We start from the raw sequence: 240,854 nt of genomic DNA, 5'->3' as shown, positions 1-240,854 counted from the left end.
AGACAAGGGTTTTTTATTGCTAAAGACCAATCCAACCTATTAGAAATGTTTGTGATTTTTCAGGGCCTCCTGCCAGCCTGGGTGAATGAGAACATGAATTGAACCAAGTTGAGAACTGCACTAGCTGTATTTTCTTCTCCTTGTCTAATAGTAGAACATGTCATTCACACTGTAACTGGCTGAGCACAAATCACCAAGTAGTAGTCATTTTTATATTTACACCATATTAGCAGCCCAACCAGTTTGTTTTTCTTATTTCAAGCTAGACATGTTTCACCGTAGTGAAACGGTAAACAACCACGTTTTTGAAATAATTTTAGTAAAATGTTTGTTGTAACACGTTTTACCTTTATGCACTCTTCTTTTCAAACTGTGTCAACAGCTGGACGAGTCATCACCCTCAAATTCAGTATTTTTCCAGAACAAGGAGGCCATAAACTATTTTTGCCTGATCGTTCCCCTTGGAAAAAAGGGTTTGACAAACACATATAAGAAGTATCATGACACTCTGTCTTGAAAGACATAAAAATGTTAACATATACACTTTATATCCAATAATAAGTTGCAATGATGCACCTTCAGGATGTTATCCAAGATAAGCAAACATGATCAAGTGTGTAAAATGCTGTTTATTTTTCTGTGTTTACTCGTCTCCTTCCCTCAGTTCCCCTGATCGGTACTCTCCCTCAGCTGTTTAACATTTTGTTGATTAGACTCACCTGGTGCCCTTGTCACTCATCACACCTCTGTATTTAAGCTCCCTGGTTTTCATTGTTCCCTGGTGGTTTCTACCTGGTTCTGTTTCTGGTTCCCTTTATGCCTTGCTGTAAGTTTGCACGCTTGCAGTTAAATCACCATGCGGTTCCCAAACTCCTGTTTCAACCTCACAATACGTGACAGTGTCGTCTCATTCCCTGATACAAAGTGTTCCTGTGTGAGGTCCTTTAACTAGTATTGCAAAGCTCTGAAAAAAAAATCTAACTTTAACTTATATTTAAGAATTTGTTCTACAGTCATATTAGAAAATGATTAAAAAGTTTATTTCAAGATCTCTGTCATGAAGTGAACACGTCACATTAAATGAACTACACAGGCTGATGTTTTCAAGCCCTTATTTCTGGTAATTATGAAGATTTTCTGAACAAGAATGTTATATCAGACCTGCAAAAAAAACAAGGTAATGTAGTTTCTAAAAGTGTAATGGGAAGAGAAGCAGTCCATGAAGTCAAGAAAGCAGACACTCTGCTTACTGTTGATGTCAAAAGCTTATATATGGCGCTGGGCTATCCTCTGTACTGAGTAAAAGTTTGCCACAGACATGAAAACTGAACTGTGCTTAACTGAATTTGAGTCTAAGCTTGACCTAGCTGAACTGAAATGAGATTTCCAGAGGTTGTTGTACTGTCGATTCTCTTTAACTTTAGCTTAAACACTTAAGTTGTTTAAAGTCAATTTTCAAATAAAAGCTATTAGCTCATATGGTAACTTTTAGCTATGTGCACTTTAGAAAAGAAAAAAGATCACGCATTTAAAGTCAGACCAATTAAATCCCCAACATTCCAAATGGACTGAGTTTTCATTGTCTGTGTTTGCTACAGTTGTGCTTGACCCGTCCTCTGGGGGATGAGGAGATGCTTTCCCAGAGGTTCAGGGCAGAAGCTGCCGTCTCTGTACACCAGCCGGCCCCTCAGGACAGTCGCACGCACCACTCCCTGCAGCGTGGAGCCGAGGTACGGGGTCATCTGCACAAATACACAAACACACGCCCATGCACGCATACGCACGCAGTCAGTCACTTGTGTAAAAAGACCAATCCTGGCCATTTGTTTTTCAGACTTTAGTTACCTTGTTTTTGTGGTGAATGCTTGCTTCTTCGATCTGTGAAGTGAAAACAAACATGAAGCACAAATCCAGCCTTGACAATAGCTTTAAGGGGCTGTGTATGACACATAGTGCCATATTACAGCACAATCAAGAAACTATGTTGACTTCAGTTGTTCAAAAAATGCTATATAGGTTAAATATGACTTAGAAGAAATTTGACTTTGTAATTTAACGGCTTAAATTGGGCCTCTGTCTCTTTAAAATCTCCTGCTCTCTCTGAAACTCCGGCTTCAGGAAGTCTTCACAACATGGCTCCTCTGTTAACCCTTTAACAACGTTTTTACCAGCGTTGCACTGACAAGTAGCTCCTATAATGAGCTCAACAGATTCGTAGTTCTACCAGCTGTTTGCTAATTGCTACTGGCTAGTCTGAAGGAGCTGAGTAGGAGAGGGACGCTCTGTGAGCAGAACCTGCAGCTCTGAAGAGGAGCTGCGCCTTGAAGACGGAGCTAGGTCCACTCAGGCATTTTGTACAGTTGAATGGTTGCCACGGAGATTAAAGGATTTCTCAAACATGCATGAAAGATTCAAAGCAACACTCGCATATGCTTTTGATGATGGAATAACATGAAAACATGATGTAAAGTTTTTTTTTAAAGTTGATTTTATATGATACTGCCCCTTTAACAGTGTGAATACCTCACACTGACCTGAAAACCTGTCTCTGGATCCCAAATGACCAAGTCGGCATCAAAGCCAGGGGCCAGGCTGCCCTTCAGGTTGCCCAGGCTGCTCAGATGGGCTGTGTTTCTGCTGAGGAGCCTCACCACATCAGCCAGCTGAAAGTCTCTCTTACTGGCTGGAGTCCAGAACAGAGGCAAACCTGAAAAATAGGGACAAGAAACTCTTTCTCTGCTTCCTGGTGGTAATTTATAAACACTGTAACTGGCCGTCTGCTTGGCTCCCACTGCCAGACTTTGACCATTGCGACAGAAAAATAAATGATTGGTAGAAGCTCGAGACTTATTTGCCAGTTCGGTGTTGGATTTGGCTCATTTAAACCTCAATCAAGAAGTTCTAGTGATGGGATAGAGCAGGTCTAATTTACCAAAATAGGAATGTTGATGATTAATGACAGGAAGTAAGTCCATTTAGAAATTTAGGTTTATAAAACCACAGATCAACAATAAATCATGATCTATTAAAATATCTCTTTATGACTCCAAAAAAAAGAGAAAACTTTACCAAAATGCAAAAGCGGTGTGTGAAAAAACAAATAAGTTACTCATGATTTTAAACTGGAAAGAGCTCTATTAGCTCTGATAGGTATAAGTGCTTGTAATTTTACTCATTCAAATTTGTAATTAAAAACGATCTCAAATCCTGTTAGCAATGTCAAATCAATAAGGTTAAAGTTTGGACTTTGACTAGGCTATTGCAACACATGGAGTCTCTTTTTTCAGATAGAGTGGCTGTTGGATTTGGGGCTTTCTGTTCTATAATATTTCCAGTTTCTGTGGAGCTGTTTGGCAGGTAGCCTGACGTTTTTCTCTGTAATATTTCAGTAGACAGAGAAGTTCTAGGTCAACTTAGTGACCACAAGGAGCATGGACAATATGACTGCACAGCTAGCCTGGATAATCACTCATATGCCACCATTGTTGATTGTGGGTATGAGATATTGGTATTGATACATCGTCTTTAGTTTCTATAGTTAAGTCTACATCATCAGCCCTCCACCACCGTGCTTTACTGCCATGGTGGAGGGTTTGTGGTGAAACACAGGAATACCAGTGAATTAAGGCCTGCGTTGTGTCTGTGAATCAGTATTCTCTGGAGATAAGTCATATTTATGTGATCTTTTTCTAATTTAACATTCAGACTTACCTTTACAATCAGAGTTTATATCCTTATATAGGGATAAGGACCTGGAATTCATTTCAGACATGTTGGCAGACATTTAATCTTTTTAAGGTCCATCAAACAGACACTGAATACACTCAGATTTAACTTTGGATGCAACAGAAACTGGACCAAAAGCCTCTGCAAGTAGATTTGGACTAATTCTCATCGATGTTAATAACATTTATAGACTGAATTTTATGATATTCCCCCTGGATATAAAACGAATGTAAAATTTGGATATGCAAGCTATTTAAGGTGAAATAATTGCATAGGTTTTAGTAGTAGGAGTTTGTCCTGCAGTCGGTGGCTACTACCCAGTAGCTCGCCACCATCAGCCTGTGAATGTGTGGGTGAATGACATAGAGTGCAGCACGTTGGGGTCCTCTGGACTTGATAAAGCGCTTACATAAGTACAAAACATTTTTTGCCATTTGCTAGCTGCCACCAGTTTGAGAAATGTACCAAATTGTAACGATGAAATCCCTCCCCAGGCCTGCGTGAAGTCCCCGCTCTCCAGTTTCTTAAGGTCAGGTGTGCAGGGGGAGTGGTCAGACACCACCATGTCAATCTGTCCACTTTTCAGTGCAGACCACAACTGCTCCTGAAGGGGCCGATGACAGTATTATGCAAATCATGTTTCTTTGTATTGTGTCCATTGAACATAACCTTTGGATCTGCAAAACGACGAGTCCGTCTACCTGGTTAGCAGAGCCTCGGATGGGAGGGCAGCACTTAAACTGTGTGGCTCCCGCAAGAATAGTTTCTGCACACAGGTTGAGGTAATGATGGGTGGTCTCCACCGTTAGGGGGGCCCCGGCTTGCCGAGCTTTCTGGATCAGCTTAAGGGCCTTTGCAGATGACAAGTGAACAATGTGGCATCGCACCCTGAAATACAGAGAGGTCATTGCTGCTGCAGCAGCGACCAAATCTTCAACAGAGGAATCACCCGTGCTGACATAAAGGGAATATACAGAGCCATGCAAAAATAGTTCCACCCCTTACACTTGAATTCATTTCAAATGTAGTTTATCATCCAATTCATTGCACCCAGCAGAACCAGAAACTGGTTGTCCAAATGCTAAACCCTGACCCTCATGTCCCTGTGGAAGGAAAGCTTCACCATGATCAACCTCGGGGTAAAAAAGTCTGATTTCTTCAGTTTGTGATGGCAAATTTTTTTTTTTTATCCTTATTTACAATTTTTCTACCAAATCAGAATCATTTACTACTGCGTTAGTGTTTCGCATAAGTTTTTGGTAAAATGTGGAAAAGTTCAAGGTAAGTTTGGAGAGGACATGCATAAACTTCTCTCACCGGTACTGCAGACAGAGTTCTGCAACGGTCCGAATAGCTTCTACCTCCATGACATCGGGCCGGGACCGCAGAAAGGTGCCGTACTGGCAAGGGTCTGTCTCTGGGAGGGTTGATTATAAAATATAGGTTTAATGAACGATTTCATTAAAATGACAGAAAATTCTACAAAGATTTCTGTACACTTTTTTTTACATTATCTTTATTCAACCTAGACTGTGTATAGTTTAGTTTTTGTAACATCAGCATCTCAAGTTATTCTAAATTAAGGTACTAAAACATTTCAGTCTTTATTCTGAGAACAGCTTATGTTTTTTTTAGCACAAAATCTATAGTGGTAAAAGGCAAAGGGAAAATAGTCAAAAATTTCATGTGATCTAAATGATTACCGTCAGCGTTGTTCCCCGTTGTTGGCTGAACATCCATCTCTGCGTGAAACTGGAAGATACAAAACAAAATGGTTTTAAGTTTGTCACCATTCACCAGAAGGTCTCTGAAAGGGGCAGTATTATGTATTCTCCAGGCACACGGTGTCATTTTGTAGCACAATCAAGTAACTATTTTACCTTTATCCATCCATCCATCCATTTTCTGTTCACCCTTTGTCCCTAATGGGGTCGGGAGGGGTGCCGGTGCCTATCTCCAGCTACGTTCCAGGCGGGAGGCGGGGTTCACCCTGGACAGGTCGCCAGTCTGTCGCAGGGCATATTTTACCTTTAATTGTTTTAAAATATGCTATAAATAGAAATTTGACTGTAATTTAACACCTTGAAATTGGGCTTCTGTCTCTTTAAAAATGCCTGCTCTTTCTGAAACTCAGAAAGTCATCACAACATGACTCCTCTACTAACCCTTTAGCAATGTTTTTACCAGCGTTTCACTGAGAAGCAGCTCACATAAGCTGATGCTCAGTGCCACCAGGTGTTTGCTAATAGCTGCTGGCTAGTCTGAAGGAGCTGAGTGAGGGATTTGCAATGGCGGGTTGCTCTGTGAGACAGAAGCTTGGAAATTGCGGCTCTGAGGAGGAGTTTTGTCCTGGAATGCGGGGCTAGATCCCTCCAATCATTTTGCACAGGAAGGGAATAACATTATTACATGACGTAAAGCTCAAACAAGTTGGTTTTCACATAATACTGCCCCTTTAACAAGAGGCGTGTCATAGAGCCAAATCCAGTAATTCACCAGCAGGACACTTCCTGTTCCCTGGAGCTGCTTCATGGCTGTGTGGAGGTCAAATTCAGCCACATGGGGGAACTCATCAACACCGCTGTGGATGAGGAAACACTTGAAGCCAGCAACTCCTGCCTTGATCATAGGCCGAAGTTCACGCTGTGAGGAGACAAAATACTTTCATGTTTTGGTGCTTAAAAAAAAAACATAGGACATTCCTTTTATTTTATTTCATGTGGTTGGTACCTGATTTCCAGGAACAACTCCTCCCCAGAAGGCTACGTCCACGAAGCACTTCCCCGTCGCCTCCTGCAGCTTCTCCTCAAAGTTTCTGAGCGTTGTGGTTGGAGGGACGCTGTTTCTGGAGGGGTTGTAACCAAACGCTTTCTTAACATGGCACTCCATCAAATCTGTCCCTTTTTTTTTTAAAGAGACCAAACCAGCACAGCCTACAACGTGACCTCGTTGGGTGTGCGTCCCCTCCCTAATGCCGCCCTGGGAACCTGCCCAAGTGGCCTGGATACTTCAACTTACAAGGGCATGTCCACGACGGTGGTCACTCCTCCAGCCGCGGCGGCCCTGGTGGCCGTCCAGAAGCCCTCCCATGAGGTGCGGCCCGGCTCGTTCACGTGAACGTGGCAGTCTACGACGCCTGGCATCACCACGCTGTCCCCCACATCCAGCACCTGCAGAGACACCGACAACGTCAGGCATGCGGGGGTAAATCCAGGGGCGCTAAATCAACCCTCAGAGGCATTTTTAACCTAACAGACAGGGGAGAGCGACCGCCAGCTTACCTCAGAGCCAACATCCTCAGTAAAGTTGCCGCTATAGAGTATTTTGTGGATTTTACCATCTTTAATTATTATGACAGCTGGACTCACTTCATTACCAAGCAGCACTCTGTTGCTCCTGACAGCACTAACCGCTGATCCGAGCTCCATGCCTGTTTTTACTGAGTTAAAGAGTACAGAGAGAGTTTCTGAGCTCTTTTCTGTTGTGATCCCAATATAATCTCAGCATGTCAGTGGCTCAGAGCGGAGGCACCGCCTCCTGCTGTACAGGGCAAAGGATAAAGCATGTGTTGACTTTTTTGTTTTCTTTATCAGTGCAAAGTGCTGAATCACCTGTACAACAGGGCAAAAATACCCCACAGATAGATAATATTTTATAGTGGTAGTTGGTTTTTTTTAAAGGGAACTAAAGTTATTCAGTCTTCAACAAAGTTCAGTTAAAATAATATTTTTTTTAAGTTTGTGCTTTCTGGCCTCTTTGGTCTCATGTTTTAAGCAGTTTCCCCTATGCAGACTTCAGTTATGGTAATTGTTAAAGTGTCTAATGGAACAATTAGAAAAAGAGTGATTGTGTTAAAAGTGTTGCCATTATAAAGTCCCTTCTCTCTTGAAAAACAAAAAAACAATACGACTGCATGATGTAGGTCTGCCAAGATGTTTCAGAATGAACAAGAATTCCGGAGCCACATTCTTTGGACGATATGAGAGCAAAAATCTGGCACCATGTAGAAGAATCTAAAAAGTTAGTTCTGAAAAATCACTTTTTCAAAAACCAAAAATCTTATAGCCAAAAGATAATTTAGGCAACAAAAAAAAAATACTGGTGGCAAAAAAAAAAAATGTTTTAGGCCATTATTTTAGGAATTAGGTTCACACTAACCTTTCCTTCCTATACATTTTGTACGTCATTCTATCGTTATTCAGTGACGCTGAGGCTCATAATAAGTACCGTAAGCATCAGAATGCAATGTGTTCATACATCCTCATCAGCCCCAGCAGCCTCTGTGTCATCAGGATGTAGACCTGGGCGCGGCCGGGCGCCTGCTCCCTCCGTCCTTCCTCCCGGCGAGCCGCCGTGCGTTGTGACGCCAGCCCGTTTGGGGAGCCGTGCGTTCAGCTGCGTGGGTCCTGGCTGTGGCGAAGCCTCGCAGCATCCTCGTTATGTAACGCCTCGGATGCTTGCGGGCGGACAGGATTAGCTGAAAGAAAGCTGCGCGGATGGCTGGCTGGACGGATGCGGTGACGAGCGGCGGAGAGCGTTCCCTCTGAGCGGGCAGCTGCTGCTGGAAAAGCACTGGGCCGACCGGAGCTCGTCTGATTTCAGGCCGGGCATCGGAGGCCTTCCGAGGGGCGCAGTCTCCTGGATCCTGCGGAAGCAGCGCAGCGGCTTTTCTTTCTTTCATTTTTTTTTTTTTTTTTTTTAAAGCATCCGACCAGGTGCGCGTCCCTGTTTAAGGCGGTCCCTATACATTTGCGGACAGAAACCGATGCGAGTTTGTCTCGGAGAGGTCGTATTTTTGTTTTTGTTTATATTTTTTATTTCCATTGCACTCGTCCAGTCCAGCAGCCACTGCGCGGTAGAATAAATGATGGCGGGTCCCGAGCAGTCCCAGCAGCAGCAGCAGCAGAAGGTGGAGGAGAAGGCAGAGCACATAGATGATGCTGAGATGGCTCTGCAAGGCATCAACATGCTGCTCAACAACGGATTCAAAGAGAGCGACGAGCTTTTCAAGAGATACAGGTAAAGCCTTTCTTTCCTGCACCAACAAGTGGGATGGGGTGGGGGAGGTGGACGAGTTTGGGTGGTAAAGCACAAGGTGTCCTGTAGAAAACATGATCACTTGAAATGAAACAAAATGTGGGTGTGTTCCTTTAAGTCTGTCGTTGTTAGACATGAGCTGGCCTAAGGCATAAGCGACCTGAGCAGCTTCAAACCATCAGGGGACTCCCATAACTGCTTGAATTTGGACTTGTAGTCATAAAAGTTTTCTATTTGTTTATTGAGATCTAGAATATTATTAAGCTTGATGTGACGGTTTCAGAATTGATTAATGTTAAATAATAATAATAATTTAAAGGAATCGCCAAGTTTACTTTGTCTTTGTGAAAATGTGAAGAATAATATCCACTGTTTAATTATACTGTTAACATGGTTACAATCTGAGGCTACAAGATAAATCTTTATGGTTCCTGAACACAAACACATCTAAGCAAATGACAACCTGAGCTATTCATCTTCTCAGCCATTTAAACTTGGCTGCTTCTCTCAGACGCCATCAAATCTGTTTTAAAACGTACTCACTGATAGCAATGTCTTCAACAGGAAGAGGGGCCCTCAAATTAAGATTCTGCTTAAAGTCCCATACAACCTTAGGACGGCCCTGGGCTTTAATATTGGGGATATGGCTGATCGCCCAGGGTGCATTGGCCTGGGGGTTTCATTACGTTATTGCACATCCGGTCAATGAAATGATGTTAAATTCTGATTCTAACTCACAGCACCTGAATTAAATGGCCGTTGTGGTATTTTGTTGAGGAAGCTGGGCTTCATTTGATAATTTCTTATGTGGTTCAGTTTTTTAATACTTGGACTGACCAGACCTTATCTAGATAAACTTATACTGAATAAAACAATTCAGAACCCAAATATGAGCTAAATCATAGTGAAGAGAACCCAAATACTGGAACATAGGAGAAAATGGCATCTAGCTAGCTAGCTGACAGCATAGGTATCTAGCTAGCTAGGTGACTTTATTTGGTTATTTCTAATATGGTTCAGTTTTTTTAATACTTGGACTAATCAGACCTTAGCCCTATATCACCATTTGTATCATAAATGATACATAAGTTTCTGTGGTCTCTGTCTTTTATACCATGATCAATACTTACTAAAAACCTATTGTATACATTTTGAGACTTGTATTCTGCCATCTACTAGATTATCATTGCACTGCAGGCAGAGAAAGCATTTTTTTTTCTTCCTCTTTTTAAAATGTCGTCTCGCATGAGATTGGTCATCCGCCTTTCCAGGAAAGTCTTTGCCAATTTTAGACAACTTACAGTAAAAATAATATATATACATTGTTATTCACTTTTTTAAAGTAATGTTTTATGTTTTGAAATAATGCACAATTATTTAGAAATGTTTTTGTTATATTACATTTAAATTGTGTTAAAATGTGTGTATCATATTTGATACTGCAGGTATTTAAGGTGCTTTATCCCTGAACATTAATGTCATATTTTTATAAAGTAATCAATGTCATACCAGCCACAAATCAGCCACAAGCTTTTGTTTACTCAATAATCATCATTAAATGTCATTTCAAAATTACTTATTTATATTTTTTCACAATAGTGCTTATTCTAAAACCATAATGTTTATGGTGGATCGAGTAGTTATTTATATATATTTTAGATTTTAGAAAAGAGTAGAGGAAGAAGAGAGAGAAAGAAAATACTTTGAATAGTCATCAACATGATAATGTGAGACAAGTCAAGCTATATAGAGCAGTAAGAAGAAGATGATGAGGACTGGACTCCCTGGCCATGCATGATGAAAGATATTCAGATACCAACTATGATGAAGACTATGATGATCAAAGTGTAAACCAGACCAATATGGCAATTGAGGTCCAAACAAACACCTTGGATACTGTCAGAAATGAATCAGTGAAGACTAATGTGAAAAACAAATAATACAAATGGAGAAAATACTGTCAAGTTCCATACATTGATGTCATTGCCAGGGTTGAGGAAGGCTCAAAGAACAGGTGTTGCATGACTCCATACATACAGTATATTCAAGCACTTGGTCCCTGATGAAATGCTCCAGAGGATTGCAGAACATGTTCCACTGGTTCAATGCCAACAAATGAAGAAATAGGTTCACTACTTGTCATACTAGATCACAGTTAGGTTGTTGTCCTGGTTCACTCCTATTCCACTCTTCAATTCATTTCCATTCCTCATGAAGCAGACTTCCATCCACTCCAAAACTCATATAATGGTTTCCAAGCCAGCCATTGTTGAATCACATGAGTTCATGGGAGGTGTTGCTCTTCTTGATATATTATCATGCACCATCTTTCCCAAAGATGGTCACTGTTACAGTCTCCATCATCAATGCTTGAAACCTCTACAGAAGAGATTAGCTGAAGCTACAACCTAAAATGCTTTAGTTGGCACTTCTCCTACAAGTGCAAGAAAGGTCAAAATCAAGTATGGTAGACCACTTTCCTCTCCTGAAGCAACTTCAACCGCACCCTGTAGCTGCAGTGTACCTCTAGATGTGAGAAAGAATGACATTAATCATTTTCCAACATGGGAAGCCCAACAGAGATGCAAGTACTGTTCTTGAAATCATTTTGCACACATCTACTGTAAAAAGTGTAAGGTACAGCTTCGCCTGAACAAGGACAGAAACTCTTTTACTTCCTGCCACGATGTGAAATAAATGCTTATAAAAAGTTGTTGGTGGAAAAAAAAAACTAAGAAAAACTTTCTAAAGTGTTTCCAAATGTTATAGGCAACATTTGTTTTTGCATCTAAAACTCACATTGTTGTGAGCCAAAAGTTCTAAGAGAAGCCTGCCGTATAAAATCTGATAGAAAAAATATATCATAAAAGAAATGACGTGGCAAAATCATTTTTTTAGATTTTGCTTCTAGGCGTCATGAAGATTCTAGTTCTAAAAAATCAGAATTTTCAGACTATTTTTTGATGGGTCAAGCTTTAAAGGGTTAAATATATAACTGTATACTGAATAGAAATTTTTCAGATCCCAAATATGAGCTAACTCATGGCTAGGATTTAGCTGATACTGATTATTGATTAGAAATAATCAGTCTTGGAGAATATGCTAGCTTGCTATCATCTAGCTGGCATAAATCGTGACTTCTGCTGGACATTGACTTAAAAGTCTTGCTGAAGTTACTGAAAACAGTTGACCAACAATTTAAGTGTTAGTTTTAAGGTAGAACATAAATAATATGCTGTTTATCCATCTGAAAAAGTATTTTTGTTTTGTTTTATATTTCACTGTTTGGAGATTTTGGTTGGTTTTGCCCAAAGTGTTATTCTATCAGCTTTTATTTGCATATTTGCATGTTGGTAAATAAACATGAACTGGATTTTTACTTCATAATCTTTCATATTGAACCTTGCTTTGGATTCTTGTCTTTGCATGATAGACTGCAGTCAGTCTTGACGGCTTGTTTGGTGTTCGCTCTGTTTGAGCCATCATGAAAAGTCAAAGTCTGCAGCTGTTTTTGTGTATTTTTCTCCTGGTTTTCTGTCTACTAACAGAAAACAAACCTCAAAAAACCTGAAAGATCAAAAAATACTTTCTTGTAATTGAGTTTGCCACATTTTGTAACCCATTGTCTCTATGTCTTTATTTCCCTCATTTCTACGCCTCGTTTAGGACGCACAGCCCTTTGATGAGCTTCGGAGCGAGCTTCGTCAGTTTTCTGGTGAGTTGTACGTCAGGAAGGCACTGCTACGGCAAAGAGATGAAGGCAGTGACGAGTTTTAGAGGAGAAGACCTCAGAATTAATGTTAGATGTGAGACCTGAGATAATGTAGTCTGTCAAAAGGCAGGCCTCATGTTGTCACCACTAGTATCTTCCTTTGTTTCCTGCCTGTCCATTAGAATAATGGATGCATCTTCAGCTGAAGAAATGCACTGCTGCGGCAAGTAAAGTAGATCACTGAAAGCCTGCGTCTGTCAGTGTTGAATGAGGGAGATGATTCATAATGTGGTGTGATGCTCACACTCTCATTCAAACTCACACTCTGTCATATCCTCTCATGTTGGCCCTATCATAAAATGAAGGCAGAGATGATGTCATCTCCTTTTGCTGGTTGATGAATGCACCTGGCTGTGTGTAACCATCAATTTTTAAATTCAATTATTTAAACTTCGCCTCCTGATAATAATTTAATCAAAAGCGAACCCAGTTTGCCGTGAGGTCTTTTGGGCATGTCAAAATATCCTGAGACTTTAAAGGTAAGTGCTACTCTAACGTCACGGCAATGACCCATTAGTAGCAGTTCTTAATCGCATCCGACACCACGCAGACGCTCTGTCTGCGCTGATGATGACTCTCTCGTTTTGGAATTTCAAATTCACCTCCATTCATTCAAATAATTATTTGAACACATGGGCGCATTCGGTGACTGAACGTTCATTATTGAATATGGCTAAAAACGTATTTCAAGAATCAGAACAGAACACAATGGGCATAGTTTATAGTATTATAGCAATGTTTGTATTTAGTCATTACTGTGTTTTGTGGCTGGCTTTAAAGTGATGCCTATTTGTCTGTGCTGCAGCTAAGGACAAGTTTTGTCCTTTGTTCCTGCCCCACACACAGCTGTGCAGATGTCACCATTCTGCCCCACTTAGGGTTATGCTGAAGCAGCCTTTTGTTACTCTATTACATAAGACTCCTTTGCGGTTAGCATGCTAGATCAAGCACAAATCTCATCAGAGGAACAGAACAAAACATTGACATAGTGATGTAATTCAAACGGATGTATGGCTTGTATGTTGGCATAGAGTGCAATTAACTCTTATAGTGAACAATGTGTATTTCGTAGCTGTTTGAAGCTGTAATTTGAAAGTTCCTTGCACATTTGAGGGTAGAAAAGCATCGTTTAAGTTCAGTCCATTTAACATTCTGCTTCACAACACCTTGAGGGCTTGTGAATTTACAACGCCTAACTGGTTGGAGGACGTTTCCTGTGCTTCGCTGCAGAACGCCATGATGACATTCGAGGAGGAGAAGATGCAGATGGCCTGTGATGATCTGAAGACAACTGAGAAACTCTGTGAGAGCGACAGCGCTGGAGTGTTAGAGACGATCCGAAACAAGATCAAGAAGAGTGTAAGTACTGGGAGAAACTAGTAAAGGATAAACTTAAGACTAATCTAGGTTGCTGAGTATCTGTTAAAGGGACAGTCTTATGTGTTTTCCAGGCACATAGTGCCACTTTGTAGCATAATCTAGCATAATCAAGTAACTTTGTTACCTGCAGTTGTTATAAAAATGCCAATTATATCAAGTATGACTTAAAAGAAATTTGACTTTGTAATTTAATTGCTTGAAATTGGGCTTCTGTCTCTTTAAAATCTCCTGCTCTTTCTGAAACTCCGCCTTCTGGAAGTCATCACAACATGGCTCCTCTGTTAACCCTTTAAAAACAGTTTTACCAGCGCTGCACTGAGAAGAACGGTAGCTCCTATAATGAGCTCAGCAGATGCACAGTTCCACCAGGTGTTTGCTAATTGCTCATGTCCCCCGATGTGTTTTGCACAGCAGAATGGTTGCCACGGGAGATTAAAGGATTTCCCAAACCTGCATGAAAAATCAATTCAACACTTCAGGTGTGTTTTTGATGAGGGAATAACATTATAACATGACGTAAAGCTCAAAAACGTTTATTTTGCATTATACAGCCCCTTTAACAAGAGGTGTGTCAGTCCAGTAAATCACCAGCAGGACGCTTCCTTTAATAGAACCTCTGGTAAAGCAGAAATAATGCCAGGAGAAAAGAATAAAACCAATTTGGACGTTCAGTTGGGTTCTAATATTTCTTATATCTTCTAACATTTCACCAGGAACAGATTTTAGATAACGACATTAACATCCTCAGCAGTAGGTGTAATCATCCAGACTGCAAGTGAGATCATGCCGAACCAGCGAACCAATTCAATTAGGACGTCCCTGAAATTCAATCTAAAGCTGGACGAGTAGCCACAGGGCTGCCTGGCCTCCTCAGGGTTATTCAGAAAGCATTCATGGGCAACATCTCAAGTGGACGCCGCTTACTGTACACGTGGGCCTGTCTGTGTGGGTTACAGATGGACTCCCAGATGTCGGGCGTTGCTGTGGTGGACCGCCTACAGAGACAGATCATTGTTGCTGACTGCCAAGTGTATCTAGCAGTTCTGTCATTCGTCAAACAGGAACTCTCAGGTAACCAAACCTAACTCACGGGACGAGCAGACTCTGAAAAGTGTTGACTAATCCATACAGATTCATGTTACTTCAAGCTTTATTTAGTAGTTAAATATTAAAAAGGATTTTGGTATTAAAATCTGGTAAATGTGCAAAGTAAGATAGTGTTTGTCATGAGGACAGGGAAACAAGTTTGTGCAGTTGTTTGCATAACCCAGCCTAACTTGATCTGGGTAAAAACTGTTTTCAGCTACCAAAAAATGGACCCAGAAGCCTCCTGATATACATGCTAATGTTAGCATTCATTCAGACATAGAAACGTACATCAAAAGGTATTTCTGAGGGATTGGTTTGACTTTTACAAATGGCAGAACATACTTTTTCTTTAAATAGATATTTTATTTAGACCAATTTACAACATAATTGTATATCAGTGACCTCAAATAGTCAAAACATTTTATGTTTTCATTATTTCTCTTTGTCTTGTTTCTTCAGTATTTTTAAGTATCTAAAACAAATTCAATGAGTACATCACTTCTAAAATGCCAATGTATAAAAAAAATTGATGTGAAAAAATACATTTTTAAGTAATTCAACTTTAATGTGATTTTTGTCAGATTTAAGTCCAAACTTTGACTAGGCCAATCAAAAATCTGTTATTTTTTTTCACTATTTATGACAGTATGGCGCGAGACAGGTAGGCTGTGAAAGGACAACGATTGTAGAGGTACTTTGTAGAGATGCAGCGATCGCATATTAATATCTTTATTGGTCCTGATATTTTAAAAAAACAAAACATTCTAGATTGTGAATTGGTGACAATGTACCTGATCCGTAAGGACACATCTATTCAATCTAATTCCATGTTTTGTGCTCTGAGTTATGTTATATTAAATTTTTTTTTTACATTATATTTATATATTATATATATTTCTGAACCATCAGAAAGAAGGTTTGCTGCAGTTCATTTTTACATGTTTCACTAAGGTAACCAGTCTGTTGCTTTTGTCAGTTTATTATTTATTCTACATTGGTTGTTCTCCTAATTACACTGACTGGACAAATTAAAGTTATTTTTACATGTTTGACCAAACTCATGAAGCTATTGGTGTATTTAGCTGTGCTGTACTGTTGCAGTTATCAAAAAAAATTCTAATTCAGTACATTTATGTCTATGTTTAAAAAAAAGATTAGTTTCAAGTCAATTCAGCTGTTTTTCTGTATCAATATCTGTCGATACTAAACCTCAGATATCTGTATCGTAAGTAAAAAAAAGTGGATCCCTAGTATTTTGGTCGTAAAAAGCCAAAAGAACAATTTATCAAGACCATTTAAAAAAAATACCAAAACTCACTACGTCCCTTGTTGGATCTATAAAGCAATATGTATTGGTTTATGACTGGGTTGAGGCTACAAACCCAGCATTTCTGAGCATTCTTTTCAGTGCAAATGATCATTACTCGTCCTTGTCATTCACCGACAGCTTATATAAAAGGAGGCTGGATTCTCCGTAAGGCATGGAAAATGTACAACAAATGCCACAGTGACATCAGTCAGCTGCAGGAGAGCTGCCAGCAGGGGGCCTCTGGCAGCCAGGAGTCGCTCTCAGCCGACAACGCCAACCACAACGTGGAGAACGGTGTGACGGCCGAGGCCCTGGACCGGCTCAAGGGCTCCGTCAGCTTCGGCTACGGCCTCTTCCACCTGTGCATCTCCATGGTGCCGCCACACCTGCTCAAGATCATCAACCTGCTGGGTTTCCCTGGAGACCGTCTCCAGGGCTTGTCCTCCCTCATGTATGCGAGCGAGAGTAAGGACATGAAGGCGCCGCTGGCTACGTGAGTCGACCCGAGTCTGTACCCGCAGAAGTGATGTATGTAGTTTAGAACGATTTGTAAACAGTGAGAGAAATGTTGATGTTTTTAAATTAGTTACACCAACTGTGCATGTTTAGGGCATTTGCTGCTCTGAATAGTTGTTATAAAGAAACGGTGGATATAAAATGAGGATTTCTACCATCTTTGTAGAAGTGTGCCGCTCCTTTAGTTAACAACTCCAGTGGCTGTTCTTACATGAATGCTGCCCTGGGCAAACGCCACTCCCCACCCCCACGACCACCTTTGAACCTCCTCAATTTCACACACACACACACACACACACACACACACACACACACACACACACACACACACACACACACACACACACACACACACACACACACACCACAAAGCCACCATACATGTTACATTTAGACATCCATGTATCTAAAACAAATTCAATGAGTACATCACTTCTAAAATGCCAATGTATAAAAAAAATTGATGTGAAAAAATACATTTTTAAGTAATTCAACTTTAATGTGATTTTTGTCAGATTTAAGTCCAAACTTTGACTAGGCCAATCAAAAATCTGTTATTTTTTTTCACTATTTATGACAGTATGGCGCGAGACAGGTAGGCTGTGAAAAAATGAAGCTTCTATACCTTCTCCCAGTTCTCCCAGTGCTAACTAGAAAACAACCAATCAGAGCCAGGAGGCGGGTCTTAGCACTGTCAATCACTCAGTGTTTTGCCAATGACAGCGGATAAACCGTTTTCCTGTAACAGTAAGCCGTTTCTCCATCTTTAGCACATTTTGCAAAGAGTACAGTTGTAAAGTTGATTGACAACGCTAAGACTTTCAGTCAGTGAAAACTAGCACAGAAAATCCTTTTGAATCAGTAGAAGTATGATTAAACAAGGAAAGCTGTTTTATTTTCCATCTAAAATCAGGATGGCTTGGACATATTTGGAAGTAAAATTATTTGAAAACTGCATTTTGATTATTTTAAACATGCAATTGTAACCAAGAAAAAGCAAAACAAGAAGAAATCTACAAGGTATCAATCATTTGGGTGTATTAGAGATTTGATAATCGTTGAAGTGGATCAGCAGAATAATCTGATCTGAATGTCTTGTTCTGTTGCTCAGGTTGGCCCTCTTGTGGTACCACACGGTGGTGCTGCCTTTCTTTGCCCTGGAGGGTTCTGACACACACGCCGGGCTGCTAGAGGCCAAAGCCATCCTGCAGAGAAAGTCTGTGGTTTATCCAAACTCTTCCCTCTTCATGTTCTTCAAGGGACGAGTTCAAAGACTGGAGGTACGTACGACAGGCCTGGAGTCAGTGGTAACCATCTGGAACCACACACACCAGTCAGGTTTGTCCAGAAGGAAACAAAAAGTGGCATTCAGTCAGTGATGCATGCTTCATGGTTTGTGAACTCACCGATCTGACGTCTCTTAATCCAGCTTTCATCCGACACATCTGTAACAGTCCGTGTCCGATACTATTAGTGTTTACCTGTCAGTATGTGTGCTTTCTCTCTCTCCTCTGTCCCCAGTGCCATATCAACAGTGCTTTGGCCTGTTTCCATGATGCATTAGAACTTGCATCAGACCAAAGAGAGATCCAGCATGTGTGTCTCTATGAAATTGGTACGTGTTTTCTCTCCCGGTTAGCCGTGAGCGTTGGTGCGCGGTCCGCCGAGAGGCCAGTCTGACTGCCTCCGCTTGTTCTTTGTGTCAGGTTGGTGCAGCATGATAGAGCTGAATTTCGAAGATGCCTTCAGAGCATTTGAGCGATTGAAGAACGAGTCCCGCTGGTCGCAGTGCTACTACGCCTACCTGACCGGAGGTAAGACTGATAGCCTCCAACGAAACATTGTAGGCCTGATCTACTAAAGGTTATTAGAGATTTAGTAGTGGCCAATTCCAATACAGAAAAGCAGTGCTGAACTGACTTAAAACATTTTATTTTTTTAAACACAGATGTAAGTATACTGAATTACAAATTGATTTAATAACTCTGCACCAGTACAGCACACTTAAATACACCAGGAGCTTCATGAGCTTCGTCAAACATGTAAAAACAACTCAACTCTAATTTGTTCAGTTCTTTTAGGAGTAGAAAACAAAAGGCTGACTACCATGGTCAAACATGTAAAAAAAATAAACTGCAGCAAACCTTCCCAATGGTTCAGAAAGTTCTATTAGGAATTGTAAATATTATGTAAAATAGAATTAGACGAAATTGTCAACCAATCAATCAATTACTCAACTGTATTTATAGCATTAGGTAGATGTGATTACAGTGAGGTGAGTCAGCTTTCTTGTCAGACAGAAAACTACATCAGCACATAATAAATATAAATACAACATGATTCAAAATGGTCCGGTTCTCAAAACATTTAAATATTAAAATCCATAAAAACAGTTAAAAAAAAACCCAACACAAAACAGTGACTCATATACAGTATCCTCATTAGGACAATATAAAAAAATTAAATAAAACGATTAATGAATCAAATTTTGGAAGCTTATGACTACAGGAATAAAACTGGTATTATACAGCTTAAAACTGATTTTATACTTCTTTGATGATCTCCCCTTATGGATCAGCCACATGGTTGCTCATACTCGATCTAGAATTCTTTTCTTCCATATCCGGACCAATACATATATTAATATCTAATCGGTGCATCTCTATTTGTCATCTTGAGCAAACCCGATCTACAAACCACACACAAGCGGGATCGCGCAGCAACATAAGTAAAAATCAGAGGCGCAGTTGTGCGTCTGCTAAACCGCTAGGTTCTGTTTTCGCGGCTATATTTAACACTTTTGAAAAGTTGGTGCAAGCTGGCATGCAAAGATGTGCGCGGTCACAGTGGTGACCAGAAGGCATAGCTGCAGTGACAGAAGTTAAAGTTTGGCAAATATTTGGAACATTTAAAGAAGAGGAAATACAAATAATATTAAATGAATTTGAAATGTCCTCTAGCAATGCAAATTTTGAGCTGCAGGATTAGCAAATAAATCCAGCACAGCATCACTGTACGGCAGCACAGCTCCATGTTTTGATGCCCTGCAGTAGCGCGTCCGTGTAGACGCAGAAAAGGCGATGCGTATTATATTTGTCTATGCAGCCAAACTGTGCAGCCAAAAGATGTCTGTGGGTGACAGATGAATGCTGGCAACATTTATGCAATTAAGCTAAAACAAAAATCCTCACAACCAAGCTTAAATATTGGCTTCTGTTACTTAAACAAAGCTGAACATTAACAGCCACTATAGACCGGAAAACCACCATGGAACCAACGTACCGCGCGCGTTCAACTTTTTATTTTTCTTTACGCAGCTTACCTCTCCTTATTTGGACTCTTTGCAGACCGGGCCTTTTGAACTGTTTCTGTTCGACTGCGTTTCCTTTCAGTGTGTCAAGGTGCTTCAGGGGACCTGGACGGAGCAAACAGAGTTTTCAAAGATGTCCAGAAGCTGTTCAAGAGGAAAAACAACCAGATAGAGCAGTTTGCTGTCAAAAGGGTCAGCAACACATGCTATTCTTATTTTAAAAGAACAATCGGTGGTAAGTAGCAGGAGTTTAACTTCTTGTTTTTACGATTCTCTGCAGGCGGACAGGCTGAGAAAGGTCTCGCCCACCAGGCAGCTGTGCATCCTCGGGGTGATCGAGGTTCTCTATCTGTGGAAAGCGCTGCAGAACTGCTCCTCGACCAAACTGCAGATAATGAATCAAGGTCAGTCCGACCTACAGAGGGAGGAAAGAAGGAAGAGTTACAGAACCCAGAAATTTCAGTGTGGTTTGGGGGGGATTTTATGTTATAAACAAACACAAAACAGTGCATCATTGTGAAATAGAAGGAAAATACGTGTTTTTTTGTGTTTTTAGAAATAATCAACATTACACCTAAATTTGTTTGATTTGACTAATATTTACGTACACAACTGCTATCTTGAAGTCCTTTTTCAAAAATAGTAAGGGCAGGCTGGATTTGGCCCACACGTTCTGAGTTTGACACTTACGCAATGAAGTTTGTGGTTGTAATGTGACAAAATGTGGAAAGAATTCTGCAGACATGAATCCTGCCAGTGGGCCTGTCACAATAACAAACTCTGCTGGATGTTAAATTGTCCCAGAAGTTATTGCGATAAACGATAAAATTGTTCTTTTAAGATCATTTTAAGAGTTCAATAAACTTTACATTCCAATGAGGATTTCAGACATTTTAAAAGTCCAAAATAAATAGACAGAACAACAGAAACAGCAAATCAAATGAATTTTGAAGTCTGTAAATGAGATTGTCCTTACAAAAAAAAACAAGCTGGTTGAGACCAAAACACCAGACTGAAGAGTTTTGTCATCCAGTTTTTGGTGGAAAGAAAGAAAAGAGAAAAATGATGAATCATGCAAAAGGAAATTATTGAGCTTTTAATTTATCATGCAATTGATTGATTTATTGCATTTTTCGACAAGCCTAAATGCACGCAGCAATGTCTTTTTTAAACGTCCCATCATTTCCTGTGTTCTAACTGCAGTGCTGCAGAGTGTAGACGAGCCTTCATGCAGAGGCCTGAAACACCTCCTCCTCGGTTCCATCCTGAAATGCCAAGGAAACATCAGAGATGCTGTTCAGGTAGGACTCTACTCCGATCAGAGAATAATTATGGAGTTAATCTAAACTGGAAATGGTGCTTATACTATCTTTTTTTCCTTTTCACATGTGATCCAGTCATTCCAGCAAGCCATCAGGGACGAGTACGGACGACAGATCAACTCCTACATCCAGCCGTATGCCGTCTATGAGCTTGGATGCATACTCCTCGCAAAACCAGAGGTCTGCGCTTTTTGCATTAAAAAAAACGTTCATCTGTGTACTTATGGACATTGTGTTATAACCGTATTATTTCCATTGTTGGATTCAGACAGTGGCAAAGGGGAGATCATTCCTACTTCAAGCCAAGGTAAAGCCAAAATGAGTACTTATAATAAAATACCAAATTTAAAATAAAAACCTAAAATGAATAACTTCCTGTTTCACCGTCTCTCCCGTAGGAGGATTTCACAGGCTACGACTTCGAAAACCGGCTTCACGTCCGCATCCACTCGGCGCTGGCCTCGATGAAGGAGGTGGTGCCGCAGTGACTCCTCCACCAGGGGAGAAACTTCGCACAAAGTCTCAATAGCACTCCCTGTGCTTCTCATTTCAAACGAACTGAAGGCACAATTGGCAAAAACGGTTATCGCTGATAAAAATTTTTTAAAAAAAGTCTGATGATGAAGTGCCATCTATGTGCATTTTGTAAAGCGGCGGACGGACGGTCGCGCTCGTGATGGCACGCGGGTAGTTCTGGCTCACGTGAAATCTCTAAAGTTTTATTGGTGCGCAGTTGGGTCATGTCCACCGACAGCCAGAGGGAGAGTGTGGGAAAAGGCCTCAGATATATCGTGAAGTGTGATGTAAATAATACAATTGTCTAACCAGCGCAAGCTAGCTGTGTAAAGAAGGAGTGGCTAACAGGCACGTTAGCGACGCTATGCTAGCTACCTCCCCCTTCGCCTTCAGTTTTTCTGCTTAGCCAGTCTATCGCTCCCCAGGCTTGTTTCTGGACTGAATGCACAAAGATTAATCTGATACAAAGTTTTATCCAATACACTCCTCGATGTTCCTTTTCAGTGTTTCTTTCACCGTTACGTATTTGCCGTCCAGTAGCTGTTCTACTCATTAGCTTGTGCATTTAAGGGACTTAAATTCTGCTTCTGCCCTAATTAAACAGATTACTTAGTACAGAATGATTTGTTAAAAACACTTGATCTTTTTCAAGTGTGATTTTTTTGCGGGGAGGATTTTATGAAGTAGACAACTTTTTAGACAAAAAAAAGTCTGAACTGGCAGGTCAGGCTTTTTAAATATCAGTGATCGGCTAACAAGCTGCAATTGGTGCACCCCTATAGATGAGAATGAAGAAAGGGAATGAGGAGCGGACCTAAAGTGGAGTGATCCAGTTTATCAGACTTGGGCTTTGAGGTTTAGCCTTGCCCTGAACAAAGTTACCACATGACCTCCATTTCCTGTAAATGACATCAATACACTGCAATTCTCTGGTGTATCTAACAAAACGTCGAGCACTCTACCTGTGCACTATGCATAGCATGGCTGGGTGACGGTGGCTTTATATACTGAAGTCCAGCATGGTTTTTTCCCCTGCAAATACATAAACTTACTCTTACATAACACACTTAGTACTGTAAAGCTGCCTAATGAAAGGTGCTGTTAAATGTCAGCCTGATCCTGTGTTACTGCAGACGCATCTTATTATCGTTTTAGTGGTAGAAGCCTTCGACTTACTTCACAATACCAACCAGCTTAATAGCAAAAAAAAAAAAAAAAAGAAAAAGGTGTTTTTGTAACGTTGCTCCAGCTTTGTTAGAGTTTGAGTGGCTCATTCAAGCCTCTTGTGTCGGACAAAACAACATCCACGAGTAATTTTCTCAAACTTTCTAAACCGTTTACATGAGAATTTTCCAGTGCAGAGTATTACATGAACAAGCACTCCGGTTTATTGTCAAGCAATATTAACTCATAACAGGCATCATTTAGTTGGAACTTCTCACTTCATGTTTAAAGTTGTGAACTTACAGATTTTTGTTATTTATTTTTATTTTTTTCAAATCACCGTGATCTCTTAAGACAAGGCTCGTCATCCCTCGTGGCTGTGATGGATGTAAAGTGTAATAAAAATGGAGGAGGCTGCTGTGCTAGCAGTCTGTTCTCTGAAAAAAAAAAAAAAAAAGAATTTTCACATTAAGGTGAACTGTCAATAAAGTGTAATCTACCCATTGTACCAGATACCTCTGTCACCAGAATATTTTCTCTCTGTCATTGTTGAAACTGAGGCTAAAAGTTAAATGTCACTAAACTGAACTAAACTGAAAAAATAAACAGTTCTCCATCAATATAGTCAAACAATCGTCTCTGCTTTTTGTTTTGTGTCTGTTCTTGTATCAGAAGCATTGATATGCTATAGAAAGGTTTTCACGTTGCTTTAAAGGCCTTTATGTGACACAGCTGCACCTAATTCTCAACTGAAAATATGCTGCAATGTTAGAAAAGTTATGTTTTTTAAAATCAGTTTACAATCAACTAAAGCTAATGGGAGTGAGCGTGTCACCCTTTTAGGGTTTGAGTATAAAAGTAGTCACAATAACAAATTCTAGTTTTATTGTGAGCTTATCAAAAAGACTCGGTTTGAGTCTGTAATCCACCACTAGAGGGCGCTTTTCTCACAGAAAGCTGTTAGGATGTGGTCGTGTGGTGACCGTCATTCCAGTAAAATCCCGAGTTCACGTTTGAAAAAAATAGGCCTATCACGATAACAGATTTTGCTGGATGACAAATTGTTCCCAGAAATGACTTCCATAAATGATAATATTGTCCTTCTGAAACCATTTTCAACAAATATATTAATAATGGTACAACAATGCCAGTAATGAACTTTAATTTTGTACAGGACACTCCGCACTGGAGATATTTTAAATATCCAAAATAAAAACTGACCATTCAAAAATGAAATCTACCTGTATGTAACTTGAACTCTTAAATCAAGCTTACTCTTAAATCTGTGAAAGTCTCAGAGATTTGTTGGAGAACATGGGTGAGAAAAGAACTTGACAGGCTTGGAAAGGCGCAAATAAAACAGAGGACCATGGGAGCTCTGGGAGAGCTGCAGAGATCCACAGCTCAGGTGGGAGAATCTTTTGACAGGACATGTATGAGTCACAAGCACTCATCAGACCTGGACTTTGATCTGTGGTTTCCATGCTGAAAGACATAGGTGGTCATTTTTATGTCCGCACTCTGATAGAAACACTCCGAGTGCATCTCTTTAAGAAAACATGTCCTTCGAGTCGGGATCAAGGCAACAGCTCAGTCAGGAAGTCAATTATTCAGAGTGCCAGGCCACCAAATTTAGTCATGTAGAGCAGATTTAAAGGGCAGTTAGAAAAGGTAGCATGTCTTGTGTTGGGTTTTAGATTTTGTGTTGGTATTTTGATCAGTCTTGTGATTCTAGTTTCTTATTGCTGGAAAGGTCCTTTTGTTTACTTACATCATGTTTGCTATGTTCATTCTTTTGTGTGTGTGTTTTTTTTTAAACTTATTTATTGTGTTTGTGCATTTTAGCACATTCACTTATTGTTAGTGTCAGGCTTTGTCACCCTGGTAATTTGTCCTTCCCTCAATTTGCCTCTTTGCTTTCTGCCTCAGCTCTTCCACGTTCCTCTGACTAAGCTCACCTGAAACCAATTTTTAAATTGGTTTCAGGTTTTGTTTTAATTTTATTGTTTTAACTTGCTATTCAAACCTCCTGTCATTCCTCTATCCAGCGATTGATGAAGATGTTGACAGACCTTGGTGTCTATGTCAGAACTTATCATGATCTTGTATTGCAAATGATTCAGGGGAGGACCCAGAGAACGTCCAGGAGCGATGCTACGCTACACAGTAAAACACAATGCATTTATGACAGAGAGCTGGAGACTATAGGAGCGGTTGGTCAGTGCAAAGAGCAAAGTCACAAATAAAACTGCATCAGGTTTCACACTGACTGAAACCTGATCATTCAGTTCCCTCCTCCTACCAGTTACAGAGCTTCTGTTCACTAGACTTTATCTCCCTCATGCCTTCATTAGAACAGTTTTCAATCCTTCCCATTTAAGATACAGATTGCATTAAAAGTACTTACTGGTTTTCCAGATTTTGCTATTTTTTCCTTTAAAAGGACAGATTTAGTTTTGTGATGGACAATTGTGAGCAGGATCGTTCTTACAGCACAAGCCAGATACCCGTTAACCGTTACACTCCTGAGCTGTGCAGGTGTCGACACAATTTCTTCTGGTTCTCTAATCAAACTATACTGACTAAAGTCTTCTCCCCAAAATCTCTCTTCTGACATTAGGTCTGATCAAGGTAGTTGGGATACATTTTTATTGGATCATTTTAAGTAAAATGTAAAGTAATTTTGGTTAGTAGATTTCTTTCCAACCAGGAAATGCGATCCCAGCACTGTGGTTAAGGCTGCTGCCTCAAAACAAATAGGTCCTAAGTTCAAATCCTGTCCACTTTTGTTTTTCTATGGAGTATGCGTGTTCTGGATGCTTCTCCTTACGCATATAGTCACTGGATTGGCATCAGCCATTCGGGAAAAACTAAGCAAAAGGTTAGATGGATGTTGCTCCTGAAATTATTATTATTATTATTATTATTATTATTATTATTATTATTATTATTCCAGCAACTGGTAAGCAACAACATCCTTTTATCAATTCTGTCCTTCCAGTAGTCTGCCCCTCTGGAGTCTGGTTCAGCTAAATGGCCCTGCCTGCCTGTTAAAAATGAGTTGTTCTTCTGGACTGTCGCCTTATGCTTGCTTAAAATCATTGTGTGTACTGAATGTGTTCAAAATATTTGTTTTAATTTGTCATTGGAATTACTAAAATAACTATACTCGAATATATTCCATGATATTTTAATTTATTAAGATTCACATGTGCATTTTTGTTTTACATAATGCTTTCCCTTATCGTCCCGCCCCTACTTTGAAATATTAAAAAAACGTATGTACAGTATGTTCCCTTATATAATGCACAGTAACATCTTTCTTAGCGTGAATATTTTCTTTCCTGCCGTAGCCCTTACGGGGTCCTAATGTACGTCCTAATCTTTATCTATTCATCCCACCGCCTCCTCCCCTGCCTGCCTTCTCCGTACTGCATCGATGCCGCTTCCTCCCCCCGGTGGTGATGTCACCGGCTCAGTGGAGCTCGAGCATCCTCACCAAAGACACCGAGACAACAGAGCCATTTTGACCGCTTCGCTTCCCCAAAGCTGCGGCCAAAGGGGCCACCTTCCCTCCTCAGTCCTCAAGAGAGGTCCAGTTAGGGTGGAAAAGGCCAGTCGGGGCAGAGGAGGCGGGTGTTCTGGTCGGCAGATTTCGTCGCTGACATTCTCCTCCCCGTCCCAGTTTCATGAGGAGGAGGAGAGGCTGGTGACAGACCTGGAGGAGAGCGGCGGAAGTGGAGGTATCCACGGGGTCTGGATGTGAAACCTACAGGCACGACAAACACGGTCTGTTCCCAGGAACTGTGTGGAGGTAAGGCGACCCCGTTTTTCCTGTTTTTTGTGTGTGTCGTCCATTTTCAAATATTTTGAATGACACGGTCCTTCTTTACTGGGTGTTAAACCTCTTGGGAGTGAATGAGCACAAGGGCGCGGCCAGTGGAAAGGCTGTCAGTAATGAAAACACGGTAGCCTTCAGCAGCAGAATGACATTATGCTCTACACTTTTACACAGGTCACGCTGTCATCTTATTTTGTTGCGTCTATAAATTATAAAACGGGTTACATTTAAAATGCGAGGGAGGGGTGGCTGACATAAATGCAGAGTCACTGGCTGAAGTCTTAAGTAAATGTTATTTTCCATCTTCAGAAATGATAATTCGGCTATATATTTTTTTGTTCTTTGAATGAACCGTCAAAAAATATTAGCTACTTTTATCCCACCATAGGCCTGAAACCAGCATGTCATTCTGAAAAGGTGCCAAAATATGAAGCAAACGTCACCACTTTATGAGGCTCCGTTCCAAAATAGTAGCTTACTACGTGATCATTTAGGACAGATATTAAGGGTATGGGCATTTTACAGCATTTGCCACCAGAAAGATGGTGGCCGCCCAGTTGAGCTGCAGCATCAGCTGATTGTCCTGAGCTTTATGGAGCAGATTATGGTCATCATACCCCCCTTATGAAGAGTAATAAAAGATGTTCGAAAAAAATGTATTGTAAAAAGTCTAATTTCATTCCATAGACCCCAGTAAGAATTTAAATTTAACTGAAATTTTAAAAAAAAAACTTTAATATTAATTCACTGCTAATCTTTTACATTTTTGTGTCATTATCATCCGCAGCATCATGTTTGCACCACAATAAGATTAAACCTTAAAAGCCTTTTTGCTGGTACAGGTTTCTCAAACACCTCTGATAGATGAATATGCTTGGTGCCACGTTTATGAAGATTTCAGGAGAGCAGGATGACACAGCAGGTACACTTGAATCAGTGATGATGACAGACAGTTAGACCATAAAATGAGGGCGCATATTCGCATCCTAATACATTAATTACCTCGGTCCATGAATATTAACAAACAACAGGAATGAGTATGCTCTTTCTGAAGGATGTGCTGTAAGGTTAGGGAGCAGCAGTGACGGCTGAATGTAGAGTACTGGTCTCTTAATTGACATTAACATTGATAGATTGCACTTTGACGATGAGTCATGCTCCTAAAACACACCCAGACTGATCAGAAGCAAATTGATTTTTATGTTTTTTTAAATTTCATTTCTGTAAGACAATGTGACATGAAGCTGCCCTGCTGAATTGATGCCAGTTCCCAGATTTTTGGTCTGTTTCAGTCCCATTGTCATCCAGATAAACATCCTGACATTTAGCTGCTGCTGCACTTCTTTTGTTACAGCTAGCTTTATTATCCATCTTCCTCAGCTGCAGCTGACCACGCATGACCTTTATTTTTTTATTTATTTATTTATTTTACAGCCATGCGTCCCTGCCTGCCTCCTTTGTCCTGGTCACCTCAACTGCAAAATATTGGGCTGCTCTATTATTTTTATTTTTTATTTGGTCAAATATGAAAATGAGAAAACAGCTGTGTAACATGACTCGCACAACAAATGTTGAGTGTGTTTTGACATAAAAGTCAAAAGTCAGTCCCATCGTTTCGCAAAAGTATGAAAATCCCCTTGAACCTTTTTTGTGTTTTGTCTCATTTCTCTCTTATGTTTCATTACATAACAAGTTTTAGTAAAATTGTTATGTTATATCTTCCATGAAAGGTTGAAGATATTGTGAAGTGGATGGAAATACATAGCTTTCAGATTTTGTTCACAAATAAAAATCCAAAGGATGTGGCATCATGCTGACTGTCTTTACTGTGATATCGCTCAATGAAACCCCTTGTAACCAATCGCCTTCAGATATCATTGATTAATGATTAGTGACCGTCTGTGGGTAATTAAATCAGTGTAAACCAGCTGCTTTGTGGAGATCTCAATGAACTTGGTGAGCAAGCAGCATGAGGAAGAGGGAAACACCTTCAATATACATTGTGAAAGAGACATGATCAATGTCAATAGATAATACATCTGATATTCACTGATCCAGAACCGCACAGCATTCTGGGAGATGTAGGCAGAGGAAATACTTTAGCACCCCAACTTCTCACAGCGAGCTAAGCTAGGTGAGCGATATCAACTAATTCACTCTCTGGTTACCTAGCAACTTCCTCCCTCTTTGGTTACCTAGCGACAACCTGTCGAGTGACTTGCTCAGCACCGGTTTCAGGTTTCAGGCGCATAAAAGTAAACAACCGCGGCATGATATGAAAACTGTGGATAAAACAGGAAAGGTCACGCCATCAGTTTGGCAGGATGTCAGATATTTAAAACTAAAAACTAATCAATAATTATCAACATCGACTGGTATAAAACGCCTACACGGTGACATGTTTTTCAGCCATTTCGTCCAGCTCTGGTCAGGTTCCAGTTCCCCATCTCAATCCAATAGGAAATCTGTGGCTTAACTCGAAAATTGAAGATCACAGAACTCCCCCCCCCCCCGAGTAAACCAAAATGTAGTAGAGCTGAAGACTTGCTCGTCACTCTGCTAAGAATTTTTATTTTTAAAAAGAATTTTGAAAACTATCTCTCCTTTCCACTTTGTACGTATTCCCTACTTTGTTTTTTTCAATTTTTATTTCTGCTTAAAGTCCCAATAAGATGCATTAAGGTTTCTGGTTGTAATGTGAAAAAAAATTATGAAGGTTTAATGGGGTAAATCATGTTGGGGATAGAAAAGAGTCAATTTTAATAAAGACACTTTGTCCTCCCTTTCAGAGACCTGCAGGCCCCACGTCTGGGTTCCAGAGAAGGCCCCCCGAGGTGCTGAGAAGACATCGCCATGGCAGGGGCCTCGGTGAAGGTGGCGGTGCGGGTCCGCCCCTTCAACTCAAGAGAGACGGAGAAAGAAAGCAAATGCATCATCCAAATGTGTGGAAACACCACCAGTAAGTAGCCCAACCCGAACATCGGCGCTAAAATGACAACACAGAGTTTCTATCACAAATAAATGACAGTTTGTATCCATGTTTTTATTGTCTTAACACTTTACACATGGAAGACAGCAGGAGGGTGGAAATCAAAGTTTGAGTTCATGAATCAGAGGACTTGAGTTCGTGCTCCCCCAGCTGCTTTGTTTTTCATGCTGACCTCTGACCTTTCTTAGTGACGGGATTAGTCAAAGAGAAATTAACTCTGCGCACCATCAGGAGCGACTGACATTAATTCATGGTAAACAGGCATGGTCTTTCCCAAGACACGACGTGAGCAGAGCATTTATGTTGCACTTAAAGTCTGACTTTATTCAGTCCCAGAAATAAAACGTCATTTTTCTGTTTCTGGTTTCATACGACGACAGCAGTCGTTTCTGCCGGGTCGACGTTTACCAAACTAATCCCTGAGCGTCACACTTCAGGTGGATTAATCTCCATCAGATTTAATCAGACATGTAATTACAGAAAGACCTTTTCATGGTAAAAGCAGGATTTAATAAATGTTCCTTATTTCAGACAAAGTAATCATTTTGCTCAAATCCGCCACTGATGAGAAATGTACAGTGGATGTTACAAAATCTGTAAGAATGTCACAAAAGTATAACTTGACATTAGTTTTGATTAATTTAAAAAAAAAAAAGTTTTTGGTTTGTGTTGATAGCTTTTGTTTGTAGGTCAGAGCTCCACATTCCTGGGACTTTAGGGAGAGCAGAATGAGGAGACTGGAAAGATACTTGATATGTTGTCTGCTCTGCAAGGTAAAGCCGTTCATCAATAATAGATTGGACATCCTGAAATATTTACTGTTTGGCCTGATTTAGTCATCTCCCTCCTCATGACACGGATGACTTGATAACAGGCTGTACAGCCGTTTTCTGGGCCTCAATGCTTTTCTTTGAGGTTATGTTTGCAGTTTTGGTGTAGCAAACATTAAAAAAGGCCTTTGTAACATGATGGGTTCTACAGTTTCATTTGTCTTCTTCTGTCTTTATAGCAGTGAAGACAGAAGACTGTAAAACCTGACGTTTTTAGCCACGGAACTGTATAAAAACAATATCCTTGGACATAATGCTGATCTAGTCACTCTTTTAGCACTTGATCCAGCTACTTCAGTTAAATTTCTGCATTGAAATTTCTTATATAATTGATTTTAATCATAATTTATCAAATTCAGTCTGAAGTAGTAATTTGTTTTTGTTTTAATTCAAGATTCCCTAAATGCATAATGAAATGTATAGGTTCTAAAAATATTTAGAGATTCACAACATTGTAGCCTCAGTTGGACCTATGGATTTTACAGGAACATCTTTTAGAATCAAAAAGTACAAATAGGTTGTCACACAAATATATTTTGATCAAGCAATTAATTTGGAAATAACATAAATATCCAATGTTTTCTCAATAAAGTCTAATGTCATTAAAGGTTGTGTTACTCCCTGAAATTTCAGCATAAAGATTTCCACGCATAATTTTAAACTCTACATTTGGGCAGTAAGGAGGAATGATCTCCACCTTTTCAGAACATCGCTCGAAAAACCGATAAGAGGACTTCTTACTTTGGTCCAGAATCAGACTGCTGTTTAAAGACTCTGGCAGCAGAAGCAGTTCCCACACTCCCATCTCTGACACTGCTGACGGGGAATATCTCAACACACAGCTGGTGTTTGGCCAGGAAGCTCTCCCTCACGCTGGCCGACAGCTAGCTTGATGGATAAACCTGGTTTTGGTTCATTCTTGAAGGCAAAAGAGATTCTTAATATCAAATATCTTTTTTCCCTGGGCTAAATAAAAATAAGGAAAAAAATGAAGGAAAACGTCTGGGGGAATCAGTTTCACAGAATAAAATATAATCAAATCGTCAGGTTGATCAGAGCTATAGTAGAAGTCAGGTCAGACACGACATCATTTCTGATTAAATTATCTTAAAGCACTATTTGATTCCAATATAATGGTGAAAATCTTCAGAGTGAGGAAAAACATATATATATATATCTGCATATGTGAGCAAAAAGTCTATAAAGTGCAGGATGAATCAGCTTTTGTAGATCAAAAAGTTAGTTTCATATTGTGAACCTCTGTCAGATCCAATTACATTTAATATGTTTACCCCAGAAAGGTGCCAATAATTCCACTTGCTCATAAAACGGCACATAACCATAAAGATTTTACAAGTCATGAGGTATTAAAACCGAAAGCGCTAGCTTCACATTTCATTTTGACATGGCGTACAGAAGGCGAACCTCCTGTTAAACATAAAAAGTTAGACATTCTGTGGCCTGATACTGATGCACTTTGTTGAGTTTGATGTAAAAGAAGGATATGAATAAATGCTTTGATGCATAAAACTGTCATGAAGCGGTGCGGTGTGAGGTGGTGAGGCAGACGCTTGAGACCCAGGTAGAAATGAAAATGATGATTTTAATGACGGGAACACAGTCCAAACAACGAGCAGCAGGCAGATGGACACGACGACTAGACATTGACAACGACATACAACGACAAGGACCCGACGAGGAACAAGGAACACAGGTGGAGTTAAATACATGGGCGGGTAATCACAGAAACGAGACACACCTGGGAACAATCAAGGGGAGGACAGGACAACGAAGAGACTCAAGGACACAGAAAACTCTAAATAAACACAGAAAAACACAGATCCTGACAAAAACATCCTGCAGGAATTGATCACAATCACAAATTCCAAAGAAGTCCATCTCTATTTTTAATTTGTTTAATTGGCATGAGCAGAATTCATAGTGAACTCAGCATTATGCCACCCTTACTAATGGACTCCATGTTGTTCAGCCACACAAAGATGCTTATAGTTCGACTGCCAGTCTTTGGGCAAAGCAGATTGTTTCCTTCCAAACAGAGTCTATAGCTCTGGAAGTGGGCTGGAGGATATGAGCAGGCTGACGTCATGAAGAGAAATCCCATTGGTGGCAGTGTCTGGAGGGGATACAGAGGCTGGGCATAAATGCCCCCTTGTCCCCACGTAGTCTTGGCCAAAACAAGGGAAGGGAAGAAGGAGCCTTGGAATTTGTGTCTGTGTCTCTTTTCTTTTTTCTGAGCTCTCTAGCTGACACTCAGGAGTGGAACAATAGCTTGATTCCCACAAAGAGAGAAAATGGCAGCAGTCTTGTGTGAGATGTTTCCTCCCACGCCGACCTTAATTAAGATGCAGGGGACAGAGACGCAGGGGAATAATGTGTCTGTATTTGGAAGACGAGAGCGCGCTAACTCTTGGTGAACAGATCTCGGCTGAATTTCAAAAATATTGTTCTCAACCACATCCGACACACTGAATCTTAAAAAGTGTTTTTGGTTTAGTTTCTAGTACAGATATCTTTGCACACTTGAAATAAGACGAAACTAACTTACAAGTAACTTTTCAGTAAGTTATAGCAGTTTGTTTTAAGCCAATAATTTCTCATTATTGATTTTAAAAAGTACTAGTTCCATTGGCAGATTATTTTACTTATAACAAGACATTTTGTCCATTTTATTAGTGAACTAATCTGCAAATGGAACTAGTACTTTCTCATCAAAATTAAATTAGTATTAACTTAAGACTCTTATGTCTTACTTGTAAGTTAGTTTTGTCTTATTTCAAGTGTGTGAAGATATTTGAACTAGAAACTAAACCAAAAACACTTGGTAAGATTTTGTGTTTTTGCAGTGCATGTTATCTTTGGACTCTGTACCCTTGAAGCTCTTAGTATGCTATCAAATTATTACAGTTCAATTTTTGTAAAAGTGTTGACACAAAATAGTACAGCAGTCACAACTGTTTCCTTTTGTTTATCTTCCTGCAGCATTTCTTTGACAGTACAGCATACTCTGTATGTGTCTTCTATCCATACATCGTAATTCAGGCAGCAGCCCATCATAAAGCAGCAAACAGCTGCTGCTGCTAAGTGCAGCATGTCTGTGACTCTCAGTCAGTCAGTGGGTTTAGCTCCACTGTCTCAGACCTGCTGACGCAGCCACATTTACTCTTCTATTGACTGGGCCAGGTCATCCGTGACAGCCTGACCGGCATCACTCAGTCACCATGACATGAAAACCCAGCAGCTGTGACAAATACAAACACGGAATATGTCACTGAAGGACGCTGAAAGCATGAATGAAAAGCAACTATGATTTTAGTCGATAATGCACAAAATAATCGGCAGTGAAATTAGGACTTTTTTTTTGATGAGGTATATTCTGATTTGATCAAATTATGATCTTTTACATAAACAAATACAACCATCACACTATAGTCTAGTCTGAAGTCAATTTAAACATTGAAAAATATCCTGTAACATTAAAAATGGTAAATAAAAAAAAAAATATATATATATATTTCTGTCTGACCTTTTCATGTCAGTAAGCTTATATAGTTTAATACCTTTAAATACAGTGACGGGAACCATAGTTAAAAAGTTAGTTCCTCTAACCCTAAAGCACCACATCTACACTATATTTAGTGGAAGCTAATGCTAAAACACTACATGCAATTCAAATTGTATCTGCCCTCAATCACTACAACCCTGGTGTACCAATTTAATTTTGACATTATAATTTACATGTTCTATAATGCCTTGATACATTGTTTTTATGTTTATACTGTATCTTCTTTGTTTTGTGTTTTATTTTGTTGCTGTATGTTTTTTGTTTGAAATAAAGTTATTGGAGAGAAAAAGACAGACAAGGTGAGGAGAGGAAATGGAGCTGCTGCGTAAACAGGATTCACCTGCTTAAGAGCATCAATATAAACGGCTAGCTCCTAACAGCGGAGAACCAAAACGTCAACACAAAGGTCAAATTTTATTCAACTGAAAGTTTCCAAAACGGCAACATTTCAAAATGAGCAGAAATGCTGAACAAAAAATTAGCTCCGCTATTAGCAGATTAGCTGAAGTGTGCCAACTACTGTTTGTATTTACCAAGTGGGTGTAAGCCATGAAGAGAAATTTCAACTTTCTAAAATCACTGTACACCTGCCTAGCATGCCTATTAAACAGACGAACATAATTGATATGTTTATAATCTTTAGTGATATTTAGAAGCAAAAGTTATTTACATTACAGTGTCCTGCAAAAGACAAAATCTCTGTTCATGTGAGAGAAGTGGGGAAATTGGATTCCATTAAAATTCACCTTAGTACAAGCTAATACTGCCATATTTTGTCTTATAGCCGATCTGTTTCATGAAAGGAGCATCTTTTAGGCTTTCTTGAAGCAATTCCATTGCAAAATCAGAAGCTGCATGACCAACACGATTGTTGTCTTTTGTGAGTTCAAATGATGTCGAGATTTTATCAGAGCTGAACTACTGAGTGCATTTTGATTAGGTTAGCTTCTGTGTTTCCCAGTAACCTCTCAGTCACCCTAACGTAATCACCTGATCAGAGTGCTAGGTGTTTCCACGTCCTTCTGTGGATGAGCTAGGGGGCTCGCTTTATCTGAATCAGAGCAAAATTCAGGATGAGTCAGCATCAGGAGAATATTCTGCAGCAGAGACTCATCCTGGACAGATTGTGGTTTATTTTAAGATCCAATCTTTGCTGAAGCGATCTGTGTCTCCTGGTGAACATGATTTGTGTCGTCATTTTAGTTATTTATTTGGAAAACAGTATTTTGTGTTCTTTGCTTCTTCCTTAATATGTATGACACAACAACTTTCATGCAGATTAGAACAATATCATCAATATCAAACATGATAATTGATATTTAGAATTATTAATTGATTAAAACTAAGTTTCCATATGTTTTATATAACAACATGTAGTCGGATCTGTAATGAGGGTGTCACACTTTTTATCAAAAGAAAAATGCAGAAATTGTTTTTTTTTTATGCTGATAAATTTTTGTCATAGTGAAGAATGGGGCTGAAATCTGGCCCATATTTCATAGCCTGGTGTTGCACTGTGTAGTGAATCATAGGGTGAGTACTGGAGAATGTACTTAGCTGCTGGTTTTTCCTCTCTTACTGACCACATCTGCATTAGTAGAGAAAGTGATCTGCTGCTCTGGGAGCACAGAGGAAGTATTTTCATTGCTGGTCTCGCCTTATTAAATATGCTGCCTTTGGTTGGGCTAACCAATAGGCGGACAAAAAATATGTTTGTCAGTAAGCGAGTTATGAGTGAAATAATCTGCCAGTAAAATAATCTGCCAATATTGATGAAAAAAACTAGCATTTTTTTCATCAATATCAAGGAATTATTTCCTTAAATCTTCCTAAATCTTGATGATTTGAATTCAGTTTTGTCTGAATTCAAGTGTGCTTAGATATTTGCACTATAAACTAGACCAACATACTTGGCTAGATTTTGCATTTTTACAGTATTTACTCCACATTTATACATTTCCTGAGACACATTGAGACTGAGACAGTTACACAGTTACTAAACCTTAAACAAGCTGTTTATTAAAGGGTACAGTAGCAGTCGTGTTGGAGCCAAATCAGGTTAGTGGTCAGTTATGACTGGATGAGACATCATAATTTAACTTGGTACACCTGAATCATCATCATTTATCCCAGGAATGATCTGTGTATAATGGTGTTTTGGTAGCCAAAAATAATTGCAATATAAACATGTTTACTATGATATTATCAGCTGTACCAACAGAATGGAAATGCTGCACAAATTGTGTTAAATGTATGAGTGAAAAGATGGAACATGAAATGGATGATTGTGACTTTGAGCACACAGAGAATGAAGACAGGAAGATATTAAATGACAGCAACATTTTAGTCACCTAGCAACAAAGAATGACATTAGCAATGACAAAGAGACTTTTTTTTTTTAGAATGCAAACAAATAAAAACTTAGAGAGAGCGACACGTTATTGAACAGCAGAAAGAGGAGCTGAGCGCAAACCTGCCAAGCAAAATTTTAGGTGCTCTAAAATGGCACGTTGTAACAAAATGGCTTTTTACCCTTTATAGAGGCTGATTTTATTTCTGCTACTCAATTGCGAAATTGTCTACCGGAGTTACCTGCAGAAGTCTTCGGAAGATAGTAAAAATATTTACTCAAAATTGCTGAACAATAAATAGAGTTGCAGTCGGCACCACAATTATAATATAATAATAATATTTCAGGTGACATGGCACTTTGAAGATGTTTTGATGCTGGGGGGATGGTGTAATGAATTATGGGGGTAATACAACCAACAATCAAACATTTTGGTCTTTACACTTTCAGCTTGGTCATCCTTGAACTCGGAAAATTGGTTCACCAGAGATCCATGACCTTGTTTAGCTGTAATAGTTCAAAAAAACGTAAGAGGGAATGGAGAAAACTAATCATACTGACAAATATGCCTCAAACAAAGACATCTATGCAGCACATGGAGAAACTAAATTCAACTTTTCTGCACTCCCAGAATCTCCAAGTACAAAACAAAATGTACTGAAGGGCTAAAAAAGTGGAGTTTGCCTGATATATTCCCTTTAAGGTGTACATCATGCACTGTTGAAAATAATCCATCCTGTCAAGTTACATCAGTAGGAAGAGAAAACATTGCAGTAGTTGTCTGCCACGCACCCGTCTTCTTCAGAACAAGCTTCCCAGAACCTTTCAAAGCCAAACAAAAGCCTTCATCATAGTATCTGGAGCCAAAAATAAACTTGAACCTGCACCCAACCATGGCAAACTGTAGTTGTCATTCATCTTGGAATTATTGTAACACCACACAATAATGTCTCATTTGGTGTATTTCAGTCCATTCTGGCCCTTAAGTCTCAGGAAATGTTTTGATGTATACTTCCAAAGTTGTCAGCAGATTTAGTTTCAAGTTTGGACCTGAGGGATTTGATTGGTCTGAGCACCATGCCTAACCTCTGTCAGGAACAAATTAAGGCCTTCCCTGGTCTGTCCGCACAACTTGACTGATTCAGCTCAGGTACTGTTTCACTCAGACAGCTCCCACCCTCCGACTGACCCATGTTTCTTGTCCTGTCTTTCAGCCATCATCAACCCCAAGCAGGCCAAAGACAACAAGAGCTTCAACTTTGATTACTCCTACTGGTCGCACACATCGGTAACTCATTCTGCAACTATACCTCTCAACAAGGAGACAAATTTCCATTAGAGCGAGCTGTTTTGTCTTGGGTTGTCCAATTTACAAGATATTGATCTCACTCCCCAGCCAGAGGATATCAATTATGCCTCCCAGATGCGCGTGTACAAAGACATCGGAGAGGAAATGTTGCTTCATGCTTTCGAAGGATACAACGTCTGCATCTTTGCATATGGTCAGACCGGCGCGGGCAAATCCTACACGATGATGGGAAAACAGGATGTCAAGGATCAGCAAGGAATCATCCCACTGGTAGTGACACAGTAACCAGTGCATATTAACTGAAGTAACTTTTTTCTGAATTGATTTTTTATTGAATGCCTTTTTTCCCTCTTTCTAGCTTTGTGAAGATCTTTTCACGAAGATCAATGATAATACAGACAACAGCCTGTCCTACTCTGTGGAGGTAAGACTTGAAGGCCACTGATAAGGAGCTTCTGTTCTCAAAGGTGCCTCTTAATCCAAACTAAATATGCACTTGAACAGGTCAGCTACATGGAGATCTACTGTGAACGAGTGCGGGACTTGCTGAACCCTAAGAACAAAGGGAACCTCCGCGTCAGAGAACATCCTCTGATGGGTCCGTACGTTGAGGACCTGTCCAAACTGGCTGTCACTTCTTACAACGACATCCAGGATCTGATGGACTCTGGCAACAAAGCCAGGTGATTGAACCATATGATAAGTTCACTATATTTTTCCAGGATTAACACAACATACATACAACATATATTTTTTATGATTTTTAGAAACAATAATTGAGTGCGTACGTAAATTATATTGTGAATATATTGAGAATTTTCTCTAATTCAGATATGTTTTTACTTATACACGCACCACAAATTTGGTTAAATGTTCTGTAGCAGGTATCACTCAGTTAAATCTGTTGGTTGTTTTAGAAATGATGAAGTTCTATGTTGTACAATTATTGAATCATGGAAAAAGCAATGCATCAGTTGCATCAGTAAATGCCTCAAAATAATATTTTATGTCAATGTAGTGGAGTTACACCTCTTTATATGAGTATTATATTGTCTGTCTTTATCTCTCACACAATAAATGGTTAATCGTTGTTTTATAATGTGGTGGGCACTGCTAGCTAAAAAGTTAGTCCTGCTAACGCTATAGCAATACACCAACATGGTATTTAGCAGAAGCTAATGCTAAAACACTTACTTCTATTCAAATATCTGCCCGTGAAAGACTACCTTGAAGCACCAATTTAATTTTCACATTACAAATGACATGTTGTATAAGGCCCTTAGATATTGTGTTTTTGTTCATCTCTTGTTCTCTACTGTCCATGTTTTATTTTCTTCTTGTATACTTCTTGTTTGAAATAAAGTTACTGCGGGAAAACAAGAGACAGAATGGGAGGAGAGGAAAGAACTGCTGCGTAAATGTTCTTCACTCACTTAAAAATAAGAGTATGAATATAAACGAAGTCTTAACAGCTGATTGACCAAAACCTTCAACATTAGTGCCTTACAGTTTATCCAGAAAAAAATTACTTGGGGAAAGCTAAATGTTCTCAGTTAGCTAAAAGGAAAAACTAACTTCACTTTTAGGGAATTAACAGAAGTGTTCCAACAACGGGTTTCATAATTAAGATTACTTTGAGTAAATACCTAGTAACTGATACAAACATGCTACTGTAGAACCTTCTAGTAAACAGACATGGACTCTGTGAATTGATTAAACTCTACTCTCTCTGCAGGACTGTGGCTGCCACCAACATGAATGAAACCAGCAGTCGCTCTCACGCAGTTTTTAACATCATATTTACTCAGAAACGCTTCGATGCGGAGACCGACAACACCTCTGAAAAGGTAGCAGATTATTATCACATCCTGACTGAAATGATCCATTTAGACAGCGCTTCCGCTTCTCCTAACTGTGACAGAGGACTCTGGGAGAAATCTTGATCTTAAGGAAAAATCAATGATGGCTTGCAGGTCATAAGGTTCATCTAATTCTCTGCAATGGTTATTGATAGCTGTATATTTTTTGATTGTCAGATAATGTGCAACATTAAATATGCTGGAATATTAACTGATGGTGCTCCTCTAGGTCAGCAAAATAAGCCTGGTGGATCTGGCCGGCAGCGAGAGAGCGGACTCTACAGGAGCCAAAGGAACCAGGCTTAAGGTGAAACGGCTTTAAGGAAATCCTAATGTACATTATATCCATGTTACAAAAAGTGAATTAAATCACATCTCTTTGTAAAATGACAGGAAGGAGCTAATATCAACAAGTCTTTAACCACATTGGGGAAAGTTATTTCTGCTTTGGCAGAAGTGGTGAGTTTTACTCTGACTGGTATATTTTCAAAGACGAGGCAGATTTTAAGATTTTAAGATATTTTTTCCTCCTGCCTCTATTCCTTTTAGGATTCTGGACAGAACAAGGTAACTCATTTCATTTAACTTTAAAAAAAAAAAAAAAAAATCTGTCTCCCGCATTCTGAAAGAGAAAAAAATCTGTTTCTTTTCGTTGCACAGAATAAAAAGAAGAAGAAAGTGGAAAGCTTCATTCCATATAGAGATTCAGTCTTAACCTGGCTGCTGAGAGAGAACTTGGGTACATAGAATGTGCTTTTTAATTGCAGTCATTAATAAACTCAAACTGAACCCGGAGAATGCTGATACACATATTTTCTCTCCGTGTTGCTAGGGGGAAATTCTCGAACGGCGATGATTGCCGCTCTGAGTCCAGCTGACATCAACTACGATGAAACCCTCAGCACCCTCAGGTAGACGGCAGAGGCTGGATCACATTAAACACATCAAAAATTGCAGCAGCTTTCAGGCTGCAGTGTCTTAGACATCACGTATGGTAATTTGTTCTCTACCTCCCTCTTGTGTCAGCATCTTCTGTTAATTATTTATTTATTTTTCTCAAATCCACAGGTATGCTGACCGTGCCAAACAGATTCGCTGCAACGCTGTCATCAACGAGGATCCAAACAACCGATTGGTGCGTGAGCTGAAAGAGGAAGTGTCCCGTCTGAAAGACCTCCTGTATGCCCAGGGACTGGGTGACATCATTGAGAGTGAGTTACAAAATCAAATTCTGCCTGCCATCTATTCGTGTACAAGTGTGTTATTTAAATGATGATGAAACTGAAGTTGTAAAAGTTTTATTTAGCATGAATGACAATTTAAACTTTGCGGGATATGTGAGGCCTGGTCAACCAACTTATCCACATTTGATACATTACCACCACAAACTCCAATGTATTTTATTAGAATTTTTAGTTTGCTGTAAATGATTAAGTAGCAGTAAAAATGTGCTACTTTCCATTCATACACCTTTTGATATGCCCAAGTAGAAACTAACTTAATCATCGTCAAATAGCGTTCGCCTGTGCGTAATTTGATCTCGGTATAAACAGCTGCTCTGTGCTCAGTTTGCTGGAAGGCTCGTAAGGCACACAGCAAACAGAGAGGAAGGTGTTTTGGTCAGATAACATCAAAGTGTTCAAAACTTCCTGGCCCACATGCAAAATGCAATGTCTGCCACAAAAATAGCACTGCACATCAATGTAAATACACATCTCTGACCATGAAACATGGTGGTTGCAGCATCATGCTGTGGGGATACTTGTCTTAAACTGGTTTTCTTAGCTGAGTTGGTGGAACGATGAATGAAGTTAAAGTCTCTTAAAGGCTGCAAGCTCCCCTGCAAATTCAGCTAGCGCTATAATGAAAAGGTTTATATCGAATCTGGTATAAGTATTATAAAATACAATAAAATCCATACCACACTTTTCAGATTTTTATTTGTATAACAAAACTGAAAATCGTGTATTATTTTTATTCCACTTCACAGACAATATGTTTAATACACGCGTTGGTCTATTGAACACAATTCTAATAAAATACAACAAAGTTTGTGGTTGTAACAATATAAAATGAAAAAAAAAAGTCAAGGGGTTTAAATATTTAAAATACTTTTAAAAGTAATAAATTAGCATGATATTATTTTTACTGGTATGAAAATTCTATGTAAAGGTTTCCTCTTTTCTGTCTCTCTCTATTAACTTCTGTTTCAACCTCATCCAGCCTATCGAGCAACTGGCGCTGACATAGAGGGTTTGAAACGTGTGTCTCCTATTTATTTTTCTTTTTAAATGTGTTTTTTTTTTGCTGTTGCTTTTGCTATGGCGCTCACTGCAACAGCATGAGTAGTTTGTCGATGTTCTCTGCAGCTTAGGCTGCCGGTTCAAAAAACAGAATCTTCCTAGATGTGCCATTGAATAGGCAGTGTTTTAGCGTTCATTATTCAAAAAAAGGACAGCAATACAGTATAAAAAGCATACGGAAAGCAGTATGATACATTTCATCCCAGTCATTAACTTCCATGCTATAAAAAGTGACGTCTCCCTCTTTCCTGGCAGGGTTTGTGTCTGATTTAATCTATTTCCCCTGGCAGCTGGGACAATTAAATGTGCAGTAACAGTAAAATGATGATTCAGTCACAGAGAGTATTATTTTTTTCATCTCATTTTTATACCCTTTCATAACACTCCCCCTTTATCGGCTGGAGAGACAATTTTATCTGGTGCATCTTGGCAGAATAAACCTCTCCAGATGGATAGATGTCATACACTTTGCCAATTTGTTGTACTCTGTTGCCATAGCAGCAGCTACATAGTTGATACTATGCAAAGAATTGATCCTAGGTGTTAATGAGTCACAACAAAGCTAGGATTAAGAAAAGTCCCAACGTTACATTAGTGTAATATTTGCCTGATGAATCAAATAAGTTCACAATTCAGCAAATGCATTCCTACTTTCAATTATATTAACAAGACAGATCAAGCTTCTTGTTTGCACATAGATAATATTCTCATTACAGAGAATGAGAAAAATACAACTGCATGCAGTATATTTTTGAAATGCATAGCCTGTTATATGTGAAGGTGTTGGTGCCAAAGTGTGGTCACACTAAAAACCAAGAAGAAAAATGCTGTGCTGTGTTCAGCTACACAGGCACATTCAATACATTTGAACATTATGTAAAATCCTGTTTATTTTAGGAAGTTCATCTGTATATGAAACATATTATACACATTAATTACAGATGGAAAGCCTGTTATTTCTGTTGTGATGATTTCCACTTAAAGCTAATGAAAACATGACATTTAAAATTAGAAGGTTACATCAGACCAATAAAAAACTATTTTTAAAACCAGAAATGTGGGCTTAATGGAAATGATCTTTATTACCTGCTTAAAATTATTTTTTATCTGACAAACAAGACTCATCAGAACATGTATTCTAATTTATTGAATTAATTTAAGGGCTAGTGAGTCTTGACTGCTTTTGATCATATATTGTATTAGCAGTTTCATTTTTAGCCACCACACATAAAAGATGCTTAAAGATAAAAAAAAAAAGATACTTAAAAAGATAAAACACTTAATCAGATTAAATCTCAACTGGATAATTCAACTCTGAGCAAAGATTTTTGTGCTTGAGATTTATCGAATGTTTATACTATTTATAAAGACACAAAAGGGCTGTTTTCACTGCTTGTTTTGATATCTTGACCAACTTTGTATTAAAAACAGATGGGCTAGTCAAACCTTACAGACTCTTTAAGTTTGTGATTTGTGAAATGTTTGGCTTATATATGAAAAACAGAATAAAAGTTTAATGAATCCTGTTTGTCTAAATCCTACTAAAAGCATTTAGGGTTCTTATCCAAACCAGGAAGTTGAACACAGTTACTGTAAAGTGGCTACATTTCCTTCATTTGAAATGAGTCACTGCTTATAGCTTCATAAAGTCAATGCATTTTCTGTTAGCTCTTTGGTGGCTGGTTGGCTCTTTGCTGCTTTATTTAAGTTGCCATGCTCTCTGTGCAGCTTCCTCCTCCCGCTGCCGTCGCTTTTAAACAAGCTGTTCAGATTATACTGTAAGTTACTCGTGTTTGAAGCCATGTTGTGTTCTTCCATTTCTACTCTCGCTCTCTTCTCTTATTTTTGTTTTTATTTTATTTTTTTCCCTTCACTACCTGTTACGGACCTCCTAACCACCCCCTGTGCCCCGCGCTGATAGACATGTCTGATTGCACGAGCAATATCGATGTAGGCCAAGCTGAGAATCAAAGGGATGATCTTTTCACAGTGACCAATGCCATGACGGGGATGAGCCCATCGCCATCCCTCTCAGCCTTGTCCAGCCGCGCCGCCTCTATTGCCAGTCTTCATGACCGCATTATGTTCAGCCCAGGCAGCGAGGAAGCCATCGAGCGGCTGAAGGTGAGCGCCCAGTGTTCAGTTCAGTAGCTACGTCACATGTAGATGCAACTTTTTTTTTTTTAATTTGCACATTTTTATTGAAATTTTTTTTTCCATACAAGTGTACATACAGACTTTTGTTTTTTTTCTTCCTTTTTAAAAATGTTCCATACATATCATCCAAGAGAAGCTGCACATACATTCTGTGCCTGCATTGGACACAACAACTTCGCTAATCTCAATATTACCCAATCTACCCATACAGTTGCTAATTAAAATTAAAAAGAGAACAAAGAACAATAAAATAAATTACAAAAATTAAATCAAAATGAGGTTTTCTTGTCTGTTCTTCTTTTCCCAAGTCATCACAATTTTAAAACTCTTCTCATCGGAAATGAACTGTAAGCAAACTACAATCTGTCGCTCTATAAGGGTACCCAAACCCACAATATTAATCAACAAAGTCTGATCTCCATGGTCAAATAAAACCCTGCCAATTTTTCCAATAATTCTTGAATTTTCTAGATTCTAATCTGATAGAAAAAGTCAGCCTTTCCATGATATAAATATTATGCATTACGACAACCCAATCTTCCCTTTTAGGAGCTTCTGCCTTCAACCATTTCCTAATAAGGGCTTTTTTGCTTGCTACCAACATAATCCTATACATATATTTATCAGCTGCTCTTGTTAATCTTTCCATCCGTCTTCCCAAGTACAGATCGTTAAATGTGAGTGAAATATTCACCCCCAGTACCTTGTCCATACAATTCTTTAAATCCTGCCAATAGGGCACCATGTACTGTAGGCACAATCCCAAAACACATGGAAGTGACCCGCTCTGTTTTTTCCGCATTGCCTCCAACGTCTTGTGTCATTAAATCAAACATCTTTCTGTAGAATGACCAGTCAGAGCCTGGGGTTGGCATACATGTTCAGGATAGTAACCAGTTCTCCTAATCTCCCCTTAATCCGCACGTATCTCCCCTCTTTGTCTATTGTTTCTGAAAGCTTTTCAAATATGAATCTTCCTGATATCCATATTTGCATCTCCTCTCTTATGGCCTGATCTATATGATGAGTAAAATACTTGATTAACACCATTTCTCGTAAGTTTCTCATGTTCTTTCTCTGTCAGGTGCGTTTCCTGCAGCAGTGCCACTCTCACCCCCTCCCTTCTCAATTTTCCTAATATTTTAGACCTTTTAACTGGGTAGAGCATCCCCTTCACATGAAAAGAGGCCAACTTTAATACCTTTTTCTGTGCTGTCATTTACACCATGTAACTCCTTATTTTCCACATAAGGACCCTTAGGCTACAGATAAACAAAGTAATAATGAACACACAACTAACAATTTTAGAACGTTCACTGATGAACTTGTGACTAACAAAAGAACTTCCAAGAGTGGGGTCTGCGCTTTGACCCTTTGTAAGCCATGATGGACTACCTGCCCAGAGGGAGTGGGCCCTTTCTGTTGCAGCTTTGTTCATATTTACTCCGCCGCTCCAAAATTCACAAAAAAGGAGGATACCCCGACCCTAATGGGGAAAAAAAATTCACTCGGGAAAAATAATTTTAAAAAACCCAAAAAGTCTGTTAACGTGACCCGAGTCATCATTCACTAAACCCCCGTTTCTCCCTTCAGACTTGAATAGTGCCATCCAAAAAAACTTAAAAGATCTTAAATACCTCATTTTTAAAAGGCAGTGGCCCTTAAATCACATCCCGACTTCTTCTCCTAAAACATTGCAATCCTTGTTTGTATCTTTCGGTCCTTTCTTGGCCCCGATGGTCTTCCAAGTTAGGCGTCTGATCTTCTCCAAGCTGTTCTCCGCTGGTCTGGTCACCGCCACCTGCAGCCCTCGCTCCGCCATGTCTTTGGTCGCCTCCTCAGCCGTGTTGTAGATCCGCGTCTCTCCCTCGTAGAAAACACGCAGTCTCGCCGGGTACTCTTTTCGCTTCCGTGTAGTCCTTTCGTTTCTTTAGCACCTCTGGGGCGTAGTCACGATCCAGAAAATCTTTCTTCCCCTCGTACATGAATTCCTTCTTCTGCCATGCCTTCTTTATAATCTCTTCTTTCACTCTGAAGCTCATTAACTTCACCACTATAGATCTCGGTGGTGATTGCGGGGAGGGACGCGGCGGCAGAGCCCGATGAGCTCTTTCTATCTGGAAGGGAAAAGTCGGCGGCAGCTCCAGTTTCTCTCGCAAAAGGTTCCCTATAAATTCCGTCATCGATCCGGCGCCGTCCTCTGCACAGCCTTGAGTCCATGAATCCGAACATTCTCCCTCCTGATCCACAAGCCGTGATTGTAGCTTCCTACAATGTGTTGCAAGCGCACCTCAGCATCTTCTACCCGCTAGTCTGCGTTATCAATCCGGCTGTTGGCAACTTTAATTTCCTCCTTAATTTCTTAGAGTGTCAGAGTTTTCTTGACGGAAGTCTCGAAAACTGTGACTTGCGTCAATTGGAGAATTGTTTCCATGTTGTTTTCCATGTTTCAATTTGCCATGTTAAAGGCGGAACGGACCTCTGCGGTTTGAGTCTTTACGTTCAACTCTGGGTCCTCTGTTAAAAAAACTCCTCTGTTAAAACTGGGTGGTTTTACTCATTAAACAGCGCTGTTGCAGAAGTGGCCGGAAATTCCCACCCGTGTCGGTCCTATGAACACACCATGCCCCGTTCCCCCACCTTCACTGCAGGGTTGCAGCGTTGCCTGGCTCATTAGTATATATGGGCGCCGGGTGCGCACGCCAAGCTGTTGGTTCTCCAGGCGTGGGCTGCTACACCAGTCGCTGCATGCAGTGGGAGGTGCGAGTTTGACCTTTGGTTGGGTTATATGTTGGTGAATTGTCACTGCAGTGGTCTGAATATACCTTTAGTGCAGTTGTGACCAATTAAGATAGCTGCTGTTGCCTGTTATGCTCTCATGTTCTTGGTATTAATGCTCTCAGGTAGTAGCATGGTTTACGCTTATATTCTGTTAGGTGATCGGAATGGTGTTGCCGCTTGGTTATTCCGCCTTGGAACCAGGGCTTTAGTATAAGCACTTTAGAACCCTTATGGTGCCAGAACTACAGTTTGGTAGCCCATTTTTACAGATGCACTTACTCAGGGCAGTTCTTTATCACTGTCCTACAGATAGGACAGTGATATATGTAATTTGGGATTTATGTTTTCTTTTTTGTCATCCTTTTAACCTTATTTTGTGTTTCTACTAATTTGGGTTGTAGTGGTTTGTTTTGTTTAAAGCTCAGATTCCTCCTAACCTCTCTACTAGATTGCTGTGCTTTATTGGTTTTTCTTAAAATAGAATAAAGTCTATTTTTAATATTGTAAATAAATAAAATATATTTTGTACACAACTTCTGTTTTGTCATTTAAAGCCAGACCTACCTGGGTAATTTTAATAGGCTATCTAACATAATTTGAGAAATCTACCAGTTGGCTACAAGGCCACATCCTCTGTCACAATCCGGGTTCTTCCCCCGTGTTACACTTCAAAGCTAACGTTTCGTTACCGTCGACCCCTCTGTCGTCCAACACGGGTTTTTGAGACTTTCTGCCATATTTTCCTATAGTCACAGTAAATGCCCCTTTTAAAATATTATTTTCTGACTTTTTGTTGATAAATTATCAGATTAATCGGGCTTACAAAAATCTGGGTTGGGGAGCTTGTCTTTTAAGCTGTGGCCATGATGGAGTTTCCGGAAGGCCTCTCACATGTACATGCATCCTAACTGTCCCCCTTTTGTTTCCAAATGTCAGGAAACTGAGAAAATAATTGCCGAACTAAACGAGACCTGGGAAGAAAAGCTCCGCCGGACAGAAGCCATTAGAATGGAAAGGTAAGATGGTGGGAGTTTATTTAGGCAACCAGTAGAAATGGTTGTTGCACCACTTAGACAAGGAGGGTTCAAACTGTGACCGTAAAAGGATTTTGTTTGGCCCCTGACCACAAGTCTAGAATAGTAAGAATGTGGCCAACAAAGCAGAAGACAATTGATGGCCTAAAAAAATATGGAAATTGTCTATAATGATTTACTGACTTCATGAAAAATATATTGATGAAAAGGTATTAGTTCCAATGGAAGATTTTTCTTTTACCTTATAACATGGGGAAAAATGTCTTTTTTCCACAGGTAGATTATTTCACTTTTAACTAGAACTTTTTATAATCAGTATCAAGGAATAAGTAACTTAAAACAAGCTCCTAAATCTTGCTGAAAAGTTACGTCTAAGTTAGACAGACAAAAAAAATCACCAAGCAAGATTTAGTGTTTTTGAGTATTTTCCCTCTGCATATATTTAATGCAACTTGCTTTCTGACTGGTGCAGAAACAAAGCAAAAAGCACATGCAAAAAAAAAACAGTGAATTGCCTCTTATGTTTATCGAGAACATCGCTTCTCCACAGAGAGGCCCTGCTGGCAGAAATGGGTGTGGCGATACGAGAAGATGGCGGCACCGTTGGTGTGTTCTCTCCTAAAAAGGTAAAATAAAAATCAATTGTATTATGTTGCATGTCTCCAAGCAGTCTTTAAAATGAAACATTTATCTTTAAAATTAATCAACGAATTGCTTACTTATTTGCCCCGAAGCCCTCTGACTGCCCCAGAAAGCCCCAGCCTGTGTTTATAGACACAGTTGGTCTGTTTTCCCCTAACGAGGTTTGTCGCTCTGCGGTGTGTCTCTCCACTGAGTGCTGTGAGGTTCTCTTTAAGAGGAGTATGGCGTAGGCATGTCAGATGAGACTTACATTTCCTTAATCTACTTGCACTGACGGCACGGATGGGTGTAAACATGGAGGAATATATAATGGTTGTGTTCCCATTTCAGTGATTTATGAACCGTTCGCCTTCCTATGTACATATGTCAACGGTAAACACCCACATTTAAATGCTGTGGGAAGTAAATTTACTGCATGGCGTTTAACCGCTATCGATATAGCTTGCTGTAAGAAGCACACTTTTCCACACAGATGCTAAATTATTTCACTAGCTAAAGTTGCTCGTCACTAAATGTCATTCTTCTTGGTCAGACGCCTCATTTGGTGAACCTCAATGAGGATCCTTTGATGTCCGAGTGTCTGCTGTACTACATTAAAGAGGGAACCACCAGGTCAGATGATCACAAATGTATATATATTTTTTTATCTGGAAGTGTAACATTGTATTGAAAAGTTGAAGTTGGAATATGTCCTGTTGCGTTCTAGGGTGGGCCGTTTGGACGCCAGCAGCCGTCAAGACATCGTCCTCAGCGGCCATTTTATCCAGGACGAGCACTGCACCTTTACGAGATGCGCTGGCCCGTCAGGGGAAAGTGAGCATATGGTTCTTAGCTCAGTGGGCTCGAACATCATCACTACTGCTGTAATATCAAATCTCTCTCTGTTACTAAGCAGCAGTTGTCCTAGAGCCCTGCGAAGGAGCCGAGACTTACGTCAATGGAAAGAGAGTGACAGAAGCAACAGTTCTGAAGTCAGGTCAGAACACCAAGTCGCCTAATGTCAGCTTTGTGCAAACATGAGTCATTTTACTTGGTTTTTCTGATGCGAGCTTCCGTTCCTTAAAGGAAATCGCATCATCCTGGGGAAAAGCCACGTGTTCCGGTTCAACCACCCTGAGCAGGCTAGAGCTGAAAGGGAGCGGACCCCCTGCGCTGAGACCCCTGCTGAGCCTGTTGACTGGGCTTTTGCCCAGAGAGAGCTGTTGGAGAAACAGGGCATTGACATGAAACAAGAAATGGAACAGAGGTACAACAAAAAAACCTTAGCTTGGATGGAAAATACAATGCCTCACAGACGTATCCAACTTTAACTTTTTCTGATTTTTTCACCTTATATTGGGACTTTATGTGATAGACCTACACATATGATCTAAAAGATAAAAAATGTTTCTTTAAGTCATTCACAATCACAAATTTGAATACTAGTACAACAAAATGATTCTTTGTAAAACCACATTTTGCTTTAATTATCCTGTGGGAAGAGTCTGTAGATCTCTAGAGTACCATGTTCCTTTTTGCTGCTTCTCTGAATAATAATCTCCAAAAAATATGAAAACCATGTATCATTCTCCTTCCACTTCACAGTCATGCAATACTTTTTGTTTGTCACATTAAATCGTGGCAACTGAAGTATTAGAGCTGATGAGCTCATTTTGTTTTTTCAAAGCTTTTCTTAATATAACTAAACATAAAATTACAAGAACATGAAAAGATAAAAAATAAAGTAGAAGGTGTGGTGTACATATATGACTTGTAAATAACTCAAATTACAGTAAAACTTGTTCAGAGAGACACAAATATTCTGGACATTTTACCTCAATGAATTTTTCTCTTTAACCCAGATCTTTTCAAATTTTGCAAACTGTTATCTACCTGAAAAACTAATTATTTCCATCCTACAAAGACCATAATCTGATGCCAGTCATAAAGGGATGAAACTTATTTGCATAGTCATTTCTTTGTGATAAGTTTTTGGGCTGCTAAGCTTAAAATACTAACTAAGCGTTTAGTCTCTTAGTCCACATCCACTTGGCATGTGGCAAGTTGCCAAATAACAGATGACCACACCCTCTATGTTTTTAACGTGCTGGTATAAAAATAGAACGTTTGATCCGTTTGGTTTGGTGTGTCGCCTCCATCCAACCTGTTTTGACTGCATCTATTTCTGTCCTCAGGCTTCAGGAGCTGGAGGATCAGTACCGTAAAGAAAGAGAAGAAGCCAACAATCTTCTAGAGCAGCAAAGACTGGTAGGGAAACTGGCACATTTTGTAGTTTTACAAGAGTTTGGTCAGAGGACTTTCTAGTTTCCTACTGATAGTTTGTACAAAGGCCTACACCAACAACTACACAAAGGTGTTGGGTATCGAAGCTAATACATTGCAATCTGTTTTAGTCCTTTAATTTACTGATTATAATTTTTTTGTGTAGGATTATGAGAGCAAGCTTGAGGCTTTACAGAAGCAGGTAGACCGTTATTACCCAGAAGCCCCTGAAGAAGAGGAGGAACCAGAAGAGGAAGGTCAAGATAATGTCTGGGTTCAAATGTTGTGTCTCTGTCGTTAACGCGTCTTGGCCACATGAGTTTCCTTTTTTTTTATCTTTTCTGAATTAACAGTTCAGTGGACGGAGAAGGAGAGAGAGCTGGCTGTGTGGGGCTTCAGGAAGTGGAGGTGCTACCAGTTCACCTCGCTGCGTGACCTGCTGTGGGGAAATGCCATCTTTCTTAAAGAAGCCAATGCCATCAGTGTAGAACTCAAAAAGAAGGTGCAGCATGTTAATTTGACTCCTAATGCTATATAACCTCTATGCTGGCTGTTGCCTAACGGATGCTTCGCGTTCCCCTGCAGGTCCAGTTCCAGTTTGTGTTACTCACAGACACTCTCTACTCCCCACTTCCTCCTGACCTGTTGCCCCCAGAGGCGACTGAAGACACAGAAAGTAGACATTTTCCTCGTACTATTGTGGCTGTGGAAGTGCAAGATCAGAAGAATGGAGCAACTCACTTCTGGACGTTAGAAAAATTAAGGTAGGCTGTCTTTGTCTAAATGAACCTGCCAGAGTATTGGGTTGTTTTTGAATTTCTCATGGATTCTTAAGTTCTGATTCGATTTTTGTTTTTATTTTTGATTAGATCATGTTCCTGTTTTTCTTTGGTTTAGTCCTTTCTTAGTTACTCTAGTTTTAATTATGTTTCTTATGTTGCTGTTTAGTGTTACAGTAGATTCCTTTCTTAATTTATGATGGACTCTCCCTTCCCCCTTGCTGCCACTCTCTCTCTCACCTCCATTAACTAACCAGCCCAGGTCCTTTGTTTAAGCATTCACTCTCCCAGTACTTATGTCTCTTTTCCTCTCACATCTTGCTCCACTCCCTCCCCCACTTCAACATCAACACAACATGACAGGAAACGGCCACTAACTGAATACTATCTAACCCCACTGATGAAAGGTTGAAAAATTAATTTAATACTTTTTACTCTTCAATATCTATTTCTTAGGGTGCATTCACAGCAGCCCTAATTTGTTCACTTTAGTTGAACTGTAGTTTGTTTGCCTAGAAAGTCTGGTTTATATTCAGAGGTGTGAATGCGCAACCGAACTGACCAAAATAGTGAACTTTGGTCCACCTAAAAACCCCAGGCCTCTTTGTGGTTCGAATGTACATGTGGATACAGTCTAAAGTGCAAGGCATTCTGGGTAAAACCAACCTAAACAAACATTCCGGTCTAGCACTATAAGGAAAAAAATGGCTCATGGTCTTTTACCAAAAACAAAAGACAAGATTTTAGTGGCACTCCACTAAAATTTGACAACACTCAATTTTTGTTTACATTTTGCTGAGAAGGAAGTTGCACTCGGTGTGTTCTTCAGAGGTTTTTGTGTCATTTTCTATAGTGGTTCTTGGTGCAGCGCCACCGCAGGCAAGGAGGGGAACATGTTTGTTTTTTAAAGGGTTTGGTTCGTTTGACACAATACAGAGAAATTGTAGCAAATGTTGCAGGTTTCGTCCACAATGGAACCGACTCTACCCGACTATCAGCTGTGAAAACATCCTTAATCTGCGTTTCCTCTTCCTGCAGGCAAAGGCTTGACCTCATGCGAGAGATGTATGACCGTGCTGCTGATGTGTCCAATAATACCACAGAGGAGAGTGAAAGTGTCGTGACAAGGGGTGACCCTTTTTACGATCGCTTCCCATGGTTCCGCCTGGTCGGCAGGTAAACACCAAACATCATCCACTTCATACTGTAAGAGATACAGGACAGCATTTCTCATTAGCTTGTTGCAACAATTGTTGTCCACGTTTGTTTACTAAGATCACTGAACATAGATGGCTTCTGTCATTCTGTCTACTGTTTGAGTTGACCAGTATAGTTTATTTTTTATGTTTTATTGGAGATTAATAACAATGAAGTGATTAACGGGAATTGATTTTGAGTACCACCTGGCATTTTTGATTTATATCTCTTGCTCATGGTCTAACACAGGGGCTCCAAGACTTTTTCATGCCATTGCCTCCTAGGCAGCTTTAACTTCTCGGTACAAACCAGCAGACAATGCTTTGAAATACCTAAAGTATAATCATGGTCTAGAATTGTTTTTTTCCCCCTCACTTTTATTGATTTGCTTAGCATAAATGCTGCCTTATACCTTCTGATTCTAGTTGGGCCTGAGTTTTCTTGAACATTTTTTGCAGCAGTTTCCTGCACAGCAGGGTTCCTTCAGTGTTTCTTGTCAGAAACGTTTCCATTTTCCGCTTGCTTTGCTAGCTTGTAGAGCAAAGCATCTTGATAAATCTGACTGGCAGCCAATCAGAAAGATGAGCACTACAAATAACATTTCAATCTATTATGTTATATTTTGTATAAATGATTGAAAACCAGATTACCCCACCTCCGCGCACAAACAAAATTGCTGTCAATTGGTTTTGCTGCCTTTTGTGCAGCAAAATGTTTTTTGTCATGCTGGTATCATTTTTAAGATACTAATAAACATTTCTGGAGGTCATAGAAGGTCAACCAGCCACCCCCACATTTCTGAAATCAAACAAATTTGGTGGCAGTCAATTGTGCTACGTTTGTGCTGCTAAAATTTTCCTTCTCAAACATAGCACAAACATTGAACACCAATTTTATTTAATTTGGGTAACGTTGAGTGGCTGGTTGAACTTTTAACATTTAGACTTTCAAAAAAAAAAAAAGCACGGACCAGTAAAAATGTAGCACAGCTGATTAACACCAAATTAGTTTGATTTGATGAAGGTGGTGTGGCTGGGGCGGGGCAACTTCACTCAGGGACCATGGCCTCCACTTTGGGGGAAAAAAAAAAAGTCTAACCCAAAAATCTTGCTACGCAGACACACACGTCCTTTCCCCCCTATTTAGTTTACTGCTGGGAAACACTTTTCCCATGTCTCTTCTATGTCTCAGCATTTAGTCTCAATCTGGGAAAGGTTCTCTCCTGTCCATATGTATTCCAATGTGTGCTTTCTATCTAACTGTACTAACCTAGTTCCCATGTTTCTGGCTGCACCAGAAATCCCATTTTCAACACATGCATGAGCGAGCGCATGAGTGACCCCACCCCATCCCCGACCCTTTCCACCTCTGAAATTACTGAGCTGGCTGACTCGCAGAGGGAGGGTCGAGGGGAGGAGGAGGAATTGGAGGAGTTGGACGACCTGGATGATGATATCTTTTTGGACGACCCGTGCTCCGAGCTCGGGCCAGATGATGATGATGATGATGATGTTGGAGGGCTCTGCCGAGGCTCCAGCGAAGGCCTGGACCCCTTTTACGACCGCTCTCCATTATTCAGTGTAGTGGGAAGGTTGGTGAGGTTTCAGGAGCATGCTGGCGGAGGAAACTAGCTCTTTCACACTGAGACGCTGGGTTTTGTCCCTCCGAGTCGCAATGAGAGAAATGAAGCGCACATTTAAGAAAGTTTTATCCACAATAAGGATGTTTAATGGGTAGTTTAGTTTGCGTTTTACGTGGCAGCATCAAATCATCAATCTGAATTCACAGCTGCATCTTTGATGTCAACATAGAGGTGACACATTTAAAACAATCGCACTGCAAAAACAACATCTTACCAAGTATTTATGTTTTGTTTCTAGTAAAAATATCATAGTGTATTTGAAATGATACAAAACTAACTTGCTAGTAACTTTTGAGCACGTTATAGGAGCTTATCAAAGTACATAATCTCTTAAAATTGATGAAAAAGTTTGAGTTCCATTGGCAGATTATTTAATTTGAACAAGACATTTTCCAATGTTATAAGTGAACTCTGAGAGTAAGATCATCTTTTTCATCAATATTAAGAAATTGTTGACTCTAAATTAGCTACTATATCTTGCTGAAAAGTGAAGTTTAAATTACTTTTGTCTTATTTAAAGTGTAATAAGACATTTGCTCTAGAAACTAGACCACAAAGATTTGGTAAGATTTTATGCTTTTGCAGTTCAGTGCTTCATGACTGGTGTTTTTCTTTGCTCACTTTTTTTTAACACCTCCTGGTTGTTTACCAGGAGGTGTAAACTTTTATATCTTCTATGTATACATAGAAGATATAAAAAATTTGTACCAGGAATCACAATAACGAGTTAAGCTTCAGGACTGAGGCTTAAATGATGGATAAGGGCTGCTGCATGCTTTGTGTCATTAGTTGGCACATATTTGTAGTTTGTTCAAAGGCAAACAAGCTTTTGAATATATTTTTTCTGTTATTATTATTATGTTCTTGTCTTAGTTTTAATTGTTCTAGTCGTTCTGAAATTGGAACCAGAAATATTAGCAATTCTCTCTCCACACTGAACATATGAAGCTACTTCTGAATGGACAGTTCCTGGTTTCAATATTTTATATGCATCTACATTTTTATGCTCTTGTTATTTTCTTTCTTTTTGCTTTGTTGCTTTATGTGAAATAAAAATATTTTAATACTTCTGGAAACTAAACTAAAACCAAGGTTACTTTAGTTGAAGAAATATTGTTAAATGACTCATTGAAGTGTGTTCGTCTCACAAGCAGTTCTATGAAAAAATTCACGTATAGCAAGACCTTACAACATTTTCCAATGTTGTAAGGAAATAATCTCCCAGTGGAATTAGTACCTTTTCATCAATATCAAGGAATTATTGACTTAAAATGAGCTCCTCTATCTTGCTGAAGTATTTTAGTACTCAGCAAGAAGTTCTACAATAACTATTAGTTTCGTCTTATTTCAAGTGTACGAAGACATTTGCACTAGAAACTAGACCAAAAGTACTTGGTAAGATTTTGTATTTTTGTAGTGAAAACCATAAAAAACCAGCAGACGCCTTGAAGCACTGTGCTGCTAAATAAAAAGCTGAGGTTTGTGCCAGAAGCATGAATGTGAATGACTTACTGAAGAAACTGAGTCATGGGGATTATTAAGGTCTGAAATGATTAGCCTTACAAAGGGATCCACAGAGAATTGTTCTGTTCCCGTTGGAAGTGATTAATTTGAGCGAGCAACATTATATGAGTGAGAAACACTCAAAAATCTCACGATGAAAGAGCTGGTTTCTACTGCAGCTGTCTCTTTTAGGCATGCCAGAGCACATGTTTTTAGTTTGGCCTTTCTTTTTTTTTTTTTGTTGGCAACTTTAACTTGAACACATCTAATGATGAACTCCTATTTTGTACAAAACACCACTTTTACTTTTGCCCAGGTGGTGCACTTTGATTTTGGATGTCATTAATTGTTTTTTTTTGGTGTAGCACACTATTTATCAAGCTGTTGGCAGTTTTTATTCAAGCTGAGTCATGTTGCGTTCTGTTCCATTTGCTTTTGATTCCTTTGAGTCGACAACTGGAAAGCATTTTTGTTGACCTTTTTTTTTGTTGTCCTGAGCATGCCTTATTTGCACCTCACCAATCTTGTCATGAGTCTCCACCCCTAAGTCTCTATCACCCCCCCCCACCCAACCCTCTGGCTTGTGGAAAATCTGACCTTTGACTCTTAGATCTTATATTGCACTTTGAAACAAGATGGCGACAAACCTTTAAAAACATTTATATTCTTGAGAAATTTGACCTGTAAATTTCTTTAGACATGCGGTGCCTTTCAAAAGTATTCAAACCTCTTGAACTTTTTCACATTTTGTTAAGCTAACAGAAAGAAAATGAAATAAAATTGTGTTTAAGTAGGTTTAATGTGACGGAGCTAATGGTAAACTGGAAGGAAATGGTTTTTTTATTTACCAATATAATTTTAAACACAACAATTTTCTATCACAATAAAATTCCCCCCAAAATACATGAAAATGTTCAAGGTTATCAATACTTTATCAAGGCGGTGCAGAGTGACTCGAGTGCCAACTCTGAGTATTTAAATCTTATTTTAGATCATAAATTAGTTTTGTGATTACATTTGACTTCTCTTAGATGTACAAAAACAAAATTAAATCTGTAAAATTGTTGCACTCACAAAGGAAGCCCTTGCTTTCTGCAGTGAGTGCACGACTCCTGATCATAAATTTGGTATATTTTTACAAATCTAAAGTTACTCTTGCACGCGTGCTCCTAAGCCTCACCAAGGCTTCATTCGTATTAAAAGCAAAAGGAATACTGCATGCAAGCCATAACTGTCTTAACATATTAGCTTATTAATAAAGGAAGAAACACCCTTAACGCAGCAATAGTAAAGGGCAACCATGGCCATCGCAAGAGCAGTCCCAGCTTCTGTTTGGTTGCTTCGCAGCTCTGTGTTCTGTTGTCCTGCCCGGTGGAAATGTACTAAATGTCAACCGTCTCTTTCTCCTCTCGACGTCGGCTTGTGTTTTAATGTTTTGCCTGTTTTTTTTTTTTTTCGTTTTTCTTTTCACTGCGCAGGGCTTTCGTCTATCTGAGCAACCTGCTGTACCCGGTTCCTCTGGTGCACCGTGTGGCCATCGTCAGCGAGAAAGGAGAGGTGAAGGGCTTCCTGCGCGTGGCCGTTCAGGCCATATCAGGTAAGGCCCAGACCCGCCGGGTTGCCGTCGCTCGCGTCCGTCAGCGTGACGCGGCTGAAAAGACACGCTGGGTGTGACTTCTGGAGGGAATGAAGTGAAGGTGCTCTCTGTTTCCCTCCAGCTGACGAGGAAGCTCCCGACTACGGCTCCGGCGTGAGACAGTTGGGCACGGCCAAAATCTCTTTTGAGGATCAACAGTATGAGAAGGTTGGGAGGAAAAAAATCCAATGTATGATGCCATTGTTTAGCTAATGTAACAATTATTCTGCTGATTAATTGATTAGTCAGATATTTTTCATATAATCCATAATAAATGCATTAAAATATATATTTTTTTTAAATAAGAAAACATAAATTTTTTCTGTTTTCATCTGCATCCGCTACAATGATGCAGAGGCATTTTTGTAGCTAATGATGCATCTGCAGCTAAAAAGTACTTTTAAACTCAACATGTGAAAAGTTTAATTCACTTATGTAGCACAAATTCACAACAAATGCCGTCTCAAGGCACTTTACAAAAAATAATTTCATTTCGCTCATACATTCCAATTAATCCTACTTGTCAAAGAGTACAGTATGCTCAATTAATTATTCAAAGTAGATTAAAAAGTTTCTATGCAAGAAAACTAAATAGAAACTCGGGAAGCTATTTCTGCTGGACTTAACAACAATACATTACATGGCTGATCTGTTTATTATTTTTTGGATTAACCGATTAGAAAGGCCAAATAATTTTTTTCTACAGAATCTGAACCAGGTGAAGCTTAAACTATGCAACTTGAGGAGTTTTGGGTCAAGCATATTTACAGACAAAGACGGATTTCTTAATCTTAAATGCAAAATGTTTGTTTTTTTAACAGTTTTGGCTTAATTTTTAGATCTTATACTCCTGTTAATGATTAATCGAATACTAAATTAGTTGACAATTATTTCAATAAATGACTTCTCATGATGAATCAAATAAATCATTTCTGCCCTAGATACATTTCAACGCCTTGTAAAAGTATTTATAAACCTTGACCTTATTCACTTGTTGCTGCTACAGATGCATGTCTGTAAATGGGATTTCATGTGACAGAGCAACACAAGGTAATGTCTAATGGTGAAGTGAAAGGAAAGCAATACATGACTTTCACAGTATTCCCCAAACAAAGTGGAAAAAGTACGATCTGCCTTTGTGTTTACCCCTCTTTTATTGTAATACCCTCAATAAAAACAAAATCAACCAGTCGTTTTCACCATTCACCTCATGTCTAACATTGGGACATTTGAACAAGGAGCAGTGATGCTTTTTAAAAGCTGTGTCCGTACTGACTGCTGTGTTCTGGACCTCACATGTTCAGTTCCAGTCGGAGTCGTGCTCTGTCGGAATTGGACTGAGCCGCACAGGGGTTTCTCAGGAAGAGCTTCGGATCGTGGAGGGGGAAGGCCAAAATGCTGAAACGAGCCCGTCAGCAGATGAGGTCAACAACAACACATGTGCGGGTAACCATGTCTTATGAGTGAATGGATAACTTATTCCTCTGAGTGCCTGTGAGTGATGTTTTCCTTTGCTTATGAGAGGAATACTGGAGCCGCTGTGTCCAATGCTTTCAGAGGATCTAAACTAAACCTAAAGAGTTTAATTTAAGCCGATGTCCATTTTTGGTTTTTTTCTATTCGCATCAGCTGGTGCAGACGAGATGGAGAATCCAGCGAAGGCGGGTCCGGATGCAGCTTCAGATGCGACTTTGGAGCACCTGAAAATTGGGGACATTTTTACCTTCAGGGTGACTGTCCTGCAGGCCTCCAGCATTTCTGCTGAATATGGCGACATCTTCTGTCAGTTTAAGTAAGTCAGTGTCCATCCAAAGTAAATACCCTAATTAGTCTTTATTTCTCCTTTGTTTGTTTTTCATTTGTTTCCATTTTTATTTCAGTTTCATCCATCGGCATGACGAGGCCTTCTCTACGGAGCCGCTGAAAAACACCGGCCACGGGCCTCCTCTTGGCTTCTACCACGTGCAGAATGCAAGAGACAAATCATGAACTAACACTATTTTCTGGTTTTATTACAACTACATATGGTACACTGCTTTTTTTTTGTGTTTGTTTTTGTGTAGATTGCTGTTGAAGTGACCAAGTCCTTTGTGGACTACATAACGACTCAACCGATCGTCTTTGAGGTGTTTGGACACTACCAGAAACAACCTTTTCTTCCTCTGTGTAAAGATGTCATCAGGTGAGACGCCTGGTCAATAAGTTAAACACACAGGGTCCTTGAAAGTCCTTGAAAATGCTTGGTCTTCAAACTGCACAGTTTTGTAATAAAGTGCAGTCTAACTTTTGATTAAGACGAAATCTGGAAAACATTACTTACAGTTTAAACTTGATCATTTTTAAACATAAAATACAAAGACAAACATATTTTAAAATCATCATCTAATGTTGAATCCAACCAAACTTTTCTTGTTTTAGATTAGTTAGAATTACTAAAATTATTTCTACTTGCTAAATGCCAGAAAATGCAGTGACATTTTTTTTTAGAGATTTTTTGTGACTTTATTTATATATTCTGTTTAAGCATTTCATTTGAGCAGGGAATTAATTTACCTGAACATGATTTGTGTGGATTGTTGATATGAATATTGTTTATTTCTAATGGCTCATTGGCATTACTGATCTGTGTGATGAAATAAAGGTTGTTATATTTTAGATGTTAATTAAACATTATTTAAATTGTGAGATTTTTTTGTGAAATCAGTGTTTTGTTCTCAAACCAGTCAAGTGGATAGATTGTGAGAGTGACATTTCAAAACATAAAATATTTCTCTATTTTAGTTTACCTAAAATACTATAACAAGATTATTACTAACAGTAATAAATGATATCATATAATGAATTGAAATTTGATTTGTTCATTTTTGTTGTTTTATCTCCAAATGTGATGCTGGAAAAGTTTAAAAACTTACCTTGAAAATATAGAAAATATGAGTCTGATTTTCTATTTACATGTGACTTTATTGTTCCATCCAGTCCACTTCATGCATGCAAAAGGCAATTTCCACAAGTGATGCCTCTTTCCAAACCAGGTAAGAAACTCCCAGCTGTTGTCGCTCGTTAGTTGTTAGTTATTTTATGTTGCTTTTGCATCTTTTGTACGTCGTCCGTTTGCAAGTCGTGTCATCTTAGCTTCATGTTGTTGGGTGTGAGCAGTGGACTCTGACGACTCGTCCAATCGGGAGAAGTCCCTGGACCTGATCCGATACCTGGTCCCTGACGTGTTCAATGGGGCGCTGGTGGACTCGCTGTCGGGCCACGCCCTGTCCGCTGCTGGCTTGGCTGCTTCCTTCCTGCTGGAAGCAAACGAGCGAGCTCAGCTGCCAGCCCCGCCCATCTCTATCTGTTCAGTTATTAAAGCTCAGAAACCCGGTTGGTTCCTGCTGTCAGATCCAACAGAATCCTGCAACCGGAACTTTTTTTTTTCTCATACTAACAGAAATAATTTTACAGTAATATAGTTTTTTTCTAATGACATTTAATTGTTTGTATAAATTCTGCTAATGCATAAATATTTTTGGTAAATTGAAATATTAAGTGTTCCTGTTTTAGGATTCTGCATTTGGATTGGCTCTCTGGTGCTGTGTGTCTGTTAGCCTCTGTGGTGAACCCTTGCACTTCCTTATGTAAGCTTCTCTTCAACTTCATCGTTCTGCCTTTTACCCTTAAGAATACTGTCACTTTACTATGTAGAGGCACGGTTATGATATTGCATATTCTGCTTTTCAAATATAAAGTAGAACTGGAGTTAATCTGTGAAAATTACATTTATTAAAAATAAATGTAATGGGACAAAAACTGAAAAAACAACAACTTCAGAAAAATACAAGTGGAAACATTTGGCAGACGTGTTGGCATCCTCAACAGTTTTGTCATGTTTTCATCTATTTTATTGGGATTTTATGTGATTGTTCACAGCAGAGTCCAAAATTGCATCGTGGTAGAACCATCACACATGGTTTTCAAACTTCTTCAGTGCAAAATGTAAACTGCTAAAAAAGATTATACTTTTCAGTTTTTTATTCCTATTCACCCACCCCTTCCCTCCGAGTTAAAATTTGTAGCACCACCTTTCTCTGTAATACCAGCTGCAGACTAAACTTTTGCCCATTCTTTGCAAAATCACTGAAGCTCAGTCAGATTCTTTATAAAGTCCTTGAAAGCACTTGATACTCAAACTTCCCAGTTTTGTAATAAAGTGCATTTGATGAAAAGCCTACATTTGGAAAACATTATTTACAGTTGAAGCCACTTAGCGGGAACATTTTTCTTGCTAAGTTAATAGATGGAAAACATCTGTGATCATCGGTTTTCTCAAATTCTGAGTTGGATTTAAATCTCTATGTTCACTTTGTCATTTTAGTCTATAAATTTAATTGATCTAAACCTTCCCATTGTAGCTGTGGCTCGTCCACATGCCAGCTGAATGGCCTGATTGCTTTGTGCCAAACAACAAACAGCTCTTTTCTTTCAACAGTGGCTTTCTGCTTGACGTACTGAGGACAAATTACACCTGATTAGTTGAATTTTGATGGCAACTGGTTCCTCTGGATTTCATTTTTGGTTGAAGTGAATATAAATGCACACCACACTTGTGCATGTGAACTTATTTTGAGCGAGTTTTTCTGGTTGAACTAAGTAAGTTAGAGAGACGCAGTCGGCTTCCAATCTGTCTGAATATTCAACTCTTTTGGTAAAAGTTAAGGGAATTAATTCCCTTTGTCTTTAACACATTGGGAACGACCAAAGAGCATTATTACAAGTGGATTTATTAGCGTTGAGCTTTAAGTACAAGCTATAAAGTTGCTTATGAATATATTTCTAGAAAAGGTGCTCTCTCTCTCTTCAAAACTACTTTCTTCCTGCACCGGATTTCCTTTCATCTGCCCGTTCTCTCTCCTTCGTAGGCTAGCTTGTAGCTGTGTGTTCTCACTTCACCATGCTTTTTCTCACATAACATTTTGAAACATGTTTCGACTTAGTGCCTGCCACCAAGCTGAAGGCGATGACACGTCCCCAGGCGGGGCCCCGCCACTGTAAACACGATCTGATGGTGTTCTTTGAGATCTGCGAGCTTGAGGCTAACGGAGAGTGAGTCCAGCAGATATTTGGAATTGAAATATTTGGATAAGATTTATTGTCCACTAATTCTCGTTTGTAATTTTGTTTTATGTAAGTTACATCCCTGCAGTCGTAGACCACAGAGGAGGCTTGCCATGCCAGGGTACATTCCTACTGCACCAGGTGTGGTCGCACCGTGAGAAAATAGAAATACTTATATATTCAAAGGAAACAAAAACCTGTTGAACAAAACCACGAATGCCTTTGTTCTGTGCTTTACTCCAGGGCCTCCAGAGGAGAATAGCTGTCACCATCGTGCACGAGTCTGCTGGAGACATAGAGTGGAACGATGTCCGAGAGCTAGTTGTGGGTAAGTTTAGCTTCCAGGTTTCTTTAACCTGAAGCAGTTCATCAAGAATGTGCAGGAACAGTTCTCAAAAATAAATTTGTGCTTTGTCAGGGCGTTTACGCAACACTCTGGAAGCCGACGAGACCGTCATCGACCCAAACATACTCTCACTTAACATCTTATCTGCTGGTTACGTCGAGCCCCTGCAGGATGACAGGTATGTGTAGCTAGAGACCTTAGGCACACACAAATCACTTTTGAGGAGCAGAATGTCTACTAAAGCTGCAAAACAGATAATATGCTTGATATATAGTATCACTGCACTTTGGCTGAACCTGGAAACCACTGTACTTTACAACTTTTTGGTCTTTGTTTTAACTTCTCTTAAACTGCTCATGCAGCTTATGCACTGCAGTAAGCCACAGAGCATTGCATGTCCAAAACAGAACCACGGCACAAAAAAAGTTTATTATTCTGTCTGCATGAGTTAACTTGCACTACCACAGATTTTTAAAAAAGACTAAACCTCCAGCCTCAGCAGAAAGAGTAGAGAGGATTACCCTGAACCAAGCTGGCTGCTTGACCCTCCCTGGTGTTGAATTGTGCCTCATCATCTCACCTACATGTTGCACCTCTATGTGTTTGTCAGGTTTTCTGTTGTCTCGATTATATATCTATTAAACTCAAGCTGTGTAGTGAACATCGTAATACCACAATTCCTCATATAACTTTTATAGAAAAATATTTTTTATGTATTTGTTAAATTATTATGTCATGTAAAAGACAGATTTGTGAAAAGAAATTGACCTAATCTGCCTTCTCCCATTCAGAAATACACCGCTCAGTCAGAAGCAACCAATTAGAGCCAGCAGGAGGGTCTTAGCGCTGCCAATCACTCATGCTCAAGCCCTCCCTCTTTAACTTTGCTAAAACAGCTGGTTCACCACAACATAGCCTGCCACAAATGACGACATATAGCAGTTTTCATAGAACAGTAAGTTGTTTTTCCCCCATTAGCGAGTTGAGCAGCATATGGGAGGTTGATTGACAGCACTAAAACCCTCCTCCTGGCTCTGATTGGTTGATTTTGACTGGGAACGGTGCATTTTTTGCACAGCGCAATAGTTGCTCGAGGAGGAGGTGGAGGAGCTCAATTTTTTCACAGATTGTCCGTCTGGTGCCATTTTGTCACGACATGGCAACAGTTTTAATAAACATTGAAACATACTGCTACTTTAACAAGCATTTATTTTTATTTATAATGAAAACATTCATTCAATCTTTAGTGCTTTTAAAATTAGTTATCTGTATCTTAAGACATTTGTTTTAGATTAAATGCTGTGTTCTGTAAACAGAGCATTCCGCCATCACATCATCTTACACTGTGTTGAATCCTGGCGTTCAGAGACTAGGAGTTATGTCAATATGTGGTGATGCTTTTTCATAATCAACTGTACCTTAGAGAAATCCATGTGCATTAATGAGCATTTAAGTATTCATATGTGATTTACGGCCACAAGAGGGCAGCAGATGTCTCTAAAAAGTGCCTACAGTAAGAGTTTGTTCCTTTTGATACATCTTTACTATGATAAATGCAGGAACTGTCAGCATTAAAACTGATCTGAATAAAGTACAGATTTTAACACAGTGAGAAGCAAAAAGCTCCAGAGCTGTGTTTACATTTGTCACAAATTGAAATAATTATTTTTTATATTATCAAATAACTAACCTTATGTGGATCAGATAAATCTCAAGTTATACACCTTTTTAAATAAGCAAATATTACATGTTCAGAATTATTCTCTCTAGCAGGATATAGACCAAGGACACATTAGAGAAAGTTGTAAGTGATGGGGAAAAATGCCTGACCTAACTAAAAAACAAAACAAACAAAAAAAAAAACTTTTAAATAAATGTAATTTTTAACTCCTTTATCTCTCACTTTCCAAAAGAAAAGTAAAAAATCAACTAAAAGTAAGAAATACATATGGTTGAAAACAAATAAATGGAAGAACGTACTTTAAATGAGCAGTTTGGGTTGGAAGCGAAATTCATCACAGTCCTTACCAGAGCTTTTTAATTTGTAGTTATCAGGCTTGGTTTAATTTTGGTGATTTAAAACTGCTCTTGAGATTCCACTTTTCTCGTTTGGATAAAAATGAAAGTACAAATGAATGCTAACATTTTCTCCCTTTGTCCACTAACAGAATGTTGTTCTGTTGTTTTTGCTTTTTTGTTTTGCTCTGCAGACAGTTTCTTGATTCGGACATGCCTAGGTATATTATTTGCCTCTGTTTTCATGATCTTAAGTTACACCAACACCACATCTCTCTAACCTTCCTAACACCCTGCCATCTCTCTAGTCGGCCTGTGATTTGGTTCCCTACTCGCCTGCTCTCTCGTGACTTCCAGCAGTTTATCTGTTCCCTTTTCTTTCCTTCTGTTCATGAGGGGTGAAGGATGTGACCCTGCATGTTCCCAGGTCTCTTGCTCTTGCTGTGCTTGGATGTGTGTTTGGGCTGGTGTTGGATGTTAGCTGCTATGGAAGGACAGGGTCTGCATGGCTCTGCTTTGCTTAATGTTCCTGGCTGTGTCTTTGCTGGAGGTGTCATGGGGCCAGCATCAAACTGTCAACATCAACTATTGCTCCAAGAAGCCTCTAGCAGCACAAAGTCCAGAGGAAATCTTTTTCTTTGGACAGTAAATATATGTTACAGTATTGCAAGCTTACTGCTTCATAGCACCTTATTAGAAAATCTAATTTCTGGTTGAGTCTAGAGATGCTTTACAGGTGCATCTCCTAAAGAATAAATTATTAATTCTGAAAATATATAAGTAAAATTCATATATTACATTGATTCATTAAAGGAGCAATATGTGTTTTCCAGACACATAGTGCAATTTTATCTCAGTCAAGTAACTATGTTAACTTCAGTTGTTTAAAAATGCTATTTATTAAATATGACTTAAAAGAAATTTGACTTGATTACATCACTCCTATTAACCCTTTAACAACGTTTTTACCAGCAATGCACTGAGAAGTAGCTGTATCCACCAGGTGTTTGCTAATTTCTGCTGACTAGTCTGAAGGAGCTAAGTGGGAGAGTTATGGGAGGAGGGCTCCTCTGTGAGGTGGAAGCTCTGAAGCTTAACTGCAGCTCTAAGGAGAAGCTTTGTCTTTGAAGGCGGCGCTAGGTCCAACCAGCCATTTTGCACAAGTGAATGGTTGCCATGGGAGATTCTTAAACATGCGTGAAAGAATCGAGGCAAAACTCCATGTATGTTAATGATGAGGGAATAACATTGTAACATGATGTAAAACTCAAAAGTAGATTTTACATATTACTGCCCCTTTAAATACAGATTGATATTTCAGGCATTTATTTTTTGTAAAGTTGATTATTTCGGGTAACTGCTGATTAAAATAAAAAATTCAGTTTATTAGTTTGTGGTTTGTGCCAGTGGCACAACAATAGGAAGTAGTTGACGGATGATGACTCCCCTTTTTTAATGACTTATTGCGTGAACAAACAGATTCACGTGTGACTTTAGTTGAGTTTCTTATTTAATAGAAACACAACTATTGTAAAATTGTCTTTTCAATATTAATGTAATATTGACAGTTTCGTGCACATTTGTAATGGAAACGCAGCTAACAAGTAATTAAATGACATAACATTTTACCCTTTTTATGTGATGTGGGGAAATAAATTACACTATGGGTGTTAGAATTTATTGTAACACTTTTACCCTTTAGATGGAATCTGATATACTCTCAAGCTCTTATGTTTTTAAATATCTGTTTCTACAGGAGAAGGACCTATCAGATCCAATAGGGGGAGGTAGAAACCCACTTTTAAATTCTGTAGGAAGCTGAGAAAAACTCTAGTTAATCCGGACATTGATGTCATAATTCGACATCTATAAAATTCTTTGGTTCGAGCACCGACACCGACCTCAGAGCCCAGAGCGTTTCCCATCACAGAACATAACAAGGACTCCAATCAACCATTAAGTAAATTCCTGTAACATGGATCGCATCAATTCCAATACATCAATAAAGCTATTCAGGCATAATCCTCTGAACCATTACCTCAGTAGCCCAAATTGCTGCAATGTTGTGGATATATTTAAATGCTTCTTGTTACCTCGAGGGAACTCTGCCAAACGCCAGAATCAAACGCTTCTTAAATGTTCTGCCAGCAAAATGACTTCAGCGCTGGTTCCTGCATTTTTTTTTTAGTGGGCAGTAAAAAGCAGAGAAACACACTATGGAGAGGCGCGAAAAAGGAAATTGCTTGCTTGTAGTGTAAGCGGACAACTTTTCTGCTATTTGGATCGTCGCATGCATGCATGCGCACGCGCAGGTGCGCTAATTCCCGGCTGGAGAAGGGGGAATCTCTGCACTCGGTCACCTCCCTGCCGTGTCCGCAGCACGGAGCTGTCATTACTCCAGAACAGTGCGTGCCTGTTTGCTGTCTTCTGGGTGACACATTGTTCACTTCAACACGAGGTCATTTCAGTCCAAGAGTGGCCTAGGCTGAACATCTGAACCTCATGAAGAGCCCATTCAGCCGGCTTTTACGGCCTACAGAAAACACTGGTTTCCTTATACAATTCTTGCCTGGATAATCTTTTTTAGATTCGAGGCAGTCACCGGGCCGCGGGCCAAAGCAGCTACAGCTTTCAGCGTGTGTGTGATTATTTCCCCTTGAGGTAGACTGGTAAATTTGTGTACATTAGGGTACGTAGTAAATCAGCCGCGCAAGCAGAAAGCTGCTATGTTGTTGCTTAGGGTAAAAATGGCCACTTCGGTGGTCGTCCGGGGTGACGGATCAGCACTGTCCGCAGGATTCAAGGAGTTCTGTGGGGTTGTTATCATGATGAGAAAGACAAACACCATCCCAGCCACACAACTGCAAAGCCTCGACATACTTCCTAACTCTTACTTTCTATTCTTTTGCTGATTTCTTCTTTCTCACAGCATTTCCCTGGGAATTGACCATAGGTATTTCACTGCCCTCTCCCCCATTTTCTCTGTCCTCCTCTCATTCCTTCCTGTCTCTATATGATCAAAACCCATTACTGCTTTCAATTGTTATTCTTTGGTGCCTTGCTCAAAGTCCATCATCTGATTGTGTTGCATGCAAAAACTGTCATATGATGCATTATGATGATCTGGAGATGCTGTTTATACTGTCTGGATTTTTCTAAGGTAGTTTTTGTTCAATTAGTTATGATTGCTAGTCACGTCCTTGGTTTTTAAAGCAAAATTTCAGTGCATATTTTTTTCATATAAAATACGTTTGTTCCTGAAATGTCTTTCTTTTTTCCATAATCCTTTGTTTATACACATTAGACATTACAGACAGCATGTTTTTGGTAGAGATGCACCAATCACAATAGATAAAGGTTAAAATCGAAGTATTTTTGGTTTAGCTTCGAGTGCAGATATCTTAGTGCACTTGAAATAAGACAAAAGTTCCAAAGTTACTTGTTAAATCGAGTAACTTTTGTTTTAAGTACCTTATTCCTTAATATTGATGAAAAATATTTATAGGTGAAACAATCTGTCTGCAAAGTACTTTTTCCATCAATATTAAGGAATTAATTTCTAATCAAGCTCCTATTTCTTGCTGAAACATTAACTGTAAGTTAGTATTGTTTTTTTCAGTGTACAAAGATATTTGCACTAGAAACTAGTCCAAACGTACTTGATCATATTTTGTGGTTTTGCAGTGTAATTTCATCATTTTCTGTTGAATTAAAAATCTGTCAAAAACCAGTAGCCTTTTTTTTGCGTGGTATTAACTTCAAAAATGACAGTAATCAGGCAAAATGGGGAATCATAAAGACAAATGTATAGAAAAATACTAAATATGTACAAGCCAGGAAAAATCCCTGATTGGTGCATTTCTGCTTTTTATTTGTGTATATAAAAAATAAAAGTCAGCTTTGACTGCTTATGCTTATGTATTTGTCCTGGACCGTCTCAGGACTTTTTACCGCTTTGAGGCTGCTTGGGACAGCTCGATGCACAACTCTCTGCTCCTGAACCGAGTCACGCCGTACGGAGAGAAGATCTACATGACCCTCTCGGCCTACTTGGAGGTACAGCACAGAGCCCGCATTTATAAGAGGATAAATAACACAGCCGTATCTTATGTGAGGCGTTGAGTTCCTCCGCAGAGAAAGGGGGGGGAAAAAAGTTTTAAAAGCCCCCCTCTTTTATCAACTGCAGATGGAGAACTGCACGCAGCCTGCATACATAACCAAAGATATCTGTATGGTGTTTTACTCACGGGACACCAAGCTCTCGGCCTCTCGTTCAATCCGCAACCTTTTTGGTACGGGGAGCCTGAGAGCAGCGGATGGGTGAGATTAAAAGCTTCAAACTATAAAAGATCCGGGGAGGTCTAGTATCCCCCACCCCCATGCCTCATATGCAGCTGAGCAGTAAAATGCAATCTCTGAGAATTCCTCTTTCTTTTCTAGAAACCGAGTAACTGGAGTTTACGAGGTCAGCTTGTGTCACCTTGCAGATGCTGGAAGTCCAGGTAAGAGTTGAGAAAAATGTCCGTGTGGCAGTAACACTCAGCTTAGGTTCAGCTCAGATATGAGCAACAGACCCTCCTGCCTCACACCAGGCATGCAGAGGAGACGCAGGCGAGTGCTGGACACCTCTGTGGCCTACGTCCGTGGAGAGGAGAACCTGGCTGGGTGGAGGCCACGCAGTGACAGCCTGATCCTGGAGCACCAGTGGGAGCTGGAGAAACTCAGTCTCCTCCAAGATGCAAGTGGCAATGTTACTTTTATATGTGCTTTCCCAAAAGTGAGAAACGTGTTTTCTAATCTGAAGGATATAAAAAGACTGAATGCGTTCAGATTGTATTTTATCATACAACAACCACAAACCAGGACTGCACAATAAATCAATAACAATATACAGGGCCGGCCAAAGCCTTTTTGGGGCCTTAAGCAGGTTTTTATGCCAACTGGTCAACTTTATTATTCCTAGGCTACTCTGTGTGTAACATACCTGTTAGTGTTAGCATCATTTGTAATTAGCTAACAACATACAAGTGTTATTAAGGCTGTTGATTTTAACCTTGCAGGACTAGCAAACTTTAAAAAAGTACCTGAATTTTGAAATGCAGAGTTTCAAAACACCAATTTTATGCTAAACAAGTTTAATATCTTAGATTTCCCCAGCATTAACCTATTATGTGTACCCACTATAAAAATGACATAGAACGTGTTTTTTCCAATTGTTATATCATTTTGTTTGTATCATTTAAGTGTTTTTTAAAGATATATATATGTACTTTTTTTCTTTCCAGACATTGACAGTGACGGTTTCTGTCACTGGGATTTCTAAAAGTTACTGAGGAGTTTTTCTACCACAGTCCAGGTGTGACTGATGTTTTCTCCTGCTCAGGTGGAGAAAACCAAACATTTCCTCCTGCTGAGGGAGAAACTGGAGTCCACCCTGCTGACGGGCCAGGAGTCCCTTCAGTCCTGCGTCACCGAGGAGACCGGTGAGTCCACTGCAGTGGCCGAGGCAGACCCGGGGCCCGCCTTCAGCTCTGAGATGACCACCGACAGGCAGAGGGAGCTCGCTGCCAAGGTCAGCTGCCACGCTGCGCTCTATGGACATTTTAACCATATTTGAAATGGGAATATTCTATAGTTGGCAATCCAGTTTGTTTGGCGTCATATCTTAAGTCCTCCATTTATTTATTTTTTGCCAGTGTTTGCGGCTGCTCACTCACTCCTTCAACAGAGAATACAGCCATGTGTGTGTCAGCGCCAGTGAAAGCAAGGTAGACTTTAGATGATGTCACAAAGCTTTGATCACTGTTTGCCGATCGGTTTTAAACATCTGGACGTGTCGGGGTGTGTGTGTGTTTCAGATCTCTGAGATGTCTGTCACGTTGCCGAGAGACGCCGCCTCCATTTCTGCTCTCAACACAATCACACCCTCCTCAACATGCCCTTCTCTGGTGGAGGGCTGCTATCACAACACTGAGCTCAAGTTAGTCCTAACACTGGGGTTGTTTATGATTTTCCAGTTTATTTTTCTGTGTCTAACTCTGTATTTTTGTGTTTGTTTTTATTTTTTAACCTCAGACCTCCTCCGCCTCTGTCTCGTGCGGTCAGCCCCAGTCCTGAACCGCAGCAGGATGGAGCGGACAAAAAGTCCATGAATGTAGGTTCTGACGTCAAACCTCGGACTCGAAAACTTATCCCTGACATACAGGAGATCAGAGTCAGGTCAGTCTCACTTATTTGACTTTTAACGTAGGGTTGGGCATTCATCACATCATTTACCATTTTTCATGGTAAATAGATTTATCGTTATGATAAATTCCGATTAAACCCCCCAAAACTGTCGGGATTCTTATTTTTCCTTTTTTTTCCTCCACTGTTTGTTCAATGGAGGTATCAATACATTTTGAAAATATGACTGAATGCAGCTACTGTGTGAAGTTTAGTGTAACAAATCACATTTCTTTATGCAACTGGACTCTTAAAGAAACACATTAAACATGGGGTTGTTTTTGCGGGAGCAAACAAAATACCACGATAAAACCTTATGTTCATATCGCTCCACCCCACCTCCATGACCCCCATGTCATAATTCATGTGTTTTTCAGCCCAGTCGTATCGAAGAAGGGCTACATCCACTTCCTGGAGCCGCACACCAACGGATGGGTGAAGCGCTACGTGGTTGTGCGGCGGCCATACGTTTACATCTACAACTCTGAGCGAGACACGGTGGAGCGGGCCATTCTCAACCTGTCCTCCGCCCAGGTGGAGTACAGTGAGGACCAGCAGGCCATGCTGAAGGTCTGCGTCACGCCAGCGGCTCCAGGAACACTTCCCCTCTGCCACATCCATATATGTCGTAATAAACATTTGCGCTTCTCTCAACAGACTCCAAATACGTTTGCGGTGTGTACAGAACATCGTGGCATATTACTTCAAGCCACTAATGACAAAGAAATGCATGACTGGCTCTATGCATTCAACCCTCTTCTTGCTGGAACTATCAGGTAAGTTATCTTGCTAAATTAGGAACTGTCGCATATCTGTTAAAACCTGCTGAACTTTTTATGATTATTCATTTCATTGTGGAACATGGAAGACTAACAGCTGGTAAAATGAAGGAAAACTCATAAGTTGTCCTTGTTTTGCCTCTCAGGTCAAAGCTGTCGAGAAGACGAGCCGGACAGATGAGGATTTGAGGAAAAAAAGATAGATGCAAAGACTACAATGTACATACTTCCCTGTTCTCCTCATTCCCATCGTCACCGGCAGCCATCTTCCCCCCTGCTCAGTCTCCGTTCCGTTGTTCGTGTCCTCGCCGTCGGGTTTTTCCTGTTGGGCCTTAGCAACGCGCAAAGAAACCTCTGGAAGAATCAGTCACCGTACTGTACCGGCATTATTTCACAGCTTGAGAACGGAGGAGGCAGCGGTTTCTCATGCCAGACTCCATTTGTACGATTAACGTGCTGTAGTTGTTGTCAGTGACACATCAAGCCTTTCTCATTTATTACTTAAAATAAATAAAGCAAACAACACAGGGACATGTGTTCTTTAATCATGCCACCGCTGCACTACTAGCTAAGCTCTCATCGCTACATTTGCATCGGTAAAATAGGAAACCACGTAGATTCCTCTCTGCTCCGTTTTACTGCTAAACATAAAGCTTCAACTGGTTTAACCTTAACGGTCAGAAAAATAAAAGCTGAAATAAAACTAATAATTAAAAAAGCAAACAACTCAAACTTCTTCAACATCAGACTTAAGCACACACAGCGGGGCAACAACATGGCACCTCCTCAAACTGCAGCCTGTGAATCCATAACATTTAGAGTATGAGGATATTTTATGTCTACATGACGGACTCAAACATCACCACCTTGTTTTCCTCTCAGTACGATTTCTTTCTCTCTCTGACTTGTTTGAAATGTGATATATTTAGATTTCTAACAGCCTAATTATTTATTTCCGCATGTATTTATTTACAAAGACGTTTATATTTCTAAAGTAGTACTCAGTGCAATTTCTGCACATGGCACTTTTTAATGAGTTCCTGAACTATTTGAATAATAAAAGCCTCGTCCCTACGGTTTCGCTTTTAAAGTAATCCAATAACGTGCTCTGTTTCTTTGTGCTGAAGAAAACTTGAAAAATACAGCAGCCCTGAACGATTAGGATAGCTTAACCTTTGACCCAGCTGATGTCCCTTGTAACGTTTTTGATATTTAGTCGGTCTTGTCATCCCTCCTAAAATGGGAAAACAGTGGTTCCTCACAGCACATGATATAAAACTGGCTTTCTGAATATGTGTATATTAAGTGTAGTGCCTCTTTTTTTAACATTCTGCACAGTATGCCTCTGCACCGATTTCTTTAACCTCACATCCTTCGCGCTGCTGTAATCATGTTCAGGAAACGTCTGCACGTCACATAATCACTTTGTGTTTTCTTTCATCTTTTTATTATATGCATTTGAGACAAAATGTTAAAACAATTGGAAGAGATTCAGCGTATCTCAGGACTGTCAGCTTGCGTAGGGCTCTACTTCTTAACACGACATGCAAAATGTTTAAAATGCAACCCGCCTGTAGCTTTAATTGCTTCGTTTCTACTCAGTTTCATTCCTTTGTTGTATATTTTAACTGAGGTTTATCGCATCCTAACACCACTCAGGTTGTGAGGTGTTCAGTGACTCTGGTGGATTAGCATGCCTCAGGTCTGCCAGCCTACGGAGCATGCTCAGTTTGGCAACTGACTGCAAGGACAACATCTAAAAGCAGAGAACAGGTGCAACCATTATATTGCACACTCAGCGCAACGACGTTGCATTTCTAGGAGCGATTAGACAACTACAAACATGCTATCTTTTGTTTGTGTGTTTTCTATAGATGTGATTCTTCCAGTACCTGATATGTTTACAGTCTTGTGTGATGTGGAAATATTTTTGACTCATTCGGTTGACGGATCTCCTCACCTGCACAACTGTTGGTAGTCGTAATAAATCAACAATTGGCTTGAATTGGCGTTCTAATCTCACGGCTCGCCTTCCGAACAGAACCATTGTGCATTTTATCCACCTTCGTCGTGGAGCGAACGCTCTCCTGTTAATCATAACTCTGCATCACGTTGTTTTATTTCAAAGCCCTGACAGTCAACCTGTACGTAATTGTTTCTGATTAATTTTGTTCTTACTGACTTTTTTTTTTTTTTTTAAGCAACCAAAGTTTTGTTGGTGCACTCACTTAAAAGTTCACTCTGAATGTATAATAATAATAATATATAGGAATTCTTCTTCTGCTTCGATGTTTTTCTGAACCTTCTGCTTTCCGGTTGGGGTTCCTCACTGATTGTAAGGCGGTTATCACCGGGGTGTACGCGGAGGCTCTGAGACCCGCCATGTAATAATCTGTCTGCTTATGTGTGGGACGATTATGGTTCACTGTGGCCTAGTTAAACTTTTATGTCTTGTAGAAAGTAATGCTCTTGGTTGCTTTTCCGCCGCCCTCCTTCTAGTATTGGAATCTACCCTCACCATCCTGCTGCAGCAGCAGCCTTCACACACAATCACCAACCTCTCTTTTCCAACCCTTGCCCCGTGAAGTAATCTCACATTCTTGTGCTTCCACGTCTATTTTTTTTGTTGTTGTTGTTTTTGCACCAATACATTCCATTGTTCTTCAAAGATTTTTGCATTGTATATAAACATGATTGCCGTGGACTGTGTATCATACAGTTGCACTCGTTAAACTCCTAAATGGGCAGTAGTTCAGTCGGTGTCTGTTTGTTTGAGTTTCCTGTCAGATGTTTGTGTACACTGAACACATTGTCATATATTAAATAAATCTGGAAGTGATGAAACACTAAGCGATGACATGTTTTTTTGTTTGATTTTTGATCATGTATAACTTTGGGTCTGGTTTAGTACTTTAGTTGGGGTCTTTTTAAACTAAACTGTACAGCATTGTAGAATAATGATGCACAATTCACTTTAAGTTCTCCCGTCATGAAGAGTAACATGATGGTTTAAAACATTTTGAGTTATTTGATGAGAGAAAAACAATATTCATTATCAATGCAGGATGGAGTCTTATCGTCCTACTGTACCTGACACAGTTGCATAATCATCAAAGCCATTCAGGCTGTTGTCTTCATACGTTTCATTGGGATGCGACCAAACAAATGTTCCAGCATTGTCTTCCTTGGCCAAAGCAGATTCAGGATTTATCACGGAAAACCCGCTTTCATCGAGTCTTCCATGACTGACGATTGTTTCTCTCTTGCCCACTGGAACTATTTGTTCTTCTGTCTAGAAATAAATCTCAGCCAAACATCAATCACTCCTGTTTTTGCCCATTTGTCTTCCACTGGTTCCATTGCACGTATTCTGTTTTCAAACCCGACTGCTTTGATGTCTTCACTTTTTTCTTTTTTTTTTTTTTTTACAACCTTATGACTTCGTTTGTACTTGGTCCAGATTTTAGATGCGGTTCTAAAACATCATTTGCAACATCATCTTGGATTTTATTCCCTCGAAGGAGTTGTTAATTTGTTTTTGTTTACAATTATTTCTTACTATGCGCTGTCCTTAGCAACACTGGACAAACATTGTGGGTCTGGTTGTTTGAGGGTAGATTTACAAAAAAGGGAGGAATGGGAAATTCCTCTTTGTTGCATGTTGGGCCTGTGTGCATCTACTCAATAGCCAGACTAAATCTATTACTGGCAAGCAACGCCTACTATGTCTGTGACTTGGAACATTATAACCAATAAATATTGCATTCTGAAATGATTTAGCGATGGTAATATTGTACTGTTCCCAACATAGAAACATAAATACTCTTATAAATAACTCAACATAATTCTGTATGCATCCATGTTGACATGTCATTCAGCTGGCAGCTCTGTTACACCATTTTACTTAACCGTTAAGAGATTCTGTTATTTTTGCTTAAATTATTTTTGATGTGAAAATGCACAAATTACAACAATCTATCTTTTGTTTTACACAAAAAAAAGCCCCTCCCCAACCCATCTTTATAATTTATGAGTGACTACGTTGCTCCGTGTGTGCCAGAGTTTCTCTCTGATATCATTTCATTTCAACACGTCATACAAATCGGGTGACGTGGTCTGTAATCCAGTGTTTGGACCTTCAAGTCAGCAGGTAAAAGATTTCGGGGTTTTAAAATAATTACATTTTTTTTTTTTTTTAAGTATTCGAAGCTTAAACATGACAGTCGCATTCAAACTACTGCAGATCAGCTAGTTCATTACGGTATTATACAGCTTTAAGATGCGGTAGTTGTAAGCAGCACAGTCAGCTCCACATACTAGCTAGCTAGCTAATGATTCATAAAGTCGACAGTAAATCTACATGGTGCATCTTCGGGAGACTTTGCAAGGTCAGACGAGACGTCGGAGTTCTGTCTCGGTTGTTAATGTCCATGTCTGTCCCCGTTTGACAGCTCGGTAGTTAATCCTGACATAAAAAAAAAAAAAAAAAAAAGTTTGCTAAACTAGCTAGCTGAAGTTGCTTTCAGTGCGCTTATTTGATCATTTGCCAACTCTAGCTGACAGAAACAATTTAAGGTAAGACATGTCATGTTCCAAAACGTTTTGGTTAGGACTTTTGTTTTTCAGAATGAGCCGTAAATACGGGCGCAGAGAGCAGCAGTGTTTGGGTCAGACACTTAAGGACAGACATGCTAGCGATAACCGTTTCCATAGCTACAGTAAACCACTGTTCCCTCTGAAGACAGCGCTCAGTTTCTAACAACATGATGGGTCCCCCCATCATGTTGTGGGGACCCAAACAATGCTTGGTTTACGTCTTACGCTGACGTAACTATCGCATTTAGCAATAGAAAAGTTTTCGTTCTGCAGCAGGATTGGCTCTGTAGGTTTCCAGAATCACACCGTCTGGACGCTTTTAGGCTCATTATGTGTCTCGGTTTTTATCTGTTCTTTCTGCAGCATGGCGGAGAAATTAGCTGACCTGACCCTGGTGGTGGGTCACACCCACGACGACCACAGTCTTCATCACAATCCAGGCATGAACGCAGAAAGGTCAGGAGGCTTTAGTTGTGCTTTCTGGGTGCCGTGAACGAACTGCTTCAGTTGAATTATAACAAGGTGTTGCATTAGTGGAAGAAAAGAATACATGTTTTTAAAGTTATTGCATGCAAACAGTTATGAAACTATCTGTAATTTTCCTTTCATTTCACAATTGTGCACCGCTTTGTGTTGACCTTGTTTTCCTAAAGCCAAATAAAATACACAGAAGTTTGCAGTTGTAAGGTGACAAAAGTGTGAAAACAGTAAGGCGGTCACAGTAACAAATTTTGCTGGACGATAAGTTGTCCCAGAAATGATTGCGATAAATGATAATGTTGTGGTTTTGAGAGCATTTTAAAGTACTATAACGGTAATGGAGTAACAATGCAAGAACACGTTTCTCAAAGACAAACGTGAAATTCTAATAAACATTTAACACTGTAGCTGGAAGACATTTTACATTTCCAAAATAAATGAACAAAATAACAGAAACGACAAATAAAAAGAATGATGAAGTCTCTGAAAACAAATTAAAGAAACTTTGTTCAGAAAAAGGCTGAGAGACCAAAGCACCAGGCTGAAGAGTTTGGCCGTCCAGTTTTTGGTAGAAAGAGAGAAAAGAAAATAAATAAATAAATCATGCGAATCATTTAGATTTATTGCTTATTGCCACAGGCCTATTTAACGGTTTTGAATACTTTTGCAAGGCAGTATTTAACAGTTGTTAATCTGACAGGATCTACATGGATTATAATGCCACCACCCCGATGGAGCCGGAGGTGATTCAGGTCATTTCTGAAGCTCTGCATGAGGCTTGGGGAAACCCCAGTAGCAACTACATAACAGGTGTGAAATACCTTCTTTTTGGATCAAAACAGAAGCTTTATCTCATTGATGACGAGAAAACAAAAAGTCAGAATCTTTTTTTGAATTTCTTTACTGTAGCAATGTTGTTTTTCCAGGCGTCACGGCCAAAGCCATCATCAACCAGTCCAGGCAGAGCGTGGCTAGAATGGTTGGAGGTAAAGCAGAGGACATTGTTTTCACCTCAGGGGGAACGGAGGTAACGACTCCTGGTGTTTAAAACCGCCGTCTCCCGCTCTCGGATCTGCTCTAAAGCAAACGATTGGTCCCGCAGGCCAACAACCTGGTGCTGCACACGGCCGTGGAGCACTTCAGGAAGAGCCGCGGCGCCGCGGAGCACGGCGAAGGCCATCAGAACGGCCGCGCCGGCCTGCCGCACATCATCACCTCCGACGTGGAGCACGACTCCATCCGGCTCACAGCCAAGCACCTGCAGGCAGCTGGACAGGCAGGTGGGGGATCACGTTTTCACCGGGATGTTTTTTTGTTTTTTTTAAGAGTCTGTCCTTCAACCACTGAGGTAAATCTGCTTCTTGTTATTTCCGTCGTAGATGTAACATGTGTGCCCGTTTCTAAGGTGACGGCTCGCGTCGAGGTGGAGGATATCGTCGCCGCCGTGCGCCCCAACACTTGCCTCGTCTCTGTCATGCTGGCTAACAATGAGACGGGAGTCGTCATGGTAACGGGAAGAAAAAAAATAACTCAAAAAGCCTCTTGGCCTGGTCTTTCTTGTTCTGAAAACCATTTTCCAGTTGTAAAGACTCAGTGTTTGGATTGCCATAAAACCCATTCCTGTACGCTGAACGCCATTCGTCTTTTCAGCCAATCCCAGAGATTTGCCAAAGAGTAAAATCCCTCAACAAGCAGCACGAGCGAATCAGGATCCTGCTGCACACAGATGCTGCCCAGGCGCTGGGCAAAGTCCCAGTGGATGTCCAGGAACTGGGAGTGGATTACCTTACCATAGTTGGACACAAGGTCAGCAATTAGCTCCGCATATTAAAAAATGTAGGCTAAACTCTTTCTAAAATGTGTTTTTTTTTAAAAAAAAAAATTTATGTATATGCATATATAAACGTTTCAGTTCTACGCCCCTCGTACCGGGGCGTTGTACGTGAACGGCCCCGGAACAACGACGCCTCTGTATCCAATGCTGTTTGGAGGAGGACAGGAGAGAAACTTCAGGCCAGGGTACGCCGCGTTGTGTGTTACCCAGCAACAAAACTCTGAAATAAGATCAAAAATAAGAATTCTAAAGCTCTAAATATGACCTGATTTTGTTTTTCCCCAATGCTGCAGCACGGAGAACACGCCAATGATAGCCGGCCTGGGAAAGGTTGTTTACGTTCCAACGCCTCGTACAGTGCAGATCACTAAAGTTCAATGCGCTGCCTCTGTAAAACAGAAACTGTTTGTAACAGGATCCTTTTGTCTGTGTTTGTGTCAGGCTGCAGAGCTGGTGACCGCTAATCTCTCAAGTTATCAGAGTCATATGCTAATTATTAAAGCGTATCTGGAAGAACGACTGCAAGTAAGTGTTTCCCCTAATAGAGACGCTTTGGTTCTAATCACTTTTACTTTCACTTTTTCTGCACATGATATAAACCCGAGTTCTGTACCTTTCTATCGCTCTCATTTGAAAAAAAGGTAAAAAAAAAAAGGCTTTGCCAATTCTTAATTGCAAAGGTGAGTTTTACAATCCAGAGGTTCATTCACAAATCAAAAGCCTTCAACTTACTGCTCTAGAATCAGACAATAGAATAAGTATGATGTGGATCAGTGTAATGGAGGAAGTGCTTGGCTTGGAGAGACGAACAAATTGGAATAAAGTCTGTTTTATGGCGCTTTGACCTTCCAATACTAACTTTGGCTGATGCTATTTCTCTTTAATAACTGTAATATAAGAAAATATTAGATAATGTTATCAGTGCGACATTATTGTACTTACCCACAGAAAAAAAGAGATAGAATACAGACGACAGCATTGGAAACTACACAAAATATTTCAAAGATACACATTCAGAATATCAACTCTTGTTGAAACATAGACGTCATTGTGCCTCCTATTTTCTGAAACAAACGTGGTTGAAGATTTAAAACGTGGAATATTTGGGCTTCATTTTGTCTCCGGTGAAAGAAAAGTCGGAGTAAATAAAGCAGGTTGGGCCAGTGACAGAGGGAACGTGAAAACGAGGCATGTCGTTTCATGAACTTAAAACCGCAATCTGCCGTTTCCGCCTCAGGACGTCTTTAGGGACAAGATCCGCTTCAACAGTCATTATCCCGGCTCTGATGTCCTCCCTAACACATGTAACGTGTCCATCTTGGGCCCGGCGTTGCAAGGTAATGTGTCTTTGTCCCCGTGTCTGTTTTGGCGCGTCAGCCCAAACGGTGTCCTCTAACCCTCCGCTGATGATTGTCAGAGCTGTTTGTAAGCCAGCGAGCCTCTGAATGATTAATCTCTCCGCCCCGCTTTAGGCTGGAGGGTTTTGTCAAACTGCAGGAGGCTGCTGGCCAGCGTCGGCGCCGCCTGCCACTCCGCCAGCGGACACAGGTATAAGAGTCTTAGCTGTTTACCACCGGAGGAGAGACGGCAAGCTCAAATCGTGGCAGTGGTAGCTGTAGTGGCTCTTAGTGTCAGCTGCCAGAAGTTTCCACAGCTTATTGGCGATAGCTTTTTAGCAGGCGACATGACTTCTGCACTGAATTTGGTGCCGGCTGCTATGGGTTTGGTGACAGGTGCCACTGATGAGCTTAGGAGCTGCTACTGAAGTCATGGCTGCTGTCACAGAAGTGTGTGTATTCATGTTTTTCTGTTTTTCTTCTTCTTTTGATTAGTTCAAAATAAACACATTCATATTCAATATCCAATCTGTCACAAAAGCGTGTGGCAGCTAACACCGAATCCCTGTCACCTGCCACAAAGGGAGGCCACCCAACTGGCAACTTCCTGCAGCAGAAGTCCCACTGCAGCCACCATTTGAGCTGCTGGCCTCTTGCTCCTGCCTCCTTCCTACACCCCGCTGGTTTTCCTGCGCGCTAACCTCCATGTTCTCCGTGTCCGCCAGGCCCTCCCACATCCTGCTGAGCTGCGGCGTCCCCACCGAGGTGGCGGCTAACGCTCTTAGGCTGAGCGTGGGCCGGGGGACGACCAAAGAAGACGTGGACGCCGTCGTGGAGGATCTCAGGGAGACCGTGGAGCTCCTGGAGCAAATGAACTGAGCCCTTTTCTTTTGCACTAAAGAGAGTCAAATAAAGATGTGCAGCGACGCACCATCTGTGTGGCTACGCCAAACCTGATCCTGTAAGATTATGAGACATTTAATATAAATAATAAAGTGGGAGAACTTGGCCTGGCTTCATGGGTGATGTTATGGAAAAATGAATGCACTATTGTGCCACATGAACCGCTTATAAATCTCCCTTCCCTTAAAGCTGCAGACGGTGTGATATTTAATGTAGATTCCACCATTTCAGACGGGTCACCTGTGTTCATTATTCCAACGCTGTGATGAATTTTTAAAATAACCCTTAAAAAACCTCATTGTAATCCTGACTTCTCCCGTTACTTAAGTTTCCGTGCTGCCTTGGCTACCCCATCTCCACTGAAGCGTGAAGCTCCAGCATATGGCCGCCGCCACACAAAGCCAGCGCAGGAGGCCGCGCGCGCTGCACCTCCACCCGTCTTTCATTACTCTTCTATCACCCCCACCCGCCTCCATCTCCTCTGCAGCCCTGCTGGCCAGCTGGCTGCTGTCAGGGTGTCACTTTCCTGGCTCGGGAGGAGGCGAGGAGAGCATGTAGTGTTTTTTTTTTTTGTTGTGTTTTTTTTTTTTTATCATCATGTGATGGGGTCTCACGGTGCTCCGGGAAACTTGCCATATTCTGCGTTAAGAAGCTGAGCAATGGTGCTGCATCGGGCCATCCAGGCGGCTCGAGACGCAGACCTGGCAGCTCTGAGGAGTCTAGCATCTTCCGGTCAGCTCTCACTCGCTGTCTGCGATGCCCAAGGTGCCGGCCCGGTTCACCACGCCGCTAGGTGTGGACGCCTGGACTGCCTGCAGCTCCTGGTGAGCGACCTCGGGCTGCCTGCGGACTCACGAGCCTCAAACGGGGCCACGGCTGCGCACGACGCGGCAGCCACTGGTAACATCCGGGAGTTGCAGTGGCTCGTGCAGCGAGGAGGCTGCAGCGTTGAGGTATGTCTTGTTTTAGTATTTAGAAAGAAAAGACCTGAAGAGGAATTAAGTATGAGCTTCAGGCAGTGGCGCCAAAAAGTAATTTCTAGTTCTGTATTTAGCAGTTGTGTACAGGATATGATCAATAACTGGAGAACACTGATTAGGCGCCTCTCTGTGACTGAAGGCCTGCTACCCCTAAAAGATCAGGTAGTGTCCCGTGTTTGTTAGGGTTTACTGTCATGAATTGGTTGGGCTTCCCCAGGCAGGTTAGGTCAAGGCCTGATGTGATGAGGCTGGTGAAGCTCATGACCCAGGGGCCAGAGGTCACGGTGTGGTTTAATCTTACACATGTCATCCAGGCGGATGCTGTAAGCCAAGTGCTTCTCTGCTCTGTTCATCTTTTTGACTATTCCTGGTTCTGCTTGAACTGATCTGTAAATGCTACATCAAAACTTACAGCTTTTGTTGATGTTTTTAAAGTTACAAAAAGCCAGCTTTTTACATTTTGTGTTACCCATTGAATGCATAAATTACCATATCAATAGCTTTGTGTTTATAAATGTGAATTTCAGTTAACTTCAAATGTAAATTATGGTCATGTCCTTAATCTTATTCCTTGACACGAAGTGCAAAATTACTCATTTTCACATTTTGTCACATCAGTAGAAATGAGTCAATATTTTCTATCCAGATTTTCTTTAACAGACCAACACAAAGCATGACAAATACAAAGTGTAGCTTCCATTTGTATTCTCTGAATACTCTGATCCCCCTAAATAAAAACTAGTACTTGTCTTCAGAAGTCAACTAATTTCTAAATGAAGTCACCCAGTGCATTATTTGATCTCAGTAGAAATCCAGCTGTTGAGTGAAGGCCTCAGAGTTTCATTAGAGAACAAACAGCATCATGAAGGATGCTGTTTGTTCAGAATATTCAAAAGAGGGCATGTTCTCCACCAACATCATAAAATAACAGTGTACAGATCCAATCCATCGCATGAAGAAATAAAAAGTTCGGGAAAAAACACGAGAACCTGAGTCACTGTAAAACGTGGTGGTGGCAGCATCATGTTGTGGGGACAGTGAAGCTGCTGAGTTATTTTTAGACTTTTGTTTGTAAAAATCTTTGAAAACCATATTTCAATTTTGTGTTGGTCAGAGACTCAATTCTAATAATTTACATGGAACCTTAACATGTTGTTGTATTGTATTAGCACTTGCTTGTACGTTTTAATACTTGTATCCTAAAGAGCTGTTTCATGGCTGCAGGTTGTAATCAGTACTGTACATGAACTTTTATTTATTCATTAATGTATTACTAGCTGATTATGTAACATGTGTTGACTTCCTGTGGATCCACTTGCAGCAGTAGCAAGTAGAAATTCTTTCCAGATGTCGGGTGCAAAGCCACCTCCTAAACGTTCTTAACGACTGCACAGTTAAGTTTTTATTTGTTTCTTTTCCTCCAGAATTAGAAACTGTATCGACTCAAATTAAGAGATAATTATAGGCTTATTAACAGTAATAGCCTTTTGTGCTGCAGCTCTGGAAAACAACACATCCTCCGATCCTTTGTCTTCTTCAGCAGGTCTCTGTGACTCTTTTCCAGGACGGCGACGCGGCGGGAGCCACGGCTCTTCACCTGGCAGCTCGGTTTGGCCGTGTGGAGATGACCGAGTGGCTCCTGTCGGTTGAAGGAGTGGCCACTGCCCAGACAAACTGTGGAGCGGTACCAGCTCACTACGCTGCAGCCAACGGGGGTCTCACCTGTCTCCAGCTTCTCCTCCGGGAGGCGCCCAGGTGAGGATTGTGCGTTTCCAACCACTCTGCAGCAGTCTGTGGTCCAGACTTTAACGAGGCGTTCAAAGACTTATGGAAATCCAGGACCCTGATGCATTCTTGATAATCCTGGGGGGAAAAAATGTAGAATGATTTTCCCCAAAAAATCCTCATTCCAACTGGGACAAGCTTTTTTCTGTCTACAATTTCCACAACCAAATTTAGGAAAATTTCAAACTTTAATATGATTTAAAGTGTTCGTTTTCAGTAAAGGTTTTTTTTTTTTTTTTTTTCCCAAAAGACACTTAATGACAACTCTCATAAACATTCATGAAGACTCCTTCATGTTTATTACAGAGTCATGTCAGTCTTATGCACACCCCTTCAAATAAAGTGTTACCTCTGTAATGGATGCTGTTCCAGTCCATTAACCTCTCTACAGTACTGTCCAACCGGATCCAACCTCGGCATTTTGTTGTTTCATAATTTGTGGGAAATCTGTAAGCTAAAAACTAACTAGATGAATGTTTCAAAAGTTATAGCAGCTCATGGAAAATATACAAATGTGATTCATACAAATAAGGGATCCTAGCTGGAAGTTCAATACAGATTGTTTTTAAAAGACATTTATTCTTATCCTGTTTTCTACAAATAGTAATAATGTGACTTTTATTTTAGTGCCGTTATCAGCTAATGTCTTAGTTAAAGCATTTTTAACTCTCAGAGTGTTATTCTTGCATTTTTTAAATGGTATAAAAGTTAGATTTTCTCCAATTATTTCTAAATATCCTCATTACCAAACCTGTTTACGTGCCTTGGAAATGATCATCTGTCCTTCCACTGGTTTAAAAATCTGAAACTCAGCATTTAGAGCTTATAGTTTTTCAGAAGGCAGGACGAGAGAGCAGCCCACACCGGGCCGTGGCTCTGTTTCAGTGGACGTGACCTCCCAGTGACCCCAGCGGGTGATAGCCTGTCGTCAGGTCAAACTGATGAAGTGAAAGGACGAGTTTCAGGAGAGAGAGAGAGGCTGCTGTGAGGTGCCAGGGTGGAGGATAACTTTCACCTTTTTTTTAAGCAATTCACTAGAGTCACACCATGACCTCCATATTGACTCCTTTCTGCAAAGCCTTTTGTAGAAACATAAAAGTCCGACTTAAGTCCAGTCATTTGATGTGGATGTATGGCTACTTTAAAAACATGCTGGTTAATGAAGTTCATCCTCACACTTTGAATCCCTATTATTTTCTTTAACCAAACATCACTTTGCTTTGGCTGATGAATAATTGAGCACAGTTGCTGAATAAAGATGAGTCGGAGCCTTACAGTGTATTCATCTTGCTGCAGTAGCCTGATCTCACAATGAAACATGTAAATCCAACCTTGATAGCTGCAGTAGGTAACTTTTACAAAAATACATATTTGTTAAACTGTCACCATGTCTCAACAGTATAATATGAGACAGATAATCTGTATTATTGCACCGCTCCCAGTCAGAAACAACCAATCAGAGCCAAGAGGAAGGCCTTTGTGCTGTCAATCAACGGGTACACGCTGCTAAATGTGCTAATGGTGAAGAAACCACTTAGCATTACAGCAAAACGTTTCTCTGCCAGGTGTCAGGCTAGCCAAGGTAACTAGCCTGAGCATTCATGGCAGGCTCCACTGTGGTGAACCAGCTGTAGCGTAGCAGAAAGAAATATTGATTGACAGCGCTAAGACCCTCCTCCTGGCTCTGATTGGTTGTTTCAGATCACAACAGAACCAGAGGGAGAAGGCAGAAGAGCTTTTCACAGATGATCTCTCATATTATACTATCACAACATAGTGATAGTTTTAATAAATATGTGAAAAAAAATTTTTTTTTTAAGTTACATAGCACAACTTTAATCTGCGCTAGAACATTTATTTAGTGGGAAAAAAGTTTATGCTAACATAACACTGCTTTTAGTAAACGACCAGTGGACAAGTTGTTCTACTGTACATATTCCATTTGTCAGTGGAACAAAAGGAAGATGTACTTTATTACACGTTACATGGTTGTGGCACACACACAGAGAGGAGTTTTTGACCATTTGTCTTTGAACAATCCCAGGACTTCAGACTCCTCTCCTATGTTCTGTTACTCCTCCTCTCTAGGGTTTAAGTCTGTGGACTGACTTTCACAGCCTGTTTTGACCTGGCTGTGAAAACAGAAGATTGTTTTGTGTCTTTTGAGCAGCTTCCATGTAGATTTGGCCAAATCCTTATTTTCGTACAAGTCTCATTGATGACTTTTTGCTTCATACCATAAACCAAACACCCATTTGTGTTTGTTCCATAAAAACTCAATCTCAGTCTCATACGACCAAAGCACATGAATTCAGTTAAAGTTCAATGGAGTTTGGCAAACTGAACATGGCTACCTTTTCAATGCTGGGACAAAAAATTTGTTACTTTTTTTTTCTGGCGTTCCTCCAAGTAGCTGGCATGTAGATAGCATTTAATGGTTATTAGGTAGACTTGGTGACTCCAACGTGCCACTCTTTGCTGCGGTTCTCTAACTGTGAGATTTTTTCCCTCTCCCTTGCCTTCCTGCTCTGTGTGGTGGCAACATAAATATGGGTCTATATCCAGCCTTGTGGCCAGAGAAATGGGCCTCTGTGTCACATCATATTTATACCCCCGGGAAACAGAATTAGAAGTTCCAAGAAACTTTAAACACGTTTTTTAAAAGTATTTATTGAAAATGATTGAGTTTTATGATAGTTATGTGACTGCTTTACTAGTGATTTTTTTTCCACCTGAGTTTTTCTTACCACTGAAGAAATGTAGTGAAAATTAGACTTAGATGTTACTACTATCACTTTTGTGATTATGTGATTCTCATTCTGCTTAGCGACCCAGAACAGGAACATTTAGTTTGCATACTTCACTCAACCCAGAACAGGAATCAAACCTTTAGTTAGAGCAAAGAAAGATCCAGAGAATGTCACTCAATCCAGAGCAGGAATTAGAACAAAGTTAGAATCCAGACAAACTCTTATTAGTTTATCTAGAGAAACTATTCATTACTTTAAATCAATATAATCGGAATAAGAATCTAGAGAAACTCTACTAGTTTATAAATCACAGACTACTTATTCTTAAACATGGGGTTATGCTTTTTTGCTTTCTTTTTTCTTCTTTCGCTCGTTCCTTTGGTTTGTTGTTTTGCTGTATTTCCTTCTAATTTATGTAAAGCACTTTGAATTGCCTTGTTGCTGAAAATGTGCTATATAAATAAATTTATCTTAATTTGGGTTTAGTTTGATCCTGCAAAATTTATTTGAAGGCTTTTTACACGTTTATCATTTATAAATGTTGGTTCCTTTTGCTACCCTCCAGTCATAACACACTAAAAACCTGTAATGATGAACAACAGAGTTTACTGAACACAAAAGGGGAATATTTTAGGAAGGCTCTGATCTCCTGATCTATTAAAAATAGATGCGTGGATTTAGAGTAGAGGTGGGCGATATGGCCTTAAAGTTTTCTCACGATATTTTGCGATACTTTTGCGATTACGCTAAACGTGACGATAAGAACTTGTCATTAGATTTTTTTTTTAAGGTAAATGTATGGCTGTCTCACAAACACAAAGGGTGCTCTTGGAAAACCTTTCTGTTTGCAATGCGTTTCTTTAGGCACCACTCACATAGAGAAGTGGGATTTGTATCACTAAGCTTCACACGGTAACTGTTTTTTAAAATATATTGGTATCTTTTGTTGCTTTTATTGAACAGTGGAGAGAATAGTACCACTAACAATATTGACAATAATTAATTGAAATTTATTGTGACAACAATAAATCAATATTCTTCTCATGGCAAGAAATGTATCACGATAAATGATAAATGCCTCTAATTTGGAGCACATACTTTGATATCTGTTCTCCCAGGCTGAATCCCATCAGTCTTTCCATTTGTGAAGCACCTAAACATAATACTTCTGTCTCTTTACTTCACTTTACTTCTATGAAAAGCATCCATTTGTAATTTTATTGATTGCTATTGGTTCCTGTTGCTGCAGTAACCGCTCTGTCTGTGTTCTGGCTGCAGGTGTGTGAACCAGCAGACGGCCACAGGGGCCACGCCGCTGTACCTGGCCTGCCAGGAGGGGCACCTGCACGTGGCCCGGTACCTTGTGACAGACCGCGGGGCCGACGTTCACCTGACGGCCTACGATGGCATGACGTGCCTTCACGCCGCCGCTCACATGGGCCGCCAGGCTGTGGTGGACTGGCTGGTCAGTGCTGGGGATTTCTCTGACCTTTCTCTGAAAAGGTTGTTGTTGCTGCTGCTTTGGTCTGAGTTGCGTTTTGTGAATTTTCTAATTCAGGTGACCTGCACCGACGTGGGTTTGTCCTGCCAAGACAGGGAAGGAGCAACAGCTATGCACTTTGCCGCCAGCAGGGGGCACCATTGCATCTTGGAGAAGTTGCTCCACATGGGTTCTAAAGTCATCAAAGATTTCTGGGGAGGGACCCCTCTACATGACGCTGCAGAGAACGGGGAGCTGGAAGTTAGACTAAGCTGTTTATTTGTTTGTTGGCACAATTTAAAAGGGATGGGGGGAATAAAGCAGTTTTATATGTATTGTTATTTTCTTCTCTGCTGATGTTGTCTCATTTGATTTCTCAGAGCTGTAAAATCCTGTTGGCCAACGGAGCGAACTCCACAGAGGAAGATATTGATGGGTTCACAGCAGCAGACTTAGCAGAGTACAACAGGCACTCTGAATGTGCCAGGTACCTTCGTGCCATAGAGAAGAACGTAAGCTCTCTGGCTCAGCTGCGGATTTCGGCGCAGTTTCATTTCCTTTGCCTAATTTATGTTTTTAAACATAAGCAGGGGTGGGCAGAGTCGCCAAACAATGTATCACGATATTTTGCTCGAGTAAACATATTTTTACTACAAGTAAAAGTACAAAGTAGTACACGAAAAAATAAATAAATACTTGTCATGATAAGTAAATTGTCCAAGAACTTATTGCGATAAACAATTATATTGTTGTTTTGAGACCATTTTCAAGTAATATAATAGTAATAATGGCACAATGATGCAAGAACGCATCCTCGAGGATCAATAACCTTTACATTCTAATTGGAAGATGTTTTAAATGTCCAAAACAAATAGAGAAAACAACAGAAACAATAAATGAAATAAAATATGAAATCTCTGTAAACAAAATTATCTTTCAAAAAAAGGGGCTAGTTGAGACCAAAACACCAGACTGACGACTTTTATCACTCAGTTTTTGGTGAAAAGAGAAAAACGATAAATCGAGCAAATGAAAATGATTGAATTTCTTTTAATTTATCATGCGATTAACTATTGTTTATTGTGACAGGCCTACTCTCGTGTATTTTTAGTTAAAACAAACTTGTTCTTCATTCAGTAAAGTTACTCACTGTTGGTAAAGTAGCCAGATATTTTACCCAGTTAAGAGTAATACAGCTGAAAATGAGCCTATTTGGCTAAACTGGCATGTATATTAATGTCCATATTTTAAATAAATGAGGTATGGTGCAATAAAACTTCTCCTAACTTAGTTACTCAAATAAATGCAAGTATACTAGTAGTCCAACACACTAGAGGTATACCAATGAATCTCACTGCAAGTATGTCGACAATATATGTATTAGTACCTTTATTTTTAACAACAGTAATACATAAGAAATTAGACATTACAGCGATTGTATATTTTAAACAGAAATACTTGACTGCTGCTTTCTGAGGGGATTTGAAAGAATATCAAACAAAATGATTAGTATCCAATGGATGACATATTCTAATATGTAAAATACTTTTAATTGAAAGACACACTAATCGCCTCATTAGGTACGACTGTTCAATTGCTGCTTAGCGCAAGCAGCAACTCAGCCAATCACGTGCCAATGCATTTAGGAATCTGGACATGGTGAAGACGACTTCCTGGAGTTTGAACTAAGTACCCACAGTAGACTGGGGGTGGGTGTGTTGAATGGATAGTGATAATATCTCATAAATGTGTTCATGTGAGGCGAGTATTGAACACTAGATAATAAACTATATAATTTTTTAGCTCTCAATCCATCAAAATTCATCTTTCTGAAGGGCAAATAGTGTTTGTCAGGAAACCAAGGTGCATCTTCTGCAATTAAAGGAACAAAAGGGATGTAGTAAGCAGATATATTCTCAGACACATAATTGTAACACTTCTATTGGAAATGTAATAATTATACTTAATCTTGTCAAAATTACTGTGTATAGAAGCAACACAACAGATTTTTTTTTATAGCAAGTTTGAGCAAGTTGATCTTTTTTTAATCCAGTGGGCACATCATGTTGGTCCCATCAGTTTATGCACAAGTATGTCATGGGCTGGTCTGAACAAACCCCTGATCTGTAGAGATTTATGCTCACAATCATCTCTCAGGCTTACAGAGAACGACCTGGAAAAGAGAGACGATATCCAGTGATTATTATTATCCATAATCCATTCTCTGGGTTTTGTTGCCGACCATGTCCAACTCTTTCTGACTGTAGTGCACCTATCTTCTGCTAGCTTCTTCCACCAGGCTAATGCATTGTGTCACAAAGCCTCCAGTCACTTGAACTCAGCCTGGTGTGTTGAAAATGACGGTGAGGTCACTGTACCCCAGTGACCTCCACTGTGACCAAATCTCAACGTAATAGAGCATCTTTTCACCTGACTGAACTGGAGACATTTTACAACTTTCCAAACTGGATATTACACTGATTACCTAATTCTGCGATCCAGTTACTTGGGGAATTTGAATTCGGAGCTGGTTTTGACAACAGACCCGAGGTGTTATGGTTAAGAACACATGGTTTCAACATGGCGACATCCATAAACATTGTTAGCAGTAGCTTTTACGAACATTATTTTAAGTTTTATTTTCCATAAGCAAACACTACCTTTAATGTGTTCAATTGAGAGCTACAGGCGGTGTCTGTAACAGTGACACCGCCTGTGTCAATGTTGGTTGACACAATGTTGGTGTCTTGTGAAACCAACATGTTTCCACCACAGTTTACAACTTGATGGGTGGAGCGGCCATATTGAAAAGCTGCCTTACCAGTCCTAACTGGAGATGGTCAGTTGCTTGCAGTTTCCTAGTGAGAAATCTGACTTCGGAGGGCTTTTCAGTCGATTTTTTTTTTTAAACCGCAAAGTCTGAATTTCCCAGCTCCGAGTACAATTGGAGTGCAGGATTATCATTAGAAAAACGTGAACTGAAAAAAAAAATCCTTGTATTCGCAAGTGTAAAAAATCTTTTGCCCTTAGCGCCCCTACCCGCCGTCCAACAGAAACAGCTGGCAGTAGCTGAAATGCTAGGCTAACTGCAATCTGATTCTGCTTCCTGTCCTTCACCTGAGTCCTCTTTGGCTTCGACGTGAAACAAATCTTATACGAACGGGGAATGGTGGGGGGGGGAGGCTGGTCAACAGCAAACATCTGGAAAGTCTTGAAGCCTCCGTGAATCATTTTCTTAATTTGTAACATGCATTTGATTCGGGCCGGGCCGGGCCGGGCCTGTCACTCCGCTGAACTGCTCCGTTCCACTCTGCTTGATTGCGCTGCTCTGGGTTTAAGAGCTCTAAGAGAATGAAGGATGAAGGCTTTTGTGTTTAATAAGGCATTACAGGCCACAATGGCGTGTGATCAGGAGGAGATCCATTCCTCTCCGTTTGCCTCAGAGGGCTTTATGGGATTAGCTCTGGTGTGCGGGAAGCACACCCCTTGTTAATGAGATGAATATTTTAGTGGTAACAGCTTGACGTGAGATTCGTGTTTCTTTCTAAATGCTGACGATGAATCCGAACGGAGGATTACAACCGATTATGACATCAAGGTTGCAGCTCGTTGGATTGATTTTGAACAGTATCCTTCAATCCACACAGCGGTGCGTTTGCAAAAGTACTCGCATCTCAGGAGCTTTTTCTCATTTCCTCAGGTTCCAAGTTCAAACATCAAAGTATTTTGTTGCGATTTTGTCCGTTTGATGAATGCAAAGAAGAACCAATTGTATACTTTTTGCCTGTCCCATCTCAAAAAAAATTTCCATACAGGATGATGCTGCAGTCAGTTGGGTTTGTGTGCTCAGCGGGTCAAAAAGTTACATTTTGGTTTCAATGGACAAGAGCGACTTAATTCTCTCCACGCATCAACGAAAGTTAAATTTGCAGATTGACGGTGTCTTTTTAAAAAACTTGCTTAAACAAAGTTTCTCATAATGTTATAAATGTAAAAAAAAAAAATCAACCAAACACTTTGTAAAGGCACACAGTAAGCACAGATGCACTCCAAAGAAATCCATAAATAAGTCAGCTGAGAAGGTTAGCACTCCTCCGTGAAGAGGATGATGATGGTGAATCGGCGAGGCGTGGCTGCCGTGGCTCCAATTCACAAACAATTCCCCCATATAAACAATGGGAGCTAATTAGCACAGGGGCCGCTGTGGCGTCAGAGGCGGTCGGGCCTATCGGTTACCACTCTCCTGCGGCTCAGGTGGAGGGCCCAGGGGCCGAGCCTGATACGGGATCTGACGGCTTATGTTTCAGTGTTTTCACCGCTGTGATGCCTGGAACCAGCAACTCAATCCCTCAGAGTACCAAGGAGAGCAGGATGCCATCGGCCTCAAACGCTCGTCTGGTCCTCTGTGTCATGTGTTCTTCTTTTCTTTCTTTTTTTTATTCCAGTGACTTGGAAGTGTTATGATTGTCACCTCTGGGGACTGTGTGTTGTCAGTAGATAGTAGGGTGTATCGTGTTCCTTGGCTGTGTGTTGGTTGAAGTGGATACAAAAGCTGGATGTTAACAAAGAGGTCATCTTGACCGCGGACCTTTAAGTAATAGTAGGCAGGTTTAACTCCTTGTGATATGAAGGGAGTCGACTCTGTAATGCTTTAGACAGTGGCAGGTCTCATTTTGGGTCAACACTGCAAAACCACAAAATCACACAAAGTATTTTTGGTCTATTTTCTTGTTCAAATATCTTAGTAAACTCGAAAAAAAGACTAAATTAACTTACAAGTAACTATTCAGATTGTTTTAAGTTAATAATTTTGTAATCTTCATGGAAAAAGTACGAGGCAGATTATTTTCATTATATCATCAAAGAACAGAGAGTTGTCTGTTTACGTTCATGTTTAATCTGCTCTGTTGGTCCTGAGTTTGCATCTCATCAACGGCTCCAATCAGATAAACATTAGCAGTGTAAGCTTCTCTTCACACTCATTTGAAAAAATATGGGATGCAATTTTAGTCAACCCACTTACTCCAATACCTCTAAATAAAATCTAAGGATGTTTTCACACCTGATAGTTTGGTGGATTTGGTTTGATTAGGGACCACAATTGCAACATTTGCTACATTTCCAGCTGGCCCGGTTTGCTTTCACACTCCACTGTGTCAAACGACCCATACTAATTGAAAAACATTTTTACCTTCTCGCCTGTGGTGGTGCTGTGCTGCACCAAGAACTATTGAACGAATTGAAAGAAAACCTCAGAAAAAGATCAACAACTTCCCTCTTCACAATTAGCAACTTCTCCCAGTAGTGCTAGACTTATATATTTATTTTGGTTCTGTTGACCCAGAATGCATTGCACTGTAATCCACTTCCTGCTTTTGGAGCGGTGTCCGGACCACTTGCATCCTTATATGCATTCAAACTGTGCCAGAGTTTACTTCTACTGAACCGAGTCCGAGGCCTTTATGTGGAGCAACGTTAACTTTTTTTGGTCTGTTTAGAGCTCCATTGTGCATTCACACCTCCTCAAACGAACTGAACTTTTTTGACAGTGGACTAAACAGGGCTGGTGTGAATGCAAGTTCAAACCTACCAAGACATGACCTTTTACCCCAAGTGACGGGCTATGAAGGAGAACATTAATCAAAGAAGCAGTCATCAGGGCCATTGTAAATCTGAAGGAGCTACAGAAATCCAAAGCTCAGGTGGAAGAGTCTTTTAACTATCAGTAACAAAAATGGTCTTTATGAAAAAGTGGCAAGAAATAAGTAATTGCTGAAAGAAAGCCAACAGGAGTACTGTTTTCAGGTTGCCACAAAGTATTGTGGGTGGTGGAGCAAACATGGGGAAGACGGCATTTTAGTCAAATGAGAAGGAAATAAGTTTTTTACTTTTCCTTCAAAAAGCAAACGTGCATTCAAAACACACAAACCCAATAACCTACATTGAGATCTGTGGCTGTAACAAATACTTGTATTTTTTAAATTTCATTTAATTCCATTCAGAAATGACTTTTCATACAATGACATGTACAAATCAGAACAGAAAAAAAACTGGAAGAGAGTCAGGCTCACATTTCTGTACGAAAAAAACGTCGTGACCGCAACATTCACATGATTCATTCAAGATTCACCGAGATCGTAATCTGACAGAATGCTCATTGTTTGCTCTAAAGTTTCACATCAGTTTCACTTGGATCAGTTTTTCCATCACGTTTACTCAACGTTTAGCCAAATACAACCACGCTTTACTTTGCTTTATAGCATGGAAGAAGAAAAGCAAAGTTTCTTTTCCACTGTGATGTTTAACCTTTCAGGACAAATTCTTCAGATTCTCATCAAGTCTTTGAATTCTGTATATAATCAAACGGCCAAAGACAGCCACACATAACATGCTACACGTTGTAGTTTACAAAATCCCTAACTCTAAAAGCTCTTACTGCTTCCATCTGGGGGTCAATAGCAGCCAGGTGCTGCTAATCAAATGCACTTCATCATATCACCACCAATCATAAACACATGTATAGAATCAGGTTTTTCCAGAATGCAGTACTGCAACATTCAGCTGTGGGTTAACGCAAGATGGAAAGACAACAATAAAAAATAAATAAATAAAAAAACTGGTGCAAAAGGCCATTTTCATACTATCTGGAATCAGTCGCTCTACAGAGACAAGAATCTCCTCTCAGACCTTACTTGGCCCTGGTTAGCATGTTGTTCTTACAATCGTAAAAAGGGCCATCGAGTGTAATTTGTTTGGTGCGGTTGTCAGTAGAAAGGCTTTCATTCTCAAAGTAGAACATGGACGTGTCGCATTTCATCTTCAGAAACCGCAAGACCTACACCACACGACCAAAGTTTAAATGTTTGGTCACAATCGACAGCAACACATTTGGAGAAAACCAAACTAGATGTTAATGCGAACACCCCATACCAACTGGAAAGCATTTGGGCTGATGATTTGAGCTTTGCAGCCAAAGACGCTGGACAATCATTCAGTCACTAATTGAATCGCAAAAGTTTCAATTAAAATGCGAGGCCATCTTGTGTGACAGCTGAAGCCTGGCGCAAACCTTTTCATGAAATAGAACAAAGATCCGAAATGCAGCGTCAAAACTGCAACAGAATCTCAGACAATGTGTTGCGATGGGCCATTGCAACATATGGCTACAACAAATTATAGAGCCCTCACAGGATAATGAGGCCACCATCATTTTTCTTTGTGCAAATGTTGTTTCCAAGGTGATGCATGATGTTAGGGTTCCCCCACACACTGAGCTTTGCATGTTGACCAAACCTTTGGACCTATTTCACCAGAGATTCTCCTTTCACAAGCATCCTCAACAGCAGTCAGTCTGTGGGGTAAAAATGGTTGGCGACCTTCTATCATACTACCACTGGAACTTCATGTTGCTTTCTTCCAACAATGGCTTTCTTTCTTTACACCAAATTTGTGAAGTGTGTGAATAGTTCAAACATCCATTGTTTGAACTATGTAACAGATTCTTTCACCTGAGCTGTTTTTTTAATCAATGACACCTTGATAAAAACCTTTGAAGGCAGTTGGTTGCACTGGATTTTTTTAAGGGTATCAGAGTTACGGGGCTGAATAGAAAAAAAAAAAATTTCTTTGTGAAGGCTGACTACTTGGTACGAAATCTCGATAAAGTATGCTAAGGTTTGTAGTTTTAACTTGACTTAATGTCAATGATATTCAAGTTGCTGTGAAAAAAACATAAATTGTCCCAACATGCTATTGCCAGCAATACTAGGAATGCTGAAATAAGGTCAGATGGATTAGCATTACACGCTTTAGTGTGGAGTATTTGTGTTCACCGGGAGCTGCTGGAAAAACACCACCTGAGTGTGCGAGGATAAAATGTCTTATTTTCCAGCTGCTCTTCCGCTGATACTTCCCGTCGTGCTACAACACGGCCATTTGTCTGTCCATGCATTAGTGACATTACCAGCCACCCAATCCCGCCGCTTAATTATTAACGCCACTCACCGATCGGTTTATTGTTTATTGCCTGACGGCTTTTGGCCACCGGTCGAGATGCTGGAGAGGGTTTTAAACAAGTGGTCCGAGGTCATGAGGCAGTGTCACGTCGGCAGCGCGGGAGTAAACCCCTCGGACGTCCGGGCCGCCTGAGTCTGTGCCTGGCCGGTGTGGTGAGCGGCGTCAGGTCGGTAAATTCCCCCGCAGATCGCTGTGAGTTGGATTTTTATTTTATTTTATTTTTTTGTCTTATTTTTCCTCATTCTCTCCGAGCGGTAGGAAGTGACTAGCCAGGCTGAGTAATTATTTTTCTGAAATGAAAGGAAACATTTGTACACTCTGTCCACGAGGCCCGAACTGGCAGATGTCTTGGCAGCGCTTTGCCTACTTTCTGATCAGTTATTGCCTGTTACGGTTAGGCATGACTAATACAACAGGCTTATTGCTGTACTTTATTTTGTGATTGTTGACTTTTGCGTGGACCTTTGCTTTCCTGTGACCGCTTTTTAGATTCGACAGTTTCATCCAGAGTGATTGGAGTTTTCCATCGAATGGCAGAAGCAATGAATTCAATTTATTTCTCGTTCATCTCCCTGTGACAGATGCAAATAATGTTGTAAGTGTTGGCAAAACACATAGTCAGTTATTAGCCTCGCAAGCATTTACCTCGGCTTAGGGAACCTGAGAGCATGCTGCCATGCGAGAGGGAATGTATTTACACTATAGAGTTCTGTGTATAATGCACGCCCAGTGTATACATTCCAGGTTGCAATTTATCACCACTTTTACATGGAAGCAGGTTGCTTTAAAAGATTGACGCCAGTGCTGCGTTACATGTCGTGTCCTTTAAGTACACATGGTGTTCTGAAACACTTACGCTCTCATGTGGCTCGCCCTTTTGGGAGTGAAGATTACTGTTCCTGCATGCAAGACAGCACTGTTTCCTAACTCTTGGCTGCTAATCCGCGGAGATCGCGGTCTCTGTCTCTCTCTCTCTCTCTCTCTCTGTCTCTCTCTCGTCTTCAGCCGAGGGAGGGTGGCTTCGAGCCAATTGCAGGCTATCTGTAGCTGCGTGGCAACTGTGATGGAGTGCTGATGAAAACCAAATGTTTTCTGGCCAACGAGTCCAATTAAACGCACACACACACACACACACATACACACACACACAGCTCAGGCGCTGCTTTCGGGACATTGAACTGTTACGAGAAGGGTCACAAGGCCTCCTCCCCACCCTTTTCCCAGACCATAATGTTGTTTATCTATTTGTGGATTGCACAACTTCTGGGAAGTTTGTCTCTCCGCCTAAGCAGTGTCACAGCATATTTTTATGTAGGCCCACATCAAAGTGCCGAGCGAGAGGCAGGACCACCTCTTGGACATAAAGCACAACAGCATGCAGCAGCATATTAGGTGGGCCTTTGATGTTTTTGGTTGCTAATAATGTCCTTAGAGAGCTGAATTTGATTTGCATTGTGTATGGAGCGCATTAAGACAATGCAGGTTCATTAAAGGGAGCCTAAATGTTTCCATATACTCTACATCCTCCCCGGAGCGGTGTGAATGCCGCCACTTATTCACGCTCCCTTACTACACTCCCTTTGTTCTTTCCTTTTACAGAGGATGTCTGCAGGACTTAACATGGCACCTTCCGTTATGACTCTTAAACTTTTGCTTTGCCTGAGAAGATTTCTTCTTCTTCTTCGTTTGGTCTTTGTTTCAGTGAAATAATATTCAGACTAATGTTACTTTTGGTAGCCAGTAAAATGGAACCCTATCTCCCCACATTTCTCCTCCACAAATTTTGTCAAAAATTGACTTCCCTTGGTTAGAGAACTGTCTAACACACATTTTCACTCACAGCTGGAGCCAGTGTTTTCACTTTTTTCTTTTCTTCCATATTTCGCCAGCTTGTTAGATCTTCTGAATAACAAATTGTCTAGCCGTCATTATGTCAAGATATTCAATAATGAAACGTTGAGGTCTAATAATGAGATACCTAACCTTGATGCTTAACGTCATCAACCCAATCAATGAGCTTTGGTTATGAAAAGACAAGAGAAGGAGACCATGATTGGATTGAGATTGTCACCAGATGGTACATGGGAATATTTAATACATACTGGATACCCTAATCAGGATTCCCCTCATGTCATTTAAAAATAAGCATTTGCCAATATCGAGTCCAGGTTTGATACCCTGTTAAAATCTAAACCATGCACTTAAAAATAGCAGCTTTAAAGTTCAGTGAAACAGCTCTAAGTTTCATCAGTAATGCTGTTGAGGTTTCATACAGTTTGGGGCAAAGTGCTAGAATGTAGAAACATATTTTACTTGTTGGTAAAACATCCAATGCTGAGACTTATGGTCAGCTTCAATAATGTAGACACATTTTCTGAAAGGATTCTTTCTAATAAAGATCATAAAATTTCAACATGTTACAGTAGAACAACATTTTCTTTGTTTCTCAAGGGCGAGTGGGTGGAGGATCCGAGCTAGCCAGGGGACCTCGGACCGACGTAACACAGCATTGAGGCTACCAACTTGCTAATATCTAAATGGATAATATTAGCTTATGCCAGCAGTGCCTAAGACCAGTCCTCAAGAGATTAACCTAAAAGCCACAGAGTAGTAAAAGGTGTCAAGCAGCAGCTGTAAAGATGCTTCAGTAGAGTTGTATTGTTACCTGCTTTGTACTCCTCACTGTGTAACATAGTTAGCACTTTGGCTAATCAAAATCCTTTGTCCTTCCCAGTTCATCTGTCTCTTAGCAATATATTTATGAACAATGCCATTATCTCTGCATTTCCAGCTAAAGAAAGTCCTAAAGGGTCTTACGGTGTTAACTGACTTATAAACTTCCAGTGACAGCTCACTGTTTTTATATTCCGCCATGTTTGTTCAATTGAGCCGCTATAAGGGAAGGGCTGAGTGTGAGTGTGTTTGCAGCGTTGCTGTGCGCAGCAACTGTGTGCCAACTTGGGAAGAGACAAATGACTCAATTTGACGCAATTGAGTTCCCTTAAGTAAGATATTTTTAAATCATTGATTACATTGACATGTTGATTATTTTGACATCTTATTTTCAATAGTCCTTTGCTTCGAATGTCAAACTTTTAAAGGCTTATTTTTCCGCCTAGAGAAAGCCACATGGCATTATTAAGCTGTTCCTTTTTATATATTTCTACTCTTTATCAGAAAAATCCCCAGTGTTGCTACAGTATTAAAAATACCAAGAATAGTTCTCTTGGTGTTGTTATCGAGTTGGAAATTATAGTACTGTAATAATCCTACATGAGTCAGAGAGAGTAAGCTGAAGCAGTCAATACTGTCTCTCTTTTACTTTGTGGATTTTTGTAAACGGTAGCACGATTGCGTAGAAAAAACCAGAGTTATTAAATTGACAATTTGAATGCATGCAGCCTGAAACACTTGCACAAAAAAATAGGATGTGATTTTAAGAAATTGTCTGCAGAAATTGTGGCTCCTTGCTGGGGTTGCTGCAGACAATCAGAGGCAATAGTTTAGTCAGAGAGAGAGAGTCTGGTTTCATTTAAAAATAATATGCAACCAGTCTCAAGTAGCGGACCTGAACATTTCTAAAAGACACTGAAGACAAAAAGAGGCGTTTCGGTTTTTACAGAAGCACTATCTGAAAGTTTAGGCTGTAAAATAGAAAACTTATTTGGCTAATCAGACCTTTAGTTGATCCTTCATCTTTGTGTCAGATAGTTAGATAATGCCCATTAGTAGAATTATTTTGTTAATATTAGTGTAACCCAATAAACAGACAGCAGTGACTAGTCTAATCTTTAACTTTATGATCTGAGCCACATTGTAGCTTTCTGATTGTCCGTATTTTCATGGTTTGATACTTGTAGGCGTCGTGGACGGACAGATCCATTGAGGTTCTCGCTCCGGCAGAGGAGGACATCCAGGTGAAGCCGACTGTCTTGTTTTCACGCAGCAAAGAGGACTACTATGGGAGCCTGAGTGAGGAGTGCAGAGACAGTCACATGGATAGTCTGAAGGTAAACACTGAGGTTCTTTCCATTTCTTTCACAATTACTAAATTAAAACAACCTAAAACCTCTTCTTTCAAGCAACCTGAGAGTGAGGAGTCACCACAGGCTAGATACCCTCAGCCTCCGTTACCTTCTACTGCAGAGAGAAATGCAGGAAGGAGACTAGAGCAAGTCCAGATTGCTGCATCTGGTAAGGCAAACATCTCTCTTTATCTTGTTTAATAACTCTTTGAGCAAAGTGGTGGGGGGCAGGAGGGATTGGTGCAGTTTAATACTTAGTGTCTATGTTTAATCCAAATGAAAGGATTAGGGCATGAAGTACATTTGATTTATTTTGCAGTTATTAAAGGTTTTAATCAATCCAAGGCAGCTGGGAGTGAGAGAACTGCCTCGGCTGATAAGACAACGTTTCCTGATACGAACCTCCTGGCTGAGAAAAAACTCCTGGGTGACATGAAAAACATTAAATCGCTGAGAGATTCAGGGATGTCGGGAGTTTTTACAGGACAAGCGGTAAGTTCACTGCTCTGTTATACAGTTCAAATAATCTAAGCACACTCCTGTTACTCTGAGGATTTTCAAAATTTATTTCCTATTTATGAAGAGCGAGCCTAGAAGATATTCTTTTAATTTAGATAGTTTAAATTTAAAGCTTATATCTTCCATCTGAATTTTAATAATAACACACTGTACTGCAGGCCAAGATATGTCAAGTGTTTTTGCTAAGAGGGTTTTATTTTTGGGGGAACACATTTTTGTGCAAACACAATCTTTGGTAGCTATTTTTGGCATTCCGCACATATTCAACTTGAGAAAGGTGCAACCCCTATCAAAAGGTTACAGGAAAACCTGGCTCCTTTGAAGGAATTACAGATTCACGAGGGTGTTTATGCGCCACGTCCTTCCATTTTCTTGCTTTCTTGCCAGAGCAAGATGGTGGTCCTTCCCACTGAGGAGGCTAACCTGTCAGACATTGACTATCTGGTGCCCACCCACGACGAGAAAGGTCAGCCCATAGCTGAGTGGAAGAGGCAGGTCATGGTGAGGCAACTGCAGGCGCGGCTGCTGGACGAAGAGGACCAGAGGAGGAAGGTACCGTCATCATCCACATTCACTAGTGCTTCACAAGTTATATTTCACTCAAAAGCTACTAACATTCACACTGATAGTTCAGATTAGGGCTGATGTAAAAGAATGTTTTAGTAACCGAGTATTCTATAGAACATTTTTACGATTATACGAGGAATCGTGTCTGAGACTTCCACAGGTGGAGGTGAAGCGACAATATTTTCTTAATTTCTACTCTTTTTGACAAATTTAACTTTCCCAGTATAATGCGATGCTGGGGAAGAGGGCGGCAGGTGTCACGATTGGTCAGTGGAGATGGAGATGTAACCTTGCTTTTTACGACCTTAAGCTAAAGCTCTGTTGAAGCCATTTTTATTTCCGCATTCAGTCTAGATCACACTTGGCTTCAATTATAGTGAATGAGATGAACCTGAAGTAAAGTTCAGGTATTTAGAAGGATTCTTTTGGATAGCTGCTCATTTTCACTGTTTAACTTAAGCAACAAGCTGCAGAAAAGCTGTAAAGGTTCAAAATGATCACATTGTATAAAGGTATCAGTAAGGATAAGAGGGGAAAAAAAGCTATTTTACAGCATTTAATACAAAAACACACACGGTCCTATCTCACTGTAATTGTGGGGACTTGCATGGACTTCTGTTGATTTCTGCTGCCTAACCCGGACATTTCCCCTAAACCTAACCTAAGCTAATTTTTCTTCAGATGGATAAAGTTTTGAGCAATCAGTTTAGACCCAAAACCTTCAGGGATCTGGCTAGAACTGTCAGCATGACTGAGTCCAAGCATACATCCAAATCCACAAAAGAAGGATTTTATTAGAGGTAAAGTTAGTTATTGAATGGCCTAGCCAAGGTACAGAGCTAAATCTCTGTGGTCACACAATTAGTGCTCTCTGTTCAAGTCTAGATGTGGGATACTGACAGACTCCTACCAAAGAAAACTGAATGCTGAAATCATATCCAAACGGGCTTCAACAAAGTATTAATTAACAGTGGTTATGCAACCAGGTTGCTGCAACTTTCTTCCCCAAGAGATTTGCTTTTCGGTGGAACCGTTTTATCATAGTCTTGTTTTTTTTTTTCTTTTTGCATCACATGTCTTGCTAGGAAAAATGAGTCTCAGTGTATTATTTATAGTTGGAGATGTCATGATGGCTGGAGTGGTCTGAACTTTGGCAAACCTGATGGGCAGAATTGGTCAGCAGTGACTGGAAATGTTCAAATATGTTCGTGTTGCAACAGAAAGTCAGAAAGCAGAAACTCAAAGCAAATCTCCACAGTTTAGTTTATACGTAGCTGGAGTTATCTTGTCCAAATATAAAGAAAATCTGAAATAATTGTCAATTTCAGTAAAACCAGTGTCCTTAGTTTAATTTGAGCCCCTTAAAAGAACTTCTGTTTGAGTCTTTGTGGATGATATCTAAATATATATTTTTAAAATCTGTTATTCAAGTATTGCAGCCATTGCATTGTGGAATTGAGATATAAAACTGGGAAAAGTGGTTTTAACTGTTGAGTCTGATCTGTTTACCTATTGATGTGGACAAATTTACTGACAACGCTGGAAAACGGTGTAAGAAACCTTTAAATGAATTCACCTTTGCTGGGCAGTAGCCCAAATGTACACTGGAAACTAAATTTATAAAAAACAAAACACAAATGTTATGCCATTGAATTTATTCATTCAGTGGGGGAAAGAAATGTGATTTGCAACAAGAGTTGGCACCTCTTTCAATTCTCTTAAACCAAATGTAGCTGAATATTTATTTCACAAAGTCTTCACAACAGCCATTTAATGCTACCCAGATGCCAACTAGTTGAGTGATGACAGAAAAATTATTTTGTGTCCCACCATCACAAATGTAAACATGTATATTTTGTATAATTTGTCAGCATTACAAATTATATAAATTACTGACAAATTATGTTTTAGTCAAATGAGATTGACTGAGTTTATCCGGTCTAGCGGACTCTACCAGTGAGCTAAGAATGAGCTGCCCTTCGGTCCTTCAAATGTTCAGAAACATCTGGCCAAATTACAAGTAGTATGTTGTTGGAGACCAAAACAAGCTTATTCTATGGCAATCTCAGTCCATAGGTCTAAGTCCTGCAGAAAATCTCTGGGTCTGAGCTGTAGAATGTGATTATGTGAAATGTTATAGCAGAGGAGTACATGCTGTCCTGTTGGCAAACGGGTTTTTGTACAACGCATTTCCAGAATGGGTACTAATAACTTTGCTCCTATGGATGCTTATTTAAACATAAAATAAAAATTGCGTGAGAATATGCTACTGCAGTAAAAGAAAAAATATATATATATATTTTAAGACCTCTTACTGAACTTGGACAAATTTGCCCAGTTCTGTACTTAAAACTAAATGAGAAAATCCTGCCACAAGAATTGTCAGTAGTGTGCGTAATAATCTTTAATTCTGCTGACAACTGTAAGTCTTCGCTTTATATAGCGCTGACATTCAAAACACAAGTCTAGCCCCCAGGACAAATAGGTCCAACTAATACTTCATCTGTTTACCACGTTAATCCCTTTATAAGTAATGTTTGATTTCTCTGTCGTTTAAATCTTCCTCATTGCGTCGCCTAAACAAATAGCTTTTGACCCTATTCAGACTATGATGAGAAAAGCACAAATTGTGCTGTGACTTTGTAATGCTGTTTTATATCTGCATTACATCTACATTAAAGTCACCATTTATTTTTAATTGCTCGTAACAAATCATTCACACATAACGCATTGTGAGTCGAGTCATATTTTTGAGGTTTGGATGAGAGCTGTATTGCAGTTTTACTGTATCATTACTGTTGTCCCTCACATGCCAAATCATTTAAAATGTTTGACGGGCATTATAATAATATCCCCTGTATTCATCTGCCTGCTGTTTGCCTCTTCTTTTACAGGAAAATGGGAGCAGATATGCCAAAGTCAGCTGGAGGTACTCCCAAGCCCACAATGCCATCCTGGGACCCTCTGGTGAGCTGCTGACAGAGGATGACCTCATCTATCTGGAGCAGCAGATTGCCAACGTCTCCCTTCAGAGGAACTGCGCAGGTTATGAGCTGGAGCTGGCTCGCCTCGCCGAGGAGCTCAGGCACATCCTCCCGGCTCCCATAGTCAACATCACTGTCAACACCCAGTTCAGGAACTTCAAGAGCCAAGTTCCCCTACCTGTGTGGTGTGGCCGGATCTCCGGCATCGTAAAAAGCATGTCTCTGCTCATGACCAACCTGACAGACCAGCCCTACTGTAAGATGCCCAACACTGAACTCATCACTGTGTTTTCTCAGGCACCAGACAGACAGATCTCCAACAGGGTGCGCAGGGAAAGCATCGAGGACGAAATCCATCAATTTGGAGTGTCCGTGAGGACTTTGAGGTCAAATTTCGAGAAACAGAACACATCTTTGTCGGATCACCAAGAGGAGAGCGTCATGTTCTGTCCTTCCGTGCAGCTTGAAGATGCACACCTCGACAAACAGCTGAGAGAGTTGAAACCAGCTGCCGAAGCAGACCAGAACAGCGACTCTGGTATTGACAATGACGAAATTGTTGCGGATGTTCAGGAAACAATCAGCCTTAGAAAGGAGCGCATAGTGGTCCTGTTCTTAGGTCACTGGAAAAAGTCTACCTACGCAGTGACGTTGAAGAGCAGGGATGCAGTCGAAAGGAAGATGAGCAACGGAAACCCAGGGAGCCATGATGAGTATGGTTCTGGTCGAAAAGGCAGCGCAGAAAGTGACGAGTCCGTTATGATGAACAGTTCACTGGGACATTTCTTTAAACAGAGAAGTGCCGTCAACAAGATGATGGGAAACTGGAGGAAAATGATCTCCAGTGTCCCTTCCAGACAGATTCGCAGGTAAGGCTGGATGACATAAAAGCATCCCCAGTGTTCAGTAGAAATTACTCTTCAATGGTACCGGTCCTCAAAAGTATACTTTTTTAGATTTGTAACATTACAACCACAAACGTAACTTTTACACTAGGACCAGTGGACCAGTAGGTTAGGTTTTGGTCTGCTCTTCCTTGGATACATTCTTTGAAATGTTTGACTGGCGATAAACTGGAAACAGGATTTCTTCTGGCTTTTCTGCCTATTCTGGTCTTTCCATATAGGTTTCATATCTCAAGGATGTCAACACCCAGATATCTGACATACCTACTCTAGCTCCAAGGCTGGCCCATGACTTGCATGTTTCTAGTTATTCGCTCATTTAGTGACACCTAGAGGGTATGCTGAAACACTGTTGAAGATATCGAAACACTTGTTGTACACTCAGCCTGCATTTTTATCCACAGGTTTATATGAGTGCATATTGATGGAGAAAATACCCTTAACAACAATGACTAGATTATTACTATAATTGTTATCCTTGTTAATATTAGTTGTAGTTATGGTAATAGAATAGAATAGAATATACTTTATTGATCCCCAAGGGGAAATTGCTTATTTGTTAAAAGCTACTCCATCCTAGGTAATAAATACAAAGTTTGTAAAATATATACAGTATATACTGTATATATATACCTAAGAGTGATAAGTTCAAAATGATTAGATATAAACAAATAAATAAATAACAAGCAACCACATGCATTATACAGTATTAATGTATTAATATATGTATTATATATGTATTAATCAATAAATAACCTACAAATAAGCACAGAAAAATTTGAATCAATTAGCACAGACTTGGGCATTGTAAAGCCTGATGGCTACAGGCAGAAAAAGCTTTCTGTGGTGCTCTGTGTTAAATAAATGTAGTTGTAGTAGTAATCTTGGACCACTACTATTATTAGTAACAGAGTGGTAAAAGCAGTAGTAGTATTAATAGTACTATTAGCAGCACAGCAGTACTACTACTAGTAGTAGAATTAGTAGCAATACTAGTGTTAGTAGTAGCAACAGAACTCTTAATTATAGTATTAGTAGCAGTAATAATATAACTATTAGCAGTGTTAATAGTAATATAGAAGTAGCCACAGTGGTATTAGCAGCAGTCGTATTAGTAGTTTTATTAGCAGTATTAGCAGTAGAATTAGTAGCAGCAGTAGTAGGAGTAGCAACAGCACTATTACCAGTAGCAATGTCATGAGCAGCAGTTTTAGTATTAGCAGTAGCAGAAGTAGCAGAACTAGTTAGAACTAGGTTAGAACTAGTAATTCTGCTACTTCTGCTACATGACAAACTTTCAAAACAGTTTTTAGGATACAACATTAAACCTTTTAGAATAATTAACCATGACATTTCTGCATCTAGCTGTGTTTTTGTTTTGTAATACATCAGCAATTTTGGGGGGGAAAGAAAAAAAAAAGAAAACTTCACTCCCTTCATTTGAGTGCAGTTGCCAGTGATGTCTTGTGTGGTCTTGTTTGAGAAAGCAGCACATTCATTTAACCACACAGCAGTTGACATCAGCATGAATGAGCGGCACACATGCAAACATCTCGTGGTTTATTAACCAGAAGGAGGGTCTGAGTGATCAAATTATGACTTACATGTTATCTTTAACTTATGAGTAGAGTGATTTTGTTAGAATGGCCTGGGGTGATATAAAAATCAGGGTTTTGAGGTGTAGTAGCATTTGACATATAGTCTTTATGGGCTGCTGTCCAGTCATCATTTCAGAATTGGTTTATTGTCTGATGACAGCAAATAATAAAAAAAAGATATTCAAGTGGGAGCAGTTATCTTGGGAATTTGGCTGGATTACAGTGTAACAAAGTTCAGAAATTCAGAAAGACACAAACAGATGTGGCACCATGTGGAATACAAATGCTCTGAGCTGCTGAGATTTTTTTTTTTATGTATTGAATTTAACGGCTGCAAATTTATTCCACATTTTCATTTTCTCAAAATTGATATAATCTTGAACCATTTGGAGAAAGCAATGGATCGAGTTTCATGCTGACGGTAGCCAATATAGTACCATCATTCATCATTCTATATACGAGTTTAAATCTCACATTTCAACTTTGGTCTACTGGAAGAAAGAAAATATTTTGAAATCATGAACTATGCCCGTAGAAAACAAGCAGTATGTCTATGTTAAATTACTGATTAAATATAAAAAAAAGTACTTGTATATGGAATAAAAACTGTCTTAAGTCCTTAACAATCTTGTGATGTTTTCCACAGGCTCCATAGGCAGAAGGCCCTCTTCTCCCCAGAGCAGTTCCTACCTCGTCTGGACGGGGTGCCAGTCGACTACGACAGCCTGACCCTGGATCTCTTCATGCTGGGCTACTTTCACATCTTGGAGTTGGATCTCCCTGTGGATGAAAGGAAAATGAGGCACTTGCTGTGCTTCGAGGTTTTCGACCGTTTGGGGACGTTCCCCTGGGAGACAATCAGAGAGTTTCACAAGGCAGTCGTACAGGACATCGAGGCTGGGAACCGTGAGTGGAAGGACGGCTTTGAGGACATTAAAGTGAAATTCTTTGGAAACACTGTGAGTGAATCTGAAGACGCGTCCAATGTGGTGAAACCCATCCTCCCAGAGGTTAGACAGGTCCCTAAAGTCATCGTTCAAACACCTACGCCTGATGAGAACGTGCTCTACGGCGGAACTGATATTTCCAGTTTCAGCAATGAAGAAATATGTCAATATATTGATCGCAGTTTTGCTTTTTGGAAAGAGAAAGAGGCAGAGATCTTTGATTTTGAGTAGTTTACTATATCTTTAAAAAAAATTTATGCTTTGTAGTAAAAGATAACTATGAATTATAAAGTAACTTGTTTCTATTAAAGAACATGTTCTGCAGTTTAGAGGAAGCTTTTTTTGTGGTTTCTTTAATTACGACAGTTAATGTCATGTTTCCTTTAATTCTATTCAATATTGTCAGATGTGACCTAATTTGTACAATTTTTATAAGGTTTTACTGCACTGTGCTTTAGGAATTAAACAGCAACGAATTTCAGAACTATGTGTAATATTTCATTTGTAACTTGACATTAAACCTCAGGTATCAAACAAACAACATCAACAAAACTCTGATGCAAAAGAGTTTTTACTTCAGATCGCCTACTGTCATTTGGGGTAAGTTGTTCTGCCTTTTTTTTTCTCAGAAGAGCATTATGATTATGTTGAGAAACTTCCACATGTCAGCGCTGCTTCATTTGTCTCCTTATGGAGATTCCAGGGCCGTTCCGGCAGAACATGTGCCTTTGACAGCAGCTGTAGGTCTCAGACTTGTTGTTTGCAATCTGACTTCAGCACAGCGTCACTCAGTCCTAAAAATAACGGACGGACAGCCAGTCCTCCCCAGTGACTTAGCAAACATTTGCCATGTTGCCCACTCCATGTTGATCTTAGCCTTCGTTGTAACACTTGTGTTTTGATTCAAGGATGAAACCTCATTTTCAAGCGGTCCATCTTGGGTGAGTTTTTCTTCTTTTTTTTGTCACCTTTTGACTAATTTAAGCTTTACTCTGATTTTTGCTATGACAAACAACAGTAAACCTTAACTATATTGCTTCAGTTTTAAAGAGAGACCTAATCAAAAACATGCTTTTTTAAAGGTAATGGCTGGAATTGTTTATAAAGAAAGCTTGATTAACCAAAATAGTGACAAGCACTTTATTAGTTGTATGATGCAGTTATTTAAAAATTTTAAGCTATCCTGAAAAAGTGGCTAAAAGAAAAATGTTTCTGCACTTCATTCGTTTTCAAAAATGAAAAAAGTTTTAGTGGCATTTTTAGAATCAGTTCTACTTGTGTTTCCTTTATACTTATAGGAAAGTGCTGATCTGTTGACAGAAGAGTTTAAGTTTACATTTTGGGATAAGGCCGATCATGGTGCGCAACGTGGATGATCTGGACTTCTGCCTGTCCTCCCATCCTCAGAGCATCCTGGAAGGCTTGCGTTTGCTCTGTTCACACCCCAAACTTGTGGATGTGACCCTGAGTGCAGGGGGAAGAGATTTCCCTTGTCACCGAGGGGTTCTGGCCCTCTGCAGCATGTATTTCCGCTCCATGTTCTCAGGGGACTTTGTGGAGAGCATTGCTGCTCGTGTGGAGCTCCAGGATGTCAATCCTGACATCCTCAGCTGCTTGCTTGACTTTGCCTACACCGGCAAGCTGACAATAAACCAGAGCAATGTGGAGGGCTTGATTTGTACCTCCAGTCAACTACAGTTTCAGACAGTGCGAGCTGTGTGCAGCCGATACCTGCAGAATCAGATCGACGAAACCAACTGCCTGGGAATCCTGGAGTTTGGAGAGATCCATGGCTGTCCTGAAGTTGTGGCCAAAGCATGGGCCTTCCTCCTAGAGACCTTTGAGGCTGTGCAACAGGGCGAGGAGTTTCTGTTTTTGGGGAAAGATCGGCTGACAGCTTGTTTGTCCAATGAAGGACTGAAAATCCGTTCGGAGTGCACACGCGTGGAAGCCATCTTGAAATGGGTCGGGCATCAGAAAGAGTCCCGACTGTGCCACCTTCCTGAACTCTTCAGCTTGTCACATCTGTCTCTGCTCAGCCTAAACTACCTGACCGACACCCTGCTGAAACACAGTATGGTCCAGGCCTCCCCTAGCTGCAGGGAGGCAATTCAAGAAGTTTGTAGAGAGGTTTGTGTGTGCATCTAACCTCTCTTTCATATTTCCCCAAAATGGCATTTGATTACTAATGACCCTTGTTACGTTTATCTTTCTAGAAGCAAGATTTCTCACAAGAATATTCCGAAAGACTAAACTCTCAAAGTTCACAACCAAACTTGCAAGAAGTACTGTTTGTGATGGGAGGACGTTCACTGGATGACGAGGATGATAACGATTCAGACGAGGATGACAACGCAGACCCAAGACTTCAAAGATTGCCATCCAAGAACTGTGCCTTCTACAACACAAAGACAAGTAGGGATATACAACTATCTACATTTCACACTGGCTTGCTTTCAGAATGTAACACTTTAAATTTTGCTGGGAACAGTCTGTCAGATTCCTTAAAACTGTTTGGCAGATATCGGAGGTCATTAACTGTGCTGTTGACAGGAAAACGACTTTTGGAGAGCTATGTTCTGGATGTGACAAAATTGGATCATCCTCTCAGTTCCGTAAATGAGTGTTTTATTGCGGCTGTTGATGGAAGGCATGTTAGATTTTTCTCAAGGGATTTTAAGGAAAAGATTGCTGCATCCCATTTTAAGACTTCTGGTTTCATGACAAGGCAAAATGACATCGGCCACAAATGGATTGTTTAGCCAAATAAATTATGTTTCATTGCAGACTGCAAAGTAATGACCATTTAATGGTTCTCGAGAACATTTTGCATTTTTGCCTAATTTCCTTCATACTTTTTAGACATTATTTCATTACTGTGTTATTTTATTTATGGAGACTTTTATCCAGTTCCCCATAATGTCTGAGTGTGCCTCTACACAAATATTCTTCTCTATTTCCCTGCAGAAAAGTGGCATGAGCTGCCTAACTTCCCTAATCCCAACAAGTGGGGTTACGCCATGGTGGCCCTAAACAATGATGTTTATGTAACAGGTCAGTTCAGCACCAGATGTTACAACAAAAGACAAACATTCAGATGAAAATGATGACATCTACAACTTTTTGAGTAAATTGCTTAGGTCCTCCGTCAAGAAATGGGTTATTATATCAGACTTTTGACAAAGTGCATTTGTCTGTGTGATAAGGGGGCTCGCGAGGTTCAAACACCAACTCATGGTCGACCACAGAGACCTGGAAGTACATCATGAGAGAGGGAAGATGGGTTACTGTTGCACCAATGATACGGCCCCGGACTAACCACACGTCGGCAACACTTAATGGCGAGCTTTACGTAATCGGAGGTGAGAAAATATAACTTTATGTGTTGCTATCTTACAGCTGTTAGCAGTGTTGGACAAACACTATTTAAGCTCCTTTGCTCCTTAGTTCAATTCCCCCTGGCCCTGTGGAGGGATAGGATATCAAGAATCTGTTTGCATTTCTTTCTTGTAGTGGAACACGATACCTTGCAAATGTTTTCAAACCCCTTGAATATTTCCACTTTTTGTCAAGATAAAAACCCACACTTCATGGTAGTTTATTAGTTTTTATGTGATACACAAAGTAGTGGATGATTGTTAAATGCAGGGACTCTAGCACTCCAAATCATAAGGCCAGATCTACAGTGGTTGGAAACGGTTGAAGTAGCTTATTGATGTGTGGAACAATTCAGTCCATGTCAAGACCTACATCTAATTAAGAATCTGTAACAAGACTTGACTGTAACAAGACTAGCTTGAGCTTCTTCTGCAGAAAAGACTGGACAAAAATCCATCTCTGGATGTGCAAGGCTGTTATAGACACACCCCAAAAGACTTGCAACTGTAAATGCAGAGATAGGTGCTTCTACAATAAGACTCAAGGGGGCTGAAAGCAATTGCACACCACACTTTTTAGATTGTTAACAGTAAAGAAGTTTGAAAACTACACATTTTTTTCTTTCCAATTCACAGTTATATGCTACTAGGTTATATTATTGTGTTGGTCTGTCACGTGTAATCCCAGGAAAATACGTCAAAGAGTTTGGTTGTCACATGATGAAATGTGGATAAAATTCAAGTGGTCTGAATGCTTTTGCATGGCACTGTATTGTCAAAAGTTATTGCAGTTGTTTTTATTATCCACGCTGTAATATTTAAATATAATTCCCACAATTTTCGTTTTCCTGTTTTAGGCACGACGTCGGCTCAAGTTGAGGTTGAGCATTACGACCCTTACAGTAACACCTGGGCATTGACGTGTCCTGCTTTAAAATATGTGACCAACTTCACGGCCACAGCTTGTTTTGGAAAGCTTTATGTGATTGGATCATGCGCAGTGAAGTACAATGCGCTGACCATGCAGTGTTACAACCCTGTCATAGGTAAGGTGGATTTCAGCATCATATTACTGCTGTTAGACACAACTCGATTTCATCTGCAAATTTTTAAATCGAGCGATCGAAAACAGGAAAAAATATATATATATATATTTTCAGCATAAAAAGTCTGATAATTTGTGTATTCTTTATAGATGCCTGGATCAGTATAGGGTCACCCTTCATCCCCAAGTATTTGTCGTCTCCTCGTTCCGTCTGTGTGGATGGGATAATATACCTGTTGGCTGATAACACAAAGAAAGTTTACTCATATGACCCAGAGGCAAACATGTGGCAGAAGGTGAGCTATAGAAATATAAAAACAACATTCAAAGCAAAACCCCTTTTGCAATCCTTTAGTGTCAGTCAAAGCTGTGACATTTTAATGTCTCCAGGTCCAGCTTCTTCACATGCTCCATGAGAATGGTGGCCTCGTATCCCTGGATGGAAGGCTGTATGTCACGGGCGGCCACTGGAAAGGAATGGAGGGCGACTACGGGGTGGAAGTGGAGGTTTACAACCGAGCATCCAACACCTGGGATGTGGAATGTTTCCTCCCAAGACTTTGGTTCTACAGTGGAGTATCTACTATATTCCTAGACCCATCCCAGTGGCCTGAACTTCCGCCCATAGATTTGACATAGATACCATCAAGGCCTTAATTGTTTCAGTTTTGCGGGGTCAGTTAGTTCAGAGAGACATACCCGGCATATGTCTATTGGTAGAGTGCAAGTATCAAGTCAGTCAGAGGATGTCCTTTGTGCCAAGAATAGTGTGCCACATAATCCTCTGGAAATCTCAATGCATTAATGCATGCTTTAGAGCTCGACAGGTGTTTAGCCTTTGCTTCATGTATTTGACAGCTGAACTCTTTTGTTTTATGGTACTAGTGAAAAGTTTTTCGTTATGCTTTTTGTTTTTGCATAAATTGTTTCAAAGCATCTGCTTTGAGCATTATTATGAAGTATCATTACTCGTATTTGTTGCTACAAATGAACTATTATGGCTCTCCAAATAAAAGGGATTAATAAAAAAAATGTTTTCCGTTAGTAAAAGTCACTTTTAAAGGTTACAAAACACGGTGCTGTAATTGTCTCGTTTAATTATTAACCCATTGGTATTCAGTGGTTTGGCTAGCGGGTTCAGTCCTCCAATAAAATCAACAAAGCTTGCATTCTGGTACCATGACAACGTTGCTTGTGCGCGTGGTTACCATAGCCAATTGTTTGGCATTAGAGAGCTTTGCTGTGGCTTCAGTCGATTCTAAAGTTTCTTAACCTTATACCTACAATTATTTTAACTTTTATTTTCACGGTTTGTTTGTTTTTTTCCAAGAAGGAGCCTGCTTAGTTCCATGTCAGTGGCATGTAAAAGTTGTTGTTTTAGCCATGAATTCTCAAAAGGTCTCCAGGGTTTTGAAGCAGAACGCGAGCTAAGTTTAAAGCAAACAAATTACTGAGCCCTTAAAGATATAAAACATTTAATGGTTAAAGCTGGAAAAGTTTTATAATGAGTTCTCGACGGGAGCAAGACGGACACTCACCAAGACTGGAGGCTGTGATTCAGGTCGGTATCATAACACTTCTTCACCGTCTTAAACTGAGTCATTGTTATTAGTAAAGGTCTGTCGAATTGAAGACGGCTCAGAGAGGCGCAGGTGTGGAGAATTAGGCTATTTAAAGAACTAGAACGTTCTTGAAGGGAATAGCATGTCTGGTATTTCTGACTGTAGCCTGAAGCTTGTTTATGCTAATATATGAGAGCCGTTTCATTTAAAATTTAATAAATAAACAGTTATTAATCAATAATTAAACATTCCATCAATTAAAATTCACGATAACGTAGAAACAGACATAAACAGTTACATTTTAGTGGCGAGTTTATCTTTGTCAATCACAGTTTTAGGCAATTATTTGTTAGTTTATGTGTTCGTTCCAAAATTATTTGATAGTTTGACTATTCGTGTGTGTCATAACCATTATGAAACGTGTGCAGTTATACTGTATTCAGAATGATTGACAGGTTTCTTCAAAAGTGTAAAACTTCAAATCTTTGATTTCTAAAGCGCAAGCGTATTGGGAACACTGCATATTCAATTCCAAAACAAAGCCTGAAGAAATCTTCGTCTAATTTATCATTACTGGAAAAAGCAAAAGAAATAAATATTCAGCTGTTCGAAAATGTGGCGGTGAGTGCATTTTTCTTAAAGAACTCAGACATTTACTGTGTATAGACCTGGGAAAACACGCTTGAAGATTCAGGTCTCCTCTAAATCACTGAAGAATTTAGTTGAGCAGCTGTTTTTGAGAACTGCTTCACATCTGTAGTCGACCAACTACTAACAGGTATTCCAGCTCCGGACAATTTGACTACAATCCAACATTCCTCTATAATTTCTTATTTTGCCTCTGAAACAGCAGGTTTGATGTCACCCCTGGAGTATTTTTTTTATTATTATTGGACTGGGGTCTGATGATTGGGCTGTAACATCAGTCTTGTTTTTCTGGATGTTGTTTTCTCACCGGTATGTTTATTGATAGTTTTCTCCACTCTTAGAACTTCTCCTCTTTGGCAGAAGGCAACATGATCCCTTTTCCATTTTGGATAATTGATCCATTCGAATGGCAGTTTTCCATTTTCTTCCATGTCTTTTCGGTTTTAGTTTCTATTTTAAAGCATTTGAGAAAATTGCAGAGCAGCCTATTATTTTCTGCACATTTTTATGTTTTACCTTCTCCAATCAACTTTTTAATCGTAGCACACTGTTCCTATGAACAATGTGTGGAACAATCCCAGAGGAATGCACCATAACCAGCATGTTCCACTTTGTCCTTAAATAAGGTCTGCCTGTTTGGAGCCTGTTTTTTTCATGGAATGAATGATCTAATTGATTGATCTCCACATCACTAATATTTCTGAACATGTCCCTTTCAACTTGATGACTCAGTTACTCAGAATCAGCAGCATGCATGTCATGACCGTTGAGTCTGTTGGTTTTCTATTATTCAACTACAACCTCTGCTTGGTTCTACCAAAAATATCTAGCGCTTAACCTGGTTAGTGATGCAGGACTGCTATTATTTTAAACACAACTGTACATATTTTAAAGCAGTTTTAAAATATGTACCGGGGATATCACTAGGAGTGAAAGATATTAGCCCTGGCTATTGGAATCCAATGCAGTGTGCATTAGTGTGCATCCAACATAAACTTGCTTCACTAATTATCATTAGTTGTAGATAATTTATAATAGTGATCTTTTATTTGATTCACTCCCCCCCCCCCCCCCCCCCCCTTGTTTGGATCTACTCCAGCCTTTCCTCTCCTAAATCTCTAAATGTGAACACTTTAATTGAGTTCATAACCTGGTATAATTTAAACAACTTAATAACTTTATTCAAATTCAAAAGTACTTTATTAATCCCAAAGGGAAATTAAATAATGAAGTATACATGCCAGGGCACTGCTTATTAAAAAACTTGCTAGTAATACTGTCAGGGTGAAAAAGCAATAAAATTTATAGGACAGAAAGGTACAAGAATACTGCCTCTATAATGGGAAATAAAAATTAGACCCTTATTAGCATATATAATTATAAGCATATATAATTAAAACAATATAATTTAATGATAATTGTACCAAAAATATTCCATAGTCTCACTATTTTTTTTAACAAAATGTAAACCTAAAATGAAAAAGTTGTGTGTGAAAAACACCCTAGCTGCTTACATAGGAATTGGGAAACTAACTTATTTATTTGATGGATTTTAATTTTAGCAAGTGTGACCATGTTTTCAGATACTGGCATTTTGGGAGTGCAGCAAATTACCGCAATGGGCCAGTTAAAGTCCAGACCCCATCCTGACTTAAATGCTGTGATAAAACCTTACAAGAGCTGTGCAGAAATGCGTGTCTTTGAACATCAATGAACTAAAGTAATGTTTTAAAGAAGAGTAGTCAATCATAGGAGTTTGGGAGCCCAGATGCCAGGGATCTATGGAGAGGCTCTGAAGGTCAGTTGGGACGTCAATGGAGCCTGCAGCAGTTTGACCTGAATTCACAGAAGAGCTTGGCATGTCAGCTTTGGGCCTACAGAAACCTGCCTAGCAACTCTGCAAGTCTAAGAAAGCTGAGTTTAAACAATCTTTAGATGTTATTGGCATGTTTCTTTTTACTTAAATATAGAAATAAAATCTATGTCGTGGAGAGCCTGAGCCAGAGTTGAATCTGGAAAAGAATCGGTGGAGGGAGTTTAAGATTGCAAGGTGACCTTCCAACCTCAAAGACTTTGAGCTCATCACCCAAGACAAATTGTCAAAAATATCAGTGGAAACATGTAAAAACCTGAGAAGCAATCATAAAAATGTTTTGATTGATGTCACGCAAATAAAGATTTTTCCACTGATTACAGAGAAGAATATAAATCATTTTTAACATGCCTCTTTCCAAAAAAATCTATGTATTTTTTTTTAAATGTATAACCCTTTTGCATAACCATCTAATTTCTTGGCAGAAATGAACTCCTTAGTTGAAATGAAAATCATTTTAGACATAAATCTGTCTATAATACCTTTAAAAAAAAATCCCATGAAATCACATGTCACCACATGTGATTTCTTTGTAAGGGTAATTTTAGGTAGTACCAGATATTGTCTTTTCTTTCCCTTAAAAAGGATCGAAAGACATGTGGCATAGGAACCCAGGAGGGGAATTGAAACGTCAAGGTCCATAGCCTCTGCATACGGGGCGCCTGCTCTAACCACAGTGGCACTCAATGCCTTTATGTAATTATGTAATTTATACCTATAAATATAGGAATTATAGGAACATTTACTAGGTTTATCTTTTGTCAAAAGAGCATCATTTGGAAGGGTTAATGTGTTGTAAAGCAAACACATCACGGTGCAAACAGTTCAGACAATATAAGGAGAAGTATTTAGGAGTGTAATATTATCTCTGGACTCCATAAACAAATTTGACTGTAGATTTTAATATGTATCACTTGTATTAAAAATGCTTTTGTCAACTTGTCTTGAGCAACAAACAGTGGTACAAATTAAGTTCTAGAAAGTTGTTTAACAAGAAAAGTTGAATATTAATGCGAATGAGTTGGTTTTTCACACTCCTTTTTTCAGCTTACATCATGTTAACAAACATTATACATCATGTTATAATGTTATTCCCTCATCATAAACATACCTGGAGTGTTGCTTTGATTCTTTCCTGCAGGTCTGAGAAATTCTTTAATCTCCGGGGCAACCATTCAGCTGTGCAAAATGCCTGGGTGAACCTAGCACTGCCTTAGAGGATGAAAATCTTCCTCAAACTTCCACTTCCTCTATGAAGTGGAAGTTTCCAAACTTCCACTTCACAGAGCAACCCTACCTTCATACTCCCCCACTCAGCTCCTTCAGACTAGCCAGCAGCAATTAGCAAACACCCTGGTGGAACTGCGCATCTGCTGAGCTCATTATACAATCTACTTCTCATAAAATGCTAGTAAAAACGTTGCTAGAGGGTTAATAGAGGAGCCATGTTGTGATGACTTCCTGAAGGCGGAGTTTCAGAAATAGACAGAGGCCCAATCTCAAGGCATTAAATTGCGAAGTAAATTTTTTTTAAGTTATGTTTGACGTATTTTAATAACTGAAGTTAACAGTTACTTGATTGTGCCACAAAATGGCACTATGTGCCTGGAAAACACATAATACTTCCCCTTTAAGTGATATGTTGGCCGTAATGTTGTCATTGTAGAAATTGGAGGAGACTCTGCTTCAGTCGGACAGCAGCTCAGGAGACAGAAGTCTGACACTTCAAGGGGATGTGGAAGAATCTGGAGCCACTCTTGTCCCTATCTCCTCTCGCATTTGTCAGATCATCACCTGCAACCTTGCTGAACAGCCTGCTGGTAGGAAAGCAAGCTTCACTTGTCATTCCCAGACAAAAGCACTGATTATGTGTTGCATTAGTTCTGCCTCGCACACTGCTGTATCAGGTACCGTCACATGCAAAGCCTGACACCTCTATACGCTTGGATCTGTTTCTCCAACCCAGGTGAGAACGTTGAGGTTAGCAAGCTGGAGGAGGGCGGTGCCCTGAGGGAGCATTCTTCTCCTGGCCAAATGGACGACGGCCAGCCACTAGTCAAACAAACCAGTCTCACAGAGAGGGTAGGAGCAACATAGGGGAGCAAGGATTTTTTAGGCCAAGGTTAAATTGTGGAATGTTATTTGCATTTTTAGTGTTCAGTGTACACATGCTGTTTTGGCTTAGTGTTTCTCCCTATATAGATAAATGCTTAGAGCTGCTTTAAAACATATTAATGGTTTACACATTACTCATTTGAAATTAGAAGTTCTTCTTCCACTCTCGTTGCAAATGAATGCATTTGGAAATATGATCACAGTAAACATCACTGCAGCACATCTCTCTCTAACAGGGAAAGCCTTTTAGGCATGAATAAGCAAATAGAAGATTAAAGCAAGTTTGTACTTGTGAGAAATCAAAGAAGGGATTAACTCAGAACAAACTCATGTTTTAATTAATGCACTTATGAAAATTAACATATTTTAAGTGTTTATGTGAGTGGTTGAATGTGGTAGAGGTACAATCTGCGCATCTATGTTGAGAATATGTCAGGATACATGTGTTTGTAAGTTCAAGTAAGAGAAACAAACGGGTTATGAAGGGTCTCCTTGTGGTCTGCTCAGGTAGACTCCGACCCCCCTTTGCTCCTGATATTCAGCGTCTACCTTCACTCCCTCCCATAGCTGCTGCTCCATGTAGCGGCAGCTGTTTAGGAAGAAAATTATGAAGGTCACTGGCCTTTTCCCCTGAGACCATTGAAGAAAAAGATCGTTTTTCACTGGGTATAAAGCACCTATTTTGTGACAACACTACCCTCATTCTGCTACTGCAGTTAGCAGATCTAAATGCATCCATCTATATTGTTGGTATTTTTAGATGGCTTTTAACAATACTACATATAAATAAAACACCCAAGTGTGTCTTATGTTTGTAGATGACGCTAAACCTTGAATCTGATTTAGTAGTTTTTAAACAGCCCAGAGATGTGTAGTAATGTCTGCCCACTGTGTTTATGGCTGGTTTCCAGATATGTTTCCATGCTGGTAGGAATTTCTAATAAGTAGAGCCATAAACAAATAACATAAAAATTGCTGAGTCTTAGAAAACTTAAGGTTGATTGATCAATCCACAGTGAGTGGATTGATGTTTTTAACTCTGAAAAAGTCCAGGTTAGTTGTTGCCAGTCTTTTATATGACCTTAGTTAAACAGTAGTCTTTTCAATCATCATAATCTTACACAGTGTCTTGCAAAAGTATGTATACTCCTAATTTGTTTCACACTTTGTAATGTTACAACCACAAACTTGAATGTAGTTTAATAGTTTTATGTGACAGGCCAAACTACGTGGGTCATAACTTCAAAATGGTATATGGTTTTCACATTTTCTCACAAGTCATCTGAAAATGTGCTGTATGAAGTCCCTGAGTCGCCTTGTGTGTAATCACCTTTTGCTGCTATCACAGATGTAGGAGTTTTTGGGTTTGCCTCTTAACAGCTTTGTACATCCATGTACTGACTTGTCCACAAAATAGTTCAAGTTTAGTCAGACCGGATGGAGAGCATCTGTAAAAATTTATTTTCAAGTCTTGCTACATATTCGTCATCGAATTTTCCCTATTTCAAGATGAAGTCACTTCCATGTTTCACCGTGTGAACGGTGTGTTCAGAGTTATGTGCAGTATTAGTTTCTTTCCACATATTGCATTTTAGGTCATCTCACCAGAGCAAGGTTTGCTACATGTTTGTTGTTTCCCATCAAAGTCCTAGAAACAGTTTATCTTATGACTTTTCTTTTGCTTTACTGTTGCCACCCTGTGAAGTCGCATAAAATTCCAATTTTAGGAAAAGTTTATGACAATGTTAGCGAGGAACTGTAAAAGTGATATGGAGTTCCACATTTAGCTCATCACAAAAAAGCTAAAGAATACAGAATTTTCACAAAATGTTTAAATGTCTTTGTTAGAAACATGGCTTTCTAGAACCTAGACGGTATTGAGGTTTGGTATTTGCCAGTCGACAACTATTTGCTATAAAAATAGTGACCATTTGGAAACATACATCATATCAAATCCACTAGCTTTCCCCCAGTCTTTGAGCTGTCAGAGAACTATTACCTCGATACCGCTAAGCTCAAACCTGAACTCTGAAAGCATTCCTACGTGCCTGGTAAGTCACTCTTCGTGATCTCTGGTGACCCCAGAAAATTGCTGCTGAGCCAGGATAAACCTTGACCTAATTTGTGTTTTGCATAGCCTGATGTTTCTGTATCCTGTGTGTTTCTTTTGCAGATATGCCAGTGTGCGTTTTCTCATACGAAGCAGCCTACTGCCTGCAAAACACTGCAATATTACAGTCAGGTGGATAAAGATGAATGTAGATTAATTATCTCTGACACCAATTGCCATTTGCCTAGTGCTCTCTAGAATCTTTTTACCCCATTCTTTCTTCAGAAGAATCCTGCCAAACAGGAGTAGATAAAGTCGGGTTTTAGAAATGTTCTCTGTCTTCTTTCGTCTTGCCACCCCCGTCTGTTTCCAGCCTGTTTTTCTTATCAATCCAGCTAATTTAGGCTGCAGTTCAACTGGAACAGGTCCAAAACATCTGTCGACGTGAATAGTAAAAATAAGTTACCTTCCCCTCTGAGAGTAGGCTTAAAAGCTTTACTTTGTTATGAAAAGCAGTTCGGTAGAACATATAACCTTTTACATTAGGCTTCTCAAGTTACCCGACTTTAAAGTCAAGCATTTAGCATACTTTCTAGTTATTTAAACATGTCTAAAACATATGGAACCTTGAGTGGATGGCCTGCCTGTGTGGGTTCTCTGCAGTATTGTCTTAGACTGGGTCCATTCGTGTTAAATGCCGCAGGACTCACTGGCCACGTGCTCATGAGTGTGCGGCACGTATTATTAGTTCACCACATTTACATTGATTATTTGTACCGCTTGCACATCATTACCGCAGCTGTTACCATGCATGACCAAAAAGTTCACTGTATTTTGATACGCTCATAACAGTTGCCCCCCCTTTCCCCCTTCCACTCTCTCTGTTTGTTATCCCACATTGTGTAATTATAGTCAGTGATGATACATAAACAGCTTTCACAATCAGCTGGGGTTCTTTTGCGGAGTCAGCACCCAGGGGACAATATGGGGGAAGAAAGAAGGGGCTTATGTTGTTCAAGTAGGATAGTAAGTTCTTCGGGCTGCTTGGGGGCGATGAACATCCGCTCCAGCTGTGTTTAGGAATCTGACAGATAGTGCACTCCATTAATTCCCTTTATTAAGCCTCTGGGCTCAGGCCAAGCCAGAGAAAACGATTGCAGCTGTAACCCTTCGCATGCCGACTGCAAGCCTCGGCCAGATGTCACCCTTGGAGAGTCTGACAGAAAGAAAGGGAACCGATGTTGTTGATGGCTTTCTGAGTGTCCCTGGAAACAGCAATACAAAAAAAAAAACATGGATTTGTTTTTTTGGAGAGGACAGGGGGGAATTAGAAAAGCTTCACAGATCTGCTCTTTTTATAAAACCCAGCTCAGTGTTTAGATAAACTGGACCGTTATCAGATCTGCACGAGAATATTGTAATCACAACTTGTTAACTCGATGGATTGAATTTTTTATATATTTTTTTTTGATCTTCCACATGGGCAAGGCAGAACATTTTGGCTGAAACACCAAAGCTTTCACAAGGGCCTTTAAAATGATTCTCTTGTTGCTTGTTGGCAGTTGAATCAAAGCAGGATTAGCCCTTGATGTTGTTTGAAATATTTATCAAAAGAGACAATACAAATCATGAATATCAAGAAATATAAAAACCTAACGCAAACCACATTTTAACAGCCTTAAGAATCTTGTGCTCAAGAAAAGGACGCACGAGAATGAAAAAAGTAAAAGGAACCCTAGCTAACATATGGCGGCATAAAACATGCCATGACATAAGGGGCTGTTTTTGTATGAATTGTGTTTTGAACATTATTACAGAATGGCACTTAGTGACCTCATGGGATTGGGCTCAGCTCACTTAAGGGAGCCATCGAGGCTGTTCAAAACTAATTGTACTCTGAAGCGGATCATAAATAGCTTAGGGCTCAGCAAGCACACTTCTGGGCCCCTGCTAAGTCCTGTAAGCCCCCCTGCGTCAGGGCAGATGGAATGCTGAGATTATTGGTTTCTCTCTTTTGCCTTTACAGTCGTCACTTGACGGGTGTGTTGTGAGAAACAGTGAGGTCACGCTCATCGGGTGATGCGGGGGGATTCGGTTTAGTGATGCAAGACAACCAAGTGAAACGATGGTGTCCACGGAGGACTGTTAGTGCGCCCCCCCCTTGGGAGCTTCCTGCACAGAGCATGGCTAATCTGCAGCAGCCCCGGCCTCATGCTTTACTGCCGAAGGGGGAAAGAAACCATAAAAAAGCGTCATCTCTGTGGTGTGTGGAATTGGGGCGAGGCTCTGGCAAGACGCTCACATGCTGGTGCTGCCGTGCATGAAAAAGGACAAACAACCCTCCACACCGAGTTAGGGCGGAGACCTTTATGAGTTGCCGAGGATACCTGGTCACCGAGTGCACAAAACGTTCTTTATGCTATTGATTTGAGAAATTCTCCTGACAATTTGCACTGCATGACCCACCCAGTGTGGAACTGAGTGATGCATCCAGACATTCTGTTTTCACTACTTTAATTTCTGGAGCCATGCAAAATACAAAAAATACTTAAACCTGTGTTAAGCTGAAAGTTACTGTTCCAGTTTAATCCTCATAACCAGAGGCGTGCACAGACATTTTGGGGGGCAGGTGCTCAAATGGAAAAAAAGGGGCACCTTGTGCAACACTTGGAACAGTCGGCTGAGTTAGTAATGTGAGATTTACAGAGTACAGCAATGCTACAGCACAGAATACAGCCATAAGAGGAATCATCTATACTTCTGCATGTAGCCAGTGTGGTATTTGACAGAAATTATTGTAAGAGAGCTAAGATGAATGAGATAAAAAATCGAAAAATTATGCCGGGTAGAATTACAAATATGTAAGGCACTGATAATAAAGCTTTTAAATCCAGAAAGGCTACTTTTGGCCACATAATATACACTATAAAATGAAAAAGATTTCAAAAGAGCACTTTTTTGTTCAGAGCAAAAAGGGCAGGTGCTCGAGCATTTCCTAGTGTTGATCTGTTGTTGATGATACTAGACCCAATTCTAAAATACTGTTTAAAGCTGCAGGATGTAAAATGGTTTTTTTTACATATTTGTTCAAACTGTCTCTCTGCCATGACATTATGGCACAAATAGTCTGTGAGAAAAAAAAATCGAGCTCCTCTGTCTTCTCCCAGTGCTACCTAGAAACAACCAATCAGAGCCAGGAGGCGGGTTTTGTGGTCTCAATCTTGGGTGGCGCTTATCATCCAAGCTCTACCTTCCCGCCTTGCTCTCTGCTAAGCTGCAGCTAGTCCAGCCTGTTGTAAATTCTAAGACTAGTGAGCATGGCCACCGATGATGGCAGATAAAAGGTTTTCTTATAACAGTAAATTGTTTCTCCATCTTTAGCACATTGAGCACGGCGTACATGAGGTTGAGTGACAGCGCTAAAACCCTCCTCCTGGCTCTGATTGGTTGTATTTGACCAGGAGTGGTGCTTTTCTTTAGACAGCAATAGCAGCTCAGGGAGGAGGTAGGGGAGATTGATCTTTTCACAGATTCTCCCTCAAAGCATGCTGTCATGACATGGTGACAATTTTAGTAGATTTTAAATTATATGGTTTTAGTTGCCTGTACAAGATTCTCACTGTATAATCTACAATGGAAATATCACATTCTGATGGTATTGAACTGTTTCATCACATTTCAACAAATATTTCAACCAAAAATATTCTAAAATGATCCAAATGACTTATTTAAAAGCAAAAGCAAAATTAATGTTTATTCATTCTCTTGCTAATAGAATATACAGGTAAGACCAGAATTATTCACACCCCTGGCCGATTTAGGTTTATAGTGATGCTTTAAAGCATTTTTTTTTTGATTTATGCAATATTAATGTTTTGGAGCGACAATTACAAAAATGCTTCTATTCCTAGTGGCTACCCAGCAGTCAGATACTTCATAGAAATAATTCTTGCTAAATAAAATTAAAAAATATATTTTTTTACCTTTGCAGGATGTTTTTTAGTTTCCAGACCATGACCTTTCATGGTTTTTCTCAATCAAAAATGACTCATTCTAATAATTAAGCCTCTCCTGTGTCTTGACCCAGTAACCATTGCTTTGTAATCCTAGATCTTCAGTCAGTCCTTATTGATGTTCTGTGTTTATCTTGTCATGCCCCTCCCACCCTCTGTGTCTCTGTTGTAAGTTCTCATTTGATTTTTTTTTTTTTATTAAGTCATCTCAACACCATTTTTCCCTGCCTGCTTGAGTCATCAGCAACAACAAAACAACCCATCTCGTTAAAAATGACTTTAAACTGCAGGACTGGTGCGCCATAAGTTTTTAAAACTTTTATATCCCTTCATGGTGGTAACAAGCAGAGCCTAATTTTATGTATTTATCGTACTTTTGTTAATAGGGTACTACATTGTTGGATTATTCCAAGATTGTTTTTGAGTCTTGTTGGAACTAACTGGTTGCTTTCCCGATGTTTTTATTCTCTTTCGTATTGGGCAATCTTTTTTTTTTTATGTTGTTCCAACACCTCAAATACATGAAGTCAGAAGGTAATTCTTGAATTAAATATCCTAACCATTCAAGGTACATATATAAGGTGTGGGCTTGTCAGCAAGTCAGTGTTATTGCTACATCTTTTCCAAAACACGCACGATCAGTGACTCTTTACACAACTGTTGTTTCCAGGAGTCCCTTTTTCAACCGCAGCTGTCGAACTTCTGTGTATTTCAAACACCGCCCATGTTATTCCTTCCTACCCGTTCCCCGTGGCTGTCACCTCAACAACGGGCAGTAAACATGCTCTTATGCTCTCTGGGTCCTCATAGAAAAACAGCTCTTCCTCGGGCCAAGTACGTGATAGCACCTAATGTAATTTGTAGCATAAATGTCTGAAAAAGGGCATTTGAAAATGTGCGAATAATGCTGGCAACGTCATTGAGTCCAGTGTCGAACAGTGAGACCATTGTCTTGGCTCTCTTGGAGCCTACTGGAGAGATTAAGCATCCCGAGAAGAGACGAGGTACAGAAGACAGTAGAGAAGGGGGCGTAGGGGGTCTCGGGACTGATTTGAAAGGTTTAGATGGTGGTTTGGAGTGTTTTGAAGGGGAGGGGTCTCCTTCTTGTTCAATCTCTTCCTCTCTTTGTACATGAGGAGTCAGCAAGGGCAGTTGGAGGCACACAGTGTGTTGTAGTGCTCTGGGGCCATGTGGTTTCTATTAGTGAGGACAGGGTGTCTGGCACCAACACAGAGACTGGGTGGTGCAGAGGGAGCTGAGGGCGTATTAGTTTGAGGGGTTACAAGACGTCGGGATTTTAAGATACATAAGAGATTCTGAGATACTACTGTGAAAAGTAGAAGGATGTTTCAATGATTTTAAATGCATTGATTGAAAAAAATATCACATATCGACACCAACATGCAATCATATATTTATCTGTGTTCACTGACTGAAATTACTTGATAAATAGTGTATGGTCTGGTGGGCTTTGCGTTTGCCTGAAGTTAGTATTGTTGTTGTTTTCATCTGTGAGGTAAACATTTTATTTTGCTTAAGTAGTTTAACTATTTCTGTTTCTAACTAGAGCCTGTTTTAAATGGGATTTTAAATCAGGTTTTTAAATTGGTAAATGAATGTTTAGTAATATAGATTATGAAGAAAGTGCTGAGTAAAAGTGTTTGCTCTTTTAAAGATTTGTGCTTTTTTCTTTTGCATCTTCATGACACTTCCATCAACTGTCCTAATAAAAAAGTGCAATATTTTAGTGCATCGAAAGAAATGATCAGACAATTTTAAGTAAAAAAAAAACAGTTTTCAAATGTTTATTAGGAGAAAGAGGCATCAATCAATAACTTTTTATGTAGTACATTTCAGCAACAAAGAAGTTCAAAGTGCTTCACATCACAAAAACACAAAAATAAAAAGTCATAAAACATCATACAGTCATCAATTGAGAAACCAGTAACAAACATTACATTTTGTCGAGTGCCATCATCAAAATCATCAATACATATCAAATATGTTACTCAGTGTTTCAGTTATTATGGGCGGAAACCAACTCTAAACTGCTGGGGGTTTTAGTCTTGAGTTCAAGGAACTCAGTGTTTTGACAGTTTTGCAATTTTCTGGGAGTTTGTTCCAGATCTGTGGTGCATAGAAGCTGAATGCTTTTTCACTATGTTTGGTTCTGATATCAAAACCAAATTATGGTTAAACTCATAATCCATCACACCAGACACTATTTTTACTCTGCCTATAATTTTGTTTCTAGTATGGAAAAGAGAGCTAAATTTTAAAGTATAGAAAAACAATGTGAAAAATATCAAGTTAGAAAAGACTTTTATAATTTACCTCTTTTTAAGAACTTTTTAAGTGGTGTCAAAAACTTCCCAAATAATCAAGTAAAAATCTTCAGGGGCGTTGTAGCAGTCAAACTCTTCTTGCATTTACTGGCCATCTTTTGACATGTTTTCAGTTGTATTCTGACTATTTCTCTTGGGGAATAAACTCCAAGTACGCAAGACATATGATGACTGCGCCGCTTCAAAATGTTTGATTCAGAAGAAACATGCTGGTTAAAAATTTAAAAAATCCTTTAAGCTTAGACTTTCTAGGCACATGAATAATTTATGTTTGACTGTAATGCTGTTTGAATCTTATCTGCACACTTCTTAAGCCATTAATTAACTGTGATAAGTCACATTTTTTCTTAGTTCCATTTCACTGGCTGCACCACAGGCTTACTATTGATTATTATTTTTTTATTACTGCAGTATCACTGTTTTCCTACTTGCAACCAGAACGTTCTCAACACACGTTACATCATTCCCACCTCCGAGCTCAGACTTCCGAAATAACTTGAACACAGCAGTAGAAACAAGAAATCATTTAAATACAGCATGTCTGACAACATGAAGTTAGCCAAGAGAACTCAAAAAGCAACACATCATGCCCTGATCTAATACATTTAACAACAAGTGAGAAGTCTTGAACTTTTCTTTTGGGCTCAATCAATCCACAGTGAGAGCCATCATCTACAAATAAAGAAAACATGGAAGAGTGGATGAACTTTCTCAGGAGTGGTCAGCCTAACAAAATCCCTTTGAAAGCACTGACAACTGAACCAGGAGGACGCAAAAGAACGTAGAGCAATATCTAATGACATGGCGGCTTCACTTACCTCAGAGAAAAGAAAGAAAAAGAAGATCATAAAGTTATGTCTCACATTTCACAAAAATTTATTCTACTTTACTGTGGTTCACTTCTCCTTAGTGATTCTAGTTTAATTGTTTATTCCTAGTGTCTACTTATTCTTTGTTATGCTTAGATTCATTTTCCAAGTTCCCATATTTTCTCTCCTTGCTGCCTCACTCTCTTCCTGTCTTTCTTTCTCTCCCCCTCTCTCACTCCTTAGCCTGCCTTCTGCTCTCTCCCTTCACACCTGGAGCCCGTTTCTATCAGCCATCTTGTTCCTTGTTCAGTAATTAAGCTCCCAGTATATGTACAACTCATTCTCAGTCAGTCCTTGCTGGTTCCCCCCATTATTTCTCTATTGTGATCTGGCTCCCTGTGTTCCTCTGGCTTTTTGTTCTTCGTTTTTTCATTAACTATTCATAAACAACTCTCCGCCTCTGCCGCTCTTGCATTTAGGTCCTACTCCACCACAACACCATAACAAAGACACTGCATCGGAGAACTCCTGGAGTCTGAAAAGATGAAACTGTCTAATGCACCTATGAATCGGTTACCTATGGCATCAAGCAAGTAGAAATACATGCGTGATGCCATTTCAGTTTATGTAGAAGCAGGATAACCATGGGAACTTAATTTGCGAAATACTTGGATTATTTTAACATGGTCTGGGTGTTTTTCAAATGATCATGTGGCATATTAAATTGGTTGACAGTAAGCAGATATCGAAATGATATGAAATACATTGATTTATATCATTACAGCTGCATTGTTTTAAAATAATCATTAATATAATTAGGCTTCAGGGTAACACAAATATGTGTCCATTTATTGTTGCTTCTTCACGTTTGGGACATAGCTATAAAGAACATTTTTTATCAAAATCAATGTTGCCTTATTTCAGACCCCAAAAGCAGATGTTTATAAACAGTAAAACAAAAAATCCTATAATTAGATACTCATTTGAAACTATTTTTGGTAAGTCAAGTGTATTTGTATACCACATTTCATTAACAAGGCAGTTCAAATTGCTTTACATGAAAAAACATAACACAATAACCACTTATGAAAACAATAAACATTGCATTTTGTAAAATACCATCATCAAAATCAAGAATATTCATTATCAAATATATTTTGTATGTTCCAGTTGTTTTTATTCAAAGAGATCTGTAAACCGTTATTAGTGTTAGTATTAGTTGAGTCCTTAATTATTATTCTGTAATTCATGGAGAACCTGTTGCAAACTTAGTTTTCCACTTAGGACAATAAATGATGACGATTTAAAAAATCTCTCTTTGTTGATTAGGTTTGCACATTTACTTAGTTTAGTCAGTCCTCGTAGTCTATCTACCAAAGTGAATGTAGATCCGTAATCTGACCAGTAATAAGGTTTCTCCATTAATGTCAGTTAAAAGCAGACCTTTAGCTGTTGCCAAATAGCTAAATGTTACCAGTTTCCCAGTGGTAAAGGTTAGTTTGTTTTTATATTCCTCTGCAGGCTCACCTGGACTCAACTGAGCTTCAGAAGCGTGTTGAGCAAGATCTTAACATTGTTATCCAGAAACAGACTGCTCTGCTACAGGAGGAGCAAAGCCGGTGAGTGACAGACACTTTGTGCTTTACCTAATAAAGAAACTCCTCATGCTTTTGTGTTCAAATGTAGCATGCATTCAGTTATTTAAAACATGCTCAAATGCTTCACATCAGCAGCAGTTGTAACATAGTTACATCTCTATTTCTTAAGCAACTATGTCTGATATTAAATAAACCTCACATAAACTTGTTTTTCCATATCCAAATTGCCTAAAAATATTACTCCTTCTTGAGTTTAGTTGCATGCAATAAAAATGTCTTGGTCAATGTGTTATAAAATATTGAAAACTAACAATGCTTTTCTTTCATATTCACAATTATACACTGCTTTATGTTGCTTCATCCCATTAAATTCAAATAAAACGCAGACTAGTTTCCATTTGTAACACAATGGGAAACACTTCAAAGGGTATGAATAGTTTTGCAAAGCATTGTGCACCTTAAGTCTGTTCTAAATGTAATTCCGAAGCTTTCACACACAACGTTGAAACTTTATCCCATCTCCCCATTTCACATCCATGTAAACATTGCATCATCCCATAAAGCCAAATGTGTACTTGGCCGTCTCTCACACTGTTATATATAGGAGTAACCATGTGGCAGAAATTATATCGGCGTGGGCAGAGTGGGAGAGAACTGTGTGAAGATTTTGTAATCTGTCAGATCTGGTTGATATTGAATGTAACTTGACACAGTGCCACACGTGTTGTCTAAAAGCATTGTCGGCCAGAATGGCTAGAACTATAGATTTGTGAGTGACATCCTAGCGGATTGAAGTTTATTCTACTTAGAGAAGCTTCAAGAGAGTGTTTTTTTTAATTATTATTGCTATTTGATATGACATGTTGTTTGCAGGAGTGCCAGCCTAAGCCAAGTCAACTCTCTGCTACGGGAACAACTGGGCCAGGTAGACATTGTCAACAAGGACCTAATGGAGAGCTTAAGGAAGGCCCGCGAAGATGCTCAGTGGTTTCATACTCGCCTGCGCAAAGAGAAAGAGGTGGGGGGAGGGAGCACTTAAATGAAGGGCTTGAACTTAAAAGGCAAAGGGAAAGTTCAAGTTCACCCCTTAGTGCTGAAAAATTGCACAATTAAACTCCTGCCGAGTTCACATGGGGTTGGAATTCCATTCATAGCCAGTTTCTTGAATTTACTCTCGTTCCCTGTTAATTTTTTTTTTTTGAGTTGTTGTTTTGTGTGAAAACATTCCAGCTGCTGAGAGGGAGGGGGGAAAAAAATTGTGCAAACAATCCAGCTTTCCTTGCTGTAAAATGTTCTACATCTGTGGACTGAGGGAAATCCAATTAGTTGTAAACGTGCCAGGGCGAGTCCAGGAGTTCCAGCATTTGCATGTGTTTAGGGATGACAATAAAATGGAAACGTTGCAGTAAGCAAGCCACAACAACTACTGCAGGCTTTTTCTTCACGAGACCCCGGCGTTGTGTCTGCAGACGTACACCTCCCGGTCGAGTCGTGAGCAGGCTCGCGTCAGGGCGCTGTGGCGCCAGGCCGCCTCCCTGCGGAGCACTTTCACCCACCTAAAGATTTTCACTGACAGGTGAGTGGGGCGCGGAGCCAGAAATTCTTCAGCAATTTTTGGGTATGCAAAGAGCCCCCACCTCGTCTATGTTTCACTCTCACGACTGCAACAGCATCTCTGATCAAAGGATCAAAGCAGAGCAGGTCATCAGGGTGAGCGTTCACCCCACCCCCGCCGCTTATTCTTTCCTCAACTGGTACAGATGGCTCAGTGTCGTTATTCACTGTAAAAATCGTCTATCAGAAGAGAATGTGAACTCTTAAACCCTTGAAAGCCCCTTAGCATTTAACTACTATATTATGTCTTCAGAACAGTGTTTAGCTTTAATAATAGTTGGTCATTATAGTAGCTGTTTCTCATCAGATGATTTACAACAGTTCAAAATTACCCTGAAAAAGAAATTAATTAAATTGACATTCTGGCTCATAAATTTTTAGCTCATTTGTCCTGGCACTGCAAAAACACTACATTTTAAGTGTTTATGTCTGGTTCCTTTTGCAAATACAAAATTGCTCCTATATTTTGCAGAAAGGTTACTTGCAATTTAGTTTTGTCTTATCTCAAGTGTACCAAAACATTTGCTCTAGAAACTAGACCAAACATACCTGGTTAGAATTAGTTTTTGCAGTACATCAATTCAACAGTTCAACAGTTTTCATATGTTCATAATCATATGACTCTTTTGAATAGGACTCTGTCTGATATGCGAGGTGAGTGTGCTGCTGTTAGTCAACTGCTGCATGCTACATGCCAGAACTTGGAGACCAGAATACCACAAAAGAGTGGATCGGAGAAGTCAGCACTGGAGATGCAGCTGAAGGACAAGCTGAAGGAGACCATGCAGCTTCAGGTTTCCTGGGATGCAGAGAAAGTTGAACTAAACTCCAGGTAAAGCCGTAACAGTCTTTCTACGTAGCCGTATTTCTTCAAAGCAGTTACATTGCACTTAATAACTTTCAAAAGCCCAGAAATTCTAGAATATTCTTTAAAATGTAGAAACAGGAATCTGTAATTTGCTCATCTGTTTGAGTCTTTAACAGACACAAACACAAATCAAATCTTTTTCGGTACTATTATTTACCAATCCTGCTTAATCTACAAACTCAGTCTTTCCAAGGAAGGATGGGTCACAGCTCGTCCAAGGTTTGTTAAAAGCTTTGATGTAATGTCGGAGAAAAATTTAGGGAGTATGAGGAAAAACTCAGCATCATAAGGCCGTAGCTGGAAACCGTTGTTGAATGTGTGTAATCTTCAGGTTTCAGGCAGTCCAGTGTGAGAATGTATGAGAATCTGTCATTCCACAGGGATGCATGTAGCCACGTGGGATTAGGAGTAACTTGGTAAAACATGGTCTCTTAACAGTTACCCACCACGTCCAGAAACGTAACCTGAAATTGTTGCTCAAGAAGGTCACCTAGAAATTAAAGCTTTTTGTGCACAAAGTGGTTTCAGTTGAATGAAGACATTTTACATAAAGTTTGTGGTCGCAGGAGTCCATCTGCTTTTGTCAGATACATGCATTGTTCTTTGAGTTGTGCTTCGTTCATCAAAGAGAGGAAACATCCTCTGCTGTAATCAGGTACTAAGTAGAGAATGTATGATGGTGCATGTCTGTGGAATTTCAAAGATACAGTAGCGAGTAAAAAGATACATATTCTTTTTTTAGCTTCGTGTTTTTATTTTCAGTTGACCATTTTCACTTTATCGGGTTACAAGCCCAAACTTTTCATCGTCAAGGTCTCTGCAAGTCCCAAGCAACTCAAGGACATGGATAAGTATGTCCAGATCTTAACCTTGGAGGGGTCAACATTCTGGACCCTCCATCCCCACAGTGAAGCATGGTGGTGGAAGCAGCATGCTGTGGGAATCATTTTCTTCAGCATGGCTAGGTACTCTGGCCAGAGTTGATGGAGATAAATGCATGACAATTCTTGAAGAGTTCTGTTGAAAATCAGAGGCAATTTTTAAACCGATGTGACTTATTCCCTCTAGATCCATTCTGACTTAGCTTGAGCTATTTTGGGAGTAAGAATGGGAAAAACATTTCTCCCACTTAATAGGTAAAGCTGGTAGAGATGTGAATACTTTTGTATTTACAGCAGAAAGATGTCATAAAAGTGTATACTAAAAAAACTAAAAAAAAGGGTAGTGTCTTTAGTATGTATGGCAGATGTGCCTGTATTCCAACTTGAATGTGTTACCAGACTCAATTTTAAGATTTTTTTTTAATTGCATAAAGAGGATCATCGAAGATCATCTTCTTCATCGAAACTGCATTTTATATCAGTTTAAGGTACTAATTAAATAACTGTGTTAGAAATAGAGTTTGTAGAACATGAAGGTCTTGCATTGAATATATTCTGAAAACGTAACAGTCATCTGCAGACTTTATTCCTTCTAGCTTGTGATGTTCCAGACCTTTTTTCCCTCCTGAACATTTCAAATAGAAGACAACTAAGAATATTGGTGTCTTTACATCTCAGATCTAAGCTGCTTTTGATATGATCATCAAAGGTCTTTGTGAACTCTACAATTTCAGGTGCAGAATTTGATAGTGTTGATGGTATTATAGGAGGACAACATGCCAATCTTTGAATTTGTACAGTGTTTGAGGAGATGTGTGTGTGTGTGTTGGGGGGGGTCTGTGTGTGTGTTTTATATTTATTTGTATGTGTCTCCTTTGTATAATGATCAATTAGAATCTTGGAGCTGTCGGATACCTTGAACCACTTCCAGAACCAGAACAGTGAGAAGGATGCAAGCTTTCACACCATGCGTGTGAGTCTGGAGAAGATGGTAGGACTCTGGAGGAGGCAAATACACGGGCAGTAATAAGGGCTAAAATTGGCTTGAGTCTGTACTGCAGGCTTGATAAACTCCACAACTTCCTAGTCTAGAGGGCTGCAATCTGGGGAATGTCAGACTTGCCCCATGCATGTTACTTATCTAACCTAAATGCTTTCCTCCTTAGGAGATGATGAAAGCAGAGGATAGAGCAGAGATGGCAGTAGTTCACACTGAGGTTCAAGGCCTGCAGCACATTTTATACCAAATACATCAGGTCAGTACAAAATGGCATAGGCTATGTGCACACAGCAGTTCTAGACTCTCAGTTCCAATTTTTTGCTGATTTTTTTTCCTTGTTCATACATACAATGAACGCAACAAGACTTTTGTATGAACAGTTTATGTTCACAAAGGGATCAACATATGCAGAAGAACGTCTATGTCTTACATCAGCTCATTTTTATGGAAGTATTGATAGACAGAGCTGTTTATGGATCAATTTTAAAGTTTATTCAGCAGTGGGAGCCGACAGTATTGTCACAAGTTAATAACAAAACAACGGAAGCTTCACAGTTCTCATGTTACTTCACACTTCCATGAACTTTGTAACTGACGGCCATCTTGGTAGGCAGTTGCTACGGAGTTGGTATTACAACAATAAACAGCCACAAAGTTAGAACTAACTTTTGCCTATTTCCTACCCAACCTATAAAAAATATAAGTACATTACAATTATCACTCAATTTCAATTTTTGAGTATTCTACCCACCTATGTGTAATGCTAAGTTAAGTATATATATTTTCTGTAGTAGTCACTGACAAACTACCTTCTTTAGGCTAAGACAGACATGTGGCCTACGTGTGTGTTGCTAGATGTACTTACTCTGCTGATAATCAGAACCTTGTTATGAACAAGAGTTCAGGCATCGTTTAAAAAGCTGTTGAAACACTGATTGCATGCGTCCATAGATTTCAGGTCATGAAGCTCCTCCAAGGTATATGCACTCTTTTGTGTTCACTTAGTAAATGGTAAATGGACTGAACTTATATAGCGCTTTTCCAGTCATTTTGACCACTCAAAGCGCTTTACACTAGAGTCACATCCACCCAGTCGCACTCACAAACACACACACATTTATACACCGATACGCAGATCGGTAGGCAATTTGGGGTTAAGTGCCGTGCCCAGAGGCACATCGACATGTGGCAGGAGGAAGCTGGAATCGAACCTACAACCTTCCGATCGCAAGACGACTACTCTACCATAGAGCCACAGTCGCCCGAGTGAATTATGTCAGAGTTGGCGATCGGAGGCAGCTTGTCCACATCGTCGGACATATCTCCATTATCTATCTCATACGGGTCGATCCTGACAGCAGTGATTTTGTTGGTATACATTTCTCTTGCACATTGGTCAAGAATGTTGGATATACTTTCTTTTTGTTGGTCTCGCAGCCATGGTTCATATATACCTGTAACTTCATTTACCTACCAATATGATGCAAAGAAGTAACACAGACTTCTTTTGTAATTTCATCATCACCATTTTCTCATTGTCTCACAACAATGATGTAAAAGTCGAACACGCCTCTTCACTTTGGAAACAACCAGACATATATACAAATTAGTACCACATATGGAAGTGACACTGATTGGAGACTGGAAATGGGTCGATCTTTCCCTTTTATGGCCTCCCATAGGTGACATAAGGGAAAGAAAAACTAATTTACCTGCTGTGTGAACGCAGACATTAACATTGATTCAATTTTTTTTTCTAAAAAAAGATTGGTTTTTTGTAACATCTTTTTTTTATTCTTCTAAATTTCTAGTTGGTTCAGGGTGAGAACTCTGACTCTGAAAGTATGTCCACCTCACTTCCCCGTGGCAAGTTTCCGTCAGGAAACAGCACTCTCATAGCTGTACAGAATGTACTTTCTAAGCATCTGAAAGAATCTCAGGTATCACAAATTCCTGCTCTATAAAAATGTTGTGTCAATCCTTCTTACTAATGATGAGTCATTCACATACAAACACAGGAGGTGCATGCCCGTTTGACAAAAGCTCTGGAGCAGGTGGACACATTTAAAGAGCAACTTCAGGAGAAGAATGATGAGAGGACTGAGTTGGAGCAGATGATCCAGGAAATGCAAGAAAGACATCAGGAGACTGAAAAAGCTCTAGAGGAAAGCCTCAAAGAAAGTAACCAAAGTCTCTGCACATTGGAGCTCCTCTCCAGGTAAATTTTTATAAAGCAGCTTTTCCTTTTTATTACCCACAGGATTCCATGAGTATTTGCAAGAAAAAGACCCCAACTAATGTTCGCATATTATACAGCTTTGCAAAAAGACATATATCTTAATCTTGTCCTCTGTGACCCCGGATTACTTCATTCTTTTGTTTTTCTCTGCCTCCTTCATTCTGTGTGTCCCACAGTGAGAGAGGGAGGCTGGAGAAGCTGCGTTCCGGGCTGCAGCAGGAGGTGGACTCCCAGCGAGCGGAGCTGGATGTACTGAGGAGTTCGTCACTGGACCTCCAGAGACAACGAGACCTCCTGAGGCAGCAGAGGGAGGACCTGGAAACGCAGCTGTCACGCCAGCACGCAGAAGCCCGCAGAGGGTACATTCGAGTTCAAACAATGACCTTTGCATAACAAACATCCTGTCAAGCCCAATTGATTTCACGCGTCATGTTGTTAAAACTCAGATCGCTAGCACATGTCAGAAAATTGAAATTCTAAATGATTTTTATAGAAACGCTCCTACTAAAAGGTAGCCTTTCTCCTACAGTATTTTCATGATGTAGCTTAAGAAATGTTAGATTATCCGAAGATTTGTAATGAAATAAATACAAGAGTTTGGCATAAGGCAACACGATTTCTCAATTTTCTTAGGTGGAGATATTTCAAGGTTTTGGGATTTTGGGAGTTGCTGGAAACAAAGCAAGCTGGAAAAGACTTGTATCAATTAGCAAGATGAGAGAGATTGAGTTGAAAAGGACATGCTGCAAGTTAATGATTAAGGATGGTGATGAAAGTGCATTAAGAGGTGAGGACAGTGTTGAGAAGATGGGAGGAGTATGTTCAAAAGCTGACGAATGAAGGAAAGTGAGAAAGAAAAGAGGACAGGTTGAGGAAATGGAGTGAAACAAAAGGCACATGAGGACAGGATGAAAATTGGAGAGATGGATATGGAAACCAGTTGTTGAAAATGGGTTTAAAACAGACGGGATCAGAATGAAGTAATGAAGTAATGAAGTTAATTTAGTACTTATGTACTGTTCGTGAGAATTTGTACTTTACTTGAGTAGAATTTGTTTTTGGAAAACCTAAAAAAGTTCATTACATTTTGAAATTAAAATCAAACTTTCTACTTCACCTCATTGCTCTAAAGGCTTTCATTGTTTTGTTGACAGTGTTTGTGTAGTTTGTGTCTAATTTGTTCCATCGACACAATGTAAAAAGACACACTACGCCCCTCTATGGTAGGTGGCAATATGCAGCTTGAAACTGGTTTCGAGAAGAAGAACAAGAATCCTTTGTGTCCCACTAGTGTTGCCTTATTGGTAGTGTTCTAGGTGCTCAAAGTGTCTGAGTGTCTAGAAAAGCTAGAAAATATAAGCCTGGTGCATTATTCTTGATGATCTGTGATCTTTCCACTGTTGCAGAAAATTTTCTCAGTTATTCTCGACTGCAGTCCCATGAAATTCATTATCAGTAAACTTCAAATTTTTGAGTTTAGAGGATGGATAGCAGCAGAGATTAAGTAGAATAACCAAAGACTTAGGAAAAGTATAACTACTTCAACATGTTTTTTACTCAAGTATAAGTAAGACGCAGTTGTCCTAGAAATTTCTCAAGAATAAAAAACGTATTTGGTAAAAAGGTAACTCAAGTACTGAGTAGCTGATGAAAACATAAATTATTTAATATTTAAAAATTACATCATCAGATGAACCAAAATGTAAGGTTAGAGTTGGTATTTTAAAGACCAAAATGAAAATAATTTATATAAATTATATAATTACAAAATCAGGCAAAAGAAAAATTTTCCAAATCAATTTCTTCATAAATAAATCTTATGAAACCTTTAACAACAACTGCAGGTGTGGTGAATATTTTGGTTAAAACAAGCTTGTTCTTCATTCAGTGAAGTTACTCACAATGGTTAGTGTATCCAGAAATTTTACTCTAATTAGAGTAGTGATACTTAATATTCATAATAAAATTACTCAAGTAAAAGTATGAAGTACAAAGTTGAAAAAAATACTCACAAAAGTAGATTTTCTCTCCAAAAACTACTCAAGTAACTGTATCCGAGTAAATACAACTAGTTACTACCCTCATCTGGACCGCTGATATATCAGACTGTGGAGCTGAAAGGAGGAAAAATGGAAGACCACAGAAAAGTTTACATGATCAGGAGTCTGACAAAAAAAATAGTGTGAGAATTACATTTTGATATATTTTATATTTCAGGGAAAGAGCTTTAGAGGATCTTGAGAGCAAATACTCTGATCTGCGGAGGGAACTGATTGCAGTGAAGGAATCTCTGGATCAAATTACTCTGCAGAAGGAGATGCTGGAGGATGACAAAGCCAGCCTTTCTTTGGCTCTAAGCAAGGTAAACTGTTCTGCCAGTGAGAGCGCAATGCTTACCTTCGATATATTTGTGGCTCTTGGAAGTTTGCGCGACTGTTGTAATAATGATTGACTCCACAGATGGAGTGTCACAGTGCTGCACAGGAGAGCCTGCTGATCAAACTGCAGGGTCAGCATTCTACCCTTAAAGATTCTCTCATTAAACTGGCTGCTCTTAGCGAAGGTCTCGCCAAAGACAAGGTGGAGCTTAATCGCATTGTTCTTCAGGTCAGTCTCTGTGGATTTTCGCAAATATATCGATGAGCGGCAGAGCGAACAAAGCGAAATTTCCATCTCTTTCAGATGGAAGGTGAGAAAACGGAGCTCAGCGAACGCAGATGTGAAGCTGAAGGGAAGCGAGCAGCAGCCAGAGAGGACGCGGCGCGAGCGCAGAAGGAGATGATGAACTTGCTTGCTGAAAAACAAGCCTTTGAAAGTTCCCACATTCTACTGCAAGAGCTCTGCCAGAAGCTGGAAGCGGAACTGAGCCTCCTGCACAGAGAGAGAGCCGAGGCCCTGAAGAAGCAATCGGAGGTCAGGGCTTGTTGGTCATTCACACCCCTCCTTGCTCCCACCACCTGGGAGAACTGTGCTTACGTTATTAATAGCTTTCATCACATTCACGCAGCTTGTTTTTGTTACACTAAAATGTATAGGAGCTCATACAGCGTTTTTTTTAATTATTATTATTATTTTCTAATTTTGTAGAGTTTTCTTTGGAGCTCTTCTGCTGTGCTTTACGAGTGACTTGGGAGATTACAGCCACAGGATACTCAGGAACAAATGTGAACTGGAAAAGATAAATAGATAGACATTCAATACCCAGCAGAGGTCTTCCGAAAGCACCGATGAATTAACACCTTAAGTATTCCCATTCTTCCTAAATAACATTCTCGCCATTTCGTCCTGCAAAGAATGAAAAGAATGCCTTCCTGATTTATTATCTGTTCTAAATGTAATACCTGGAGCTGTTGATCCCCAGTTAGTGTTTAAACAATTTGACAAATTCCATCCAAACATTTTTAGGAAACCTATCTGCAAAAAATAAATCAACCTTAAATAAAACAAGCCCTGTGTGGCCTCTAGAGTACTATGCTTGTGTTTCATCTCCTCACTGGCTGCTACTCTCATCCATAACATGTAATTCATCCTTTTCCATATTTACCTAAGGAGACGCTAAGAGGAATGCAACGATAATATTTGGTTAATGTGAGCTCATTTTAGTTAAAAACCAGATTATATCGATTCTTGCTTTTGTAAACATTCTGCTTCAGTACTGTTTTAGAGTACTTACTGTTACATAATGTCAAATTATAATAATATCTGCCTAAACATAACTGAAATAATTATTGGCCGCTTGGAAAGAAAAAAATTCAACTTAGAAAAGTTTTTGTGCTTTTGTTCACACAACAAACAAAGCCACTGTTCTCGAGTCTCTGAATGTTGTCCGAGAAAATAGCAGAAGATGTACAACATTTTTATTTCTCCCCAATAAATACAAGTTTCCTAGTGGGGAAAAAACACATTTACAGATGTGTACAAATTTGTTGGCAGACCAACAGGCTTCCAATAAATTCAGATTTCATTGCAGTGATATAATCTCACAATAAAGGTCTAATACAGATCTAAGAGAATAAACTACAATCCAGGGAACACAATACAATACAAGAAATAAACACAATGGCAACAACTTTCCAACAATAAAGAACAAAGGGGAAATTAACTTAATATGGTAAAAATCTTTCAAACATAAATAAGGAAGAAAGAAAAACAAACAACAAAGGAAGGCTCGTGACAAATTTTTTGGTTTGCATATATAACGATGGGATACATCATCATTTGAAACCTGTACACATGCAGAGTATTAATGTTCAGAACTCTGCATTCTACCACACAACTTTATGAGGACTCCCCACGATCAATAAAATCTGCTATTTGGAAACATTTCGGTTTATCCTTCACCTACAGAAACGATGAAGAGAGAGGGGTAAACCAAACTAAAGCAATACGGAAACTTTTTTTCAGCACCATGAAGGAATTTAGTTCACTCCACAATTTTCTAATTACTGACATGAAACACAATAAAGCAGGACCGTAGCATTTGCCCAACCCCAAATGCCATGGGAGACTTTAAAGCAGCAAACAATACACTGGCACTGTCCACCGTTGGGAGAGGTTTCCCCAGTGAGAGATGTTTCCACACCTGAACATGTTTTTATTATCAATTTCCAAACAAGAACAATGATGGTTTCAAGTGGTTACACGACTCTCATGGTTTACAAAATCAAATCAAATCTCTGGACAATTCTAAAATGGCCACCTTTTGAAATACTAGAACATATTGATTAATTATTTAACAGTAGAGAGCCACGGGACAAAGTAGTAAAATATATCTATAAAAACCCAATATTTTGTAGATATTCTGTTTACTTCTTTAAGGACAAGCAGGCACAGACAATGGATGAATACAATGGATAGATATTTACGTCTCTTGGTTGAAACATACTGAAATCCTACTGAACCTTGTGTTTGAACACAGGGTTACGCCCCTGTTGTACCCAACAACAGGGGCGTTGTTGGGTACAACAACACACCACTCCTTAGTGGCTAAAAACACACATAATCACTAACAGCCACGGTATAGCACCAGCGGGCTGACTTTAGTTCTTTAAACTAAATACTAACAAAGACTAAACATTTTGGGCAAGTAACTAGATCATTAATTGTTAAATGGTAATACTGAACATGAATGTTCAGTAAAACGGCATTCCTGTAAGCAAATTATTACACAACATGGAAATAACAACATAGCAGGATGTTAAGTCACAACAAAAATGAAATAAACAAGTATAAACCACTCATGACCTTCTTCCACATTCTTACCTACAGCTTAGGCTAAAATATTTTGGAGTGTGAATGAGAGTAATTCTGAAATATCTACCTGGTTTCTCCCTGCAATAGATATCTTTTTGTCACCAAGTTAGAGTTTCTTCTGGATCATGGTCCCTGCTGCTGGGCTCTGGTCTAACATCGCCGCCTTCATTTTGTTCTTTTTCTTGTGATGAGAAAGATTTCTTGTAGTTTTGGTAAAACAACAGTGATCACGACTAATGTACAGTGATTATAGAAGGTGGGTATATCCCTACCATTATTAACTAGCAAGAGATGTAACATGGGTAGCAACATCAGTATTCTTGTTAACTAGCTTACTTTGATATATTGGCATGAGAAGTTACTGCCTGTTAACAACAGATTAAAAAAAGACAGTAAACAAATGTATGGGCAACATGTACAGCACATGCACAGCCCCCATCCTTAACTCTTACTGGCACCCATCCATAACTTTTGGAAAACTGTACAATTGTAATCTTTAACAGGGATGCCAACAGGCTTCCCGCCACTTAAAGGAAAGTTCATTAGAGGATAATTCTCTCCTGTTCTGTTTATGAAACCAGAGAAACTGTTGGAACGTGGTAGAGCAATTCCTTATTGGTCTTAATTGTTGTTGCTCGACAGATCTGTGTCATAATATTTTAAATGACATTTGGAAAAAGTCAAACTCTTAAAGCTCCAGTATGTAACTTTTATTAAAAAATATATATTCCTTTATGTATTTGTTGAAACAGTCAATATGTCATGACAGTATGGTGTGGGAAAGATAATCTGTGATTTAAAAAAAAAAATCCTAGAAACTAGAAACAACCAATGAGAGCTAGGAGGCGGGTCTGAGCGGTGTCAATCACCCCTCTGTGTGGCGCTGCTCATCCGCCCTCTCCTTCACCCTTGCTCTTTGTTACACTGCAGCTTGCGCAGCCTGTCAGGAATGCTCAGGCTAGTTAGCATAGCCACTGATGACTGCAGATAAGCAATTTTCCTGTAATGGTAAGTTGTTTCTTCTCTATTACCACATTTAGCAGCGAGTACATGGGGTTGACTGACAACACTAGAACCTTCCTCTTGACTTTGATTGGCTGTTTTTGGTCAAGATGACTCGGGAGCGGTGCATTTCGACTGGCAACAATAGTATGTCAGGGAGGATTTTGAAGGAGATCAGTCTTTTCACAAGTGATCCGTCTCATAAACATATTGTCACAATATGGGGTCAGTTTTAACAAATATGTGAAAAAAAACATACTTCGTCCATAATTCTCACTTTTGGCTCCCTTTAGTGAAATGCCAAGCTTGGTATCAGTTTTTGGAAGTTGGCCTTAAAATGTCTTGAGATTTGAGGATCAATTTATAAACCTTGTGTCTTCCGTGTTGGAATCCATGGAACTGTATACTGTTGCATGTGAAAAAAGTTTGTTTGATTGGGTTTCTATTTGTGAATGTCCATGTTCAGGTCAACAGGCAGATGCAGACTTTACAAGAGGAACTGTGTGCATGCAGGAAGGAGCTAGAAGAAAAGACCACTGCTGTAAAGACAGCTGCCCAACATAGGGCAGCGCTTGCCAAGGACAAGGCTGCTCTGGAAGTCGAACTAAACTCTGCCGACCGAAATGTCTGTACTCTCACGCAGGAGCTTGTTGCACTGAGGTCTGTGTACGTCTGTGTGTCTTTGGGGTATATATAATTATTCATTGTCTGTCATTTTGACTGCCAGGGTAAAGAATTCCGTCATTTTTACCTGTTATTTTTAATAATGACTTATTCAGCTGCATCTAATTTTCATTCGGTTTAATTATTATTCAACAAGCGGAGGATCCACATGCTTGTACATATGAACACCTGCTATAGTCGTAACACACACCTTCAGCTGGATCTGAATTCTGCAACCGCTTGCACATAATCAAATGTCTCCAGGTTTTGATGTTGAATCTGCTCTCTGGTAATAGACACTGGTATTACATTTCTCCAATTGAAGTGATCAGAAGTTGGCAAGACTAAAACCAGGGTTTTCCATTTCCACAAACACTCACTTCAGTGGGAGGAAATCCCAGGCATCTGCCCCAAGTGCTCAGTTGTGTGGTGACAAATTACAATTATATATATATAGCCATGAATCAATGTAGGTTCATACCTTGACTTCTCAGTCCCCAAGTGTGTGTGTGTGTTGGGTTAAGTAAAACCAAATGGCATTGTATATTTTAAGGCAATCTGACCTAAAGTGAATTTGGATTTCTAAAGCAGAGTCTCATGTAACAAGAGTCTACAAGTAAACTAGTTTTATTGGAAGCTGTGTTTGAGGTGGATTATTTGATTTTATGATCTTCTCCACCTTGAGTTTCAAAGGTCCTGTTTTTTTTCAGAGCTCAGTGCCTTTTTATTGCTTTGTTCCAGAGCAGAGAAGAAATCCCAGGAGGAAACTATATTCGAGAGCCAGGAGCTCTCCGCATCCCTGGAGGCCAAGCTCACCAGGCTGGAGGGCGAGAGATCCAGCTTGAGTCTGGCTAACGAGGCCTTGACGCGTGAGTGGCTTTTCCCTCAGAGGTCTCACTGTTTTCCATGCCAAGCCCCTCGGCCATGAAGCTTTTCCAGCCATCCACCAGAGATCCATATTTCAGCCCTGAGATCTGTAACAGCTGGGCTGCAGTATCACCAAAGCTGCTTTCTCAGCTGACCCTGGTCTCTCTGCTACATGCAAACACACATGGATCAGATAAATAGTGCTAAGCTCCAATGTTCCGGGTAAACCCATGGCTGAACATGGGCTGCATATGCAACTCCCCAAAAACATGTTAATAATAACACTTTAACATCTCTTCACGATGTACAACTCAGTATTTCATTACTAGCCTGGGGTTCACGCATTTATTTCTTTGTGCAGGTGACGCTGCTCAGATGCGTGCGGATGCTGAACAACAGCTACAACAAGCTGCAAAACAACAAAGACTGTTGGAGGAAAAGCTGACTGAGGTGGAAAGAAATGCCCTTTTGATGCGGAACAATACAGAGCAAATTCACAGAGAGCAGCTGGAAGCCGAACATAAGCAAACGGTAAATCATCAGCCTGTGGACCATGTTGCGGCACCTGGTGCAGCACCTGGCTAGTAAACAGTTTTAATTTATGTGCACACATAATCACCATTGGTTACAGCAGCCTGCATTTATGTCATTATGATGACAGTCGGACATAAAACATTAAAAGGTCTAACCTGCCTTCAGTTTGTGTTTACTCCTCTCCATTTGTTGGCATGTGTTCCCACATAAACTCACAATGGCTTTAAAAATAACACCAGCGACTTTGTTGTCGTGGGCATTCGCATATTGAAGATATTGTTTCCAGATTAGAACTGAAGTGCGTGCCGATGTTTGTCGTTTTAACAGGAGCAGCAGTTTGCAGAGCTCGCTGTCCAACGGCAGCAGACTGAAGAGCAGCTACGCGTGCAGTGCGAGAAGCTGCGTGTGCACAACCAGAGGGCGCTGCAGCAGGTGCAGGATGAGCTGGCAAAGCTGCAGAAGGAGTTCAGCCAAAGGCTCCTACAGGCTGAAAGCAAAAAGCAACAGGTGGTTCCTATTTAAAAATACATTTGTCTTTGTTCAAGTATTTTCGAATATGTTAAAGAATTATCCTATATAACACATAGTTGTATTTTAAAACTGACAGTAAGTGGAATACTGTTCAGTACAGGACAGCATTTATTGGTATTCTCTTGTAAAACACTTACTGTATCAAATCTCAAGGAAGGTTTATCTAAACTTGCCAGTTCCCCATGTGCAAAGTATTTTACTGAGATGTTGGAGACCATGACCAGCAGGTGTGCATTTGTGAAGTGGAAATAAAAATTTTAAGTGTTATGTCTATTCATAATCAGTCGCATCAATCCCTCATCTTAAAGAATGAACTTTTGTTTTGGGTTGCCTTTACCCAAGCTCAATCAGATAGGATGGAGAGCATCAATGAACATAAACTTTGAAGCCTTTTCTGACTAGACCCTGTTATGTCACATGTTTTTCACATTTCCATAAAGGATAGCTTGAGAGAATCCATAACCAATAGTCACACTGTAGACAGATTCTCAGACCTGAGCTGTGGATAATAATAATAATAATAATAATAATAATAATAATAATAATAATAATAATAATAATAATAATGAGGTATCTTATAAATACAGCAGAGAAGAACAGAAGAAACCAAAAATGATGAGAATACAAACATAAAATAAAAACAAGAATACAATCATGTATAAATCACGGCACTAGACCTGCTACAAACATCTCCATAGCGTTACTCTTGAAAGTGTTTGCAATGTTCCTTGTCGTGACAATATGTTTTGTCACTTATTCTCTCAAGCAAACCTCTGAGGGTGAAGGTTTGTATACTAATGCAGGTCACACTTATAGCCGCAGAATGCAACTTTCTTAAAATAATATTTACATGTATGTTAAAACTGTTAACATGTCATAATGCCATAGGATAAGCGTGAGTCACATAGTGACGGTATGTTTCAGCAAATATGTAAAAAAATTAATTTTTATACAAAAGTTTCAGGCTGCAACTTTAATGTTCTCCTTCATAGCCTATTGTTTGTGGTAAAACTGACCTTTTCTTCCACTTCACAACTACTCATTAGAGAAAAATAGAAGGATCAGAATACTTTGGCAAGTCACTATCGGCCCAAGAACATCCAGCTTTGTTTGCCACTGACTATATATTAATCTGACCTCATAGTGTGTTGTGTCCAGGCTTTGTTCCAGCAGGAAGCTGAGAAAGCTGCCCTTACAGAAAAAATAGCATCCCTCCAACAGGATCTAGCTACAGCCAGCATGGAGACGGAGCTTATGCAGAGGGAAGCGCTTAGCAGACAAGAGCTGGACAAGGTAAAAGTATGTCAGGGCTACATGCTCCCAGTTTAGTTCTGTTGTGAGGTGAATGTAGCTTCATTAATTTGTGTCTTTTTATGTTGTAGAATGCAGTAGTTGTTAGGTGTGAGCTGAAGGACTTACAACATAAGTTTGAAGAATCCCTGGCCTCTCATCAGAGTACTAGGAAAAGTCTCATGGAGAACATCAGAGAACTCAACCAACATAAAGAACAAGCAAAACAGGAGGTAGATTGTTGAAGTCATTTTAATATTTATTTTATCATTTGAAGTATCAAGATTTGGCATTTTCCTGTAGTGAGGCTTGTACGTAAAACAGCGGTGCTCAATATGTCAATCGCAATTTACCAGTCGATCGCAAATCTAGTGTGGTCAGATTGCATGACATTCAAAAAAGAAGATGTCAGCCTATCGTTCATCCCGTCACTTGTTTAATATACAGAGATGGTGGCGGTAATGCTTCTTCTACCTGTTTGCTAACCGCTATTATAACAAAGAATAACAAGAACAGACATTTTCTCACGCTTAGGTCACTGTGCTTGCGTAAACAATGGTGCTAAGTGCAGCTAAACTAGCTAGAAAGCAAGTTACCACTTAAAAGTATAAAAATAAGTGAGGAAGGTGGACCAAGTAAGAAGATAACAAATGTATCACCTTCATTTGGTACGAAACCAATAAAGAATTTTCAATATATTTATAGATAAATATATGTTTTGCATTTTTGTAGTAAGTAGATGATTTTTACTTGGTCATTTTATAAGTACCGTAGTTTGCATGCTGAAAAAGTGTGAACACCCCTCATATAAAAAAACAATGGTATCCCAGTCAACCCCCCCCCCTGGACAAATTAGGAATTATATAGAGTGAGGTAAAGAAGAAACTTGATTGGCTTGGCTAGCATTGAAAAACTCTGATCCTCCTCTATCATCTCCAAGAGTTTGCATTAATTAGAGCTGGTGTAGGAAGAGGCATTTAATATACGAAGATGTTGACTTTAGCTGTTACAAAAGCCTACTAGCAGTGAGGTGCCATCAGGTGCAGAATTGAGCTGTAGGAGAAGTGTTGTGGTTCCCTCCCCTAAGGCTCCTACTCAGTTTTAATTTAGTTTGTCAAATCCACAAGAGGGAACGGCTGCCATGTTGACTCTAATATTAACATAAAAATGCAATTAGAGACCGTAATTTGGCTCACTAGGACAGGCAGGGCGTGAGCAGCGAAGACGGACTGCAGAGAGAGGAAAAACAAGGGGAGGACACAGTCCCTGGTACCATGATATGAAATAAAACTTTGACTTAACCCCTTGTGTAAATAAGCCAGTGGGGGAGTGTTTATTTTCTCCCTCGCAACACCAGGAGGCTGGCTCCACTGGGACTCCGAGTCCCCCTCTCCCGACCACATACTGGTGTCTCATATTCTCCACTCCTCCCATTCCCTGCTCTCCTCCAAAATCAGATAAAATAAAGGATAATTGGCCTGATCGGCCCTAGTTTGTTTCTTCTCACATTAGCGTTTATGAGAAAGAACCATCTTGTGTGGGCTCTAAACATAACACTCTTCCTCCCTTTCCCCCTCCTTTCACTCCTTTCCCTCCACCAGTTCTTGGTAGGCTGTAATTTATCATGCTGTTCTGTGTGGATTTTTTACACTCTGAGCTGCAAAGAGAAGATAAGGAGAGACAGAATCTGGCTACAGACCCAAAAGCCTCTTATCTGTGCTTGGATAAGTGTAGGCCTCTGCCTCTCCGACTACCAACGACAACACGTTGCTATAAAACAAAATATAGGTCACAGAGTTTCTAACAATTCTGTACACATCCTTTAAAATAGGATATTTTAAATGTTATAAAGGATATATTTCTTACACATGAAAGTCTAAGATCATCAAACTGATTTTGAAAGCAAAGTTCACCTGACTGAATACAAAATGCTGTTTTTTAAATGATGATTTAATTTATTAAATGGGCATGATTAGATTAAATTGACGTTTTTGAGCTTTACATCATGTTATAATGTTATTCCTTTCATCAAAAACATACTTGGTGCGTTGCCTTGTTTCTTTCATGCATGTTTGAGAAATCCTTTGATCTCCCATGGCAACCATTCAGCTGTGCAAAACTTCTGGTAGGACCAAGCAACGCCTTTGAGATGCAGCTCCTCCTCTGAGTTGCAGTCTCCAGGTTGAGCTTCTGCCTCACAGAGCAGCCCTCGCTTGTGACTCGCCGCCCAGCTCCCTCAGACTAGCCAGCAGCAATTAGCAAATCCCTGGTGGAACTGCTGAGCTCATCATACGAGCTACTACTCAGCAAAACACTGATAAAAATATTATAAAAGAGTGATGTGATGGCTTCCTGTAGGCGAAGATTCAAAAAGAATAGGACGATTCAAAAAGGAAAGAAGTACTCAACTCAGCCTGGCTATGTATGAAAAAATATTGGCCCTCTCTGGTAACCAATGAATTCAGTGATTAGCCAGGTGTTTTTTAGGACCTCTAAACCTATGTTATAAAAAACAGAACCTATCGGATAACAGAAAGCAAGCTAAAAGATTTCAACAACCATCACATTATGCATGGATCTAAATAAATTCAAGAACAAATCTGAATCATTGTTTGTCCAATGGGGAAAGGGTACAAAGCCATTTCCAAGACTTTGGGACTCCAGCAAACCAAAGTGAGAGCCATCATTCACAACCTTCCCAGTAGGCCTACCAAAATTATTACAAAAGCGCATCTTTAATTTATCCAGCAAATTTCAAAAAAACCCAGAACATCTAAAGCAACACAATCCTCGCTTGGCTCAGTGTTTATGATTTAACAATAAGGAGAGGAACTGGGAAACAATGGCATTTACTTCATGAGAAAGTCCAAAACCACTGTTGGACAAAAAAAAAAATCCCACTAAGGCACATTTCACATTTTCCAGAAACTGAGACTTTCTGTAAAATATTTTGTTGTCTGATGAGACAGAAAAACTACTATATAGAAGGCGTGCTTCCTGATGCACCACTTTTAAGGCTAACGCGGTATTTCAGAAAAAGAAATTCAAGCTCAGTGGTGGGATGGGATGGAACTGCTGCTAGCAGATGAGCCGTAACTGATGAGACGATGAATTCTGTCAGTATGAGCTTAAAATGACCATGGTCGAAAATCCTCCATTATGACAGATTCAAAACAAATGTGCAAAGAAGAGTTTGCACAAATTAATCCACAGTGAAGTCGCAGACTTTCTTCTAGTTTAAAAATAATGTGTTTTGAATTTACCAGGATTATCTGTTTATGAAACTTGTTTGAGCTAATAAACCTGAAAGTGACAAAAAGAATTCCATAAGGACAAGACATTTTTCTCATGTTGAGTGAAATAATCCGCCAACAGAACTAGAACCTTTTCACCAGGAATTATTGACTCTAAACAAGCTCCAATATTTTGCTGAAAGGTGAGTTTTGTCATATTTCAAATGTACTGAGATATTTGCAGTAAAAACTAGACCAAAAATACTTGGTAAGATTTTGTTTTTGCAGGCAGTGTACTATTGTATCAAAATGTACTGCTTTCATAAGTAATCATCAGATCAATCCTCAATTAAATTGCACTTTGTGTTTTTGTTTTATTTGGTCATCAAGTTAGAGGATCTTCGTCGTCGGCTGCAAGAGGCAGAAGACAGTCGGCTCGAAGGGAAAAAAGATCTGACTGAGGCTCACAGAGAGCTTCAAGGCTGTGTGCAGGAGCGAGACAAGTTACGAAAAGAAGCACTAGAGCTGAGGAGAGAACTGGCTGATGAGACCAGAGAGAGAGAAGCCATCCAGGTTTCTAATCAGGAGCTCAGAGCTTCCATCAAAAGAGCGGAGAGTGAAAATAACAGGTGCAGCCATCCCACAAGTTTGGATATGTTCCTCAAGGTCTATTTTTGTAGCAAGAAAATGCTCGGTTTCAATGTTGCACCCCTTTTAATCTTATGACGACCAGCCTCAGACGAGCTTTGGAGGAGAAGCAACGTAACGAGTCCATCTTAGAAGAAAGTAGCAGCTCAACATACAAAGAAGCAACCATTCTGAGGAGCTCTATGAGGGAGCTGGAGAAGTCTCATCTGGAGGCCCGCAGAGAGCTGCAAGAACTACGCAGACAGGTGGTAGGATTACTTCGAATTGTAATATCTTTTCTCACATGTTTTGCTTGAATCAGTTTGTGGAATCTTTATGCTATCAGATAAAGGTCCTTGAAAGCAAGAACAGACTTCAGAAGCAGGAACTGGTGGAGCTGCAGAGCCAAGTATGTCAGGAGGAACAGAGGGCAGAGGAAGCACAGCGGGAGGCTTTTGTTCTCAGTCAGAGAGTGCTGGAGAGCGAGGCTGCCAAGGAAGCAGCGCTCAGTGAGGTAAGTGGTAAATGATCTACTGGTGTTGGTGTTTTGCTTTTAATTTGTGTTTTCTTTTCTGATTGTTTCTGAGTTCTTCATTAATGGCTTTTGGATTTTTTCCCCCTTCATCATATGGAATTAATATCAGCTACAACATTTAATTTCCTTTTCGGATCAATAAAGTATTTTTGAATTGAATCCGTTTATTCATCTGTGTTCCTTATGGGAACACAGATGAATTAGGTCATGTTTTATTTAATTAATTCCTTGTGCTTAACTTCTTACTTCTCATTTTGCATTTTAGTTCATTCTGTTATCCTTGTTTTCCTTTAGTTCAGCTCCCTTTATGTTTTCTGTAGCTGCGTTTCCTTTGGCTATATAACTGCGCAAATTGGAATAACAAAAATAAATTTGCTTAATAGGAACAGCTAATTATGGAGAATTTTATCGTGATATTTTCTGGTAGTGTTGTGGAAGCAACAAAGATTATGACTAAAAAACAACATTTTGCTTATATTTTAGGTAACTGTATGACTGTGAGTGCATGGCACAGCATTCATAGAGCCGCAAGCACAAATATTGTTCTAGAAAAACATTCCAGTTTCCAATAGGCTTCTTCAGGAGGCCAGTTATTTTAAAAAGTGTGATTTATATCATTAAGCAGGACACAGTAACTTCATTCAAACCTTAATTTTGAATTTACACAAATGTTTTTTCCACTCTCTCAAAAAGCAGAGAAAATGGCTAAAAAAATGGCTAAAGATCAACATGTATGTTGATCTTTTTGCTATGTTTTCAAAATCACTTAAGCAAATCTTTTAGTTTATCTAATTCCAATAGAAATAGCAAAGGTCAAATGACTTTGTAAATAAAAGTTTCCATATTATGCTTTCATAGTTTTGCTAAATCAGATTTTTTTTTTACATTCATGTACTTAAAGATGTAAGCAGTAAAGTCCTGCTAGTTTACAGGACTCAACAAATGTGTTTGACAACAATGTCCTGTCTTTAAAAGTAAAATATTATAAAGGACATTAAGATATTTAAGTCACCACACAACACATCAGCTGCACAGTGCACACAGACAGGACTGTGGCTTTGTTCACAGGTTGCAGGTCTGCAGTGTCGTGTGATGGAACTGGAAACAGCTGAGCGGCAAAGCCGAGAGCTGCTGCACGAAAGAGAAGCCAATCAGCAGCAGAGCGACCAGAGGCACAGAGAAACCACAGCTCAGCTAGAAGAAGTGCTGGAGGACTCCAAGACGCAAATCAACAAACTTTCTATCACACTCAGTCTGGCTGAAAACAGGGCCCAAAGCCTGGAGGAGCAGCTAACTCTGAGCAAAGCTATATGTCGGGACTTGGAGCACCAGCTGGCAGGGTTGAATGCAGCTCTGCACTGCACTGTTGGTGTCAACCATGTGAGGCTGTGGCACAAACGTGGATCACAAACAAGATCTTCCTCTCCCTCAAGGAGACACTTCCATGTGACAGGTAAAGATGACATTGTATCATGCTGCAACGCTACAAAAAACAAAATCTTGTGAAACATTCTCCTAGTGCATATATCTTAGTACAGTTAAGACTAAACTAACTTGCAAGTAACTTTTGGACAAGATGTAGGAGCTTGTTTTAAGTCAGTAATTCCTTAAGATTGATGAAAAAGTACTGGTTCTATTGTCAGTTTATCTCAACTACAACAAGACATTTTTCCAATGTTATAAGTGAAATAATCTGCCAGTGGAACTAGTACTTTTTCATCAATATTAAGGAATTACTGACTTAAAACAACCTCTTATATCTAACTGAAAAGTTAATTGTGAATTAGTTTTGTCTTATTTCAAGTGTACTAAGATTTGTGCTAGAAAAATACTTGGTAAGATTTTGTGTTTTTCGAGTGAAGACACCCTGCAGTTGTCTCTGTTTCTTTTGAAAGTATGCAAACTAAGACATAATATCTCTGATCAGAGGGAGAGTATGGACCAGAAGAATCTGGACTACCCTTGCTTAATTCTGAAGATGAAGAATTAAATGTGAAATCTGTGCAAGCAACTCTGCAGGAGTTCATGAGGGAACTCAAGGACGCCCGAAGAGAAAAGGTACAAATCAAAGTCTTACAATATGTTACACACTAACATATTGTAATCCTATTCTTAACATTTTTAACAAAATCTTAACCGTGAATCATCTTTTTGATTTAGGATGAAGCTCAGGCTCAGATAGTCAGTCTGAGTCAACATGTGACTGAGTTGAAAGTCTCTCAGGAGAAGTTGCTCAACCAGCTGCTGGAGGTACAGCGCTCCCTCAGGCTATCAGAGGAGGGTAAGGAATCCCACCAACAATCAGAAAATATCAGTTGCTTATTGACAGACATATGCAATATGCTTACTGCTATAGGAAAACAAGAAATGGCACGACAGTTGCATAAGGTGCAAACGTCCCTCACCCTGCAGCAGGATGTTGCACATTGTAAAGAGAAGGAAAGCAGAAACCTTGAGGGTCAGTTGGCTCAACTCAAGACTTCTCTTCAAGCCTCTCAGACTAAATGCAGGTCCTTGCAGGTATGTTAAAGACATATGGATAGTGATTTTCCAAGAGACTAAGGTTGACTTCAAACATGCACATTAATGTTTATGTTGCATTGTTCAGTGGCGTCTCCAAGAAGGGAGCAGGGGGGCCATTGCCCCTTAAAAATAAACCTGAAAGTCATTTTCATGTCATAGAAAAGCATACAGTCATTCTCTCCAATGAAGGCATAAATGTAAAACCCAATAAGCAAATTAATACAAAATAATAAATAAATTACACTTTTTTTTATAGCCGTACCCCCCTAAAAGTTTTACTGTCATTGTGGACCTGCTGTGTCCCTGTCTGCATGTGTTTATTCACATCTCCATCCTTTCTGTTTAATTATCTGGTGATGTTTTTTTAGTAGCCGTAGCAACCCACAGACATTCACTGAATGTGTATGACATGCTGCTATCTAATGTGTCATTCAAATTATACAGAGAATAACACATCAACACAAAGTTCTTCACATGCTCTGACTTTTAAAAAACAGCAGCCGATGTTACCACCAAAACCGTTGCCATGGAAGCCAAATCATCATGTTCTGCATATCATCGCCTTCCTAAAATAATGGCCTACGTCATTTTTTTTTGCCAAAAGTGATTTATTTATTTATTTGGCGTAAATTATCTTTTGGCAAAAAACGACTTAGGACATTTTTATAGAAATGTGACGATGTGCAACACACACATTGTGCTGCCTATGTGAAGGTCTGCTAAACGAGCGTGTGAAATATCTTCTTTAGGACAAGTTGGAGGTCTTGCAGGAGTTAGAAACGGGTGCAAATGCTGAAAACCAGAAACTGAAAAAGTCTCTGGAAACAGCGCAAAGCAGAGCGAACCACATGGAGCTTTCTCAGTGCACCCTTCAAGGTGAGCTACAGAGGGCCCACCTCAGAACAGCAGAGCTGAATGCGGAAGCTGCGGCTCTTCGGGAAAGACTTACAGAAACAAGACGAAAACTGTGCGAGAGTGAAGATCAATGCGCAGCGCTTAGGGCCAGCGAGGAGAGGTTGGCGGTGTCGCTGACTCGAGCTGAGCAGCATGAGAACGAGCTGAGGGAGCAGGTTCGTAAGCTTTCAAATACCATAAGTCGGACCGGGAAGAATACTGAAGGTTTGCAGGATCAAGTAACCGAGCTGCAAAGGGTTCTGACTGCTAGCGAGAAGGACCGAAGACTGCTGCAGGTACAGTGTGTTGAACAGTTTCTCATAATATGAATTAAAGGAGCAGTACTATGTGAAATCGACTTTTTTGAGCTCTACATCATGTTATAATGTTATTCATCACCTTAAACATATCTGGAGTGTTGCCGTGATTATTTCCTGTATTTTTGAGAAATCCTTTAATCTCCTATGGTAACCATTCAGCTGTGCAAAATGACTGGGTGGACCTAGTTCCGCCTTCGAGGATGAGCATTGAGCATTGACTACTCTCACCACTGTTGCATTATATCTATTAATATATTACACAGTACCTTGTTGTTGTTGCTATTGGTTACTGCAGAAGTTGAAGATCAATCGGAGTTCAATAGTCTGATTGTCTGGACAAGTGTAGATTTTTCAGAAGGTAAAGTTGAGGGAACCCTGCGTATAGTTCTGAACTATCAAGACAATGAAATAAAATAAAAAAACATTAGGAACCACATGAAGCGTGACCAGCTGATAACTCTCTTGATTTGCTGAAGAGAAATCTCATTATAACATAAAGAACTAATAAAAGCCTTTGGCTATTGTACAAACTCGCAATGTTTTCATAAAACTGTGTGATTCTGAAAAGTATATTTTAACATCTGCATATCCGTAGGAGAGTTTGGATAAAACCCGGGACGCACTTTCAGAGAGTAAGAGGCTGAACTACTCACTCACTGAGCAAACCCAAAACCTTAACTCAGCACAACAAGATTTATATGTTAGAATATCTGAGCTGGAGAAAAGTAACCGGACGCTGAAGGAGGTGAGCCACACTGTACTCCTGTGAGTGATGCCGCTAAGGTCGAGGTTCTTTTCTGAAGTATGAATTGATAAACTCTGTCACAGAGTCAGAAGCAACAGGAGGAGGCTCAACTACAAATGTCCAAGCACATCGACAAAGAGAAGAAGGAACTGCAGGAAAAGCTTGCCAACATGCAGAGCTCTTTGCAAAAGCTTCAGAACGAGAAAGCAAAGATGGAGAAGACATTGACACACCTCAGCAAAGACAAGTCTGCACTTAGAAAGACATTAGAGAAAGTGAGTCTGCTCATTTTAAAAGCCTCATTTTGAAAGTACTTTTTAAAACAAAAAATTGTATCGCCCCACAAGGGGTCTTTTTGTGGGCTCTAGTGTCCCTTATTTTTTTTTCAAAGTAGGCTGACAGGAAAGGGGGAAGGAGAGGGGGGAAGACATGCGGTAAACGTCGTCGGGTCCGGGAGTCGAACCCGCGACAGCTGCGTCGAGGCTACGTTTGCCTGAATGTGGGTCGCGCTAACCCCTCCGCCACCACGGCACGCCCTTGAAAGTACTTTTTAAAGAACGCTACATTTATATATATATATATATATATATATATATATATATATATATATATATATATATATATATATATATACACAGAATATATAAACACTTTCTACCGTAAAGCCTTGGAAGGTTTATTTTTGGTTAAAAAATAAATAAATCTGAAACATCTGAATTATATGAGCAAGCCAAGCCACAATTGGCTTTAAATGTAATTAAAGTATCTTAAATTCAATTCTGCAACTGCTGGAAGCCAGAACTGAAGTAGTATGTGTTTAGTGTTGCTCAGAGACCTTGCTGCCACACTCTGGACTCTATGAATACATGCAGATGCTGAGGCCATGAGACACATAAATGAGCAGGTACACTGAGTCTTGCAGGAACAAATTATTTTTGTAATTTAATCATTTTTGCTACATATTAGCTATGTTTTTTGGTATAAAGTTGCCATTAAAAATCCACAAAACAAGCAACATTTTGCTGATTCGTGCTACAAACATGCTAGAACTTGAGTGTCGGAAGAGTTATGGTGAATTTGTTACCTTTTCTCTGTTGTCAGGTGGAGATGGAGAGACTCAGAAAAGAAGAGGAGGTAGTATCTGTTGCCAGGGAGAAAGCCCAGCTGGAGCAGACACTGCAAAGCCTGGAGAAAGAGCTGGCTGAAGAGCAGAGAGTAGTTCAGACTCTCAAGGTAAGAAGATCCTTGCAACATGAACCATGAGGAAAGACGTGCTCTAAATGAGGTGAAAAAAATGAAATGGGAAATTTCAATCAATTCTAGCTCTCATGTGTTATAGTGACTTGTCAAAATATTTATCTTTTGATCTTTTTCTCACTTTCTCGTATTTCATTGGGATTTTTGGCAATTTTAACTACCGATTCACTTTATTCTCTTCCGATATCGATCCCGATATCTGAGGTTAACATCAGCCAATCCGATGCAGAACAACAGTGCTGAATTAACTTAAAATGTTTCGTTTTGTTTAAACACAGACACAAATGTACTGAATTCTGCATTTATTTTATAACTCTGCACCAGTGCAGCACACTTAAATACAACAGTAGCTCCACAAGCTTGGTCAAACTCTGATTTGTTCAGTCAGTGCAATTAGAATTATAACGCCCAATGGGAAATAAAACATAAAGAAACTGAAAACAATAGGTTGACTAGTTTGGTCAAACGTAAAAAAAAAAAAAAACTGCAACAAACCTTCTTTCAAATGGTTCAGAAATGCAATTAGGAATTCTAAATATAATGTAAAATATATAATAAAACATGACGTCTTTTAGAGCACAAAGCATAGAATTAGACTGAATAGATCTACCCTTAGGTATTGGGCCCATTGTCATGATACCAATACCTGTGTCAGGACCGATAGAAGTATTGGTATCGGATCGGTGCATCTTTAATTCTAACATATGGTTTGATCTAAACCTTTCGATTTTCATTTCTGGCTGTCAATCAGTCAACTAATCAAGTTTACTTGTGTAGCACATTTCAGCAACAAGGCAGTTCAAAATGTTTTGCATGATAAAAACACAAATATCAGCAATTGAAACATTAAACATCAGGGTCAGGTGAAGCTTGAAGCTCTGTCCCAGTTATGTCTCTGCCAGCATATAACAGCCTTTCTTTCAAGATTGCCCTGTATTTAGTTAGTCATCCTCCATAACTGTTGACCAGCATCCTTGCTGGAAAAAAAGCTCCATCCTCTCTGCATGATGTTGTCACCAGCATGTTTCACCTAATGATGGTCTATTTAGTCAATAGCCAGTGTTGTTTTTTCACTACACATAAAAATTTAAGGTTGCTAAAAAGACTTTATTGTGGTCTCATCAGACCAGAGCACTGCCACATGTTTGCTGTGTCCCTTACAGCAGACTTTACAAAGAACTTCCCATAGGTCATTTTTGTGGAGTGGACATCCAAGAGTTGCTGTATTTATTTAGGGGGTACCAAAGTAAAGGTCAGGTTTAAGTCAAGTCAAGTTTATTTGTGTAACACATTTTCAGCAACAAGGCAGCTCAAAGTGCTTTACATCATAAAAACATAATGAGACCATTTATGAAACATGCAATACACATTACATTTTGTCAAATGCTGCCATCAAAATCATCAAGCAAATACACATGAGATATGTTGATCAATGTTCGACTTACTCCCGATGTGTTTGCTTATCTGAATTAGATTTGTAAAAAATATATATATTAAAATACGTTTTTTCTTCTTCTGTTTCTTCTCTTGGCATGCAACATGTAATCCTAATAAAACACTAAAAAAAATCAGTTGCAGGACTGTAGCAAAATGTGAAAATATTCAACTAATATAAATACTTTTGCAAGACATTGTACTACCCTTAATTGTTTTTGATTTCTTAAATAAATGAGCGATGAATAAAAATATAATTCTATAGATTTTTTGGTAACATTCTATTTGAAGGGGTGTGCATAAGACTGACATGGTACTGTCATAAACATGACATAAGACCTGAACATGAAGGAGTCTTCATGTAAAGACTCCTTCATGTTCGTGACAAGTTTTATGTCATATATATGACATTACCATGTCAGTCTTATGCACACCCCTTCAAATAAAGTGTTACTGATTATTTTTGTACTAAAAATGATTTTTAACTTGTGGTTTGAAAAAACAACTGTCAGTTTAAAAGTCCCTTCAGTTTCCTGATTACAAAAGAAAAAGTGGACAACAACTTTTACCCCTTCCCCAATTTATTTTTTTCTTTCTACTCTCTGTTTTCAATCCTTCAAAACTGAACAAACTGCTGATAGATCCAAATCCCAGAGATGGAGCGCATTCATGCACAGCACCTCCTGGAGGTGACAGCTCATCATCACAGGGAACTCGATTTAGAGACGGAGCGCCTGAGGGACAGTCGGCTCCAGGCAGAACTGTCCTTAGAGACCAGAGAGATGTCTCACTGCCAGAGAGTCAGACACCTCGAGGAACAGGTATTATACCTGCAGCTGCAAAAATATCCACCTACTCTTACTCTCTTATTATAATCTACATTCTTCCTCCTTCCTGGTCCCCCCAGGTGCTGGCTCTCAAAGAACAGCTCGATCGAGAGATGAGAAGGCGTCAGGAATATTTCATTCAGATGCTACAACCCGGTGTGTAGGCAGTGAAGTATGTGGCGCCTCTGTGTTCTTCCTCCGCTTTCCAACATCTGCATGTGTCAAGCCACAGCCATACTTGGAAGCGCACAAAACGCGCTGCTGAGGTGTTCGCAGCCGCCCCGCAGACACACATGCGCGCGGGATTACGCTAATCTGCGAGAAAGCTCAACTACAACAAACAATAAGCGGATTGTTCGGAAGTGAACTGGATGTGCCACATTGTTTTGTGGGATTGCTTTGTGGCTCGCAGAACTTTATCTGTCCAATTATCCCGTGATGAAAACCTTTCGTTAATTTGGGTTTTGATTGATCTGCATACTCATTTGTTATCATGGTTATGTGGCCGTTTTCTGACACGATCAAATTCATTGTTTAATTGATCTAAATGAGAATAACTACGTTTAATCATCATTGAATGCAAATATGAAGTGGAATTGTCTGAAAGTTTTGCATCATGTCATATTACGAAATGTGCTGCAATGATGTTACCGTCATTTTCAGTCAAAAAGATTGTAAACTTTCACAGCCACATCGAGCATCTCAGCTCATTTGTTTCAAATAAAAACATCCATACATTTACAAATATGCATGAGAAAGTGTTTATATTGTTTTTCAAATATTCATACTTTAAATCAAGCTTAATATTCTCTTGATTTCTTTTTTGTATACTGTGTGAGCTTTTTTTCTGTTGTTGTTTTTTTTCATCTCAAAGCCAACATGTTAGTAACTGCACATAGAGAGAGGTTAACTGTGCGGGGGGAAAAATCTGTCAGTTTCTTTAAAGCAGCCCTTTGATTAACATAGATCCACCCAGTGGTTATCCAGTTACCGACCTCTCTCTGACTATTGGCCGGACAGAGTTAATTATGCAAGGTAGTGAATCCCCTGTGGGGGAGGTGGGGCCAAAAGCTGAAAGAACTCTTTTGGCAAGCAGAATAGAGCTTTTATTGAGGATATTTCTAAGCTGACCTTCAGGGACCAAATCACTGGATTGTTTTTAAAAAAGGAAAAAAAAAAAAGAAAAACATCTCAGCTGAATCACGCTGCTCTCCCCCCACACCCCTCTTCTTTCATTTCTTTCCCTGTTTAATTTCAGTGAGACAGACTGTAAGCTCACGCGGCGGCCGGCAGCAAGCAGAATGCAAGGAATCTGCTGTATTCCCCCGTCTCGCGCAAGAAGCCCAGCTTGCTGCTGAAAGGACGAGTGAGAGGGAGGCAGAGGCAGATCCGAGGAGGGGGCAGCGGTCGGGGAGGACTCCGGCTTCGCTGCAGCTCAGAGGAGGAAAAAGCGTCCGGTCTTGTCCTGTTCTGCTCCACTCTGCACTTGTTGCCTGAGGTGCGTGAGCTCCTCCCTCCCTTCCACGGTGCCTGCTGTCAGCTCCATCCCTGGGCGGCCGAGGCCATGCTGCTGCTGGTGCTGCAAGCCCTCCTGCCCTGCTTCTGCACCCTGCTGCCCGGGGTGGAACCCGCTGTGTCCCTGGAGGACTTCTACCCCTTCGGTCCTGACCAGGGGGACGCCCAGACCACCGCCCAGGACGATGGAGGCTCCGGGCTCCGGGAAATCTCTGTCGCCTTCCCGTTCTTTGGTGACAGACACTCGGGACTCTACGTGAGTAAATGAAAAGAACTGTGTGTTTTCTGTCTGAGTTGGATGTGTTTTGGTATGTCATCACAAGTGTGGGCGTGTGGGGGTGTATGTGTGTGGGTAAAGGGCAGGTAGCAGTTGAAGCTGACAAGATGTGATTTGTGCTGGGTGGGGGTAGATGAGATCTGGTGCACAGCCAAATCCTACACTGCAAAGCCCGTTCAGAGTTTTCGCTGAGTCCGCTGTGTAATAATCTCATTTGTTTAAAAAGAAAAAAAATGCCGGCTCTCCCTTCCTCCTTACATCTGCTCCGTTCCTGCACTCTGCTTGCTCCCGAGCACACGTGGGAGACCAAACTATTAGCAGAACAGTGGTAACCCGCCGTTAAAAGTAAATCTGCAAAAGAGCCTTCTGAGGGAAATGACAGTTTGTGTTCAGCATCTGTGAGTAATTCTTCTACACAAGAAGCTGGGAAGAAGGGGAGGAAATGCTTGCGCCAGAAAGAGCAAAAACAGTGCTCCTGGGAGGAAGCTGAAAGGTTTGACAAGGATTTTCTCGCAGCGCAAGTGAAGCATCCTTTGATCTGCCTTTGTCATATATTGGGTTCGGCTCCAGCAAATGGAAAAGGAAAAGGCAGAACTCTCTTAAATCAACACCACCTGTTGTGGTTATGCATCCACACTTTCTCTCCAAATCTGCCCCTCCTCACCTGGAGCCGTGCCTGTCCCCTCCACCCCCCTTTGCGCCCCTCCCATTGGGATCTCTGGCATTAAAAAGACTGAGGAACCATGACGGCAATTAGCAAGGTCAAAAGGTCGTCTTCCAAAACACCATTTCTCTCGCAGCCTTCTGCAATAACACTAATCTCCACCTGTCAAATTAGACAAGATAAGACAAGCTGCAGGGTGCTTGACTGGTTGATCTCAGATCAAATTAACATCACGCCGGTCGTGAAAATCAGGGCAAACGTGCCCTGTTGTGTATGATGTTATATTGCTCAGCATTTTCAGTCGATTGTAATTCTGAAGTTGCGGAAAACGCCATGAATGGATCATCCTAAAATGACGCTCGCTCTTTTCAGCGGCTCACCTGAATCCATTAAACATCTGCTGCAAGGCGTGCGGGCCGCGGGGCGATATCTGCCGTCGGGAGGCAGATAGTATTTCACTCAGCTCTCAGGAATAAATTTCTACATTTCTCCCAGGAGCTCGCTCCAAGCCTCTGGGCTACTGCCACAAAGAAGCCGTGAAAGCAGACCGATTTTAGACGCTGTGTGGGTGCTGTCTTACTTCATTAGCATTACTGAAACTTTTGAGCCCTTGAAACCTTTCGCAGCAGATCCTTTTTAGAACTATATGATCCCTAATATGTGCTATTTCCAGACACAGAAGGAATTCAACCTTTAGTTACCCTCTAAATGTCACTTTAAGCTTCTTTTATTGAACCCAGGGTCTTTCCCAACTTCCACTCCTATTTCTGCCACATAGTAACCAGGCTTGTCCCACTGTTATGGTTTTGTATCTGGGAGTTTTCTCATGTTGCTGGGATCTCTTCTTCTACTCCTCCTCCACATCCTCCCCTCCCTCTCCTCCCACACCTCCGATAACATGGCAGGGGTCTTCCTCCTCTGGAACTGTCCGGCTGCTTGTATCTGAGAAACGACCAATTACTTTAACAGAGCACAGATGTGTGTGCGTAACCCCATTAGGAGGTTCTGAATAATTATCGTACTCAGATTAACCATTCCCATTGAAGTTGAGCATAAGAAACACGAAGGAGGACATCCGGGATCAGAGAAACCACACAAGTTTATGAGCAGATGTGTGAATATCCCTCTCTGATCAAATCCACGTCTTGTTTGGAAAGTATAAATATACATAACCTATTCAATTTGTTTTGCAGCTTATTTCCAAACTCAGTTTTCACCAAGCTTTCAGCTGCTCATTAATTATTGATTTTTGGAGCAGAAGCAATGAGTTGGCACATGTTTGGGAGAGCAAAGTTTTTAATAAAATTGTAATGCAAATCATTACAGAGTTGACATATTGAACTCTTCAGAATCTTACAGGAGAAATTAGAGTGTACAGCATTACTAGCATGATTAAAAATGGCAGTTTTCACGTGAATCCTCCAGTGGAGACTGAAAACTATGGCAGGAATATAATATCATTAGAACCAGACTTTATTAGATATTGAATTTTTTACATATTCACACACTTTATTTGAAAATACTAAGTCAAATATCTTTACTGAATGTCTTAAAAGTTCAATATTGCTTTTAGCACTATATTATTATTTGTACATTTATCCTACATATATTTTTTCTTTCCTGTAACAGTAACACTTGTATGCATGTATATGTATACATATATATGTGTGTATATATATTCACACATAGTGTCTCTGTGCAATGACAATAAAGTAAGTCTAAGTCAAATATAACAGAAAGTTTATTTCTGTGCAATTATGAATGATTTTTTTTTTACTTTATTTCCCCTGGAGAAATTCACCTTCAGAAAATTTACCTACAAATACAGAAATTAACTAAAAATTCACTTTGAAAATATTTTCTGTGAAAATTTTGTGACGAAAGCCAAAGCAATGAGCGGTAGATCAACTTGATCAGCTTTTAACCAATCAAATTACACTCTTTTGCTCACATGACAGCAGTACACTTGGACGGGGCAGAGGTGTTTCTCTTAATTGGCTGGTTGGTGTCTCAGAACAAGAGCCTCTGCAGTTATTGTCATCAAATCAGTCAAACATTTCCCCCAATTTGAGAGAATGGAAAAAATAGCTGGCAGAAGGTACCTGGTGTTCTGTTGTAATCTGTTTAAGAGAAAAACTCCTCACTCATCTTCCTCCCGCAGTCTTAGTGTGACACCCAGTCAGACCGTCAGTCAAAACCTCAGAAAAACAACCTTGCAAAAGCGCACCTGGTGTCAATGTGACCCCATCAGACTGCGCACAGAGTAAAGAGCCTGCTGGTCCAATGGACCCCCTTTCTTAAGACCGCAGAACGGTCTTAAGCCACACTAACGAGATAACCATTAAGAGATGCACCTCTGGCCCGGTCCAATGCACTGGTGTCACATGATCAACCTGGTGACCCATGGCAACCATTCAGATGTGCCAAACATCTGGGTGGACCTCGTAAGGCCTTCAAGATGCACCTCCTCCTTGGAGATGCAGTTTCCAAGCTATTTAGCTTCCGCCTAACAGGGACACCCTCCCACGTGACTCCCCCACTCAGCCCCTTCAGACTAGCCAGCAGCAATTAGCAAACACCTGGTGAAACTGCACATCTTCTGAGCTCATTATACGAGCTACTTCTCAGTAAAAATGTTGCTAAAGGGTTAATAGAGGAGTCATGTTGTGATGACTTCCTGAAAGCGGATTTTCAGAAAGAGCAAGAGTTTCTTAAAGAGACGGAGGCCCAATTTCAACGTGGTATATCACTAAGTTAGATTTCTTTTAAGTCATATTTGATATATGCAGCATTTTTATGACAACTGAAATTAACTTCAAGTAGCAAGTAACTTAGTTACTTCATAATGCTATAAAATGGCATTATATGCCTGGAAAATATAATACTGCCTCTTTAAACAGATGGCTCTTTGAAATAGCCATTGTTGAAATCAAACTTATTTTCCTCACTGAGAGCTGATCTGTGGAGTGCTTCATTACATCTCATCCTTTTGGGCTCTTTTTACTTACAGTATATTTGGTGTAAGTTGTGATCCCAATAACAGTTTGATTATGTCTACAGGGGTCTGCTGTTTCAGATCCCTGTAGACATAGATTTCAGAAATAGATTTATCAGGTATTGTTGACGTTTCACTGTTACGCTTAGCTAACTTGATTTACTGTAGAAGATGTTTGCTTCTATCTTTTTTTAATACAAACCTAAATATATAATGTTTGGGGTCTTTTTCTCCCATCTTGCGTCATCACAGTTAATGTAAACAGAAGAATGTTGCGCAACCACAATAACTGTACCCTGTGAAACACGAAACACATTACTGTGCTGAGAAAAACATTAGGCGGTTGAACAGTATGAAGCTATATGAAATACAACAGGAATTTAGGCAAGAGATTTTTTATAAATCAAATAATTCAAGAAATTGTTGCAGATCTACTCAAACCCAACCAAAAAAATAAATACTTTAACATAGAAGTATAACAAGATAAAGAAAGAAAAACTTTTTTCCACCCTTTAACTCAAATGGAATTACAAAAGCAAGTGGAACCTCGAAGTTTGAAAATAGCAGCTGACAGGTGGGAGTGGCAGAGTGTTCACTAAACCTAACTTCATCCCACATGATCAGCAGAAGAAATGCTATTATTCCTTTTTAAATGGGACCAAAACAAAGCAAAAAAACACCAAAAAAAGGTTAATTATCCTATGATCTACAGCGCAACTACAAATGTAAGAATTAGTGATTGTGGCCAATTAAGAGCAATGTGCTCTTAATGGACAGCAGCTGCAATGAAAAACAAGGGATGATGTTTCAGGAAGCTGAGCAGCAGCTCTCAATCATGTAACTTTCAGAAGCTTATCCCAAATGGAAAACACAGGTTGTAACAGTGGGCTATTGTAAACGAGTAGTTCCAAATAATATAAAGCAGCAGGTGAAGGTTGTTAAAGCATGCAGTACTGAAATTTTTTCTCTTTCTGCCTGACTATAAGGAACTTGCAGAGCAACAAGACGCTCTGCTGTTTTATTTGCTGCTCCATGTGTCAAGTCTTTATCCTCATCAGGGATACTTTTTCATAGAGATGCAAAACTCAGGCTCCCGAGTCCATTAGTTCAAATTTAGGACTAAAACACAAAAAATTTCCTGCTGTTTTTTTGTTGGGTTTTTTTGAGGCAGAAGTTGTAAAACCCAACACAAAATGCAGGAATGACAAGATTTCCTAAATTCATGCATTCACATTCAGCATTTACCTCTACTGTGCTATTCATTCAACTTGAAAAAACACATCGCATCATGGTTGATGATGTGTTTCTGGACTGAAAATGGTGAGATGTTTTAGTATTGATTCAACTAGTTGATAGAAAAAAGAGCCAGTTAAGAGAAATCTCTCTGCAGGCAAACTATATGAGTTGCATCTATATGTTTTTTTTAGATATGTGTAAGATTAAAGGTATAACAGAGGAATGTTGACAGGGTTGAATTTCTTTTTAAATGAATGCTCAGCATGAGGGATTGCTGATAAGTAAACAACAAAATGAAACTGTTCCTTGTCCCTTGATGCTCATCCAGGTGGAGTGAATGATGCAACTCTGATTCGACAAAAGTTTCAGAGTTTCTGTAGACAGAAAACATTTTAACAATAAGCTGAAATTGACTATTTTTGGGAAGAATTAAAATGATTGAATTAAGTTATATAAATGTGCACTCTTTTAGAATTTATTAGAACTAATTTGCTTGGCACACAAATTGTTGTAAACTGCAGTTCTTCTTGTCTTTTTATTTTGAAAGACTGAATTTTATAAGAGCAGACCGATCCCAAAGGCAGAAGGAAAATGTAAGTGACTCCAACAGTTTTTCATCATTTAAAATACAAGACAGTTGAATTAAACATGCAATCTATTTGAAATATTACCTATATACTGGATATATATTAAAGAAATATGTTGTCTGTTGTAAGTCAACAACTCTTTCTGAGCCAGGGCCGTGAAGGTGCAAGTGCATTCGCCTTCTCTGGTCCTGTCAGGTACCTGGACAAGGTTGTAGCTGTGGAAGCTCACTTTTGGACAAGAAGAACTAATGTTTTCCCAACCTGATCTATGGCCCTCTTTTTCATTTAGAGCTTTGCTTTGGCTAAGCTTAAGCCAGAAAAAAAGTTTATTTTAACCTATAAAACTGCTTGGCTCTAAAGAAAACCACCCAAGCAAAATCCTGAATATATCTGGCAAAGAAATCCCTTCCTCCCCAAAAAAAATGTAAAGAAAAAGTTTGTTGCAGTGTGAAGTGGTAGTACTTAAAGTGAGGGATACATCTTCTATGACTGACTCATTGCTACGAATGGAAATTTATCGTATTGATAATAGTTTATCGTGATAAATTTCTTGCCATGATGTGAATTTTGATTTATCGTTGTCATGATAGATTCCAAATAATGGTGTCTGTATAGTCGGGATTGTTATTTTTACTATTTTCTCCACTCTTTGTTCAATGAGAGTGTCAATAAATATGAAAATATAATTAAATGCAGCCACTGTGTGCAGCTCAGTGTCACAAATCATATTTCTTTATGTGGCTGCTGTTATAAAGAAGTGTATTACAAATGGCCATGTTTTTCAAGGGTAGCATTTGTGTTTGCTATGACTGTTGTGTCATGTAGTCAGACATAGTCACATTAAATAGAAGTAATGAATAGTTCCCATCGTCATGTTTATTGTTATCACAATAGTCCCACAAAATATCGTGATAAAACTTTAAAGGGGCAATGTTATGTAAAATAACACTTGTCGTAATATTATCCCCTGATCAAAAACATACCTTTTATGCATGTTTGAGAAATTCTTTCATCTCCATGGCAACCCATCAGCTGTGCAAAACGCCAGGGTGGACCTAGCACCGCCTTTGAGGACGAAGCTCCTCCTCTGAGCTCCCAGCCTCACAGAGCAGCTCTCCTCCACAACTACACCACTCAGCTCCTTCAGACTAGCCAGCAGCAATTAGCAAACACCTGGTGGAAGTGAGCATCTTCTAAGCTCATTATAGGAGCTGCTTCTCAGTGCAATGCTAGTAATAAAGGGCTAATAGAGGAGGAATGTTCAAATTCCAATTCAAACATACTATATTGATCCCAAAGATAAATTAAATGTTGTACTCAATAATTCAGATTCTTCAAAGATGACTTCCAGAGTTTTAGAAAGAGCAGGAGTTTATTAAAGAGACAGAAGGCAAATTTTAAGCCACTATATTACAAAGGCAAAGTTCTTTTAAGTCATATTCAATATGTAGAGCATTTTTAAAACAACTGAGGTCAACATAGTTATTTAATAGTGCTAATAAATTGCACTATTTGGCTGGAAAATATATAATACTGCCCCTTTAAGTCCATATTGCCCAGCCCCTACTCATTGCACCTCTCTTCTACTGGTGTTTCCAACCTAAGTCATACTACAGCACAACTCAAGGCAGCTCTGAACCCTTTTACTTTCTCATATCAATGTGATACAGAACCTTCCCTACCTGAATGTCACAGATCAGTTAGAATAAGAGAAGAAGATGGTTTTTTCCTCAAATGTTATTTCCTTGTGAAAGCCACCTTTAGAGACTCTCTACAAGGTGGAAATGCACTTGTTTAAGCAGTTCTAGGTGCTACTACACTGGATTAGATGTAAAAACTAAAATATTCTAATGTTACAATATAAAATGTTATTTATTTTGGGGGATTTTCTACACTAATTCTGGTTTAAGGATGGGTCACTTTCAGGCTGCTCTCAGCACAGGTCTCTCATTAGTGGGCATGCGGGTGTGGAAATTCTGCCGATCCTTCCCTATGCAATAATTGTATTATTCTCTTGTATTATTATTATTATTATTTTATTTTATTTTATTTTTTTCCTGGTATCAGATGGCGCTCCGGCTGACCCCTGAACTCTGCTTCAGCAGTCCGTCCACTCTCTCTCTCTCCTTCTCTCTGTCTCTCTTTCTCCCTGCACCGGCCACATTCTCACCACATCACGCTGATTCAGAGGGGAAGACTGTGGTTGGGCAATTAACTGAACTGCTGCGCTGTGCCAAACAAAACTTCCTCTGCTGTTTTTACAGCAAAGTTCTTCAAATTATGGTTTTCATGCATCCGCGGAGCCGAGTTCAGCCGTCTGACGTTGCTTTGTCACTGTCACATGCCACTCAGCATGAAAGCGAAGATAGTTCACACCGGGGTTTTAGGACAGAAAGGAAAGGTGCCAGCCAGGACGGACAGACTCTTCCCATGCTAATAATACTCCGGCACAATGCATGAATGAAAGCCTTTCATTGGGATTCACCCCCTCTGTCTGCAGGATGAACCTTTCCACACAAGTTGTTTGATGGGACAGATAGTCTGTTGTGCTATATCTGGTTCTAACTTTATTAGAGCAATGATTCAGAATCTGTCACCACGTTGAAATTGAGGAATCACTATAACATAAATCACTTCTTATATCACTTTGCATCAGGGAAGTTCCCTAACTGGGCGTTTGCAAACTAGATTCTCATGCTGTGATAAGAATGCAAAAAATGTTTTCGCAGTTTTAAAGCGTAACTTTTTGAAATCTTGGCATATCTTGAAACTAGATGTTGGATGTAACGAGTTAAATTTACTTGAGTAACTTTTTGGAAAAAAAAACAAAAAACTTTTAGGAGTAATTTCGCTTCACTGCACCTTTTATTTGAGTAATATTATTATGAAGCATCACTACTATCACTTCACAGAATGAGAAAAAAAAACTTGATTTACCCAAAATGCACCAGACAGACTCTAACTTGATGTTCATGTTGTAGCGACACTTCTTGTTTCTACGCAAGCTCTGCAAACAAGTCTTTTTATTTTAATCTTTAAGATCCTAGAATTTGCACGACTACAATTTTGTCTGTCTGATGACATCATTTTTAAATATTCAGAAGTTTGATCGGTTACACTGCACTAGAGGAACCATTTTACCAAGTACTTTTTCACTCTTGAAAAAATTCTTGAAATACTACTTTCTACTTGTGTGAAAATATGTTGAACTAGTACTACTCTTGCTTGAGTACAATGTTTGCGTACTCTGCCAACCTCTGGTCTAGCTGGTGACCTATGCCTTTTACAGACCTATGTAAACAACTCGCTCCTTATATGTTTCTCAGACTTCCTCTTGCTGATTCTGTTTCGTCTTAACTTGTATTTGCAACTCCTAATGATGCTCGGCGCAATTTTAGATATTTTTCCCTAATTGCATGTTAAAACAGTATTAATCACAAAGAGTCAGAAATGCTCAGATTTGTCTGCTTTTATTGGAGTCTCAGTGGGGACTAAATGTGTATTGTGGAATTTAGCCAGATAAAGAGAATTAAGTGAGTAAATGAATGTCATGTGAACCTTTTGCTTTCTGTAGGATGACTAAAAGCTAAAAAGATAACATTTAGTCATAAGCATGACATAAATGCGTATTAGTAGTTAAGGTGCTAATACAGATAAGCACAAAATTATTCGCACCACTCCCAGATTAAGTCTTAAGGTAATCTTTTGGGGTTTTTTACCAACACGTTTCTTCTCACTGGATGTTTTTTGTTTTGTTCTTTTTTGCAAGTTTTTGGAGTGGCCCAGTCTAAACTCCTGATTTGAATCTGACAGAGAATCAGTGAAGGATTAGGGTGATGGAAAGGAGGCCAGTCAGTCTTAAAGATAAATTTAAGACTGAACCATGCAGAATACTGCTCAGGGTCTGCTGTAATTCAGTAAGATCAGTAAAGATTCTTCCTTTGATTATTGAGATGAGTATAAATCATTTGCCATTTTTAATAAAAAAAGATATCTTATTTATACTCATTTTCTGTTGATTTATTCTCTTTTCGGAAATGCCTCTTTCGCTTCTAATCAGAAAGAAATGTTGAAAGTAAATGATTTGACATCAAAATCTACCAGTTATGTGTGTGTGTACATATATATACATACAGTATATTGGATGTTTTAGCTGCTACTTCTAGGTCCACATTCACATCTTTAAAATAACTTCCCAGTTATGCCAGTCATACCAGTTATGGACAAATCAAGCAGCAAACCTTCACATACAGCATGTGGAAACACCATTTTCCTGGACTTACATCGCTGCATTACCTTTCGCTTGTCTGAAGGTTTTTGGTTACTTTACTGCTGGTGGAAGTCTGCAGATTTAAAGACCACAAATGCTCTTCCAGTTGTGCTGACTTTGCAGGTGTGAGCAGCAGAAAGCAAGTTCTCTCAATTGCTGTCATTAAAGGAAGCGTCTGTTTGCTAAGTAGGAAGTGCCAACTTCCACGAAAGCAGCTTTCACTGCTCATTTCCAGAGTTTACCCAGTGACGTCGGTGCAGTTCAGCCAAGTTTATGTTTTCCCATTCAGCACTTTTCGTCTAACTCCACCTAATCCTATAAACAAGTCAGAGCAACTTCAGGCTGACATGTGGGGTGTTTTATTCATGTGGCTTTGTTGGTCCCTTTCCTCAGGTTAACAACAACGGTCTTGTGTCTTTCCTGAGGGAGGTCTCTCAGTTTACACCGGTGGCTTTTCCAATTGCTGGCGACAGAAGGGTGGTGGCGCCGTTCTGGGCTGATGTGGACAACCGTCTGGCAGGGAGCGTCTTCTACAGGCAGAGCCAGGACGCTTCCGTCTTGAGGAGGGCTTCAGGTGACGTCAGGACGTACTTCGCAGAGTTCCCCGACTTCAACGCAACATGGGTGCTCATTTCTACTTGGCACCAAGTCACTTTCTTTGGAGGAAACTCCCAAACACCGGTACAAATTTACCCGAATCTGTTCTGTAAACATCAAGTTAAGTAGTAGCGTAACTTTGGGTGTTTTCAAAATCTGATCTCAACATACAATAAAGTAGAAATACACTGGTCCTGGGTAGAAGCAACCAATCAGAGCCAGGAGGGGGTTAGCGCTGTCAGTCACAATCGTATATGTAACATTACTGGAACACTGGTTATCCGTCGTCACTGGTTGCCATGTTAACTAGCCTGTGCATTTAAGGCAGGCTCTGCTTTGCAGAACTAGCTGTAGTGGAGTACGGAGCAAAGGACAGGGTAGGAGCAGGGAAACATGAGCTTGATTAACAGCGCTAAGACCCTCCTCCTGGCTCTGATTGGTTGTTTCTGGCCCGGGAGCTGCAGATGGCTGTAGGATCACAAGAAGGAGGCAGAGAAGTTAATTTTTTTCACATATTATCTGTCTCCATGGTGTCAGGACATAATGACATTTTTAACAAGTATGCAAAAAACATTAAAAAATATAAAAATAAAAAAATAAGAGTTACCTACTGGAGTGAGTTTTAAGGAAGCAGAACCTTAGTGGAAAATAATGTCCTCAAAAACCATATGCATTGCTATGGGCAGGCTCCAATTAAGGTAAACCTTTAGTCAAGTATATTCAAGGTCTTGTATTTGATATCTTTGCTCAGTTCTTGACATTTTACTCCCCTTTTGTTATCTAAGTAGAAATTTTTCTTTGGTGTTCAAGGTTTTTTCTTGCATCAACAACTAATGAGGTCCAGTGATTCTTGAGAAGGGGGACAAAACAGGTCCTATGGATAAAGCACAACATTTGAATAAAATATACACAAAATATATTTTTTTCAAATATCTGACTAAACTAACCTGGGCCATGTGAGCACAACAATGTATGTTTTCCTGGTGTTCGCTGACTATTTTTTTATTTAAACATTGTAGTAGGTGGATGGTGTCTGTATAATCCCTTGTCCTGGAGCAGAACTCAATACATTATAAAAGTTTAAAACAATTAAAGAAATACTAAGATAATATTTTATGACAATTAAGTATGAGTATTTAAATAAATAATTATAAAAGTATCAATAAATTGAATTAAAAATAATTTTTTATATATTTTCCAACTCAATTGAAATTTGTCCCAAGTTTTTGTCAACACCGTCAGACATAAAAAGAATGTAAAAAAAAATCAGGCATTATTGGGGGTCGTCAGAACTTCTGAGGACCCCATGACCTCTTCCTTTCTCTTCCTTTGCTAAAAGGGCTGAGCAGCTCTAGTTAGCTTATGTTGTACGTTAGTTTTTTCTTCTGTTTTATTCCTACGTTGCTCATCACAACCATGATATGTCAACACCACAACTGACTATTTACAAAACTTTGATGACATTTTGTGAACTAAATGCTTAATTTTAGTAAACTGTAAAGATTTCATGGACCTGATGAGCTACAATATGGCCTCCTTCAGAATAACATCATATAAATTGAGGTAGTTTGGCATTTCGACAACTCTGTCAGTTTTTAACTGGCAGTCTGACTCTTTCAGTGATAGTGTTGACAAATCTCACTTAAATGTGCAGTTGATTCATTTTCATGTATTTTACATTAATGGCATTACTTCACATGTATCAAGTTTTTCTTTTTACTCACTAGTTTGTCACCACCTTCAGTTCTGTGTCAACTCTGTCAGATGGATTTTATGTTGTTTTTTGTTTTAAATAATATTTATTTTGTTTCTTGAGAAGCATTTGTCTGTAAAACTGAGTAAAAATATCACTAATAGGGTCATTAAAAAATAATTTCATATTTATTTTTGTCGAATGGTGATGACAAAGTTCTGGGTCAGGTCCGTTAAAAATGTAATTTTCAAAAAAAAAAAAAATTGCAACTGGGAGCCTGCACCTTAGCATTTTTACATTTCCAAAACATCATTTGTCATATTTGTATACATAAGTTTGAGGAATAATTTAAAAAAATGTTGGGGAAAATTTAAACCCATTTTGTCCCACTTCTCAAGAATCACTGAGTCATTATTTTACCCAAAACTGTTTTTTCCTTCTGTGCAGGTTAATACTTTCCAGGTGGTGCTGATTACAGACGGAGAGCTTTCCTTTACCATATTCCAGTACAATAACATCACCTGGACAACAGGGAGGCATGCCAGCAGTGGAGGAAACCTTGTGGGGTTAGGGGGGATTGCGGCACAGGTAAGATCACTTTCTTATCTTGCTTATAGATACAAAGTGCCCATCTGTCGGGAGCGGTTCAGTATCTCTCTATTATCAGTCCTTTGACACGTCCGTCCCGCTTGTTACCGTCTTCCTAGGCAGGCTTTAACGCTGGCGACGGCAGGCGTTACTTCAACATCCCGGGCTCTCGCACCGCCGATGTGGTCGGCTTAGAGGAAACGACCAACGTCGGCTACCCGGGCAGATGGGTCTTCAGAATAGACGACGCAAATGTGGAAGTGGGAGGCTGCAGCTCTGGTGAGAGCCGCGCTCCTTAAAAGAAGAACATTTCTTTTAAAATCACACCTTTTGACGTTACTCCGCTTCCTGTTCCCGTTGTCTTCCAGCCTCGGTGTGTCCGCACCTGCGTCCGTGCCTGAACGGAGGCCAGTGCATCGATGACTGTATTACAGGCAACCCCTCCTTCACTTGCTCCTGCTTGGCTGGCTTCACCGGGCGCCGGTGCCAAATCAGTGAGTTATGGTTGACACCGCTTCCTGCTGTGTTTAGCTTGACACACGGTGCATGCTGCGAGCGACTACTTGTCTACTCGAGAACGGCCAGGAAAAATAATGTCGGCTTGTAAAGAAAATAGCTAGATTTCAGCAGACTTTCCAGAGGGACACCTGAGATTTCCTTAATACCTGTATCAGCTCTGCGCCAATCAGATGTGTTATCCTTGGAAGTCGTCTCAATCGTTTACCAGATGTTTCCTTTTAATTAAAAACATCATAGTGCCTCCCTTGTGTTTCCTCCTGTTTTTGCAGATGTCAACGAGTGTGCTTCCAATCCGTGCCAGAATGGTGGGAGTTGTAAAGATCGGATTAATGGTTTCATCTGCGAGTGTCCTCCCGGATACATGGGGGATCACTGTCAAACAGGTACATCCCACCCATTTCCTCAGGCCGTCGTGACTCTAAGTCACTTTCTCATTTATAATCCTCCATTTATGCAGCATTTGCGTTTCCATTCTATTGGGATTGGGTGTGATAACTGCATGCTTCTCCCCTTTCATTCCTGATGCAACACGATGTTAATGAACAGACAGAATAACTTCAAGCAGTGAGTGATATTTTATATAAGCCTTTTATTTTACATTTACTTTTAATGAATTTTTGTGCGATTTTTATCAAGGCGAGAACGGGAGTTTTCTGGCCAATCACTAATCTGTAAAAAGTGAAGAGAGTCACGTGACTGACTATTTTTTGACAAACGCAGCCGGTTAACGTTTTGTTACCGTAAGCACCAGTCATTTTGCATCTTAGCCCATCATTTCTACACTTTTGTATTCTTGAGGTATTGTTCTCCTCTTTGACAACCAATGACTTCAAGTCATTTTCTAGAACCTGCTAACGGGAGTCGACAAGATCTGAACCGATTTAATGTATTAGAGAAACACAACGTAGAAAATAATTGTAAAGTGGTAACAAAAAATACATGTCACTGAAAATAAAAATCTATAAAGCTTAAGATGCGTTTGTCTTGTAGTTCTGTAGTCTCATGCCTGAAACATCAATTTAAAAGAAAAAGGTAGTCTTTTTTTCTTTTTGTTTACAAAAAACACTGTTGGCAAAAAAAAGAGACTTAGGTCAGTATTTTAAGGAGGTGACAATGTGATATGAGAAAAAACTATGTTTACTTAAAATGGAGATGTAGTTTCTGACCGTGCTGAACAAATTTCCTTCCTACCTGGAACCTAAGCTCTCATTAAGCATCTTACCACACAAACACAAAGACGATCAGCCTGCAAAGAAGTATCAAAGCCTTTTCTAATACCTTCGCAGCCAGCGGCACATTTTTGCAGAATGAGGGGAGCCTCGTGGCGGATATATTAATCAGCTGAGAAAATATTCCGAGTGTTTCTTTCTGTGTGTGTGTTGCAGACATTGACGAGTGTGAAGACAGACCATGCCTTAACAACGCGTCGTGCGTACAAGGCGATGGCAATTTCACCTGTGTGTGTGAGCCGGGTTTCACCGGGGTGCGCTGTGAGACAGGTGAGAGGGGTTTGTCTCGGTGGACTCATTTTCACTTCGTTCTACATTCCATTCTTTCAGCAGATGTTTGTGTCAAAAACTTTATCAGTCTGGACAAATTGGTATTGGTAGACAAACTGGTCTTATATTCAAACAGCCACCTTCAGTGAAGTCAGTATGCAAAAAGTCATTTTCTCATTTAAGTACCATGCAGATGTTTAGTTTTGTAACTTAAATCCGGGAGGAAATGAAATGATCAGGCCCTCCAGAGTTCACAAATCCCTGTTTCTACATGAAAACAATCCTAATGCCAGACACCTGGTCAATGAAACTTTATGCCTGCACCACGCGAGGCCAATCCCGCTAATCCAGCTTACTGTTGAACACACCCACCTCTTGACTCACCTTTGATTGTTCAATATCGGTGTGTTCCTCAGACATAAACGAATGTGAATCCCAGCCATGTCTGAATGGAGGAGAATGTGTGGATCAGGTGACCGGCTTCACCTGCGCGTGTCTCGCTGCGTTCACTGGGACTTTCTGCGAAACAGGTGGGATTCAGCAAGAGAAACTTGTAGAAAACATTTGTTTTTTGTTGTTTTGGCTTCATCAACTGTATCCTGGTTGCCTTTGCAGAGTAACGCAAGCCGCTCTGCAGACAGTTTATAATAACTAATTGCAGCATTCGCTTCTCAGGCCTGTTGGCGGGAAGAGGGCTTTTCTGTTTCTTGATCCTGTTGAGTTGCAGGGATTTGTGGATGTACTGCCACTGAAAACATTTTTAGCATACTTTGGCATGGCCTTGGCATTAGCCAAATTAATGTGCCTTTAAAATAATCAACTTTGGAAAAGTGGAAAGAATTATGAATTCAGAGAGGATTTCTGCAGCTGTGTGGACAGAAACTGTGTACAGAAAAGCCTTCAATGAATTTCTGCAGGATTTTATCTGACAGATCGACATGAAGTCGTGCAAGGGGTGAGAAAAGGATTCTGGATTTATTCTGACACCAACAAATTAATATTCCTGTGTTACAATGGTTCAGTAGAGCTCCAAACGTAAATCCTTAACCATTTTATAAGGACTGAAGGCTGATGTTTACAGATTATCCCCTTCATACCTGACTGAGCATAAGCTATTTCACAGAGAAGAACAAGACAAAGTCTTGTCTCTATGTTTAAAGCTGGTAGAGAAATGTGACAATAGATTTTTCCCCACTTTTGTGGGGAAAAATATGAAAATTACTTCTAATTTGCAGAGTTCACATTGTTTTTAAACAGTTCAGTTATTTTCTCCACCTTTTGCTGAAAAGCTGGAGCTTTTTCAATCTTTTCTTTATAAAATTCAAGAGCGCGTTAGGTCTATTATTTGTAGACCTAACGCGCCAACATCCCAACTTTTCAAAAGCTCTTTTAGGGCCAAAATAAGCGAGTAAAATCTTATTAGAAAAAAAATAAAAATGAATATTGTAGATACTTTTTAGTTCAAAATAGTTAAGTCTCTGATTTCCCCCCCATACTTTATGATCTAGTTTCTGCAAATACAGAATTATGTAATAAGCTTAGATTTATGTTGTCTGATTTACTGTAGTTATCTGCCTTATTTTTTTAATCTCTGTGATGTATAACTATGATTTTTCTACTACAGTCAGAATGCTATGTTCTTTTTCTTAAAATATTGTACGCTTCAATTACCGTCTACATCGTAAAAATCATTATCATTTGTGTGTTTTTAATTGAAAAACAAAATAATCTTCTTTGTGCTTTGACAATTTTGGCCCGCGTGGGGAAAGAAAATTGGACACCACAGTTTATGGTGATTGTTTCATATTTATGGAATAAGATGTACTTTTCTCTAAGAATGTTTTCATTCTCATTCTTCATTTCTGAAACCCTTTATTTCCATAGTTTTTTTGGAAACCAGTAAATTTCTCAATACGAAAGAGGTTTCATCTTCTGTATTGTATTATTTTAATAAAATAACCCTCTATTGTTGTTTCCTTTCCTCAGAGCTGATGAACTCCACTGAGCCACACAACCAAACAGGTAACCAAGAAGCTTCGCCAAAAATAGTTCACATTTTGCTGTTTTACATCTGCATTTTGGGGAGATTAAGAATACACTGGGTGGAAGTTATTTTTTCCTTTGGATCTGTTCCTGTGCTCTGCTCTGAATGCTGTCAAAGTGTGCAGGTTTTGTTCTCTGCTGCTAACTGCAGGCGGCTGGGCAGGTAGAGAGGCAGACTGAGGTATTTTGAAGAAGAGCTGTGCTTTCCCACAGGAATGTGGAAGTCTGCCCTGGAAGACTCGGCTGTAGTGATGGATTATCGTAATTATCAAAACTGACACGGCCTCGCCCAGTTTACTACAGGAACCGGTTGCTTGATCCTGCGAATAATTGCTTTGTAGTGCCTTTTTATTAGTTTACAAATAAGAGGAAGCGTTTCGTCTAGACCTAAAAAGTGCCAGTTTATGAGTTGAAGCAGTGCGGTGGTATTCGAGTCATTTCATCAGCCCGTGCTGCTGAAGAATGCACGCTTTCAAATCTGCTGCTCTTTGAAACATAGCCATAGCATCGCTCCGTGATTTATCGTTTGTAGCCATTTGCACTCAAAAATTTCATTCCCAGTTTCACAGCATGTAGAGTTTGTGTCATGCTATTCCTGTTCCAGAGATTAACTTTCATCTTTCCAAAGAGATTGCACTTAACCAACTCAGAGCAGTTGCTGCAAGTGTTTGTTCCCTCTGCTAAAAGTGCCCTTTAATAAGGTTTGAGCTCCTGCAAATGCATGTTGCTTTTCACCCCTGAGCTGAAATAACTATCAGTGCTTATATAGGCTCTCTTAAATCTCCCAAATACTTTCCTGCCTGGCTCACTTGGAAGGCACAGCAGGGGAAAAAAAGAGCAGGATTCTCCAAGGAAGAGAAAGTAGCCGGACTCAGGTGTGCCTAATCACGCTCTCAGATCAAAGGGCCCGGGCGGCGCAGGTGGCCAATCAAAGTGGCTCTCTCGAATTAACAGTCCATTAATTGCCCTCGGGGAATTGCATTTTTTGGTCACAAAATATGCCCCATATCACCAGAAAATGAATGCCCTCTACCAGAGCTCCCAGTGACTTCAAAGGTGGAGCCATTAAGCCACGACACAGCCGTGTCCTTTGATCCGCTGCTGCAATTAAGCAGGGAGGAAAACAAAAACATTCGTACGGTTCGTGAGGAGCGGATGTGCATTGTGCAGAAGGGTAATTTTTTCATTTTTCTTTTTTTTTTTTTTTTATCCTCTGAAGTTGTCGGAAAAGAAAAATGGCAGCAAATTGATAGTTTGCAGCAGTGGTTTTCTTAAAACAAATAACCACGTTAGTAAGGGCTATGGTTTTCCAGTACCACCATAATCAACGGCAAATAAAACGGAGAAAGATGTTAAGTCAATCAAGTTTTTTTATGTGGAGCACATTACAGCAACAAGGCATCATAAAAACGCCATAGAATCAACAATTGAGGAACCAGTAACAAACATTACATTTTGACGAATGCTGTCATTAAAATCATCATACACATCAAATATTTTGGTCAATGTTAGATTTATTATGGTTCAAAGGCAACTCTAAACAGGTAAGTATATAGCCTTGATTTAAAGGAACCAAAATTGCAGTTTTGCAGTTTCCTGGAAGTTTGTTCCAGATTTGTGGTGCATAGAAGCTGAATGCTGTGTCTCCATGTTTGGTTCTGGTTCTGGGGATGCAGAGCAGAACCAGAAGCCCTGAGAAGTCTGGAAGGTTGCTATGACAACAGCAGATCTTTAATGTATTGTGGTGCCGAGCCATTCAGTGATTTATCAACCAACAACAGTATTTTAAAGTCTATTCTCTGAACTACAGAGATCCAGTGGCAGGACTTTAGAACTGAATGATGTGCTCCATCTTCCTGGTTTTAGTCAGAACACCAGCAGCAGCGTTCTGGATCAGCTGCAGTTGTCTCATTAATTTTTAAGGCAGACCTGTGAAGACACTATTGTAGTAATAAATGCAACCAATGATAAACACATGGAAGAGTTTCTCTAGATTGGCACTGCATGTTTCGTTGAAATATGTGGTTTAATTTTGCTTTCCATTTTATTTCAGGAGTCAACATTTCCAAATAGTAATGTTTTTTTGTCTTTTTTTGTACTTCTTGCTAAATATCTAACAAGGAAGTACTGTACAATTTTTGGTATTGAACATTGTCCATTTTGCTGGGATACACAAACTGTAAAAAAAATACATCGTTATTAGCTCACATTGCTAACTTTCATTAGATGGTCACTCGGCACAGAAATCAGCATTTCTCGCTTGTTTTCCCCTTTGAAACTCAAGCAGTGCTAGTTTGAGAACCTTGCGTTTGCAATATATCAGATGAAAGACACTCAACATGTGGCATTGATGATGGTTATTAGTACTGAATCTTTCACACAGCCGATCTCAATCTGTGTGTGTGTGTGTGTGCGTGCGTGCGTGTGTGTGTGTGTGTGTGTGTGTGTGTGTGTGTGCGCATGTGTGTGTGTGTGTGTGTGTGTGTGTGTGTGTGTGTGTGTGTGTGTCTGCAGTAGAATGCCTTTGCCAGAACGGAGGCGTCTGCGTGGGCATCAATGGAACCTGTGAATGCCCTCCAGGCTACACCGGAGCCTACTGTCAGCTTGGTGGGTATGAGCTGAATAATCCCTTGATGAATGGGTCACTCTGTGACTGAGACATTTTCCTCCAAAATTTATGTACCTGCTTTTCTCAATTCCCCTAACTCAGGAATAACTCAGACCCTGTGCAGTAACAGCAGAACATGTCCTGATGGAAGTCCCTGTTTGGAGTATGGAGGAGCTTATCTTTGTACGTGTCACATTGGAGTAGAGCCTGATCATATGGACCTTTACCCTGGTAAGACCCTGAGGCACCAGCATGGTGAACAAACACTTTGGCAGCTGCAGTTTCAGTCACAAGTTTTCATACCCTTGTCATGGGTGTGGTGGAATTGTTGATTTTCTCCAGTCATCAAAAAAGTCAATGTTGCACATTTACTCCTACTAATATTTGGTTCAAACTTTTACTAGGTTGGCTTTCTGACATGGACTTTGCTTCTTGGCTGTAGTCCACAAGTTTTCTCTGGGCTTCAGGTCATAGCCATTCCAAAAGCTTTCCCTGTTTTGGCATAATTTAAAAACGGCGTTTCTTTGGTTTGTTGAAACACGGCGCTGTCTTCAAATTGCATCGGTTAAGCTGTTGATTTTATGTGAAGTTAATGTTAGATGTTTGTGCTGTTATACCCTTCAAGCCAACAGTAAACAGACTCTTAGCATTGTGCAACCAGCACCATGCTTGACAGTTACAGTGGTATTAAGTATGAAAACCTCACCTTGATTCCCTCACCCTTTCCTCCATTCAGTGTCCCCAAAATCTGAATAGTTGTGCTATCTAAACATAACAAACTTTCTCAATTGGCTCATCCATGTGGGTAGTTCCAGTTTTTCGTAGATTTCATTGGTGTCAATTTTGGAGCTTAGGCTTTTTGTTTGGTGTTCTCCTTTCCAGTCCATGGCAATGTAACCCTTACTTCGCTGTGAGCAGTTTATGGCAGATTGGAGACTCTGCTAGCTGCTTCTGGTTCGTTCCTTATATCTAAGGGTGACAGTTTGGGCCTTATTCCAGACCTTGCCAAAATGTTAAAATCCTAACAAACTTATATGTGCTACTGAACTGGCAATGTTGGAATCTGCAGTTGTTCAAAAGTGGCTAAAGGTACATTTAAGGTTGTAAATTGTACAGTTCCCATTAAATTTTGACCGAGTTCCTTGGACATTTCCATTGTTCTGAGTATTGGTCAGTCTGACGAGTGCTGTCAAGCAAGTCCTTGTTTATGCTGGCAAAGAGAAACGTCCTGCTGCAATCAAACATAATCACTGATGGCAAGATAAAGGTTTATTCAAAACTTCTGAGCTTCTAATTAAAAGACTTAGTTAAATATATGCATATTTTTCAGTCTGTATTACCACATTTGGAAAAAGAACAGCTTTGAAAAATCCTTAAAAACCCAAAATGAATGTGACAGTCATGCCCACAATCAGTGCATGTAAACTTCTGGCTACACTATATTTATTACTGCATGTATATTTGTTTCCTGTAGTCACAAACACTTGAGCTTCATAACTGAACTTCTAACATTCACAGTTCAAATCGTGAATACTGGGCGAAATTGACATCTTTGATGTTGTTGATTGTTCTGTAATCAACTGAATAAAAAAACAAACTTTATTTTTTTGTGTTTTTTTTTTTTTTTTGAAGTTGAACCAAATCTCCATGTACGTGAGCAAAACCTTGGAGCTTTGCTGTCCCCCACTGCAGTGGAACACAATCAAGTCTTGTCATGTGTTTTTCAGTACAGCCCCAGTCGGTCTGCGACTCCTCGCCTTGTCTGAACGGCGGGTACTGCTACGAACGAGACGGAGGCTACACCTGCGAGTGCAGATATGGATACTCTGGCAAACATTGTGAAAAAGGTAGAATAATTGATTAAAACATTCAGCTGTGCTTGCATATGAATCGCCTTGCCTATTAAGCAGCATCCATAAAACATCCCTCTGTGTTGTGTGTTATTACCTGGGCTCAAGTCCAACAGCAGCTTTTCATGCCCTAGGAAACATGCCATCATTCGTAATGCTCCTTGAAAAATTGCAATGCTGAGAGGCTTATGATAATTTGTATGTATGACGGAGTTATGGGCTATTTCCCCAAATTATGACTCAAATCTCAACGGAGTGGAAGAGATGTATTTTGTGTGATTAAAAGCTCGAGTGCTCTCTTCTTCAATGATTCCTCTCTTTGACTGTCTCTTTCCAGTTAGACTTAGTACATGTGCGTCGAGCCCCTGTCGTAATGGAGGCTCCTGTAAGGAAGAGGGAGGGAGCTACAGATGTGTGTGTCCTTACAGATTTACTGGAAAACACTGCGAAGTGGGTGAGTACCACTCTACTGTTATTATGTCTAATATTTGGTTGCAGGTTTGTGTGAAAGTATTAAAGTAAATGTGTGGAAATAAGTCACTAACTACTCAGACAACTCCAGTGCTTTCAGTGTGTCTAAGCTAATTATGCACAAATCAGACCAAACATCAGTTTGTTGCTGAATGCAATGATATTTAGAGAAATAATATGTCAATACAGTTATTTATTAATGTTGTCAGAATCAAACATGTGCATACAGAATGATGTAGATATCTTATGTTGGTAACTCTTGCTGAACTAAAATAAAATAAGTTTGTTCTGTTGTATCTTCAGACATTGAGAAAAAAAAAACATGTATGAATTTTTATTTGGTGTATGTAAACTTCTGGTTTCAGGTTTATAAACAAACACCGTCCACTTCATAACGTACTGTTCTTTTTGCTGTCTGCTCAAAGAGTAAACCAACAAATTATAGGGCAGCAACTCAGTGCATTCAGGCATCTAGATGTGGTGAAGATGACTTGCTAATATTCCAACCAAGAATGTGAAAACAAGGGGATTTGAAATATTTTGAACGTTGTATGGTTGTTGGTGCCAGAGAAGCTGACTCCAGCAAGAAGCCTCTCTTTTCTTTTCTTTTTCTCAATAAAAATACTGTTTTCTCATAACTGTAAGATATTTCAGAAACCTGCTGATCTGTGGAAGTTTTCACACACAGCAATTTTTCAGGTTTGCAGAGAATGGTCAAAAATAAAGAAACTATCCATGAAGTATCTGCTGTGTGGAGAATGGGCAGCGTTGTTCAAGATGACAGCAAGCCAGCAATAGCCCATAGAACCTCTCATTACAGCCGACATGCAGAATACAATATGTAACACACGACCCCTTGAGCCTTGAAGCAGCACCAGACCACACGATATGCCACTCCTGTCAGTTAACAGGAAGCTTATGCCACAATTTACTTCAATTGAATTTTTAGGTTAATTTTTGGAAAATTTAAATTTTGTTATTTTGTTGCACTCCTTGGGTTTCCATATTTTGGGGGTGATGTCAGCAGAAGCGTTTTTTACAGCTTCTGTTCATTTGGACTTTAAATTCAGGACAACTCTACGACAAAATATTAGGGCCAAGCTAAGATTTGTGTATTTTTTTTAATATGACAATAATATTCCAATAAGATATTTGTAATATTAGGAGAATAAAGTAGCCGTTTAATGAGAACTCAACACAAAAATACCAAAGCATAAGATCACAAATTGCTTAACATTCCTCATTTTATGTTTTTTGTTATAAGTTTTACAGATAACACTTAATAGAAATTCCTTTTCTCACGTATGCGTCAAATAGTTATCAGTAGCAGGACTTTGAAACATCCATGCAAACAACTGCATCTATTTTGAAAAAAGAACTACATAGACCGAGGTAGACACATCATATTTTGGTAATTTTATCCAAGCTTTTTTCTCAATAAAGACTGTTTTCTCGTAATTGTAAGATTTTTTTTCCAGTAAAATTTCCTCTTTGATCTCCTAATATTATTATTTTAATAAAAAATATTCTCATCGCCTGGCTCTGATACTCCCATAGTACTGTACAACACACAGTAGAGGGTATTTGAAATAAAATTCACTTTTACAAGTCATTTGTAATTTCTTTTTTTTAAATAAGAAATTGAGAAAAAAATGTTTTTAATTAAAATCAGATCTGGTATGAAAACAATCCGAGATTTTATTTTGAAGCCCAGTCCCATGATTTACTCCTAGATGCTAGATATGTGCAATAACGGGCCTGAAATACATTGCCTGGGCAGATCTTAATTTCAACTGCAATATTCAGATGGAAGGTTCACAATTCCTGTCAGTAATTTCTTACTTCTGTTGGCTGATTTTAGCAAGATAATACATCGCCTCAAACTGGTTTCTAGAACATGATGGCATTGCTGTACTCTAACAGCCTTTCCAGTCAGCTGATCTCTATCAGTAGAGCACCAAAACTGCAGAAACTCAGTGATGTTGTCATGTTCATGTGGACCAAAATCTTTAGGGAATGTTAATAGTACCTTTTTGAGTCTTTGCCATGTAGAATTAAGGCGGTTTGTAGGCAAAACGGCGTTCCACCCCTTGCTAGTGTAAACTTATAAGTTACACTAGCAAGGTGTACCTAATAAAGTGGAGGGTGAGTGTGTTATTCTTGTAATGCTCCTTACTTGTACGATTCATAGTTTATCTTTAATATTCAAACGTATGCTAGCCTTGTCCTGAATGCCAGAAAAGTAAACCAGTGTTTCCCAACCCTGGTCCTCAAGGCACACTGTCCTACACGTTTTAGAGGTGTCCCTGCTTTAATGTGCCTGATTCAATTGATTGTAGTTCAACAAACGCCTGTTAATCAGTGATCAATTGAAATCAGCTGGACTGAAGCAAGGAAATACCTAAAACATGCAGGGCAGTGAGCCTTGAGGACCAGGGTTGGGAAGTACTGAAGTAAACTACCTCAGTAATTAAAAGAAAGAATTTCATTCTAGTCCTTTCTTTGGTTTTCAGGAAAGCCAGACCCCTGTTCCTCCACTCCCTGCCAAAACGGTGGAACGTGTTTTCACTACCTAGGAAAGTATAAATGTGAATGCACTGACGAATACAGCGGAAAAGACTGTCAAATAAGCCAGAGCTCACTACGTCCCTCTGCAGGTAAGCAGACTTTGTGTCACCGGGCAACAATGTCTTAATCTCCCTCTGATGTTGACATTTGCAAGATGTTGCCCTGGACAGATTAAACGAGGCCGGAGGATATCCTGAGTTGTTAAAGTGCGTAGATATTAGCTTTCCATCTAAAGATAATCTTAGCGGTGTTGCTGCACTAGAGGCCCCGCATTTACAAATATAGATGGCTGTGTAGGCTATATAAAGTAAGACGTGATTAGACACGGTGATTCATGTCTACACACTCTTAACAACGTGCTGGAGGTAATTTTAGCAGGACAAATACAGACAGTTCTTGATGGAAAGCACCTCCATAACCTTTGGTGTGCTTCGGTGGGGGGCCACTGTGAGCATCTTGTTACTATGCAGCCATGCTTGTATTTATCGGCGTGTTTGCGTTCGTTTTAGAGCTGGGCCGCCCCCCCGTGTCAAACACGCTGAGGTCCAGTTCTCCTCGACAACACCAGGCTCCGTCGCTGCGTATGTTTGCCATTCAGGGTTCACGTCTGTGCCCAGAGCCACGCAGAGCATCTGCGGCACTCAGGGAGACTGGACCCAGCCGCCCGTTTGTAAGAGTCTGTAGAACACAACAACAAATGCACCCTCTCCAACCCCCCAAAAACAAGCCCATGTGAAAAACAGTTTTGTTCTTACAGTAGCTGCATTTCCAAATGTGTGCAAAACCTTCTCGATATTCTGCTAATATTGAAGAACAGCAATTGCGATGTTTCTACTGAATAAGAAACAGAATTAAAATCACATGTGAATAAGTCTGTGTACGCGATAAGTCATTTAAAAGTCACGGTGGCGATTGATGTAAACAGTTACAGGAGATGTATTCATATTTAAGCCGCAATGCTAGCGCTCATCAACAGCCAGGAGAGGAGACGCCATTCAGGTGTTGGAGAGACAAACCTATGCTGGGGAGCAGCTATGTGTTTTAGGGAAATTGTAATCAGCAAAAAAAGCAAACACTTTGAGTAACAAACTCAACATTTGATGAACTTTGAGATGCTGTGAGAGCTTTCGTGGAGCCAGCTGCGCATTGTCACAGAAGGCCAGTGTCTACAAATAAGTGCACACTGCTATATACAAACTGGCTTGATGTGGGGAAAAAAAGTGTTTCCATTGCATTTTTGTGAAATTCACAAAATTTGATATGGCTGAAAAGCCACCTCATCTCGACATGAAAATTTTTTATGCAAACATTTGAGTTTTTTCAAAATTGGCGTGTTTCCATTACACAAACTAATTTTGCACAATTCCAGTTTGTGCAATTTTATGGTCAATGGAAACGTTGCTAATTAAAGTTAAACATCCTTCAGTGGTTCGGAGTTATGCTTTACTTTACATGTACCTTAACTTAATTGTTTCTTTTTTTGACAGAGATTAACGAGTGCTTATCACAGCCTTGTCTCAACGGCGGTTCTTGTCAGAACAAGATTGGGTCCTATAAGTGTGTCTGCAAGGACGGCTTTAGGGGGAAAAGCTGTCAGATTGGTAAGGCTTTCCGTAGATCCATGACATTCACAGAAACACAAAAGAATATTCACACGTATATGGCTCCTACATGTGAATGTATCATTTCCTCTAAGACACAAATGAATGCCTGTCTGAGCCCTGCATGAACAAGGGGACATGTGAGGATCAGCCTGGTTCCTACTTGTGTCGCTGTCCACAAGGCTTCAAAGGCCAGAACTGTGAAATAGGTGCAGTGGCTTTTCAACCACAAATATTGTACATTTAGCCAACGATATAAAAGGACGAATTCTACCGATTTGCAAATATCTGTGTGCAGAGCAAGATGGTTGTGAGTCCAGCCCCTGTCTGAACGGAGGCGTGTGTCGGGGTTACAGACAGTACTACGTGTGTACGTGTAAAGACGGTTTCTTTGGGGAACGCTGCCAGATGTGTAAGTAAACTTTGAAGAGTTTCTGATATTTACCTTGAGATTCTCACATTTATCTCTTAACTCTGTCAGAAACAGTGTTAAAATTGCAAAGGAGTTCTTCCCTTTTGTTTTTAGTCCTGTATTCAATATCTAATTCTGAAATTTAGGTCTTGTGGTTAAAAATAAGATTGCAAGAGTAATTTTTGGGCCTACAATCAGTAAAAAAAAAATTCCAGATTGCACTGCATCAAGAACTGCCATTTATCAATCAAAAATATTGATCCCCAGATATCTTCAAACTGTTTTTTTTAAAGAGATGCTACACCATGGTAAATATGGTTGCTATCCGAACTTTTTTGGTGCCTGCAGCATTTAGTGAATAAAGATGTACAATTTCTCATTTTAAACATTTGTTACATTATGTCCTGTTGTGAATAACATATTGCCTCTTGTGATTTGAACGTCTTTGAGTTTTTATTGTGTTCAAATTTAAAGACCCTATCTGGCATTCGGGTTGAATTTAACGTCCTCTCCTCAACCATCCACACGCCCTAAGGAGCATTCTGGTCAAAGTTTCTCCTGGGTGTTTCACAACCCCAACTAAAATGCAAAGTAGATCAAGCGTTTCCTGCAGCTGCTTCGAAATTGTGGAATAGCTTACCTCTCTGTGTCCACACTGCTCAGGCCAAACTTTGTGGAATGTAGCCATGTTTGCAAGTCCTAGTTATAAATCAAGTGGTTACATTTTGAGTTGTGGGCGAGCAATGTAAGCCTGGCTGATGGCAAAAAGTGAGCACTGCAATAATCAAGGCGATGGGTAATAAAAGCATTTGACTGTCTCTGTATTGCTGATGGACAGAACACCCACTAAGGTCACTGTTGTTTTTAAATGCAATGCGCAAATTAATTTCACACTGTAAATCCAAAAGTGGTTAAGAAGGACAGAAATAAAACCTCCTTGAACTGTTGTGCACGCCAGCATATCTTCGTAATTGTTAGAGTTGGATATAGTGATAGTATGTTTACCGGTAAGTGAGGTACATAAAGTGTGTATTCACACCAGCCCTTTTTAGTCCGCTTTAATCAAACTCTAGTCTGTTTGCCTAGAAAGTTTAGTTCGTTTGGGGTGTGAATACATAATCGAACTCTGACGGGGACCAAAAAAGCGAAATCCGGTCCACCAAAAAGCCTACGTTTCAGTTCAGCTGAAGTGAACGTATCCAATGCATATGCTGCCTCTGGTCAGCAAGCGGACCAGAGACCGCTCCAAAAACAGGAAGAGGACTATAGTGCAGGGCATTCTGGGTAAATACAACCAACACAAACGCAAGAGTGTAATGTTAGAGAAAAGGCTTATAGTATTTTACCAAAATCAAAAATAAATCCTGCAACTGCTACAGTTTGAGGCTACTCCAATTTTGTTTACATTTTGTGAAGAAGGAATTTGCACTCGTCTTCTTTGGAGGTTTCTGTGTCCCTCCCTTACGGTGGCCGACAGGTGCAAATGCGCAGCAAAAGAGAAAACATGCAAACAAACAAAAAACACGCGCATAAATTAAATGCGGCAAGCAAAAAGCGAATAAAATGCAGCAAACAAAAAGAGAGACGCAAACAAAAAAGAAGACACCCCCGAATGAAATGCAGCAAACAAAAAGTGAGACGCAAACAAAAAAGAAAACACCCCCGAATGAAATGCAGCAAACAAAAAGTGAGACGCAAACAAAAAAGAAGACACCCCCGAATGAAATGCAGCAAACAAAAAGTGTTGAAAACGGAAGTGCTCCAGACCACTAGGGGGAGTCAAAGAAAATAGTATTCATTTCTATGGGACCAGATGCAAGATTCAGAGAAAGAAATTTGAAAGAAAGTAAAGGTACGTATAACTATATTTCTTTTCAGAAATATAGTTATACGTACTATATAACTATATTTAGTACGTATAAATACTATACGTACTTATATTATAAAAAGATACGCCGTCTTTTATAATATTATAGAATAACAGAATAATTTATGGGTAGCGTGATAGACTTTGTGTCAGTCATACCGTTCTGGGCTCGGTCTCGATTTTCTTTGACTCCCCCTAGTGGTCTGGAGCACTTCCGTTTTCAACACTTTTTGTTTGCTGCATTTCATTCGGGGGTGTTTTCTTTTTTGTTTGCTGCATTTCATTCGGGGGTGTTTTCTTTTTTGTTTGCTGCATTTCATTCGGGGGTGTCTTCTTTTTTTGTTTGCGTCTCTCTTTTTGTTTGCTGCATTTAATTTGTGCGCGTGTTTTTTTTTGTTTGCATGTTTTCTCTTTTGCTGCGCATTTGCACCTGTCGGCCACCGTACTCCCTTCAGTGGTTCTTGGTGCAGCGCCACCACAGGCGAGGGTGTGAACAGCAGGTTTTCAATTGGTTTGGATCGTTTGACACAGTGCAGCGTGAAAGCAAACCTCACTAGCTGAAGATGAAACAAGTTTTGCAATTTTGGTCACAATCAAACAGAGTCTACTGGTCTATCAGGTGTGAAAATACTCTACAAAAATATTTTTGATACATAGTAGCAAATGGAGTAATCGTGACAAAGCAAAACGGAATATTTTAAGTCCATGTGGTCTTTAATTCCATGAAGTCAATTAATTGTAAAAGCAAAACAGACAAAAACCTGTTCTTTTTGGTTTCTTGCAATTCCATACGTTCCTCGTCTTATTTTTTTTGTGGTTATACACACAACACATATCTATTTCCATTTAATGTTTAGCATTAAACGGGATTAACATAACTTTTAGTTGTTACATGAACTACAGTCTCTTATTGCCACTGTTTGTCTTTGTCACCACCAAGTGGAGGACCCATGTGTGCTGAAACCTTGTGGAACTCGAGGCAGCTGCTGGAGTGACAGGAGAGGAAACTACAACTGTGTCTGCAAAGTGGGCCTCACAGGCAAAGACTGTGAGAAAGGTCAGTAAGGTCAACAATCAGACTGCACTCACAAATTTATAAAGACAACAATGTGGTTACGGAGCATCATAACATATTTGTAACACTTTGAACTTTTTCACATTTTGTCAGCTAAAAACCACAAACTTTGATGTATTTTATTTAGATTTTGTGTGATGAACCAATATGACACGGGGATTTTAGGAATAAAAATCTTATTAAACTTGCGTAATCTGATACCCCTAGTGCAGCCAGTTATCTTCAGAGGTGGCCGAGTTGGTAAACACAGTTCATCTGTTTTTCATTGAATTTCAGCATAAATCCAGCTATTCTATGAAGGATTCAGAGAACATTAGTAAATGATCAAGGTCAACAAGGTGATTAGGTAAAATTTTACTTTTAGCCCCACGCGCAAAAAGGTTTTCTATCTCCAAAGTGTAGATCTAAATCCAATTGAGAATCTGTGGCAAGGCGTGGAAGTCAATCTTCAAATCCATACCAACTGTGTTTGATTCTCTAGATGTGCAAAACTCAAACACAGCTGCACCTGTAATTCCAGTAGTGGGGGCGAATACATATGCATAACCATACTTCTCACATTGTTTATTGTGAAATATTTAAACCACAGATAATATTTCTTCCACTTCACAATTACAGGCTACTTTGTATTGCTCTGTCACATTCAATCCCAACAAAACACACTGACAATTTGGGGTTTTTATATTGCAGAATGTGACAAACAAATTAAATTCATAATTTAGTCAATTAATAAGTTAAATAACTTTACTCTTTGAAGAATATTGAATTAATGAATTACATTTAATTTCCCTTTAGAATCAATAAAGTACTGTATTTTTCAATTTGAAATACTTTTTCAAAGCACCGCAGTGCGTAGAATAAAAATCCACGGTTGCTGCTGTTCCCAGACCTGTTACCCCCATCTGGTCTCCATGTACTGCGCGTGGAGGAGAATGAGGTGGAACTGCGCTGGGATCAGCCAGACCACTCCCACCGAGTGCTCAGCATGTTCGCTGTGACCTACGCCCCCCTGGGCAACAGCACCCCCAAAACGGACTACCTGGACAAGCAGCGCTCCACTCACGTTCTGCAGGACCTGGATCCCGGCATGCTGTACAACATTTCCACCGTCTCCATCAAACTCAAAGCCTACGGCAATGACACGAGCCAACCTGCCACTGCGCTAATTCGCACAAGTGAGCATCTCCTTATGATTTTTTTTTGTTTTGTTTTGTTTTCTTTGTGTGTTTTTTTTAAAAATGTGATCATTTGAGTTTCAACAATCAAACTTTCGGTGCCAGGACCGCAGCGGGTGGAAAAGCTGCAGCTGCTCAATGTGTCGTCCTCGCAGGCCTGGCTGAGCTGGCTGGTCGAGGCTGCTCATCATGCAGCCGTCAGCAGGGTGCATGTCTCTTTAATGCCTGCAGATGGGACCGAACCTCTCACTGTTGCACTCAACTCGAGCGTCACTGAGCACACTTTCAGGTAAGACTTTGCACTAAATATTCCAGTGGCACTGCCGCAGCTCCATTTTCGTCCACTAGATGGAAGTGTTGATTTATTGTACAAGACAGAGAGTCCCTTTTAGCAGGCAGAGGGAGGAACTTTTTCCACAAATGTAAAGTTTCAAACAGCTCTGGACAAAACTAAGGATGAGTAAACGCAACCTGTGTCCCTCCTCGTGTTTCACAGTTCATTACAGGCTGGTCACATGTATACAGTGGATGTTTTGACTCAAAGTGGGATCAGGCCAGATGAATTTCCTTCCACCAGTCACTCAGCAGGACCTCTGCAATTCTGGACAAGTAAGTAGACAGTTTCTCAAACACTACTAGGTTTCAACATTGTTTCAACAATCTTTCCATTCACAAAGATTACCAGCTCAGAGTTGTTGTACAGAAAACAAATTATGTAAGCACTTTGAATCCTTATCTTAGACATCATTCCACCCAGGATCTGGCCAGAGATAAAATGTGTATTCTTAATAGGGATGCCAGTTATCCGTTGAGTTGATTGATTTTATCAGTCGACTAATGATTAATTAATAAAACCTGAACCATTTTCTGAAAAACCTGAGTGTTCTCTTGCATAAAGAGGGCAGGCCCTCTTTTTATGACATCTGCTACATTTTTTAGAATATGCTGAATTTCAAAAAAGATTTCAGCATTTCGTATCCGCTATGTTAAATACTGACTGAATAAATATACAATTGCACTTTTCTTATGGCTTATGGGCATCCATCACATTAATGGTATCATCACATCCTCATTTTTGAAGCACATCAGCACTATTATGATGATACGTAAGCAGCTTGTTGAGTGTTTATATTTCAAAACAAAACCATATAAAGTGCAATTTGTACTGGACTATTTGGACCGTTTTTCTTTTCCATTTTGTGATTTTCCACCATCTTTGTTTCTGTATCAACTGGCTCCGCTGAGGGATGACCAGTGGTGCCCTGAATAGCAGGGCACCACTGGTCATCACGGTGACAACACTAAAAGAAGGTCTAAGTGGTCGTTACTAGTTAATTGATTGGAACTAATTTAATCTAATAAACCATTAATTGACAATTAATCTGAAGTCGATTAATTGTTTGCATCCCTAGTTCTGACTTTTTTGTGAAGACGTCTGTGGAGGACCTTTCCCTTGTGCTATCAGAGATTTATATGAATTACTGAGGCAAAAAACACAAGTCCAAAAACATTCACAATCTGACCATTTAAATGTTTTACCCCCAGGGCCTTATCCCCCACAGAATCTTTCCCTGTCGCATGTGACCCCCAATTCAGCGCTGATCACCTGGAGCCGCCATCCGCGACACGTCCCAGATGGTTTTGTGATCAACGTAACCCGTGGTCTGAATACCAGGAGTCGCTTCCTGCCTAATGGGAAGTTAGGTTCGTACACACTCCGTGAGCTGACACCAGGACATCACTACTACGTCGCTCTCATGTCTGTCAAAAACACGGGACAGGAACAAATCCACAGCATACCGCAGCACTTATCTTTTACCACCTGTGAGTTATCATGCCTACTGCTCTGTCTCTCCACAAATGTTAATACGTTACATTTGAATTACTCTGCTGCTGTTTCCTTCCGCTAACCTAGTGCCAACGCAGGTCAGACCTGGGAGGAGGGAGCGGCCCACGGTAACGGGACTTGGGATCCAGACCGTGCGCATATTTCCCACATCTCACCCTCAAGACCTGGGCGGCAACACGGAAATAAAGAACTCAGAAGAGCTGTTCAGGTATTAGCAGGCGTCTGATTACAGTCCACTCGACCCTAAAACACAAACATCAGCAGCAGGTCCACTGTAAAAGCTAAGCAGTGTTTGTTCCTGTGTTGCAGATACACTGAGCTGGTTGACCGGAGGGGGAAGATAACGGCTAGGTTTTCCCACTTAACGCCAAAAGTGATCCGACATCGTACCAGTAAGTTTAAACGATCGCGTAAACATTTAAGAGATTGAAGAAGTTTTACTTTAAGATGATAGTTCCAGTCTCCTCAGTATGCTTTGTACAATTTATTATGTTAGTCGGTCAATTTTATTTGCATTTCAGCAACAAGGCAGTTCAAAGTGCTTCACACCTTAAAAACATAATTCAGTAACCAATTATGAAACAAGCAATAAACATTACATTTTGTCAGAGGCCATCATCAAAATAATCAAGCAAATATGAATCAAATATGTTGATCAATGTTCCAGTTGTTATGAATCAAGGCTCTAAGCAAGGTGGGGATTTAGCCTTGATTTAGAGGAACTCTAAACTAGAACAACTGGAATTTCTTTTTATTTTAACATTATGAAATTTAGAATTTAATGTTAAAACCACAAACCGGTGGGGTTTTATGTGACGCACCAACACAGGGTATTGCACAATTGTAAAGTGGAAGGAGAAAAATAGTTTTTAATGTTTTTAAAGACAATTGGTTGCACATAAATTTATTCAGGGGTGTCAGATTATAGGTGTGAGGGATGACAAATGAATGTCACACATTTTAGGTTTTTATCTGTAAAAATGTCTGAAAACCATGCTAACTTTTTCTGGCAGCTTTTTTTCTTCCATTAGTTAATTTTCTATGGAGGATTTTGGACTTCTTTTTTTTTCACTTGCTGTAGCATATAGGCTAAACCTTTTTCCAGATGTTATCATTTGCTCTTGAGAATACATTTCCTCTTTAAGATTCTCCTCCACGTCGTCGAATGGCGTTTCGACAAAACATCGTTTCAAGACAAGGAATGTATACAGTCCCTGCCAGTGCCACATCTAAACTCTGTCAGAGTCATCATGGAGTAATTCGTTCATTTCCTCGTTTCGCAAAGATACATGACAGGAAATGTTTCTCTCTTTTTTTTTTTCTTTTTGCCTTGCAGGACCTCCACCTATCAGATTAGAAAAGATGGAAGAAACAACAAACAAACTTAGCCTTGCATTAGAGATGGAGGAAAAAGCTTTGAGAACACAGCCTGGTAGGTATTTCATTGTACACTCTCCCTCTCTCTTTCTCTTTTTTAATTTAAATACTTTAGCAAAAAATAAAGCACAAGATTCCTCTTCTGGTGCACTGGAGTAGAGCTGGAATCTGTCAGCGGACGGTATCAGATGTGAACTAGTGGGCCTGAAACATGAGACTGAAACTGATTCTGCTCTGAGGGTTTTAATGGCAGCTGCTGTCTTTAGAGTCGCCCCAGGACTGCCGCAGTCTGCCCTGCCAGAACGGAGGGACGTGTGTGAACGAAAGGGGCTCCGTCGTGTGCAGCTGTGCAACGGGTTTCAAGGGCAGACAGTGTGAACTGTGTAAGTATGTGTTTGTCTTCTTATACTCCACATACAAACCGTGCGATTCAGACTCTGATCCCAATTGACATTGGTTTTTACGTCTTGTGTTTATTCTCAGTCTTCAGTCATGCACACTGTGAAACTGGTACTTAATTTAAGCTCCTGCTGATTTATTTCCAGGTTTAAGTTCTCACCTACCGTCGGTCGTAGTGAGTCTTATGAACCTGAAATAAAGTGTATCTGTTCTAGTTGGATTTTCAGGCCTTCTAGTTGAGAAAGAAACATTTTCTCTGAAAGAAAACAATCCAGGCCAGGCTAAAATCTCCCAGAATAATTTGGGAGAATGTGTGACACTCTGAAAACAATGGTGGTGGCAGCATCATGGTGTGTGGTAACTTTTCTTCAGACGGAATAGAGGTTTTTGTAATTAAATCCCATTTTTTGAATTTCGGTTTTCATCCCCAAACCTTCAGGTGTCAAAGAGAAATTTTTAAAAGTCAGCATCACAGCGAGTCCAAATCCACATAAGAATGGCTTAATGAGAGGAAAGTTAAAGTTTTGGAACGGCCAGCACAGGCCTCAGAAGTAAATCTGACTTTTGCAGCCAAGTTGTTATACCTTTCAGTTCTATTTTGCCCTCAGATATGTTCATTTATATGTTGATTTATGCAGGAAAACTGTTAAACTGTAGATATATATTTTTAATAGAGCTGGTAGACAGTGGTGTGTACAACTTTAAGCGACACTGTGGTGTCACAATCTAACATATAATTATGCTTCAAAATTAAGCATTTTTCTATACGAACTATAAAACAAATAATTTATTTCTTATTTAATACTTTCCATTGTTCAGCATCTGAAATATTATATTCTAAAGACGTAGTCAGTTTTCATTGGGTAATTTTTAGACCACGAGTCCCAGTTTCCGATCAGTTTTAACAGGAATTTGCCATTTTATATGGTAAACTGATTTGTGAATGCTACAAAAGTCATGAACAACTGTTCATTTCTAACTGATTTTTACCTTTCCGTGTGTAAGAATTACAGAAACTCATTTATTTACATCCAGTAGGATTATCGATTTGGATACATTTTCAGTAGTCAGAGAATTCCCTTTAACCTTTTCGCGTTTTGTCCTGTCACAATCACAAACTTTATTTGTGCAGGGAAGCAGGGATTTCGGGAGAGAATCCCAAAGACAAATCCAGTCCAACCAATTTAATAAGGAAGTAGATGATCTAGTGTGATCAGCTGTAAATACACGCCACAAAACCAAGCATCTTTTTCCTTCCACTCTGCAGTTATTCACTTCTTTTTGTTGATCTAAAACAAAGTGTCACAACAAAATTCATTATTTCTCGTGGTTGCAACGTGACAAAGTGTGAATGTTTAATGGGTGCAAATACTTTTGCACACTGTGTACACTTGTTGTTCAAGCGTCATTAAGAATGTTGAGGCAATGAAAGATTGAAAAAATGTTAAAGCAGTATGACACCTAACAATCAGCAATGACCTCTTATATCGGCTAACTACTATAAAAGATAGTTCCTAAAGATTATAAACCGCTTCCTCTAATTAATGAGACAATTTATTAATAAACCCGCTGAAGAATAATGTTCCAAAACGTACCTTAGGACAAAAGATTTCATCGCTGTTGGGCAAAAAGCCTTTTACATCTCCATTTTCTTGTGAAAATGATCTCTATTGATCTCCGTTTACAACTGTTTGTTGTTAAGACAAACATAGAACATATATGTTCTTTACAACTTCTTGGAGCCAAAAAGGCACAAATGAAAAGTACCGAAAAGTGTAAAAAAAAAAAAAACAGCTGCCGACCAGAAAACGCTCAAGTGAGGGAACGCACTTTCTTAGCCCTTTACTAAAAACCCAGCTCTGCCAAAACAGAGGAGGATTTACGAGTTTGAAGAACACGTTGATGAAGGAGACACTGGACATACCCCTTGGTCCCCTTAAATCTTGCTCTACACTCAAATATCCAGTGTCAGGGTTGTTTAAACATTCCTGTCCTAAAACCCATCCGTCAGCCAGCGAGAAGGGCCCGGTTCCATCCCGCAAGACCCTTCAGCCATCTTGCAGGCTTTATCCCCTCCTGGCAGCTCTTACGGCATTCGTGTGTCCGCTGTGTTTCAGTGTGCCAGCGAGTGCCCCACCCATGCACCCGGCTCTTCTCTGAGACTAAAAGCATACCTGTCTGGGAGGGCGGAGTGTGCCACTATCAGTGAGTCCTGCTACTTTGTCTACTTATGCAGATTCAGGATTATGAGGAATATGGGGGGCTTTTCATTTCCCAGCAGATCCAGTGTATATGAGCTTTTCTTCCTCACAGGTACAAAAGGACATATAAGGTACAGCAGGACGTGTGCTATCAGGAGATTTGTGAGCCAGTGAAAAGTCAAAGTAAGCATAACAAGCTGTCTGCTCACAAGTAAGTCTATAGTCGTCTAACTAAATTGAAACACTTGTATTTTCTTTCCTAACAGCCGGAAGAGCAAGCAGACACCAGTAATAGTGTTTGTTTTTTTTCACAAGAAAAATCAAAGTAGGTTTTAACATCCTTTCTGCATGCCTCAGCAGAACGGCACATTATTTTCAACAAAACAAACTAAGGTTTCTCATTCTTTCCTCTAGAGCAAGCTGGATGCTGATGAAAGTCATCACTGTCATGTGGAGAACCTCCTAGCTACATTTTTGGTGTATATAATCTACTTGAATTGTCTGATTATGGTGATTTTTTTTTTTTTTTGTCCTGAGAACCCGTCAAGACCCACCGTAACCATTTCACAACATTCGCTCATCCGGATACAGAACTTCCATCCTCGAAGTTTCGTTTGCAGGAAAAGGAAGGGATTGACGGACGACTGACCCCCACGTTATTTATGACGTTTGCTGGCAGATACTATTTTCACACTTTTTAAGCAAATTTGGATAAGAGACCTTATATACCTCATTTCCATGCAGAGACACAAGGAGAGGGTTTGATTTGTGCTCCAGCTGCAGGTTTGTCCCTCAGGGAAATAATCACAGAATGCCCAGAGTCCCTACATTTTCCTCATGTGTCCTTATGAAATAATAGAAAATGTACAATACATTGTCACCACAGCCCATGAATTGATCTCCTCTGCCCTGTGTTTTCTATGTAAAATATCTTACTCTGTCTTAGCAGGCATCACTGCTTGCTACTCTGTAAATAGTGTTTATAGATCATTTTGTAGGTGGATATTTTATTAATAAAAATGGTAAAAATGGTTTGAGATGTCTTTGTCCTTTCTGAATGTCCAAAAATAAGTGGCTTTTTTAATTATATCTTTGAATAAAGACCTATATTTTTAAGTCAAGCCACTGAAGATGGTTCATTTTAAGTCTGGTGAACCATTTGTGTGTTTACTTGGCAATATGCTTTGGTTCATTATTCCAATAAAAACATGCAATCGTGACCCATTTTCAGTTTTTTTAGCAGGGGCAAGTAGGTTTTTATCTGAATTGTCTAGTCAGCATATTGATAGCATCTGACCTTTGTGAAAACTTGGTGACACCAGTTTTAGATTTATTTCAAAGAGATTGTTGGCAGTAATTGTGCCATTGGATATTAATCTGTTTCAATAGCCTTTAAAATAAAACGGTTTGACTGGTTTTATACCTTCCTGGTGGTCACCGTCTTCTGTTTTTCTTTTTTGTTTAACCATGCAATGTTTGCAATATGGATGTATTTGTCAGGTTCACTGATATAAGTTGTTTGGCTTTAATAAATCAGACAGTGATTTTACAGCACTTTACCTCTTTTTAATTCCAAAAATGTTTTGCCCGTGTCAGGGGGTACTTGACTAAAAATATATTTTTAAGGGGGTACATCACTGAAAAAAGTTTGAGAACCACTGTTCTACGGTACCCTCAACAAACAAAATATGGAAAGGGTTATTGTCATTTTGGGATAAAATGTGAATTTTGCATTTATTTTCCTTTTTATATGTAGTAGCCTACACAGCCCACCTCCTATTTCAGACTTGCCGTAATTATTATAGGAAATTTGAGTTCTCGCTTATGTGGCTTTAAAGGATCCTATTTTTCTAAAGCACAAGTCGAGGTGAGGTCCTGCGTTCGCACTCTAAAACCTAATCTCTTCATAATTCAGTTAATGCATATATATATATGTACGAGTGTTTAGTGTAAAATACCATAAGTCGAGTATATCTAATGTGATTTACTAAAAAGTATCTACAATAACTACTTAAAAGTTGTCTAAAACGATACTTTTAATCTTACAAATGCGCCTCATTGGAACGCATATTCCAACATTTACAGAATAGTCAGAGCATTTATGGCTCTTCGTTTTAACTCGAACGTACCTGAATCGGACGTGCTTCAGAAATATTTCCCACAGCACCTGAAGGCGGCACTCAGCTCCTGCGGTGGGAGCAGCGAGCTCTCCGCGGCCCCCCTCCTCCCTGCTCCGAGTGAAAACTGAGACAGTGAGGAAAAAGCAACGGGAGGACATACCAAGGAGGGAGAAGGCTTCATGTATTAGCGACTCTACTGCTTTCGGGTACTTTTTTTCACCCTTGTTTCGTTTTTAACCGCACAAATCCATGTGCATCCATGTGGCGACATCCAGCACGTCTCTTGTTCGGCTGGAAAACGTCGTAAATCTGAGCGCGAGCACGGTGAGCTACAGTCTGACCGCCGAGGGTTAGCACAACTGAACTCAAGTTAGCCTCCTCTGGCTAACTTAGCCTGTTTCAGCACGAAAGAAAAGACTTTAAAAAAAACAAAAAACAACAGATTTGTGGCTAAAATAGTTACAGTAATTAGTGACGCTGCGGCGTAGTTTAACTCGTAATGTTTCCTCCACGGATTAACTTCACGGACGGATGAGAAAGAAACTATCGACGGTGGAGGAGGGAACACAACAGCGAGCCAGACGACCACTGCTATGTTGGGGTTGACTGTGAGCGCTGGCAGCCCGTCTGAGAGCCGGGGCTGGCCTCACTCGGTGCCGTGGAGGCTCGGGGGCTTCTTCTTCCTGCTGCTGCTGGAAGGCGCCGGCTGCCTCGCCAGCCACAGCATTCCCTCTGGCGTCCACATCAACAACAACAACCCTCGTGTCAACATTTACATGAGCGTGGAGGAGGTGAAGAAGTTTCTAGGTAAGTAGGCCTTGGTATAAAGTCAGCTGTGAATGTATCCCAGTCTGCCTGTGTTTCTGTTTAAGGTATTCATACTTAGACGTTGGCGCCTCTTATTGGGATGTGATCAGATAAACACAGCAAAAACTGCAGGTAACTAAGGTGAGGGGGAAATGAGAAAAATAACATTTTATTTTGATACCAATGAGTAAAACACATTGCGAGCAATTGCCCAAATAACACAACACATACCATCCACACGGTGAAGCATAGTGATGGCTGTGTCATGCTGTGGGGTTGTTGCTCTTCAGCTGGGTCAGACTTAATAGAGCTAAATACAGAGTAAAGCACAGGACTTGAGAACGTGGGAGAAGTTCACCTTCCAGCACTACAGCCAAAGCTACAATCCCATTTTTCTTTAGATCAAAGCATAATCACGTATTAGCGATTACCCTCTAAAGAAAGTCCTAAATCAAGTTGGGACTCTTGGGCAAGTCTTTTCATCCAGAACGACTGAGCTTCAGCTGGAAGAATCAGCAAAAACTTCAGACTCTATGGCATATAAGCTGGCAGAAAAAAGAACCCTCGAGACTTTCGGCTGTAATTGTTTTATTCAAAATATTGGCTCAGCTTGGCTAAGTACAGAGCTACACTTCTCTGATTATTTGTTAAAACTGTGTACTTGTCCTACCTTCTTCTCAGTTTTGCGCTACCTTGTGGTTTGTTTGACATATAATCGGAATAAAATGCGTTGAATTTGTGCTTGTATGACAATATCTTATTTTCTTATGAAGTCATATGTGATAATAATTAGAAAGAAATGTAATGTAATTACGGTTTAGTCTTTTGCCCGTAGAAATCAGGATTTGCTTCTTAAATACAGGCCTGAAAGGAATGATTATTTCAGTAATTGATTGTTCTGTAGATTATTCTGATGATTAATTGAATAATTATCACATTCTATAGATTGTGGTTTCTGAAAAGATCATTCTAATCTACGTCTGCAACTAAGGATTATTTTAGTAATCGATAATCGGATAGAAAAAATCAACGCAAATTTTTCATTTAACCGCTTAAGCTTATTTTATGCATAAAAATACAAAGAGATAAGGGTCATTTTCAGCCTTTTGTGTAAGTCCAGTCAGTTCAGTGTTTTAATCTGAAATGAAATCATCTTTGTGCACGTTTTTTTATTTATTATTTGTTCCTGCTCTTCTTCTTCAGGCATTTTTGCTGGCTATAAACTCACCCCTATTACCAGACGACTATATGTAGCAGAGTAATTCACACTTCATTAAAAATGTTTTTCAATTTCCACTAAAGAGAAGGAACAAAATGGCTTTGAGGCTTGTTTGATGTTTGCGTAAAAATAGGGGGGAAAAAACCATACACAACACAAACAACATACAACCTCCAAATCCTACACTTTGAAGCCTCAGGAACAAAATAGTTTGTGACGTGGTCGTCTGTTTTAGCACAGCTGTGTACGCTGTTATTCATATCTTTGGTGCAGTGTGTATAATCATCGGCCATATCAGTCATTTCAGCCATCTATGGTTTCAAAAAGACAAAAAGTGCCGAAGCTGTGAATTACTCTGGATGTTTGATTGTTTTTTAAAAAAAATTTTATTTATCTTCTCTGCATGTAATGGCATGAGGTTTTTCTCTTCTTGGAGGCTAAGTCTAAGTATGTGTATGCATTGCTCCTTAGCTGTTGTTATAGGGTTTAAACTGTGTGGGAGTGGCTCCTTACACATTAACACAGAAACTGAAGCAGCGAAATCAGAAGAAGGCTTTCTACTTTTGCCAAAGTTCCGTCAAAAATGAGTTTTGTCATCAACCTATAACCTCGTTAGCATTTGTTCGTGGGTCAACAGCGATACCTTCTTCTATTTAATGAATTTATCAGCAAGTGAAAGTACATGGTGTCAAAAGACTATGGTGTTCCCATAGTCTTGTGACACAATAGTTACAAGACAATAGTCTTGTGTTATTCAGTAATCTGAATAGCAGCAGTTATTCAGAGCTGCTAAGCATCAAACAGAAGGACTGGTTTGCTTGTGACTATATTTAATTTGCTTTGATGCTTCAACTCATTCAACACCAGACTGAACAGCCATTGTGAAAGGGAAATGCGCCATCATCCAGTATTTATGCTTTAACATATTAAGATGTAATAAAAGGAACATCTGATGACTCAAGTCAATACTGCATCAAACTTTGATAGTCCAACTAGGAAAAGACTGAGTAAATCGTGGCCGTTATAAGATGCATGGAGCATACTCTTTCTAAAAATGATACTCTACCTCAGTTCAGGTTTGCAAAGTTACATATGAAACCAACCAACGTCTTAAATTATGTCATTTGAAAATACAGCCAGAAAGTTTGGCTACAGTGAACAGAATATCAGCACAAACATCATTTTATCGATTGATCTGCTAAAAAATTGGCACATTGTGTAGCTTTTTCAGTTAAATGCTTAAGCCTTTTTTTTTACACAATATTAGAGATGCATTAAAAGATGCAAATAAGCCAATAATTCAATTACTTTTATAAATAAGAAGTCAAAAATGTATGTTATTGCCTAAAATGGAATTACATAACATTCCTTTTAGTGAACGCTTGATCATTTGCAGCAAAGGATGCATCTACAGCTAAAAGAAAAATACTGTTTACTAATCTGTTTATTTTTTGGATTAATTAATGCATAGCAAAAGGTGCCTAATTGATTTATTTTTTTTATTTAAAGTGTATATATTTTTTTGTCCAGTTTTGGCTTAATTACTCACCTGAGTGTGTTATTCTATCAGCAAATGTCTATTTTTGAGTCTGTATGCTCCACATAACTGTTAATTGACGACTAAAGTAGTTGGTGGCTGTTTCTGTTATCAATTAATCGCTATTAATTTCAATAATCATTTCAACCCTGCTCAAAACCTCAACAAACTAAGTCAAAATTGATTCTTTTTGGTAAGGTGTAATGTGTGGAGATGGAATTCTATCTGAACAGAAACTTGTTTTATTACTTTTATTAGTTAAATGAAATGTTACAGAAAATATACTGTGCATTATTTAACTAGGATGGAACATTGAAATGACGCAAAATTGAATTTGGCAGGTCAGACTTGAAAGCAAACAAGAAGCCAGTGTCGGCCACGACGACGCCTGATTGGTGCAACTGTAAAACAATTGAGTTTTCCTAAAATATTTCAGACAGTCATCTGAAAACAGTGCACTGATTTCAGGGACTTCAGATTCAGCTCAGGATATTACGTATCTGTTTCTATGGTAACTGATGGAAATCTGACCTGGTCCAAAGCAGCTTGGGGTTCCACTGTAGCGATCAACACCATGAAAGTGATGGAGAAGTGGAAACTCACTGTTAGAATCTAACAGTCTGCAGATACTAAATAAACATGACTACATTGGTTAAAGCACTAATTCAAACCTGTTTTCTTGGTTGTCTGTCACACAATTCAGCAACAAGGCAGTTCAAAGTGCTTTATACCATAAAAACATCATACAGCCACCAATTATCAAACAAGCCACAAACATTACATTTTGTAAAATGCCATCATCAAGTGAATACACATCAAATATATTGATCAGTATTCCAGTATCAACTCTAAACTGATTTTGTTTTTAGCCTTGATTTAAAGGAACTCAGTGTTTCAGCAGTTTTGCAGTTTTCTGGAGGTTTGTTCCAGATTTGTGGTGCATAAAAAACTGAATGCTGCTTCTCCATGTTTGGTTCTGGTTCTGTGGATGGAGAGCAGAACCAGAAGACCTGAGAGGTCTGGAAGGTTGATACAACAACAACAGCAGGTCTATAATGTATTTTGGTGATCAGCATATACAATTTATTAGTTTTCTGTTGCTTAAATCAGAATCATTAGTGTTGGATCTCACTCCTGTTTAACATTGGGTTTCAGCTCTCCTCTCCATTGTAGCTACAGTCCAGAAGAACATTTATGTTTCTCTACATTTTTTTATGTTTTACTGACTGGTGAAACTTTGAGTCAGTTTTACATTTACTCCCTTCCTGCTCATTCATATTTTCTCTGTGCAGAGAGCGAAACACTGAGGCACTTCTCTAAGCATGATGCAGTCTTCGCATAAATTTTCTGCTTTTGGAGCAGATGATAACTTTCCCAAACAGCCCGACTCCCCAGGGTTCGGTAAGGAAAACATCCTACCTCAGCTGAGCCCTGGTCCGGGGCTGACGGACCGGCGGCATCCCTTAATAGCTTTTCCATGTGACTAACGTGTAATGAACCTGAAGCTCGTGTTGGATTCACGTTCTTTTCTACTCTTCATCTCCCACATCAGTTCTTGTCTTAACTCACTCAGACTGTTAGGATTTTAATGGCGCTTCTGAGATTGCACTGACATAGTTTATCGTGATTTTGTTCAAATTTATTTTTGAAGTCAAAGATTGGGGATTTTTTTCCCCCCAGGTTTGGTTTAACTTCTCTCTTCTTTAGAAGTTAAGCCTGCAGCTCAGCCTGTCTCAATAAGTAATGAATCAACTAATCACATGATAAAATAAAATGAGCTCGATAATTTCCATGCTGATGATTAATATGTTTTTTTAAGGGTCATTTTGTTCAAAGAGACATCATGATCCATTGATCTATATGACTTTGTGTTTAATGCTTTGAAATTGGGCCTCTGTCTCTTTAATAAGCTCTTGCTCTTTTTGAAACCCAGCCTTGAGGAAGGCATCACAACTTGGCTCCTCTATTAACTCTTTAACTGTGTTTTTAATCAGGATTGCACTGAGAAGTAGCTGCTGTAATGAGCTCAGCAGTTCCACCAGGTGTTTGCTACTTGCAACTGGCTAGTCTGAAGAAGCTGAGTGGTTGAGTCGCAGGGGAGAGCTGCTCTGTGAGGCGGAAGCCTGGAAACTGCAGGGGAAGCTTTGTCCTCGAAGGTCCAACCAGATGTTTTGGACAGCTGGATGGTTGCAATGGGAGATTAAAGGATTTCTCAAACATGAATGAAATAATCAAAGCAACACTCCATGTATGTTTTTGATGAGAGAATAACATTACAAATGATGTAATCAAAAAGTTGATTTTACATAATACTGCCCCTTTAATGGTGACTAAACAGTGTGTTTAATCATCGGAATGCTGTTTCTTACCATCGTGTGCTGCACCGTGTGCTTCATGCTTGAGCCTTTTGGTTTAGTTCTCAGATTCAGAAATACTCTGAATCAAACTGTCCGCATTTTGAACAGCTCAGGGCATGTCGGGTCCTCTCTCTCTCTCTCTTTCTTTCTCTCTCTCTCTCCCCTCCTCCAGAGGCTGAAAGGCAAAGCCCAGGCTTTGAAAAAGAGGCATGATTGGCAGCAGCATTCATTTCCTTCATGCCACTCTTCAAGAATCCTCTGGCCGATCGGAGGAGCTCCTGCTTTCACATCTTTTGTCTGAGCTGCTCCCGCTTACATGAGGTTCTGTAAAACTGAAACCCTTTTTGTGTGCGTGAGTGTGTGTGTGTGTTGTTGGCATTCTGGATCCCAACCATGTTGTCCTTTCTCCATTTTTCACGTCAAATTATCTTGAAATGTTTCTCCTGTTCAAGTCTAGGCTGTGGAAATACTGTCTAAGCAGTTAAACGAGATACAAGAAACTTATTTTTGTAGCTTTTATTTAATAGACAGTACATTTTATAAGGAAATGCATCTCCTTTTAAACTATAAAAAAACCCAAACAGAGTGTGTTTGTTCTTCAGCGAACACTCCACCGTTTCAAAACGAGAAACCTGTTCCAAAAATACCCGAGCAGGGATGGTGTATTTGAGACGTCGCCTAAAGATACATCCGTGTTGACACAAACGGGCAACAAGAGTTTTTTAAATAATTTTTTTTATAGGAAACCAGTTCATATTTATGTAATGAACTGGGGCGCTCCCTCGAGAAACGTGTGAACACGAATGCGGCCGCTGTAGTGGGACATCGGCGAACTGCGGCACTCAGGCTCTCTTGTTTTATTCCCTTGAGGCGCGTGACGAACAAGAGAAGAAAATTGATGCACGGCCTCTTTGAAGTGACTCAAAGGAAACCACAGAGATTGGGACTGAATGCGTGTGTTTCCTCTGGCAGTAAGATGCTTTTAAATGGGACCCTTTTGGTAGCATCTGGTGCTGCTGTTGCAGGGTTTCTGTAAATACTTAGCATTAGGCTTTGGTCAGAGGGGACTGGACTCGGTTCTGCTTGTTGATTTAGATGGTTGCATCTGGTTTGCCACAAAGCGGTGATGTCCAGACGTTTTCCAATGCAGGCAAGAGATGCCAAGTTGAAAGTATGGGTGGGATGATCGACTGGTATGAGATGCTTATATTGTGGTAGGTTTTGCAGACACATCGTCAGACCCTGCTGTGAACATCGTTGTTACGTGAAAAATGCTAGAATTGTTTACAAAAATAAAAAATTTATTCATTAGATTGTAAAATGTGAACCTAACAAAGTAGTCCATGATATTTGCAGTCGGATGTTGCACCGTTAGTGATGCTGACTGAATCACAGAGATGTTCATGTCAAAGTTTCTAAGATCACCACTTTCTCATCAAATTCATCCTATCTAGGATCCATATAACCCTTCATTGGGATTAGGGTAGAAATGCAACAGTGAGGACATCCGTCTTGTTCCATTGTCATATCAGGATAGTTTTCATGCATTCACTCTCTTCACTCTCTCAAATTTGTATCTTTGGCTTCCTTTCCTCCGGCCTCCTGCTGCTATAGGTTTGTTTGAGCCTCAGGCGGATCGTTTTCTGCCTCCCCAGTTATTGTGGCTTTCTAGAGAAAGGTCAGCCTGATGGAAACCTCCCGAACACTCAGCGACGGAGGCTTTTAGAGGTGGCGTGTCGGCTCTGCGCACAACTAGCTCTTTGTTGTATCTGTCCCGGACCTGACCACCTGACCACTGCCGTCTTTTGTTCTCCCCTTTCAACATCATCCACAGCCTGTCAGGCAGCAGAACATGCAGACCGAAATGCCACAGAAAGCTGCTTTTCCTAGCACTGATTGGTCTCTTGTTGGGTTCTAAAGCCGTCTTTATAAGGCATCCCCGTTTGCTTCACTCCATTTTTTACTCGTGACGAGGTTCGCCACCAGGGTATCAAGTTCAGCTTTTAATTTCTGAACCTGAAAGAGAAATGAGTCATTATTTCTCCCTGCCAACACTTAAAAGAGAAGTTGATGTGCCCTTTAGCAAACTGCTGTGAAGCTGGATAGTGGTTGAAGGCATAAGACTGATTACACTTGGCAGTTTTCAAATATATTGTCTGAAGTTAAACCCAGTACCTAGTTATACTTAGATCTAATGTGGCATGGTTAGTCTGATCAGGATACAAGTAGACCAGTCTAACTATGACAATAAGATCTCTGTTACCCACTTTAATACTGAGAGCTAACAAATCCAACCAAGCCTGATGCAACATAAATTATAGGCCTAAGCTCGAAGTAAACCCGCCATAATTTGAGTGTGACTTCTCCTGTTCTTAGCTTTTGTTTAACGTCTTCAAGCTCCATTTTGGCGCTTGCTGTAACCAAAGGTGTAAATTATCAGGGATGTGTGATTGAGAGGAGCAGAGCAGGGCGGAGCCAGGTGGACATGCATTGCGCTGCGCTTGTTTCAGTCTTGTGAACATCTGCACCTTGCTTTCTTTCCTTCCTGAACAGGGTAATCTGCCTGCTAGTCTATTTGTAATAATTAGATTAACAAAACTTTATATTATGCATTTTTGTTTGGCTTTCTCTATGCTGTTGACAACAGGTCCATTAGCTGACAGAGCAAAGATTACAAATCTGACAGGAATCATCATCAATAAACAAGCAGACATTTTCCACACAAAGAACAGTCAGTCCATTACAGCATTAGGTTTTCAGGCTTGATATTTATTGACTATTATTAATCGCCTGTAATCAGTCGATTAATAAGTAATCATCTGAACACAGCGATGATTGATTAGCTAATTTGGGTCGCCTTTTGTTTTGTTTTTTATTTGAACCAAACCACTGAATTCCACAGCGCAGCTACATGTTAAGGTTGTCAAAGTCAAGCTAGCACCACTGACCTACTTCCCTTGCTATTTAAAAAATATATATTTTTATTAAACTGTGAAATGAGATACCGTTGGACCTTGTTATTTCTTTGTCTTAGTGTTGACAATTAGTAGCAAAGTGATACATTCCTTTTTTATATATATCATACATACATTTAAGGTTTATGCTGATAACTTCACAGCTAAACTCAATGGTAGTAATTGTTGTCTAGCTGTTTTTTCCCCCTCCAGCATGGAGTTGGGGCAGGGGCTCTTGCATGCATGACGTCATGTTTCAACATGTCTATAAAACAGCAGACGGCTTGCTTGCACGTCCTTGTGCTGCATAAATATAATTTCTGGAGATTTTGTGTAATTTGAAAAGCTGCTATGGGTTCAGTTAGCTCTAAAAATGATAGTATAAAGAAATCATGTCAGAGAGAAATTCTCTCACCCGTATGTCTCCAGGTCGGTGTTTGATTCACGTGTTAAATTAGCTGTGAACTGTCTAATTTCAACAACAGCTGGGGTTTTTTTTGTTGGTTCAAGGACCGCTGGTGCTGAAACAATGATTGTATTCCTCCACCTAGGTAGCCTGAGTGTACCCAGGTGTGTCGGGAGGGGAGTTTCCCATCATTTCTTTTATTTTGGCCTCATCCTTTGCTGCCGCTGTAAATCACTTGACACTTGCAGAGAGAAATGGAAATGTCCGGCTTGAAACGAACTGTAAGTATGACATGTCCTGGAATCCAAAACCTCATTTCCCATGGGCCATTTTAGAAGCCGGTCACGATCAAAGATGCTCTTATAAATGCTGTGATGCTTTGGCCAAACTCTGTAATCAAACAGCGGGTCTGTTACAGATTCATTTTGTATATTCATTCAGTCATTGCAGAAAGCAGTGCGTGTGAGTCAGGGATCAGACGGCAGTGGCTACACTTCCTTTAGCTCAGGAACCTCTTATTCCCAGCTCTCAGCCTGTGTGCACACTGACCTGCTGCTGTGTCCGTCACCTTTCATTCCTGTTTTCAAACTCGTCAGCTTGCCATAATTGATAAAACTGCTCAGATATAAACTTGGATGTAGATCGATATTTTCTGTGCGGGGGGGGAAACATCCTTCTCTGTTTGAAGTTGTGCTGTCCAGCTTCCTGGTTGAGAACGTTTTGAGCAAGACGGACACGAAACCAGCATGTCAATCTTTAACCCATCATCCTAAAATATTATCAATATTTATTTAGATCAATTTTAACCTTTTCATATTCATCAGAAAAAAAAGAAAAATCACACAATACTGAAAAAGAAAAGGGCATGAAAAAGCAAAAAAGGGGGAAAAAAAGACAAAACTAGTACAGAAATAGAAAATATTTAAATTCCTGTCAATGGCAAGAACACAAAAAAGTTTAAGCTTTCTTTTTATACAAACAGCCTCATCAAAATCAAAAAAGCTGAATCTTTCCTGAATATTTTTCTGAAACATGTCTAACAATTTCCAGCTAAGACAAATCTGTAAAAGAAAATGTAATCAAACCTTAAGGTATTTGTTTAGCAAATGATTTTCATACGTTTTCTTAAATTTAAAGAGTGAAACACACAGTTTGAACTCCTCCCAGCAATTATTCCTCCCCTGAATCCCTATAACTTAAGTAAATTTGTTTTTAATATTAATTTAGTGCTGTTGATGGAGGAAATGTTTTTTTTTTAACTTGTTAAATAATGAGTGTCCTTGTTTATTAAATTTAAGCTTTCTATTTTTGTTAAAAAAAACAACAACAAAAAAACAACGCTAACGAGCAGAAAAAAATATGATTTGAGTGAAACAAAGTGTCTGTGTGGGCTTGTCAGGTGCTGGTTAATGTAACACGTGTCTCCTCTTTAGTTTAGTAAATTTGTAAAAATGTCTTTGTCTTCACCAGCAGAAGACACGAGTTTGAAGCAGGCGCTCAGAGAAAGCCTAGAGGGGGCTGCGAGAGGCCGGGCCCGTTTTTGATTCTTCTCTTTAAAGTCCGTGTTCTGAAAGTCACCATCAAAGAGCCGTAGCGCTGCTGCTGCGGCTGCTGCTGCCGCCTCGGGTCAGAATTGGGGATTTCATCACTACGCATTAACCTTTGATGCAGAGGGAAAAAAACCCTCAGATGAATCACTTTAAGGCTCTTTTCATGTTGATTACAAAGCAGCATCATACCGATTTGTTTGCCTTCCTAACCTATGGTCTCCTTTCTTGTGCTTTATACTAGCCCTGCTTCTTATGAGTAAAGAAACCGCTTTCTCTCACACGTTGAAGTTTTTTTTTGTACTGTACTTTTAAATAGTAGTCGCAAATCCTAAATAAGAAATGTTCAGCATTTCGTTTTTTGTGACAAATGGAGAGATGAAGAAGAGAGCATTCTTTAGAACAAAGTTGTACATGTATTTCTAAATACAGGTTTACTGTGTGTGTGTGTGTGGTGGTGGTGGTGGGGGGGGCGTGCTTGCATTTGTGTGTGTGTTTCCTAGAGCAGACATGTTCAAACTTTTCGTCACAGTGGGTTGAAGCTGTCAAGTTCAAAGTAGATGTGGGCCACAAAAATTACATAATCTTTTAGTGCATTAAAAAAATTAAAACTACTTTATTTTTTAGTTCTGTTTAATGATATAGTAAATGCACAATATTTGACCAAAAACAAATTAGTTTACAGATAATTTTGGCAGATTTTTGAAAAGGATGCAAACATTTCCATATCCAGGTTCAGCATCAGAAGGCCAACAGCGCAAAAGGGTGAAACTGGAATCTGTTTAGCCTTCCTGTTATCTGCTGGAGGTCTTGCTCTCTCCTGATGTAGAATAATAAAATTTGATTGCTAGCTATCTTATATTATCTTTCATTCTGTTTAAATCATCTGTAACTTGTTTGGTCCACAGGTCTGGATGCAGAGCTCTACTACGTCCGAGACGACGTGGTGAATTTTTACGCTCTCTCCTTCAACATGCCTGTGCCCACTGAGACTAACAGCCTTTATTTCACATGGTATTCCAGGTCAAAGGTAAAGATTCAGATCCGTATGTCCCTAACTACCTCTATACACATTAAATATTAGTATGTTTGTTGATATTAATTTGTCATTTAAAGGTCGACTACAAGCTTGGATTCTTCGTGGAGAACCCTTCTGTCCTGAAGACTCCAGGGAGCAACATCTCCAGTCAGGGGGAGGTTCCCCGCGTTCCCTCAGGTCTATAAAACGTTCTATCTTTAGTTGTATTGCTCACCGCGTTTGTCACATTTAAAACACTTTGAAATTGCGTAATTTAAAAGAATGACCAGGATGCTCATTGTTCACTTAGTTTAACAATTTCATGTTGTTTTGAAACCATTCCAGCTCCAGTTTGTATAATGAAAATTTGCACTTTGTAGAATTGTTCTGATTTATTATATGAATACAGATTTATTTAATAGAAATTTATAAAATTAAGGAATTGGATTGTTTTGTGTTTTTTTTAAATCAAAATCACTCACTTTGTGGTGTTTATTTAGAGATACTTGTAAGAAATTTTGCTATATTTTCAAAAAGAAATAAAACGAGGGCTGGGGAAAAATAAGCTGACAAGTTCCACACACACAAAACATTTTTACTCTTTAAAGAACTTGAATAGTTTGATCTTTGTAACCTCCCACAGTGCATTTAACTAGACATCAAGTAAGGCTTGGTGTAGCAGAAGTAACTAATACTGCCACCTGCAGGTTGGAGTTAGCAGTTACTTAAACTCAATGTCTTTTAACCATTTGCACAAAAGAAATTTGGGAATCTGTTGATGTTTGGGTAAATTTCTGCAATTGTGGAATTGTGAAAACCTGAAGGGGCTGATAAATATTACTTTTAGTAGAAAAAATATTGAGCTTTTAACCTTTTTCTATTGATCAAAGAGAAATATTTCAGGCGGTTTAAAGCACAGGTGAAAACGTCTAGGAAACTGCTGCTAAGAATATTTCAGCTGGAAGAGCAGATTACCAGGTGAGGAAGAAGAAGGTTCAGTGAAGAAGTATTCATGATGGAGAGATCACTGAAAACTGAAACTGAAACACCAAACTCTTGTTGCCACCAGTGCAGAGCTTGGTGGCGTCTGGTTCTCTGTGAACAGGTCATCAGTTTGTTACCGTATCTCAGAAATGACAGACTGAAATGCTACAGGAAGGACAAAGATGAAGCAAAATTCCTTGCCATTATTTGAGTCATCTGGAAAATCATTTGTTGCAAGAAGAAAAGCTGAAGGCTGCAGTGAGTCCAGCTCCGTGCCAACATACTTTCATCCTGATGCAGTCCCTGTGTGGGGTAAGGGAGTTGGCTTCCTCAGAGGTTTGCCCAAGAGCACTGCCATGACTAAAGAGTGGGATATGATTCAGAATCACAACATTAAGATGTTTGACTTGGAGTCATGAAGCTCTGCTGAAACCCTGTAATCAGTTGTCAACAAGCCAGTTGATAAACTGTAATCAACTCCAAGCAGCTTCAGGAAACAGAAGGTCGACATCGTTACTCAAGATTTGTCCCGCCGGTCGTACGGCGTAGAAATGCTCCATGACTGAAACAGCTATGGAGCAAGGTTGATTTTTGTCTGGTGAACCGTTTTTCTCCAAACGATTTAGAGCTCAAACCAATTTTTAAAAAACTAGAAAATTCTAGGGATCTGCAGCCTGAGGCTCCTGAACCGCAAGAGGTTCTTCCACAATGGCTCCTAATAATTTTGACTCAAAAAAAAAGAAAAAAAAAAAAAAGTTTTGTAGAGTTTAGTACTCCATCATATGTATTCATTTCTCTTATCCACAGACGTTGTGTATATCTTTGGCTCATGTCTGTGCTTCCTCTACAGTCTTCAGGGTAGACATCATCTGTTCAGAAAACGTGGATGAAGAGGCGTTTGTCACCATGCAGCTCAACCTGACCAACCACCCCAACTTCACATTGCTCAACTTCAAGAGGAGGAAAATGTGCTTCAAAAGTACGAATTCTGGTTCTGGTTAGAGTTGCTTATTGCAACAAAACTGAGACAGTGGAGCTGAGTCTGTTGTCTGGATGAGTTGTTTTTCCCCCCATTTCAAACAAACAAGGAATATTGTTCCCATTGTATGGCAGGACAGCTTTGGTTGCATGAATGAACTGCAAACACTTATGATCTATCATTATGTCGGATCATAGTGTGCATGTGGGAACGGTACCCTGTTAACGTACTCACACCTCTTGAACGCTTTATGATGTGTTTACAAAATAAACACAAACTGTAATGTGTTTCACAGGGATTTTACATGATCCAACACTATGCTTGGTTTTCAAAATGTACTCATTGAAGTGGTTTATTAAGGACTGATGATTCCAGCTGCTTATTGTTTAGGGATATTTCCCTATGGTTTTACACGTCAAACCAAAGGTTCTAAAGGAGCAGTGTTACGAAAAATAAAATGTTTTGAGCTTTTCATCATGTTACTTTAACGTTCTGCCTTCATCAAAAACAGTGCATGTTTGAGAAGTCCTTTAATATCCTTTAATCTGTCCAAAACGCGTAGCTAGCGCTATCCCTACCTTCAAGACGAAGCTCTTCCTCGGAGTTGCAGCTTCAGAGCAGCTCTTCCCCGCAACTCCCCCACTCAGCTCCTTCAGACTAACAGTAACAATTAGGAAACACCTGATGGAACTGCATATCTGCTGAGCTGATTACAGAAGCTGCTTCTCAGTGAAACCCTGGTAAAGATGTTGTTAAACGGTTAACGGAGGAGCCATGTTGTGATGACTTCCTGAAGGCGGAGTTTCAGAAACTTCACAAGTTTTTAAAGAAACAGAGGCCCAATTCCAAGGCTTTTTAGTCATATTTGACATATACAGCATTTTATAGCAAATGAAAGATGTATGGTTTCCAACGCGTCAACATTTCGTCCCCACAGCATGACTCTACCTCCACCATGCTTCCCTCCTCCCTGATGAACATTAGCAGAATGACAGCCATACCTTTGCAGTTTTTCTTTGCTTTCAAAGCTCTAATTACATACAGTCAACAATTAGGTTGTTTGTGAAGGTTGCCTGGATTTTGTTTTGGAATGTCAGAATGTAGATCGTCAATGTACAAATGCGTCCTACGATTCAGATTTTTATTTGTACAATAAAAATCTAAATAATGAAAAGCATGTAAAATTGTGTTGATAAGCTAAATCAATGTTTTTTCTGACTTGTTGCTGTATGTGATTTGGGTCCAAATTGTCATATCAGTGCATGCATAGTGAAAATGTTCGAGGGGTATGAATACTTTAGCATGGCATTATATGTGGAGCAGATAATTTAGTTTTTCTTCACTTTTTAATAATTTGGTTCCATGAAATACATTCGCTGTATTTCTTGTCAGCATTCTGCATCTTAACTACCATTTAATTGACCACATTCATGTGTTACTCAGGTTTAATCAAATCATCTTTTCTAATCTTTCTTCTTCTCTGAACAGGAATGGACTCCAACTTGAACATTCCCGTTACTGTCAACAATAACAGCGCGACCACAGCGGGCTGTAAGTAACCATACCTCCGTCAGGTCCAAACTATCAGAGCGAACTCTTTGAACGGCTTTTCTTCTCCGTGGGCGTCCATACAGACTCTTTGTGAGAGTAAGAAAGCACCGTTAGTGGGTTTGTCTTCCTTTTGCTGGGTTAGGATGGAGAAACACAAGGCCATCGGAGCGTTTTTAAAGTAGTGACTTTAAAGTGAAACGTTAGAGGCACTTAAAGCTCTCCTTTCTTATTCAAGTTTGTATTTTTTTTAACAACAGCTTAATTTTTTTTATCTCTTCCTGTCTTGCAGTGTAAACACTGTTTAATCCTCACCCAGGTTTTCTCTATTTACCGTCATCCTTTTGGGGTTTTTTTCTTAACAGTTGACGGTGTGGCCACGCCCACCACCTCCACCCAGGTGTTCTACATCAGCGTGAGCGTCTGCTGCATCGTTATATTTCTGGTGGCCATCATCCTGGCCATCCTCCACCTGCACAGCGTCAAGAGGGTGGAGATGGAGGACAGGTTGGAGTTTTCATCCAGTTGTGCTCATTAATGTCCTGTTTGTAGCAGTTAGAGCTTTGACAGGCACTCACCTGAAATGCATTTTCTGCCGAATGCAATTAAGTTTGGTCCCAAATAAAAAGCTAAAACTTCCAGATTTAGCTTAGATATGTTAGGTTTGTTCATTTAAAGCTGTGGTGCAAATTACTTTTCTCTTTGAAGCAACCTGAGTTCAAAGGAAGAAGAAAATCAGTTTAATCTGAACCTTTATTGACTTTTCCGACTAAAAATTGCTTCTTCTTTTTTTTTGTTAAAACACTTCACCTGTTTTGCCTGGAGTTAAACTCTACTCACAACTCAGAAAGTCTCATTTGATTTAAAATCTTTTAATAAATATTCCTCTATTGAACTATGCTTTCCTAATTTCTTCTTGGCCCCTAATTGAAGTTTCCTGATCGTTTAGTAATTCCTTGTATTCTTCAAGACTAACAGGAGAAGGTAGCCTACCTATTGTTGACTTGATAACCTTTCCTGTCTGTTGTTGCTGAAAGTATTCAAGAACCATAAACATTTTCTGTTTTTTCCCCACCACATCCACAAGATTCAAGGTCTTTTATTGGGATTTTATTTGCTAGAACACCCCAAAGTCAAAAAGGAAAGAAAAGTAGAACAATAATGACGCATGATTGCCATTTGTTTCACAGGTAAATGTCTGATGCCATTGCTTTCCTGAAAAAAAACTGCGTATTACCTTTTTTTTTGTATTGAGCTGGACCGTAGAATATTGTGCCGACTCGTACCACACTTGTGCTTTTATTTGAGAAAAAAAATAACAAAGAGCTCATATGTAAAAAATATGTTTCCTTTTTCTTCCACTTTGCGGTTAAGCAGCATGATGTAGTTTGTCTTCTCATAAAATCCCAGTAAAATAACGACCCTGCTTGCTTTTTGAAATCTGGCAAATACTGAAATGGTTCAGGAGCTGTACATGCCTTAGCTAAGCATGTACAGCTCTGCACATTGTTAGGCTCTAAAAATTAGCATAGATTCTCAATAGAGAAACGTTTATGACTTTACTTTCTTGTGCCACTTCTATTCCAGTCCCTCCAGGAAGTTACGATGTCGCGATCGCAACTATTAATGCAAATTCACTCATTCGCAAACTTTGTGTAGTTACAAGTTTTAGCAGTCATCGCTACATTACGGATAAATCTGACCAATCACCTTAAGATTTTCTGTATTTCTTTCGTTTCTGACCAACCACTGCAACTCGGTTGAATTTTACCAATTCCTTTGACCCTTTTCAAATTTAACTTCCTTTTCTCTTGAAAGCCGAACCTGGAAGATGAAGGTATGTGTGACGCTAAGCGTTAGCCTTTACCGTTTTCTGCTTTACAAAAACCACTTTGAGCTGTTCTGAAGGATTTTCTCCTACTTTGTAAATGTTTCATGTTAACTTGAATGACCAATATGAAATTCCTCTTTTGCACTCTGTCAACTACTCAGGATATGATTTCCTTTGTATTAAGGCTTCTGTCTCTATAAGGTACATGAAAACGTCATTTTCACTTTAAATATTAACCTTGTTAAAATCCTGTCTTTTTTGGGAAGGTTATGTGCAGCAATTTCAACATTTTTGAAAGAAATATAGCTTAACTAAAAACTTGCAACTTTGACCACAACATTTTCAAAAAGTTGCCTCAAAATCAGTAACTTTAGGGTGCAACAACCACAAAGAAAGATGGCAGCATCCTGGAGGGATTGAAAATACTGGAGTCCACTTTTCCCTGCTATCACAGAGAAAAAAGCAGGGATAAAAGTTAGCTTCGTCCCTATTTTAATATGCAGTTGAAGTATTCGAGCTTGAAAAACCATACATGTTCTTATTGTGTTCCGAATATATATATATATATATATTATTTTTTTTGTGAAATGGTTTTTTTTTGGAAAGTGCCTCGAGGCAACATTTGCTGTAAATTGGCGCTCTAGAAATAAGACTGAACTGAATTGGATTGAAACTAGATAACAAAAACCAAATTAGTGTTTGTTTTTGTTTTTTTCATTTGATCTCTGCTGTTTGATCACCTGCATCATGTTTTCTTTCCTCTGTATCAGTGTGAGTGACAGCGGAAGCTCACAGGGTCTCTCTCAGCCGTCCACCCAGACCACTCAGTACCTGAGGGCCGACACGCCAAACAACGCCGCTTCCGTCACCAGTAAGGTGTTCTTGCTCCATCTGCACTGTGTGTGTGTGTGCGTGTGCATTCGGCGTTCACACCGTTATCCTCCACATTAGATTAGATTAGATCCATAACTCTGTCCGGCGTGCTATTTATTATTTTTTTTATACTGTCGCCCTGCCGGCATCGGCAAACTGCAGATGCTTTTCCAAATCTAATAGTCGGCTGAATAACACAATTAGCCTCACTCGGTATCATATGATGACAAACGCAGCCGCTGCTGAGGTGTTTGTCTGTCTTTTTGTGGCTGTCAGCCCTGTGACCTCCTCTGCTCTGCGCAGCGTGTAAATATCAGCACCATGTGCTTCGTATCAGGCAGCGGTTGCCGGGGGGGTAGAAAAGGCAACCTTTTCATGCCGGACCTGGCAGGAAGTGATCAAACCACTAATTGATGCGATTACAGAACCTGCTGGGAAAGGTAGACTTGTGCTAACAAACTTCAATGCTACATATAAACAAAACAACCCTGAACCTTTCTGAAGCGTCGGATTTGAGCGCAGATGTGATGAGCTCTCGCTGGTTCTGCCTGAGGATGTCTGGAGCTGTTCAGTCCCTCCGCTATTACAAACCACTGTGAAGTTCATCGTATTGGGGGGGGGGGCATTAACTAAAGACTTGGCTCTTGACACCTTTAATTCATTAGGCGGTTCTTAATGAGGTCAAAGTTCAGACACTGGTGAACTCTTGCAGGTTTTTTTTGTTGTTCCGTTTCATAACTTCTAGTCTTTCATCTGCTAAGCGTTTTCTTTCCCCACTCATTAGAAACAGGGTTCTAAACTGGATTTAGGAATTGACCCTCGCCACATTAATGTTTCCTCTGATTTGTTTAGACTTGATTTATTTATCTATTAACCATCACTAGTAATAAAACTGTTAGAATAAGGAGGTTTTAGCATTCACTGAAAACAACATGTCAGCGTTTTTGGCCGCTAGATGCATGACAGCAGTCGTATTTTTTCTTTTTTTTTTCTTTCTGGTTTTGGATGTTTTCCGGATAGGTAATTTGCTGCAGGTGCCTCAGTGCTCTGAAGGTCAGAATTATTTGATTTTCCATTGTGGATCACACCAGATACTGTGCAGCGCCAAAGTTTCCACTCTCCTTGAACTTTTCTTTTTTTTCTTATTTTGCAACCATACCTTTCAACATAGTTAGCTGGAATTTAGTAACATACAGCAGGGAAGTTATTCTGATGCCCCTTAATAAAGTCCAGCACAACTTAGGACCTTCAGAAGTCAGAGAGGATTTCTGATTTTGATTTATTTTTTTTTATTTTTTTATTTTGCGTTGTCGTTGATTGCAATAACTAAATCCGACCACAATGTGACTTCTATGTGAACAGTTTGCTACAACAAAGCGACCGGCATGCACAGAAAAACAGTGTAGACGTCACACAACAGTGCATTGTTTACAGAAGTAATAATGTTTATGGATTAGTTTTTAAGGTTTATTCAGCAATGGCGGCCGACGGTATGGAAGGAAGTTGGTGAAAAACCAAAATCAATGGTCTTTTGTGGCGCATCGACTGCAACTTCTGTAGAAAACTCTGTATCAATGTGTAGTCAGAACTAAGAGCAGTGGGATTGTGATGCGCTTCAATGACACAGATGTCTTTCAAAAGTTGGTAAATATAATTTTCAGCCGTTGTCCTAATTTTACCGCGTTTTGCTTCTTCTGGTGTAGAATTCTGACGCAAGTCTCACGTCAAGTCACATCTGGGGAAGAAAACAGATTTGGGTCACATTTGCCTGCTGCATGATTGTAGCTTTAGCTAGGAAATATTCAATTGCATGTTGGGATTTATTCTCTCTATAAATGCAGCTGTTCAATGAAGGCCTTGGTTTGTTAGAGAACATTAGTGAATCTTAAATAAGATGAAAAGTGACTCTTTTATCCTCTTCTTGTTTGTTACACATGAGTTGATTCAGCTCTGCAGAGGTAAATCACCTGTTAGATTAACTGGAATGCTTTAGTTTATGTTGAGAACCAGTGATAAAATGTAAATCATTGATCCATCACTGCCCTCTTGTGGATTAAATCTGCATTTCATCTTTTTGCCTTTTCTCTCTGTCTTATACCAATACATTAACCCAGAGCTATATTGTGAACTTCACCCCAGCAAGCCCAGTTTAACGGACGTGTAAGGAAACTGAAAATCAGATGCATTTACATCCATTTGTCCGTTCAGGTGCCGTTGTAATTTGTGTGAGCAAACCTTGTAATTGCTTATTTCTCCCTTTCTTTCTCCCTCCTTCCACTCCCTGCTTTCCCCTCCTGTCATTAGACAATCACCCTGGCTCTGCACCCATTCTCCAGCTTGCCGCCTCCTCCTTCCAAAACCCAGGTGCCCCCCCTCATGAAACCAAAAGTAAGTTCATTAGGAAGAGGAATCATAAGACAATGCCACAGCACACTGACAATGCCACAGCACATGCTACGCTATTGCCACACTTTACCAGCTCCAACAAATGCTCCCTCAGCGCTTCAGGTACTCAGCTTGGCTTGGATAGAAAAAACTCTGAGTCTTAACTTTTTTGTGTGTTTTAGTTTTTAATAACGTGAGAAAATTCTGATATCAGGGCACCAATGGACATCAAAGAATAAAGATCTGTTCGTTTAATTTAAGGGTTCACCAATCAGACTTTTGAAACCAATGTCTGAATTTCATAAAGCTCTGACCTGCTGCTGCTTAGTATTAACAAGATTCAAATAATTTTTAGGCCAAAAATGTTTATTTTCTTAAAAAACTGACCCAGGTCACAGGGTTGTCTCCTGCTGCATTGTTGAAAATATGCCAACGCAATGAAAACTTCCTGGATGTAAGACCTGTAACTGTTGTAAATGTTCTACACCAACACATTCATGTTTTATCTTTATGAAATCCTTTAAAAATATCACTGTGTCTGATTAAAATTTCATTTTTTTAAATAGCTGCACTCTTCTGTTGGCTTATTGTACCATGTAGTTATGACCACATAACAAGCGTTTAGTACTGAACAGTCCTCAGTTGTATAAAGCATCTGTAATTGCAAAGGAGATGCCACACTGTGTGTGTGTCTAAACTAGGACAGGTTTACTAATAGTTGTAAACAAAGACGAGATGATTTTAGAGGTGCTGTTTGAGTGACGTTTCCCCTTTATAGACCAAGTAGACTCTTATCTTCACTCTAAGATTTCCAAAATGCCGCCACCATTTCTAAATCCTGCGTTTTCCATAACTGAGATCTAAAGCTCAAAAGGAGAAAACGGATCACCTTTGCTGCACCTTTTTCATCCTTCCTATTACCTGCTGCAGTGTCACACTATGCTGCAGCTGACATTCCTGACTAATGCATATGCTTTGATGCCATTTGCCCTTCCTCTGACTTCATTTTTAAAGTAAATCAGATATTATTAGATTTGAACACCTGGGAAAAATAACTTTATAAAAAAAATCCAGAATTAGCTACTACTAATTTGCTGCCTGTAATTTAACACACGTGGAACGAACACACTTAGTTATGTCTGAAGTGATTAATTATGATTAATCAATTATTGAAATAACCGTTGAGTAATTTAGTAATTGATAATTGGACAATACAAACTCAAAAAGAGACCATTTGCTGAGAAAACACATTGAGAGCAGCAATTAAGCCAAAACTGTCCAAAATGTATTTATGAAAAAACATTTTATTTAAGATAAATTCACATTTTTCTGTGAATCTGTTTTACCCAGAATTATTTATTTGCATCTTTTAATGTGTTTCTAAAATTGTATTTAAAAAAAAAACAAGCCTTGAGGTTAAATGAAAAATCTTCAGTATGTGGCGTCATCAAAATAATTGATCACTAAAATAATGTTCAGTTGCAGCCCCACACTCACTGTAAGGGGTTAATGTATAAGAACAGATTTAGCATTACTTTTGCAGCCCTGTTCCTCTGTCATAATGTAGTTTTTGTCAGACCTCAGAACCTGTTTATCTGAGAAACCAACAGTGTTTTCTTGTTTTTTTCTGCATAAATCATACATTTTTCAGGGAAAAACCTCAAAATGTTGATGGAGCGAACAGAAAACAGAAATCCATCTCTGACGTACTTTATTGTCCTCTTCCAATCGTTTATACAGCTGCCTCAACTCCAACCCTCCTGTCCAGTGTTGGTTTGTTTTCTGTCTTGTGCCTCGATTTGACTCCACATTTGTTTACTCCTCATTGCATCAAGGTTGAAATGAGTGTTGATGTTGTGACCTTTAGGGGGCAGCATCAATCTGTTTTTATGAAGTAAAATGTGAGTTTTCTTAAATATTCTTCTCAGTATTAAGCAATGTCTTACTGTCAGACTTTCTTATATCAGCTTTCAGATGATATGTCTACATAAATCATCTGTTGTTGAATTATTTTTAGTCCACTTTTGTTCTGGTCAGTTTTCTATAAAGTTTTCATCTAAAATACAGTCTTTTGTGAATCCCTTCAACTTTTTTTGAACAATGACACACTTTAAAGTTTTTTTTTTGGGAATGTAATATGATAGATTTATGCAAAGTAATGCCAAGGAATAGAAAAGGTTTTTAATGTAAGATTTGTATATTATGGTCAGTGTGTTTTCAACCCCCTTCAAATAAAATCCAGTTTTCGTACCACTTGAAAAGGCAAAAATAATTCAAGTCTAGTTTTTCAAATCTCTGTCGTTCAGGCTGGTGGAGCAGATTTAATAGTTTCAGGCTGCAGATGCAAAGACGTGAAAGTAAGCCGTCACTCATCATCGGCATCCTGAAGATGAAGCGTTTGCCATTTTCCTTGACGTGTAAACGGTGTGGGGAACCGTGTAGGCCTGCAGCTAATGAGTGCAGACATTGGGGAAGGTTATGCAACAACGGTGCTGTAATACAGGACTTTGCATGAGCTGGCTTATATGCAATATGCATGTAAGGTACAGCACGTCTTCCTGAGTCTGTTTCTTGTAATCGCTGGGATTTATTTGAAATATAGCAACTGCTTCAGCGATCCAAGAGAAAAGTCCACCAAGCTCAGAGAACGCTGCAATGTTTGTGCAATAAGAATATTTCTTTTTCCTTTCACAGGTTACCCTTCGCTCCGAATAGAGAAGAATGACCTGAGGAGTGTGACGTTAATGGAGGCCAAGGCGAAAGTGAAGGACATCGCCATCTCAAGGGACAGAGTCACGCTGCGAGACGTCTTACAAGAAGGTATCCATCTCATAATTACAAGAAGTTAGGACCGAGAGTTTAGCGCGTTAATTCTGATTCATTAATTACACAGACTTTAACGCATTAAAAATTTTGATGCAATTAATTGCATGTTTGTTCCCCAATATACAAAGGTTCCTAATCCTTCTCTGGTACACCTGTAAATCTGACGCACATCCGCAAACAACACCAATGGACGACAAATGTGCTTCTCTTGGCCTACTAAACATGATCTGATTGAAAAGACTGGAAAAGACTATAATTGTGTTCCAGTCGTGCTAAAAGGAGTTAGCCTATCAGTGAAGCTATTCAAGCCTTAAAAAGCATCTAAGTGCTAAACAGGAAACTGCAGTACAGACGTCTCCAGTGATGATGTCAGCCAGTCCACATTTCTAAAACACTTTTTTTCTGAAACACCTGGAAGCTGAATGAGTGCAATAACTCTGCACCAATCTGAAAGTTGAATAACCTAAATAACAGATTGAAAACAAAATCTATCTGTTGTTGAGCTCATATGTCTATTTATTCAATAATTATCAGCAGAAGTTGGTTTTGAATTGAAAATATTTCTTATCTTGTCTAAAATGTTAGATTAAAATGCAATTAATTGTGATTAATTAATTACAGGCCCTGCAATTAACTCAATTTTAAACATTTAAATAAAGTATGACTCGTACGTTAACCATAGAGGTAAAAGTAACCTTTATGGTTACTTTTACCATAACCTCTATGGTTATGTACTTTAACCATAGAGGTTAAAGTGCAGGCGGAAATCAGATGGTGACATGTAACTAATGGTTTATAACAAGGTAGCGCATCCTCTGTACACATAGGGCTGGATTGGTTTGGGTAGATTCTTTTCAAAAAGTGAGACAAACCAAAAACAAAACTCTTAAGAGGTGGAATACTTAGAAATCCGTAGCACATGAACTAACATGGACGTGAGGGTGACTTGAGCTTTCTAACACAAACTAAACCAACACAACTCTGCTCTATAAACACATTTTCAGATGTTAAAATGTTGAAATGAATGAATTTTATGTGTGGATTATCACAGAATCCACTCAGGCTTATTATGGCCTTTTAATAACCCCTGCCAGAGTTGACATTAGTATGAAAGTTGTTGACGTTCTCTGCAGGGGACGAGCGTGCCTCATCAGGTCAGTGTTGGTGAATACTTGCCAGGAACAGCATGTAACACATTGAAGGGGGGCGGCATTGACGTTCAAGCTTCCAAACGTCTTTCTTCAGCTCAGCAGAAATGCAATCACAGCTGCTTTTGGCTTCAGTTTCATTACATCGCTGCAGTCACTCTGTTTACAGCGTGTTCATGGGATGGTTATTATGGTGAACTTCCCTTTCTGGACATCAGCCCTACACTGGGCCGCAGTTACGACGCATGAATCACCAGGAACGTATACAAGTCAATCCATTGCAAGTCTGTGGGAGTTGTGTGTTTTTTTTTCTTGTTTCTTTCATCACTTCTGTTTTTAAATGTAATGTGGGAAGTAGGCAGTGTTCAGATCAGCTTTTGGCTTTCCTGTAAATGTACAGCAACAACAAAAAAAGTTTTAAATATGAAATTCATTTCCAGTCATTTTCTTTTCAGCGGAATTATGTGGCAACTTTGACTTAACTCTGAAATATACTGATGTTTCCCCTGGCCCCCAAATAAGAAATCTTTTACACGCTTTATAATTCTGAAATTGACACTAAACAGAGAATATTGGCACCCAGTTTCTGAGTGTAATCTCGTGCGTCTGTGTGTGATGCGTAGCTGTGTGCACTTTTCTGTAATCAAGGCTGAAAATGAAATGAAATGCTCACAAAATGAAAAGACAGAGTTTCAAATCTGAGTTTTGCATTTTGATTTTGAACACTTTAAAATGCTCTGGAATATAGAAAAGGGTGACATTTTGCAAAAACATTTTCTTTTATTAATTTCTTTTAGATTAAAAGTTACTTATGAGTTAGTTTGGTCTTATTTCAAGTGTATTTAAATACTTGCACTAGAAACAATGCCAAAAATACTTGGTAAGATTTTGTGTTTTTGCGATGGTTTGCTGCATCAAAACATTTTGAGCCAAACTCGTTAATAATTTTAATTTTAATTTTAATTAATTCACTGACACAGGGGACTTTTGGAACCCTTTTTAGGCACCATTTTTACCTCAATCCAGCTAAACAATGTTTTGTAAAAAAAAAAAAAAAAAAACACTCAATTTGTAGCTGAAGAACAAAAAAGGACAACTTTAGGAAGAGAGAATATTTATTAAACAATTTGTCATTCTTTGTGGTTCTTTGCATGAAAACACCCAGAAAAAAATCCACCCTTCCCCCCAAAAAAGCTAAGGCTAGCATTTATTTTTCTACGTTTACATTGTGAAACATTTCTAAATTCCTCAGCATTTTTGGCCAAAGGCATTACCTCTTTTCAACCTCTGGATTCCTTATCTTCTTTATCAACATTTTGTGGATGGCAAATTATTTACTTTTTTACATTTTGCTTTCATTTTACAAATAAACAGACTTTCCAATACTGGGAAGCATCATTACCATAAAAAAATAATTGTTTAGCACAACTTTTCACTTTTTTTCTTCATAAATATACTTCAGTCAATGCTTTTCATTGTAAACACAGATTTCTCATCGTGTAGCAACATGTTAAATATCCCAGAACTGTTACTTGCCAATGGCTTCACAGATTTCCACACGTAAATAAAGCTTCTCATCAATTTGCTCTGACATACATGTAATCTGGGTGCTTTGTTTTCCCTTAACTTCCTGTTACATTTTGGAATATAACAACCACAGACCCCTTACTAAAACCACATAAAACTCCTGAAAATTTGAGCTGCCACATGACAAAATGTGGGGTGGGGGTGGGGGGGAGGTTTGAGAAGTCTTGAATAATTTAGCAATGCACCGTAGAAATCAATTACTGGCAGTCAAAACACGAGACTCCAAATACGTGACATGCAGGGCTGAAGGGTGAAGGAGCCTGCAGGTCCAGACAGGCTTGATGAAGACGGTGCAGAGGGGAGGGAGACACTTAAACTCTAACCCTCTTCTCCAGCTCCGTCTCTTTTCCCTGTTGAGACTAAGGCTCAGTTTGCCCCCAGGCTGCCATTTGTTTTCCAAGTTTATGTAGATGGTTTATGTTCTAAAGTGGAATCCGAAATGTCTCCGGGCAGCGATGTAACATTAAGATAATGAAAGCTAATCCCCACACCCCCCCGCCTTTCCACTGTTGTTTCTTCTCGCCACGGCGTGCGCATTTCTGCACCGTCCCAAGCGATGAAAGATCCAGTTTTTCAGTTTTCAGCTTAACTCGAGCCAAAGCCCCTTAATCCCTCTGTAGAGACAAAGCGTCTTGGGCAGGGATGCGTCCACACTCTGTCCACAGATCAGCCGGTGAGCGAGGTGACCTTTCAGTCGATGAATGCGACGCCTCTGGCCTCCTCGCTCCCATTGAAACCCCCGTGGTTTGTCTCTGTCAGGCACTTTTGGCCGCATCTTCCACGGAGTACTGCTGGATGAAAAGGACCCCACCAAGGAGAAGCAGGTCTTTGTGAAGACGGTGAAAGGTATGTGCTGACTAATGCCGTTTTCTACAAACAAAGTGGGCAAGAAATGAGTCAAACACGTGCTGTTGGGAGATTTTGAATAACATTTTCTGCCATGAAAACTTAGAGCAAGGACATCTGTATGAGCATCTCTCAATATACACACATCATCTAGAGACACCATCTTCACTATAAAGCACAGTAGTGGTAGCATCATGATGTGGGGTAAAGATGGTTTCACTGGAGTTGCATCCTGGTTGTAAACCTGGCAATCACCGTATAACCAGAATAAAACACAAATTGCTGATTAAATGCATTTTCTTTGGGTGAGAGAAAAGGAAAAACTCTGATCACGGTTGATTAAATGTTTGATTAAAAATCCCACATTTTGCAGATTTTTAATTTAACCTCTGAAGCTTATTTTATGCAATGTTAGAAATACAGTAGAAAGCACACATAAATAATTCCGTTTTTTTGTTTGAAAATAAATATTTTACTTCTTAAAATGCAATATGAGCATTCCTTTAGTGAACGCTTGATTGTAGCAAAGGTTGCATCTGCAGCTCAAAAACTTTAAACATCAACATGTAAAAAGTTTAGCTTTTTCTGCTCGACTCATCAATGCAGCTTTGGGCTGATGTGTTTAGGCTTGCAGTTAACCAATTAATAATTAATAAGGAGGGCTAAATCTAAAGCTGCTATTTAAGGAGTTGTGGGTTAAAGAAAAAGGCTTTTCATCTTAATTTTTTGTATAGTTTTGACTTAATTACTCTGCTCTGAATATGTTGTCCTTTAAGCAACATATTCAACATATATAATTGCTAACTGGAGCTCCCAGTTAACAATTAATCTGTAACTAAATCAGCTGACAATTATTTCAGTAATCGATTCACCACCATTAATCCGATTAATCGTTTCAGCCGTAATTTTGACAAGTAATTGATGCTTTTAACATCATGTTTTCTTTATGAGCGAATCCTGGGGATCCGCTACACACCCGACGCGGTGTCGGACAGAATTAGCTGCCGCTAACCTAACGGGTTCAGCAGGAAACCAGATCTGGTTCCAGTCCAATAAATGAACAGTCAGGCTGGACAGTAATGAACTCTGAAGTCATTTCCACGCTGCAGGTTTGCATGACTGAAAGAGGGCTGGTGCTCCGGCCAGCTTCTTTGTCAGCGGCATGTGTCAGCTTTCTCTGCCAGCTTCCTCTTGACCTCTCCGTTCTCTGGTGTTTACTCAGAGTGGGGTGGATACCACTCTGTGAACAATATCCCCACTACCAGTTATGGCATTGTTAAAAAATCCTTGCTTCCGTCTCATGTACCTGTTGGGAAGGGAACAATAAGTACCAGGCGAAGCCAAAGCTGCAGACACTGATTAAAACCTGGCACAGGTCAGCTTCCCAATGAAGTTTCCCACTACAAGAGAGGAGTTCTGCAACAGAAAGGATACGTTTATAAAAATAAAGGTTTTTAACTGCTGTAATTCTCTTTACACATGACTTAATGTTTCCTTTTTTCTTTTTTGTCTGATTTTTTTCTTAGATCATGCCTCAGAGGTGCAGGTGACCATGATGCTCACAGAAAGTTGTAAACTTAGAGGACTTCATCATAGGTAGGTAGGAGCAGCCAGAAGGCATTTTAATGTTTTTGCTGAAGTAAAAAAATTAAAAATTATAATGTCACCATATATGTGCAAAAATATGAAGTGAATCCAATTTCACTTTGTGCTTGTAAAAAAAACAACTTTGTTTTTGATATTGTCGTTTTTTACAGTTGTGAGGAAAAGGGAAGAACATACGACGTTTGCATCCTTTTTTTTTTTGCTTACTTGCACCAGAAATCATTTACACATCTATATGTATTATAGTGGCACTTACAGATTCTCAGTATTTTCTTCTGTGTAGTCCGGCAGCCAAGCTATGACATTTCATTGCCAAATGTTGTGTCTTTGTTCAATAACAATAAAGTAAGTAGAACGATTATTCAAAAGGAGAAAACATTGAAGACAGCTGCTATTCTGCCAGTAAATCCTCCCCTGAAGATCAGATAATGACTGCAAAGTTTTTAGAAATGGTAAAAAAAAAATTTTAAAAGCCAAGAGCTCTTTCTTTGGCTCTGCAGACATCAACCATGTTAGATCGGAGCCACGAGACTTAAACATTCCCTCTATAGGTCTTAAATTTCATTCACAACAGTCTTTAAGAAGTCTTAAATCTGAATTGGTGAAACCTACAGAAAACCCAGTGTTAAACTGTATGTATTCTTATCAGTAAAACATTTTCTAGCAACACGATTTCAGTTCACTTCCTGTGGTCATCTGTTTGTTTTAAAGCTGGTGGAGGAACACCGCTGTTCATACATTCCACACCCTTCTGATGGTGTCAGAAGGGTGTGGAGTGACCCTTTACCCTTTCCTCATACTTTGCCACAATATTTGAGAATAAATGATAAAGAGAAAAATCTAACGGCAAGAAAAGCATAACACAAAACTCATAAAATGAGGAGTTGGAGATTTTATTCCTGCTGGTCGTTTTCTCGTTTCCTTCGCCACTGACTCTGCTTTACAGCAGCGTTAATCCTTTACAAGCTTACGTGTTTCTCACTAAGATGCTTTCATGTTCCTTCTGTGCTTCCTCTTTGTTGCATTAGCGGTCAGCACATTCATAAGTTCCCCAACACATCCACCCCCTTTAATGGTTTAGTTGACCTCAGTTGGCAGTGTTGTTTTTTTTATCTATCGCTCCTCCACACTCGCAGTAAATCTGCTGAGTTATTCACTGTCTCCATTGTTCTGCATTTCTTTAGAAACTTGCTCCCAATATGCCACGTGTGTACAGAGGACGGAGAGAAGCCCATGGTGCTGCTGCCCTTCATGGCCTGGGGCAACCTCAAGCTCTTCCTGCGCCAGTGCAAGCTAGCCGAGGCTAACAATCCTCAGGTGAGACGTTTGTTCACAGTAGCTTTAAGCCCCTCGAAATAAGGACGATGATATGTTCAGGTAAGTACAAGTCATGTATGACACCACACCAAGGTTATTATTCTTAGCCAAACTGAACAAAATACATAGGGATGTCGCAATACGACCTTTTCACCTCACAGTATGGTACGGAAATGTCAGATTTGGATGATGGCCGATACAGATATTGGCTCGACACGATACCAGCTTGATTTGTCCATACTTTTGTTACTTATTTTGTTGTCTAGAATGCTAGAAAAGGCGTTACCAAGTGATATTACGCTAACAGAGAACAATAGTCAACAACAACAATAGCCGATATAAGCAGATACTCATTTTTTGGCTGATATCAGGCCAATTTCCGATATCAGTATCGGACTGAAACACCCCTAAAAATAACAAACTGAAATTGAGGAAACATTTCTAACTGAAATGAATAAAAATGGCTATTAATGGAGAAAAACTATGACTGGAACTATATCGTGCATTTCTAAAACTAAAACATACTAAAACATCTATTTATCAGCCTTCTGCTCTGTCACAACCACTTGACATCAGCTATTGGCAAATTACGGCACTCCATGCTCCTGACACTTACGCTGCTCCATAAAATGGCAACAGCAAAAGTCAAAATAAAACGCCAGTCAGTGGTTGTTCAACAATAATTGAATACATTTCTTATAATGTATATCTTCTGTTGAGTATTCATTAACCAATCTTTGTATTCTCCACCAAAAAACTTAAAGCAAAAGTAAAAACAGTGTGCCTTCAGTCAGAGGCTTCTTCAAATTTGCTGTCTGTATTAATCCAGTTATTGAAATTCTTCAATAACTCTGAAGAATATTAGTTACAACAACATGTAATTTAAGCATTTTTTGTAGAATTGAATTGGATTGAAAGTATGAAAAATCTAAATCTGCTCCTGTAGATGTAATAAAAACTAAACTGAAACTAAACAATATTTAAGCAATAAAAACTAGCAAACTAACTCTAAAAACTAAATAAAACCAACTGCATTAGTCAAAAAAAGTTAGAACTAAATTATAATGAAAATTCCAGAACTATAATAATCCTACAGCACACTGAGACATCTGATATGATAAAAGCTCCTCAATTAGACGTTTCAGGCTCCATCAAACTGTCAAGACTGAAAAGCATTTTTGTGTTTCAGCAGCAATCACCACAAAAGTAGCAGCGACAAGAACTACCGTTCACACTGGTATAACAAACACTGTTTATATAGCCATAAAGCCGGTCCTCGGGGGCAGAGATTTTCACCGCGTTCGTACAGACAGTCAGGCTTTTGTGTAGCCAAACCTGCAACTCTTTAATCCAGTTGGCAAATGTCCAGCTCAGATCCAAGCGCTCAATCAGCTCCATAATACAGATTTAGCAAACATTTCGCAATCACAAGATGAAGCTTGCCATCTGTTTGCATTAATCAAAAGCCCTTTGTGAAGGTTCAAGCAACACATCAGCCACCTCTCATTTCGCTGTGTGCTTTTGGCACCAAAAGGAGACAGATACAGTTTTCTGTAGTTTTTTTTCCTGCTATTTAAAACTATAAACTTTTACTAGTTTGGCAGGTGACCCTGTTTTCACCCTATGCCATTTATCGTTGAAACTAAATGTTACGTGTAACATATAACATTTTTATTCTCACTATCAGACATAAAGTCACAATAAACCTTCCTGTTTAAGACCAGATTAAATAGCCAAACTAACTAATATTTGCTCAGTGACAGAATTATGATTTTGTTGAGATTTTTACTGTAACGAAACGCAGAAGATTAAGATTACTGTGCCTTTGAACAGTTTAAGAAACCCTGTTTGATAATAGTAAGGACTTGCAAGTTTCTAATTTAACTTGTTACATTTTAAAACACAGTTTAAAGCAAACTGGTAACTTTTAAACTATTTAACTAAAGCAGCTATTTAAACTAAGTGTTGGTTGGTTGTTTTTCACCCTTAGTAGCTGATATTTAACTCGTCTTCGTGCGCTGTTTGAGTTTTCTTTTTTTTTTGTGGTGAGGTATGATTTATTTTGGTTTCATCTCGCACTCCCTTGTGTCTTCTGATAGGACACCAAGGAAAATGCACTGTGTGTGTATATATGTTTTTCTGAGCCAAGGATTCATTTAATTGCACTAGATGAAAATAAAACTGCACACTTGGACATGAGGTGTTGTCATTACTGAGTTTCTTTGAAGGTGTCGTCATCTTCTCAGCTGTGGTGGACAGTCATGCATGTTAAAGGAACACGCAACCTAACACACCCATGCACTTCACAAGTAGCATAGTGCAAAAAAAAAAAAAAACAGAACAAAACAATTTTCTGCTACTTCAGAAACAGAAGTAAAATTAGCAAGATTCGACGAACAATCCAATCGTTCTGTCTTTCTTAATTTGACTGTAGGAATTTAGGAAAGCGTGCCATGTCACGTTTGTTGGCCTTTAAGAAAAATAGCTTGTGCTAGTTTGGTTTTTTTTTCAAACCCTATTATTTACCTTTCAGGGAGATATTCATCTGAGATATTACAGCGACCCAAAGTTAGATTTTAAAGCAGAATATGCAAGAACTTGTTCATTTCTGAAGCTTAATGAGTTCTGAAAGAGCTGTCTGCAGAAATGAGACTGGGACACTACATGTGTCCCAAGTCTCATAGACCTCCCTACTAAGGTTGCAGATTATTAAGGGAAATGCTCATTTTAGGGAATCTGAATTAAAAAACACATACACAATTGTAATAATTATGTGCTGAGGCATGCTTTTGAAACATTTTGAGCTATTAACTGTAGCAGTCAGCATGCCTCTGGCGCTCATCTTTGACCCATTACAAAAGAAACACAGGAAGTTCAATACACGTCATATGTTCCACCACCTTAAAGTCCCATCAGCTGTGCTCCGTTCTCCCTCTTGTGTTCCTTCAACTCCCTCTCAACTGCTCGTTTTCACTCTGCGCTTCTCCCATTTCCCGTCAGGCCATCTCTCAGCAGGACCTGGTTTACATGGCCATCCAGATCACGTGCGGAATGAGCTACCTTGCTCGCAGGGAGGTCATCCACAAAGACCTCGCTGCTCGGAACTGCGTGTAAGTGGCAACAATTGTCCTCGCTGATTCCCATTATGCTCCAGGTTTTTTTTTCTCTGGTTTTTTTTGGTCGGGGAATGCCTAAGCCCTCCCTTTCTACCCCCTGACAGCATTGACGACAACATGCAGGTGAAGATCACGGACAACGCCCTCGCTCGGGATCTATTTCCGATGGATTACCACTGCCTGGGGGATAACGAGAACCGTCCCGTCCGCTGGATGGCCCTGGAAAGCCTGCTCAACAACGACTTCTCCAGCGCCAGTGACGTGGTAAGAAATCCACTGGCAGGTACAGCGTTTCCTGTCTCGAGGGTTTTAGTTTATTTTCAAGAAGCGCAAGGTTGAAAGGGCCCATCCAGGAAACGGGATCAATTGTGTTCTGGGCATTCTTTTGATAGTTGCTCATGGCTTTAAAAAGGGGTAGGGAGGCGCAGAAAGAGCCCACCATGTATTTCTGGTGCTCCCCTCCTTCCTGTTTAAAGATGGCAAGTAGCAACACTTAGCAGATCCACAGAGACTTTTACTCCAGCCAGATGCTCACTTCCATCCTTCAACATTCCTCTTATGGTCATGCTGCTCCATGGCACTTACAGTTTATAGAGGCCCGGCATTACCAAGCAGCTGAGCTTCTGAGGAAGTCCTTACAAGTCCCTGTGCATCACCGTTACACATATCCAGTACATACTCTGTACCTTTACACCACTGGGTTTCACACACCACATTGGAAGATGGATGTGATGAGAGAGTTACAGCCATAGTGTTAAGAACTTGCTGGAAATGTTTGCAGTGGCCGTAAGCAGTGATCTAAGAGCAGGCTTTATAGAGTACATCATCACCGCGCTCTCAAGGAGCATTCTAAACCATCTTGTACAACTTGACGTTTTTAGTGTAGATTTTATGTTTATATTTTATATTTTTAGCTACAATTTATATCTAATTCCAATTCTTCTTATAGAACAAACAGGTCGTGGTTCTACAATTTGCTTCATCCACAGATCTACTGCTAGCTAGCTTTTTTTGCGTTTATCATGGTTCCATCCATAATGGCCTTAAAAAGTCTTACATTTGAGTTGGTGAAACCTACATAAACCCTGATGTTGCTAAGGACTGTTTAGAGTTCAGTAGTCGTGGTCTAATATATGTCATGAAGTAGGGGGGCACCGACTGCAGTTTTCTGGCCGATTACCAATCTTTAAAAAGCCTAATCTGCCGATTCCGACTTTGGCCGATGCCAATTATTTTTCTCTGAAATTTTGCTCAATATAGCAAGAAAGTTGCTGAGTTGGCAACAGTGGGGTCACGATTGTTAACTGTAAAAGTGTTGACATGACCCGGTGGGCCGGTCTGCCAGTTAAACCTTTCTCACGGGAGAGCAGAAGAGGACAGTGGTTGATTTTTAGATCTTTGCCGAGGTAAAGAAGATCAGCTTCACATGTGAAAATCGGCCAATTACAGAATATTGGGAGGGTGATCGGTGCACCCCTACCATGAAGTGTTATGAACTTGCAGTTTAAACACGTTGTAGTTGGACAGAGTCTCACACCAGCATCATTTCCTAATAAGCTAAAAGTAACAGAGTGATGGAAGCATAGACAAGAGAGGAAAGAAGACAATAAGCATACATGGCAGCTGGTATCACCATGCAGCCCTAACAATAAGAATAACTCTCAGTTGTATTCAGTAGAAATTGGTATCCTGTGGTGAACCGCTCCTAACTGCAAAAGTATGAAAAAGGCAATAATTTAAGTTGGTTGAGAACAAAGTCTCATTGTTAACAACGACTAGTTTAGGAAAAGGACGTGTTAATTAGTAAGTGTACAGCAATATTTTTCGACACATTGAAAGAAAATGATTCAGTTTTTGTGCCGCCCCTGTAGCCCATACCACTCTGGGTGTGAGCCATAAAGGCCATGTTAACGAAAAAAAGAAAAAAACAACTGAAAAGAGCATTTTCTCACTTCCAGGAGCTACAGTCTAATTAGTTTTATTGAGCTAACTGAATCAGCCTAATTAAAGCAAACCAGTTAGATCTAGGCTTCTGGTCCTGAAAAGAATCATTAACTATGTTCAAAAATAACCAGCAATGACTAGTTAAGTGAATTTAGTTTTGTTTTGATGGACATTTTGTACTTTTAGTCTCTGAAAAGCTCAGCACGAAAAGCAACAGTAGCCCGATCACTCCGTGTCCCTTCTCACAACAGCCGCCCTGCAGTTTAAACTTTCTATCCCTCAACAAAAACTCGCTGTGGCGATTTATATTCCAAGGACATTTTTGACATAATTTCCTCGTATTGTTCATGCCCTCTTATTTAAAAACACAAGAGGGCACCGCCGGTTTTCCGCGTCCGTTAAACAAACGGCGATGATGTTTATCCTGTAAAGTGAAAACATATGGAGGCCGACAGCTTGTGTTGACTGGAGCTTAGCGGTTATGCAATCATGTTCTGTGTGTCTGCAGTGGGCCTTCGGAGTGACGCTGTGGGAGCTCATGACGTTGGGCCAGACCCCCTACGTCGACATCGACCCTTTCGAGATGTCGGCCTACCTAAAGGACGGCTACAGAATAGCACAGCCCATCAACTGTCCAGATGAACTGTGAGTTGATAAACTGAAGGGTCGATTCGTTAACTGTGAGGATTTATAGGGAACTCTGCACCTCAAACTACATCTGTGTTATTAGAAAATCAACAAATCAACAAAATAATGAATTCATGGGAGGAGAATGAGGGCTTTGGGACAATCCAGAACTAAATCTGTAGATAAATTTTCCAAGTGTGTGGATAATCTGATTGGTTTGGAGAACTTTTCCAAACAATGTCAAGTCAATTTCTAGAAAGTTAATGGAACTGAATGTTGAATCAAAAGCTAGTTCAACAAAAAATATATTTGTTTAATGGACTTGATTTTACTTTGCTCTGTCCTCCTGACAGATTTGTTTGTTTTACTCAAACTTTAACTGAGCAGGATTTATGTCATGTGAAAGGTGAAAGTAGCTCTGGATCCATTTTAAATCTGGGGAGTGTACTTGGTTGTTTGAAAGTCTATTTTGAGAGTTCACCTAGAAAATCTTTTATGTATCATACCTTAACCAAGATGCAAAGTATGTTTAAAGTACCCTCTCCAGCATGACACAAATAATTAAGATGAAGTTCTTAATATTAATATTGTTAAATATTTAGAAATAGAAAATCTGAGACAGGAAGCTAAAAACTAAAAGCACCTCCATTTAATCACAATCAAACTCCAAAAGGCAGAACGAACCTGTTTCTGAAGCAGCTGTAAGTCAAAATGCAGTAGCAGCTTTAAAAGTACTGTTTATGTCACGATCTATTATTTAGGACTTTTTCTGGTATAAAACTGATTCATTCATATATTCACAATATTCAGTAAAATTCAGAAATTCTTTATCCCAAAGGGAAATTAAAAGTCTGAACTCAAATTATCTTCAAACGGTTGTTGTGGATGGTGATGAAAGTATCTCTCTAGCAGTCAGTGTTGCAACTAATCTGTAGAAGCCTCTGACTAAAGACAGTGGCTTTACGACAGTTTCATGATTTCATGACATGCTAACAACTCAATATAATATTCCACAGTGTCCCAGATGACGTCATCAGTTGTTAGTTATCTCTGCTAATACAACTCACTCGCTTGTGCTGCTACTTTTAACTGGTCATATTGTTTGCTCAAAATGACCATCTGAATGAATGGATATCATGAAAATAATCAATTAACCCCCCAACCACACACACACCTTTTTAGTTTTTCACTCTTTATTCTTCCTTTATTTAATATTTGACATGTATAGCACTTTTTAACAACTGAAGTTAACATAGTCAAAATTTTAGAACATTTTATTGTGTCATAAAATGACACTATGTGCCTGGAAAACTCATAAATACTGCCCCTTTTTAACCCTCCGTCTCTGTCCAGTTGAGCATATGTGTGATGTTCTGGACAAACGGCTCTGATTCATGCAGTTTCCAGTTTAAATCTCAAAGGATTGACATCATGGTGCCAGATTCCCCGGGAAACGTTCAGAGGCCTGCTGCATGCCGTATCTCAACAGGCCCGGGCCGTCTCAGCGCATTATTACGCAGATCGTCATGATACACCGGTTCCTCGGCAATGACCTGTCTTATTGTCACGTCAGCAACGTCAAACATGTCTTAGGCAATAAATAGTTCCACGAACTGTTGCCAAATGTACCATACTTTGTGAAACATGCCACCCAGTCACAAAAACAAGTTTCAGTCCAAGAGCGACATGAAGCTACCGTTGGGTTCCTTCAGGATGAGGAATCTCCATAAACTCCTAGCCATCAGTTAGCTGACACCTGCAGCGAAGCGTGTGTGTGTTCAGCTGCAGCCAGGCTTGTTCTTACAAGCTTTCGACAAAAGAAGCGTGCTGCTGATCAAACGGTGTTTATGTCACAGCGGGGCCGAATTAAACCGAGACGCTCAGCCGCTGCCAGCGCAGGACGATGCGAAACTTATCAACATCCTGCAACTGTCGAGCACAGGGTGCAGCCGGTGCCCACCGCTGCATTGTTATTTATGGGCTGTTTCCTCAATACTGAGACCGCGGCGAGGTCACCGGCTTCACACTGATGGATGAGAACGAGAGTTTTTCTCAGCTGAAAATCTGGTGCCCAGTCGCTAGGCACTCAGGAAAGACAAGCTTGATGATTGGCTAGAACAAGGAAGCGCTCAAACTCAGTGCCTTGATGAGCGTTCACACCCCTGCAGCCTTTTCACAGTTGTCACGTCACAACAGCAAGTCTCAATGGATGTGATTTGGATTTTACTGGGTAGACAAACACAAAATCGTGCACAATTGTGAGCTGGAAGGAAAATATATATGTTTAGAGATTTTTTTGATGTCAAGTTATGGCCCGTGTTCATTACACGAGTGGCAAAATTTGAGTTACTTAGGTTTTTTAAAGAATAAAAATGTTTGTAAAATCTATGCTTTTTTTTTCCATATGTAGATTCTGAAATTATTGCAAAATTCCTTGCAAATGTTTCTAGAGTAGCGCCACAAAATCTGTCATTTTGACTGCAAAAAATTTCAGAAGCAATTGTGAAATCCTGGAGGAGCAGGGGTACGTTTCAAAAACTATTAGTAAATTATCTTAAAGATTTTTATTTTTTTTAATTGCTGCTAATCTAGCAAAGCAGCTAAGAAGCACAGGGTAACACAAGGGCAAACTGCAAACATGTGGCAGCGGGTCCAAGCAGTGGCATCCTTAAGAGGTGGGCAGGGAGGGGCCATGGCCCCTCTTCAAAATATGCTGACCACCACTTTGGCCCCACCAGACAATCGTGTCCATGTCATAGTCTTCAATGAAGACGTAAAGGTAAATTAAAGAAACTAAATTCACCTCACATCCTGACTTCTCAATCTGCAACAAAACATGGTGGTGTCAGCATCATGCTGTCGCGACTTGTTTTATTTTTTGCTATTTCTTCTTCTGAAAGTTACAGGGAAGCTGACGGCAAGATGGATGGAGTTAAATACAGAGAAACACTGAGGGGAAAAACTGCTAGAAGCTGCAAAAACTTGAAACCGAGGCAGAGGTTTATCTTCCAGCGGATACATTTTAAACATGCAGTCAAAGAATGGTCCAGATCTAAATCCACATGAGAATCTGCAGAGCAAAACTGGGCAACAATATCAGTCTCTAAATGCGCCTGGCAGAAAGACGAACAGCCCGACAGTCTTGGACCTGCAGCTTTTTTAGGCAAAAATATTAGTGTTGCCACAGTGACAGTTCAGAATAAACTTGATTTGTGATTTTAATTGTTTTTATTTAATGGAAACACTGCAATTGTAAAAAAAAAAAAAAATTCCGACAAAAGTGTTGCGCATGTTTACAATGCAAATGCAGCTTTTGTCGTAGGATAACTCCCACACTTTGGTTTGATCCAGCAAAAATCTGTCCAGTGTCACAACTTCCACTTGTTGTAACTTTATTTCCAAGATTATTAGCGCTCATAATCAACATTTCTTAGACGCCATTTCTTCCAAAAACAATGGCTTGGCTACTACCAACCTCTACTCACAGGAAGCGTTGTCCTTAGCGATGTTGTGTGTATGTGTTTGCCTGAACTGTGTGCTTTTTTTTTCCTTTTTCCCCTCCTCTCTCTCGTTTGGCAGGTTTGCCGTCATGGCTTGTTGCTGGGCTCTGGATCCAGAGGAGCGGCCAAAGTTTCAGCAGCTCGTTCAGTGCCTCACAGAGTTTCACGCCGCGCTGGGTGCCTACGTGTAAAAACGGGCATGTTCGTGTAAACGAAAGCTGGAAGGAGAAAGAAAAAAAACAAAACTCTAAAGGCTTTTGGACTCGTGTAAAATGTGCCTTATCAGAGATTCTTTGACTTTGTACAGTTTTTTTTATTTGTTTAATTGCCTTTTTACTGCATAGAGGAGTAAAAAAATAAATAAAATAAGATTCTTGGTTTTCTGTTGCGGTCGCTTTCAAAGCATCTCTTTCTTCCCCCCCAGAGGACTGGAACAATGGAAGCATGTCCTCCTCCTGTGTGACTCATCAACATTTTCTGGCGACAGGGCAGTGATGAATTGTAACTGAGCAAAACGGTGAAAGTGGTGAATTTGTTCTGAATGGTAGACTTTAACCGCCCGGCCGGTACAGCTGGTGTCGACCCAGACGTTTGGATTTGCTCCGGCTCGGTACGAGAGGCGACCTGGAAACGGCACACACACTTACTTGTGTGTGTGTTGTGATATTTGTGAGAGCTCTTCAAATGGTACAGCGCTTCCTCTGGATGAGCTTCCTGGATGAGCGTAACCGTGCCAACGCTCTAATTTTTACGGCCGCTCTGTGGACGGAACCGCAGCGAAGCTACACACAGAATCCTCCTCGGCTTGGATTGGATCCCCCTCTCCTTTCTTTATTTGTACTTTTGATTTATGGTTTTGGATTTTTTTGTTTTGTTTTTTTGTATAAGCTTGATTGTTCTGTGTCAGAACCAGCCCCAGCCAGAATTTTCTGAGTGATTTGTCGAAACGTTTGTGCTATCAATCACTGTGAAAAAACACACGACTGCCAACCTGCGTGCTCTCGTTGTATTCTTCCACCCTTTAGCATCTTTGTGATGTGTTTTTATGGTCACTGCATGTCGAGATAAGGTTGTAAACTGCTTCCCAAATTCATATCCACAAATAAAATGGGATCTTTTAAAAACAGTGTGATCAGTTTATTCCTCTTTTTATTTATTTTCTTTTTCAAACACACCGTTCATACTCCTTCAAAGGCCTAATTGCACCGACTGAACAAATGAAAGTTGTTTTTACATGTTTGACCAAGCTTGTGAAGCTGCTGGTGTACATCAGTGTGCTGTACTGGTGCAGAGTTGTCAACTGCATTTGTAATTCAGGGCATTTATGTCTGTTTAAAGAAGAAAGTTTTAAATAAATTCTGCTGTCTTTCTGTATCAGATCAGTTTTGGCCGATACTAAACCTCCCACCCCAAAATTAGGGACCGGTGTGTCCCTAATTTTGTCGCTAATGGAGTTCAGCCACGTTTGCGTGAGCATGTAAAAACAGAAAAATTAATTTTCTACCAGTTGGCATTTAAATCTGAAACCAGATGTTCATACACACTCTGAAGAATCGCACTGTTTAGCATTAAGCCACTGAGGTTTTCCTGTTTTACGTCAACATTGCAGACGTTATTTTGATCTGCTAAATGGCAGAATAGTGAGATTTATTAGAAGTTTTTATTCATTTCCTTACTATTTGGGAACCGTACCATTTCGCTTACTGTTGCTCGGTTCAGAGTAAACGAGGCGGTCAAAGCTAGCTTCTCTCTCTGAAGTTAAGTTGGGCCAAACTTCTCTGGTTTTTGTTGTTAGAATCCCCAGAATTTCTATTTGCTAAACATCACAACTAATGAGTGAGCGAACATATCAGATTTATTTATTAATGCCTTCAGAATCAGAACTCGCCTTTTAAACTTTATGACTTTGGTCAAATGCTTTGTATTTCTTTCCTCAAGTTTCTCCCAGCAGCTGACTGGAGTTCTGGTCCATTCTCCCTGACGGAACCGGTGGAACTCGGTCAGGTTGGTAGGCCGCCTTGCTCACACACACACACACACACACACCTTCAGATCTGTCCATAAAATCTCTCTCAAACAGATCAGGAGTTTGCGATGGCCACACCAAAACACTGACTGTGTCTTTAAGCCACTTAGTAACGACTGCATGCTCAGGGTCACTGTCCATTTGAAGAATCATTTGTGCTTCCTGTCTGTCTGTAGATGCTGCTTCAATATTTCCACATAAAAGTTCCTTCTTTGTGATGTCACCTATTTCATGAAGTGCAGCAGTTCCTCCTGCAGCAGCACGGCCCCGCAACATGACGCTGCCACCCCCGTATTTTGAGCTTGCGTGCTTCTTCCTTTCCCCCCCGAATGTAATCACGGTCATGTTGGCTAAATAATTAGAAATTGTCTTGGAACAAACAGAACTTGTCTTCAAAAGTTGAGCTCTTTATCCATGTGTGTACGCTCAGCCTATAAGCCGGCTTTTTGTTGTTACTGGTTTATTGGGTCTCGAATAACCAATAACAGATGAACGTAGCGCCTTCCAAAGTATAGAAAAGGACGAGCCTTGACTTGTGGAGGTCAGCAGTTCAGTTCTCTTGCTGATATTTCTTTAGATTTCCCCGTGATTTCACAAAAGGAAGCAGTGTGTCTAAGGTGTTCCTCCGATAAACGTAAGTTTTGTGTTAACCTATCAGGAAAAAAAAAAAAAAAAGAGAGATCTATCAGAAGCTTCCAAAGTTTTGACATCATCATATGGGCTTTCCCAGATTGTCTAAAGGCAGAGTAATCTGACTGGATGCAAACTTATGAATATGAAGAAAGCAAAAATTAAAAAAAGTGAAAGTAATCTCTCATTTTTGTGGCATTTATCTAACAGAAATCATTTAGACTGATGCCGGGGATGATATTGTCTGATTTAATCTGGTTTTAATGGCAGATAGTCTGTTGTTTTAACACATCTGCCTTACTAAAATGTTCTCTTGTTTTTCCAGTCTTAAAGAGTAGTAGAGAAAATTTTGCCATAATTTCACATCATATAGAAAACAGGAAACCGTTGATTTCAAATAAAACCTGCTAGACTGAATAATCTGAAGAAGAAAAGTATAAACTAATAAAATTGTATTTTTCCAGTAATTATGGGAATCAGTAGTTTTTGCACCACTGATTTTGCAAAAAACATTTGTTTATTAACAGAGGATTATTTCTCTGCACTCGTCCACATTAAAGGATAAACATTTCAGCTGTTTTGTGTCCAATTAGAAC

The 240,854-nt window shown here is 39.7% G+C and overlaps 10 protein-coding genes and 2 long non-coding RNA genes across 36 annotated transcripts; 9 read left to right on the top strand and 3 right to left on the bottom strand.

Annotated features, from left to right (window-relative positions):
• Nucleotides 1-806: 806 nt before the first annotated feature.
• LOC114151255 (allantoinase, mitochondrial) lies at nucleotides 807-8,121 on the bottom strand. Of its 3 annotated transcripts, none has more exons than XM_028028351.1 (11): nucleotides 7,008-7,226; nucleotides 6,745-6,896; nucleotides 6,457-6,571; nucleotides 6,223-6,369; nucleotides 5,430-5,478; nucleotides 5,044-5,143; nucleotides 4,428-4,614; nucleotides 4,192-4,330; nucleotides 2,535-2,707; nucleotides 1,846-1,878; nucleotides 807-1,742 (listed from the first exon to the last, which is right to left on the bottom strand). In XM_028028351.1, exons 1-11 carry the CDS (start codon nucleotides 7,152-7,154, stop codon nucleotides 1,593-1,595), a joined length of 1,392 nt encoding a protein of 463 aa, XP_027884152.1. In that variant the 5' UTR covers nucleotides 7,155-7,226; the 3' UTR covers nucleotides 807-1,592. The 3 variants fall into 3 exon arrangements, with proteins under 3 accessions (XP_027884152.1, XP_027884153.1, XP_027884155.1); XM_028028352.1 differs by lacking the exon at nucleotides 7,008-7,226 and adding an exon at nucleotides 7,954-8,121 and having other exon boundaries at nucleotides 1,017-1,742; XM_028028354.1 differs by lacking the exon at nucleotides 7,008-7,226 and adding an exon at nucleotides 7,984-8,064 and having other exon boundaries at nucleotides 1,017-1,742.
• Nucleotides 8,122-8,341: 220 nt separating this feature from the next.
• Nucleotides 8,342-23,765, top strand: LOC114151254 (tetratricopeptide repeat protein 39C-like). Its single transcript, XM_028028350.1, has 15 exons — nucleotides 8,342-8,441; nucleotides 8,564-8,745; nucleotides 12,430-12,478; nucleotides 13,766-13,894; nucleotides 14,872-14,986; nucleotides 16,452-16,806; nucleotides 17,941-18,109; nucleotides 18,351-18,444; nucleotides 18,536-18,643; nucleotides 20,222-20,331; nucleotides 20,420-20,543; nucleotides 21,343-21,440; nucleotides 21,537-21,641; nucleotides 21,730-21,768; nucleotides 21,860-23,765. Exons 2-15 carry the CDS (start codon nucleotides 8,591-8,593, stop codon nucleotides 21,947-21,949), a joined length of 1,740 nt encoding a protein of 579 aa, XP_027884151.1. The 5' UTR covers nucleotides 8,342-8,441; nucleotides 8,564-8,590; the 3' UTR covers nucleotides 21,950-23,765.
• Nucleotides 23,766-26,590: 2,825 nt separating this feature from the next.
• kif1aa (kinesin family member 1Aa) lies at nucleotides 26,591-75,161 on the top strand. 16 transcript variants are annotated; one of them, XM_028027650.1, is made up of 51 exons: nucleotides 26,591-26,955; nucleotides 29,772-29,941; nucleotides 37,949-38,022; nucleotides 38,131-38,313; nucleotides 38,402-38,467; nucleotides 38,548-38,726; nucleotides 39,779-39,890; nucleotides 40,132-40,209; nucleotides 40,296-40,361; nucleotides 40,452-40,469; nucleotides 40,563-40,641; nucleotides 40,735-40,813; nucleotides 40,971-41,113; nucleotides 42,126-42,164; nucleotides 44,196-44,329; nucleotides 48,080-48,159; nucleotides 48,728-48,803; nucleotides 49,352-49,431; nucleotides 49,526-49,632; nucleotides 49,715-49,795; nucleotides 49,885-50,065; nucleotides 50,994-51,066; nucleotides 51,248-51,338; nucleotides 51,435-51,583; nucleotides 51,667-51,845; nucleotides 52,899-53,036; nucleotides 54,355-54,648; nucleotides 57,681-57,799; nucleotides 57,921-58,006; nucleotides 59,143-59,284; nucleotides 59,468-59,630; nucleotides 59,719-59,809; nucleotides 59,902-60,020; nucleotides 60,815-60,870; nucleotides 62,821-62,929; nucleotides 63,016-63,082; nucleotides 63,185-63,269; nucleotides 63,360-63,465; nucleotides 65,498-65,524; nucleotides 68,233-68,256; nucleotides 69,245-69,359; nucleotides 69,490-69,623; nucleotides 69,744-69,805; nucleotides 69,896-70,041; nucleotides 70,687-70,875; nucleotides 71,000-71,071; nucleotides 71,162-71,283; nucleotides 71,379-71,522; nucleotides 71,906-72,098; nucleotides 72,186-72,304; nucleotides 72,454-75,161. In XM_028027650.1, exons 2-51 carry the CDS (start codon nucleotides 29,836-29,838, stop codon nucleotides 72,494-72,496), a joined length of 5,418 nt encoding a protein of 1,805 aa, XP_027883451.1. In that variant the 5' UTR covers nucleotides 26,591-26,955; nucleotides 29,772-29,835; the 3' UTR covers nucleotides 72,497-75,161. The 16 variants fall into 16 exon arrangements, with proteins under 16 accessions (XP_027883451.1, XP_027883449.1, XP_027883454.1 ...); XM_028027648.1 differs by having other exon boundaries at nucleotides 57,900-58,006; XM_028027649.1 differs by having other exon boundaries at nucleotides 26,592-26,955; nucleotides 57,900-58,006; nucleotides 59,143-59,278.
• A 1,190-nt stretch (nucleotides 75,162-76,351) lies between these two features.
• scly (selenocysteine lyase) lies at nucleotides 76,352-81,563 on the top strand. Of its 3 annotated transcripts, none has more exons than XM_028027231.1 (13): nucleotides 76,352-76,457; nucleotides 77,267-77,359; nucleotides 78,084-78,193; nucleotides 78,310-78,410; nucleotides 78,486-78,663; nucleotides 78,763-78,890; nucleotides 79,034-79,189; nucleotides 79,296-79,402; nucleotides 79,511-79,547; nucleotides 79,659-79,742; nucleotides 80,455-80,554; nucleotides 80,690-80,765; nucleotides 81,280-81,563. In XM_028027231.1, exons 2-13 carry the CDS (start codon nucleotides 77,268-77,270, stop codon nucleotides 81,431-81,433), a joined length of 1,323 nt encoding a protein of 440 aa, XP_027883032.1. In that variant the 5' UTR covers nucleotides 76,352-76,457; nucleotide 77,267; the 3' UTR covers nucleotides 81,434-81,563. The 3 variants fall into 3 exon arrangements, with proteins under 3 accessions (XP_027883032.1, XP_027883034.1, XP_027883033.1); XM_028027233.1 differs by lacking the exon at nucleotides 76,352-76,457 and adding an exon at nucleotides 76,587-76,695; XM_028027232.1 differs by lacking the exon at nucleotides 76,352-76,457 and adding an exon at nucleotides 76,727-76,882.
• Nucleotides 81,564-82,116: 553 nt separating this feature from the next.
• On the top strand, nucleotides 82,117-108,497 carry espnla (espin like a). The gene is made up of 11 exons (XM_028027229.1): nucleotides 82,117-82,410; nucleotides 84,002-84,192; nucleotides 88,251-88,437; nucleotides 88,531-88,713; nucleotides 88,833-88,964; nucleotides 100,329-100,478; nucleotides 100,551-100,662; nucleotides 100,813-100,985; nucleotides 101,400-101,564; nucleotides 104,474-105,432; nucleotides 107,713-108,497. The coding sequence occupies exons 1-11, from the start codon at nucleotides 82,117-82,119 to the stop codon at nucleotides 108,242-108,244; spliced, it is 3,078 nt and encodes a 1,025-aa protein (XP_027883030.1). The 3' UTR covers nucleotides 108,245-108,497.
• On the bottom strand, nucleotides 83,817-114,932 carry LOC114150657 (uncharacterized). Its single transcript, XR_003596801.1, has 3 exons — nucleotides 113,974-114,932; nucleotides 107,674-107,846; nucleotides 83,817-84,300 (listed from the first exon to the last, which is right to left on the bottom strand). It is a non-coding gene; the product is annotated as an uncharacterized LOC114150657 (long non-coding RNA).
• On the top strand, nucleotides 108,831-113,467 carry klhl30 (kelch-like family member 30). Its single transcript, XM_028027230.1, has 8 exons — nucleotides 108,831-108,954; nucleotides 109,312-110,143; nucleotides 110,230-110,428; nucleotides 110,981-111,067; nucleotides 111,220-111,375; nucleotides 112,248-112,436; nucleotides 112,586-112,731; nucleotides 112,826-113,467. The coding sequence occupies exons 2-8, from the start codon at nucleotides 109,370-109,372 to the stop codon at nucleotides 113,072-113,074; spliced, it is 1,800 nt and encodes a 599-aa protein (XP_027883031.1). The 5' UTR covers nucleotides 108,831-108,954; nucleotides 109,312-109,369; the 3' UTR covers nucleotides 113,075-113,467.
• LOC114150656 (putative ciliary rootlet coiled-coil protein 2) lies at nucleotides 113,859-130,871 on the top strand. The gene is made up of 5 exons (XM_028027234.1): nucleotides 113,859-113,996; nucleotides 118,185-118,338; nucleotides 118,485-118,600; nucleotides 129,372-129,469; nucleotides 130,322-130,871. Exons 1-5 carry the CDS (start codon nucleotides 113,940-113,942, stop codon nucleotides 130,485-130,487), a joined length of 591 nt encoding a protein of 196 aa, XP_027883035.1. The 5' UTR covers nucleotides 113,859-113,939; the 3' UTR covers nucleotides 130,488-130,871.
• On the bottom strand, nucleotides 121,165-125,036 carry LOC114150658 (uncharacterized). Its single transcript, XR_003596802.1, has 2 exons — nucleotides 124,667-125,036; nucleotides 121,165-121,948 (listed from the first exon to the last, which is right to left on the bottom strand). It is a non-coding gene; the product is annotated as an uncharacterized LOC114150658 (long non-coding RNA).
• Nucleotides 130,817-159,332, top strand: crocc2 (ciliary rootlet coiled-coil, rootletin family member 2). Its single transcript, XM_028027222.1, is given in 30 exon segments — nucleotides 130,817-130,894; nucleotides 130,897-131,024; nucleotides 131,697-131,894; nucleotides 133,706-133,802; nucleotides 133,978-134,067; nucleotides 135,623-135,751; nucleotides 135,830-136,029; nucleotides 136,227-136,409; nucleotides 138,268-138,412; nucleotides 138,511-138,657; nucleotides 138,733-138,963; nucleotides 142,772-142,965; nucleotides 143,710-143,837; nucleotides 144,197-144,366; nucleotides 144,697-144,876; nucleotides 146,059-146,193; nucleotides 146,283-146,423; nucleotides 149,814-150,052; nucleotides 150,157-150,316; nucleotides 150,397-150,564; nucleotides 151,654-152,038; nucleotides 152,513-152,643; nucleotides 152,746-152,866; nucleotides 152,942-153,105; nucleotides 153,858-154,298; nucleotides 154,918-155,067; nucleotides 155,151-155,342; nucleotides 156,169-156,300; nucleotides 158,400-158,579; nucleotides 158,666-159,332. Coding segments are annotated over 30 exon segments (5,121 nt in total). The 3' UTR covers nucleotides 158,750-159,332.
• Nucleotides 159,333-159,456: 124 nt separating this feature from the next.
• sned1 (sushi, nidogen and EGF-like domains 1) lies at nucleotides 159,457-197,553 on the top strand. Of its 5 annotated transcripts, XM_028027225.1 has the most exons (30): nucleotides 159,457-160,356; nucleotides 170,523-170,810; nucleotides 172,867-173,007; nucleotides 173,127-173,286; nucleotides 173,376-173,501; nucleotides 173,796-173,909; nucleotides 174,912-175,025; nucleotides 175,442-175,555; nucleotides 177,012-177,047; nucleotides 179,583-179,675; nucleotides 179,779-179,907; nucleotides 181,404-181,523; nucleotides 181,864-181,980; nucleotides 184,511-184,654; nucleotides 186,053-186,166; nucleotides 186,262-186,375; nucleotides 186,465-186,578; nucleotides 189,386-189,502; nucleotides 190,408-190,695; nucleotides 190,801-190,984; nucleotides 191,192-191,304; nucleotides 192,241-192,519; nucleotides 192,611-192,752; nucleotides 192,854-192,936; nucleotides 193,881-193,976; nucleotides 194,188-194,304; nucleotides 196,438-196,525; nucleotides 196,634-196,704; nucleotides 196,788-196,846; nucleotides 196,936-197,553. In XM_028027225.1, the coding sequence occupies exons 1-29, from the start codon at nucleotides 160,150-160,152 to the stop codon at nucleotides 196,811-196,813; spliced, it is 3,849 nt and encodes a 1,282-aa protein (XP_027883026.1). In that variant the 5' UTR covers nucleotides 159,457-160,149; the 3' UTR covers nucleotides 196,814-196,846; nucleotides 196,936-197,553. The 5 variants fall into 5 exon arrangements, with proteins under 5 accessions (XP_027883026.1, XP_027883025.1, XP_027883024.1 ...); XM_028027224.1 differs by lacking the exon at nucleotides 196,788-196,846 and having other exon boundaries at nucleotides 179,586-179,675; nucleotides 196,634-196,732; XM_028027223.1 differs by lacking the exon at nucleotides 196,788-196,846 and having other exon boundaries at nucleotides 196,634-196,732.
• A 1,156-nt stretch (nucleotides 197,554-198,709) lies between these two features.
• Nucleotides 198,710-238,729, top strand: ryk (receptor like tyrosine kinase). Of its 2 annotated transcripts, XM_028028528.1 has the most exons (16): nucleotides 198,711-199,448; nucleotides 210,377-210,498; nucleotides 210,585-210,684; nucleotides 212,321-212,449; nucleotides 213,938-214,000; nucleotides 214,363-214,504; nucleotides 216,599-216,699; nucleotides 219,006-219,089; nucleotides 221,781-221,906; nucleotides 225,407-225,493; nucleotides 227,020-227,089; nucleotides 228,283-228,415; nucleotides 231,416-231,525; nucleotides 231,636-231,795; nucleotides 233,984-234,120; nucleotides 237,682-238,729. In XM_028028528.1, exons 1-16 carry the CDS (start codon nucleotides 199,235-199,237, stop codon nucleotides 237,791-237,793), a joined length of 1,890 nt encoding a protein of 629 aa, XP_027884329.1. In that variant the 5' UTR covers nucleotides 198,711-199,234; the 3' UTR covers nucleotides 237,794-238,729. The 2 variants fall into 2 exon arrangements, with proteins under 2 accessions (XP_027884331.1, XP_027884329.1); XM_028028530.1 differs by lacking the exon at nucleotides 219,006-219,089 and having other exon boundaries at nucleotides 198,710-199,448.
• The last annotated feature ends 2,125 nt before the right edge of the window (nucleotides 238,730-240,854 follow it).

Source organism: Xiphophorus couchianus, chromosome 9 (assembly GCF_001444195.1).
Source record: "Xiphophorus couchianus chromosome 9, X_couchianus-1.0, whole genome shotgun sequence".
In the NCBI taxonomy this organism is placed as follows: Eukaryota; Metazoa; Chordata; class Actinopteri; order Cyprinodontiformes; family Poeciliidae; genus Xiphophorus; species Xiphophorus couchianus.
The sequence above is the reverse complement of the archived record's forward strand: the minus strand, read 5'-3'. Positions and strand labels throughout refer to the sequence as shown.

Coding starts and splice junctions, on each gene's coding strand:
- LOC114151255 (XM_028028351.1), bottom strand. CDS start 7,154: ATGGAGCTCGGATCAGCGGTTAGTGCTGTCAGGAGCAACAGAGTGCTG. Junction 6,572..6,744: donor ACCGTCGTGGACATGCCCTT/GTAAGTTGAAGT, acceptor CAACCCCTCCAG/AAACAGCGTCCCTCCAACCA. Junction 4,615..5,043: donor GAACTCTGTCTGCAGTACCG/GTGAGAGAAGTT, acceptor TCTGTATTTCAG/GGTGCGATGCCACATTGTTC.
- LOC114151254 (XM_028028350.1), top strand. CDS start 8,591: ATGATGGCGGGTCCCGAGCAGTCCCAGCAGCAGCAGCAGCAGAAGGTG. Junction 20,544..21,342: donor ACTGCAGATAATGAATCAAG/GTCAGTCCGACC, acceptor TTCTAACTGCAG/TGCTGCAGAGTGTAGACGAG. Junction 21,769..21,859: donor CATTCCTACTTCAAGCCAAG/GTAAAGCCAAAA, acceptor TCTCTCCCGTAG/GAGGATTTCACAGGCTACGA.
- kif1aa (XM_028027648.1), top strand. CDS start 29,836: ATGGCAGGGGCCTCGGTGAAGGTGGCGGTGCGGGTCCGCCCCTTCAAC. Junction 40,814..40,970: donor GAAACCCTCAGCACCCTCAG/GTAGACGGCAGA, acceptor TCAAATCCACAG/GTATGCTGACCGTGCCAAAC. Junction 63,270..63,359: donor TGTCCGAGAGCTAGTTGTGG/GTAAGTTTAGCT, acceptor GTGCTTTGTCAG/GGCGTTTACGCAACACTCTG.
- scly (XM_028027231.1), top strand. CDS start 77,268: ATGGCGGAGAAATTAGCTGACCTGACCCTGGTGGTGGGTCACACCCAC. Junction 78,664..78,762: donor GCAGGCAGCTGGACAGGCAG/GTGGGGGATCAC, acceptor TTTCCGTCGTAG/ATGTAACATGTGTGCCCGTT. Junction 78,891..79,033: donor ATGAGACGGGAGTCGTCATG/GTAACGGGAAGA, acceptor TCGTCTTTTCAG/CCAATCCCAGAGATTTGCCA.
- espnla (XM_028027229.1), top strand. CDS start 82,117: ATGGTGCTGCATCGGGCCATCCAGGCGGCTCGAGACGCAGACCTGGCA. Junction 100,479..100,550: donor GTCACATGGATAGTCTGAAG/GTAAACACTGAG, acceptor TCTTCTTTCAAG/CAACCTGAGAGTGAGGAGTC. Junction 105,433..107,712: donor CCTTCCAGACAGATTCGCAG/GTAAGGCTGGAT, acceptor TGTTTTCCACAG/GCTCCATAGGCAGAAGGCCC.
- klhl30 (XM_028027230.1), top strand. CDS start 109,370: ATGGTGCGCAACGTGGATGATCTGGACTTCTGCCTGTCCTCCCATCCT. Junction 112,437..112,585: donor GTGTTACAACCCTGTCATAG/GTAAGGTGGATT, acceptor TATTCTTTATAG/ATGCCTGGATCAGTATAGGG. Junction 112,732..112,825: donor AGGCAAACATGTGGCAGAAG/GTGAGCTATAGA, acceptor TAATGTCTCCAG/GTCCAGCTTCTTCACATGCT.
- LOC114150656 (XM_028027234.1), top strand. CDS start 113,940: ATGAGTTCTCGACGGGAGCAAGACGGACACTCACCAAGACTGGAGGCT. Junction 113,997..118,184: donor GACTGGAGGCTGTGATTCAG/GTCGGTATCATA, acceptor TTGTCATTGTAG/AAATTGGAGGAGACTCTGCT. Junction 129,470..130,321: donor CTACAGGAGGAGCAAAGCCG/GTGAGTGACAGA, acceptor TGTTGTTTGCAG/GAGTGCCAGCCTAAGCCAAG.
- sned1 (XM_028027223.1), top strand. CDS start 160,150: ATGCTGCTGCTGGTGCTGCAAGCCCTCCTGCCCTGCTTCTGCACCCTG. Junction 175,026..175,441: donor CGGGGTGCGCTGTGAGACAG/GTGAGAGGGGTT, acceptor TGTGTTCCTCAG/ACATAAACGAATGTGAATCC. Junction 193,977..194,187: donor AGCTTTGAGAACACAGCCTG/GTAGGTATTTCA, acceptor TGCTGTCTTTAG/AGTCGCCCCAGGACTGCCGC.
- ryk (XM_028028528.1), top strand. CDS start 199,235: ATGTTGGGGTTGACTGTGAGCGCTGGCAGCCCGTCTGAGAGCCGGGGC. Junction 210,499..210,584: donor CATGGTATTCCAGGTCAAAG/GTAAAGATTCAG, acceptor TGTCATTTAAAG/GTCGACTACAAGCTTGGATT. Junction 228,416..231,415: donor CCGAGGCTAACAATCCTCAG/GTGAGACGTTTG, acceptor ATTTCCCGTCAG/GCCATCTCTCAGCAGGACCT.